Here is a 246,898-nt window from a genome sequence, read left to right as displayed (position 1 = left end):
CGCCCAAGGGGGTTTTTCAACGGACTCCTCCGTCGCGACGTCCCCTGTATGCCCACCCGCTAGCCTGCTAACCACGGATTGCTAGCTGTCTAGAGCACATCGGACAATTTCTTTGGCCGCTATACCTACTTTGCCAATTGGCCTGGTTTAACACACGGAGCCCTGCTGATCAGTCCTCTGAACCGGAACCCCCACAGAAGCTAGCCAGCTAACTAGCTACTAGCTAGTGGTCAGCTAGCCACTGCTAGCGGTCATCAGCTACCTTTAGCCCGGACAACACTCGCCAGTCTGCACAGCACGACTCAAATCAGTAAATAGCCCATCCAAATACCTTATCACCATATTGTTATTTATTTTGCTCCTTTGCACTCACGTACCACTACTTGCACACTCATCTTCTGAACATCTATCACCCCAGTGATATATATACATTATCTATTGTATTATATACTGTATTTTTGTTTATTCCATGTGTAACTCTGTGTTGTTGTTTGTGTCGCACTGCGTTGCTTTATCTTGGCCAGGTCGCAGTTGTAAATGAGAACTTGTTCTCAACTTGCCTACCTGGTTAAATAAAGGTGTTCTCAACTAGCCTACCTGGTTAAATAAAGGTGTTCTCAACTGGCCTACCTGGTTAAATAAAGGTAAATACTTCCAAAAAACTCCCTGTGTATAGCTCCACATTGATCTGTCCCCCCTCTCTCTCTGTCCCCACTGCCTCTCTCTGTCCCCACTCTCTCTGTCCCCACTCTCTCTCTGTCCCCACTCTCTCTCTGTCCCCACTCTCTCTCTGTCCCCACTCTCTCTGTAACCACTGCCTCTCTCTGTCCCCACTCTCTCTGTCCTCACTCTCTCTCTGTCCCCACTGCCTCTCTCTGTCCCCACTCTCTCTGTCCCCCCTCTCTCTCTGTCCCCACTCTCTCTCTATTGTTCCCACTCTCTCTCTGTCCCCACGCCCTCTCTCTGTCCCCACTCCCTCTTTCTGTCCCCACTCTCTCTCTGTCCCCAAGCCTTCTTTCTGTCCTCACGCCCTCTCTCTGTCCCCACTCTCTCTGTCCCCACTCTCTCTCTCTGTCCCCAAACCCTCTCTCTGTCCCCACTCTTTCTCTGTCCCCACTCTCTCTCTCTGTCCCCAAACCCTGTCTCTGTCCTCATGCTCTCTCTCAGTCTCCACTCTCTCTCTGTCCCCACTCCCTCTCTCTGTCCCAACTCTCTCTGTCCCCACTTCCTCTCTGTCTCAACTCTCTCTGTCCCCACTTCCTCTCGGTCCCCACTCCCTCTCTCTGTCCCCACGCCCTCTGTCTGTTCCCACGCCCTTTCTCTGTCCCTACTTCCAATCTATCCCCACTCCCTCTCTATGTCCCCATTCCCTTTATAGTGTGCTCCGTCAGGAAGCAGCTTGATGCATTGTGATGATGATGTTCCCTCTGGAGAGTTCATCAAGTCAAAATTAACCCCATTTAAATGTTAAGCTGGGGGCAGCTGGGGGGAAAGGCAGACAACACCCTAAAAACCCCGGGGATGGGAGAGATGGGTGCCACTGTCAGCATCCCAAATGACACCCAGTTCCTATGTAGTGCACTGTTCTCTAACTGGATCCATAGGGCTCTGGTCAAAAGTAGTGCACTACATAGGGAATAGGGTTCCATAGGGATCTGGTCTAAAGTAGTGCACTATATAGGGAATAGGGCCCTGGTCTAAAGTAGTGCACTACCCCATAGGGCTCTGGTCTAAAGTAGTGCACTACATAGGGAATAGGGTTCCATAGGAATCTGGTCTAAAATAGTGCACTACCCCATAGGGCTCTGGTCAAAGTAGTGCACTATATAGGGAATAGGGCCCTGGTCTAAAGTAGTGCACTACCCCATAGGACTCTGGTCTAAAGTAGTGCACTATATAGGGAATAGGGTTCCATGGGGTTCTGGTCAAAAGCAGTGCACTATATAGGGAATAGGGTTCTACAGGGCTCTGGTCTGAAGTAGTGCACTATATAGGGAATAGGGTTCTACAGGGCTCTGGTCTAAAGTAGTGCACTACCCCATAGGACTCTGGTCTAAAGTAGTGCACTATATAGGGAATAGGGTTCCATGGGGTTCTGGTCAAAAGCAGTGCACTATATAGGGAATAGGGTTCTACAGGGCTCTGGTCTAAAGTAGTGCACTACATAGGGAATAGGGTTCCATAGGGCTCTGGTCAAAAGTAGTGCACTACATAGGGAATAGGGTTCCATAGGGATCTGGTCTAAAGTAGTGCACTATATAGGGAATAGGGCCCTGGTCTAAAGTAGTGCACTACCCCATAGGGCTCTGGTCTAAAGTAGTGCACTACATAGGGAATAGGGTTCCATAGGAATCTGGTCTAAAATAGTGCACTACCCCATAGGGCTCTGGTCAAAGTAGTGCACTATATAGGGAATAGGGCCCTGGTCTAAAGTAGTGCACTACCCCATAGGACTCTGGTCTAAAGTAGTGCACTATATAGGGAATAGGGTTCCATGGGGTTCTGGTCAAAAGCAGTGCACTATATAGGGAATAGGGTTCTACAGGGCTCTGGTCTGAAGTAGTGCACTATATAGGGAATAGGGTTCTACAGGGCTCTGGTCTAAAGTAGTGCACTACCCCATAGGACTCTGGTCTAAAGTAGTGCACTATATAGGGAATAGGGTTCCATGGGGTTCTGGTCAAAAGCAGTGCACTATATAGGGAATAGGGTTCTACAGGGCTCTGGTCTAAAGTAGTGCACTACATAGGGAATAGGGTTCCATAGGGCTCTGGTCTAAAGTAGTGCACTATATAGGGAATAGGGTGTCATTAATGACGCAGTCAGAATGTGGGTGTCACTGTCACTGACAAGGTAATGACGCAGTCAGAGTGTGGGTGTCACTGTCACTGACAAGGTAATGACGCAGTCAGAGTGTGGGTGTCACTGTCACTGACAAGGTAATGACGCAGTCAGAGTGTGGGTGTCACTGTCACTGACAAGGTAATGACGCAGTCAGAGTGTGGGTGTCACTGTCACTGACAAGGTAATGACGCAGTCAGAATGTGGGTGTCACTGACAAGGTAATGACGCAGTCAGAGTGTGGGTGTCACTGTCACTGACAAGGTAATGACGCAGTCAGAGTGTGGGTGTCACTGACAAGGTAATGACGCAGTCAGAGTGTGGGTGTCACTGTCACTGACAAGGTAATGACGCAGTCAGAGTGTGGGTGTCACTGTCACTGACAAGGTAATGACGCAGTCAGAGTGTGGGTGTCACTGTCACTGACAAGGTAATGACGCAGTCAGAGTGTGGGTGTCACTGACAAGGTAATGACGCAGTCAGAGTGTGGGTGTCACTGTCACTGACAAGGTAATGACGCAGTCAGAGTGTGGGTGTCACTGTCACTGACAAGGTAATGACACAGTCAGAGTGTGGGTGTCACTGTCACTGACAAGGTAATGACGCAGTCAGAGTGTGGGTGTCATTGACAAGGTCATGACACAGTCAGTGTGGGTGTCACTGTCACTGACAAGGTAATGACGCAGTCAGAGTGTGGGTGTCACTGTCACTGACAAGGTAATGACGCAGTCAGAGTGTGGGTGTCACTGTCACTGACAAGGTAATGACGCAGTCAGAATGTGGGTGTCACTGACAAGGCCATGACGCAGTCAGAATGTGGGTGTCACTGTCACTGACAAGGTAATGACGCAGTCAGAATGTGGGTGTCACTGTCACTGACAAGGTAATGACGCAGTCAGAATGTGGGTGTCACTGACAAGGTAATGACGCAGTCAGAGTGGGTGTCATTGACAAGGTGTCATTGTCATTGGCGCAGAAAGAGATGGTCGCCTCGCTTTGAGTCCTTGTGCACTATTTCGTTTTTTTTAATGTATTATTTCTTGCATTGTTACCCCAGGAAATCTTAAGTCTTATTACATACAGCCGGGAAGAACTATTGGATATAAGAGCGATGTCAACTTACCAACTTTCCCGATGCGGATCCTCTATTTGGACCACTACCCAGGACAATGGACCTAATCCTAGAAGCCGATCCAAAACAACGGCACCGCAGAAGAGGCCGTAGATGTGTATATTGCCCACCCCTCCCGAGTATACTACTCGCAAAATGTCAAGTCTCTTTACAACAAGGTAGATGAAATTTGAGCACGGTTTGCCTTCCAGAGAGACGTCAGAGATTGTACCATCCTCTCTCAGGATATGTTGTCAGAATCGGTTCAGCCACCGGGCTTCTCCATGCATGGCGCCGACATTGATAAACTCCTCTCTGGGAAGAGGAAAGGCAGGGGTGTATGCTTCATGACTACCGACTCATGGTGTAATCATAACAACATACAAGAACTCAAGTCCTTCTGCTCACCTGACCTAGAATTCCTTACAATCAAATGCCGGTCATATTCTCGTCATTTACCATCGCAGCGGTGTACATTCCCCCTCAAGCAGACACTAAGACGGCCCTCAAGGAACTTCACTGGACTCTATATAAACTGGAAACCATATATCCTGATGCTGCATTTATTGTAGCTGGGGATTTTAACAAAGCAAATTTGAGAACAAGGCTACCTAATTTCTATCAGCACATTGATTGCACTACGCGCGGGTGTAATACCCTCGATCACTGCTACTCTAACATGCATACAAAGCCCTCCCACTCCCTCCCTTCGGAAAATCTGACCACGACTCCATCTTGCTCCTACTGTCTTATAGGCAGAAACTCAAACAGGATGTACCAGTGACGAGAACCATTCAATGCTGGTCTGACCAATCAGAATCCACACTTCAAGATTGTTTTGATCACGCGGACTGGGATGTGTCAGCCTCAGATAACAACATCAATCTATACGCTGACTCAGTGAGTGAGTTTATAAAGAAGTGCATTGGAGATGTTGTACCCACTGTGACTATTAAAACCTACCCTAACCAGAAACCGTGAATGGATGGCAGCAAAACAGAAAGACCGAACCACCTCATTTAACCATGGAAAGATGTCTGGGAATATGGCTGAATATAAACAGTTTAGTTATTCCTTCCGCAAAGCAATCAAACAAGCGAAATGCCGGTACAGGGACAAAGTAGTTGTCGCAGTTCAACAGCTCAGACACGAGACGTATGTGGCAGGGTCTACAGGAAATCACGGATTACAAAAAGAAAACCAGCCACGTTATGGACACTGATGTCATGCTTCCAGACAAACTAAATATCTTCATTGCCCGCTTTGAGGTTAATACAGAGACACTGTTGCGGCCCACTAACAAGGACTATAACCCCCTCCTCTCCTTCTCCGTGGCCGACGTGAGTCAAACATTTAAGCGTGTTAACCCTCGCAAGGCTGCTGGCCCAAACGACATCCCTAACCGCGTCCTCAAAGCAAGCGCAGATCAGCTGGCCGGCGTGTTTACGGACATATTCAATCGCTCCCTATCCAAGTCTGCTGTCCCCACATGCTTCAAGATGGCCACCATTGTTTCTGTACCCAAGAAGGCAAAGATAATTTAATTCAATGTCTACAGCCCCGTAGCACTCACTTCTGTCATCATGAAGTGCTTTGAGAGACTAGTCAAGGATCATGTCACCTCCACATTACCGGCCACCCTAGACCCGCTTCAGTTTGCATATCGCCCCAACAGGACCACAGACGATGCAATCGCCATCCCACTGCACACTGCCCTATCCCATCTGGACAAGAGGAATACCTATGTAAGAACACTGTTTATTGACTACAACTCAGCATTCAATATCATGGTACCCTCCAAGCTCATCATCAAGCTGGAGGCCCTGGGTCTTAACCCCGCCCTGTGCAATTGGGTCCTGGACTTTCTGACAGTCTGCCCCCAGGTGGTGAAGGTAGGATACAACATCTCCACTTCGCTGACCCTCAACACTGGGGCCCCACAAGGGTGCGTGCTCAGCCCCCTCCTGTACTCCCTGTTCACTGAAAGGCTCTCCAGAGGGTGGTGCAGTCTGCACAACGCATCACCGAGGGCAAACTACCTGCCCTCCATGACACTTACAGAATCCGGTGTCACAGGAAGGCCAAAATGATAATCAAGGACAACAACCACCCAGGCCACTGCCTGTTCACCCCACTACCATCCAGAAGTCAAGGTCAGTACAGGTGCATCAAAGCTGGGACCAAGAGATTGAAAAAATAGCTTCTATCTCAAGGCCATCAGACTGCTAAACAGCAATCACTAACTCAGAGAGGCTGCTGTCTACACTGAGACCCAATCACTGGCCAAATGACTCACTAGTCACTTTAAACAATGCCACTTTAATAATGTTTACTTATCTTACATTACTCAACTCATATGTACATGTATATACTGCATTTTATACCATCTATTGCACCTTGCCTATGCCGCTCGTCCATCGCTCATCCATATATTTTATGTACATATTCTCATTCACCCCTTTAGATTTGTGTGTATTGGGTAGCTGTTGGGGAACTGTTAGATTACTTGTTAGATATTACTGCACTGTCGGAACTAGAAGCACAAGCATTTCACTACACTCGCATTAACATCTTCTAACCATGTGTATGTGACCAATAACATTTGATTTGATTTGACAAGGTACTGATGCAGTCAGAGTGAGGGTGTGACTGTCACTGACAAGGTAATGACGCAGTCAGAGTGTGGGTGTCACTGACAAGGTAATGACGCAGTCAGAGTGTGGGTGTCACTGACAAGGTAATGACGCAGTCCGAGTGTGGGTGTCACTGTCACTGACAAGGTGAACTTTACCTCTGACTCCCTGCATGTGAAGCAGAATTGTTATGACTGAGGTGTTATCCAATTATTTGTTTATTTGAATGATTATCAACTCATTATTGACGCACACTTTCTTGGTATTGGACACGGTAAACAACAACCATAATCGCTCTTTTTTGTTTCGATTCAAATGTGAACATATGAGGAGACAGTTAGACTTCAGGGTCGTAGGTATCACACATCTCAGAGGAGCGCAGATCAAAGATCAGGTGTCCCTCCCCCCGTCCATGTCATCTTATGCACTGTGATCTAAAAGGTAAGACTGGTCCTAAATCCGCACTCCTACTCTGAGATGCTTGACACACAAAAACGCTCTAACATTGCTCATCCATATATTTATATTCATATACTCTTTTTCCTTTACTTAGATTAGGTATTCGTTGTGGAATTGTTAGATATTACTTGTTAGATATTACTGCACTGTTGGAAATAGAAGCACAAGCGTTTCGCTACACTCGCAATAACATCTGCTAACCATGTGTTTGTGACCAATAAGATTTGAATTGATTTGACCCTTTAGTCTACTACGTAATGCAAAAAGCAGAGAATAGCTTATATCCAGCTGTGTCCATCTGACAGCGCACTGGGCCACTGTTGAAAGGTGTGATTAACACACATGGTGACTATAGCTAAACAGCCAGACAGTAGGCTACAGTGGCGTGCCATTCTCCCACAGCTCATCTCTGCTGAAGAACAAGGCTATACAACAGGCTCTGTGATGTATGATGACAGATGTAGCATCACAGAGTGGTGTATGATCACAGCATGCATGCTCTCTGATGTGCCGTGAATATTATGCAGGCATTTGATTTGAATGCATAAATCACAGGGTAATAATACCAGGGTAAATGCTTACACATAGATGTCAGTCTGGGGAAAAGCAAAATGCATTTTGAGACAAGAATTGTCAAGGCATTCTGCATTGAGTTGATAAAACTAGTATTAAATATTCATATATTATATGTCATTTAAGTGAGGGGTTCATTTTGTCTTCATATCATCATGTGCTGAATGGTCATATTATTCACTAAACTGATGAGGAAGGGGAGCTCTATCATCAATCACATTATGGAAATGAAGTGCACGAGCCGCAGCCAGCAGTGTGCCTCTTAAACCGCAGTGCTGCGCGAGCGTGATAGGAGCTTGAACAATAAATACAGTCCGGTCGGTAGATGGCGGTAACACAGGAAACCTGATCTGTCAGGTTCACTAGAAGTCGGTCTCAGTTTGCAGCATTTGCAAATGAGGCAGCGGAGCCGAGCAGTTGAAGGACATCAAATGAAACACGGGAGCGCTTTACAGCGGGTCCTCTTGAGTTTTGCGCGTAGCCTGTGTGCTCCGAGCCTGGAGACAGTACGTTTTAGTGAAAATCATGGAAGATAAATCAAATTCGTTCTCCAGCAACAAAGAAGGGGAGAAAGCAGATGGGAATAATGTATTTCAAAGGCAAGACTCGATACAGAAGAATAATATGGGGAGCCAGAACATGAAAGGAGGGGACCATGGAAACTCGGTGGGCTTCAAGGGGGACCGGGAGGAAGCCTTGGTCGGGTTCGACGATATAGACGGGTCCGGAAACCGACATGGCTTTATGCAGCGGCAATTTGGAGCGATGATGCAGCCCGGCGTCAATAAGTTCTCCCTGCGAATGTTCGGCAGTCAGAAAGCCGTTGAGAAAGAGCAAGAAAGGGTCCAGACGGCTGGATACTGGATCATTCATCCCTATAGCGATTTTAGGTAAGGAGCGGAAAGTCATCTTCTCAGCTTTTTACCCATGCCGTCACCCACAGAGCCAGGTCCGCAAGACACCACATCCACTCTGTCATCAGTGCGCGTTACGCATCGCCCAAAGCAGAGGCTAATCATGTTTCTGTATTGAGGCAATTATAGAGGCATTGATTGTTTTACCTATTGAATTCTGATTATATTCATATTTTCCATTGCAAGGTTTTCATTATTCTAATGTGGAAGACAGAAATAAACGAATCCACGAAATGTCCTTGGGAAAAGGATGGTGAATGTCACGAGTTAATAAATACACAAATGCTGATTGTTCACACAACAATACACCACTAAGGCAGTATTGCTTGTGGCATATGCGGTTCTATAATAGCCTAAGCGACGTTACCTGTGTTTAACATGACAGTAATGTAGGAACATCAAGGATGAAAACATATCGTTGTAGCTCCTGCCTGCAATGATGAAACGAAGAGGATCATTGAGGATGGCCTCTGGATAGAAAAATACATATGCGGTAAATTTGATCGAGAAACGACCACAGAGAGAGAGAGGGGGAGAGAGAGAAAGAGATAGAGAGAATTAAACATTGGTTATCCGCATCAAAATGAACAGGTGAATAACAAGGGAAGGCATGAATTCAAACACCCGGCATTTGAACAGTTAAACGGAGCCCGCCTGTAAAACCGTGAATAATGTACAGAAAATAGAATGCAAAATGCTCTGACGTGGGATACACGTCCATCAAACATAAATCCAAGGAGAACTGCGCAGGAATAAACATGATGGAATTTGCCTATTTGTTTTTAGGGAGCTATAAACCCATTACAACGATCCCTTGTATGATAAAGCTGATTGGTTTATTTGTTTAAGGACTTAAATTGGATAAAGTTTGAGATAAGTGGTTAATGGGCTTGTGTAGGCATTACGTCATAAATATTTGTATTATTTCTTTGCAACTATTGCTGTGCATGGATCATCACGCGTACACTGACCGACTGTCTCACAGACATTTTTTCTGACTGCATAGAACCGACCTAATACTGCGCATTGACATGAATAACAGAATGAGCCTGATTGAATGCTGCAAATAGATATATAATTCTTATTTTGGTAAATGTAAGTCAGTAGAATGTTGTTTGAGAGAATGAATGAATCTTCACATCGCCTGACAAGGTAAAATGATACCTAGTGGCCAAATGGAAGCTTTCATAATCTGCCTCGTTTGTTCAGTAACAGCCCAGCTTTATATTGTGTGTTGTTTAAACATTGCAGTGTCATTTCAAGATATATATATATATATATATATATATATATATATATATATATATATACACTGATCTACACTTCCTGAACATTGACGTGTATATAAATGCACTGCTATGATGTCAGATCCAAGTGCTCCCATATCCAACAGGCTACGTTTTGTATTCACAAATCAAACACGGCATAGTTGGTTGTGCTTTGCATCCGTGTCCCCTGCTAGAGTTGGATGGACGGCGAGGTGACTCCCCTTTGTTCCAGTCAGTTGCGAGCTGGGACTTCATGTTGACTCGGCTGAGTTTAACTCGTCGCTGTCCATGGTGATGAAATGCAACTCTGTACTGTGCGGACCTGATATAGCCCATCGCCTTCTCAAATAATCTACAGCATTAATAATAACCTAATACTAATCTAATAATCTAGTAGTGTGTTGGAATTTTATGGTGACACGGTTGAATCTAACTCGTCGCTGTCCATGGTGCTGACATGCTACTCTGCACTGTGGAGACTGGAGATAACTGCTGCTATTTTACTACTACACAAATGATGCTGTTTAGGAGCAGGGGTGAAGGAGATGACATTTCTTCCCGGTACGAGCCTTTAAAAAAAAAAAAAATTATGGACCAAATCATATAATTACATATATAATCCCTATTCATTTAATCAGATCTCTATGGATCTAATATTACAGACTTGTCAAATAGTTTTTAAGCCTAATTTAGGCCTAGATATTTTTCTGCTTATAATTACCGACATTTGGTAGGGTATTTGTTAGTCAAGTTGTCTATAATTAGATACATGCGGCTTCTCTTCCGTCATTACTTGATGCTTGTCTAGAATACAAAATTACGCCTTGCTCACCAGAATAATGTCATACATAAATTGATAGATTCATTTCTGCTTCTCTCACGGAGGGAGGATGTTTAAGGAGCAGGGAGGTTTTCCGTGCAAAATTTCAAAATTTCATCAGTTTGAACAGTTTTAGGGAAACGAAAAGTTGGGAAAATGATCCAACATGTTTCTGGTAGTATTTCAGTTCGTCTTGGATGAATAGTTTATGTGGTTGAAAACTAAATATATCCCGTTTTTATGTTGCTGAAAGAAATGATATAATAATATGGTCCCTAAACGCGTATCCGCATTCTCTCAAAATGCTGAAAGAAATTATTCATATTTCTCTAATTCTGTTCCCGAGACTAAATTAACATTCCACAAGTTTTCAAGTCTATTCACGTATTTGTCATGCGACAGACATGCGGTAATGATAACTAGTGTAATAGCCTACACATTTCTTGTAATCTATGTTTTAATTATTGTGATTGGCGCATGTTTAACCGGTATGGCGTATCCCAACTATTTATTTTGCTGGTATACTCCATACCGGACCCAAACCAGCTTAGGCTACTTTCAACCCTGATTCTGAGATATTTTGTGATTACATTTTTTTTTTAAAACACTGTCCACAGCTTTAGGACACCCCTTATCTTCTCATATTAATATTGTCTGTCACCAAAATAAAAACTCACATGTTATTGTCGTTTGAATGGTAGGATAAACACATTCCTTGCGTTGCAAATAGGGCGGGGTCACAGTGGTCGGTCATATTCCAGAACGGTGTGTCATTAGATTGTAGAAAGAAGGTTAGCCAGGATTAGAACTACTACATGTCAGTCAATGAGCTTACTTTAGGCTACAGCAGGCAGGCCCCACAACAATTATGTAACATGATCAACCTGTTCTGGAATAGCAGACACACAGGGCATATTTGCACCAATCAGGTGATATACATGACCGCTTATTAACGTAACTGTCTCATTAATAGAGATCATTTTAAAGATTCAAGCCTGTAAAGTTATAAAATGAGTGCAATTTTTGACTAGCTTCAATGTATTGGCTACAATTTATTAGAATCTTTGCTTGTACTTGACTAAAGAGAATGCAAATACCTTGTTTTGTACCAAGATGATTGAATGGAAACCTTGACTCCCTTTTACAATGTCCTCAAATGGTCACCTCCCTTGTCACATGACAGGGGTTCAGCAGTTTGCTCCATAGCCTTGCCTCATTCGTGACACCTTCCACTGGGCTCTACATCACAGTGATGTGTTATCTTGTCAATGTAAAGAGAGAAGGCCATAAACAATGCCAGCGCAGAGATCTTCCTTCTTGACCCTGGCTTATATAATTGAGTGGCTATTCTACACCAATGCTGTAAGCCTACTCTGTATTCCTGGCTCCAATTCAGAATTGTATGGATATTCTATACCTGGCTACACTGCTATTCTATTCCTGGCTACACTTCTATTCTATTTCTGGCTACACTTCTATTCTATACCTGGCTATACTTCTATTCTATACCTGGCTACACATCTATTCTATTCCTGGCTACACTTCTATTCTATACCTGGCTACACTTCTATTCTCTACCTGGCTACACTTCTATTCTATAGCTGGCTACACTGCTATTCTATACCTGGCTACACTTCTATTCTATACCTGGCTACACTTCTATTCTATACCTGGCTACACCTCTATTCTATACCTGGCTACACTTCTATTCTATACCTGGCAACACTTCTATTCTACACCTGGCTATAATTCTATTCTATACCTGGCTACACTTCTATTCTATTCCTGGCTACACTTCTATTCAATACCTGGCTACACTTCTATTCTATACCTGGCTACACTTCTATTCTATAGCTGGCTACACTGCTATTCTATTCCTGGCTACACTTCTATTCTATACCTGGCTACACTTCTATTCTATACCTGGCTACACTTATATTCTATACCTGGCTACACTTCTATTATATACCTGGCAACACTTCTATTCTATACCTGGCTATACTTCTATTCTATACCTGGCTACACTTATATTCTATACCTGGCTATACATCTATTCTATACCTGGCTACACTTCTATTCTATACCTGGCTATACTTCTATTCTCTACCTGGCTATACTTCTATTCTATACCTGGCTACACTTCTATTCTATACCTGGCTACACTTCTATTCTATACCTGGCTACACTTCTATTCTATACCTGGCTACACTTCTATTCTATACCTGGCAACACTTCTATTCTACACCTGGCTATAATTCTATTCTATACCTGGCTACACTTCTATTCTATTCCTGGCTACACTTCTATTCAATATCTGGCTACACTTCTATTTTATACCTGGCTACACTTCTATTCTATAGCTGGCTACACTGCTATTCTATTCCTGGCTACACTTCTATTCTATACCTGGCTACACTTCTATTCTATACCTGGCTACACTTCTATTCTATACCTGGCAACACTTCTATTCTATACCTGGCTATACTTCTATTCTATACCTGGCTACACTTCTATTCTATACCTGGCTACACTTATATTCTATACCTGGCTACACTTCTATTCTATACCTGGCAACACTTCTATTCTATACCTGGCTATACATCTATTCTATACCTGGCAACACTTCTATTCTATACCTGGCTACACTTCTATTCTATACCTGGCTACACTTCTATTCTATACCTGGCTACACTTCTATTCTATACTTGGCTACACTTCTATTCTATACCTGGCTACACTTCTATTCTATACTTGGCTACACTTCTATCCTATACTTGGCTACACTTCTATCCTATACTTGGCTACACTTCTATTCTATACTTGGCTACACTTCTATCCTATACCTGGCTACACTTCTATCCTATACCTGGCTACACTTCTATTCTATACCTGGCTACACTTCTATCCTATACCTGGCTACACTTCTATCCTATACCTGGCTACACTTCTATCCTATACCTGGCTACACTTCTATTCTATACCTGGCTACACTTCTATTCTATACCTGGATACACTTCTATCCTATACTTGGCTAAGCTGCTATTCTTTTAAAACTAAAGCAAAATATGTTTTATTGTCATGTACACCGGATGTGTTGGATATCAAATGAAATCAAATCCAACTTTATTAGTCACATGCGCCGAATACAACAAGTGTAGACCTTACTGTGAAATGCTGACTCACAAGCCCCTTAACCAACAATGCAGTTCAAGAAGAAGAAAATATTTACCAAGTAGACTAAAATAAAAAAAGTATAAAACTAACACAATAAAATAACAATAACGAGGCTAAATACAGGGGGTACTGGTACCGAGTCAGTGTGCTGGGGAACAGGTTAGAGGTCATTTGTACATGTAGGTAGGGGTGAAGTGACTATGCATAGAAGATAAACAGCGAGTAGCAGCAGTGGACAAGACAAATGGGGGGGGGGGGTCAATGTAAATAGTCTGGTGGCCATTTGATTAATTGTTCAGCAATCTTCTGGCTTGGGGGTAGAAGCTGTTAAGGAGCCTTTTGGTCTTAGACGTGGCGCTCCGGTACCGCTTCCCGTGTGGTAGCAGAGAAAACAGTCTATGACTTGGGTGACTGGAGTCTCTGACAATTTTTGGGGCTTCCTCTGACACTGCTTATTATATGGCAGGATGGCAGGATGGCAAGGGTGCTCTTGTTGTTTGGCTCAAATCCTCCTGTCTTTAATCGCTTCAAAGTTAAACCCTTTCTTTTTTTTTCATCAGATAATTTCAAGGGCTTTGTCTTTGTTGTTATTCAATTTCTCTGCTGTGTTCCCAGAATTAGACTGATGTACTGTCTGGCTACTGCATCATTTAAACATGTAATCGGATGGAGCCCCTCTCTAGTACACGTTAGTCATTTAGCTGACACTCTTATCCAGAGAGACTTACAGGAGCAATTAGGGTGAAGTGCCTTGCTCAAGGGCACATCGACAGATTTTCTCACCTTGTCGGCTCGGGGATTCAACCTTTTTGGTTATTTGGCCCGACGCTCTAACCACTAGGTTACCTTTCACCTGTCCTACTGTAGTTGGGTTTCCAATAGGTTTTTATGGTTCACAACACGAAAATGAGTGCCTTGTTTTTTTGTTGCAGGCTTTCAGTGGTACTGTTTTTGGGGACATAAGAACCAGTTTATTTTGTGACTTTATAATGAAAAAAAGGCAACCACAACAGTCTATCAATGGTTTCCAAATATGTTTTACGACCACAACAACAATGTGACATTATGATGAAAAAGAAAGCAACAACAGTCCACCCATGAATGACAGACAACACCGTTCACAACTGCTTTGTATAGCTTCAAAATGCATCTGGAACTTAATCTCCAACACATTCTTAATACTGAGGCTGCTGAAAGATTAATGGCTGGTTAGTAATATTAATTATTTATAGATTTCAGAAAGGGTCTCATGCTTGGCCTGTTGTAGACTAACGTTAGTTCTTTTGGAGAATACGCTTCTGTCTTCTTTCTTTCATTTAGCATGACCAGATCCAGATATCATGGCCATGTCCAGATAGCACCATGTCCAGATAGCACCATGTCCAGATAGCACCATGTCCAGATAGCATGACCATGTCCAGATAGTATGACCATGTCCAGATAGCATGACCATGTACAGATAGCATGACCATGTCCTGATAGCACCATGTCCAGATATCATGACAATGTACAGATAGGAAGACCGTTTGAAGATAGCATGACCATTTCAAGATAGCATGACCATTTACAGATAGCACCTTGTCCAGATATCATGACCATGTCCAGATAGCACCATGTCCCGATAGCATGACAATGTTCGGATATCATGACCAAGTCCAGATAGCACCATGTCCAGATTGCATGACCATGTCCAGATAGCATGGCCATGTCCAGGTAGCATGACCATGTCCAGATAGCACCATGTCCAGATAGCATGACCATGTCCAGATAGCACCATGTCCAGATAGCACGACCATGTCCTGATAGCACCATGTCCAGATAGCACGACCATGTCCTGATAGCACCATGTCCAGATAGCACGACCATGTCCTGATAGCACCATGTCGAGATTGCACCATGCCCAGATAGCATGACCATGTCCAGATAGCACCATGTCCAGATAGCATGACCATGTCCAGATAGCATGACCATGTCCAGATGTCATGACAATGTCCAGATAGCACCATGTCCAGATAGCATGACAATGTTCGGATATCATGACCATGTCCAGATAGCACCATGTCCAGATAGCATGACCATATCCAGATAGCATGCCCATGTCCAGATAGCACCATGTCCAGATAGCATGACCATATCCAGATAGCACCATGTCCAGATAGCATGACCATGTCCAGATAGTATGACCATGTCCAGATAGCATGACCATGTCCAGATAGGATGACCATTTACAGATAGCACCATGTCCAGATAGCACCATGTCCAGATAGCATGACCATGTCCAGATAGCATGACCATGTCCAGATAGTATGACCATGTCCAGATAGCATGACCATGTCCTGATAGCACCATGTCCAGATATCATGACAATGTACAGATAGGATGACCATATTCAAGATAGCATGACCATTTCAAGATAGCATGACCATTTACAGATAGCACCATGTCCAGATAGCACCATGTCCAGATATCATGACCATGTCCAGATAGCACCATGTCCAGATAGCACCATGTCCAGATAGCACAACCATGTCCTGATAGCACCATGTCCAGATAGCACGACCATGTCCTGATAGCACCATGTCCAGATAGCACGACCATGTCCTGATAGCACCATGTCGAGATTGCACCATGCCCAGATAGCATGATAATGTGCGGATATCATGACCATGTCCAGATAGCACCATGTCCAGGTAGCATGACCATGTCCAGATAGCATGACCATATCTAGATAGCATGACCATGTCCAGATATCATGACCATGTCCAGATAGCATGACCATGTCCAGATAGCATGACCATGTCCTGACAGCAACATGTCCAGGTAGCATGACCATGTCCAGATAGCACCATGTCCAGATAGCATGACCATGTCCAGATAGCACCATGTCCAGGTAGCATGACCATGTCCAGATAGCACCATGTCCAGATAGCATGACCATGTCCAGATAGCATGACCATATCTAGATAGCATGACCATGTCCAGATATCATGACCATGTCCAGATAGCATGACCATGTCCAGATAGCACCATGTCCAGATAGCATGACCATATCCAGATAGCACCATGTCCAGATAGCACGACCATGTCCAGATAGCATGACCATGTCCTGATAGCACCATGTCCAGAGATCTTGACAATGTACAGATAGGCTGACCATTTACAGATAGCACCATGTCCAGATAGCACCATGTCCAGATAGCATGACCATGTCCAGATAGCACCATGTCCAGATAGCATGACAATGTTCGGATATCATGACCAAGTCCAGATACCACCATATCCAGATTGCATGAACATGTTTAGATAGCATGACCATGTTTAGATAGCATGACCATGTCCAGATTGCATGGCCATGTCCAGATAGCATGACCATGTCCAGATAGCACCATGTCCAGATAGCATGGCCATGTCCAGATAGCATGACCATGTCCAGATAGCACCATGTCCAGATAGCATGACCATGTCCAGATAGCATGACCATATCCAGATAGCATGACCATATCCAGATAGCATGACCATCTCCAGATATCATGACCATGTCCAGATAGCACCATGTCCAGATAGCACCATGCCCTGATAGCATGACCATATCCTGATAGCACCATTTCCAGATAGAATTACCATATCCAGATAGCATGACCATTTCCAGATAGCATGACCATGTCCAGATAGCACCATTTCCAGATAGCATGACCATATCCAGATAGCATGACCATATCCAGATAGCATGACCATGTCCAGATAGCACCATGTCCAGATAGCAACATGTCCAGAAAGCATGACCATATCCAGATAGCATGACCATGTCCAGATAACATGACCATATCCAGATAGCACCATGTCCAGATAGCACCATATCCAGATAGCACCATGTCCAGATAGCATGACCATGTCCTGATAGCACCATGTCCAGATAGAATGACCATATCCAGATAGCACCATGTCCAGATAGAATGACCATATCCAGATAGCACCATGTCCAGATAGCATGATCATGTCCTGATAGCACCATGTCCAGATAGCATGACCATATCCAGATAGCATGACCATGTCCAGATAGTACTATGTCCAGATAGCATGACCATATCCAGATAGCACCATGTCCAGATAGCATGACCATGTCCTGATAGCACCATGTCCAGATAGAATGACCATGTGCAGATAGCACCATGTCCAGATAGCATGACCATGTCCAGATAGCACCATATCCAGATAGCATGTCAATGTCCAGTTAGCATGACCATGTACAGATAGCAAAACCGATTCCAGATAGCATGACCATGTCTAGATGTCATGACCATTTCCAGATAGTATGACCATGTCCAGATAGCACCATGTCCAGATAGCACCATGTCCAGATAGCATGACCATTTCAAGATAGCATTACCATGTCCAGATATCATGACAATGTACAGATAGCATGACCATGTCCAGATAGCACCATGTCCAGATAGCACCATGTCCAGATAGCATGACCATTTCAAGATAGCATGACCATGTCCAGATATCATGACAATGTACAGATAGCATGACCATGTCCAGATAGCATGACCATTTCAAGATAGCACCATGTCCAGATAGCATGACCATATCCTGATAGCATGACCATGTCCAGATAGCACCATGTCCAGATATCATGACCATGTCCTGATAGCATGACCATGTCCTGATAGCACCATGTCCAGATAGCATGACCATATCAAGATATCATGACCATGTCCTGATAGCATGACCATGTCCTGATAGCACCATGCCCAGATAGCATGGCCATATCCTGATAGCATGACCATGTCCTGATAGCACCATGTCCAGATAGCATGACCATATCCAGATAGCATGACCATGTCCTGATAGCACCATGTCCAGATAGCATGACCATATCCAGATAGCACCATGTCCAGATAGCATGACCATGTCCAGATAGCATGACCATATCCAGATTGTATGACCATGTGCAGATAGCACCATGTCCAGATAGCATAACCGATTCCAGATAGCATGACCATTTCCAGATAGCATGACCATGTCCAGATATCACCATGTCCAGATAGCACCATATCCAGATAGCACCATATCCAGATAGCATGACCATATCCTGATAGCATGACCATGTCCTGATAGCACCATGTCCAGATAGCATGACCATATCCAGATAGCATGACCATGTCCTGATAGCACCATGTCCAGATAGCATGACCATATCCAGATTGTATGACCATGTGCAGATATCACCATGTCCAGATAGCACCATATCCAGATAGCACCATATCCAGATAGCATGACCATGTCTCGATGTCATGACCATTTCTAGATAAAAGCACCATGTCCAGATAGCACCATGTCCAGATAGCATGACCATGTCCAGATAGCATGACCATTTCCAGATAGCATGACCATGTCCAGATATCACCATGTCCAGATAGCACCATATCCAGATAGCACCATATCCAGATAGCATGACCATGTCTCGATGTCATGACCATTTCTAGATAAAAGCACCATGTCCAGATAGCACCATGTCCAGATAGCATGGCCATGTTCAGATAGCACCATGTCCAGATAGCATGACCATGTCCAGATAGCATGACCATGTCCTGAAAGCATTACCATTTCAAGATACCATGACCATTTCAAGATATCATGACCATTTACAGATAGCACCATGTCCAGATAGCATGACCATGTGCAGATAGCACCATGTCCAGATAGCATGACCATGTCTAGATAGCAACATTTCCAGATAGCATGACCATGTACAGATAGCATGACCATTTCCAGATAGCATGACCATGTCCAGATAGCACCATGTCCAGATAGCATGACCATATCCTGATAGCATGACCATGTCCAGATAGCACCATGTCCAGATAGCAACATTTCCAGATAGCAACATTTCCAGATAGCATGACCATGTCCAGATATCATGACTATGTCCAGATAGCACCATGTCCAGATAGCAACATTTCCAGATAGCATGACCATGTCCAGATATCATGACTATGTCCAGATAGCACCATGTCCAGATAACATGACCATGTCCAGATAGCATGACCATTTCCAGATAGCATGACCATGTCCAGATAGCATGACCATTTCCAGATGGCATGACCATGTCCAGATTGCATGACTTTATCCAGGTAGACCATGTCCAGATAGCATGACCATTTCCAGATAGCATGACCATTTCCAGATAGCGTGACCATTTTCAGATAGCACCATGTCCAGATAGCACCATGTCCAGATGGCATCACCATGTCCAGATAGCATGACTTTATCCAGACAGAACATATCCAGATAGCATGACCATGTCCAGATATCACCATGTCCAGATATCACCATGTCCAGATGGCATCACCATGTCCAAATAGCATGACTTTATCCAGATAGACTATGTCAAGATAGCATGACCATGTCCAGATAGCATGACCATATCCAGATAGCATGACCATGTCCATATAGCACCATGTCCAGATAGCATGACCATGTCCAGATAGCACCATGTCCAGATAGCATGACAATATCCAGATAGCACCATGTCCAGATAGCATGACCATGTCCAGATAGCATGACCATGTCCAGATAGCACCATGTCCAGATAGCATGACAATATCCAGATAGCTCCATGTCCAGATAGCACCATGTCCAGATAGCACCATGTCCAGATAGCATGACTTTATCCAGATAGCACCATGTCCAGATGGCATCACCATGTCCAGATAGCATGACTTTATCCAGATAGACCATATCCAGATAGCATGACCATGTCCAGATATCACCATGTCCAGATATCACCATGTCCAAATAGCATGACCATATCCAGAGAGCATGACTTTATCCAGATAGACTATGTCCAGATAGCATGACCATGTCCAGATAGCATGACCATATCCAGATAGCATGACCATGTCCATATAGCACCATGTCCAGATAGCATGACCATGTCCAGGTAGCACCATGTCCAGGTAGCATGACCATGAACAGATGCACCATGTCCAGATAGCACCATGTCCAGATAGCATGACCATATCCTGAGAGCATGACTTTATCCAGATGGACCTTGTCCAGATAGCATGACTTTATCCAGATAGCACCATGTCCAGATAGCATGACCATGTCCAGATAGCACCATGTCCAGATAGCATGACAATATCCAGATAGCACCATGTCCAGATAGCATGACCATGTCCAGATAGCATGACCATGTCCAGATAGCACCATGTCCAGATAGCACCATGTCCAGATAGCATGACTTTATCCAGATAGCACCATGTCCAGATAGCATGACCATGTCCAGATAGCACCATGTCCAGATAGCATGACAATATCCAGATAGCACCATGTCCAGATAGAATGACCATATCCAGATAGCACCATGTCCAGATAGCATGATCATGTCCTGATAGCACCATGTCCAGATAGCATGACCATATCCAGATAGCATGACCATGTCCAGATAGTACTATGTCCAGATAGCATGACCATATCCAGATAGCACCATGTCCAGATAGCATGACCATGTCCTGATAGCACCATGTCCAGATAGAATGACCATGTGCAGATAGCACCATGTCCAGATAGCATGACCATGTCCAGATAGCACCATATCCAGATAGCATGTCAATGTCCAGTTAGCATGACCATGTACAGATAGCAAAACCGATTCCAGATAGCATGACCATGTCTAGATGTCATGACCATTTCCAGATAGTATGACCATGTCCAGATAGCACCATGTCCAGATAGCACCATGTCCAGATAGCATGACCATTTCAAGATAGCATTACCATGTCCAGATATCATGACAATGTACAGATAGCATGACCATGTCCAGATAGCACCATGTCCAGATAGCACCATGTCCAGATAGCATGACCATTTCAAGATAGCATGACCATGTCCAGATATCATGACAATGTACAGATAGCATGACCATGTCCAGATAGCATGACCATTTCAAGATAGCACCATGTCCAGATAGCATGACCATATCCTGATAGCATGACCATGTCCAGATAGCACCATGTCCAGATATCATGACCATGTCCTGATAGCATGACCATGTCCTGATAGCACCATGTCCAGATAGCATGACCATATCAAGATATCATGACCATGTCCTGATAGCATGACCATGTCCTGATAGCACCATGCCCAGATAGCATGGCCATATCCTGATAGCATGACCATGTCCTGATAGCACCATGTCCAGATAGCATGACCATATCCAGATAGCATGACCATGTCCTGATAGCACCATGTCCAGATAGCATGACCATATCCAGATAGCACCATGTCCAGATAGCATGACCATGTCCAGATAGCATGAACATATCCAGATTGTATGACCATGTGCAGATAGCACCATGTCCAGATAGCATAACCGATTCCAGATAGCATGACCATTTCCAGATAGCATGACCATGTCCAGATATCACCATGTCCAGATAGCACCATATCCAGATAGCACCATATCCAGATAGCATGACCATATCCTGATAGCATGACCATGTCCTGATAGCACCATGTCCAGATAGCATGACCATATCCAGATAGCATGACCATGTCCTGATAGCACCATGTCCAGATAGCATGACCATATCCAGATTGTATGACCATGTGCAGATATCACCATGTCCAGATAGCACCATATCCAGATAGCACCATATCCAGATAGCATGACCATGTCTCGATGTCATGACCATTTCTAGATAAAAGCACCATGTCCAGATAGCACCATGTCCAGATAGCATGACCATGTCCAGATAGCATGACCATTTCCAGATAGCATGACCATGTCCAGATATCACCATGTCCAGATAGCACCATATCCAGATAGCACCATATCCAGATAGCATGACCATGTCTCGATGTCATGACCATTTCTAGATAAAAGCACCATGTCCAGATAGCACCATGTCCAGATAGCATGGCCATGTTCAGATAGCACCATGTCCAGATAGCATGACCATGTCCAGATAGCATGACCATGTCCTGAAAGCATTACCATTTCAAGATACCATGACCATTTCAAGATATCATGACCATTTACAGATAGCACCATGTCCAGATAGCATGACCATGTGCAGATAGCACCATGTCCAGATAGCATGACCATGTCTAGATAGCAACATTTCCAGATAGCATGACCATGTACAGATAGCATGACCATTTCCAGATAGCATGACCATGTCCAGATAGCACCATGTCCAGATAGCATGACCATATCCTGATAGCATGACCATGTCCAGATAGCACCATGTCCAGATAGCAACATTTCCAGATAGCAACATTTCCAGATAGCATGACCATGTCCAGATATCATGACTATGTCCAGATAGCACCATGTCCAGATAGCAACATTTCCAGATAGCATGACCATGTCCAGATATCATGACTATGTCCAGATAGCACCATGTCCAGATAACATGACCATGTCCAGATAGCATGACCATTTCCAGATAGCATGACCATGTCCAGATAGCATGACCATTTCCAGATGGCATGACCATGTCCAGATTGCATGACTTTATCCAGGTAGACCATGTCCAGATAGCATGACCATTTCCAGATAGCATGACCATTTCCAGATAGCGTGACCATTTTCAGATAGCACCATGTCCAGATAGCACCATGTCCAGATGGCATCACCATGTCCAGATAGCATGACTTTATCCAGACAGAACATATCCAGATAGCATGACCATGTCCAGATATCACCATGTCCAGATATCACCATGTCCAGATGGCATCACCATGTCCAAATAGCATGACTTTATCCAGATAGACTATGTCAAGATAGCATGACCATGTCCAGATAGCATGACCATATCCAGATAGCATGACCATGTCCATATAGCACCATGTCCAGATAGCATGACCATGTCCAGATAGCACCATGTCCAGATAGCATGACAATATCCAGATAGCACCATGTCCAGATAGCATGACCATGTCCAGATAGCATGACCATGTCCAGATAGCACCATGTCCAGATAGCATGACAATATCCAGATAGCTCCATGTCCAGATAGCACCATGTCCAGATAGCACCATGTCCAGATAGCATGACTTTATCCAGATAGCACCATGTCCAGATGGCATCACCATGTCCAGATAGCATGACTTTATCCAGATAGACCATATCCAGATAGCATGACCATGTCCAGATATCACCATGTCCAGATATCACCATGTCCAAATAGCATGACCATATCCAGAGAGCATGACTTTATCCAGATAGACTATGTCCAGATAGCATGACCATGTCCAGATAGCATGACCATATCCAGATAGCATGACCATGTCCATATAGCACCATGTCCAGATAGCATGACCATGTCCAGGTAGCACCATGTCCAGGTAGCATGACCATGAACAGATGCACCATGTCCAGATAGCACCATGTCCAGATAGCATGACCATATCCTGAGAGCATGACTTTATCCAGATGGACCTTGTCCAGATAGCATGACTTTATCCAGATAGCACCATGTCCAGATAGCATGACCATGTCCAGATAGCACCATGTCCAGATAGCATGACAATATCCAGATAGCACCATGTCCAGATAGCATGACCATGTCCAGATAGCATGACCATGTCCAGATAGCACCATGTCCAGATAGCACCATGTCCAGATAGCATGACTTTATCCAGATAGCACCATGTCCAGATAGCATGACCATGTCCAGATAGCACCATGTCCAGATAGCATGACAATATCCAGATAGCACCATGTCCAGATAGCATGACCATGTCCAGATAGCATGACCATGTCCAGATAGCACCATGTCCAGATAGCACCATGTCCAGATAGCATGACTTTATCCAGATAGCACCATGTCCAGATAGCATGACCATGTCCAGATAGCACCATGTCCAGATAGCATGACAATATCCAGATAGCACCATGTCCAGATAGCATGACCATGTCCAGATAGCATGACCATGTCCAGATAGCACCATGTCCAGATAGCATGACAATATCCAGATAGCACCATGTCCAGATAGCACCATGTCCAGATAGCACCATGTCCAGATAGCATGACAATATCCAGATAGCTCCATGTCCAGAAAGCACCATGTCCAGATAGCATGACCATGTCCAGATAGCACCATGTCCAGATAGCACCATGTCCAGATAGCATGACTTTATCCAGATAGCACCATGTCCAGATAGCATGACCATGTCCAGATAGCACCATGTCCAGATAGCATGACAATATCCAGATAGCACCATGTCCAGATAGCATGACCATGTCCAGATAGCATGACCATGTCCAGATAGCACCATGTCCAGATAGCATGACAATATCCAGATAGCACCATGTCCAGATAGCACCATGTCCAGATAGCATGACCATGTCCAGATAGCATTACTTTTTTCCAGATAGACCATGTCCAGATAGCATGACCATTTCCAGATAGCATGACCATGTCCAGATAGACATTGTCCAGAAAGCAATATGTCCAGATGGCATGACCATGTCCATATAGCATGATTTTATCCAGATAGCACCATTTCCAGATAACATGACCATGTCCAGATAGCACCATGTCCAGATAGCGTGACCATGTCCAGATAGCATGACTTTATCCAGATAGACATTGTCCAGAAAGCAATATGTCCAGATGGCATGACCATGTCCAGATAGAGTGACCATGTCCATATAGCATGATTTTATCCAGATAACACCATTTCCAGATAACATGACCATGTCCAGATAGCATTACCATGTCCAGATAGCACCATGTCCAGATAGCACCATGTCCTGATAGCATGACCATGTCCAGATAGCATGACCATGTCCAGATAGCATGACCATGTCCAGATATTATGACCATGTTCAGATAACATTACCATGTCCAGATAGCATGACCATGTCCAGATAGCACCATGTCTGGATTGCATGACCATGTCCAGATAGCATGACCATGTCCAGATAGCATGACCATGTCCAGATAGCATGACCATGTCCAGATAGCACCATATCCAGATAGCACCATATCCAGATAGCATGACCATGTCTCGATGTCATGACCATTTCTAGATAAAAGCACCATGTCCAGATAGCACCATGTCCAGATAGCATGGCCATGTTCAGATAGCACCATGTCCAGATAGCATGACCATGTCCAGATAGCATGACCATGTCCTGAAAGCATTACCATTTCAAGATACCATGACCATTTCAAGATATCATGACCATTTACAGATAGCACCATGTCCAGATAGCATGACCATGTGCAGATAGCACCATGTCCAGATAGCATGACCATGTCTAGATGGCAACATTTCCAGATAGCATGACCATGTACAGATAGCATGACCATTTCCAGATAGCATGACCATGTCCAGATAGCACCATGTCCAGATAGCATGACCATATCCTGATAGCATGACCATGTCCAGATAGCACCATGTCCAGATAGCAACATTTCCAGATAGCATGACCATGTCCAGATAGCAACATTTCCAGATAGCATGACCATGTCCAGATATCATGACTATGTCCAGATAGCACCATGTCCAGATAACATGACCATGTCCAGATAGCATGACCATTTCCAGATAGCATGACCATGTCCAGATAGCATGACCATTTCCAGATGGCATGACCATGTCCAGATTGCATGACTTTATCCAGGTAGACCATGTCCAGATAGCATGACCATTTCCAGATAGCATGACCATTTCCAGATAGCGTGACCATTTCCAGATAGCACCATGTCCAGATAGCACCATGTCCAGATGGCATCACCATGTCCAGATAGCATGACTTTATCCAGACAGAACATATCCAGATAGCATGACCATGTCCAGATATCACCATGTCCAGATATCACCATGTCCAGATAGCATGACCATGTCCAGATAGCATGACCATATCCAGATAGCATGACCATGTCCATATAGCACCATGTCCAGATAGCATGACCATGTCCAGGTAGCACCATGTCCTGATAGCATGACCATGAACAGATAGCACCATGTCCAGATAGCATGACCATATCCTGAGAGCATGACTTTATCCAGATGGACCTTGTCCAGATAGCATGACTTTATCCAGATAGCACCATGTCCAGATAGCATGACCATGTCCAGATAGCACCATGTCCAGATAGCATGACAATATCCAGATAGCACCATGTCCAGATAGCATGACCATGTCCAGATAGCATGACCATGTCCAGATAGCACCATGTCCAGATAGCATGACAATATCCAGATAGCTCCATGTCCAGATAGCACCATGTCCAGATAGCATGACCATGTCCAGATAGCACCATGTCCAGATAGCACCATGTCCAGATAGCATGACTTTATCCAGATAGCACCATGTCCAGATGGCATCACCATGTCCAGATAGCATGACTTTATCCAGATAGACCATATCCAGATAGCATGACCATGTCCAGATATCACCATGTCCAGATATCACCATGTCCAAATAGCATGACCATATCCAGAGAGCATGACTTTATCCAGATAGACTATGTCCAGATAGCATGACCATGTCCAGATAGCATGACCATATCCAGATAGCATGACCATGTCCATATAGCACCATGTCCAGATAGCATGACCATGTCCAGGTAGCACCATGTCCAGATAGCATGACCATGAACAGATGCACCATGTCCAGATAGCACCATGTCCAGATAGCATGACCATATCCTGAGAGCATGACTTCATCCAGATCGACCTTGTCCAGATAGCATGACTTTATCCAGATAGCACCATGTCCAGATAGCATGGCCATGTCCAGATAGCACCATGTCCAGATAGCATGACAATATCCAGATAGCACCATGTCCAGATAGCATGACCATGTCCAGATAGCATGACCATGTCCAGATAGCACCATGTCCAGATAGCATGACAATATCCAGATAGCTCCATGTCCAGATAGCACCATGTCCAGATAGCATGACCATGTCCAGATAGCACCATGTCCAGATAGCACCATGTCCAGATAGCATGACTTTATCCAGATAGCACCATGTCCAGATAGCATGACCATGTCCAGATAGCACCATGTCCAGATAGCATGACCATGTCCAGATAGCACCATGTCCAGATAGCATGACCATGTCCAGATAGCATGACCATGTCCAGATAGCACCATGTCCAGATAGCATGACAATATCCAGATAGCACCATGTCCAGATAGCACCATGTCCAGATAGCACCATGTCCAGATAGCATGACAATATCCAGATAGCTCCTTGTCCAGATAGCACCATGTCCAGATAGCATGACCATGTCCAGATAGCACCATGTCCAGATAGCACCATGTCCAGATAGCATGACTTTATCCAGATAGCACCATGTCCAGATAGCATGACCATGTCCAGATAGCACCATGTCCAGATAGCATGACAATATCCAGATAGCACCATGTCCAGATAGCATGACCATGTCCAGCTAGCATGACCATGTCCAGATAGCACCATGTCCAGATAGCATGACAATATCCAGATAGCACCATGTCCAGATAGCATGACCATGTCCAGATAGCACCATGTCCAGATAGCATGACAATATCCAGATAGCACCATGTCCAGATAGCATGACCATGTCCAGATAGCATTACTTTTTTCCAGATAGACCATGTCCAGATAGCATGACCATTTCCAGATAGCATGACCATGTCCAGATAGCATGACCATGCCCAGATTGCATGACCATGTCCAGATAGCATGAGCATGTCCAGATAGACATTGTCCAGAAAGCAATATGTCCAGATAGCACCATTTCCAGATAACATGATCATGTCCAGATAGCACCATGTCCAGATAGCATGACCATGTCCAGATAGCATGACTTTATCCAGATAGACATTGTCCAGAAAGCAATATGTCCAGATGGCATGACCATGTCCAGATAGCATGACCATGTCCATATAGCATGATTTTATCCAGATAGCACCATTTCCAGATAACATGACCATGTCCAGATAGCATTACCATGTCCAGATAGCACCATGTCCAGATAGCACCATGTCCTGATAGCATGACCATGTCCAGATAGCATGACCATGTTCAGATAACATTACCATGTCCAGATAGCACCATGTCCGGATTGCATGACCATGTCCAGATAGCTTGACCATGTCCAGATAGCATGACCATGTCCAGATAGCATGACCATGTCCAGATAGCACCATTTCCAAATAGCATGGCTATGTCCAGATAGCATGACCATATCCAGATAGCATGACCATGTCCAGATAGCATGACCATGTCCAGATAGCACCATGTCCAGATAGCATGGCCATGTCCAGATAGCACCATGTCCAGATAGCATGACCATGTCCAGATAGCATGACCATGTCCAGATAGCACCATGTCCAGATAGCATGACCATGTCCAGATAGCACCATGTCCAGATAGCGCCATGTCCAGATCTCATGACCATGTCCAGATAGCACCATGTCCAGATAGCATGACCATGTCCAGATAGCACCATGTCCAGATGGCATGACCATATCCAGATAGCATGACCATGTCCAGATAGCACCATGTCCAGATATCACCATGTCCAGATGGCATGACCATATCCAGATAGCATGACCATGTCCAGATAGCACCATGTCCAGATAGCATGACCATTTCCAGATAGCACCATGTCCAGATAGCATGGCCATGTCCAGATAGCACCATGTCCAGATAGCATGACCATGTCCAGATAGCATGACCATGTCCAGATAGCACCATGTCCAGATAGCGCCATGTCCAGATAGCATGACCATGTCCAGATAGCACCATGTCCAGATAGCACCATGTCCAGATAGCACCATGTCCAGATAGCATGACCATATCCAGATAGCATGACCATGTCCAGATAGCACCATGTCCAGATGGCATGACCATGTCCAGATAGCATGACCATGTCCAGATTGCACCATGTCCAGATAGCAGGACCATGTCCAGATTACACCATGTCCAGATAGCATGACCATGTCCAGATAGCACCATGTCCAGATAGCACCATGTCCAGATAGCACCATGTCCAGATGGCATGACCATTTCCAGATCTCATGACCATGTCCAGATAGCACCATGTCCAGATAGCATGACCATGTCCTGATAGCATGACCATGTCCAGATAGCACCATGTCCAGATGGCATGACCATATCCAGATAGCATGACCATGTCCAGATAGCACCATGTCCAGATAGCATGACCATGTCCAGATAGCATGACCATGTCCAGATTGCACCATGTCCAGATAGCATGACCATGTCCAGATAGCACCATGTCCAGATAGCACCATGTCCAGATGGCATGACCATATCCAGATAGCATGACCATGTCCAGATAGCACCATGTCCAGATAGCATGACCATGTCCAGATAGCACCATGTCCAGATAGCACCATGTCCAGATAGCACCATGACCAGATAGCACCATGTCCAGATAGCACCATGTCCAGATGACACTGTTGCTTGACATTACATTACTGCTTTGCCTTCTTGTATAATTGAACCCTGATGACAATGCCACTGCTCTCACTCTAATTTACGTTTTTTAACAAAAGATAATCAAATATCTTTTGTTGCATTGATCGAATGAAGGAGATTATTACTTTGTAGCAAGTAATATCATCCTTGACTACAGTAAGTCTCAACAGCCTCACCAACAGCACTGTTGTACCTTGAGTGAAGGTTATTTGAAATAGGCTGTAATCACAATATATTGATAAAAAATAAAATGTTAAATTCTAATATGTCACAGCAGAATTGTGTTATCAAACCCGGTCATCTTCAGATTCCAATAACGACACTAAAGCAAACCTTCTATTTCTAGAGTTGTGTAACTGTTTGGCACGTTGTTTATTATTTATGTGGCTGGGTCTAGCTTCTATTTTTACCCACATCAGACAGGTATCCTAACGTAGCCTAACGAAGGAAGATGTAAACATTTCCCCAAGTTCATGGATCAGTCCGAAATGGCACCCCATCTATTTCCTATATAGTGCACTACCTTTGAGCAAAGCCCTATGGGCCCTGTTCAAAACCAGTGTGCTATATAGTGAGCCTTTTCACACACAGCCAGTGTCTTACTTTTGACCAAATTCATGCCCTCTGGTGCTTCCCAATTAGCAGTGCTGGTCTCTGTGTTTTTACACATACAGTAGTTTCAGTACATCACAGAACAATTCCATCAGTCGCTGCTTAGTCATTGGATTGAATGTAGAACAACGCCATTCTGGAATAACTACGAGATCTACATTCTATTTGGTGCAAGAGCGGAACACACTGGCTAATGGGAGAAAATAGTTGTGAAATTTAAAATGGCCCCTGTTGGTTTGTTTATCAGTTGAGTACATAAACAATGACCTTGTCCTTGTGACGGACTTCAGGTAGTAATTCTGGATTCTAATTCTTGACCATGTGATCTCTCTGTTGAGGTCCGTGTCATGTTCAGTAGTAGGCAAATATTTTGGAATGTTGCAGGTAGAACTGTATTGAATAGGGCTGGCATGAGTCCTTATTCTGCATGTCAGAGAGTGGCATGTTTGTTCTGCCTAACATATTTCTATCTGAACATTCCACAGCGTTGTTCCTAGCTGAATGCTCTTCTGTTCTGCTCTCTGGTGTTGACAGATTAGCCAACAAGTACAAACAAAAAATGGTGAAAATGTATGCACTCACTACTGGACAAGAGCATCTGCTAAATGTCTCAAATGTACAAGTAAATGGGATGGTTAGAGAGTTGCCTTAGATGAAATTATAATCTGACTAGATGACCTCTCTCAGAGACAAAATAAATTAGATGAATTGGCGATATTTACTGGTAATGTAACAAGGTTTAATACTTCTGACACTCAAAAATGTCATATTTTGTGCTTGTTTTTAACTCAAAAGGGTTTTTACCAGTCACATTTGCCCAGTGACTTGGCCTGTCTTAATTTACATGTAGAAATCCCCCAGACAGGCTCATTCTATACATTTGTGACATGGTGCTTTCAAACAAGCTCAACGTGAGAATATTCCACCCTGACTGCCAGTCATTTATAAGAGATCAGAGATGCCTTGTCTGGTTTTATAAATATACCAATCTGTCTATTATTAACCCAGTGAAATGACCGTTTAGCTGAAGTGCAGACAATTACCTGACACATGATCTTCAGATATTTATAAAGCAAGGACTCAACCACTGTCTGCTGCTTGCTTTAGTTAAACAGATCCATTACAGCCCGCAGAGTGCACCTCCAAATCAGTCTGTCGCGTTCCAAATGGAACCCCGTTCCTTATATAGTGGACTACTTTCAACCAGGGCTAATAAGGACTCTGGTTGAAAGTAGTGTATGACATAGGGAATAGGGTGCCGTTTGGGACGCAACTCCAGTCCAGCCGGGCATCGACATCGACGGGCGTCACCGGACAGTTTTTAGCACGAGATAGGATTCTGGAAAGCATCTATTTTAGTGCCATGGATGAGATGGAACGGCCTTATCATTAGGCCTAGGCCAGCAGGACATTTTGTGAATGTTTGACGGATCAGACTCCCTCAGCCCGGCCGGCTGGGCGCCCCATCATGGATCATTTGTGGCTTCTCTGATCGGAAGACAGACAGACACATCAACACAGACAATAATCAGGAGGAGGTTTGCGTTCAGTATGGCACAGTGTTCAGTAGGGCACAGTGTTCAATAGGGCACAGTGTTCAGTATGGCACAGTGTTCAGTAGGGCACAGTGTTCAGTAGGGCACAGTGTTCAGTAGGGCACAGTGTTCAGTAGGGCACAGTGTTCAGTAGGGCACAGTGTTCAGTATGGTACAGTGTTCAGTAGGGCACAGTGTTCAGTAGGGCACAGTGTTCAGTAGGGCACAGTGTTCAGCAGGGCACAGTGTTCAGTAGGGCACAGTGTTCAGTAGGGCACAGTGTTCAGTAGGGCACAGTGTTCAGTAGGGCACAGTGTTCAGCAGGGCACAGTGTTCAGTAGGGCACAGTGTTCAGCAGGGCACAGTGTTCAGTAGGGCACAATGTTCAGTAGGGCACAGTGTTCAGTAGGGCACAGTGTTCAGTAGGGCACAGTGTTCAGTAGGGCACAGTGTTCAGTAGGGCACAGTGTTCTGTAGGGCACAGTGTTCAGTAGGGCACAGTGTTCAGTAGGGCACAGTGTTCAGTATGGTACAGTGTTCAGTAGGGCACAGTGTTCAGTAGGGCACAGTGTTCAGTAGGGCACAGTGTTCAGCAGGGCACAGTGTTCAGTAGGGCACAGTGTTCAGTAGGGCACAGTGTTCAGTAGGGCACAGTGTTCAGTAGGGCACAGTGTTCAGTAGGGCACAGTGTTCAGTAGGGCACAGTGTTCTGTAGGGCACAGTGTTCAGTATGGTACAGTTTTCAGTAGGGCACAGTGTTCTGTAGGGCACAGTGTTCTGTAGGGCACAGTGTTCAGTAGGGCACAGTGTTCTGTAGGGCACAGTGTTCTGTAGGGCACAGTGTTCTGTAGGGCACAGTGTTCAGTAGGGCACAGTGTTCAGTAGGGCACAGTGTTCTGTAGGGCACAGTGTTCAGTATGGCACAGTGTTCAGTAGGGCACAGTGTTCAGTAGGGCACAGTGTTCAGTAGGGCACAGTGTTCAGTAGGGCACAGTGTTCAGTATGGTACAGTGTTCAGTAGGGCACAGTGTTCAGTAGGGCACAGTGTTCAGTAGGGCACAGTGTTCAGCAGGGCACAGTGTTCAGTAGGGCACAGTGTTCAGTAGGGCACAGTGTTCAGTAGGGCACAGTGTTCAGTAGGGCACAGTGTTCAGCAGGGCACAGTGTTCAGTAGGGCACAGTGTTCAGCAGGGCACAGTGTTCAGTAGGGCACAATGTTCAGTAGGGCACAGTGTTCAGTAGGGCACAGTGTTCAGTAGGGCACAGTGTTCAGTAGGGCACAGTGTTCAGTAGGGCACAGTGTTCTGTAGGGCACAGTGTTCAGTATGGTACAGTTTTCAGTAGGGCACAGTGTTCAGTAGGGCACAGTGTTCAGTAGGGCACAGTGTTCAGTAGGGCACAGTGTTCTGTAGGGCACAGTGTTCAGTATGGTACAGTTTTCAGTAGGGCACAGTGTTCTGTAGGGCACAGTGTTCTGTAGGGCACAGTGTTCAGTAGGGCACAGTGTTCTGTAGGGCACAGTGTTCTGTAGGGCACAGTGTTCTGTAGGGCACAGTGTTCAGTAGGGCACAGTGTTCAGTAGGGCACAGTGTTCTGTAGGGCACAGTGTTCAGTAGGGCACAGTGTTCTGTAGGGCACAGTGTTCAGTATGGTACAGTTTTCAGTAGGGCACAGTGTTCTGTAGGGCACAGTGTTCAGTAGGGCACAGTGTTCAGTAGGGCACAGTGTTCTGTAGGGCACAGTGTTCAGTAGGGCACAGTGTTCAGTAGGGCACAGTGTTCAGTAGGGCACAGTGTTCAGTAGGGCACAGTGTTCAGTAGGGCACAGTGTTCAGTAGGGCACAGTGTTCAGTAGGGCACAGTGTTCTGTAGGGCACAGTGTTCTGTAGGGCACAGTGTTCAGTAGGGCACAGTGTTCAGTAGGGCACAGTGTTCTGTAGGGCACAGTGTTCAGTAGGGCACAGTGTTCAGTAGGGCACAGTGTTCTGTGGGGCACAGTGTTCAGTAGGGCACAGTGTTCAGTAGGGCACAGTGTTCTGTAGGGCACAGTGTTCTGTAGGGCACAGTGTTCTGTAGGGCACAGTGTTCAGTAGGGCACAGTGTTCAGTAGGGCACAGTGTTCTGTAGGGCACAGTGTTCAGTAGGGCACAGTGTTCAGTAGGGCACAGTGTTCAGTAGGGCACAGTGTTCAGTAGGGCACAGTGTTCAGTATGGTACAGTGTTCAGTAGGGCACAGTGTTCAGTAGGGCACAGTGTTCATTAGGGCACAGTGTTCTGTAGGGCACAGTGTTCTGTAGGGCACAGTGTTCAGTAGGGCACAGTGTTCAGTAGGGCACAGTGTTCAGTAGGGCACAGTTTTCTGTAGGGCACAGTGTTCAGTAGGGCACAGTGTTCAGTAGGGCACAGTGTTCAGTAGGGCACAGTGTTCAGTAGGGCACAGTGTTCTGTAGGGCACAGTGTTCAGTAGGGCACAGTGTTCAGTAGGGCACAGTTTTCTGTACAGCACAGTGTTCTGTAGGGCACAGTGTTCAGTAGGGCACAGTGTTCTGTAGGGCACAGTGTTCTGTAGGGCACATTGTTCAGTAGGGCACAGTGTTCAGTAGGGCACAGTGTTCTGTAGGGCACAGTGTTCAGTAGGGCACAGTGTTCTGTAGGGCACAGTGTTCAGTAGGGCACAGTGTTCAGTAGGGCACAGTGTTCAGTAGGGCACAGTTTTCTGTAGGGCACAGTGTTCAGTAGGGCACAGTGTTCAGTAGGGCACAGTGTTCAGTAGGGCACAGTGTTCAGTATGGCACAGTGTTCAGTAGGGCACAGTGTTCAGTAGGGCACAGTGTTCAGTAGGGCACAGTGTTCAGTATGGCACAGTGTTCAGTAGGGCACAGTGTTCAGTAGGGCACAGTGTTCAGTAGGGCACAGTGTTCTGTAGGGCACAGTGTTCAGTAGGGCACAGTGTTCAGTATGGCACAGTGTTCAGCAGGGCACAGTGTTCAGTAGGGCCCTAGTTTTCTGTAGGGCACAGTGTTCAGTAGGGCACAGTGTTCAGTAGGGCACAGTGTTCAGTAGGGCACAGTGTTCAGTAGGGCACAGTGTTCTGTAGGGCCCTAGTTTTCTGTACAGCACAGTGTTCTGTAGGGCACAGTGTTCAGTAGGGCCCTAGTTTTCTGTACAGCACAGTGTTCAGTAGGGCACAGTGTTCAGTAGGGCACAGTGTTCAGTAGGGCACAGTGTTCAGTAGGGCACAGTGTTCTGTAGGGCACAGTGTTCAGTAGGGCACAGTGTTCAGTAGGGCCCTAGTTTTCTGTACAGCACAGTGTTCAGTAGGGCACAGTGTTCAGTAGGGCACAGTGTTCAGTAGGGCACAGTGTTCAGTAGGGCCCTAGTTTTCTGTACAGCACAGTGTTCAGTAGGGCCCAGTGTTCAGTAGGGCTCAGTGTTCTGTAGGGCACAGTGTTCTGTAGGGCACAGTGTTCAGTAGGGCCCTAGTTTTCTGTACAGCACAGTGTTCAGTAGGGCACAGTGTTCAGTAGGGCACAGTGTTCAGTAGGGCACAGTGTTCAGTAGGGCCCTAGTTTTCTGTACAGCACAGTGTTCAGTAGGGCCCAGTGTTCAGTAGGGCACAGTGTTCTGTAGGGCACAGTGTTCTGTAGGGCACAGTGTTCAGTAGGGCCCAGTGTTCAGAGTAGGGAACAGTGTTCAGAGTAGGGAACAGTGTTCAGAGTAGGGAACAGTGTTCAGAGTAGGGAACAGTGTTCAGAGTAGGGAACAGTGTTCAGAGTAGGGAACAGTGTTCAGAGTAGGGAACAGTGTTCAGTAGGGCACCGGGTAAGCAAAACATTTTTAGAAAAGAAAACAAAAATGAAACATTTCTTATTGGACAACGTTCGGATAGTACCTTCCCTGCTTCACTCTGTTTCAAAACGTTTGCCGTGCCCGCCCAGCCCCCAGAGAGAAAAAACAGAGTCTCAACATAGAAGACTCCATGTGTGGGCTTGCAGATTCATTCATGCCTGTTTTGCTTTTTTGAAGGTCTGGGTTGTCTGCCATCACACATAAACAGAGAAATGTCCCATAGACCTCACAGAGACCTCACAGAGACCTCACAGAGACATCCCAGAGACCTCACAGAGACCTCACAGAAACCTCACAGAGACCTCACAGAGACATCACAGAGACCTCACAGAGACCTCACAGAGACATCACAGAGACATCCCAGAGACATCACAGAGACATCACAGAGACCTCACAGAGACATCACAGAGACATCATGTAATCAGTGGAGGCTGCTGAGGGGAGCACGGCTCATAATAATGGCCAGAATGGAGCAAATGGAACGGCATCAAACACATGGAAACCACGGAAACCACGTGTTTGATGTATTTGATACCATTCCACTTATTCTGCTCCGGCCATTACTACGAGCCCATCATCCCCAATTAAGGTGCCACCAACCTCTTGTGCTGTAATGTTGGTAGAGTCAGATTGTCCTCTACCCAGCTTCTGTCTGTGGATGATGTCTGGGTTTAGCCCTCCAGCCTCTGTTTATGGATGATGTCTGGGTTTAGCCCTCCAGCCTCTGTTTATGGATGATGTCTGGGTTTAGCCCACCAGCCTCTGTCTGTGGATGATGTCTGGGTTTAGCCCTCCAGCCTCTGTTTATGGATGATGTCTGGGTTTAGCCCTCCAGCCTCTGTTTATGGATGATGTCTGGGTTTAGCCCACCAGCCTCTATTTATGGATGATGTCTGGGTTTAGCCCTCCAGCCTCTGTTTATGAATGATGTCTGGGTTTAGCCCACCAGCCTCTGTCTATGGATGATGTCTGGGTTTAGCCCTCCAGCCTCTGTTTATGGATGATGTCTGGGTTTAGCCCACCAGCCTCTGTCTGTGGATGATGTCTGGGTTTAGCCCTCCAGCCTCTGTTTATGGATGATGTCTGGGTTTAGCCCTCCAGCCTCTATTTATGGATGATGTCTGGGTTTAGCCCTCCAGCCTCTGTTTATGGATGATGTCTGGGTTTAGCCCTCCAGCCTCTGTTTATGAATGATGTCTGGGTTTAGCCCACCAGCCTCTGTCTATGGATGATGTCTGGGTTTAGCCCACCAGCCTCTGTCTATGGATGATGTCTGGGTTTAGCCCTCCAGCCTCTGTTTATGGATGATGTCTGGGTTTAGCCCTCCAGCCTCTGTTTATGAATGATGTCTGGGTTTAGCCCACCAGCCTCTGTTTATGGATGATGTCTGGGTTTAGCCCACCAGCCTCTGTCTATGGATGATGTCTGGGTTTAGCCCTCCAGCCTCTGTTTATGGATGATGTCTGGGTTTAGCCCTCCAGCCTCTGTTTATGGATGATGTCTGGGTTTAGGCATACAGGCATACAGATATAGTGTATTCACACCCATACAGATTTCTCTATTGTGTGTACAGTCCAGCCATGTATCCAGCCATGTATCCAGCCATGTATCCAACCATGTATCCAGCCATGTATCCAACCATGTATCCAGCCATGTATCCAGCCATGTATCCAACCATGTATCCAGCCATGTATCCAACCATGTATCCAGCCATGCATCTAGCCATGTATCCAGCTAGCAATGCCTGGGTCGTGGTTTGATTCCATTTTTAAAAAATTTGTCCTGTTTGCTCTAGGTTCTACTGGTACAGTATGTTTCCTGTTTGTTCTAGGTTCTACTGGTACAGTACAGTATGTGTCCTGTTTGTTCTAGGTTCTACTGGTACAGTATGTAAACTTTTTGTGCTAGGTTCTACTGGTACAGTATGATTCCTGTTTGTTCTAGGTTCTACTGGTACAGTACAGTATGTTTCCTGTTTGTTCTAGGTTCTACTGGTACAGTACAGTATGTTTCCTGTTTGTTCTAGGTTCTACTGGTACAGTATGTTTCCTGTTTGTTCTAGGTTCTACTGGTACAGTATGTTTCCTGTTTGTTATAGGTTCTACTGGTACAGTACAGTTTCTGTACTGTTTGTTCTAGGTTCTACTGGTACAGTATGTTTCCTGTTTGTTCTATGTTCTACTGGTACAGTATTTTTCCTTTTTTTTCTAGGTTCTACTGGTACAGTATAGTATGTTTCCTGTTTGTTCTAGGTTCTACTGGTACAGTACAGTATGTTTCCTGTTTGTTCTAGGTTATACTGGTACAGTATGTTTCCTGTTTGTTCTAGGTTCTACTGGCACAGTACAGTATGTTTCCTGTTTGTTCTAGGTTCTACTGGTACAGTACAGTATGTTTCCTGTTTGTTCTAGGTTATACTGGTACAGTATGTTTCCTGTTTGTTCTAGGTTCTACTGGCACAGTACAGTATGTTTCCTGTTTGTTCTAGGTTCTACTGGCACAGTACAGTATGTTTCCTGTTTGTTCTAGGTTCTACTGGTACAGTACAGTATTTTTCCTGTTTGTTCTTGCTTCTACTGGTACAGTAAGTTTCCTGTTTGTTCTAGGTTCTACTGGTACAGTACAGTATGCTTCCTGTTTGTTCTAGGTTCTACTGGTACAGTACAGTATGTTTCATGTTTGTTCTAGGTTCTACTGGTACAGTATGTTTCCTGTTTGTTCTAGGTTCTACTGGTGCAGTAGTCATCTATGTAACTATACTGTATATTCACACATTCCAGCCATTCTTTTTTGACACATCTGTTTGTTCTAATATTATTTGTTAATCCTTTCTCTGTCTGCTGTAGGTTCTACTGGGACTTGGTAATGCTGGTCATGATGATGGGGAACCTGATCATCATTCCTGTAGGAATAACCTTCTTCTCGGAGCAGACCACCACCACCTGGCTAATATTCAACGTCGCATCAGACACCATCTTCCTCGTGGATCTGGTCATGAACTTCCGCACGGGGATCGTCAACGAGGAGAGCTCCGAGATCATCCTGGACCCCAAGGTCATAAAGATGAACTACCTGAAGAGCTGGTTTGTGGTCGACTTCCTCTCGTCCATACCAGTGGATTATATATTTCTAATAGTGGAAAAGGGGTTTGACTCAGAGGTGTACAAGACGGCGAGGGCGCTGAGGATCGTGAGGTTTACTAAGATTCTGTCTCTTCTGAGGCTACTGAGACTTTCCCGGCTCATCAGATACATACACCAGTGGGAGGAGGTAAGAGATGCAGTAAAAAAGTGTGTGTGTGTGTGTGTGTGTGTGTGTGTGTGTGTGTGTGCGTGTGCGTGTGCGTGTGTATTCGTTGTGTGTACTCACCTTAATGTGTTCATGGGTGTATGAGGGAGGAAAAAGGTCACGAGAGAGAGTGCCACCATGCATGTTCGTGTTTGTATTTGTCTCTCTACCAGAATGTCAAAGGTCACGACAAAACCCCAAAGCCCTATTTTCTCTCTATTTCCCCCCGTAGTCTGTCACAGACCAACTCTCATTATCCAAATACTGACTATCTGCAAGTTAACCTAACTGACACTGTCAGTTTCACTTCAGTAACATTTGAAATCCATATCACAGTAAAAGAGGCCAGAAAAAGGTATCGGGGTAGTGAATTATTTCAGAAAGTGCCTTCCTCTTCTCGGTCCCTTAAACAGGCAGAATGCCACTGCCACTAAACAGTGGGAGGTAGAGAGAGAAAGAGAGAGAGGGAGAGAGTGATTGTAACTCATTACCCTCTTATTGAGCTATTTCACTTCACCATGAGTCACTCACTCCGTTTAACCAGCTGGTAATACTCTCCCTATCATTCCTTTACTTAGCTGATTGATCAATTGATCAAAATGAATTTGCAAAATGTGCAAACTATGATCATGTGCCAGAAAGCTGATGCTCCCGCGGTGGCATTTGAAAATGGGAGACCTCAATGAGGTCAAAAGCAAATTCTCAGACCGGAGATTCTGTGCCAATAGGCTTTGTGCTCCGACATTAATTCATTACAAACCTGTCCACATAACCTAATGTAATGTTTCTGTCTTGTAGCTCCTCCTCCTGCTCCGCCACTCCCTCTGTCTACCACATTCCTGTTTCTCCTCCTCTTGCTCTCCCTCTGTCTACCACTGTCTTTTAGCTCCTCCTCCTGCTCCGCCTCTCCCTCTGTCTACCACTGTCCTGTAGCTCCTCCTCTTGCTCCGCCTCTCCCTCTGTCTACCACTGTCTTGTAGCTCCTCCTCCTGCTCCGCCTCTCCCTCTGTCTACCACTGTCCTGTAGCTCCTCCTCTTGCTCCGCCTCTCCCTCTGTCTACCACTGTCCTGTAGCTCCTCCTCCTGTTCCACCTCTCCCGCTAACACTGTCCTGTAGCTCCTCCTCTTGCTCCGCCTCTCCCTCTGTCTACCACTGTCCTGTAGCTCCTCCTCCTGCTCCGCCTCTCCCTCTGTCTACCACTGTCCTGTAGCTCCTCCTCCTGCTCCGCCTCTCCCTCTGTCTACCACTGTCCTGTAGCTCCTCCTCCTGCTCCGCCTCTTCCTCTGTCTACCACTCCTCCTTTTCCTGCTCTCCTCTCCTCTTTAATACTCAGTTGTTTTCTCAGCAAGCAATGACTTCATTATTTTTCTTACCTTCACAATTAAGGGTTACCAAGACACTGCTGTCAAGCCCCTCTCTGAGCCCGACCTATCATCATTTGCTTTAGCCTGAATGGAGTGCCCGATGGGTGGGATACATTCTCCCACAGAACAATTCTATTGGTCCATTATTCCAGACAAGCTGAATAAAACACAGATAAAGTAGTTGAACCCAGGTCTGCTCTAAGTGGTTTTGATTGTCTGATTCAACCAGAGACCAGCTAGACCTGCTGGCACAAACCGTACAGCTCCTGTGCTGTTGCCAAGGTCTAACCTCTAGATAGTTCATTTCTGGCACAGGCTGAAATGTGTAGTCCACATGATACAGTTTACACAGCTGTGCCTGACATAGGAACAACACCATTGCACGGTAGAGGACGTTGGAAGCGGAAAATCATATTCCATGTTTTTACACGGATGGTTGATAATTCAAATATAATACAAAATTGCAGTGACAAACTGCTCTCTCTCTCTCTCTCTCTCTCTCTCTCTCTCTCTCTCTCTCTCTCTCTCTCTCTCTCTCTCTCTCTCTCTCTCTCTCTCTCTCTCTCTCTCTCTCGCTCTCTCTCTCTCTCTCTCTCTCTCTCTCTCTCCCTCTCTCTCCCTCTCTCGCTCTTTCTCTCTCTCTCTCTCTCGATCTCTTGCTCTCTCTCTCTCTCTAGACAGCCTTGTTTGGCCCACTGTATGGAATAGATAGTTATTTTGGTGTAACCAGATGAAATTAACAGATGAATAAACCGAGAGTGAAAGAAACCGACACACTATGTCTATGTCCCAAAATGGTACCCTTATGCCCTATATATTGCCCATAAAAATAGTGCACTATATAGGCAGCAGCTTGGCATTTGGGACATAACCAGTATCCAACCCAGTCAGAGGAAAAGGGAGTGGGCACTCAGTCAGTCGTACACCAAGCTGTCGTAACGCGTTATCCATCCCACAGTAGATAACCACACAACGAAGGGATAAACACAGCCCACAACACAGACAACACTGCTGTCACGATGGCCCAACGCTGCAGTCCATCATTAAATTAGACCCTTTCTGTTGGATTACGAAGATCTCGATGGTGCAGCCAGGGCCTTCTGCAGTCTGGAGCCACTGTCCTCAGCATTCCTGTCCTTCCTCTGTCTGGCCAGTCCCCTCCCTCTACTGCCATAGACAGATACAGTGGCTCTTCAATCATTCCCCTCCCTCCCTCTACTGCCATAGACAGATACAGTGGCTCTTCAATCATTCCCCTCCCTCCCTCTACTGCCATAGACAGATACAGTGGCTCTTCAATCATTCCCCTCCCTCCCTCTACTGCCATAGACAGATACAGTGGTAGTTATTCAATCATTCCCCTCCCTCTACTGCCATAGACAGATACAGTGGTAGCCCTTCAATCATTCCCCTCCCTCCCTCTACTGCCATAGATAGATACAGTGGTAGCTCTTCAATCATTCCCCTCCCTCCCTCTACTGCCATAGATAGATACAGTGGTAGCTCTTCAATCATTCCCCTCCCTCCCTCTACTGCCATAGACAGATACAGTGGTAGCTCTTCAATCATTCCCATCCCTCCCTCTACTGCCATAGATAGATACAGTGGTAGCTCTTCAATCATTCCCTTCCCTCCCTCTACTGCCATAGATAGATACAGTGGTAGCTCTTCAATCATTCCCTTCCCTCCCTCTACTGCCATAAACAGATACAGTGGTAGCTCTTCAATAATTCCCCTCCCTCCCTCTACTGCCATAGACAGATGGGACAAACACCAAATTGAGACTCTCAGTGAACAACGTAAAACACCAAATAATGCATGCAGAGCAGAATTAAGCTAATCCCTGCTAATTATCAAAATCCAGAAAAGAGACATTAAATTCTACAACCACCTTAAAGGAAGCGATTCCCAAACCTTCCATAACAAAGCCATCACCTACAGAGAGATGAACCTGGAGAAGAGTCCCCTAAGCAAGCTGGTCCTGGGGCTCTGTTCACAAACACAAACACACCCTACAGAGCCCCAGAACAGCAGCACAATTAGACCCAACCAAATCATGAGAAAACAAAAAGATAATTACTTGACACATTGGAAAGAATTAACAAAAAAACAGAGCAAACTAGAATGCTATTTGGCCCTAAACAGAGAGTACAGAGTGGCAGAATACCTGACCACTGTGGCTGACCCAAACTTAAGGAAAGCTTTGTACAGACTTGAGAGAGGCCACCGTGCATACTTCTCACAAAATGAGGTGGAAACTGAGCTGCACTTCCAAAAACTCTTGCCAAATGTATGACCATACTAGAGACACATATTTCCCTCAGATTACACAGAAGCACAAAGAATTTGAAAAAAAAAAGAAAAAAAATCCAATTTTGATAAACTCCAATATCTATTTGGGTGATATACCACAGTTTGCCATCACAGCAGCAAGATGTGTGACCTGTTGCCATGAGAACGGGGCAACCACCATTGTAAATACAACCCATAATTATGTTGATTTATTTTCCCTTTTTGTACTTGAAATATTTGCACATGGTTACAACACTGTGTATTTGAAATGTCTCTATTATTTTAGAACTTTTGTGAGTGTGTTATCTATTTCACTTGCTTTGGCAATGTAACAATATGTTACCCATGCCAATAAAGCCCTTTGAATTTCATTTAATTGACAGTGGCAGCTCTTCCATCAGTCCACTCCCTCCCTCTACTGCCATAGACAGTGGCAGCTCTTCCAACAGTCCCCTCTCTCCCTCCCTCCCTCCCTCCCTCTGCTTTCAGAGATGGAGACAGTGACAGCTCTTCCAACAGTCCCCTCTCTCCCTCCCTCCCTCTGCTTTCAGAGATGGAGACAGTGACAGCTCTTCCATCAGCCCCTTCCCTCCCCCTGCAGAGACCAGAGCCAGATACAGCTCTTTATCTCACCAGGGGCTGAGAGAAACACAAGCCAGACAGTATTATTCTCTTCATTATCCATTAGAACAGTCTCTGTAGACTGAGCAGCCAGCCACTGATTCCTTAAGAATGCTATGTGTAGCCTCTAGAATATCTCTGCATGTCTCAACATATTCGTGTTATATTATTTATTTATCAATCAATCACATTTATTTTATAAAGCCCTTCTTACATCAGCAGTTGTCACAAAGAGCTTCACAGATACCCAGCCTAAAGCCCCAAAAAGCCAGCAATGCAGATATTTACTAGCCTTTGTGAGATTTTCCTGTGTGTTTTTCTCTCTCTGGTGTTTGCTAGGCCATTATATCACTCAGTCTCTGACAGCAGAGAAGGGAGGGGACTGATGGAAGAGCTGCCACTGTCTCTGGTCTCTTACCTCAGAAGGAGGGAGAGAGGGGACTGATGGAAGAGCTGCCACTGTCTCTTGTCTCTAACCTCAGAGGAGGAGATGGGACTGATGGAAGAGCTGCCACGGTCTCTGTCTGACTGCAGAGGGAGGGAGGGAGGGGAATGATGGAAGAGCCGCCACTATCTCTGACCTCAGAGGGAGGGGACTGACAGAAGAGCCACCACTGTCTCTGGTCTCTGACCTCAGAGGGAGGGGACTGATGGAAGGCTCATAACCACTTATCTCAAACTATTTTGGTTTACATGTAATAGTATTTATTTTTATTTAACCTTTATTTAACTGGGCAAGTCAGGTCAGTTATAATAACGGCCTACCAAAAGGTAAAAGGTCTCCTGCGGGGACGGGGCTGGGATTAAAAATGAAAATATAGGACACGACAAGAGAGACACAACAACACTACATAAAGAGGGACCTAAGACAACAACATAGCAAGGCAGCAACACATGGCAACACAGCATGGTAGCAAAACAACATGACAACAACATGGTAGCAACACAAGACACTGTACAAACATTATTGGGCACAGACAACAGCACAAAGGCAAGAAGTAGAGACAACAATACATCACGGTTGGTCCTCTCTCTACCGGATCATAGTCCCACCACGGGGATTCAGGTTGCTCCTCTCTCTTCTGGATCATTGCCCCACCACGAGGACTCAGGTTGGTCCTCTCTCTACCGGATCATAGCCCCACCACGGGGACTCAGGTTGGTCCTCTCTCTGCCAGATCATAGCCCCACCACGAGGACTCAGGTTGGTCCTCTCTCTGCCAGATCATAGCCCCACCACGAGGACTCAGGTTGGTCCTCTCTCTGCTGGATCATTGCCCCACCACGAGGACTCAGGTTGGTCCTCTCTCTGCCAGATCATAGCCCCACCACGGGGACTCAGGTTGGTCCTCTCTCTGCCAGATCATAGCCCCACCACGGGGACTCAGGTTGGTCCTCTCTCTGCTGGATCATAGCCCCACCACGGCGACTCAGGTTGGTCCTCTCTCTACTGGATTATAGCACCATCATAGGGCTTGTGAGATCCCATCTGGTTGCGGCAGGTAGCCTAGTGGTTAGTGTTGGACTAGTAACCGAAAGGTTGCAAGATCAAATCCCTGAGCTGACAAGGTATAAATCTGTTGTTCTGTCCCTGAACAAGGCAGTTAACCCACTGTTCCATGGTAGGCCGTCATTGAAAATAAGAATTTGTTCTTAACTGACTTGCCTAGTTAAATAAAGGTGAAATATAAAAAATGTTTTTAAGGTAGCATCAATTCAGCACTAGAAGGAATAGAGATAGAGACAGTAGATACATGATTTAAATGTAAACTGGTTAATAGTCAGGCCCACATTAATGGGGAGCTGAACTGTAAACTGGTTAATAGTCAGGCCCACATTAATGGGGATCTCAACTGTAAACTGGTTAATAGTCAGGCCCACATTAATGGGGAGCTCAACTGTAAACTGGTTAATAGTCAGGCCCACATTAATGGGGATCTCAACTGTAAACTGGTTAATAGTCAGGCCCACATTAATGGGGATCTCAACTGTAAACTGGTTAATAGTCAGGCCCACAGTAATGGGGATCTCAACTGTAAACTGGTTAATAGTCAGGCCCACATTAATGGGGATCTCAACTGTAAACTGGTTAATAGTCAGGCCCACATTAATGGGGATCTCAACTGTAAACTGGTTAATAGTCAGGCCCACATTAATGGGGATCTCAACTGTAAACTGGTTAATAGTCAGGCCCACATTAATGGGGATCTCAACTGTAAACTGGTTAGTAGTCAGGCCCACATTAATGGGGATCTCAACTGTAAACTGGTTAATAGTCAGGCCCACAGTAATGGAGATCTCAACTGTAAACTGGTTAATAGTCAGGCCCACATTAATGGGGATCTCAACTGTAAACTGGTTAATAGTCAGGCCCACAGTAATGGAGATCTCAACTGTAAACTGGTTAATAGTCAGGCCCACAGTAATGGAGATCTCAACTGTAAACTGGTTAATAGTCAGGCCCACATTAATGGGGATCTCAACTGTAAACTGGTTAATAGTCAGGCCCACATTAATGGCGAGCTCAACTGTAAACTGGTTAATAGTCAGGCCCACATTAATGGGGATCTGAACTGTAAACTGGTTAATAGTCAGGCCCACATTATGGGGAGCTAAACTGTAAACCATATATATTTTCTCCAATTGCATATCTTCATTGTAAAGGTTGCGCAAGGGATCCAGGTCAACTGATGCGTTAAATTACAGTGTCAACAATCGCCTTGCATCTTTAAAGCAGCCAATCACACTGTCTCTTTAAGAGGCCTGTCACCTTCTCTTTAAGAAACCCTCTGTCTACCTGAGGGAAGAGAGGTGGCCTGAGCCTTAGTGATTCATGACTTAGCAGGTTGGTAATTGATCTTAGAAGAGGAGAATGTGACTGACCTGTGTACTGTATCTAGTTCAATGGTTGGCAACACAAGAGGGACATCCTGAACAGAGAGAGAGAGAGAGAGAGAGAGAGAGCAGAGCAGTATTGAACTGGAGTAGGTTACATTTGGTTCAAGATCATTGTTAAGTTCAGACCCAAGACCCCGTGTTGGAAACAAGGAGGAGGTACCAAGCAGATCACAGGTGCTGTTACATCCGTTCTATTTGCCATCAAGTCGACCATGGTGACGTAACCGTGGTGATGTTACGTAACCGTGGTGATGTGACGTAACCATGATGTAGGCTGTGTTGTCAAATAATCTCATACATCCTATTCATAGACTATTAATCTGTAGGGAAGAGTGGGGTAAATTGAGCCATTATTTACATTCAGCATCGCTTCATCAAAGGAAATAGTGTATTCTTTCTAACAAAGATATCTATGTATATTTCCGGATGTTGGGGTAAGGTGAGTCCCAGGACAGGTATTGGGTAAGGTGAGTCCCAGGACAGGTATGAGGTAAGGTGAGTCCCAGGACAGGTATGGGGTAAGGTGAGTCCCAGGACAGGTATGAGGTAAGGTGAGTCCCAGGACAGGTATGGGGTAAGGTGAGTCCCAGGACAGGTATTGGGTAAGGTGAGTCCCAGGACAGGTATGGGGTTAGATGAGTCCCAGGACAGGTATTGGGTAAGGTGAGTCCCAGGACAGGTATGGGGTTAGGTGAGTCCCAGGACAGGTATGGGGTAAGGTGAGTCTCAGGACAGGTATGGGGTAAGGTGAGTCACAGGACAGGTATGGGGTTACGTACTTGCTTACCACTTTTTCCGTGTGGTTTCTTCCTTCACAGACTTCATGAAATGATGACCTCTTCTTAAATATTTCATCAAATTATTAATTAGCTGTATGGTTTCCTAGAAACAAGGGGGGCTCAACTTACCTCTGGCTCAATTTACCCCACTCTCTCCTATTGCCAATTCAAAATATATAATATATTCCTTTAAAACATTTCTACCAAGACAAATTCAAAATGTATTGTTCCACTAAAGAAATGTCAAAGATATAATTCATTAAGAGGTAAGATAAGATATACTTTATTGTTCCATAGGAGATGGAGAGAAAAAATGTATTCTGCTATTTTTCACCAACCTCTCTGATACACACACACACACACACACACACACACACACACACACACACACACACAGCTAGGCACACACACACACACACACACACACACACACACACGCACACACACACACACACACAGCTAGGCACACACACACACACACACACACACACACACACACTAGATTGGAGAGGCTGGTGCAGAGGACAGCTGCAGTGCAGCACCCATTGAGTAGATTAGGGGCTTCAGTTCCTTGCTACAGGAAACATCGGCAATAGGTGGCACCTGAGACATTGATGCCAGCAACCTTGTTTTGTTCATCATTTTTTTTCCATAAGAACATTTCAGTCGAAGATAAAGATCTAAAACATGTATTGATTTGCTCAGTCAGACTTGTGTGACAGGACTGGGTGACTTTTCAGGAATAGGAGCAAATACAAGAGCCAGAGCCTGGGTTCAAATACATTTAGAAATATTAAAAATACCTTTAGCGTTTGCTCTAGTCTGCCTGCAGTGCCAGATTGGAGGGGGTGACACTCATTGGGGGTATTCTATTGGTTCCATTGTTTCAGGCTAGCTCAATCAAGCCCAGGTATAGTGTTTGAAATTATTTCAAATAGTATTTGAACCCAGGTCTGGCCAGAGCACGTACTGTAGACAGTTGGTCTGAGTTCATCGTGTATTTTGCCTTATCAGTAGGAGTGTGGTCCAGTGCCAAATATTAGGCTAGTTTAACACCTGGCGCAATAACACGTACACACACACACACACACACACACACACACACACACACACACACACACACACACACACACACACACACACACACCACCTGCCACAGGAACAGTTTGTCAAGCCAAGTCCTTGATACTGCTGCCACTGGGTCACCACAAGATACCGTACTCTCTCAGACCAATACTCTCAGTCACATTGGTGTGTGTGTGTGAGACAGCAGTACCCATGGGCTCCTATGGTATATCCCATTTGCTTCATCTCTGGTCATGTCTACCTTTAAAAAATGTATATATATATTATATTTAAAAAACGCTCGAGAATCTACCTGCCAGTTGACTGAGAAGTGGAGAGACATGATCTGAAATTGGTGTTGTTCGAGTTACCATTTACCTGCTTGTTTGTTCTTCTGAAAAACATTTACATTACTCCAATATTAAAATAATATAACATCTTCTTTTTAGGTATTCATTGTTGTTTTAAATGACACATTATTGTAATATAATGTAGAGACCCAACCCGATCAGGAGCTGTGGGAATCACCCAGTTACGCGAGGTGAAATTCTCATATGCAAATACTGCACGGGGGAACAGGGGTATGATTGGCTGAGGGATTGCAGGTGCTCTGTTGTTTTGTGTAGAAATGGTACTGTTGCTGTAGCGACCAGTAAACTGTTCAGGCTTCTGACAGCCTAAGCAGATCTTCTGTCTTCCCTCTTCCACGCATGCTGTGTGAGACAGGGTGGGTGGGTGACTGCGTTTTGACAGACCTATTTCGAGGCTTGGGAATTCTTAGGGAAGGGAATTCTGTCAGCGTACAGAGGAGGGGGAAGCCTGAGTTGTGTTAGACCCTGAGCACGGAAACTGACAGCCATTTTGATTACTCAGCTCTCAGTGTGTAGCGTTTCATACACATATTATCAGTGTGTTATACGTTATGCTAGTATATCATATAAATATAACACACAGTATGTTCCCTCTAGTCATTATTGGTTGTTTCACCATAAATCCTTGTCTCTGTCTGTAGTCTATATTCCCATTTCCCAAAAAGAGAGAAAAAAATATACATTTCCTGACATAAACTCCTGTTTATTCACTTGATTTATCTGAGTTGTTATTCGAGAATTTAGTTAATTAAATGTGTTACGACAGTTAAAGGGCAATTTGCTCCGGACCATAATGTACTGCTTAATTTGATTCAACAAACAGCTAATGTTTCTCTGGGTTGGGACGCTAATGCAATTTCATCTCCCTTCCTCTCATTTAACAATCTTGACTCAGCAGCAGATTGCCTGGTTGCATTGTGCCTTGCAGAAATAAACAAGATCTTGTGATTCCTCTTTCCGATGGTCTCGTACCCCCTTTGGGACCCTAAACAAGGTCCCATAGAGAGAACACTGAGTGCCTAGCCTGCGCTGTAAACGTGGTCCTACTGGATGGAGTCAGGTCACAGATTTGTCTAGTCAAGCTCTGCTCATTGAGGAAGAATGAATAAGACTCCTGTCCTTTGACTGGAGAACCCGGTAGCTTTTCTTTGTACACTCCAATAACTTGAGTAGCCTGTTTGTGTCTTGGCATGACAGCCACAATAGGAGTTGGCAAGACAGCAGCCTACAAACTGATCTAGGATCACACTATGACCTGAGAGGGCTCCAGCCACAGTACACGTAGCCCCATTTCCCCCTATGCTAAGACACTTAGCTGTCCTTAACCCCATTTCCCCCTATGCTAAGACACTTAGCCATCCTTAACCCCATATCCCCCTATGTCAAGACACCTAGCTGTCCTTAACCCCATATCCCCCTATGCCAAGACACTTAGCTATCCTTAACCCCATATCCCCTATGCTAAGACACTTAGCCATCCTTAACCCCATTTCCCCCTATGCTAAGACACTTAGCCATCCTTAACCCCATATCCCCCTATGTCAAGACACCTAGCTGTCCTTAACCCCATATCCCCCTATGTCAAGACACTTAGCTGTCCTTAACCCCATTTCCCCTATGCTAAGACACTTAGCTGTCCTTAACCCCCTTTCCCCCTATGTCAAGACATTTAGCCATCCTTAACCCCATATCCCCCTATGTCAAGACACCTAGCTGTCCTTAACCCCATTTCCCCCTATGTCAAGACACAGCTGTTATTAACACCATTTCCCCCTATGCTAAGACACTTAGCTGTCCTTAACCCCCTTTCCCCCTATGTCAAGACACTTAGCTGTCCTTAACCCCATTTCCCCCTATGTCAAGACACAGCCTTTCTTAACACCATTTCCCCCTATGCTAAGACACTTAGCTGTCCTTAACCTCATTTCCCCCTATGCTAAGACACTTAGCTGTCCTTAACCCCATATCCCCTCTATGCTAAGACACTTAGCTGTCCTCAACCCCATATCCCCCCTAGCTGTCCTTGCCTTCTTGCTCGACAGACACTTCCAAAAACAGTAAAGCCTTTCAGCTGTTGGAATTTGTAGGACAGAAAACATAGTTGTCAACATGAGCTGGTTAGCACTGTGAGCATTCTCATCAGTCTACAAAGGCAGAGATGATACTGTAGTTCTTCAGCGTCAGAGAGGGCGAGAGAGTGAGTGAGGGGGGAGAGAGGGGGGAGAGAGAGAGAGAGAGATGGGGGGGGGGGAGAGGGGGGGGGGGTAGAGTGAGAGAGAAGGGGAGATAGATAGAGAGAGAGAAAGAGAGAGGATTTACTCTAAGGAAGATCTCGGTAATTGGATCTAGACGAGCAGCAGTATTGCTGTATCTCCTGAAAGAAATAGGCCTGACCTACTGGCTGGTGATTCTGCACCTCCCTCCCTCGCTGCCCGTCAACAATGGCTGATCCCTGGCCGTGACCCCACTCTCTGAGGGCGTCTCATGGGGAGTTGGGATATGCAAAAAAACACACCTCACACATACAGGTTACCCACTTGCAGTGAAACAGAACACATATAAGCACCCCTTTGATTTGACATTTGGGAGGGAGGGAAGGAAGGAAGGAAGGAAGGAAGGAAGGAAGGAAGGAAGGAAGGAAGGAAGGAAGGAAGGAAGGAAGGAAGGAAGGAAGGAAGGAAGGAAGGAAGGAGCAGAATCACCAGCCAGTAGGTCAGGTCTATTTCTTTCAGGAGATACAGCAATACTGCTGCTCATCTAGATCCAATTACCGAGATCTTCCTTAGAGTAAATCCTCTCTCTATCTCCCCCATCTCTCTCTCTCTCTCTCCCCCTCTCTCTCCCTCTCCCTCTCTCCCTCTCCCCCTCTCTCCCCCCTTCCCTCTCCCTCTGTCTCTCTCTCCCTCTCCCTCTCCCCCTCTCTCCCCTCTTCCCCTCTCTCTCTCTCTCTCCCTCTCCCTCTCTCTGTCTCGCTCTCTCCCTCTCCCTCTCTCTGTCTCTCTCTCTCCCTCTCCCTCTCCCTCTCCCTCTCCCCCTCTTCCCTCTCTCTGTCTCTCTCCTCCCCCCTCTCCCTTTCTCTTTGTTTATTTCATTGGCCTCTCAAGCTTTGCATTTCTGGTCATTTAGACGAGGATCATGTCTGGGTTGCACCCTACTGATTGAGTTCCTTTTTGTGAAACACTGGTCTTATGTGTAGCATGTGCTTAGCATGGAACACTCAAACAACTCAACTGACCAATGGAGGCGTAGTAATGAGATTAGCATAGAACGATTAGACCAGAGGCCAGTATATAAAGTTTAGAGATAATGACGAAATGTTTATTTTATGCAATTCATAATTATAGTATTTCACAATAAAAAAAACTCTGTGTTCGAATAATCTAGGGATCTATTTCAATGCCTGAGGTAAAATTGTAGGTTATTTGAAGTTAATAGATTTTTTTCTGACAACATGTTTCAATAAGCCTGCTAGCTATAGTTAACTGTTTTGAACTCGAAGGACACATTCAATTAATTTGCTTCGGAATTAATCATGTAAATAGATTAAAAAAACAAAAAAACAATTGTGGCACAGTGTCAGTGAGATTTACAACGACGGCCTACCAGGGAACAGGAAGTTAACTGCCTTGTTCAGGGGCAGAATGATAGATTTAGCTTGTCAGCTCAGGGATTCGATCCAGCAACCTTTCGGGTTCCTGGCCAAACACTCTAACCACTAGGCTACCTGCTACCCCTTATAATGAGCTGTGGCCAATTAGTGAACACACTTAACAAGATAGAGGATAGAGAGAGTTTTGTTGATGCTGTGAACAGAATGTCTTTGTTTTAAATAAGATTCCTAGAACGTTATTTGAACATTACTAATGTTCTCTTGTGTTTTTTTTTTTAATGGAAAGCGCTCTTAATGTTCTGAGAACATGACTTTAAATAGAACCATGAGGAAACCTATAGAAAACTTTATGCTGAAGTTCTGAAATTCCCAAACGAAGAACGTTGTTTCATAACACTCTCTGAACCATTTGTGAACATTACTTTAAATAGAATCATTACGAAACATGTAGGAAATGTTTTTCTGAAATACTCAAATTCCCACTAAGAAACATGTGGTTCTCAGAACATTATTTGTTAGCTGGTATTAGTCTGACTTGGCCCTCTTAAGTCTTCATGTCTCCAATGGAGAGGCCCAGTCAGTACCACAGAGAGGCCCAGTCAGTACCAAAGAGAGGCCCAGTCAGCACCACAGTCAGCACCACAGAGAGGCCCAGTCAGCACCACAGAGAGGCCCAGTCAGCACCACAGAGATGCTCAGTCAGTACCACAGAGAGGCCCAGTCAGTACCACAGAGAGGCCCAGTCAGTACCACAGAGAGGCCCAGTCAGTACCACAGAGAGGCCCAGTCAGCACCACAGAGAGGCCCAGTCAGTACCACAGAGAGGCCCAGTCAGCACCACAGAGAGGCCCAGTCAGCACCACAGAGAGGCCCAGTCAGCACCACAGAGAGGCTCAGTCAGTACCACAGAGAGGCCCAGTCAGCACTACAGAGAGGCCCAGTCAGTACCACAGAGAGGCCCAGTCAGTACCACAGAGAGGCCCAGTCAGTACCACAGAGAGGCCCAGTCAGCACCACAGAGAGGCCCAGTCAGCACCACAGAGAGGCCCAGTCAGCACCACAGAGAGGCCCAGTCAGTACCACAGAGAGGCCCAGTCAGTACCACAGAGAGGCCCAGTTAGCACTACAGAGAGGCCCAATCAGTACCACAGAGAGGCCCAGTCAGCACCACAGAGAGGCCCAGTCAGCACCACAGAGATGCCCAGTCAGCACCACAGAGAGGCCCAGTCAGCACTACAGAGAGGCACAGTCAGCACCACAGAGAGGCCCAGTCAGTACCACAGAGAGGCCCAGTCAGCACTACAGAGAGGCCCAGTCAGCACCACAGAGAGGCTCAGTCAGCACCACAGAGAGGCCCAGTCAGTATCACAGTCAGCACCACAGAGAGGCCCAGTGTGTATCACAGAGAGGCCCAGTCAGTACCACAGAGAGGGCCAGTCAGTACCACAGAGAGGCCCAGTCAGTACCACAGAGAGGCCCAGTCAGCACCACAGAGAGGCCCAGTCAGTACCACAGAGAGGCCCAGTCAGTACCACAGAGAGGCCCAGTCAGCACCACAGAGAGGCCCAGTCAGCACCACAGTGAGGCCCAGTCAGCACCGCAGTCAGCACCACAGAGAGGCCCAGTCAGTGCCACAGAAAGGCCCAGTCAGCACCACAGCCCATTCACGGACCAGGATGTCTTGCTCCCAGGCAGACTAAAATACTTTTTTGCCCGCTTTGAGGACAATACATTGCCACAGACATGGCCCCAAAACATGCGGGCTCTCCTTCACTGCAGCCGAGGTGAGTAAAACATTTAAACGTGTTAACCCTCGCAAGGCTGCAGGCCCAGACGGCATCCCCAGCCGCGCCCTCAGAGCATGCGCAGACCAGCTGGCTGGTGTGTTTACGGACATATTCAATCAATCCTTATCCCAGTCTGCTGTTCCCACATACTTCAAGAAGGCCACCATTGTTCCTGTTCCCAAGAAAGCTAAGGTAACTGAGCTAAACGACTTCCGTCATCATGAAGTGCTTTGAGAGACTAGTCAAGGACCATATCACCTCCACCCTACCTGACACCCTAGACCCACTCCAATTTGCTTACCGCCCAAATAGGTCTACAGACGATGCAATCTCAACCACACTGCACACTGCCCTAACCCATCTGGACAAGAGGAATACCTATGTGAGAATGCTGTTCATCGACTACAGCTCAGCATTTAACACCATAGTACCGTCCAAGCTCGTCATCAAGCTCGAGACCCTGGGTCTCGACCCCGCCCTGTGTAACTGGGTACTGGACTTCCTGACGGGCCGCCCCCCAGGTGGTGAGGGTAGGTAACAACATCTCCACCCCGCTGATCCTCAACACTGGGGCCCCACAAGGGTGCGTTCTGAGCCCTCTCCTGTACTCCCTGTCCGTGGCCATGCACGCCTCCAACTCAATCATCAAGTTTGTGGACACAACAGTGGTAGGCTTGATTACCAACAACGACAAGACAGCCTACAGGGAGGAGGTGAGGGCCCTCAGAGTGTGGTGTCAGGAAAATAACCTCACACTCAACGTCAACAAAACTAAGGAGATGATTGTGGACTTCAGGAAACAGCAGAGGGAACACCCCCCTATCCACATCGATGGGACAGTAGTGGAGAGGGTAGTAAGTTTTAAGTTCCTCGGCGTACACATCACAGACAAACTGAATTGGTCCACCCACACAGACTGCGTCGTGAAGAAGGCGCAGCAGCGCCTCTTCAACCTCAGGAGGCTGAAGAAATTCGGCTTGTCACCAAAAGCACTCACAAACTTCTACAGATGCACAATCGAGAGCATCCTGTCGGGCTGTATCACCGCCTGGTACGGCAACTGCTCCGCCCACAACCGTAAGGCTCTCCAGAGGGTAGTGAGGTCTGCACAACGCAACACCGGGGGCAAACTACCTGCCCTCCAGGACACCTACACCACCCGATGTCACAGGAAGGCCATAAAGATCATCAAGGACAACAACCACCCGAGCCACTGCCTGTTCCACCCGCTATCATCCAGAAGGCGAGGTCAGTACAGGTGCATCAAAGCTGGGACCGAGAGACTGAAAAACAGCTTCTATCTCAAGGCCATCAGACTGTTAAACAGCCACCACTAACATTGAGTGGCTGCTGCCAACACACTGACTCAACTCCAGCCACTTTAATAATGGGAATTGATGGGAAATGATGTAAAATATATCACTAGCCACTTTAAACAATGCTACCTAATATAATGTTTACATACCCTACAGTATTCATCTCATATGTATACGTATATACTGTACTCTATATCATCTACTGCATCTTTATGTAATACATGTATCACTAGCCACTTTAAACTATGCCACTTTGTTTACATACTCATCTCATATGTATATACTGTACTCAATACCATCTACTGCATCTTGCCTATGCCGCTCTGTACCATCACTCATTCATATATCTTTATGTACATATTCTTTATCCCTTTACACTTGTGTGTATAGGGTAGTAGTTTTGGAATTGTTAGTTAGATTACTCGTTGGTTATTACTGCATTGTCGGAACTAGAAGCACAAGCATTTCGCTACACTCACATTAACATCTGCTAACCATGTGTATGTGACAAATAAAATGTGATTTGATTTGATTTGACAGTGATGTATTGTTGTCCACACCTTCTTGCACTTTGTGCTGTTGTCTGTGCCCAACAATGTTTGTACCCTGTTTGTGCTGCTACCATTCTGTACTGCTGCTATGTTGTTGTCGTGTTGTGTTGCTACCATGCTGTGTTGTCATGTGTTGCTGTCTTGCTATGTTGTTCTCTTAGGTCTCTCTTTATGTAGTGTCGTGATGTGTGTTGTCGTGATGTGTGTTTTGTGCTATATTTTATTTATTTATTTATTTTATCCCAGCCCCCGTCCCCGTAGGAGGCCCTTTAGCGTTTTGGTAGGCCAATATTGTAAATGAGAATTTGTTCTTAAAATAAACATTAAATTAAAAAAAAATAATAATATTTTTTTTTTACAGAGGCCGTATCAGTCAGTACCACAATCGTATCACAGTCAGTACCCTACCACGGTCAGTACCACAGAGAGGTCCAGTCAGTACCACGGTCAGTACCACAGTCAGTACCACAGAGAGGTCCAGTCAGTACCACGGTCAGTACCACAGTCAGTATCAAAGAGAGGTCCAGTCAGTACCACAGTCAGTATCACAGAAAGGTCCAGTCAGTACCACAGTCAGTACCACAATCAGTACTACAGAGCGGTCCAGTCAGTACCACAGTCAGTACCACGGTCAGTACCACAGAGAGGTCCAGTCAGTACCACAGTCAGTATCACAGAGAGATCCAGTCAGTACCACAGTCAGTATCACATAGAGGTCCAGTCAGTACCACAATCAGTACCACAGTCAGTACCACAGAGAGGTCCAGGCAGTACCACAGTCAGTACCCTAGTCGGTACCACAATCAGTACCACAGAGAGGTCCAGTCAGTACCACAGTCAGAACCACAGTCAGTACCACAGAGAGGTCCAGTCAGTACCACAATCAGTACCACAGAGAGGTCCAGTCAGTACCACAGTCAGTACCACAGTCAGTACCACAGAGAGGTCCAGTCAGTACCACAGTCAGAACCACAGTCAGTACCACAGAGAGGTCCAGTCAGTACCACAATCAGTACCACAGAGAGGTCCAGTCAGTACCACAGTCAGTACCACAGTCAGTACCACAGAGAGGTCCAGTCAGTGCCACAGAGAGGTCCAGTCAGTACCTCAGTCAGTACCACAGAAAGGTCTAGTCAGTACCTCAGTCAGTACCACAGAAAGGTCCATTCAGTACCCCAGTCAGTACCACAGTGTACTGAGCCACTCACTGTCTCACTCTGAATTTCCATGACCACTTTTTGATCTAACTCCCCAGTGGCTGGTACATCCACTGCACCAGAGAACAAAGCAATGAAGATGTCTACCCTTTCAAACATGATGGTGATACAGCTGTTTATGCGAACAGCCGCTGCTGGGTCCTCATTAAGACATGGGGCTGTGTCTGAAATGGCACCCTATTTAGTCAGATGTGCACTACATAGGGAAAAGGTTGTAATTTATGACACAGACAATGTACAGCAGATCTTGTGCTTACATTTCCAGCAGGAATTCCCCATTCTACACTATGTCTGGATGTAGAGAGAGAGAGAGACAGAGAGAGAGAGAGAGAGAGAGAGAGAGAGAGAGAGAGAGAGAGAGAGAGAGAATGAGAAAGAGAGAGAGAGAGAGAGAGAATGAGAAAGAGAGAGAGAATGAGAGAGAGAGAGAATGAGAAAGAGAGAGAGAGAGAGAATGAGAAAGAGAGAGAGAGAGAATGAGAAAGAGAGAGAGAGAATGAGAAAGAGAGAGAGAGAGAGAGAGAGAGAGAGAGAGAGAGAGAGGAGGCCGTATTTCTCATGTGTTGAGTGGAATCTAATGATATGGGAGACGTATGTGCAGTAAAGTAATGATGACATAATGAATCAAGTGAAGAATCTATCGGTGCATTCACCGGGGGGGGGGTCCCATTTTACATCTCCAAGTTAATGTTCTGCTGCATCTTTTTGCAAAAACAAAATGTATTAATTGTGTAACGTCTCGGGTTATATTTTTTCCAAGTGGAACATACACTACTGTAAAATGTGTTGTATTACAGTATCAGTCTGCCTCAGTCTGCATCAGGAGTTAAGATGCTGTAGTACAGTATCAGTCTGCATCAGGAGTTAAGATGCTGTAGTACAGTATCAGTCTGCATCAGTCTGCATCAGGAGTTAAGATGCTGTAGTACAGTATCAGTCTGCATCAGGAGTTAAGATGTTGTAGTACAGTATCAGTCTGCATCAGGAGTTAAGATGTTGTAGTACAGTATCAGTCTGCATCAGGAGTTAAGATGTTGTAGTACAGTATCAGTCTGCATCAGGAGTTAAGATGTTGTAGTACAGTATCAGTCTGCATCAGGAGTTAAGATGCTGTAGTACAGTATCAGTCTGCATCAGGAGTTAAGATGTTGTAGTACAGTATCAGTCTGCATCAGGAGTTAAGATGTTGTAGTACAGTATCAGTCTGCATCAGGAGTTAAGATGTTGTAGTACATCATAAGTCTGCATCAGGAGTTAAGATGTTGTAGTACAGTATCAGTCTGCATCAGGAGTTAAGATGCTGTAGTACAGTATCAGTCTGCATCAGGCGTTAAGATGTTGTAGTACAGTATCAGTCTGCATCAGGAGTTAAGATGTTGTATTACAGTATCAGTCTGCATCAGGAGTTAAGATGTTGTAGTACAGTATCAGTCTGCATCAGGAGTTAAGATGTTGTAGTACAGTATCAGTCTGCCTCAGGAGTTAAGATGTTGTAGTACAGTATCAGTCTGCATCAGGAGTTAAGATGTTGTAGTACAGTATCAGTCTGCATCAGGAGTTAAGATGTTGTAGTACAGTATCAGTCTGCATCAGGAGTTAAGATGTTGTAGTACAGTATCAGTCTGCATCAGGAGTTAAGATGTTGTAGTACAGTATCAGTCTGCATCAGGAGTTAAGATGTTGTAGTACAGTATCAGTCCGCATCAGAAGTTAAGATGTTGTAGTACAGTATCAGTCTGCATCAGGAGTTAAGATGCTGTAGTACAGTATCAGTCTGCATCAGTCTGCATCAGGAGTTAAGATGCTGTAGTACAGTATCAGTCTGCATCAGGAGTTAAGATGTTGTAGTACAGTATCAGTCTGCATCAGGAGTTAAGATGTAGTACAGGGTCAGTCTGCATCAGGAGTTAGGTGTTAGATATACAGTTGAAGTCTGAAGTTTACAGACACTTAGGTTGGAGTCATTAAAACTCATTTTTCAACCACTCCAGAAATTTCTTGCTAAAAAACTATAGTTTTGGCAAATTGGTTAGGACATCTACTTGTGCATGACACAAGTCATTTTTCCAACAATTGTTTACAGACAGATTATTTCACTGTATCACAATTCCAGTGGGTCAGAAGTTAACACACACTAAGTTGACTGTGCCTTTAAACAGCTTGGAAAATTCCAGAAAATGATGTCATGGCTTTAGAAGCTCCTGATAGGCTAATTGACATCATTTGAGTCATTTGGAGGTGTACCTGAGGATGTATTTCAAGGTCTACCTTCAAACTCAGTGGCTCTTTACTTGACATCATAGGAAAATCAAAATAAATCAGCCAAGACCTGAGAAAAAAAATGGTAGACCTGTCTGGTTCATCCTTGGGAGCAATTTCCAAACACCTGAAGGTACAACGTTCATCTGTACGAACAATAGTACGCAAGTGTACGGGACCAAGCAGCCGTCATACCGCTCAGGAAGGAGACGCGTTCTGTCTCCTGGAGATGAACATACTTGAGTGCGAAAAGTGCAAATCAATCCCAGAACAACAGCAAAGGACCTTGTGAAGATGCTGGAGGAAACAGGTACAAAAGTATCTTATATCCACAGTAAAACGAGTCCTATATCGACATTACCTGAAAAGCCGCTCAGCAAGGAAGAAGTCACTGCTCCAAAATCGCCATAAAAAAGCCAGACTACGGTTTAGCACACCGTACTATTATTCTGACATTTCACATTCTTAAAATAAAGTGGTGATCCTTTCTGACCTAAAACAAGGAATTGTATGTCAGGAATTGTGAGAAACTGAGTTTAAATGTGTTTGGCTAAGGTGTATGTAAACATCCGACATCAACTGTATGTACATAGAACAACACCTTAAAAAATGTACTGAGGATACAGTACTACTGGTTCAATCCATTCGAATCCCTCCTTCTCTCCATCCCTCCCTCTCTCCATCCCTCCTTCTCTCCATCCCTCCTTCCCTTCATCTCTCCTTCCCTCCTTCCCTCCTTCTCTCCATCCCTCCTTCTCTCCATCCCTCCTTCTCTCCATCCCGCCTTCTCTCCATCCCTTCTTCCCTCCTTCCCTCCTTCTCTCCATCCCTCCTTCTCTCCATCCCTTCTTCCCTCCTTCTCTCCATCCCTTCTTCCCTCCTTGCCTCCATCTCTCCTTCCCTCCTTCCCTCCATACCTCATCTCTCTTTCCCTCCATCCATCCCTCCTTCCTTCCATCCCTCCATCCCTCCCTCCTTCTCTCCATCCCTCCTTATCTGCATGGAAGTATAATCCTCCCAACCTACAAATGACTTACACACACTCATAGCTCTATCTAATGTACTCTCTCTTTCTCTCTCTCGCACTCCATATTTTTTCTCTCTCTCTCTTTTGCTTCTTCCTTCCTTCCCTTCTTCCCTCCTTCTCTCCTTCCTTCCTTCCCTCCTTCCCTCCTTCCCTTCTTCCCTCCTTAACCACATGGAGGCATAATCCTCCCAGTGTCGACTCAACATACTCTAACACATGACTTACACACACACACACAGACAAATACACACAGACAAATACACACATGACTTACACTCCCATACACATAACTCTATCCAAGATACACTCTCTCGCTCTCTCTCTCTCTTCCCCCCTGTCTCTCTCTCTTTACCTCTGTCTCTTTCTCTCTCTGACACCCACCCTCTATTTCTCTCTACCCCTCATCCCTCTCTCTTTCTGGTTCTTTGGTGTGAGGAGAGAGGCTGTACTAGCAGTAGTGCTGCGTGTGATTTCCTACTCCATAACCAATTGCTGTACATTTACAGCACAACTTTTACAGTTAGCTACTAGTTAGTTAAATTACTGTAAAGAGCAATGTATTATGGAGGCTTAATGACACTCTGCTACACTGCTGTAAAATGATATTTACAGCAGCATACTGTGAACTATGTTGCACTGTGCACTGTGGACTCATTAACATATTTTGAGGCGTGCCTTGTAAGAGCCTATATTTGTTGCACCCATTAGTGAGAATACTGTACCCTACAGAATATCATATCATAATGTATTTTTTCACATTTGTCCTGTAAATTTACAGTAATTTACTGCTGGCTATAATTTACAGTAAATGAGTACCACCCCCACAGAATACAGTACCACGCTGTAATTTTGGAGGACCAAAAAGCTTTTGTGGGTGATGGTATTGTTGTGGTTCATTGACAAATTGTTAGGCGTGCCTTGTAAGAGCCTATAAAATCTAAAAATCTAAAATGTATATATAAAGCCCTTCGTACATCTCAGCTGATATCTCAAGGTGCTGTACAGAAACCCAGCATAAAACCCCCAAACAGCAAGCAATGCAGGTGTAGAAGCACGGCGGCTAGGAAAAACTCCCTAGAAAGGCCAGAACCTAGGAAGAAACCTATAGAGGAACCAGGCTCTGAGGGGTGGCCAGTCCTCTTCTGGCTGTGCTGGGTGGAGATTATAACAGAACATGGCCAAGATGTTCAAATGTTTATAAATGACCAGCATGGTCAAATAATAATAATCACAGTAGTTGTCGAGGTTGCAGCAAGTCAGCACCTCAGGAGTAAATGTCAGTTGGCTTTTCATAGCCAATCATTCAGAGTATCTCTACCACACCTGCTGTCTCTAGAGAGTTGAAAAAAGCAGGTCCGGGACAAGGTAGCACGTCCGGTGAACGGGTCAGGGTTCCATAGCCGCAGGCAGAACGTGTTGTCATCTATAGATGTTGTACCCATTAGTGAGAGTGTTGTACCAATTTAAGTGATATGTGGTAGTAGTTCTCTAACAAGTCCATGTATATAGGGAACAGATCAGAGTGGCAGCAAGTCTCAAACCTTTAATGGTTGACGGTTTAGCCATGTCCTTTTGATCTGTTTGGCCCTGTAGTCACTGTCAGTTTAGGAGCCTTTGTTAAGGCCTCTACAAGTGCAAGTGACATAAAACGCCAAATATTCATTGGTATGCTGTAATATATAATTACATATCTAATTGGAGAATTTGTCTAAGTCCAATTAACCAGCAGCACTTTCCCTGGGTAGAAACACGGCATTCCTCCTCTGCTGTCTTCATACTGAAAATCATAAATGACTGGATGACTGGATGACTGAATGACTGGATGACTGGATGACTGAATGACTGGATGACTGGGTGACTGGATGACTGAATGACTGGATGACTGGGTGACTGAATGACTGGGTGACTGAATGACTGGATGACTGAATGACTGATGACTGGATGACTGAATGACTGGATGACTGGATGACTGGATGACTGAATGACTGGATGACTGGATGACTGGGTAGTTGAATGACTGGATGACTGGATGACTGGGTAGTTGAATGACTGGATGACTGGATGACTGGGTAGTTGAATGACTGGATGACTGGATGACTGGGTAGTTGAATGACTGAATGACTGGGTCGTTGAATGACTGAATGACTGGATAGTTTAATGATAATGACTAAATTACTGGATAGTTTAATGACAATGACTGAATGAATGGATGACTGAATGACTGGGTAGTTGAATGACTGAATGACTGGGTAGTTTAATGACAATGACTGAATGACTGGATGACTGGATGACTGGGTGACTGGGTAGTTGAATGACTGAATGACTGAATGACTGGATGCCTGGGTAGTTTAATGACAATGACTGAATGACTGGATGACTGGATGACTGGGTAGTTGAATGACTGAATGACTGGATGCCTGGGTAGTTTAATCACAATGACTGAATGACTGGATGACTGGATGACTGGGTAGTTGAATGACTGAATGACTGAATGACTGGATGCCTGGGTAGTTTAATGACAATGACTGAATGACTGGATGACTGGATGACTGGGTAGTTTAATGACAATGACTGAATGACTGAATGACTGGATGCCTGGGTAGTTTAATGACAATGACTGAATGAATGGATGACTGAATGACTGGGTAGTTGAATGACTGAATGACTGGGTAGTTTAATGATAATGACTGAATTACTGGATGACTGAATGACTGGGTAGTTGAATGACTGAATGACTGGGTAGTTGAATGATTTGTTGTTTTTGTTTACTGCTCTCATTGTTGTTGCTTTGTGGGCAGGTTTAAAGATGGTGACCCTAGAGGCTGTAGGCCGAGTACTGCTGGTATTTCCATTATAGACTACAGGTGGGCCAATTATTTTCTTCATTAAGAATGTACTTCTGGACTGTGAATGAAAATGGCGCAACAACATAGGCCAATTACAACCAGTACAAGATTACCAATCAATAACCAATCAATAGTTGTTAGAGAGTGTACAGATCATTAGAGATACGTTTGGATGGGGGATGCCTCTGGTCTGGCACTATCTTCAGTGTGTGTGTGTGTTTTTGTGTAAAGCTTCATACGTATTAAAGGGGTACGTCAGGATTTTGGCAATGAAGCCCTTTATCTACTTCCCCAGAGTCAGATGCACTCGTGGATCCCATTTTTATGTCTCTGCATGCAGTTTGAAGGAAATTGCTAGCTAGCGTCAGCGCAATTTCTAACTAGCGTTAGCGCAATGACTGAAAGTCTATGGTAACTACTAGCATGCTACTAGATACCATAGATTTCCAGTTATTGCGCTAACGCTAACTCTAACTTCCTTCATACAGTACTGGATGCAGAGACATAAAAATGGTATCCATGAATTCATCTGATTCCGGGGAAGTAGATAAATGGCTTCATTGCCAAAATCTCAATGTATCCCTTTAACCAACTCCTTCCCATCCTGTGGCTGCAGTGTAAACCAGCAGGTCTATTAATGTCTCCTGTTAGTTAAGTCTTTGTACGTCATAGGGTTAATGGCACTACAGCTCTCCCTTAAGCCTAATTTAATTGAGTTAGTTAGTGACCACTCCGTATAATCCTGTTATTGTTTGTCTGGGATTGTGTCCAGTTCCAAGACTGAACACAATCCAACACAAACGATCACATGATCAATGGGAATCCATATATTCCCTATTATAGATGCAGTGGGTGATCTACATATAGATCTGTGTAGAGGAAGGTAAAGGCCGTTCCGGTAGGAACTCAGCGGAAATGGAGCTCTTTCAAAAACTCCATTTTTAGAAATCACACCACTAGGAAATGAATAGATTCTCTTGATTGCAGTAGTCCGTACCTAATCTACTGTTGATGTCAAATAAGCAAAGATGTGTCTTAAGTGGCACAATGAAATAATGCTAAGATTGTGCAAAGCTGTCATCAAGGCAAAGGGTGGCTACTTTGAAGAATCTCAAATATAAAATATATTTTGATTTGTTTAACACTTTTCTGTGGTTAGCACGTGATTCCATATGTGTTATTTCGTAGTTTTGATGTCTTCACTATTATTCTACAATGTAGAAAATAGTACAAATAAAGAAAAACCCTGGAATGAGTAGGTGTGTCCACACTTTTGACCGGTGGGTTATAGTGCACTACTTTTGATTCAGGGCCTGGTCAAAAGTATTGTACTATAATAGTCATAGAGTGTCATTTGGGACAGATATTATGTCCTGTAAACAGGGAGTATTTTTAGAGCTACGTTCAGTATAATGTTTATTACCTCAGTCTCTATGGCTTTCTCCTTAGCCTTTGGCAAATGTAATTATTCTGCTTGCTCATACGGTATGGTGTGTGTTCTGCTAGGGACGAGGGTCCTCAGCCTCGTGTGTGTGTTCTGCCTTGTATTTATGGAACACCATTGTGATGCAATCTAATTATGCAAAATTATGTTTTGGCCATATGTGAAACAAAAGGAAGGATTTTTTGAGGTGTTAATTTTCTGATTATCATAGCCCATTGAAAGGCCTAAATATGGCTTTATATGAACAAGGGGAAAGTGTCTTTGAAGGGACATGTTATATAAACATATTTCTTTTCCAGAGAAATGACAGTTATTTGGTATGGATTTGAATCAGGGGTTTGTATCGGCACTTGAATTAGAGACGATCAAACAGCCGACACAGCCATTAAACATCCTGTTCCCTCCGTTAACGTTTTACATCTGGTCGTTTTGCTGCTATAATTAGCGTTAGTGGATGGGCCTCTCTGTCTCTTTCTCGCAGGTTGGGATTTGTTGTCATGAATCTTGCCCTGGAGGCAGCTCTGCAGAGTGGTCACAAGCTGGCACAGGCACAATGTCATATATATATTTTTTAACCTAACCCTAACCTTCACCACACTTAACGATAATGCTGAAATTTAAATTAAAACCAAAAAGCTAATTTTTGTTATCGTTAATTTTTTACGATATAGGCAATTTTGACATTGCAGCTGGCCCATCTAGCGGAAACTGCTCAGTTCTGCCTCAAGGGCAAGACTCGTGACAGTAAACATCTCTCTCCCGCTCTTTCCTGTCTCTATCACACCCTCTTTCTCTCTCTATCTTTCTGCCTATAATTTGCTCATTTTCTTTAGATTTAGCAAATCTGATCTTTAATTGGGAAAATCAAAACATACATTTCTCCTTGTTAGGGAGAATACATAAAACATTAAACAAGCTGAATGAACGCAGCTCTGTGCAATGGTTTTACATTTGTATTTAACTAGACAAGTCAGTTAAGAACAAATTATTATTTACAATGACGGCCTACCCCAGCCAACGCTGGGCCAATTGTGCACCGCCCTATGGGACTCCCAATCACAGCCTGATGTGATGCAGCCTGGATTCAAACCAGGGACCGCAGTGGCACCTCTTGCACTGAGATGCAGTGCCTTAGACCGCTGTGCCGCTCAGGAGCCCAATGATACTGCATTACCGTCACTAGGACGTGTGGTTGGTCTAGAAACACGTTGAGAAACAGTGATGTTATTTAGTTTCAGCAAAATAGATCCAGCAGAGTAGACCTTTAAACAGGTTAACATTTATAAGGCCAGACAGATTACCAGGGCGCATACTCAGAGCATGCGCTGACCAGCTGGAACCAGCTGGAACCAGTGGAACAAAAACTCTAGACCACCTTTACTCCACACAAAAAAGACGCCTTCAAAGCTTTCCCTCACCCTCCTTTTTGCACAACTGACCATAATTATATCCTCCTGATTCCTGCTTACAAGCAAAAAAATAAAGCAGGAGGTACCAGTGACTCACTCAATACGGAAGTGGTCAGATGATGCAGATGCTACGCTACAGGACTGTTTTTCTAGCACAGACTGGAATATGTTCGGGATTCATCCAATGGCATTGAAGAGTATACCACCTCAGTCACCGACTTCATCAATAAGTGCATCGATGACGTCGTCCCCACAGTGACCGTACATACATATCCTAACCAGAAGCTTACAGGCAACACCTTCCAACAGGACAACAACCCGAAGCACACAGCCAAGACAACGCAGAAGTGGCTTCGGGACAAGTCTCTGAATGTCCTTGAGTGGCCCAGCCAGAGCCAGAACTTGAACCCGATCTAACAACTATGGAGAGACCTGAAAATAGATGTGCAGCGACGCTCCTAATCCAACCTGACATGACCTGACAACCTGACATGACCTGACAACCTGACAACCTGACATGACCTGACAACCTGACATGATCTGACAACCTGACATGATCTGACAACCTGACATGACCTGACAACATGACATGACCTGACAACCTGACATGATCTGACAACCTGACATGATCTGACAACCTGACATGATCTGACAACCTGACATGACCTGACAACCTGACATGATCTGACAACCTGACATGACCTGACAACCTGACAACCTGACATGACCTGATAACCTGACATGACCTGACAACCTGACATGATCTGACAACCTGACATGACCTGACAACCTGACATGACCTGACAACCTGACATGATCTGACAACCTGACATGACCTGACAACCTGACATGATCTGACAACCTGACATGACCTGACAACCTGACATGATCTGACAACCTGACATGACCTGACAACCTGACATGATCTGACAACCTGACAACCTGACATGACCTGACATGATCTGACAACCTGACATGACCTGACAACCTGACATGACCTGACAACCTGACATGACCTGACATGATCTGACAACCTGACATGACCTGACATGATCTGACAACCTGACATGATCTGACAACCTGACATGACCTGACATGATCTGACAACCTGACATGATCTGACAACATGACATGATCTGACAACCTGACATGACCTGACAACCTGACATGATCTGACAACCTGACATGACCTGACAACCTGACATGACCTGACAACCTGACATGATCTGACAACCTGACATGACCTGACAACCTGATATGATCTGACAACCTGACAACCTGACATGACCTGACATGATCTGACAACCTGACATTACCTGACATGATCTGACAACCTGACATGACCTGACATGATCTGACAACCTGACATGACCTGACAACCTGACATGATCTGACAACCTGACATGACCTGACAACCCGACATGACCTGACATGACCTGACAACCTGACATGATCTGACAACCTGACATGACCTGACATGACCTGACAACCTGACATGATCTGACAACCTGACATGACCTGACAACCTGACATGACCTGACAACCTGACATGACCTGACAACCTGACATGATCTGACAACCTGACAACCTGACATGACCTGACATGATCTGACAACCTGACATGACCTGACATGATCTGACAACCTGACATGACCTGACAACCTGACATGACCTGACATGACCTGACATGATCTGACAACCTGACATGACCTGACAACCTGACATGACCTGACATGATCTGACAACCTGACATGATCTGACAACCTGACATGATCTGACAACCTGACATGACCTGACAACCTGACATGATCTGACAACCTGACATGATCTGACAACCTGACAACCTGACATGACCTGACATGATCTGACAACCTGACATGACCTGACATGATCTGACAACCTGACATGACCTGACAACCTGACATGATCTGAAAACCTGACATGATCTGACAACCTGACATGACCTGACAACCTGACATGATCTGACAACCTGACATGACCTGACAACCTGACATGACCTGACATGACCTGACAACCTGACATGATCTGACAACCTGACATGACCTGACATGATCTGACAACCTGACATGACCTGACAACCTGACATGACCTGACAACCTGACATGACCTGACAACCTGACATGATCTGATAACCTGACATGACCTGACATGATCTGACAACCTGACATGACCTGACATGATCTGACAACCTGACATGACCTGACATGATCCGACAACCTGACATGATCTGACAACCTGACATGACCTGACAACCTGACATGACCTGACAACCTGACATGACCTGACAACCTGACATGACCTGACATGACCTGACAACCTGACATGACCTGACATGATCTGACAACCTGACATGACCTGACAACCTGACATGACCTGACATGATCTGACAACCTGACATGACTTGACATGACCTGACAACCTGACATGACCTGACAACCTGACATGATCTGACAACCTGACATGACCTGACATGATCTGACAACCTGACATGACTTGACATGACCTGACATGACCTGACAACCTGACATGACCTGACATGATCTGACAACCTGACATGACCTGACATGATCTGACAACCTGACATGATCTGACAACCTGACATGACCTGACAACCTGACATGACCTGACATGACCTGACAACCTGACATGACGTGACATGATCTGACAACCTGACATGACCTGACAACCTGACATGACCTGACAACCTGACATGACCTGACAACCTGACATGACCTGACATGATCTGACAACCTGACATGACCTGACAACCTGACATGATCTGACAACCTGACATGATCTGACAACCTGACATGATCTGACAACCTGACATGACCTGACAACCTGACATGACCTGACAACCTGACATGATCTGACATGATCTGACAACCTGACATGACCTGACATGACCTGACAACCTGACATGATCTGACAACCTGACATGACCTGACAACCTGACATGACCTGACAACCTGACATGATCTGACAACCCGACATGACCTGACAACCTGACATGACCTGACATGATCTGACAACCTGACATGACCTGACAACCTGACATGATCTGACAACCTGACATGACCTGACATGACCTGACATGATCTGACAACCTGACATGACCTGACAACCTGACATGACCTGACATGACCTGACAACCTGACATGATCTGACAACCTGACAACCTGACATGATCTGACAACCTGACAACCTGACATGATCTGACAACCTGACATGACCTGACAACCTGACATGATCTGACAACCTGACATGACCTGACAACCTGACATGACCTGACAACCTGACATGATCTGACAACCTGACATGACCTGACATGACCTGACAACCTGACATGATCTGACAACCTGACATGACCTGACAACCTGACATGACCTGACATGATCTGACAACCTGACATGACCTGACAACCTGACATGATCTGACAACCTGACATGATCTGATAACCTGACATGACCTGACAACCTGACATGATCTGACAACCTGACATGACCTGACAACCTGACATGACCTGACAACCTGACATGATCTGACAACCTGACATGACCTGACATGATCTGACAACCTGACATGATCTGACAACCTGACATGACCTGACAACCTGACATGATCTGACAACCTGACATGACCTGACATGATCTGACAACCTGACATGACCTGACATGATCTGACATGATCTGACAACCTGACATGACCTGACAACCTGACATGACCTGCAGGTCTGGATACTTTCCGAATGCACTGTGATGCAGGAAGGAATTATACAACGAGCAAAGGGACCATGCAGTTTGCATGGGGCTGCTAATAAAGTGAACTGTGTTTGAGGATGATCAGGGGTGTATTCATTCCGTTGATTCTGTTGAAAAAAAAACGGTTTCTTAAACGGAAGCAAACTGAACAAAACGGGGATAAACATACCTGAATTCCCCCCCCCCCCAAAAAAAAATACAAACAAGAAACCCATTATGTCCTCTTCTAACATTTACTCTGTTTGTTAATTTAAAAAAATGTGTGCACAAGTTCTGCAACGTTGTTTCCATCGATTGTTGACTTGCATTTAATTAAGTCTTCGGCTCCAAATGAAGGTGGTGTCTCATTAGCTAAAACAGCTGTGATTAGAACAGGAATAGAGAAACGAGAGGGTTCGGGATGTTTTTGTGTTGGAGAGACTTGGTCAGAGGAGAGACTTGGTCAGAGGAGAGACTTGGTCAGAGGAGAGACTTGGTCAGAGGTGAGACTTGGTCAGAGGTGTTTTTGTGTTGGAGAGATTTGGTCAGAGGAGAGACTTGGTCAGAGGAGATACTTGGTCAGAGGTGATACTTGGTCAGAGGTGAGACTTGGTCAGAGGAGAGACTTGGTCAGAGGACAGACTTGGTCAGAGGAGATACTTGGTCAGAGGTGATACTTGGTCAGAGATGTTTTTGTGTTGGAGAGATTTGGTCAGAGGAGAGACTTGGTCAGAGGTGATACTTGGTCAGAGGTGAGACTTGGTCAGAGGAGAAACTTGGTCAGAGGAGAGACTTGGTCAGAGGAGATACTTGGTCAGAGGTGATACTTGGTCAGAGATGTTTTTGTGTTGGAGAGATTTGGTCAGAGGAGATACTTGGTCAGAGGTGATACTTGGTCAGAGGTGAGACTTGGTCAGAGGAGAGACTTGGTCAGAGGAGAAACTTGGTCAGAGGAGAAACTTGGTCAGAGGAGAGACTTGGTCAGAGGTGTTTTTGTGTTGGAGAGACTTGGTCAGAGGTGATACTTGGTCAGAGGAGAGACTTGGTCAGAGGAGAGACTTGGTCAGAGGAGAGACTTGGTCAGAGGTGTTTTTATGTTGGAGAGACTTGGTCAGAGGTGTTTTTATAGGGCGGCGGGGGTGGGGGGCGGGGGGAAGGTTAAAGAAAGACAGAGAGAGGGAGATGATGGTGGAGAGGGAAGAGCGGGAGTAAGACTGCATTTCTTTAATCAAGGCCTGTGGTAATTAGTTAATTCATATGGTGTATAGTGGTGCCTGCCACTGCCTGGCTACATAGATGGTCCACTGGGGTCTCTCTCTAACCAGAAAAACATGAAACACTGATCCTCCACCCAACAGCAGCAGCAGGGGACTGGCTACTTGTATGGAGTGATGTTGGGCAGTGGTTTTAGACAGTATGTAAGTACTTTGTTGACTGACTCCCCTCAAAAGTGATGCTTCCAATGTTCCTCAGCAGACAGTAGCCATACAGTAGTAGGGGTCTGGACGTCATAGTAAGGGTCGTAGTAAGGATCAAAGTCAGGGTCGTAGTCAGGGTCGTAGTCAGGGTCGTATTCAGGGTCGTGGTCAGGGTCGTAGTAAGGATCAAAGTCAGGGTCATAGTCAGGGTCGTTGTAAGGGTCTTGGTCAGGGTCGTATTCAGGGTCGTGGTCATGGTCGTAGTCAGGGTCGTGGTCAGGGTCGTAGTAAGGTTTAAAGTCAGGGTCGTAGTCAGGGTCGTTATAAGGGTCGTGGTCAGGGTCGTAGTCAGGGTCGTAGTAAGGATCAAGTCAGGGTCGTAGTCAGGGTCGTAGTCAGGGTCGTACAGGGTCGTGGTCAGGGTCGTAGTAAGGATCAAAGTCATGGTCGTAGTCAGGGTCGTTATAAGGGTCTTGGTCAGGGTCGTGGTAAGGGTCGTGGTCAGGGTCGTAGTCAGGGTCGTGGTCAGGGTCGTAGTCAGGGTCGTAGTCAGGGTCGTAGTAATGGTTGTAGTCAGTAAATCTTTCCTCAATAAAGAAGTTATCAGCAAAGTCAGTGCTAGTAGGAAAACACAAGTGGCAGTTTTTTGGGGGGGGGGCGGGGATAAGACATTTAGGCTGGGGTTACACAACGCAACTTTCACACAATTTTAGTTGCAGTTGCAGGTTGCAAGTGACATCATTTCAAGCAACTTCGCTGATACATGAAATAACTCAAATGCAACTGAAATTGCATGCAACAACCAATCAAATTGAAGCTGCTTAAGTTATACCATTCCATATGTTTTGAGAATTCTAAACTCACCTAACGTCGTCTGCTTTATTACGTCTTGATTTCACACACAACTTGTTTATCCAACCGTTTGGTTATTGTATGACACAGCTCCCATTTGACAAATGTCTCTTCTGTCCAGCTGCATCTCAGCACCCGCATCACCGACAGCTGTGTTGACATGACAACTGGGCCGGAATTCCGAACAATTGAAAGAATCAAGTGACAAAAGCATTCATTTTGATTGGCTGTTGCTTGCAACTCATTTGTATTTTGTCGCAACTGGATTCAGCCAAGTGGCAGATTAGTTTCTCGTTAGTTGCTGCCGGTCTCACATGAAGAAATCAAGCATCAGATCAGTCGCAAGCAACCAAAGTGACATGAAAGTTTCTTGGTGTAACGCCAGCCTTAAGATACTCTTTGAAGTGATAGACGTTTTCAGAAGATGGGCCGGGACTCTGCTGTCCTAGCATCAGATGGGAGCTGGTTCCACCATTGGCATTGTGCATAGGTCTTGGAGCAGGCAGGCATTTTCTGGGAGGGAGGGCAGCTCATACTTGTCCAGGTTGAGCATGTGGTGGTGGGCCGACATTCAAGCTTAGTTATCTGCCAGGGGACGCAGAGATGCGTGTTGCCACCTGGGTATCAGAAGGAGGATATGAGATTTGTGGTTGAGTGCCATCCGCATAGCATTGATAAGAGAGACCATAAGAGGGTATATTGGAGCAGAGTGACTTATAGAGTGTGTATAGAGAAACGAGGAGAGGGCCTAGAACCGAGCTCTGGGGGACACCAGTAGTGAGAGATCCTCTCCAAAGCCACCTGGTAAGAGCGGCATGCCAGGTAGGATGCAATACAGGAGTGTGCAGATCCTGAAACGTCCAAACCCCGAGAGGGTGGAGAAGAGGATCTGATGGTTCATGGTGTTGAAGGCAACGTATAGATCTAGGAGGATGAGAACAGAGCAGAGAGACTCCATGACACAGAGAGCAGTCTCAGTTCAGTGACCCGTCATGAAGCCCGACTGGTTAGGGTCAAGAAGATCATGCTGAGAGAGATAACAAGAGAATTGGTCAGAGACAGCACGCTCAAGTCTTTTGGAAAGAAAAGAAAGAAGGGATACCGGTCTGTAGTGTTTGACATCAGAGGGGTCGAGGGTTATTTTCTTGCGACTCTGGCCAATTTGAAGTCAGATGGGGACATAGCCAGAGGTCAGGGATGTTGAGGGAAATGAGGAATGGGAGAAGGTCTCCAGAGATGGTCTGAAGAAGGGAGGAGGGGATGGGGGTCGAGTGGTCACATTGTCAGGCTGCTGGACATCACTACTCGCAGGACTTCATCTGGAGAGAGAGAGGGGAGAAAGAGGTCAAGGCTTGGGTTAGTTCTGTGTGAGTTGAGACCAGTGGAATCAGTAGGCTGAGTGAATGAGGAGCGGATGGCGTCAAACCTTTTTTTTCAAAGTGATTGGACAAAGTCGTCTGCAGAGAGGGTGGAGGGAGGTGGTGGAGGTGGAGGATTAAGCATTATGTCATTATAGCTGTTTTCAATTGTTGTTTTCAATTCAGCAGTGAAGGCCAGCGCCTTAAATATTGTTGCTTCCAATATTAAATTATGCTTCCAATATTCCTATTTAGCTGAATTTTGTACACACTGCATAAACATGAACGAACGTTTGATTGAATCTGAGTCTTCAGATTCTCGCTGCACACAGATTTCCTCCCAACTGCACTCCGCAACAGGAATGAAGCTCATTCACAGCCGTGTCCAAATTAAAGATGCATAAAAGGGTATTTTAAATTGTGTGTAGGCTGCGTGCATCATAATGAGTATGTCCTTTGCATACCCTCCATTTATTTAGCTAAATGAAGGAGGTTTACACATGACTTTAAGTGGTACGTTGTCTCATTGCTGTTTTCTTTGGGGTTCACTGTGTAAAATTACAGCTATACTATGCCATTCACTACCAGGTGGTTTATCAATTTGGTTGACGAATGTTGACGCATGTTAATATAAGCTTGGCAGGTTATAGATGCTTTTAAACTTTAGCCAACTCCTCTGTTGTGGTTGCTGGATTTTAGCCAGCTCCTCTGTTGTGGTTGCTGGATTTTAGCCAACTCCTCTGTTATGGTTGCTGTCATACCAAACTCACAATCACTCTGTAATCAGTAGTAGTAACACAACAGGTTTAATGACGTTGGTGGCAGCTTGTTCAATCAATGTATTGGCGGTTTCCAAATGTGTCACGAACGCCTGTAATTCTAGAGTTTGCATTGAATAAGTACCATGATACAATTTAACATGAAAAGCCTATGATCACTCCCCTGGTGTGGTTTTGAACCCATGACCTTGGCGTTGCCAGAGCCACGCTCATTCACATCACACAACATTGTATAAGTCCCAAATGGTACCCTCTTCACAGTAGAGAACATTTCTTCTGACCAAAGTGGGGCGGCAGGTAGCCTAGTGGTTAGAGTGGTTAGAGCCAGTAACTGAAATGTTACTGGATCGAATCCCTGAGCTGACAAGGTAGAAATGTGTTGTTCTGCCCCTGAACAAGGCAGTTAACCCACTGTTCCTCGGTAGGCCATCATTATGAGTAAGAATTTGTTCTTAACTGACTTATAAATGTAACTTCTTTTTTTCTAAAGTGTTACAGCACTAAATAGGGAATAGGGGGCCATTTCAGTCACGCAAAACTGTGTTTGTCTGATGTGATGTCATGTCCTTCATCTGATGTGATGTCATGTCCTTCATCTGATGTGATGTCATGTGCTTCATCTGATGTCATGTCATGGCCTTCATCTGATGTGATGTCATGTCCTTCATCTGATGTGATATCATGTCCTTCATCTGATGTGATATCATGTCCTTCATCTGATGTGATGTCATGTCCTTCATCTGATGTGATGTCATGTCCTTCATCTGATGTGATGTCATGTGCTTCATCTGATGTGATGTCATGTGCTTCATCTGATGTGATGTCATGTCCTTCATCTGACGTGATGTCATGTCCTTCATCTGATGTGATGTCATGGCCTTCATCTGATGTGATGTCATGTCCTTCATCTGATGTGATGTCATGTGCTTCATCTGACGTGATGTCATGGCCTTCCAGATCCTCTGTCATGTGTTCACTGTGATGCCAAATGGCAAGGCAGAAAACCGTGGACTCAGTACCTATTAGTGGACTCGGTAGCACAGGGATCGCTGTGAGGACTGGACCCATGACCTTGGTGTTACCAGCCAGTACAACACTCTTTCAAGACCTGCTACTGGTGTGTATTAGCTGTGAAAGCTGATCCCGTTTGACCTTATCACATGATCTGATCCCCTCTTTGCCGTGACAGAGAGAGTTAGACTCCTGTGTATTAAGGGATAAATACAAGCTTAATGTATTTCTTAATTCTAAGCCTATGGTGTGTGGGTGAGTGTCAGCCACTTTACTGTCCTGTACTTTATAGCATCAAGATACAAGACACTTTATTGCCACGCAAACCAAGGTTGGTGGTATCAACAATCCATAAAGTCCATAAGTCCAAAAGTGTTCAGGGTCCCAGGAAAGCCGGTATGGCTTAACTGAGCTGATATATAACGTCATTTTGAAAATGTGTTCAGACCCTTTCAATGGTTTTATCTTACATAAGTAAGGAAATATACTGTATGTTCTACAAAATACAGGCCTTTAACGGGCCCCGATCCGAACCCAGCTGCACCCAGCCTCCCTCTGTCCCTAAATCCCTCCCTGCCCCCGCCCCTCTCATACTGTGCATCCACAAGGCAGAGCATGCTGGGAAGCATAACAGAAGAGAGAGGAAGAGAGAGAAGAGGAAGAAGTCCAAATGCAGAACGATGTACTCTCAGTGATTCAACTCATCCATTGGGAGATACAGTGGCAGTACAAGAGAAGGCTAAAATTAGCCAGCTGAGCTAGCTCAACGGATGGCTGCTCGTGTCTCAGTCCCAGTGCTCTGTTCCCTCCCTCCCTAACTTCCACTGCGTTCTCTTTATTTCTCCTGTTAGCGTTACTGTCTCTGTCACTGTGTAGTTGAGAGAGAGCGAGAGCGAGAGAGAGAGAGAGAGCGAGAGAGAGGAGAGAGAGAGACAGAGAGACAGAGAGACAGAGAGAGAGAGAGAGAGAGAGAGAGAGAGAGAGGAGAGAGAGACAGAGAGAGACAGCGAGACTCAGAGAGAGACAGAGAGACTCAGAGAGAGAGAGAGAGAGAGAGAGAGAGAAAGCAGGAAACAGCAGCTTTGGCATATTTGCATTGCTAATACCCTGCGTGGCAGAAACAGAGAGGTTTTGACAGCCTGTCTACAACATCCTGGTCAATGACACATTGAAAACATAACAGAGACCTACAAAGGGAAGGAGAGAGAGAGGGAGACTGACATAGAGAGAGATAATTACTGTTCACTTTTTATTGTTGATTTCACTTTTGTTTATCCATTTCACTTGCATTGGCAATTTAATCATGTTTACCATGCCAATAAAACCCCTTTAATTGAATATATATATATATATATATATATATATATATATATATATATATATAGAGAGAGAGAGAGAGAGAGAGAGAGAGAGAGAGAGAGAGTGAGAGAGAGTGATAGAGAGAGGGAGAGAGAGTGAGAGAGAGAGGGAGAGAGAGAGAGAGAGAGAGAGAGAGAGAGAGAGAGAGAGAGAGAGAGAGAGAGAGAGAGAGAGAGAGAGAGAGAGAGAGAGAGTGAGAGAGAGTGAGAGAGAGAGAGAGAGAGAGAGAGAGAGAGAGAAGCTCATAGCTGTTGAGTGCATCACTCAACAGCATCACTCCAGTTGTACATTACTTCCCAGGATAGCATGGCTCAGGAGCTGAACTGAGCTGAACCTACGACAAACACACACACAAACACACAAGCGCACACAAGCGCACACACACAGGTTGGGCGTGAATGCATAAGTTTTAGGTGGAAGAGAAGTTGGTAGGTCATTTTTATAGGAAAAGCTGTCAAGACGTTGTCATCCAATCAATTCAAAATGAATGTTATAACATCATACATTAGTTATGAACAGGTATAATATACTCCATATCTGATAATAATGTCATGTTTTGCGTCTATTGATTAGAATAGGTTAGATTATTAGACTTCAAAATGCATAAACATCATTCTGATTGATTGGCACAAAAGGATTCCATGGAGACACCAAACACACCTGGGACCAGGGTGACACATGTTATGAGCAAACAATATCTGGAATATTGGTGAACCTTTAACAAAAATATATTTCATAGAATAGATTATGTTGCCAATCCTGACTGTTGTTACAATAGAGACAATACAGTCCTCCTTGTCCCAAATAGATTTGGATAGCTAGCTACACCCTCCCTCTAATCCTAATTAACACGGTTATCTCACGTTCCTCTGCATGGAACCAGCTAGAACACTACAGGGACGTCCCTGGTGGCTACGACATTAACAAGATCATTGTCGTGACACAGACAGACTGACAGAGGTCTGCTACAAAGACTCAAAGACTCAGGCTACACACAGACAGTCTCAGGCTACACACAGACAGTCTCAGGCTACACACAGACAGTCACAGGCTATACACAGACAGCCTCAGGCTATACACAGACAGCCTCAGGCTATACACAGACAATCTCAGGCTATACACAGACAGCCTCAGGCTACACACAGACAGTCACAGGCTATACACAGACAGCCTCAGGCTATACACAGACAGCCTCAGGCTATACACAGACAATCTCAGGCTAAACACAGACAGTCTCAGGCTACACACAGACAGTCTCAGGCTAAACACAGACAGTCTCAGCAGACAGTCTCAGGCTAAACACAGACAGTCTCAGCAGACAGTCTCAGGCTAAACACAGACAGAGTCGGTGGGTGAGATATAAAATGGATGTGGCATGTACACTTGAATTCGGAAGTTTACATACACCTTAGACATATTTAATTAATCAAATTTTTTCACAATTCCTGACATTTAATCCTAGTAACAATTCCCTGTCTTAGGTCAGTTAGGATCACCACTTTATTTTAAGAATGTGAAATGTCAGAATAATAGTAGAGAGAATGATTTATTTCAGCTTTTATTTATTTCATCACATTCCCGGTGGGTCAGAAGTTTACATACACTCAATTAGTATTTGGTAGCATTGCCTTTACATTTTTTAACTTGGGTTAAACGTTTCGGGTAGCCTTCCACAAGCTTCCCACAATAAGTTGGGTGAATTTTGGCCCATTTTAACTGACAGAGCTGGTGTAACTGAGTCAGGTTTGTAGGCCTCCTTGCTCACACCCGCTTTCTCAGTTCTGCCCACAAATGTTCTATAGGATTGAGATCAGGGCTTTGTGATGGCCACTCCAATACCTTGACTTTGTTGTCCTTAAGCCATTTTGCCATAACTTTGGAAGTATGCTTGGGGCCATTGTCCATTTGGAAGACCCATTTGAGACCAAGCTTTAACTTCCCGACTGATGTCTTGAGATGTTGCTTCAATATTTCCACATAATTTTTCTTCCTCATGATGCCATATATTTTGTGAAGTTCACCAGTCCCCCCTGCAGCAAAGCACCCCCACAACATGATGCTGCCACCCCCACAACATGATGCTGCCACCCCCACAACATGATGCTACCACCCCCACAACATGATGCTACCACCCCCACAACATGATGCTACCACCTCCACAACATGATGCTGCCACCCCCACAACATGATGCTGCCACCCCCACAACATGATGCTACCACCCCCACAACATGATGCTGCCACCCCCACAACATGATGTTGCCACACTTCACAGTTGGGATGGTGTTCTTCGGCTTGCAAGCCTCCCCCTTTTTCCTCCAAACATAACGGTGGTCATTATGGCCAAACAGTTCTATTTTTGTTTCATCAGACCAGAGGACATTTCTCCAAAAAGTACGATCTTTGTCCCCATGTGCAGTTGCAAACCGTAGTCTGGATTTTTTTATGCCGGTTTTGGAGCAGTGGCTTCTTCCTTGCTGAGCGGCCTTTCAGGTTAACGTCGATATAGAACTCATTTTACTGTGGATATAGATACTTTTGTACCTGTTTCCTCCAACATCTTCACAAGGTCCTTTGCTCTTGTACTGGGATTGATTTGCACTTTTTGCACCAAAGTACGTTAATCTCTAGGAAACAGAACGTGTCTCCTTCCTGAGCGGTATGACGGCTGCGTGGTCCCATGGTGTTTATACTTGAGTACTAGTGTTTGTACAGATGAACGTGGTACCTTCAGGCGTTTAGAAATTGCTCCCAAGGATGAACCAGACTTGTGGTCTACATTTTTTTTCTGAGGTCTTGGTTGATTTATTTTTGATTTTCCCATGATGTCAAGCAAAGAGGCACTGAGTTTGAAGGTAGGCCTTGAAATACATCCACAGGTACACCTCCAATTGACTCAAATGATGTCAATTAGCCTATCAGAAGCTTCTAAAGACATGACAATTTTCCAAGCAGTTTAAAGGCACAGTCAACTTAGTGTATGTAAACTTCTGACCCATTGGAATTGTGATACAGTGAATTATAAGTGAAATAATCTGTCTGTAAACAATTGTTGGAAAAATGACTTGTGTCATGCACAAAGTATACGTCCTATCCGACTTGCTAAAGTTATAGTTATGGATGTGATACATATTGTTTTGCAAATGTAACATAACAGTAAAGTCTGTGGCCATTAAAAGGGTCTGAAACACATTATCATAAGGGTGTCCAGCAAAGCCTGTACATGTCTGAGTACAGGGGCATTATACACTACATGCCCTTTGCATTAGACACCTGAATACAGGGGCATTATACACTACATGCCCTTTGCATTAGACACCTGAATACAGGGGCATTATACACTACATGCCCTTTGCATTAGACACCTGAATACAGGGGCATTATACACTACATGCCCTTTGCATTAGACACCTGAATACAGGGGCATTATACACTACATGCCCTTTGCATTATAGACACCTGTTCGTCGAACATGTCATTCCATAATCATGGACATTAATATGGAGTTGGTCTCCCCGTGACCTTGTGTGGCCTACCACTTCGCGGCTGAGCCGTTGTTGCTCCTAGATTTTTTTCCCACTTCACATTAACGGCACTTACAGTTGACCGGGGGCAGCTTTAGCAGGGAAGAAATGTGACAAAATGACTTGTTGGAAAGGCGGCATACTATGACGATGCCACATTGAAAGTCACTGAGCTCTTCAGTAAGGCCATTCTACTATGGAGATTGCATGGCTGTGTTTTTGATTTGGTATACCTGTCAGGAATGGGTGTGGCTGAAATATCTCGAATCGACTTATTATAGAGGTGTCCACATACTTTTGTATATATAGTGTATGGTTGTCTGTCATGTAGAATAAGGGTATCATGTCAGCTCTATTCATCACATTTCTATCTGCCACATTTGGAACGTTTTACTGTGATCAGGTGTCTGATTGGTACAGGGCTCACCACATCGTCTGATTGGCACATGTCCCGAGTGACAGGGTGGATGTCCAATCACACCACAGAAACGGTGGGTGTGATGAGGAAATGTTTGTGACAGCTATTTGGAAGGTTAATGAGAGGGTTATTGGCAGAAGGGTACGTCTGGCCTTCTGTGTGTGTATGCGTGTGTGCGTGTGTGTGTGTGTAAAGTCAATGGAAGGGCTATTGGCAGTAGATCGCCAGTCGGTCTCTATTGCATTAAAATGCATCCACCGGCTGTTCATTACATTATGTAGTCATCATGAAGTCACTTACACACAGCTCTGACACACACACTTACCCCACCAGATTCCGCCAGGGGTCTTTTCACAGTCCTCAAATCCAGAACAAATTCAAGAAAGTGTACAGTATTATATAGAGACCTTATTGCATGGATTTTCCTTCCATCTCATATTGCTCAAACGAACAGCAAACCTAGTGGTTAGAGTGTTGGGCCACTTACCGAAAGGCTGCTGGATCGAATCCCCGAGCTGACAAGGTAAAAATCTGTCGTACCGCTCCTGAGCCAGGCAGTTAACCCACTGTTCCCCGGGCGCCGAAGACATGGATGTCGATTAAGGAAGCCCCCCCTCACCTCTCTGATTCAGAGGGGTTGGGTTAAATGTGGAAGACACATTTCAGTTGAAGACATTCAGTTGTACAACAGACTGGGTTTTCACCTTTCCCAAACCTGGTTTCAAAAAGTAGATAAAGCAACACCTCACGACACAACGCTGACCTAAATAGCTTGTGTGTATGTATTTATATTTTTATTAATTGATGTCCTTGAGATGTTCTTGTCTATTAATGTTCTGTATTAGGTCATGTTTCATGTATTTGTGTTGGACCCCAGGAAGAGTAGCTGCTGCTTTTACCAACAGCTAACGGGGATCCTAATAAAATACTAAATATCATGAGGTCATTATATAGTCATCATGTAGTCATCATGTAGTCATCATGTAGTCATCATGTAGTCATCATGTAGTCATTATATAGTCATCATGTAGTCATCATGTAGTCATTATATAGTCATCATGTAGTCATGTTGTCATCATGTAGTCATCATGTAGTCATTATATAGTCATCATGTAGTCATCATGTAGTCATCATGTAGTCATTATATAGTCATCATGTAGTCATCATGTTGTCATCATGTAGTCAACATGTAGTCATTATATAGTCATCATGTTGTCATCATGTAGTCATCATGTAGTCATTATATAGTCATCATGTAGTCATCATGTAGTCATTATATAGTCATCATGTAGTCATCATGTTGTCATTATATAGTCATCATGTAGTCATTATATAGTCATCATGTTGTCATCATGTAGTCATCATGTAGTCATTATATAGTCATCATGTAGTCATTATATAGTCATCATGTAGTCATCATGTAGTCATCATGTAGTCATTATATAGTCATCATGTAGTCATGTTGTCATCAGGGTAGCCTAGTGGTTAGAGCGTTGGACTAGTAACCGGAAGGTTGCGAGTTCAAACCCCCGAGCTGACAAGGTACAAATCTGTCGTTCTGCCCCTGAACAGGCAGTTAACCCACTGTTCCCAGGCCGTCATTGAAAATAAGAATTTGTTCTTAACTGACTTGCCTGGTTAAATAAAGGTAAAAAAAAAAAAAAAAAAAAAAAAAAAATGTAGTCATCATGTAGTCATTATATAGTCATCATGTAGTCATCATGTTGTCATCATGTAGTCATCATGTACCCACCATGTAGTCATCATATAGTCATTATATAGTCATCATGTAGTCATCATATAGTCATCATGTAGTCATTATATAGTCATCATGTAGTCATTATATAGTCATTATATAGTCATCATGTAGTCGTCATATAGTCATCATATAGTCATCATGTAGTCATCATGTTGTCATCATGTTGTCATCATGTAGTCATCATGTACCCACCATGTAGTCATCATATATTAATGTAGTCATAATGTAGTCATCATGTTGTCATCATGTAGTCATCATGTACCCACCATGTAGTCATCATATATTCATGTAGTCATAATGTAGTCATCATGTTGTCATCATATATTCATGTAGTCATCATGTTGTCATCATGTAGTCATCATGTACCCACCATGTAGTCATTCATGTAGTCATAATGTAGTCATCATGTAGTCATGATGTAGTCACCGTGCACCCACCATGTAGTCATCATATATTCATGTAGTCATAATGTAGTCATCATGTAGTCATGATGTAGTCATCATTTAGTCATCACATAGTCATTACATATTCATCATGAAGTCATCATGCACCCACCATGTAGTCATCATGTGTTCATGTAGTCATCGTGCATTCATTGTGCATTCATCATGGAGTCATCATGTAGTCATTGTGTAGTCATCATGTAATCATCATGTATTCATGTAGTCATCATGTAGTCATCATGTAGCCATTGTGTTGTCATCATGTATTCATCATGTAGTCATCATGTTGTCATCACATATTCATCATGTAGTCATCATGTAGTCATCACATGTTCATCATGTAGTTATCACATATTCATCATGTAGTCATCATGTAGTCAAAGCATATTCATCATGTAGTCATCATGTAGTCATTGTGTTGTCATCATGTAGTTATTATGCATTCATCATGTATTCATCATGTTGTCATCTTGCATTCATCATGTAATCATGTAGTAATCATGTAATCATCAGGGTAGTAATCATGTAATCATCATGTAGTCAGTCATCTTATATTTATCGTGTAGTCATCATGTAGCCATTGTGTTGTCATCATGTAGTCATCATGTAGTCATCACATATTCATCATGTAGTCATCACATATTCATCATGTAGTCATCATGTAGTCATCATGTAGTCATCATGTAGTCATTATATAGTCATCATGCATTCATCATGTAATCATAATGTAGTCATCACATATTCATCATGTAGTCATCACATATTCATCATGTAATCATAATGTAGTCATCACATATTCATCATGTAGTCATCACATATTCATCATGTAGTCATCATGTAGTCATTATATAGTCATCATGCATTCATCATGTAATCATAATGTAGTCATCACATATTCATCATGTAGTCATCATGTAGTCATCCCATATTCATCATGTAGTCATCATGTAGTCATCATGTATTCATCATGTAGTTATTATGCATTCATCATGTAGTCATCATGTAGTCATCATGTAGTCATCATGTAGTCATTATATAGTCATCATGTAGTCATCATGTAGTCATTATATAGTCATCATGTAGTCATGTTGTCATCATGTAGTCATCATGTAGTCATTATATAGTCATCATGTAGTCATCATGTAGTCATCATGTAGTCATTATATAGTCATCATGTAGTCATCATGTTGTCATCATGTAGTCAACATGTAGTCATTATATAGTCATCATGTTGTCATCATGTAGTCATCATGTAGTCATTATATAGTCATCATGTAGTCATCATGTAGTCATTATATAGTCATCATGTAGTCATCATGTTGTCATTATATAGTCATCATGTAGTCATTATATAGTCATCATGTTGTCATCATGTAGTCATCATGTAGTCATTATATAGTCATCATGTTGTCATCATGTAGTCATCATGTAGTCATTATATAGTCATCATGTAGTCATCATGTAGTCATCATGTAGTCATTATATAGTCATCATGTAGTCATGTTGTCATCATGTAGTCATCATGTAGTCATTATATAGTCATCATGTAGTCATCATGTAGTCATCATGTTGTCATCATGTAGTCATCATGTACCCACCATGTAGTCATCATATAGTCATTATATAGTCATCATGTAGTCATCATATAGTCATCATGTAGTCATTATATAGTCATCATGTAGTCATTATATAGTCATTATATAGTCATCATGTAGTCGTCATATAGTCATCATATAGTCATCATGTAGTCATCATGTTGTCATCATGTTGTCATCATGTAGTCATCATGTACCCACCATGTAGTCATCATATATTAATGTAGTCATAATGTAGTCATCATGTTGTCATCATGTAGTCATCATGTACCCACCATGTAGTCATCATATATTCATGTAGTCATAATGTAGTCATCATGTTGTCATCATATATTCATGTAGTCATCATGTTGTCATCATGTAGTCATCATGTACCCACCATGTAGTCATTCATGTAGTCATAATGTAGTCATCATGTAGTCATGATGTAGTCACCGTGCACCCACCATGTAGTCATCATATATTCATGTAGTCATAATGTAGTCATCATGTAGTCATCACATAGTCATTACATATTCATCATGAAGTCATCATGCACCCACCATGTAGTCATCATGTGTTCATGTAGTCATCGTGCATTCATTGTGCATTCATCATGGAGTCATCATGTAGTCATTGTGTAGTCATCATGTAATCATCATGTATTCATGTAGTCATCATGTAGTCATCATGTAGCCATTGTGTTGTCATCATGTATTCATCATGTAGTCATCATGTTGTCATCACATATTCATCATGTAGTCATCATGTAGTCATCACATGTTCATCATGTAGTTATCACATATTCATCATGTAGTCATCATGTAGTCAAAGCATATTCATCATGTAGTCATCATGTAGTCATTGTGTTGTCATCATGTAGTTATTATGCATTCATCATGTATTCATCATGTTGTCATCTTGCATTCATCATGTAATCATGTAGTAATCATGTAATCATCAGGGTAGTAATCATGTAATCATCATGTAGTCAGTCATCTTATATTTATCGTGTAGTCATCATGTAGCCATTGTGTTGTCATCATGTAGTCATCATGTAGTCATCACATATTCATCATGTAGTCATCACATATTCATCATGTAGTCATCATGTAGTCATCATGTAGTCATCATGTAGTCATTATATAGTCATCATGCATTCATCATGTAATCATAATGTAGTCATCACATATTCATCATGTAGTCATCACATATTCATCATGTAGTCATCATGTAGTCATTATATAGTCATCATGCATTCATCATGTAATCATAATGTAGTCATCACATATTCATCATGTAGTCATCATGTAGTCATCCCATATTCATCATGTAGTCATCATGTAGTCATCATGTATTCATCATGTAGTTATTATGCATTCATCATGTAGTCATCATGTAGTTATTATGCATTCATCATGTAGTCATCATGTATTCATCATGTAATCATCATATAGTCATTGTGTTGTCGTCATGTTTTCATCATGTATTCATCATGTAGTCATCATGTATTCATCATGTAATCATCATGTAGTCATCATGTATTCATCATGTATTCATCATGTATTCATCACATGTTCATCATGTAGTCATCATGTATTCATCATGTAATCATCATGTAGTCATCATGTATTCATCATGTAGTCATCGTTTTGTCATCATATAATCATCATGTAGTCACAATGTAGTCATTATGCATTCATCATGTTGTCATCATATAATCATCATGTCGTCACAATGTAGTCATCATGTTGTCATCATATAATCATCATGTCGTCACAATGTAGTCATCATGAAGCCAGTAGGAAGTGAAGAGCAGGACAGAACTTTGAGTGGCTCCACCAAATCAGAGAAATTGTAGCAGATAGTGAGACTTTGAAGGCCCTATCTTGGTTCTCTGTTAGTCTGACTCATTATCCATGTAGAACATATTATGTTATGCGTCTCTGCTCTTTCTGCTTTCTGCCTCTCTCTCTCTCTCCTCTCTCCCTCTCTCTCTCTCTCACTTTCTCTCCCTCCTCCCTCTTTCTCGCACACACACACACACACACACCCACCCTGGCCCATCTGTTTACTCCAGACTGTCTTTCTGCTGACCAAGCTTATTTTTAGACACCGAAGAATCAGTGTTCCCTTCTGGGCTTGATTAAACCTATCTTATTATCCGGATCACGAATGATCAGTAGCACTCGTTACGTGGTACAGCTCTCTTTATAGGAGCCACGAAGGGACACAGAGGGTGGAGTTCCAAATGGCACCCTATTCCCTATGTAGTGCACTTCATTTGACCAAAGCGCTATGGGCACTGGTCAAACGTAGTGCACAATACAGTATATGGAATAGGGTACCATTTGGAACACATCCAGCTGGTCTTTATAAGGGTTAACAGAGAAGAGAAGAGTTCATCATATAAACATCTCTCTCTGGCCGCGTCAATGTTTGTCCTTCCCTGTTCAGTAGTTATTCAACCATTTTAACAATGGAATTAAACAGTAAGAATGTCATGTTATATATAAAATGTCAGATGCCTTGACTTGTGTTCTGCATGTGCAAAAAACACATCCTTGTTGTTGCTTGAATATCTATTACAGTTAGCTTCTGAAAGTCCAGTCGGCCTGCTTGTTTTTCCCCGACCTTGCATTTACAGTGTTCAACAAGTCATTCCAAGTAGCTAATTATCCCCCTTAGGGAACATTTTTAGAAAAGCTGCCCAGAAACAGAATGTCACCATTTCTAAAATATATGTGAATTTTGTTGAGCATAAAAATTATCTTTTTTTAATCTGTCATTTCCTTGTGCTGAAACCATACCATAAGATCCCATTAAAACGTTATTCAAGTCATGCATTAGTGACTTTTAAAACACACATTTAATAGAGAGGAGAAATTATATCACCTTAAAAATAGAGAACAATTACTTCATCAAACCTCGGATTGGGGACTTAATTTGGAAGGAGAGAGAAGGCAGTCGACAGGTTCAACAATATGTTACTTTTTTAATTTTTTTATTACAAAATGGGTGATTGCTGGTTTATCATGCGAAACTGGCACTTTGTCGAATTGTCACTCGGAAACGCTTCCAGATTTTATGCAGAAAGAATTGGAGCTTTGGCAAAAATGAGTAATAGAATAAGCAGCCAGGAAAGAAATAATGGGTTTCCTATGCAAATCACTCTCTGTGGAGAATGAGCGGTTAGAGTGGAATTCATGGAAGCGTGAGCGGATTCTCTTTTGTTCAGATCCAATGTCAGCCAAACCTTTTCTCAAGAGCTGTTCTGTTCAGTCACCCTGTAGATAAACTTATATTCTATCAGCTAAAACCCTGCTTCGTCTCTACTTAACCCTTTACAGCAGTGGGCTAAAGTCAGGGTTACACAGTGTTTCTTTGGAGTCTTAAACAAATCTACTTCGAAATAAAAGTATACACTTCAATTGGGCTGACTCCATTTAGTCGACTGGTCGATTGTTTGGTCGATGGGCTGTTGGTCGACCAAGATTTTTTTAGTTGAGCAGTGGCAAATATATTTTTAAAATGTCTGATTCACACCTGTCTGCTTCAAACCTGTCTGATTCATTGTGGAGGCCTGTTTGAGTGGACTAATCCATTGTAGAGTCCTGTCTGAGTGGACTAATCCATTGTGGAGGCCTGTCTGAGTGGACTAATCCATTGTAGACTAATCCATTGTGGAGGCCTGTCTCAGTGGACTAATCCATTATAGAGGCCTGTCTCAGTGGACTAATCCATTGTGGAGGCCTGTCTGAGTGGACTAATCCATTGTGGAGGCCTGTCTGAGTGGACTAATCCATTGCAGAGGCCTGTCTCAGTGGACTAATCCATTGTGGAGGCCTGTCTCAGTGGACTAATCCATTATAGAGGCCTGTCTCAGTGGACTAATCCATTATAGAGGATCCATTGTGACTAATCCATTGTGGAGGCCTGTCTCAGTGGACTAATCCATTGTGGAGGCCTGTCTGAGTGGACTAATCCATTGTGGAGGCCTGTCTGAGTGGACTAATCCATTGTGGAGGCCGCAGGGATGACACACCAGTATCACCAGTAGTACATTTACTGTTAATTACCATAATTTCTAATTACAATGTTTGTTACAGTAATTCCTGTTAATGCATTCAGTGTGTTGTTATTACAGTCATACCGTTGTCATTGTCTGATTGGACACGTTTCATGCAGAGCGCAGGAAACGTGTCCACTTGTGAGAAAAAAGTTTGGGTTAATTTTATTCAATTTACAAGGTGTCAATTTATTAATTGTTTGTTTGTGTCGCTCCTGTCAATGGGCTACCTGGCCCAGGCTACCTGGCCTAGGATACCTGGCCTAGGATACCTGGCCTAGGATACCTGGCCTAGGATACCTGGCCTAGGATACCTGGCCTAGGATACCTGGCCTGCGCTCCAATGTAGGCTTACAGATCACCTGATTTATAAATCTGCCCATTTGGGGATCTGATACTGTTTCTGATTGGCTTAACTCACAATCACTATGGAGCTTCTCAAAGTCATTTTTTATTCACCTCCAACAGCAAGTAAACAAAGTCTATTTTTACATCCATTGAGAATGATAATAGTTCCTCAATGTAGTCTATTTGAAAAATATTTCCAGCTCTCTCCCTTTCGATAACCACTCAGCATGAAAGGGGAAAAAAGTGTCATGCTCTGATCCAGTGGAAACATCATCAATTAGTCCAGCCTTATTACTTCTTATCCCTTGTGCTAATGTGTATGTCTGTCCTGAGCTCACTGGCGCAGGAAACTCTGAGAGCACAGAATATTTGAAAGGTTTGCAAGTTTGTTAGCAGGAGCTTTGGGTCTGACCAGGCCATGTGTAGCCAATGTGATTTATAGGATTAGGATATTTTCTACCTGCAGGTTGCAATGTTTTTATTTGTTGGCTTTATGTAGGCTATTTTTACATATTGGCAATGGCAATAGAAGTTACTTTTAGATTTCTATCATTTTCATTGAGATAGAATTGATTTTGACATTGATTATGAGATATGAAGACTTTATTATAAATGAAAGGAAACTGTTCCACAGAAATGTGCATATGAAAATGACACGCACATCAGTAGAAATGGTTTGATAACCTGGCTCTCTAAATGGAAAAAGGTTGGCGCCCGCTGGTCTAGCCTTTTACTTTCAGGAGCGTAACAGAAAAATCTGGAAGGCCACTAGCAGCTGCCAGCTGGAGGAGGGTCAGGACGGGAATACATCAAACCAAATGTATTTATAAAGCCCTTCTTACATCAGCTGATATCTCAAAGTGCTGTACAGAAACCCAGCCTAAAACCCCAAACTTCAAGCGGTGCAGGTGTAGAAGCACGGTGGCTAGGAAAAACTCCCTAGAAAGGCCAAAACCTAGGAAAAAACCTAGAGAGGAACCAGGCTATGAGGGGTGGCCAGTCCTCTTCTGGCTGTGTCGGGTGGAGATAATAACAGAACATGGCCAAGATGTCCAAATGTTCATAAATGACCAGCATGGTCAAATAATAATAATCACAGTAGTTGTCGAGGGTGCAACAAGTCAGGGGTTTCTTCTTCTGGTTAGGCTATATTGATCTCTGGCTCCCTCTTTAGCAATCGATTGGTCGAAAGAACAGACGACTCTCGGTCGACCAAGATTGTTTTTAGTCGGGGACAGCCCTAACACCTCACACACATGGTTATGGGCTTAAAAAGAAGAAGACCCCTGTACCATGTCAGATATAGAGTTGAAATGTATTCAATTTTGAGTTTGCATCCCTATATCACACTTTAATATTATCACAGAAGATTTAAATATACCACTTTTTTTGTTTTGTGGCTAGTGCATTGGCTTGGCTATGTCCTCCTCTGTACTTACAGTACACCCTCTAGGTACAGAATCAACCGTGTTTTCTTGGCAACTTAATTCAAGCATCTTCGTCAAGACCACTATGGATCAAGCATCTTCGTCAAGACCACTATGGATCAAGCATCTTCGTCAAGACCACTATTGATCAAGCATCTTCGTCAGACCACTATGGATCAAGCATCTTCGTCAAGACCACTATGGATCAAGCATCTTCGTCAAGACCACTATTGATCAAGCATCTTCGTCAAGACCACTATGGATCAAGCATCTTCGTCAAGACCACTATTGATCAAGCATCTTCGTCAAGACCACTATGGATCAAGCATCTTCGTCAAGACCACTATTGATCAAGCATCTTCGTCAAGACCACTATGGATCAAGCATCTTCGTCAAGACCACTATGGATCAAGCATCTTCGTCAGAGCACTATTGATCAAGCATCTTCGTCAGACCACTACTGATCAAGCATCTTCGTCAGAGCACTATTTATCAAGCATCTTCGTCAGACCACTATGGATCAAGCATCTTCGTCAAGACCACTATGGATCAAGCATCTTCGTCAAGACCACTATTGATCAAGCATCTTCGTCAAGACCACTATGGATCAAGCATCTTCGTCAGACCACTATGGATCAAGCATCTTCGTCAGACCACTATTGATCAAGCATCTTCGTCAGAGCACTATGGATCAAGCATCTTCGTCAGACCACTATTGATCAAGCATCTTCGTCAGAGCACTATGGATCAAGCATCTTCGTCAAGACCACTATTGATCAAGCATCTTCGTCAAGACCACTATTGATCAAGCATCTTCGTCAGACCACTACTGATCAAGCATCTTCATCAGAGCACTATGGATCAAGCATCTTCGTCAGACCACTATTGATCAAGCATCTTCGTCAGAGCACTATTGATCAAGCATCTTCGTCAAGACCACTATGGATCAAGCATCTTCATCAAGACCACTATGGATCAAGCATCTTCGTCAAGACCACTATTGATCAAGCATCTTCGTCAAGACCACTATTGATCAAGCATCTTTGTCAAGACCACTATTGATCAAGCATCTTCGTCAAGACCACTATTGATCAAGCATCTTCGTCTAGACCACTATTGATCAAGCATCTTCGTCAGACCACTATTGATCAAGCATCTTCGTCAAGACCACTATGGATCAAGCATCTTCGTCAAGACCACTATTGATCAAGCATCTTCGTCAGACCACTATTGAGCAAGCATCTTCGTCAGACCACTATTGATCAAGCATCTTCATCAGAGCACTATTAATATTGGGAACCTCTGTTCTTTCTCAATCTGTTTCCCAGATTATCCATATTGTAGCATTCCGGAAATGAATTTTGGGGAATTCAGATCAACCTAATTTGTTTTTCCTCTGTTCTCTCTCTCTCTCTCTCTCCCCAGATTTTCCATATGACGTATGACCTGGCCAGTGCTGTGGTAAGAATATTTAATCTGATAGGGATGATGCTACTGCTGTGCCACTGGGACGGTTGTCTGCAGTTCCTGGTCCCACTCCTACAAGATTTCCCTCAAGATTGTTGGGTGTCGCTAAACGGTATGGTTGTAAGTATTATACCCCTTTTTTACATCTTGTTTGTTTGTTTCAACATTTGGGAAATATTAAATGTATTAAATGAACTGAAACAGGACATCCTTGCTTTTAACCCATGGTGAGGTGGACTGCGTTGTACTACAAGGGAGCATAGAAGGCTAGCCATCACTCTGAAACGATTATGACGTATTGTTCCTATTGTTAAACCACATACAGTGCATTCGGAAAGTATTCAGACCCCTTCCCCATTTTTCCACATTTTGTTAAGTTACAGTCTTATTCTAAAATGTATAAAATAAAATCAAATGTATTCAGACCCTTTGCTATGAGATTCGAAATTGAGCTCGGGCGCTCAGGTGCAACCTGTTGCCATTGATCATCCTGGAGATGTTTCTACAACTAGATTGGAGTCCACCTGTGGTAAATTCAATTGATTGGACATGATGTGGAAAGACACACACGTGTCTATATAAGGTCCGACATTTGACAGTGCATGTCAGAGAAAAAGCAAGCCATGAGGTCGAAGGAATTGTTCGTAGAGCTCCGAGACAGGATTGTGTTGAGGCACAGATCTGGGGAAGGGTACAAATCATTCTGCAGCATTAAAGGTCCTCAAGACCACAGTAACCTCCATCATTCTTAAATGGAAGAAGTTTGGAACCACCAAGACTCTTCCTAGAGCTGGCCGACTGGCCAAACTGAGCAATTGGGGAGAAGGGCCTTGGTCAGGGGAGGTGAACAAGAACCCAATGGTCTCCCTGACAGAGCTCCAGAGTTCCTCTGTGGAGATGGGATAATCTTCAAGAAGGACAACCATCTCTGCAGCACTCCACCAATAAGGCCTTTATGGTATATAGTTGCCAGACAGATGCCACTCCTCAGTAAAATGCCTTCGGAGCTACATAAATGATTTATCATTACACTGCAGTTGAGGAACAATGGGAAAGTACTTCTGCTTTGAAATTTGATAAACTTGTAAGCCCGCTTTTGAGAAAATGGTACTTGAATGTTTTGGAACTGGAGAGCTCTTCTTTGTCTACACCTATTCAGCATCGTTCACACCCTCTTAAGCCTCAGCCCCACCCATCTCTTTAAAGATTCACGTGAGGCCATGTGCTGAACAGACTGAGGAAGGTAGTGTAATAAACAACCAACGATTTCAAGACTTAAAGTGGTGAAAGTAGTAGACTACAATAAGGAAAACTCCAGGTAAAAATACACTTTATCTAGTCCACTTTATCTAGTCCACTTTATCTAGCCCACTTTATCTAGCCCACTTTATCTAGTCCACTCTATCTATCAAAATCTGACTTTGGGGCAGGTCATGTTGTTTTTCACTTTACTGTCTCTGGTAAACACACACTGAGTCAAATAAAATCAATGTTTATTTGTCACATGCACAGGATACAGAAGTTGTAAACAGTACAGTGAAATGGTTACTGGCATATTTGCATAGTACTGCACTCGTAGGCCTCACTCCCCCCTATCTGAGATATCTACTGCAGCCCTCATCCTCCACAACCCTCTTAGGCCTCACTCCCCCCTATCTGAGATATCTACTGCAGCCCTCATCCTCCACAACCCTCTTAGGCCTCACTCCCCCCTATCTGAGATATCTACTGCAGCCCTCATCCTCCACAACCCTCTTAGGCCTCACTCCCCCCTATCAGATATATTTACTGCAGCCCTCATCCTCCACAACCCTCTTAGGCCTCACTCCCCCCTATTTGAGATATCTACTGCAGCCCTCATCCTCCACAACGCTCTTAGGCCTCACTCCCCCCTATCAGAGATATCTACTGCAGCCCTCATCCTCCACAACCCTCTTAGGCCTCACTCCCCCCTATCTGATATATCTACTGCAGCCCTCATCCTCCACACACAACACTCTTCATTCAAAGACTCAATCATGGACAGTTGTGGCTGCTTTGTGTGATGTATTGTTGTCTCTACCTTCTTGCCTTTGTGCTGTTGTCTGTGCCCAATAATGTTTGTACCATGTTTTGTGTTGCTACCATGTTGTTGTCATGTTGTGTTGCTACCATGCTGTGTTTTCATGTGTTGCTGCCTTGCTATGTTGTTGTCTTAGGTCTCTCTTTATGTAGTGTTGTGTTGTCTCTCTTGTTGTGATGTGTGTTTTGTCCTATATTTATATAAATAAATATAAGAATTTGTTCTTAACTGACTTGCCTAGTTAAATAAAATATAAAAAATTGTTATATCAAAAATAGAAAGTGCCCAGATATTTTTTATTTAAAAAAATAATTATTAGATGATAGACATACTTGTCTAAATTGATGGGTCGTGTGAAAGAAATGCTAGAACCGGCCCCATAGCCACAACAATAATATTAAACATCTGGATGGGTCACTATTGTCTACACATGTACTGTACATATGTTCATGAAAAACAATAGATGGCAGTAATCACTCCAAGACACACCTGGCTAACTTGATGGGTCATGTAATCATCTGGTAAAGTGGAGTATTTTGTTTAGATATGTAGCTAGCTACTAGCTAAACAGTGAACCATAATCCCAACTCATACAGTACAAATGGATTGTTATAACTAGCCACCATGCATGAAATGGTGTAGTATGAATCTGAAGGTAGGTTATGCTAAACAACAAGGTTCAATGTTATCTAGCTAGCTAACATTAGGCTATAACTAGCAATGCAAATGGATTTCTGAGGTACAAATAATATTACTACACAGATCGCACACTTAACGTTAGCTAGCGAAGCCAGCAAGCTAACGTTCACTAGCTAGCTAACGGAATGCATAAACTTGTAATGAAAATGACTTTCTGAGAAAATTAGAAAGATATAATATCTGAAACTGTAGCTAGTCTCTTACACATATACATGGTTGAACGTTTCACGGCAGACTGGAACCCCTTTAACTAAGTAAAACGGCCCGTTGTTGGTTACGTTTTGTTTATAGCTACAGTTTGTTTGGCCCGTTGAGTCACGTCACTCAGGTTCACACTGACCTTTGTCGATAGCTCCTGCTAAATTCAGGGCAGCAATGATGTTGGGTGCAGTATCAACACTTTTGCCGTTCTCCATTGCTAACGTTTTAATCTTTCAAAAAAGTAGCGGTGGCAAGGATTATCTACACGTACTGAGCAGCTCATTTTTCAGACAAAACATGGCAGACCAAACCAAAATCATATCTCAGCCAGTCATGGCTAGCGGGAAGGTTCCTGCCTTTTTTTTCGTGGCTAAACCTACTAGGCTCGTAATTTTACAATTTTATTCGGATTTAAAGATGGCATACAAATTTGTTATTAAGGAACATGAAAGTTCACATGTTCCAGAAAGGCATTTCTGCCAAAAAAAACGCATTATGATAAAAATACAAATAAATACTTTCAAATGCCTCTCCTGTGAAGTAGTGATGTACCACATATGCCGAGCCTCCTGAAACGAGTCACATTCTGATGGTTGGTTGTTACACGAACAATCTTGGGACAGTAATAATCCCTATCACAAGTGCAGGGGGACATTTTCTAGTGGCCTTTCTCCCAGAGATTAGATTTTTAAACCATGAGGCAAAGATTAAAGGACACTCTTTAATGGAAAGGGGAAAATCTCTACTTTATTAGATATTTGTCTTGTGTTCTGTAGTTTAGGATTGCAATTACATAACAGGGGAAGAGAGATGACTGCACAGATTTACGCAATGTTTTCCTTTTTTTTAAGCAGCACTAGTGGATTTAGTCAAAGTTAGAGGTTACTTGTTGTGCTTAAATCACGTGTGATTTACATACATTCTCTATACATGATCGACTCTATACATTCTACACATTATATGTAACTATTATTTATGGGTTTAAACATACAGAGATCACAGAGACTCTTTACAGTAAACGCTGCTCTATAAGTGGAAGCTGTTTTTTTTTTTATTCCTTTAAAACAATGATCTCCAGATTAAAATGCCCAGATAAATCAGGATCTATGACATAACAGCACTATTATTATGGGTGAAAATGTACTGAGCTCTCAGAGACTCTTTACTGGATAGTGGTAGAAGTTATTGAAGTGTTATTGGCACTAAAAAAAAACAACTTCTCAATTAGAAAACAGCCAATGTGGCATCGATGAGAAACATTTATTCTACTAGCAAAATGTACTACCAAGTGTAAAAAGGATAACTGGGTGTTGTGAGACTTGTGGTTGTGACTTCATCACATTGTACATGAAGGTTGGGTTTGGCTCAACCCTGCCCACATTGCCCACATCAATTATCAATTAGGAGTGCAGCCCTGTGGGGCTAGTTAGGGACCATCATTAAATTACACAATGTACATGGGACAATATGTACCATTTCCAAAAGCTCCTAATTTCAATGACTCGAAAACCTTAAACCAACTAATAATTGTAGAAATGAATTTACAAATATTAAAAGCATTTCATGATAAAAACTTAAAGGTGTCATAACGGGCAGAACTGAACAATTTCCCCTTACATGGGCCAGCTGCAAAGTCGAAATTGGCTATTTTGTAAAAATTCCTGAATATGAAAATTAGGTTTTTGTTCTTAATTTAATTTGATTTGATTTGATGACTTTGTAGCTGTGCCAGCTAGTGACCAATCTACATAGCTGTTTGTGTAGCACATTGTGTAATTTATTGACAATCCTTAACGAGCCCGGAGATACGCTTTCCAAAGTCAAACCAATTTAGTCCTGGTCGCTAACCAGAACAGCTGAAGCGAATTGGTAAAATAATTTGTCTAAATTACACACACACACACACAAGACACCCACAGGTATTTAATATATAATAATATACAGGTAGATAGTAATATATAATAATATATAGGTGGATAATAATATAGAGATAGATATAATAGATTATAATATACAGGTAGAAACTAATATATAATAAAATACATGTAGATAATAATAAAGAGGTAGATATAATAGATTATAATATACAGGAAGAAACTAATATATAATAATATAGAGGTGGATAATAATATAGAGGTAGATATAATAGATTATAATATGCAGGAAGAAACTAATATATAATAATATAGAGGTGGATAATAATATAGAGGTAGATATAATAGATTATAATATACAGGAAGAAACTAATATATAATAATATAGAGGTGGATAATAATATAGAGGTAGATATAATAGATTATAATATGCAGGAAGAAACTAATATATAATAATATAGAGGTAGTTATTAATATATGTAGATAATAATATATAATAATATACATGTAGATAATAATATAGAGGTAGATATAATATATAATAATATACAGGTAGTTATTAATATATGTAGGAATAATATAGAATAATATACAGGTAGATAATAATATAGAATAATATACAGGATTATAATAGTATAGAGGTAAATAGTAATATATAATAATATACAGGTAGATAGTAATATATAAAGATATTCAGGTAGATACTGATATGTAATAATATACAGGTATTTAATATATAATAATACACAGGACAATAGCAATATATAGGTAGATAATCATTTCTAATAATATACAGGTAGATAATAATATACAGGTGGATAATTATACATAATAATATACAGGAAGTTAATAATATTTAATAATTTACAAGTAGATAATAATATATAATTATAAACAGGTTGATATAATATAAAACAATATACAGGTAGATAATATTAAACAGGTAGATATAATATATAATAATATACATGTATATAATAATATATAATAATATACAGGTATATAATATATATATTAATATACTGGTAGATAACAATATATAATCATTTACAGGTACATAATTTATAATAATATACAGGTATATAATATATAATATTATACAGGTATATGATATATAATAATATACAGGTAGTTAATAATATTTATTTTTATTTTTATTTATTTCACCTTTATTTAACCAGGTAGGCAAGTTGAGAACAAGTTCTCATTTACAATTGCGACCTGGCCAAGATAAAGCAAAGCAGTTTGACACATACAACGACACAGAGTTACACATGGAGTAAAACAAACATACAGTCAATAATACAGTATAAACAAGTCTATATACGATGTGAGCAAATGAGGTGAGAAGGGGGGTAAAGGCAAAAAAGGTCATGGTGGCAAAGTAAATACAATATAGCAAGTAAAACACTGGAATGGTAGATTTGCAATGGAAGAATGTGCAAAATGGAAATAATATACATGTAGATAATAATATATAATAATATAGAGGTATATAATATATATTAATATACTGGTAGATAACAATATATAATCATTTACAGGTGGATAATAATATAGAGGTAGATATCATATATAATAATATAGAGGTAGATAATAATATGTAATAATATACAGGTAGTTAATAATATTTAATAATTTACAGGTAGATAATAATATATTATTATATACAGGTTGATAATATACAGGTAGATAATATTAAACAGGTAGATATAATATATAATAATATACATGTATATAATAATATATAATAATATACAGGTATATAATATATATTAATATACTGGTAGATAACCATATATAATCATTTACAGGTATATAATTTATAATAATATACAGGTATATAATATATAATATTATACAGGATTATAGCAATATACAGGTATTGGTAATTTCTAATAATTTCTAATAATTTACAGATAGATAATAATATACAGGTAGATAATAATATACAGGTAGATATAATATATAATATTATACAGGTATATGATATATAATAATATACATGTAGATAACAATATATAATAATATACAGGTATATAATACATTTTTTATTTTACCTTTATTTAACTAGGCAATTCAGTTAAGAACCAATTCTTATTTTCAATGACGGCCTAGGAACAGTGGGCAGAACGACAGATTTGTACCTTGTCAGCTCTGGGACTTGAACTTGCAACCTTTCCGGTTACTAGTCCAATGCTCTAACCACTAGGCTACCCTGCCATCCCATATAAAAATATACAGGTAGATAATAATATACAGGTAGATAATAATATATAATAATATACAGATATACAGACATAGATATTAATATATAAATATATACAGGTAGATATTAATATATAATTATATACAGGTAGATATAATATATATAACAATATACAGGTAGATAATAATACACAGGTAGATATAATATATAATAGTATACATGTAGATAATAATATATAATCACATACAGGTATATAATATATTATAACATACTATAACATATAATAATATACAGGTAGATAACAATATAAAATACTATACAGGTAGATAATAATATATAATAACATACAGGTATATATAATATATAACAATAAACAGGTATATAATATCATATAGGAAGATAATAATATATAATACTATACAGGTAGATAATAATATATAATAATAAACAGGAAGATTATAATATATAATAACGTATAAACTCAGCAAAAAAAGAAATATCCTCTCACTGTCAACTGCGTTGATTTTCAGCAAACTTAACATGTGTAAATATTTGTATCAACATAAGATTCAACAACTGAGACATAAACTGAACAAGTTCCACAGACATGTGACGAACAGAAATTGAATAATATGTGCCTGAACAAAGGGGGGGTTTCAAAATCAATAGTAACAGTCAGTATCTGGTGTGGCCACCAGCTGCATTAAGTACTGCAGTGCATCTCCTCCTCATGGACTGCGGCAGATTTGCCAGTTCTTGCTGTGAGATGTTACCCCACTCTTCCACCAAGGTACCTGCAAGTTTGCCACCAGCTGCATTAAGTACTGCAGTGCATCTCCTCCTCATGGACTGCACCAGATTTGCCAGTTCTTGCTGTGAGATGTTACCCCACTCTTCCACCAAGGTACCTGCAAGTTTCTGGACATTTCTGGGGGGAATGGCTCTAGCCCTCACCCGCCGATCCAACAGGTCCCAGACTTGCTCAATGGGATGGAGATCCGGGCTCTTCACTGGCCTTGGCAGAACACTGACATTCCTGTCTTGCAGGAAATCATGCACAGATCATCCACAGAACGAGCAGTAGGGCTGGTGGCATTGTGATGCTGGAGGGTCATGTCAGGATTAGTCTGCAGGAAGGGTACCACATGAGGGAGGAGGATGTCTTCCCTGCAACAAGCTCAATCTGATGATGCTGTGACACACCGCCTCAGACCATGACAGACCCTCCACCTCCAAATCGATCCCGTTCCAGAGTACAGGCCCCGGTGTAACGCTCATTCCTTCGACGATAAACGCAAATCCGACCATCACCCCTGGCGAGACAAAACTGTGACTTGTCAGTGAAGAGCACTTTTTGCCAGTCCTGTCTGATCCAGCGACGCTGAGTTTTTGCCCATGGGCGACATTGTTGCCGGTGATGTCAGGAAAGGACCTGCCTTACATAAGGCCTACAAGCCCTCAGCCCAGCCTCTCTCGGCCTATTGGAGACCGTCTGAGTACTGATGGAGGGATTGTGTGTTCCTGGTGTAACTCTGGCAGTTGTTGTTGCCATCCTGTACCTGTCCAGCAGGTGTGATGTTCGGATTCACCGATCCTGTGCAGGTGTTGTTATACGTGGTCTGCCACTGCGAGGAAGGTCAGCTCTCCGTCCTGTCTCCTTGAAGCGCTGTCTTAGGCGTCTCATAGTACGGACATAGCATTTTATTTCCCTGGCCACATCTGCAGTCCTCATGCCTCCTTGCAGCATGCCTAAGGCACATTCACGCAGATGAGCAGGGACCCTCTTTTGGTGTTTTTCAGAGTCAGTAGAAAGGCCTCTTCAGTGTCCTAAGTTTTCATAACTGTGACCTTAATTGCCTACTGTCTGTAAGCTGTTAGTGTCTTAACGGCTGTTCCACAGGTGCATGTTCATTGATTGTTTATGGTTCATTGAACTTGCATGGGAAACAGTGTTTAAACCCTTTACAATGAAGATCTATGAAGTTATTTGGATATTTACGAATTATCTTTGAAAGACAGGGTCCTGGAAAAGGGACGTTTCTTTTTTTTCTGAGATTAGGTATATATACAGTTGATGTCGGATGTTTACATACACCTAAGCCACATTTAAACTCAGTTTTTCACAATTCCTGACATTAATCCTAGTAACAATTCCCTGTCTTAGGTCAGTTAGGATCACACTTTTATAATAATAATGTGAAATGTCAGAATAATAGTAGAGAGAATTATTTATTTCAGCGTTTATTTCTTTCATCACATTCCCATGGGTCAGAAGTTTACATACACTCAATTAATATTTGGTAGCATTGCCTTTAAATTGTTTAACTTGGGTCAAACGTTTCGGGTAACCTTCCACAAGCTTCCCACAATAAGTTGGGTGACTTTTGGCCCATTCCTCCTGACAGAGCTGATGTAACTGAGTCAGGTTTGTAGGCCTCCTCGCTCGCACACGCTTTTTCACTTCTGCCCACACATTTTCTATAGGATTGAGGTCAGGGCTTTGTGATGGCCACTCCAATACCTTGACTTTGCTGTCCTTAAGCCATTTTGCCACAACTTTGGAAGTATGCTTGGGGTCATTGTCCATTTAGAAGACCCATTTGCGACCAAGCATTAACGTCCTGACTGATATCTTGAGATGTTGCTTCAATATATCCACATACTTTTCATTCCTCATGATGCCATCTATTTTGTGAAGTGCACCAGTCCCTCCTGCAGCAAAGCACCCCCACAACATGATGCTGCCACACCTGTGCTTCACGGTTGGGATGGTGTTCTTCGGCTTGCAAGTCCTCCTTTTTCTTCCAAACATAACGATGGTCATTATGGCCAAACAGTTCTATTTTTGTTTCATCAGACCAGATTACATTTCTTCAAAAAGTATGATCTATGTCCCCATGTGCAGTTGCAAACTAAAATCAGTCTTTTTTTATGGCAGTTTTGGAGCAGTGGCTTCTTCCTTGCTGAGCGGCTTTTCCGGATATGTCGATGTAGGACTCAGTTTTACTGTGGATGTAGATACTTTTGTACCTGTTTCCTCCAGCATCTTCACAAGGTCCTTTGCTGTTCTTCTGGGATTGATTTGCACTTTTCGCACCAAAGTACGTTCATCTCAAGGAGACAGAACGCATCTCCTTCCTGAGAGGTATGACAGCCGTTTGGTCCCATGGTGTTTATACTTGCGTACTATTGCTTGTACAGATGAACTTGGTACCTTCAGGCTTTTGGAAATTGCTCCCAAGGATGAACCAGACTTGTGGAGGTCTACAATTGTTTTTCTGAGGTCTTGGCTGATTTTCTTTTGATTTTCCCATGATGTCAAGTAAAGAGGAACTGAGTTTGAAGGTAGGCCTTGAAATACATCCACAGGTACACCTCAAATTGCCTCAAATGATGTCAATTAGCCTATCAGAAGCTTCTAAAGCCATGACAACATGTTCTGGAATTTCCAAGCTGTTTAAAAGGTACAGTCAACTTAGTGTATGTAAACTTCTGACCCACTGGAATTGTGATACAGTGAATTATAAGTGAAATAATCTGTCTGTTAAAAATGGTTGGATAAATAACCTGTGTCATGCACAAAGTAGATTTGCCAAAACTATAGTTTTTCAACAAGATATTTGTGGAGTGGTTGAAAAACTAGTTTTAATGAATACAACCTATGTGTATGTAAACTTCCAACTTAAACTGTAATATATAATAACATACAGGTAGATAATAATGTATAATAATATACAGGTAGAGAATAATAGATAAATTATAAATTATAGATGCAGGTGCAGTCCTGAAGAAAAGGGGGAACAGTTTGGGTCTTGGACTTGGTTAGTTCCCTTGATCTTTGAGGTAAATAGATTTTGTGTCAGGCAAGATTCGGAGATGAAGCTGAAATCCATTTAAAGTGTTGCAATGTTTACTCAGGAGAAAGTCTCCAGAACCCATTTTGTTGGGTCGGGCTAGGCGGGCTAAAGATCTTTCTTAATTTAGCTGCTGAAATGGCACCCCCCTAAAGAGCTACTACTTCAATACGGCTGAGCAGGGAGCCTCCCAAATGACACCCTATCCCTTATAGTGTGCACTACTTTTTTAAAAGTAGTGCACTATATAGGGAATAGGGTGCAATATGGGAAGCACCCTAGTGCCTCAATGCCATTGAGCAGAGACCCTATGGGCCACAGGATCTAAACTGTTTATGTGCAACTTGATGTAGAGGGTTTCAGTTCCCAACGTGATTAAAAATCCATCAATAACAATCTCGCCCTGTAGCTCCCATCATGCTCAATGTAATTGTTATGAAAAGTTTAAAGATGAGCTGTAGAGCTAATGTGCTTTTGGGTGAAGTGAAGTTTTCCTGGTTTGTTGCCAGACAGGTGATTGGCTGCAAACAACAACAAAAAACACATAATTTAAATTAAACAACAAGGCTGGAGTGTTCTAACATAGACTGTCTCTCTCTCTCTCTCTCTCTCTCTCTCTCTCTCTCTCATCCCTATTCGCCCTCCCTCTCTCACTCCACGCTATAACGGAGGTCAAAAGCCTCTGGTTGCCCATTTCAAATGGATGAGATGGAGTTGGAAATTGCCCCCTTGGGGTCTTGATTGTTAATGCTTGCCCTGGGTTCTTGCCCTTCTCTTTTTTCAACCGGACAGAAATATCTGTGATATGGCGTACACACAGACCGTTCCTAGTCAGTGCACTGGAGGTGCAGTGTCAACACTTTTCAGCATCACAACTGCCAACGCCTCACTCTACTGTACTGTCAGGCAACAGGGAAACTTACCTAAACCCAGTCTAATAAATCTGGCATGTCTTTTTTATAGTCTGTAAAGATTTATCAAAATGATCTCATCCTCCCTCCTACAGTAGGTGTTTGTTGTAAATGGGGTTTCATACGTAATCAGACAAATAACCTCTTCTCCTATGGAACATAAAAGAAAAGGGTTATTTATCTAACATAATTTGTTTAATTCTGTATGCCAAATTTAAAACCAAATGTTCCTTTTAATACAGTAGAAGCCGTAGCTGCATCCAAATTATTTTTAATCATGATCCTTAAAGGAAAACTCTCTCACTCAAAAACAACATTTGTCATCAAATGTGGCCGGGAGACACTTTGCTTCTTGAATGTCCAATATCTTGAAAACTTCACTGCTGACATGCAAAACATTTTGGGACTGTATCAGTAGATTAATGACAAAAATACCAAAATATAGTTTTGGAGTGGATGTTTCCTTTAATGATGAATCACTCTTTGGTGACTGGATTCAATCTCATCCACTCGCGTGTATTGAATCAATCTCATCCACTCGCGTGTATTGAATCAATCTCATCCACTCGTATGTATTGAATCAATCTCATCCACTCGTATGTATTGAATCAATCTCATCCACTCGTGTGTATTGAATCAATCTCATCCACTCGTGTGTATTGAATCAATCTCATCCACTCGTATGTATTGAATCAATCTCATCCACTCGTATGTATTGAATCAATCTCATCCACTCGTATGTATTGAATCAATCTCATCCACTCGTATGTATTGAATCAATCTCATCCACTCGTGTGTATTGAATCAATCTCATCCACTCGTATGTATTGAATCAATCTCATCCACTCGTATGTATTGAATCAATCTCATCCACTCGTATGTATTGAATCAATCTCATCCACTCGTATGTATTGAATCAATCTCATCCACTCGTATGTATTGTCTTAACCTTCTTTTGAAGTCTGCTGTTGAATAATCGACAATCGATAACACTCTGCTCTGGGAATGCATTATAATTTCCCCTTCACAGAGATCAATGCTGATGAAAAACTAACTTAAAAGACTTGTTTGCAGCACTTGTTTTCCCTTTAGGGCAGTTAGTCTCCAGGGGGTTGGCTTAGTTACCGAGCTGTTTTTTTTTTTTTTTTGTAAGGTACTATGTGAGGGCCTCAGAGAGAACCAAAAGGGAGGTAGGGGATATGTGGCTGTAGATGTGAGTCACTTTGAACCAGCCGCGGTCTAGTATTACTCACTCTTATTACTCTGTATCTCTGCACAGCCACTGATAGGGATGTAGGCAATGCTTGACTTGGGCAGAGGTTCACCGGAACTGAGTACCGGAACATCAAATGTTCTACTGCTTGAGTTCCTGCACCTCAATATAAACAGCACAGGCACTATAGTTTTGGCAAGTCGGTTAGGACATCTACTTTGTGCATGACAGAAGTAATTGTTCTAACAATTATTCTGACAGATTATTTAACTTATAATTCACTGTATCACAATTCCAGTGGGTCAGAAGTTTACAACCACTAAGTTGACTGTGCCTTTAAACAGCTTGGAAAATTCCAGAAAATGATGTCCTGGCTTTAGGCTAATTGACATCATTTGAGTCAATTGGACGTGTACCTGTGGATGTATTTCAAGGCCTACCTTCAAACTCAGTTCCTCTTTGCTTGACATCATGGGAAAATCAAAAGAAATCAGCCAAGACCTCAGGAAAACAAATTGTAGACCTCCACAAGTCTGGTTCATCCTTGGGATGGTACCACGTTCATCTGTACAAACAATAGTACGCAAGTATGAACACCATGGGACCACACAGCCGTCATCCTGCTGAGGAAGAAGACTCGTTCTGTCTCCTAGAGATGAACGTACTTTGGTGCGAAAAGTGCAAATCAATCCCAGAACAACAGCAAAGGACCTTGTGAAGATGCTGGAGGAAACAGGTACAAACGCATCTATATCCACAGTTAAACGAGTTCTATATCGACGTAACCTGAAAGGCCGCTCAGAAAGGAAGAAACCACTGCTCCAAAACCGCCATAAAAAAAGACTGTTTGCACCTGCACGTGGGGACAAAGATCGTACTATTTTGAGAATATCCTCTGGTCTGATGAAACACAAATAGAACTGTTTGGCCATAATGACCACCGTTATGTTTGGAGGAAAAAGCTAAATGCTTGCAAGCCGAAGAACACCATCCCAACCATGAAGCATGGGGGTGGCGGCATCATGTTGTGGGAGTGCTTTGCTGCAGGAGGGACTGGTGCACTTCACAAAATAGATGGCATCATGAGGTAGGAAAAGTATGTGGATATATTGAAGCAACGTTTCAAGACATCAGTCAGAAAGTTAAAGCTTGGTCGCAAATGCGTCTTTCAAATCGACAATGACTCCAAGCATACTTCCAAAGTTGTGGCAAAATGGCTTAAGGACAACAAAGTCAAGGTATTGGAGTGGCCATCACAAAGCCCTGATCTCAATCCTATAGAACATTTGTGGGCAGAAACTGAGAAAGCGGGTGTGAGCAAGGAGGCCTACAAACCTGACTCAGTTACACCAGCGCTGTCAGGAGGAATGGGCCAATCTTCACCCAACTTATTGTGGGAAGCTTGTGGAAGGCTTCCCGAAACATTTGACCCTCAGTTAAACATTTTAAAGGCAATGCTACCAAACACTAATTGAGTGTATGTAAACTTCTGACCCACTGGGAATGTGATGAAATAAATAAAATCTGAAATAAATCATTCTCTCTACTATTATTCTGACATTTCACATTATCGTAATAAAGTGGTGATCCTAACTGACCTAAGACAGGAGATTTTTACTAGGATTAAATGTCAGGAATTGTGAAAAACTGAGTTTAAATGTATTTGGTAAATGTGTATGTAAACTTCCGACTTCAACTGTACACCGCATTACGCCCTGTCAGACTATAGCGTATTTTTGGTTAATTCACTCTCTTCATCAGCGAGGAGAATAGTCCTTGTTGCTAGAGTGGAGCATCTCCTCTCCTGTAGACTCTAGTCTCAGGACCAGCCTTAGCCACTAAGCCACGTAAGCGGCCTTAAAAAATAAAACAGAAATAGATTAGCAATTAACAAAATCTCACTTAGGGCCCCCAAAAGGCTAGGGCTGGTCCTGCCCAGGCTAGTTATTATATGACGTGCTGCTAACAGAGGTACAGACAGATCCACATGGAAAACCTCAGACTAGGTCTGACGTTCCTGTTCCCAGTCTGTTCAGGACACGTTAGTGTTTTAACCAAATATTTTAATAATAATGGTTCACATTTTATTGTCTTTATTGTCAATGCCTGGCTGGCCCTGCTCTGCCTGCGTTCTGCCTCACAATGTATTTCTGGGAGCACATTTTTGGCATCCTTACAAAATGGTGCTCTGTATGAGGACAATTCTTTGCGCTTGCTTGTACTTTTGTGCTTTACTGCAGTAATCTGACAACTTCCTCCTTTTCAGGAGTTCTGACAACCAAGAACAGCCAGGTATAAATATAGGTATAGATGTAGTTGCTTACTCCGGCAGTCCGACTCAAACTTCCTCTTCTTCTCACAAGTCTGATAGAGGAATTCTAGAATATTCTAGGTATAAATACTTCATTCCATGCTGGCCCTGTCACAGCCAGCGAAGTGTGATCACAGCATCATCAAGCACCCCAGCTCCCATTTGAGCTCTCCTATAGAAGGAATATTTTAATCTCGCCAGATATGGATTGGATGTCGATACTTTTCTTTCTTTCTGTTGTAGATACTTCTGGGTGAACGGTGTGCTGTGTTGTAGATACTGCTGGGTGAACGGTGTGCTGTGTTGTAGATACTGCTGGGTGAATGGTGTGCTGTGTTGTAGATACTGCTGGGTGAATGGTGTGTTGTAGATACTGCTGGGTGAATGGTGTGCTGTTTTGTAGATACTGCTGGGTGAACGGTGTGCTGTGTTGTAGATACTGCTGGGTGAATGGTGTGCTCTGTTGTAGATACTGCTGGGTGAATGGTGTGCTGTGTTGTAGATACTGCTGGGTGAATGGTGTGCTGTTTTGTAGATATTTCTGGGTGAATGGTGTGCTGTGTTGTAGATACTGCTGGGTGAATGGTGTGCTGTGTTGTAGATACTGCTGGGTGAATGGTGTGCTGTGTTGTAGATACTGCTGGGTGAATGGTGTTTGTGTTGTAGATACTGCTGGGTGAATGGTGTGCTGTGTTGTAGATACTGCTGGGTGAATGGTGTGCTGTGTTGTAGATACTGCTGGGTGAACGGTGTGCTGTGTTGTAGATACTGCTGGGTGAATGGTGTGCTGTGTTGTAGATACTGCTGGGTGAACGGTGTGCTGTGTTGTAGATACTGCTGGGTGAATGGTGTGCTGTGTTGTAGATACTGCTGGGTGAACGGTGTGCTGTGTTGTAGATACTGCTGGGTGAATGGTGTGCTGTGTTGTAGATACTGCTGGGTGAACGGTGTGCTGTGTTGTAGATACTGCTGGGTGAATGGTGTGCTGTGTTGTAGATACTGCTGGGTGAACGGTGTGCTGTGTTGTAGACACTGCTGGGTGAACGGTGTGCTGTGTTGTAGATACTGCAGGGTGAATGGTGTGCTGTGTTGTAGATACTGCTGGGTGAATGGTGTGTTGTAGATACTGCTGGGTGAATGGTGTGCTGTTTTGTAGATACTGCTGGGTGAATGGTGTGCTGTGTTGTAGATACTGCTGGGTGAATGGTGTGCTCTGTTGTAGATACTGCTGGGTGAATGGTGTGCTGTGTTGTAGATACTGCTGGGTGAATGGTGTTCTGTGTTGTAGATACTGCTGGGTGAATGGTGTGCTGTGTTGTAGATGCTGCTGGGTGAATGGTGTGCTGTGTTGTAGATACTGCTGGGTGAATGGTGTGCTGTGTTGTAGATACTGCTGGGTGAACGGTGTGCTGTGTTGTAGATACTGCTGGATGAACGGTGTGCTGTGTTGTAGATACTGCTGGGTGAATGGTGTGCTGTGTTGTAGATACTGCTGGGTGAATGGTGTGCTCTGTTGTAGATACTGCTGGGTGAATGGTGTGCTCTGTTGTAGATACTGCTGGGTGAATGGTGTGCTGTGTTGTAGATACTTCTGGGTGAATGGTGTGCTCTGTTGTAGATACTTCTGGGTGAATGGTGTGCTCTGTTGTAGATACTGCTGGGTGAATGGTGTGCTGTGTTGTAGATACTTCTGGGTGAACGGTGTGCTGTGTTGTAGATACTGCTGGGTGAACGGTGTGCTGTGTTGTAGATACTGCTGGGTGAACGGTGTGCTGTGTTGTAGATACTGCTGGGTGAATGGTGCGCTGTGTTGTAGATACTGCTGGGTGAATGGTGTGTTGTAGACACTGCTGGGTGAACGGTGTGCTGTTTTGTAGATACTGCTGGGTGAATGGTGTGCTGTGTTGTAGATACTGCTGGGTGAATGGTGTGCTCTGTTGTAGATACTGCTGGGTGAATGGTGTGCTCTGTTGTAGATACTGCTGGGTGAATGGTGTTCTGTTTTGTAGATACTGCTGGGTGAATGGTGTGCTGTGTTGTAGATGCTGCTGGGTGAATGGTGTGCTGTGTTGTAGATACTGCTGGGTGAATGGTGTGCTGTGTTGTAGATACTGCTGGGTGAACGGTGTGCTGTGTTGTAGATACTGCAGGGTGAACGGTGTGCTGTGTTGTAGATACTGCTGGGTGAACGGTGTGCTGTGTTGTAGATACTGCTGGGTGAAAGGTGTGCTGTGTTGTAGATACTGCTGGGTGAACTGTGTGCTGTGTTGTTGATACTGCTGGGTGAACGGTGTGCTGTGTTGTAGATACTTCTGGGCGAACGGTGTGTCAGACCTGGGTTCAAATACTATTGAAATCTTTCAAATTATTTTGAGTGTTTGCTGTAGCCTGCCTGGAGTGTTTTATTGGTCCATTAAGCCAGGAAAGCTCAATCAAGCCCAAATAAAGCAGCTATGATTATTTCAAATAGTATTTGAACCCAGGTCTGAGGTGCGGTATGCAGCTTGGTGGACGATGCGGTGTGCTGTAGATACTGCTGAGTGGTAGTGTACAGAGTATAGGCTGATTATCTTCATGACTAATGGGCCTTAGAGTAGCTTCTTGTGAAGCTGCATTTCCCAATCAGTGGACAAGATAATGGAGCTGTCACCCGACTGGCGGCTAGAGCAGAGGGGGTAACGTTCTGACATTCAAATATGGATGTCCCGAGATCCACAGAGCAAGACCAGACGCAAGACCAGACCAGAATCTGTATGAGTATTTAGTGCTGATCTAGGATCAGTTTAGCCTTTAGATCATAATGAATAACATTACATGAACTTGGGCAGCTTGATCCTAGCTCAGCACTCCTACTCAAAGACGCTTGGTGAATACAGGCCCTGACGAGAGCTCTGAGAGTGACACCCAAGCCAGGGTACCAGCTGTTCAGTCTCAGAGTCCTCCTTCCACCCCTATCCCCTGGAGGAGGAGACCCATTAGTCAGGCATCCTTGATAGCGCTGATGATTCTTCTGTCCTCCTCAAGACACCACTCCTCTCATGCATTACAATTAATCTCTCTCTCTCTGTCCGTGTGAAATATGATTTCATAATTATTTTTTCTCTCCAGTGGATCAATTCCTTAGAAATGGATGTATTTTCTCTATTGTGTGGAAACCTTGCGAATGGATGTACGTTCCGGTGGTGTTGAATAGTCTAGTCCAGACGTCAGAGGATTGATGGAGGGAGTTTAAGGAGGGGATGTGTGGGTGGAGGTGAGATGGAAGGATGGAGGGAGGGAGTGAGGGAGGGAGGGAGAGAGCAGGCTCATTTGAATTTTAATAGCAGAGTGTACTGAGGATATGTTGGGAGGATTAATGCCTCCTGAGAGGGCTGGGTAGCCCATGCATATCCACCCCTCTTTCCGTTCCTCCCACCCACCTTCAATCCCTCCCTCTTTCCATCCCTCCATCCGTCCATCCACTCAACTCAAACATACTGACTGGCCTCTATCTCCCCTCCCCTCTCTCTCTCTCTCTCTCTCTCTCTCTCTCTCTCTCTCTCTCTCTCCCCCTCTATTCGTCCTTGGCGATCTCATCTGTAGTGCATGCATTCTATGCATAGTCACTTCACCCCCACCTACATGTACAAATTACCTCAGCTAACCTGTACCCCAGCACACTGACTCACTACCGGTACCCCCTGTATATAGCCTCGTTATTGTTATTCTTATTGTGTTATTATTCACTCTAATTTTTTACTTTAGTCTATTTGGTAAATATTTTCTTAACTCTTCTTGAACTGCATTGTTGGTTAAAGGGCTTGTGAGTCAGCATTTCACGGTAAAGTCTACACTTGTTGTATTCGGCGCATGTGACTAATAAAGTTTGATTTGATTTAATGTGATCCATCTCACGTTCAATAGACAATGTTTTTGATTGGAGTGTAAACATGAATCAAACCGTGTTCAGACTCTGTGTTCTCGAGTGTTTGTTCCTGACTATTCTTGTTTTTTTTTGCCTGTGGAAATCCACATAGCCTTATTTGCCTGCATTGCCAAACAAATCCATGTCCTTTGCCAAAGCTTAGCAACATAAATTAATTTCTAAGTAGTTTTCTTCTCTGTGAATCGGCAGGTGTTTTGTTTACCTTATTTGAACGTTTCCAACACCTCTAAGGTAGGGAAAGGAACTATTACGTGAGGATTAACTATACTGCTGTCAGAGAGACTTAGGGAGCGTCCTAAATCACACTGTATTCGTGATATAGGGCACTACTTTTGACCAGCGTCCAAATGGATCTGATCAAAAGTAGTGCACTATTTATGGAATAGGGTGTAATTTGGGACACAATCCCTTAGTACCTAGAAGGGTATTTCCCAATTATTTTTTTTCAATATCCTTCTAAAAGAGGAAACTCTGCAATTTATAATACTCCGGGAAAAAAAATGATAAATTGTAAGACAGCCTCGATTTGATCAAAGCATAAAATGAAAACAAAATATGATCATCCCTCGACTTTTGCCCTGTGCTGTACAGCATGTCTCTAACTGTCCTCTTCTACAAGAAGACACAGACAACTCCATTTTGTTAGACGATGAGAAGAGAAGCTCTTTTTTAAATGTATTTTATTCGTCTGAACGAAAGGGATTGTTTTTATTGGAGGATAGAGGATAGCCATGGAGGATAGAGGACAGCCATGGAGGATAGAGGATAGCCATAGAGGATAGAGGACAGCCATGGAGGATAGAGGATAGCCATGGTGGAAAGAGGACAGCCATGGTGGAAAGAGGACAGCCATGGAGGATAGAGGACAGCCATGGAGGATAGAGGACAGCCATGGAGGATAGAGGACAGCCATGGAGGATAGAGGACAGCCATGGAGGATAGAGGACAGCCATGGAGGATAGAGGGCAGCCATGGAGGATAGAGGACAGCCATGGAGGATAGAGGACAGCCATGGAGGATAGAGGACAGCCATCGAGGATAGAGGATAGCCATGGAGGATAGAGGATAGCCATGGAGGATAGAGGACAGCCACGGAGGATAGAGGACAGCCATGGAGGATAGAGGACAGCCATGGAGGATAGAGGATAGCCATTGAGGATAGAGGACAGCCATGGAGGATAGAGGATAGCCATGGAGGATAGAGGACAGCCATGGAGGATAGAGGATAGCCATGGAGGATAGAGGACAGCCATGGAGGATAGAGGACAGCCATGGAGGATAGTTGATAGCCATGGAGGATAGAGGATAGCCATGGAGGATAGAGGATAGCCATGGAGGATAGAGGATAGCCATGGAGGATAGAGGACAGCCATGGAGGATAGAGGACAGCCATGGAGGATAGAGGATAGCCATGGAGGATAGAGGATAGCCTTGGAGGATAGAGGATAGCCATGGAGGATAGAGGACAGCCATGGAGGATAGAGGATAGCCATGGAGGATAGAGGATAGCCATGGAGGATAGAGGACAGCCATGGAGGATAGATGACAGCCATGGAGGATAGAGGATAGCCATGTAGGATAGAGGATAGCCATGGAGGATAGAGGACAGCCATTGAGGATAGAGGACAGCCACGGAGGATAGAGGATAGCCATGGAGGATAGAGGATAGTCATGGAGGATAGAAACTCACTGCCATCTGTAAGCTCATTTTGACTCTCTCTCTCTCTCTCTCTCTCTCTGACTGGATTAGTGTGATATTAACTAATGGTTTGATGTGTAAACAATTTTAGATTTTCTTTTAACCTCCAGGTCATAGTATTTCAGATCAGTTACTGTTATGTGGCTCCAGCCATCCAGTCCTAAATCGCACCCTATTCCCTACATAGTGCACTACTTTAGACCAGATCCCTATGGACCCTGGTCAAACCTAGTGCCCTATGTAGGGAATAGGGTGCCATTTAAATCAAATCAAATGTTATTGGTCACATACACATATTTAGCAGATGTTATTGCGGGTGTAGCGAAATGCTTGTGTTCTTAGCTCCAACAGTGCAGTAATATCTAACAACTCACAACAATACACACACATCTAAAAGTAAAATAATGAAATAAAGAAATACATTAGTATTAGGACGAGCAATGTCGGAGTGACATAGACAAAAATACAGTAGAATAGAATACAGTATATACATATGAAATTAGTAAAGCAGTATGTAAACATTATTAAAATGACTAGTGTTCCCATTATGAAAGGGCAGCAGCCTCTAAAGTGCAGGGTTGAGTAACCGGGTGGTAGCCGGCTAGTGATGGTTATTTAATTAACAGTCTGATGGCCTTGAGATAGAAGCTGTTTTTCAGTCTCTCGGTCCCAGCTTTGATGCACCTGTACTGACCTCGCCTTCTGGATGATAGCAGGGTGAACAGGCAGTGGCTCGGGTGGTTGATGTCCTTCATGATCTTTTTGGCCTTCCTGTGACATTGGGTGCTGCAGGTGTCCTGGAGGGAAGGTAGTTTGCCCCCGGGGATGCGTTGGGCAGACCGCACCATCCTCTGGAGAGCCCTGTGGTTGAGGGCGGTGCAGTCGCCATACCAGGTGGTGATACAGCCTGACAGGATGCTCTCAGTTGTGCATCTGTAAAAGTTTGTGAGGGTCTTAGGGGCCAAGCCAAATGTCTTCAGCCTCTGGAGGTTAAAGAGGCGCTGTTGTGCCTTCTTCCCCACACTGTTTGTGTGGGTAGACCATTAGAGATCGTCAGTGATGTGTACGCTTCGGAACTTGAAGACGCTTGTCTGTCTCTTCTTTATTCCTGTCTGTGCGGTGTACTGAGAACCCAGCTGGCTGTATGGACGTGGACAGTATATCCAGAGAGTTCTTTATTCCTGTCTGTGCGGTGTACTGAGAACCCAGCTGGCTGTATGGACGTGGACAGTATATCCAGAGAGTTCTTTATTCCTGTCTGTACGGTGTAATGAGAACCCAGCTGGCTGTATGGACGGGGACAGTATATCTGGAGAGAGCCATGATTCCGTGACACAGAGTATGTTTAAAGTCCCTGATGTTTCTCTGTAATGAGATCCTCGCCCTGAGCTCATCTACTTTATTGTCCAGAAAGACTGAACATTAGTGAGTAATATACTCGGAAGCGGTGGATGGTGCGTCCGACTCCTGAGTCGGATTAGAAGTCCACTCCGATTACCTCTTCTCCGCCTGTCGGCGTCTTGGAGCAGCCTCTGGGATAAGTTCAATATGATCAATAAAAGCAGAGCTGCCGTGTCTGTCGGCAACACCTTAGTATTGTTCTTACTTTAAGTGTCCTCCATGAACAACACCCGGCATTTAAACATGCATCTCATCTCATTAGACCAGAGTGGGGTCAGAGTTTCACATTTTGTTCTTAGTAATAAATAATACAAAATATAACCTAGCTTTGGTAATTACGATGACATCTTTAGAGTACTTTCCTATAAGAATAATGTAAGCAGTTTAGTTGGATAAATAAGGGACCTCAGAGGGTTGATGTTTAGTTGGATAAATAAGGGAACTCAGAGGTCTCTATCTGTGGTTAGTGCTGTGCTGTTCAAAGCTGGCTGTCTGCTTTGTTCACTGCAGTAGCATTACTGTGGACAGATTGCAATTTGTTTATGTAATTGTTAATAAAAATGAGGAGTGCATCACATTGCTTATAATAATGATGGCGTGTGTGAGAGGGAGAGAGAGGGTGGGTGGGTGGGTGGGGAGAGAGAGAAAGAGAGACAGAGAGACAGAGAGAGAGACGGAGAGAGAGAGAGGGAGTGTAACGCTCTGGGCGTAGTGGGTGCGAAGTCAGGCGCAGGAAGCAGAGAAGGGAAGTGCTTTTAATTGCACACACGGTGAACATAAGCCACCCCACGAAACACAGGGCGCACAACAAAACAAATGCCCCAAACACCGGGACTCAAACAGTCTGGAGAAAAACCCACGAACAAAAACCACGTCAACCTCAAACGTGCACAGTAGCAACACAAAACAATCCCGCACAAAGAGTAGGCGGGCCTACTGGCTAACAGCCCGACTAATCAGCCTACACATAACCAATCCCACACAAAGAGTAGGCGGGCCTACTGGCTAACAGCCCGACTAATCAGCCTACACATAACCAATCCCACACAAAGAGTAGGCGGGCCTACTGGCTAACAGCCCGACTAATCAGCCTACACATAACCAATCCCACACAAAGAGTAGGCGGGCCTACTGGCTAACAGCCCGACTAATCAGCCTACACATAACCAATCCCACACAAAGAGTAGGCGGGCCTACTGGCTAACAGCCCGACTAATCAGCCTAAAACACAACAATCCTGTACAAAGAGTAGGCGGGCCTACTGGCTAACGTAGCCCGACTAATCAGCCTACAACACAACAATCCTGTACAAAGAGTAGGCGGGCCTACTGGCTAACAGCCCGACTAATCAGCCTAAAACACAACAATCCTGTACAAAGAGTAGGCGGGCCTACTGGCTAACAGCCCGACTAATCAGCCTAAAACACAAACACAGGTGAAACCAATAAACAGAAAGGGGAAAAGGGATCAGTGGCAGCTAGTCGGGCCGGTGACGACGATTGCTGAGCGCCACCCAAACAGGAAGGGGAGCCACCTTCGGTAGGAGTCGTGAGAGAGAGAGAGAGAGAGAGGAGAGAGGAGAGAGGAGAGAGAGAGAGAGAGAGAGAAAAGAGAGAGAGAGAGAGAGAGGATCCTGTTTGATCCAATATGCCAAGATTCAGATCTTTGACATACTATTATAGTAGGTGTTAGGATGAATACAAATAGCATCAAGGTCAGTTGGTTACATGTGATGCCAATCTGCCAATATCATATGATACTTTATTATGCCACTACATTTTACTGCATTTGATCATTTTATTGGTTTATTCATAACATTATATCCACTGCTTCAACTTGAAACAATTATACGATGCTACAGTGTTACATTCATTATCTTTCAAAACTGTGTTGCATTTATTCATCTGCTCTAGCTCCAGGAATTCTCCTGTCTTTAGGATCTGATGTCTGCTGGTCGGCATTCCCCTGTCTTTAGGATCTGATGCCTGCTGGTCGGCATTCCCCTGTCTTTAGGATCTGATGCCTGCTGGTCGGCATTCCCCTGGCTTTAGGATCTGATGCCTGCTGGTCGGCATTCCCCTGTCTTTAGGATCTGATGCCTGCAGCTCGGCATTCCCCTGGCTTTAGGATCTGATGCCTGCTGCTCGGCATTCCCCTGGCTGTAGGATCTGATGCCTGCTGGTCGGCATTCCCCTGTCTTTAGGATCTGATGCCTGCTGGTCGGCATTCCCCTGGCTTTAGGATCTGATGCCTGCTGGTCGGCATTCCCCTGTCTTTAGGATCTGATGCCTGCAGCTCGGCATTCCCCTGGCTTTAGGATCTGATGCCTGCTGCTCGGCATTCCCCTGGCTTCATTTAATACACATCCATGACAAAGTGTTTTTGTTCTGTTTTCACCAGCACCTGAACACACGTGAATACACATGAACATACATGAACACACCTGAACACACGTGAATACACATGAACATACATGAACACACGTGAACAAACATGAGGACACATTAAGACATACACAGGAATATACAGTAAATATCAGCCCCCCCCCCACAATTACAACAAGCACAATCACACTGTACACACATGAAGGAGCTGTCTCTCTTGGTTCTCATGTACCAGTTGCGTCTCTACACAGTATAGTTCAGTATGCATGCTGTGCTCCTTACTAACCCCCCAGAGGAAGATGTGCTGCTGCACTGGTGACTACTCTTTGCCATGGTGGCTTTGACTTCGTAACGGCTGTTTGAAGAAGAGGACCGAGGTGCAGCGTGGTACGTGTTCTTGATTTTTAATAAAGCGGAACACTAGAACAAAAAATAACAAAGCGGAATAAACGAAACAGTTCTGTCTGGTGCCGACACACAAAGACAGAAAACAACTACCCACAAAACACAGGTGGGAAAAGGCTACCTAAGTGTGGTTCTCAATCAGAGACAACGAAAGACAGCTGCCTCTGATTGAGAACCACACCCGGCCAAACACACAGAAATAGAAAACATAGAACACAAAAACATAGAATTCCCACCCCAACTCACACCCTGACCAAACCAAAATAGAGACATAAAAAGGACAGACTTGTTCCCCATGTAGTTGAGTGCATACTCATATACATACACACATATACATCCTGATTGGCTGTTAAAACTACAACATTTAAACCCAAAATATATGTTTTCTCTGTGAGACTAACCTATATAAATAAAAGGTTAAATTAATATATTTTTTATGTAATTCAACACAGTTATACCACTGCACAAAGTGCTTATACAGTAAATGCAAGTACTTATACATTGTGGGAATGAAAATGTTCTTGTCAGGCAACATATCGTACCTTAATATCATACCTTAATATCATACCTTAATATACATTCTTTCTATCATCGGCTGATGCAAATCTGACTCAAAGAGTGAAAGTGCAGAGTCCACCCATCTCAGTTAGGTGTCCTTATGAGAACAGTGTGTCTAATTTATCAGGTAATTGTCTCCTCAATCTGTGAAAGAAACAACTAATCATCATAGAGATTAGATTACATATTAATAGATTAGTCAGTGGGGAAGATCATTTGGAGATAATTTTGCTGTAAATGTACCATTTTACGGAAATACGATCTTCATGATGGATGCTCTGATTTAAAAAAAGACAGCACTGTGGCACGGAGCAACACATAACAAGACAACAGCAGGAAAAGACAGGACTGTAGCACGGGGCAGCACATAACAAGACAACAGCAGGAAAAGACAGGACTGTAGCACGGGGCAGCACATAACAAGACAACAGCAGGAAAAGACAGGACTGTAGCACGGAGCAACACATGACAAGACAACAGTCGGTCATAGTTGAAGTGTACCTATGATGAAAATTAGAATTAGTTTGAAATATCCAATAAATGTCGTTCCACTTCATGATTATGTCCCACTTGTTGTTGATTCTTCACAAAAAAATACAGTTTTAAATCTTTATGTTTGAAGCCTGAAATGTGGCAAAAGGTTGCAAAGTTCAAGGGGGCCGAATACTTTCGCAAGGCACTGTATATATGTAATAATAATAAATATATAAAAGTAACAAATAATTAAAGAGCAGCAGTAAAATAACAACAGTGAGGCTATATGCAGGGGGGCACCGGTACAGAGTCAGTACTGTGTGATGCATCAAACACATCCAACGTCTGGCTTGTTGCCTCCTGATGCTGTCGTCAGACATTGGTAGGTAGCATACAAGACAACAGCAGGAAAAGACAGAACACAAATGGTATAGTATAACAGTATGGTGGGATCAATTATAAGACCGTATGGGACAGCATGGGTGGTATAACTAGAACAGAACAGTCTGAGACAGTAGGGATGGGACAGCATGGGTGGTATAACTAGAACAGAACAGTCTGAGACAGTAGGGGTGGGACAGCATGGGTGGTATAACTAGAACAGAACAGTCTGAGACAGTAGGGGTGGGGCAGCATGGGTGGTATAACTAGAACAGAACAGTCTGAGACAGTAGGGATGGGACAGCATGGGTGGTATAACTAGAACAGAACAGTCTGAGACAGTAGGGATGGGACAGCATGGGTGGTATAACTAGAACAGAACAGTCTGAGACAGTAGGGATGGGACAGCATGGGTGGTATAACTAGAACAGAACAGTCTGAGACAGTAGGGATGGGACAGCATGGGTGGTATAACTAGAACAGAACAGTCTGAGACAGTAGGGATGGGACAGCATGGGTGGTATAACTAGAACAGAACAGTCTGAGACAGTAGGGGTGGGACAGCATGGGTGGTATAACTAGAACAGAACAGTCTGAGACAGTAGGGGTGGGACAGCATGGGTGGTATAACTAGAACAGAACAGTCTGAGACAGTAGGGATGGGACAGCATGGGTGTAACTAGAACAGAACAGTTTGAGACAGTAGGGATGGGACAGCATGGGTGGTATAACTAGAACAGAACAGTCTGAGACAGTAGGGATGGGACAGCATGGGTGGTATAACTAGAACAGAACAGTTTGAGACAGTAGGGATGGGACAGCATGGGTGGTATAACTAGAACAGAACACCGGTCTATCAAAATCAAGTCAAATGTTATTGATCACATACACATATTTATCAGATGTTATTGATCACATACACATAAATAGCATGTAGTTATTGTGGGTGTAGTGAAAAGCTTGTGTTCCTAGCTCCAACAGTGCAGTAATATCAATTCAGAACAATACACATATTTAAAAGTAAAATCATGAAATGAATAATTGTAGAAATATTAAGATGAACAATAGTATGTACTTTATATATACGTGTGATGGGATGTATAGATATTATGGACAGTCTGTGGATAGAATATGTAGTATATCTGAAGAATAGAACAGTATATGTTCAGCAATAGTTAAATAGGATGAACTTGACTAGAATACAGTATATACATATGAAGTGGGTAAAACAGTATGTAAGCATTACCAAAGTGACCAGTGTTCCATTATTAAAGGGACCAGTGTTCCATTATTAAAGTGACCAGTGTTCCATTATTAAAGTGACCAGTGTTCCATTATTAAAGGGACCAGTGTTCCATTATTAAAGTGACCAGTGTTCCATTATTAAAGTGACCAGTGTTCCTCGTCTATGTACATAGGGCAGCAGTAGGAATGGAACCGCATGGGTGTTATAACTAGCACAGAACAGTGAGATCTATCATCATCAGACAGCAGGAGTCTATGACACAGAAGGGGGTAAACTTATGATTACTAGCGATGTTCTAAAGATGTATGGGTAGTTCTTTTTATGAAGTGTTCTGTTGGAATGCTTTCTCAGCAGTTTTAGAGAGAGAGAGAGAGAGAGAGAGAGAGAAAGAGAGACTCAGAGAGAGAGAGAGAGAGGAGCGTTAATTGGAGGAGTCAGCAAGTCAGGAGGAGCAACATCAAGGGCCTGTACCAGGGAGCTGTCACATCCGTCTCCCAAATGGAGCTTACTGTAGGTGCCTTGCCGGGAGACACAGAGTGTCCCAAATGGTAGGCTAATTCCTTTGGAGTGCACTACTTTTGGCCAGAGCCCTTCGGGCTCTGATCAAAAGTAATGCACTTATCATTTAGCTCTACTTCTGATTTGTATGTTTTATTTATTTCATAAAATGGACATTGAAGTCTTCAAGGTTAGTGGCTTGCAGCAGGCTGGGATTTATGCTCTGAGAAAGTAGTGTAGGGAAGCTAAGACTGGGTTCAGTGTTTCGTGTTTCGCATTGTGGTCGCAGCCAAAATGACAAAGGGGTCCAAAAGGCAAGCCATGGTTAAAATACCATGGACTTCACATTCAAGACAATACTCTGAAGGCTATATCTAAATCCTGAGACTGGTATTACATGTCATATTGCTTTCAGAATGATAGAACATCTATGATTAAAAAGTACTTAACAGTATAACCTTATCCGATCTAACAGTTTATCCTATCTATGAGCTTATCCGATCTATGAGCTTATCCTACCTATCAATTTATCCTATCTATCAATGTATCCTGTCTATCAGCTTATCCTATCTATATCAGCTTATCCTATCTATCAGTTTATCATGTATATTAGCTTATCCTATCTATCAGCTTATCCTATCTATCAGTTTATCATGTATATTAGCTTATCCTATCTATCCGCTTATCCTGTCTATCAGCTTATCCTATCTATCAGCTTATCCTGTCTATCAGCTTATCCTATCTATCAGCTTAACCTGTCTATCAGCTTATCCTATCTATCAGCTTATCCTGTCTATCAGTTTATGCTATCTATCAGCTTATCCTATCTATCAGCTTATCCTATCCATCAGTTTATCATGTATATTAGCTTATCCTATCTATCAGCTTATCCTATCTATCAGTTGATCATGTCTATTAGCTTATCCTATCTGTCAGCTTATCCTGTCTATCAGTTTATCCTATCTATCAGCTTATCCTGTCTATCAGCTTATCCTAGCTATGAGCTTATCCTGTCTATCAGCTTATCCTATCTATCAGCTTATCCGGTCTATCAGCTTATCCTATCTATGAGCTTATCCTGTCTATCAGCTTATCCTAACTATAAGCTTATCCTGTCTATCAGCTTATCCTATCTATCAGCTTAACCTGTCTATCAGCTTATCCTATCTATCAGCTTATCTTATCTATCAGTTTATCATGTATATTAGCTTATCCTATCTATCAGTTTATCCTATCTATCAGCTAATCCTATCTATCAGCTTATCCTGTCTATCAACTTATCCTATCTATCAGCTTATCCTATCTATCAGCTTATCATGTCTATCGGCGTATCCTATCTATCAGCGTATCATGTATATTAGCTTATCCTGTCTATCAGTTTATCCTATCTGTCAACTTATCCCATCTATCAATGTATCCTATCTGTCAACTTATCCTATCTATCAGCTTTTCCTATCTGTCAGTTTATTCTACCTATCAGCTTATCCTATCTATGATCTATTAGTTTATCCTATCCATCAGTTTATCATGTCTATTAGCTTATCCTATCTATCAGCTTATCCTGTCTATAAGCTTATCCTATCTATCAGCTTATCCTGTCTATCAGCGTATCCTATCTGTCAGCTTATCCTGTCTATCAGCTTATCCTATCTATCAGCTTATCATGTATATTAGCTTATCCTATCTATCAGCTTATCATGTCTATTATCTTATCCTATCTATCAGCTTATCATGTATATTAGCTTATGCTATCTATTAGCTTATTATGTATATTAGCTTGTCCTATCTATCAGCTTATCATGTCTATTAGCGTATCATGTCTATTAGCTTATCATGTCTATTAGCTTATCCTATCTATCAGCTTATCATGTATATTAGCTTATCCTATCTACCAGCTTATCATGTCTATTAGCTTATCCTATCTATCAGCTTATCATGTATATTAGCTTATCCTATCTATCAGTTCATCCTATCTATCAATTTATCCTATCTATCAGCTTTTCCTATCTGTCAGTTTATTCTACCTATCAGCGTATCCCATCTATGATCTATTAGCTTATCCTATCTATCAGTTTATCATGTCTATTAGCTTATCCTATCTATCAGCTTATCATGTCTATTAGCTTATCCTATCTATCAGCTTATCCTGTCTAGCAGCTTATCATGTCTATTAGCGTATCCTATCTATCAGCTTATCCTATCTATGATCTATTAGTTTATCCTATCTATCAGTTTATCGTGTCTATTAGCTTATCCTATCTATCAGCTTATCCTATCTATGATCTATTAGTTTATCGTATCTATCAGTTTATCGTGTCTATTAGCTTATCCTATCTATCAGCTTATCATGTATATTAGCTTATCCTATCTATCAGCTTATCATGTATATTAGCTTGTCCTATCTATGCAGACCAATGTGGCAGATGTGTATGCTAGCCTAGGCCTTGCTCCAGCAGGTGACACTGTATCTGCGCTGAATCGTGGTGCCTTGGCCCTGACAGCACCTCTCTGCTCCACACTCCCATTAAAGTACTTGTGATTATCATCCCTGATAAGGGCTGCTTCCCAAAGGCACCCTATTCCCTATATCGGCCCTGGTCAAAAGTAGTGTACTATGTAGGGAATAGGGTGCCATTTTAGATAAAATGAGAGGAGGCAGGAAGCAGAATCCAGGCCAGTCCTTTCCCCTCGACTCTCTGCTTCCTTCATCCACGGCCCATCCACCACTACGAACTGAAGGATTCCTATTGGCCGAAGACAACCCATAAATCAACCTTTCCAAAGTAATAGATGTTGATCAGCACCACTTCCAGATATCAATTGTTATAGAACTTGTGGCCAATGAGGGGGAGAGGGAGAAATGGAGGAGAGGGAGGGGGGTGGTTTAGGTAGCACGCGCTCCAGCAGGTGTATCTCACTGATCATCCCTGAAGCCAACACCTCATTTGGCCGCCTTTCGTTCCAGTTCTCTGCTGCCTGTGACTGGAACGAATTGCAAAAATCGCTGAAGTTGGAGACTTTTATCTCCCTCACCAACTTCAAACATCTGCTATCCGAGCAGCTAACCGATCGCTGCAGCTGTACATAGTCCATCAGTAAATAGCCCACCCAATTTTACCTACCTCATCCCCATACTGTTTATATTTATTTACTTTTCTGCTCTTTTGCACACCAATATCACACCAATACCTGTACATGACCATCTGATCATTTATCACTCAAAATTGTAATTATTCGCCTACCTCCTCATGCCTTTTACACACAATGTATATAGACTCCCCTTTTTTCTACTGTGTTATTGACTTGTTTATTGTTTACTCCATGTGTAACCATGTGTTGTCTGTTCACACTGCTATGCTTTATCTTGGCCAGGTCGCAGTTGTAAATGAGAGCTTGTTCTCAACTAGCCTACCTGGTTAAATAGAGGTGAAATAAAAATACATACAAATAAAAGGTACTCTGTGAATGTGACATGCCCAGCATCAAGGCTATGTTGGCAGGATGTTCAGTGAAGCATCAAAAAGAAAGAGCTTCCTGTCTCTCTGCGGTCGGACATCTTCCACAAGCCTGCGGTAATTCCCCCCTCCCGCCTTCTGTCTCCCTCTCTCCGTGTCTTCCCCTTCTTCCTTTCTCTCCCCTGCAGAATGACTCGTGGGGTAAGCAGTACTCGTACGCACTCTTCAAGGCCATGAGTCACATGCTGTGTATCGGGTACGGCGCCCGGGCCCCCGTCAGCATGTCCGACCTGTGGATCACCATGCTCAGTATGATCGTGGGCGCCACCTGCTACGCCATGTTCGTGGGTCACGCCACCGCTCTCATCCAATCACTGGACTCCTCCCGCAGGCAGTACCAAGAGAAGGTACGTAGTTCAGACTGTTATGTAACGTAATACAATTATATAATGTCATGTTTTTTATTATTATCCTTATGTTTTAATTATCAATCGACTCAATATTTTGGTACACCTGTTTTGGTTTACCATGTTTTGTTATTCTCATTTTCGTCATAATGTAAGTGGAGTATTATTTTCAAAGCTTTTATATTTGATCTAAACGGATAATGCTTATTTCTCCCAGGTAGATTAGGCCTCTGCTATCTAGGCCTGTGTTTTAGGGGTTGTGTAAAGCACTCACAAATTATAATACCCCCCCCCCCCCCCCGCTCACTGGCTCTGAAAGAGGATTTCCAAAAGCCCCCACGGATCCCAAACAGCCCCTGGGGTGAAGACGTTCCCAGACAGAACGTCATGTTTTGGATGTTCTGGATCGACGTGTACTATGACTGAATCCTATATGACACCCTATTTTCTACATAATGCATCTCTGGTCTAAAGCAGTGCACTATGTTGGGAATAGGGTGCCATTTGGGACGCAATCCATCACTGTTTGGTTGCTTTTAGGGAACACTTTGAGGGGAGGTTCTGTAATCTAGATCAGCCCCTGGACATTGTCGGGAACTGGAACACACTGTCGTACACATCGATCCAGAGCATCCCGAACATGCTCAATGGTTGACAATGTCTGGTGAGTATACAGGCCATGAAAAACTGGGAAATGTTCAGCTTTTCAGGAGTTGTATACAGATCCTTGCAACATGGGGCTGTGCTGAAACATAACTTGAAGGCGACGGATGAATGGCATGACAATGGGCCTCAGGATCTCGTCACGGTATCCCTGTGCATTCAAATTGTCCTCAATAAAATGCAACTGTGTTCGTTGTTTGTAGCTTATGCCTGCCCATACCATAACCCCACCGCCACCAGGGGGCACTCTATTCACAACGTTGACATCAGCAAATAGATCACCCACACGACGCCAAAGACGTGGTCTGCAGTTGAGAGGTCGGTTGGGCGCACTGCCAAATTCTCTAAAACGAGAGTTGGAGGTGGCTTATGGTACATGAATGAACTTTAAATCATCTGGCAACAGCTCTGGTGGACATTCCTGCAGTCAGCATGCCAATTGCACGCACCCTCAAAACTTCAGACATCTGTGGCATTGTGTCGTGTGACAAAACTGCACATTTTAGAGTGGCCTTTTAGTGCCCCCAGCACAAGGTGCACCTGTGTAATGATCATGCTGTTTAATCAGCTTCTTGATATGCCTCACCTGTCAGGTGGATGGATTATCTTGGCGTATTTTATTTCAGATTTTGAAACATAGGACCAGCACTTATATTTTTGTTTGGTATATTATATATATATAATCACTGTACCTATTCATTTGTCCTTCTGACCATCATGGTGAGATAATCACTACCCATATTTATCTGTCCTGAATCTGATCCTTAGATAGATTACTTGGCGATCTATGACTTTAGCCGTAATAATCTGTGCCAGCTCTGACCCTTGGATAGGTTTGTTAGTAGGCTCCCCTACTAGTGACCTAACCAACCATAATAATATTTTCTAGAGCTAACCTTTGGGTAGATTGATAACTGTGGCATAAGTAGCAGGTCGCCTAGTGGTTAGAGCGTTGGGCCACTAACCGAAAGGTTGCGTGATTGAATCCCTGTGCTGACAAGGTAAAAATCTGTCGTGCTGCTCCTGAGCAAGGCAGGTAACAGACTGGTGCCGAAGACATGGATGACAATTATGGCAGCCCCCCGCACCTCTCTGATCCAGAGGGGTTGGGTTAAATGTGGAAGACACATTTCAGTTGAAGACATTCAGTTGTACCACTGACCAGGTATCCTCCTTTCCCTCTCTATGACTGTAGCCATCATAACCTGTACTGATTCTGACCCTCGGGTAGATCTTCTCCCCGTAGGTAAAGAAACAAAGTCATGAACTGTAGGCTCACCTCTATTCCATCAGTTCCCTTATCTTCGCTACCTTATTGTTTCTCTGGGTTGTTTTTTATGGTTTTGTATTATAAATCCTACAGACATTTTCATTCTGATCAATAACCAATTGATCAGTTGACTAATAGGTTTAGTATGGGTTTTTCCACCATAAATTACACAGGTGAACATTTTTCATTTTCAGTAAAATATTGTCGGGAATTTGTAAATGCATCAATTCACACACACACACACACACACACACACACACACACACACACACACACACACACATACACACATACACACATACACACACACACACACACACACACACACACACACACACACACACACACACACACACATACACACACACACACACACACATACACACACACACACACACACACATACACGCACGCACGCACGCACGCACGCACGCACGCACGCACACACACACACACACACACACACACACACACACACACACACACATCAATTACCCTGTCCAGTTTAGCCTGTCTGTCTGCCTACCTGCCTGCCTGCCTGACTATTGTTCATTATCACTTGAAGACACCTCGTTGCTAGGCAGAGCAGAGTCACCTTGGACGTGACAATGACGAGGCAAAGACAAATTGACAAAGCAGTTTTTTTTTTTTTTACATCCACCTCCTAAAAGCATCAGCCGTTATCGTTTATTGAAATATGATGTCAGTCTGACCTTGCTAGATTATAAATCCCATGGTCAATAACAGATAGACAAGTTATTAAAGACAGACAGACACACACACACACACACACACACACACACACAAAACAATTACCCTGTCGGGGTTAGCCTGTCTGCCTGCCTGCGTGACTGCTGCAGCCTTATCACCTGAGGACACCTCGTTGCTAGGCAGAGCAGAGTCAAAAAGACATTGGTTTCATCCCAGATTGTATTCATATAGTTAACTTCTTTTGACCAGGGTCCATAGGGCTGTAAAGGGAATACTGTGCCAAATGGGATTGAAATGGGTTTGGTTTTGTTCATTAATTAGTGGGCCATGTAGCCTAACAATCATATCTCGATTCACAATATATATACTGTATATATATATATATATTATGTAGAGAGAGAGAGAAGTATAAGCTTTGTTACACAATTAAAGGTCATATACACTGCATTTCAAACAGTCAGAAATAATCTAATGAATTCAGGGCTTGTGAAATTATATCTAGGCTCAATATAAGCCTTCCACAACGATAAGACCCACCAATAATTTAATAATTTAATCCAAATAGTTTAAACTGCTTTTTTTTGCATTAATCACTGACCCGGCTTCCAAGTGTTTCTATGAAAATGCCTTTTTTGATACAAATGTAACCAGAACCAATCCGGAGGCTAGGTGTCAGGAGGAGAGCCTTGGTTTCAGAGGGAGGGGCTTGGTGTCAGGGGGAGGGGCTAGGTGTCACGGGGAGAGGCTTGGTGTCAGGAGGAGAGCCTTTGTTTCAGGGGGAGGGGCTTGGTGTCAGGGGGAGGGGCTAGGTGTCAGGAGGAGAGCCTTGGTTTCAGAGGGAGGGGCTTGGTGTCAGGGTGAGGGGTTAGGTGTCAGGTGGAGAGCCTTGGTTTCAGGGAGAGGGGCTTGGTGTCAGGGGGAGGGGCTAGGTGTCACGGGGAGAGGCTTGGTGTCAGGGGGAGTGGCTAGGTGTCAGGGGAGGGGCTAGTTGTCAGGTGGAGAGCCTTGGTTTCAGGGGGAGGGGCTTGGTGTCAGGGGGAGGGGCTAGGTGTCAGGTGGAGAGCCTTGGTTTCAGGGGGAGGGGCTTGGTGTCAGGGGGAGGGGCTAGGTGTCAGGAGGAGAGCCTTGGTTTCAGAGGGAGGGGCTTGGTGTCAGGGTGAGGGGTTAGGTGTCAGGTGGAGGGGCTAGGTGTCACGGGGAGAGGCTTGGTGTCAGGGGGAGTGGCTAAGTGTCAGGGGGAGGGGCTAGTTGTTCTTGTGATAATTCTTGTGATACAGGCCGACCTTAGGAAATGTTCATATACAACACAGAATATATCACTTCCATTGTCCATAGAACACATCTAACCATGTGAAGATCACACAATGACGATCACTAGCTAGCTATATAATATCAGTTGAATCAGCTAAATAATCCTGAAACTTATCCTGTGAAAGATTTTATTATTTGGAACTGTAAGAACATTATTGATGATCTAGAATAGCCACACCGGTCGGTCTCACGGCCACACCGGTCGGTCTCACGGCCACACCGGGTCGGTCTCACGGCCACACCGGTCGGTCTCACGGCCACACCGGTCGGTCTCACGGCCACACCGGGTCGGTCTCACGGCCACACCGGGTCGGTCTCACGGCCACACCGGGTCGGTCTCACGGCCACACCGGTCGGTCTCACGGCCACACCGGTCGGTCTCACGGCCACACCGGTCGGTCTCACGGCCACACCGGTCGGTCTAACGGCCACACCGGTCGGTCTCACGGCCACACCGGGTCGGTCTCACGGCCACACCGGGTCGGTCTCACGGCCACACCGGTCGGTCTCACGGCCACACCGTGTCGGTCTCACGGCCACACTGGTCAGTCTCACAGCCACAGCCCTGCTCAGATCAGAGATCACAGAGCCACTGTCTCAAGGGCTTTTCACACTAATGAACCGAACTGAGCCAAACCAAACAGTAAGGAGCTCTCCTGGTTACACATCCGCCATAGTAGTGGGTGGGAATGCACAGCCATCTATGGGCCAGTATGAACTGACAATGCTGCTTCTGACAGCATGGTACTGTAGCACGGTAGCCTTGTGTGGATTTTCTGCATCACAGTGCAGAGAAGGAGAACAGTAGAAGGTTTCACCCTCTGGTCGTTTTCTCCTCTGCCTGCAGTGCCCCAGCTGGGGGGTGAAGTAGGGCAAGAGGCCTGCACTGAAATGCCCTGATGCTGGGAAACTCTACATGGCCCTGGCCCTGGCAGAGGAAGAAACACGATGCAGCTGGAACACAGTCGTTTTATAAGACATTTCAGACGCAGACTGTACATAGAACCGGACTGAACTATATTACAACATCCCAGATGTGATAATACCCATTTATCCATAGATAGATGTTCAATATAATACTACATTTAATTCTGTGCATCTAACCTCTTATGAAATGCTGTGTTGTCTGTAATGGAATGTTCCTTCTCTGTCCGGAAGGATATAATCAGTAATTGTATTGTCCATACCTGATTCTCTGTAATATAATATAGCTAACTTAATGTTTTTTTTTATTAGGATATATTGCACCAAGCAGTAAATATCATTTTAATGAGGACAATACCTGTAAATATGTATAGAGAATCAAATGCAACTTTATAAATATTATTAACATTACAACTATTGACTCTCAAACAATTTCTCCAGCTTTTATTGTCTCTTAAGATACTTCTAGGATCATTAAGTTTGCGACAGCATTCTTCTGCTGAAATGATGGTTTCTAAAAGGGCTGAGAACACGGCAGCATCTTGATGGTGAAAAGGGTATATTTACCTATTTACCTCAGAGAACATTGGGTATTCACAGGAGCACAAAACGTATTAACGTTCCAAACGTTCTGAGAATGTATTAATGTTCCAAACGTTCTGAGAATGTATTCATGTTCCAAACGTTCTGAGAATGTATTAATGTTCCAAACGTTCTGAGAATGTATTAATGTTCCAAACGTTCTGAGAATGTATTAATGTTCCAAACGTTCTGAGAATGTATTCATGTTCCAAACGTTCTGAGAATGTATTAATGTTCCAAACGTTCTGAGAATGTATTAATGTTCCAAACGTTCTGAGAATGTATTAATGTTCCAAACGTTCTGAGAATGTATTAATGTTCCAAACGTTCTGAGAATGTATTAATGTTCCAAACGTTCTGAGAATATATTAATGTTCCAAACGTTCTGAGAATGTATTAATGTTCCAAACGTTCTGAGAATGTATTAATGTTCCAAACGTTCTGAGAATGTATTAATGTTCCAAACGTTCTGAGAATGTATTAATGTTCCAAACGTTCTGAGAATGTATTAATGTTCCAAACGTTCTGAGAATGTATTAATGTTCCAAACGTTCTGAGAATGTATTAATGTTCCAAACGTTCTGAGAATGTATTAATGTTCCAAACGTTCTGAGAATGTATTAATGTTCCAAACGTTCTGAGAATGTATTAATGTTCCAAACGTTCTGAGAATGTATTAATGTTCCAAACGTTCTGAGAATGTATTCATGTTCCAAACGTTCTGAGAATGTATTAATGTTCCAAACGTTCTGAGAATGTATTAATGTTCCAAACGTTCTGAGAATGTATTAATGTTCCAAACGTTCTGAGAATGTATTAATGTTCCAAACGTTCTGAGAATGTATTAATGTTCCAAACGTTCTGAGAATGTATTAATGTTCCAAACGTTCTGAGAATGTATTAATGTTCCAAACGTTCTGAGAATGTATTAATGTTCCAAACGTTCTGAGAATGTATTAATGTTCCAAACGTTCTGAGAATATATTAATGTTCCAAACGTTCTGAGAATGTATTAATGTTCCAAACGTTCTGAGAATGTATTAATGTTCCAAACGTTCTGAGAATATATTAATGTTCCAAACGTTCTGAGAATGTATTAATGTTCCAAACGTTCTGAGAATGTATTAATGTTCCAAACGTTCTGAGAATGTATTAATGTTCCAAACGTTCTGAGAATATATTAATGTTCCAAACGTTCTGAGAATGTATTAATGTTCCAAACGTTCTGAGAATGTATTAATGTTCCAAACGTTCTGAGAATGTATTAATGTTCCAAACGTTCTGAGAATGTATTAATGTTCCAAACGTTCTGAGAATGTATTAATGTTCCAAACGTTCTGAGAATGTATTAATGTTCCAAACGTTCTGAGAATGTATTAATGTTCCAAACGTTCTGAGAATGTATTAATGTTCCAAACGTTCTGAGAATGTATTAATGTTCCAAACGTTCTGAGAATGTATTAATGTTCCAAACGTTCTGAGAATGTATTAATGTTCCAAACGTTCTGAGAATGTATTAATGTTCCAAACGTTCTGAGAATATATTAATGTTCCAAACGTTCTGAGAATGTATTAATGTTCCAAACATTCTGAGAATGTATTAATGTTCCAAACGTTCTGAGAATGTATTAATGTTCCAAACGTTCTGAGAATGTATTAATGTTCCAAACGTTCTGAGAATGTATTAATGTTCCAAACGTTCTGAGAATGTATTAATGTTCCAAACGTTCTGAGAATGTATTAATGTTCCCGAGAACCTGGGATGGATTAAGCTTCCTCCTCTGTCCTCAAAGACATTCTGTACCTTGAATGTAATGAGCAAGGCAAGAGTACATACTGTCTTTCTTTCAGCAGCGAGCACAAAGCATATTCATTCCTATGTTGGGAATGTGACTCGTCATGATGATGCATTGCAGATTTGAAATTATTCACAGTAAACATGCGTAGAGGCCTCATAAACAGTAACACATTATTTTTGAAGGCTACCAACATAACGATGTCATGAACACATTTATAAGCAAGATAGATTATTCATAAATGCTTATGACATGAGTCAGATGGAATACATAACTTCTCTAACCAGACGTGACCGAACCACACCTCAACATATCTCACACGCAGTCACAGAGAGTCCTGTTCTAAATGTAAACACGTCAGATCCTCTCAGACTTGACTGTGTACCTAGAATAAATCCATTCACCTCAAAACAAAACCTGATCCCTCATCATCTCGCCGCGGCTGTGGAGAATCAATGCGAAACCACCGTGTGATGGGACGTGGCTTTTCTCCTTTCAACATAGTTACATTTTTTTTTTTTGTGCACAAAATCTGCGTCGTGATGTTACTGTGTATGCTGCTTCCTGAGGCTACCGTTAGTTTCTGTTCACGCCTCATGCTGACACCCTTACCTGAGGTTGTGTGTGTGTGTGTGTGTGTGTGTGTGTGTGTGTGTGTGTGTGTGTGTGTGTGTGTGTGTGTGTGTGTGTGTGTGTGTGTGTGTCAGAGCAGCTATCTCCTGATTTAAATAGATGAGCTGCTGAAGGACCCCTCTCTCTCTCTCTCTCTCTCTCTCTCTGTGAGAGTCTGCACTCTCTATAACTCCCTGTAGACAATGCCCCAATCTCTATTTGCATACATCATTGGCCTAATAGAGGTCTGTTGTGTCCGTGTGTGATGTTAATTTGGCCGGGAGTCAATACCTACAAGCCTGTGGTACCTTGACTTTTACAGCCGTGTGTAATTATATCACCTAATGCTTTGATTAGGCTATTTACTTTCTCAAGCTACGCTTTCCATGACATCGGACTATTGGAGAGAATTGGAAAATGGAAAGAGTCCTATCTGGTCTGTGTCAGTTCATGCATATATGATGAAAGCTAAAGTGTAGCATTGCAGTTTATCTGCAGGAGAGCAGGTTTCTCCTACCTATTCTAGGTAAAATCTCAAATGCCACCCTATTCCCTACATAGTGTACTACTATTGACCAGAGTCTCCCTATGAGCCCTTGTTAAAAGTAGTGAACTATATAGGGAATAGGGTGGGGATGCAGCACTGGCCTTCTCGACGGGACAGCAGGGAGGGTTACATGGGGGTTGGTGTGAAGAGTGACTCAGCTGTTTTTTTTCCACCTAATTTCCTCATTCTGATGCACAGTCAGTATCCCTCCCCTGGGCGCATCACAGCCAACGGTGATGAGAGAGACTGACTCCAGATCAGATGTTGAGACATATTAAGGACTCCACGGTAGACCACAGACAGCATCCTGATGAGAGAGACTGACTCCAGATCAGATGTTGAGACAGTGAACATCTCAAATTAAATAAATTGTTATTTTTAAAGTATATTTAAAACAGCAACACACTAAAATGAAGTCGAGAAAAGAAAACCAAGCAGGAAGAATAAAGGAACACAAAACAGACAACACAATAAAAAATAAAAAAATAAAAAATATTAATCTGCTCTGTGACTCATCTCTTACTGCAGAGATTGACTCCAGATCAGATGCTGTGACAGATTAAGGACTCCATTAGGGCACAGGACCCTGTAGAAAGAATGACTCCAGACCAGTGTAGTGACAGAGGCCCCAGAAGACCTCTGCCTTATGACAACCACTCCTCGAGACAACCACAGTCAAGAAACGCGGCGCTACTGAATTATGCATGGAATGTCTTGAGTACATGCATTTTGATTGCTTTATGTTCTCCTCTGTTTAATGTTTCATATTGAAATGGCATGATTTCAGATGATAATGTGGTCTCCCTGAGACCTATTCAGTCACTGATATGGGTGTATTCATTCTCTCTGGTTTACGTGAGGTCATGGGTAACCTATATTGAGAGAGATGAGAGCGATTATCTTCACTGTGTGAGCTGATCAGAACGGCAGCAGCCTCGCTCTGAAGGGCCTCAGGCTGAACTCGTTCCTCCTTCGACCACCTGCTACTTCCATACTCAATCCATACTATCACCCCACTGTGTCTGTGTGTGTTGTCGTTGTGAATGTTGTGTATGTTGTGTCTGTGTGTGTTGTTGTTGTGAATGTTGTGAATGTTGTGTATGTTGTGTATGTGTGTGTTGTTGTTGTGAATGTTGTGTATGTTGTGTATGTGTGTGTTGTTGTTGTGAATGTTCAGTAGGTTGTTGTTGTGAATGCTGTGTATGTTGTTGTTGTGAATGATGTGTATGTTGTGAATGTTGTGAATGTTCAGTATGTTGTGTATGTTGTAAATGTGTGTGTTGTTGTTGTGAATGCTGTGTATGTTGTGAATGTGTGTGTTGTTGTTGTGAATGTTCAGTATGTTGTTGTTGTGAATGTTCAGTATGTTGTTGTTGTGAATGTTCAGTATGTTGTGAATGTTCAGTATGTTGTGAATGTTCAGTATGTTATGAATGTTCAGTATGTTGTGAATGTTCATTATGTTGTGAATGTTCAGTATGTTGTGAATGTTCAGTATGTTGTGAATGTTCATTATGTTGTGAATGTTCAGTATGTTGTGAATGTTCAGTATGTTGTGAATGTTCAGTATGTTGTGAATGTTCAGTATGTTGTGAATGTTGTGAATGTTCATTATGTTGTGAATGTTCAGTATGTTGTGAATGTTGTGAATGTTCATTATGTTGTGAATGTTCAGTATGTTGTGAATGTTCAGTATGTTGTGAATGTTCAGTATGTTGTGAATGTTCAGTATGTTGTGAATGTTCATTATGTTGTGAATGTTCAGTATGTTGTGAATGTTGTGAATGTTCAGTATGTTGTGAATGTTCAGTATGTTGTGAATGTTCAGTATGTTGTGAATGTTCAGTATGTTGTGAATGTTCATTATGTTGTGAATGTTCAGTATGTTGTGAATGTTCAGTATGTTGTGAATGTTGTGAATGTTCATTATGTTGTGAATGTTCAGTATGTTGTGAATGTTGTGAATGTTCATTATGTTGTGAATGTTCAGTATGTTGTGAATGTTCAGTATGTTGTGAATGTTCATTATGTTGTGAATGTTCAGTATGTTGTGAATGTTGTGAATGTTCATTATGTTGTGAATGTTCAGTATGTTGTGAATGTTCAGTATGTTGTGAATGTTCAGTATGTTGTGAATGTTCAGTATGTTGTGAATGTTCATTATGTTATGAATGTTCATTATGTTATGAATGTTCAGTATGTTGTGAATGTTCATTATGTTATGAATGTTCAGTATGTTGTGAATGTTGTGAATGTTCATTATGTTGTGAATGTTCAGTATGTTGTGAATGTTCAGTATGTTGTGAATGTTCAGTATGTTGTGAATGTTCAGTATGTTGTGAATGTTCATTATGTTATGAATGTTCAGTATGTTGTGAATGTCCTTGGTTCATATTACAACATACCATATTGCCTGTAATGTTTGCTAAAACCTTCCTTTGAATGTTATTTTTACCTCCAACTGCTTTCGGGCGCTATGTTTTTGAAGTCAACGTGACAGCCTTTGTTTTGTCTGATATTTTCTATTTTCTGTTCATTTGGTTTGTTGACATGATCTCTTCTCTCTTCTCTATGTTGTGAATGTTGTGAATGTTCAGTATGTTGTGAATGTTCAGTATGTTGTGAATGTTGTGAATGTTCAGTATGTTGTGAATGTTCAGTATGTTGTGAATGTTGTGAATGTTCATTATGTTGTGAATGTTCAGTATGTTGTGAATGTTCAGTATGTTGTGAATGTTCAGTATGTTGTGAATGTTGTGAATGTTCATTATGTTGTGAATGTTCAGTATGTTGTGAATGTTCAGTATGTTGTGAATGTTCATTATGTTGTGAATGTTCAGTATGTTGTGAATGTTCAGTATGTTGTGAATGTTCATTATGTTGTGAATGTTCAGTATGTTGTGAATGTTCAGTATGTTGTGAATGTTCAGTATGTTGTGAATGTTCAGTATGTTGTGAATGTTCAGTATGTTGTGAATGTTCAGTATGTTGTGAATGTTCAGTATGTTGTGAATGTCCTTGGTTCCTATTACAACATACCATATTGCCTGTAATGTTTGCTAAAACCTTCCTTTGAATGTTATTTTTACCTCCAACTGCTTTCGGGCGCTATGTTTTTGAAGTCAACGTGACAGCCTTTGTTTTGTCTGATATTTTCTATTTTCTGTTCATTTGGTTTGTTGACATGATCTCTTCTCTCCATCTTTACAGTATAAACAAGTGGAGCAGTACATGTCGTTCCACAAGCTCCCCGCAGACATGCGGCAGAAGATCCATGATTACTATGAGCATCGTTATCAGGGCAAGATCTTTGACGAGGACAATATCCTGAGTGAGCTCAACGACCCGCTCAAAGAGGTAAGGAGGATGACGCCTGGTGTTGTCTATTCTATTTTACTCTTCAGTGTCCCAAATGGGCACCCTATTACCTAAATAGTGCACTGCTTTTGACCAGAGCCATATGGGACCCCGGTCAAAAGTAGTGCACTCTAAAGGGAATAGGGTGCCATTTGGGACACTAGGGCTTTGTATAAATGGCCGTTTGTCACAGGGTTTCATGCAAATCAAATCGTATTAGTCACATGCTCCAAATATTTCAGGTGTAGACCTGACAGTGAAATGCTTACTGACGAGCCCCTAACCAACAATGCTGTTTGGGTCAACAAAAAAAAAAAAAAAAAAATATGAATAACAAATAAAAGTAACAAGTAATTAATTCTGCAACAGAGGAAGGCAACCTTTCTTAATATATCATCTCTAAGCATCTCTAATTGCTTAAACATGGAGCGCTGAGTTGTTTTATCACTAATTAATTTTCTTTTACCTTTATGATATACCAGTGTTTATACTTTATATATCATACTAGTCTATTGACTGGGTGAATTTATCAACAATGGATGATTATTGAAAAGGGTGTCTGTAAAACATGTCTAGTGTGCTTTATTACAAATGTAATAGACACACTGCACAAATTGATTCACTACAGCTGGTGGAACACAAGCTAAACAGATAAATTAATTTAATTGGCGTGAAGACAGTCAGTTGCTCAAGCACGCAATACACAGGTGTGAAACAAGAGAGATCAGGAAGTGAGATGACAATTTCATCTGATTAGTGTTTAGACCCATTAAGACGTCAAGCCAACACATGAGGTGTTCCCAGAGCTTTGACAATAGAGAGGCCGTTAAGACGTCAAGCCAACCAATAGACAGACACATGAGGTTACAAGTGTACAATATAGGCCTACTTGGAACATGATGTGACATCAGATACAGCCAGACAGTCACAGTAAAAAAAAAGAAGGCAAGATACGTTTAAGTTTCTTAAATTCAGTGACCAATTTATAAGGCTCTCTTTGTTCTTTGTGTCAACCCTCTACCTGCTTCATAGTTGGCTGCCCTCTCTGTATGAGCAGATAAGGGCTCTCATGTAGCCTAATGATGCAGAGATGGGGGATTGGAGAGGAGGAGAGAGGTGGAAATGAGGGATAGAGGAGGGAGGAGAGGGGACAGAGGGAGAAGAGAAGAGGAGGGATGTAATTGCCTATGTCTCTCATGTAACCCCATTAAGTCACCAACCAGAATGAGACATATTGGAGCACAGTATTGCCTGGCCCAGCACAGAAAAGGGTAGATCTACACAGTATTGTAGATCACAGCACAGGAAACCATATATCTACACAGAACATTAGAGCACATGACAGCATTAACACAGTAGAGCACATGGCAGCATTAACACAGTAGAGCACATGGCAGCATTAACAAAATAGAGCACATGGCAGCATTTACATAGTAGAGCACAAGCATAGGTCTGTACAGCACAGTAAAGCGAAGCCCAGATAACCCAGTCTTGCCCACAATACTGAGAACAAGACAGATCCACAGAGCACTGAACTGGACAGGAATGCATATTTCATCCCATCCCAGGAGAGCAGAGCATAGTACAGCTCAGCTCAGATAGGTTAATCTCAGCTCAGCTAGGTTAAGATCAGCTCAGCTGGGTTCATCTCAGCTCAGCTCATGTCAGCTCAGGTAAATTCAGCTCAGCTTGGTTAATCACATATCAGCTCAGCTAGGTTCATCCCAGCTCAGCTCAGCTGGGTTCATCTCAGCTCAGCTAGGCTCATCTCAGCTCAGCTAAATTCAGCTCAGTTAAATTAATCTCAGCTCAGATAGGTTAATCTCAGCTCAGCTAGGTTAATCTCAGTTTAGGTAAATTCAGCTCAGCTCGGTTAATCACAGCTCAGCTCAGCTGGGTTCATCTCATCTCAGCTCAGCCAGGCTCATTTTAGCTCAGCTAAATTCAGCTCAGCTAGTTTAATCTCAGCTCAGCTATGTTCAGCTCAACTCAGCTAAATTCAGCTCAGTTAAATTCATCTCAGCTCAGATAGATTAATCTCAGCTCAGGTAAATTTAGTTTAGCTATGTTAATCTCAGCTCAGCTCAGCTCAGATAGGTTCATCTCAGCTAAACCCAGGTCAGTTAAATTAATCTCAGCTCAGATAGGTTCATCTCAACTCAGCTATGTTAATCTCAGCTCAGCTCAGATAGGTTAATCTCAACTCAGCTATGTTAATCTCAGCTCAGCTCAGATAGGTTCATCTCAGCTAAACCCAGGTCAGTTAAATTCATCTCAACTCAGCTGTGTTAATCTCAGCTCAGCTCAGATAGGTTAATCTCAACTCAGCTATGTTAATCTCAGCTCAGCTCAGATAGGTTCATCTCAGCTAAACCCAGGTCAGTTAAATTCATCTCAACTCAGCTGTGTTAATCTCATCTCAGCTCAGATAGGTTCATCTCAGCTCAGTATATCACAGCAGGAAGCACACAGCACCACAGAGACAACCAGACATACAGAGCCTTCAGAAAGTATTCACACCCCTTGAACTTTTCCACATTTTGTTGTGTTACAACCTTCATTTAAAATGGATACAATTTAGATTTTGTGTCACTGGCCTACACACAATACCCCATAATGTCAGTAGAATTATGTTTTTCTGAATTTTTACAAATTAATTATAAATGAAAAGCTGAAATGTCTCGAGTCAACAACTATTCAACCTCTTTGCTATGGCAAGCCTAATTAAGTTCAGGACTAAACGTTTGCTTAACAAGTCACATAATAAGTTGCATGGACTCACTCTGTGTGCAATAATAGTGTTTAACATGATTTTTGAATGACTACCTCATCTCTGTACCCCACACATACAAAATATCTGCAAGGTCCCTCAGTCGAGCGGTGAATTTCAAAAAGCAATGAACTTTTTGTCCTGAATACAAAATGTTATGTTTGGGGCAAATTCAATACATATTTTCAAGCATACTGGTGGCTGCATCATGTTATGGGTATGCTTGTAATCGTAAAGGTCTGGGGAGTGTTTCAGGATAAAAAAAACAAATGGAATGGAGCTAAGCACAGGCAAAATGTGCTAACATATCTAAAAACATGTTTTCACTTTGTCATTATGGGGTATGGTGTGTAGATGGGTAAAGAAAAAAACAATTTCAGCCATTTTGATTTCAGGCTGTAACACAACAAAATTTGGAATTGTATTTTATTTAACCCTTATGTTACTAGGTAAGCTGACTGAGAACACATTCTCATTTACAGCAACGACCTGGGGAATAGTTACAGGGGAGAGGAGGGGGGATGAATGAGTAAATTGTAAACTGGGGATGATTAGGTGACCATGATGGTATGAGGACCAGATTGGGAATTTAGCCAGGACACTGGGGTTAACACCCCTACTCTTACGATTAGTGCCATGGGATCTTTAGTGACCACAGAGAGTCAGGACACCCATTTAATGTCCCATCCGAAAGATGGCACCCAATGTCCCCAATCACTGCCCTGGGGCATTTGGGATATTTTTTAGACCAGAGGAAAGGGTGCCTCCTCTGGCCCTCCAACACCACTTCCAGCAGCATTTGGTCTCCCATCCAGGGACTGACCAGGACCAACCCTGCTAAGCTTCAGAAGTAAGCCAGCTGTGGGAAAAAGTCATGGGGTATGAATCCTTTCTGAAGGCAGTGTATCAGGGAAGAGTGTGGGGGGTGATGATGATGATGTTCATCCTATGGTGAGAAAACAGTTAAAGTTTCATCTTGACAATTTCTGCAGCTGGTCGGACGTCGTTTCATTGCAGCTAGGCAGCTATTTATACTGCCAGGTACCGCTGCCATGGGACAGGTTTGCTGCTGCTGGTCGGACGTCGTTTCATTGCAGCTAGGCAGCTATTTATACTGCCAGGCACCGCTGCCATGGGACAGGTTTGCTGCAGCTGGTCGGACGTCGTTTCATTGCAGCTAGGCAGCTATTTATACTGCCAGGCACCGCTGCCATGGGACAGGTTTGCTGCAGCTGGTCGGACGTCGTTTCATTGCAGCTAGGCAGCTATTTATACTGCCAGGCACCGCTGCCATGGAACAGGTTTCTGCAGCTGGTCGGACGTTGTTTCATTGCAGCCAGGCAGCTATTTATACTGCCAGGCACCGCTGCCATGGGACAGGTTTGCTGCTTTAAATAGATAAAGTCTAAAGATTGTTTCCCTAGTGGGGCTCCATCCTGGCCAAGCCGGGCTGAATACTGAGCATCTAATTCATTAATCGTTGTGCATGATTGAGGTCAGAACCCACTGCTGCTGTTGACTCAGTACTGAGCTAACAGCACAAAACTCAGCCGAACAGGAGATTGGCTGATGTATCCTTGGCTCAGATGCTCCCATTGGAGAGTCATCATCTCTCACAGGAAGTGAGTAAGCAGTTAGTGGAACAGTGAAGGCCAAGCTCTGTCTGTCAGTCTGTCTGCATGGCAACAGAGACAGAGGAGGGGAGGCAGGCAGGCACTGCTCAGTAAACACTAACAGACCCCCATATAGGAAACAATCTCCTGCTGTTGTCTGAGATAACCAGAGAGATCATTGCCCTCTGCTGAGGGCAAGATCATCATCAGAGACAAGTTTCTGCACATTTTCTAGAGTACCATTTTCCTTATACTTTAGACAAGCACCAAACTGAAACATTGGAAGAGCCATTCTCAAACAAACCCTGAATGACAAACAATCTCCTGTTGTTTCTGAAGAGACTAAGGTCATGATCATCATCATCAAAGACAATAGCACCAAAAGTTACCCCAAAGAGTGATGAAAAGTGTTTTTGTAGATATTACATCCATTCCAAGACATGATGAATATTGAGATTGCATGTTGAACTTGGACGTGTCCCATTAGAGTATTATAACAAATTGCATTTGACATAACCAATAACAAAAAGTAATTGGAGAACTCGCCAAGGCTTTCCGTTATCACCACTCTTATTTGTCCTGACGTTCGAGCCTGACAGCAGCTATATGTAATCAAGAAGGACTAGCAGGGGGTCAAGAAAGGAAAATCATTTGCCCTATTTGACAGATACCGTTCATATCCATCAGAGAAAGGGACACTTTTGTCAAACGCCTTTGTTATAGTTTTCACAATATTTATTATGAACAATGCATCTAAAACTATCTTTTTCTATCTTTTTTTTACCCAGGAAATTGTGAACTTCAACTGTCGGAAGCTGGTGGCTACCATGCCGCTGTTCGCCAACGCGGACCCCAACTTCGTGACGGGCATGTTGAGCAAGCTGAAGTTCGAGGTGTTCCAGCCCAACGATTACATCATCAGGGAGGGCACCGTGGGCAAGAAGATGTATTTCATTCAACATGGTGTGGCCAGTGTCATCACCAAGCTTAACAAAGAGATGAAGCTGACGGATGGCTCTTACTTTGGAGGTACGTAGGGGAAATAAAGACTTTGTGTGTGTGTGTGTGTGTGTGTGTGTGTGTGTGTGTGTGTGTGTGTGTGTGTGTGTGTGTGTGTGTGTGTGTGTGTGTGTGTGTGTGTTACCTGTAGTACCTTTTCTCTATTGGAAATGGATATTTGTCCAACAGAGCCAAAGTGTAAGGTTAGCCATAGGGATCAAACGTGTGAAAACAGGTACCAAGCTTAAACATGAAAAGAGAGCATTTCTTAAACCAACCCTGACAAACCCCTTTAAATGCATACTCAGACCCACTCCCATCCATTTAGATGTATCCTGTTTTTACACATATTAAGCACTGGGTATACAGTGAAATGAATGCAACACTCAGTCAGCAGTATCTCTCCAGTTTCAGTTCCTCTGCTTTCAATGTTTGTCAAGTCCCATCACTGCCGATGTAGATTAATGTTTTTTGGGGGGGTATGGGAGTTAGCTTCTCCAATGATATAAAATTCATCTGGATGGGGTGGTGGAAGGTGGGGTAGAGGGGGTTGAAGGGGAGACAAGCCAAGCTCAGGATCAGGGCTCAGAGCACCCAGAGGACAAACAAAGGTCGCATGGCTATCTGCTCTGCGTTCAGGCTCTGCAGCAGCAGCCAACTGAGAATGTCCCTTTTGCATAATTGAGGAAGAAATCCCCCCCCCCCCCCCCCATCTCCCTAGCACGTTATACAAAACTATCAAATATTTTGCCGTTGAATTTTTTTATTTAAAGGCAAGTGTTTACACTGCCACATTTTCTCAGGCGTCTCATTTATGTCATGAAAGAGAGAGAGAAGCAGGTTTGAACTATTCTTAGAAAAGGGATGTGATGTTACATTTTTCATTTAATCCAAGTTCACCCCCTCCCACGGAAAGACGATTTAGGATTCTAAGAATATCTTCCGGCTGTGTGGTTTGCATGCCTCATGCAATCCTCCAGATAGATATGGCCTGTCTAGGGGGGGGAAAGCAATGAATCGAATAGCAAATCAGTGGAGTATTTTTTCATTCAAACTCCCCAGCTGTCTGAACAACCTCACGTCCAATCATTTAAGACCGTTGGTCCTTTAGCCCAAACGATTAATTGAATTAAAAAACAGGTAACTACAGCCAAGCAATCAAAAAACTGTATCATACCTTGCTTTTGATGCATGTTAGATAAGAAAATGTACTGTATTGTAATCAAATGATTCATCCACTAGTATGACTTCCCAGATTTTGTTTAGCCTTTATGTCAAAGCAACACTGTAGACAGTAGGGTTAACTCCAACTCTAGTGGACAGGACTGCATCTGATCAGGACACAGTGGACCAAGGGGAGTGACTAGAAACGTAAGATGGGGTCCTATAGGAGGGTATAATGACTGACTCCCGCTGTAATTAAATTTAACAGCAGTTGGTCAATGGTGATTAACTACACACTGTGTATCTCTGTCAGATCAAGCTGCAGGGGGTATATAATTGTGACTGCACAAACTTGTTCAGGTAACTCTGTTAAGATTTATTAAAGACATCTTATAAAAAGAAGTTCCAAATGAATGATTTAAAGAAGCTGTCCGACGTTATATCGTTTTGTTGTGACTGCCTAATTTTCACTAATGTGTCATTCAACTCGGATTGCCTACTTTGAACGCCCCCATATTTTATAGACGATTATGCAGATATACTCTACAGTATTTTATAGAGACCATTTCACAGGTATACTCTACAGTATTTTATAGAGACCATTTCACAGGTACACTCTACAGTATTTTATAGAGACCATTTCACAGGTACACTCTACAGTATTTTATAGAGACCATTTCACAGGTATACTCTACAGTATTTTATAGAGACCATTTCACAGGTATACTCTACAGTATTTTATAGAGACCATTTCACAGGTACACTCTACAGTATTTTATAGAGACCATTTCACAGGTACACTCTACAGTATTTTATAGAGACCATTTCACAGGTACTCTACAGTATTTTATAGAGACCATTTCACAGGTACACTCTACAGTATTTTATAGAGACCATTTCACAGGTATACTCTACAGTATTTTATAGAGACCATTTCACAGGTACACTCTACAGTATTTTATAGAGACCATTTCACAGGTATACTCTACAGTATTTTATAGAGACCATTTCACAGGTACACTCTACAGTATTTTATAGAGACCATTTCACAGGTACACTCTACAGTATTTTATAGAGACCATTTCACAGGTACACTCTACAGTATTTTATAGAGACCATTTCACAGGTACACTCTACAGTATTTTATAGAGACCATTTCACAGGTACTCTACAGTATTTTATAGAGACCATTTCACAGGTACACTCTACAGTATTTTATAGAGACCATTTCACAGGTACACTCTACAGTATTTTATAGAGACCATTTCACAGGTACACTCTACAGTATTTTATAGAGACCATTTCACAGGTATACTCTACAGTATTTTATAGAGACCATTTCACAGGTATACTCTACAGTATTTTATAGAGACCATTTCACAGGTATACTCTACAGTATTTTATAGAGACCATTTCACAGGTACTCTACAGTATTTTATAGAGACCATTTCACAGGTACTCTACAGTATTTTATAGAGACCATTTCACAGGTACACTCTACAGTATTTTATAGAGACCATTTCACAGGTATACTCTACAGTATTTTATAGAGACCATTTCACAGGTACACTCTACAGTATTTTATAGAGACCATTTCACAGGTACACTCTACAGTATTTTATAGAGACCATTTCACAGGTACTCTACAGTATTTTATAGACCATTTCACAGGTACAGTATTTTATAGAGACCATTTCACAGGTACACTCTACAGTATTTTATAGAGACCATTTCACAGGTACTCTACAGTATTTTATAGAGACCATTTCACAGGTACACTCTACAGTATTTTATAGAGACCATTTCACAGGTACTCTACAGTATTTTATAGAGACCATTTCACAGGTACACTCTACAGTATTTTATAGAGACCATTTCACAGGTACTCTACAGTATTTTATAGAGACCATTTCACAGGTACACTCTACAGTATTTTATAGAGACCATTTCACAGGTACTCTACAGTATTTTATAGAGACCATTTCACAGGTACTCTACAGTATTTTATAGAGACCATTTCACAGGTACACTCTACAGTATTTTATAGAGACCATTTCACAGGTACACTCTACAGTATTTTATAGAGACCATTTCACAGGTACACTCTACAGTATTTTATAGAGACCATTTCACAGGTACACTCTACAGTATTTTATAGAGACCATTTCACAGGTACACTCTACAGTATTTTATAGAGACCATTTCACAGGTACACTCTACAGTATTTTATAGAGACCATTTCACAGGTACTCTACAGTATTTTATAGAGACCATTTCACAGGTACACTCTACAGTATTTTATAGAGACCATTTCACAGGTACACTCTACAGTATTTTATAGAGACCATTTCACAGGTACTCTACAGTATTTTATAGAGACCATTTCACAGGTACTCTACAGTATTTTATAGAGACCATTTCACAGGTACACTCTACAGTATTTTATAGAGACCATTTCACAGGTATACTCTACAGTATTTTATAGAGACCATTTCACAGGTATACTCTACAGTATTTTATAGAGACCATTTCACAGGTACACTCTACAGTATTTTATAGAGACCATTTCACAGGTACTCTACAGTATTTTATAGACCATTTCACAGGTACAGTATTTTATAGAGACCATTTCACAGGTACACTCTACAGTATTTTATAGAGACCATTTCACAGGTACTCTACAGTATTTTATAGAGACCATTTCACAGGTACACTCTACAGTATTTTATAGAGACCATTTCACAGGTACTCTACAGTATTTTATAGAGACCATTTCACAGGTACACTCTACAGTATTTTATAGAGACCATTTCACAGGTACTCTACAGTATTTTATAGAGACCATTTCACAGGTACACTCTACAGTATTTTATAGAGACCATTTCACAGGTATACTCTACAGTATTTTATAGAGACCATTTCACAGGTACACTCTACAGTATTTTATAGAGACCATTTCACAGGTACACTCTACAGTATTTTATAGAGACCATTTCACAGGTATACTCTACAGTATTTTATAGAGACCATTTCACAGGTACTCTACAGTATTTTATAGAGACCATTTCACAGGTACTCTACAGTATTTTATAGAGACCATTTCACAGGTATACTCTACAGTATTTTATAGAGACCATTTCACAGGTATACTCTACAGTATTTTATAGAGACCATTTCACAGGTACTCTACAGTATTTTATAGAGACCATTTCACAGGTATACTCTACAGTATTTTATAGATACCATTTCACAGGTACTCTACAGTATTTTATAGAGACCATTTCACAGGTACACTCTACAGTATTTTATAGAGACCATTTCACAGGTACACTCTACAGTATTTTATAGAGACCATTTCACAGGTACACTCTACAGTATTTTATAGAGACCATTTCACAGGTACTCTACAGTATTTTATAGAGACCATTTCACAGGTATACTCTACAGTATTTTATAGAGACCATTTCACAGGTACTCTACAGTATTTTATAGAGACCATTTCACAGGTACACTCTACAGTATTTTATAGAGACCATTTCACAGGTATACTCTACAGTATTTTATAGAGACCATTTCACAGGTACTCTACAGTATTTTATAGAGACCATTTCACAGGTATACTCTACAGTATTTTATAGAGACCATTTCACAGATACACTCTACAGTATTTTATAGAGACCATTTCACAGGTACTCTACAGTATTTTATAGAGACCATTTCACAGGTATACTCTACAGTATTTTATAGAGACCATTTCACAGGTACACTACAGTATTTTATAGAGACCATTTCACAGGTATACTCTACAGTATTTTATAGAGACCATTTCACAGGTATACTCTACAGTATTTTATAGAGACCATTTCACAGGTATACTCTACAGTATTTTATAGAGACCATTTCACAGGTATACTCTACAGTATTTTATAGAGACCATTTCACAGGTATACTCTACAGTATTTTATAGAGACCATTTCACAGGTACTCTACAGTATTTTATAGAGACCATTTCACAGGTATACTCTACAGTATTTTATAGAGACCATTTCACAGGTATACTCTACAGTATTTTATAGAGACCATTTCACAGGTATACTCTACAGTATTTTATAGAGACCATTTCACAGGTATACTCTACAGTATTTTATAGAGACCATTTCACAGGTATACTCTACAGTATTTTATAGAGACCATTTCACAGGTACAGTATTTTATAGAGACCATTTCACAGGTATACTCTACAGTATTTTATAGAGACCATTTCACAGGTACACTCTACAGTATTTTATAGAGACCATTTCACAGGTACTCTACAGTATTTTATAGAGACCATTTCACAGGTACACTCTACAGTATTTTATAGAGACCATTTCACAGGTACTCTACAGTATTTTATAGAGACCATTTCACAGGTACTCTACAGTATTTTATAGAGACCATTTCACAGGTACTCTACAGTATTTTATAGGGACCATTTCACAGGTATACTCTACAGTATTTTATAGAGACCATTTCACAGGTACTCTACAGTATTTTATAGAGACAATTTCACAGGTATACTCTACAGTATTTTATAGAGACCATTTCACAGGTACTCTACAGTATTTTATAGAGACCATTTCACAGGTATACTCTACAGTATTTTATAGAGACCATTTCACAGGTACTCTACAGTATTTTATAGAGACCATTTCACAGGTATACTCTACAGTATTTTATAGAGACCATTTCACAGGTACTCTACAGTATTTTATAGAGACCATTTCACAGGTACTCTACAGTATTTTATAGAGACCATTTCACAGGTACTCTACAGTATTTTATAGAGACCATTTCATAGGTACTCTACACTATTTTATAGAGACCATTTCACAGGTACTCTACAGTATTTTATAGAGACCATTTCACAGTCTTTTATGATTTTCTGGTCCTCTGGTCCTCTCAGGTAGCTCATACACACCTGTGGGGAAAAGGTGAAAGACACATTTCCATTCGAACCAAATGGACAATAAAGTATCTATTCTATTTTATTCTATTCTACACAACAAGTATCTTATAGCAGTTGGCAGGGCAGCCAGTTGACAGAGACGAATAGTAGAAGTAGTTGCAGTGAGAGGGCCTGTGCTTTTTATGAGCAAGACTCGTGGCAGCCTAGAGACCAGTGACTTTGGAAGGTGAACCAGGGGGCAAATGAAGGCTGTAATTCAAATGGGTCACAGCGAAGGGACAGTTAGAGGCTCCTTCTAGGGGTTGTTTTGTGTATATTATAATTGTCCTGCTCCTGCGCTGCACACTATGTATGTATCCCAAATGGTACCCTCTTCCTTATATAGTGCGCTACTTTTGACCAGAGCCCTAAAGAACCCTATTCCCTATATAGTGCACTACTTTTGACCAGAGCCCAAAAGAACCCTATTCCCAATATAGTGCACTACTTTTGACCAGAGCCCAATGGAACCCTATTCCCTATATAGTGCGCTACTTTTGACCAGAGCCCTAAAGAACCCTATTCCCTATATAGTGCACTACTTTTGACCAGAGCCCTATGGAACCCTATTCCCTATATAGTGCACTACTTTTGACCAGTGCCCTAAAGAACCCTATTCCCTATATAGTGCACTACTTTTGACCTAGACTAATATAGGGAATAGGGTGCTATTTGGGACATTTCCTAGGGTTATTTCCTGTCACCAGTGAATTGTGTTTATTTGCATCATGCTGTGTGTGATGGTGGTGTGCACTGTAAGCCCCAAACGGGAATAGAAATAAAATTGAAATGAAACAGAGCCTCCACTCATTTTGAGGCAGCATGAATGGTGTGTGTGAGTGTGTGTGTATGTAGCCCGTCATTTTGCCACGCTATGCTGATGCCAGCCACCTGCTCCGGCCTGCTGCCCATCTGGTGGGTAGTGATACACCCCCCCCCCCCCCTCTCTGTTGGTCGTTGCATAAGTATGGCATTAGGTAGTGAGCTGACTTGAGAGCAGCTGGTCCAGTCAGAAACCTCACTACTTCCCCTCCACTGAACCACATTATCAGCAGCATAACATAGCCCCAGATCTAGCCAAAGACAGACAGAGGACCTGGCCATAACACCGATGCAAGCCGGCTAGCTACGCCCAATGCTACTGGATAGTATTAGCATGCTAAAAGTAAACCAACACTAATATGGAATACTAACCAGGAACGCTATGCTAATCACTCCTGAGTCTGACTTTCTGTCGTACTGACAAACTAGCTAGAGTTAGCATGCTAATCACTCTGTCGTACCGACAAACTAGCTAGAGTTAGCATGCTAATCACACTGTTGTACCGACAAACTAGCTAGAGTTAGCATGCTAATCACTCTGTTGTATCGAAAAACTAGCTATAGTTAGCATGCTAATCACACTCTCCCAGGTCTCACACTTCCAAGCCTGTTTGTCCAGATGTCTACGCCTCAAGGCTGGGTGGCTATACCCCGTTCCCAACCAGATCTGGGCTCAGATACTATTTGAAACCTTTCAGATCTGTCGAGCGTTTGCTCTAGCTTAACAGGAGTGCCAGATGGGCGTGATTTGTAGTTTACACTCCTTGTGACTATTCTATTAGTTCCATTGTGTCAGTCAAGCTCAATCAAGCTTAGATAACGTATTTGACATGATTTCTAATAGTATGTAAACCCAGATCAGCTTGTAGTCCAGATAACGACTCTACAGTGCTGGGTGCCCTGGCTCTGTTCCCACACTGTCCGCCCTGAAGGAGAGAGAATCTGAGTCCCAAATGGCACCCTATTCCTAGTGCAATAGTTTTGACCTGAACCCTATGGGCCCTTGTCAAAAGTATTGTACTGTATAGGTAGTAGGGTGCTATTTGGGAAGCACCCGGAGGACAGGAGAGCTAAGCTAACTGATTGTCCGCTAATTTGTGAGAGTGACAGAAACACCTTTTAATTTCTCGCCAACTCAGGCATCTAACTACTAACCTTCCTCCTTTCCTCTGGGTTAACACCTGTCAAATAATGCAATTAACTCAATGCAATGTATTTCCAACTCTGCTCTCTCTCTCTGCTGCAATGTATTTCAAACTCTCTGCTCTCTCTCTTTGCTGCAATGTATTTCCAACTCTCTGCTCTCTCTCTCTGCTGCAATGTATTTCCTACTCTCTGCTCTCTCCCTCTGCTGCAATGTATTTCCAACTCTCTGCTCTCTCTCTCTCTGCTGCAATGTATTTCCAACTCTCTGCTCTCTGCTGCAATGTATTTCCAACTCTCTGCTCTCTCTCTTTGCTGCAATGTATTTCCAACTCTCTGCTCTCTCTCTCTGCTGCAATGTATTTCCAACTCTCTGCTCTCTCTCTCTGCTGCAATGTATTTCCAACTGTCTGCTCTCTGCTGCAATGTATTTCCAACTCTCTGCTCTCTCTCTCTGCTGCAATGTATTTCCAACTCTCTGCTCTCTCTCTCTGCTGCAATGTATTTCCAACTCTCTGCTCTCTGCTCTCTGCTGCAATTTATTTCCAACTCTCTGCTCTCTCTCTCTGCTGCAATGTATTTCCAACTCTCTGCTCTCTCTCTTTGCTGCAATGTATTTCCAACTCTCTGCTCTCTCTCTCTGCTGCAATGTATTTCCTACTCTCTGCTCTCTCCCTCTGCTGCAATGTATTTCCAACTCTCTGCTCTCTCTCTCTCTGCTGCAATGTATTTCCAACTCTCTGCTCTCTGCTGCAATGTATTTCCAACTCTCTGCTCTCTCTCTTTGCTGCAATGTATTTCCAACTCTCTGCTCTCTGCTCTCTGCTGCAATTTATTTCCAACTCTCTGCTCTCTCTCTCTGCTGCAATGTATTTCCAACTGTCTGCTCTCTGCTGCAATGTATTTCCAACTCTCTGCTCTCTCTCTTTGCTGCAATGTATTTCCAACTCTCTGCTCTCTGCTGCAATTTATTTCCAACTCTCTGCTCTCTCTCTCTCTCTTTGCTTTATTTCTATTGTCTCTCTCTTTGCTCTAACTCTGCTCTCTCTCTGCTCTCTCTCTCTGCTCTCTCTCTCTCTTTGCTTCTCTGCTGTCTCTCTCTTTGCTCTAACTCTGCTCTCTCTGCTCTCTCTCTCTGCTGTCTCTCTCTTTGCTCTAACTCTGCTCTCTCTCTGCTCTCTCTCTCTGCTGTCTCTCTCTGCTCTCTCTCTCTCTCTGCTGTCTCTCTCTGCTGTCGCTCTCTTTGCTCTAACTCTGCTCTCTCTGCTCTATCTCTGCTCTCTCTCTGCTGTCTCTCTCTCTTTGCTCTCTCTCTTTGCTCTATCTCTGCTCTATCTCTCTTTGCTCTCTCTCTGCTCTCTCTCTTTGCTCTCTCTCTGCTCTCTCTCTGCTGTCTCTCTCTTTGCTCTCTCTCTCTGTTGAGTGTATTTCTTTAAGCTAGCTCATTATTTTTAGTGTGAAGCGATTATAGAGACTGAGGGGGTATGGGTGTGTGTCCCAAATGGCATCCTATTTCCTATATAGTGCACTACTTTTGATCAGAGCCCTAAGGGGCACTATATAGCGAATAGGATGCTCAGTGTTGAAGCCTCTGTTCATAGCACCACATGGATTCTCTCTGTGCCAACAGAGATCGCACTTATGAGGAGCTTTTTCTATTATAACAGCACTAACACCTTGTTCACACTCACAGTTTGGGAGTCCTGTTTTCACATCCTGCAGGCTATGGCAGGCAGCTCTATAGCAGCTAACGCTTTTCACAGTAGACATCTAGGCTGTGAATGTCAAGGGCATTGTCCTCAAACAAACGTCCAAGAATTCATGTGACTTTCACTGTGACTTATATGACTTATTGTTTTGAAGAAGATATTGCTGTATTTGGGACATGTTTGTCTACACACTAGCAATAAATATGAATGCTTTCATAAACTAGCATCAGCTAGCCACTGGGCACAAGATGGGTTTACTTTCTCAGGGGCTGTCTTTCTGATAGGGGGCTGTCTTTCTGATAGGGGGCTGTCTTTCTGATAGGGGGCTGTCTTTCTGATAGGGGGCTGTCTTTCTGATAGGGGGCTGTCTTTCTGATAGGGAGCTGTCTTTCTGATAGGTCTATTAGGATGGTTGACCCCACAGTAGTTTGTAGCAGGGTTAATCTTGCAGCAGGGGGAAATCTTTACGTTGACTGAATTAGATCCAAGAGTTGCGTCTAATTTGAGAGGTAACATGTCCAAGGGCAGAGTCCAGTAATTACAGAACTAGCACATCATTTCCCAGTGGCTAACATATTATACATACCATCTGAAGGTCTGAGATAAGGGCCAGGGACAAGGCATCAAGTAGAGGGTCGTCTACCACTTTAATATGAAGCTGAAGTATAGAAACTACACTTGATACATACAGGCTGGGAGTCAATCCAACACAGGTTATCTATACCTGTGCACGGTGATAGACTTTAAAAGGCAATATGATCGTTGAGATGTCAGGACGTCGGCTCAACAAAGAAATCATCTTCGAAAGACAATCAAAGTTCACAGGGGCCGTTCTCTGTGTTAGATTTGAATCACTGTGTCTATACAGTTGACTCTCTGTACTGTACACGCCTGTGCTAGACAGCAGCAGCAGTAGCAGCAGCAGCAGCCCGGGCCTGGACATACACCGACATTTCAGAATCATTAGCTCAAAGTGACAACGTGATGAATTGACTCGCCACTGCTCTAGTGACAATGCAGTGGTGAAGGCTGTGTGCATTAGAACCAGCTGTACCTTGGACTTCATTCTTCATTTATATGGTCATTTGTCCCATGTTGGAGGTTCTTCACCTCAGATTGGATTAGAGCTGATCTTCGTTAAGGCTGTAATTTTTTCACTCCATTGCTTCCCTCCCTCCCTGTGTGTCTGTCAAAGATCTGCAACACTCGTAAATAATGTATTACTGACAATGGATGTACGCATTTTGGCCATCAGGCCTTAGACAGCATAGAGACCGAAACAGAAAGTGCTTAGAAAGAGTATACTCACACCCAGTAGTAATGAGATAAATACAGGATACCCGACCCATGGTCTCCCTGCAAAATAAAACTGGAGAGCTTTTGAAAGTGTGTGGAAATGTGTCCTTCTGTCATGACCAAAAAAGGAAATATGGCATTATTTCAGTGACATCACAAAGCTAGAGTCTGATTGTGCGTTTTCTGTTGTTGTATTTTTTTCTGCAGAGATCTGTCTGCTGACGAAGGGGAGACGCACGGCGAGCGTTCGCGCTGACACCTACTGCCGTCTCTTCTCCCTCTCTGTGGATCACTTCAACGAGGTGTTGGAAGAGTACCCTATGATGCGCCGCGCTTTCGAGACCGTAGCCATCGACCGCCTGGACCGCATCGGTAAGACCGTGACCATGCCTTGTGTTGCTACTCTACTGTGGGGATTGGTGCACTGTCATGGCCTGCCTGTGCCGTGCCATGTGTATGTGACTGTCTTCATAGTGTTTGCCCTCCTTCACAGCACCTTGTCTGATGGTCGGTCTGTCTGTCTGTATTTCTGTCTGTCTGCCTGCCATGGTGATGCATGGCCTGTATGCTCTTTCCTTCTCTCTTTCCATCAAGTTAACTTAATTTTATAAAATGTTTTACATTGATAACATATCTTTACAATAATTGTTTACATTTGTAACGTTGATAGTTTTATGTTATTAATAAATGGAAGGCAGTGCATGTCGCTGTCAATCCGAGATGGTGTCAGATCTGTCTGTCCAGGAGGGTATGAGATCTGTCTGTCTGGGAGAGTGTCAGATCTGTCTGTCTGGGAGGATGTGAGATCTGTCTGTCCGGGAGGGTGTGAGATTTGTAATTGCTGAGCGATTAGTGCTTTTTCAGGTCTGTTCGGTTTCGGTTCGATTATTAAAAAAATATGACGATTTTCGATTTCGATTTATTTATTTTTTGCATTAAATGCATTATGAAATAATGACGTTACATTGATTTTAGACATTTTTTTAATGGAAATTCCAAAGACAAAAATAGTGAACATTCAATTGCCAAAACATTGAAAATATTCCATTGTCTCAGTCAGGTCCATGTTGGGTAGAAATCAAAAGAAATCACTATAAACTAGTAAATTATTTCAGTTGTGTTTTTATTACTTACTTTTTATATTTGATGACTTTATTATTTTTCATTCCTTAAAGTCATCATCTCATCTCTGCTCCGACAGTAGCAGCCAGCCAGACCATCTAACGTGATGTGCTCCCCATACTATACTGTCTGTAGTCATCCTATTTAGCTAACCTGCCTCGGTATGCTGCAGAGCTGTCTGACAACATACTTTTTCTAGTTCTTCAAAATAGATAAGGTATACTTTCGCGAACTGTCTCTGTCCCTCTCTCCCGTCGTTGTGTTGTGTACATTCCTCCCTCATGGAGTCTATGTGGTCCGTGTGTATCTAACGTAGCAGGTGTAAAAGTGTATCCGTCCAGAGATCTGTATTTAATGACGAGATGCTCGTGTCTCCACCCTAACAATAGGAGTTGTTGTCCCAAAGACGGGAAGGCAGGCGACAAGCTTAGGTCCAAAATAAGTCCATAGAAAAGCATTGCGTTAATTTGGACAGATTTTGGCGAGAATGAAACCTCTCGCTTCGTTCACTATCTTCCTCTCTGATTTGTCTCTGAGCCGGAGAAAACTGGCACAATGGATTATGGTCATTGTAGTTAATTACCAAGTTTCTGCGCTGAACAAGGTTGCATATTTGCTTAATGAAAACTACACCCCTTCAACCCAGCATTCCACATAATTCTTGACTTGATTTTTCAGATTTATCTTGTGAATGATTGGGCTCACACAAAAAAAACGAAATGGAATTCCAGTAATTGAACCAACGTCGGTCAATTCGTTGTTTAATAACCAACAACAACAAAATATTTTGGTTAATCGCTCAGCACTACAGATCTGTCTGTCCAGGGGGGTGTCAGATCTGTCTGTCCTGGAGGGTGTCTGATCTGTCTGTCCAGGAGGGTGTCAGATCTGTCTGTCCAGGATGGTGTCAGATCTGTCTGTCCAGGAGGGTGTCAGATCTGTCTGTCCAGGAGGGTGTCAGATCTGTCTGTCCAGGAGGGTGTCAGATCTGTCTGTCCAGGAGGGTGTCAGATCTGTCTGTCCTGGAGGAGCGTGTCAGATCTGTCTGTCCAGGAGGGTGTCAGATCTGTCTGTCCTGGAGGGTGTCTGATCTGTCTGTCCAGGAGGGTGTCAGATCTGTCTGTCCAGGAGGGTGTCAGATTTGTCTGTCCTGGAGGGTGTCTGATCTGTCTGTCCAGGAGGGTGTCAGATCTGTCTGTCCAGGAGGGTGTCAGATCTGTCTGTCCTGGAGGGTGTCAGATCTGTCTGTCCTGGAGGGTGTCTGATCTGTCTGTCCAGGAGGGTGTCAGTTCCATCCCTTCTTTGGTTTGGTGTTGACCCCCAACTGGAATCCCTTCTGGCGAGTGGATGGAAGCTATAATTCATCTGCATGTGCCTCCGTCTCCATTCACCTGCACACCTGGGTATGAGCAGCACCCCGACCCCGTCCCAAGGACCAGCCCAGCCAGAGCAGCCATAGACTGGCCTGGCCCCCAAACAGGGGCCCTGAGCTGGGCATGTGACACCAGGGAGGGAGGGCAGGGAGCCAGAGGCCTCAAAGTTAACCAGGCTTGACCAGGCTTGACCAGGTTTGACCAGGCTTGATCCGGCTTGACAGGCACGGCTTGTAGACATTATATGACTCCCCTTAGCGTCTGGCAACTTTCCCAAAATTCCCCAGCTTTGCAGAAATCTCGGATGGGATATTCCTGGAATCAGGAGGGAATAATCAGGAGATATGAGAATCCTCCAGCCTGGATTTCTGGAAAACTTGGAAATTTGTGGAATCTACTAAATGTTGTAACCCTAGCTACTGTACACGGCCAGTTCCTTCACCTCTCACTCTGGTTCCTGCCAAGCCATGTTCCTTTCATTTGTTAGAGAAACATAGACAAACTTTGCCGTTATTAGTGGCAATTTAACTAAAGTCATAAAGAAAGAATCAATTAATCAGATAGAAACATAATTATTTTAATGACTGAAAAAAGGGGCACATGTATGTAATGCAACCAGGGCATCTTTTTTATGCTGTTTTTCCTAAATAACTTCTCCCTTTTAAATAATTATGCTCATAATGTACTATATTTGTACTATAATTAATATTTGGGAAATATTCTGATATAATCTGGTTTAACTGTTTCTCCTCAATTGGCTGCTTTGATGCTACAAATATTGTCTGATATTTATCTGGAGAGGTTGCCTATAAAATTCACATTTCATCATGGCCACACACTCATAAGGAGAAGAAAGCATATAGCATCTAATGCTTGTAGAATATTGCACTAGTAATGCATATAGGTAATGCATCCGTATTGAGAAACCACCCTTTTCATATTGTGTGTACTGTATGTACTCTTTGTCCTAAGACGGCCATTCTGTTTCCATGAAAAGTCTATAATCTTTTATCTTTATTAAAGGACAGAATACAGCAGGTGGCTTGGTAAGCTATATTTATTACGTTACAAGTGCCTTTTTGTCAGGTCTCACATTTTGACAGAAGTTCAAAGTTAACTGATGTCGTATGCAACATTTTAGAAATCAGCCATATTTGTTTTTTTTCTCAACTTTTGGTTTCTGCATAGATATGCTTAATTTTGAAGTGAGCTTAGTAGGGATGTCAGAATTGTTTGTTTCTCCATGTGAGGTCTACTTTTATAATGTACACATTATTTTTGCCCCCATTTAATCCCTAGCCCTCTCCTCAATTACTTTCTGCTTTAAAATGTTCACTTTCTTGATGGATTTTAGCCAGACTTGGCCCACCTGGTTTGAACCAATGAGAGACATATAACTTAAAATAACTTAGAAGGAGTTTATTTTAAAAGAAACATTAGCTGTTTCAAAAATTAAATTCTAATTCGATTAAAAAAATAAATAAATCACGCATAATTGAAAGGAGTCGTCCAACTCCCCCTCTCTAAAAGAATAGATATAAAGAATAGATATAAAGAATAGTATAAATCTTAAGATTATTTACTAAACATGCTTTATGGCATGTTAAAGTTAACATTACAATTATGACATTACATCAACAAATATTCTAATGTTATTAGAATGACCGGTAGTTTGAAACTATGAGCGTAAAGCATTAAAGAGTCGTGGATCATTACCGTAGGAATATAGGAATTGGATAGGAGTGGTTGGGGACATTTATCATCACATGCATAAAGCATGGTGAGGGTATTCAACTGGAACTCTGGGACATTTGTTTGAATTGCATGGCCAAACATTTGATATATAATAGCAGAAAGTTATTGTGAATTCTATCTTTAACAAACTTTCATTTTGCTCAGGCACTTTATCAACAACTAGTACCAAAAAGGGGCGATATGATGGGATTTTTTTGTGTACAGGTACCCAGTGTCTTTTAAATATAGCAGATACTCTGAGGAGATTTTTATAAAAACAAGTTGAATTTGCAGAACGATAGTGTGCAAATGTTGTCTCAAACCTGGATTAAGCTTGTGGTTTGTATTTATTTCCTGTTTGTTTCTTCTTTGTTTTTGGTTTATTGAGTTTGAGTTGTTATGTTGGTTTGTTTCTTCTTTGTTGGTTTATTGAGTTTGAGTTGGTATGTTGGTTTATTGAGTTTGAGTTGGTATGTTGGTTTGTTTCTTCTTTGTTGGTTTGTTGAGTTTGAGTTGGTATGTTGGTTTGTTGAGTTTGAGTTGGTATGTTGGTTTGTTTCTTCTTTGTTGGTTTGTTGAGTTTGAGTTGGTATGTTTGTTTGTTTCTTCTTTGTTGGTTTATTGAGTTTGAGTTGGTATGTTGGTTTGTTTCTTCTTTGTTGGTTTGTTGAGTTTGAGTTGGTATGTTGGTTTGTTGAGTTTGAGTTGGTATGTTGGTTTGTTGAGTTTGAGTTGGTATGTTGGTTTGTTTCTTCTTTGTTGGTTTATTGAGTTTGAGTTGTTATGTTGGTTTGTTTCTTCTTTGTTGGTTTGTTGAGTTTGAGTTGTTATGTTGGTTTGTTTCTTCTTTGTTTTTGGTTTATTGAGTTTGAGTTGGTATGTTGGTTTGTTTCTTCTTTGTTGGTTTATTGAGTTTGAGTTGGTATGTTGGTTTGTTGAGTTTGAGTTGTTATGTTTGTTTGTTTCTTCTTTGTTGGTTTATTGAGTTTGAGTTGTTATGTTGGTTTGTTTCTTCTTTGTTTTTGGTTTATTGAGTTTGAGTTGGTATGTTTGTTTGTTTCTTCTTTGTTGGTTTATTGAGTTTGAGTTGGTATGTTGGTTTGTTTCTTCTTTGTTGGTTTATTGAGTTTGAGTTGGTATGTTTGTTTGTTTCTTCTTTGTTGGTTTATTGAGTTTGAGTTGGTATGTTGGTTTGTTTCTTCTTTGTTGGTTTATTGAGTTTGAGTTGTTATGTTGGTTTGTTTCTTCTTTGTTGGTTTATTGAGTTTGAGTTGTTATGTTGGTTTGTTTCTTATTTGTTGGTTTATTGAGTTTGAGTTGGTATGTTTGTTTGTTTCTTCTTTGTTGGTTTATTGAGTTTGAGTTGGTATGTTGGTTTGTTTCTTCTTTGTTGGTTTATTGAGTTTGAGTTGGTATGTTGGTTTGTTTCTTATTTGTTGGTTTATTGAGTTTGAGTTGGTATGTTGGTTTGTTGAGTTTGAGTTGGTATGTTGGTTTGTTGAGTTTGAGTTGGTATGTTGGTTTGTTGAGTTTGAGTTGGTATGTTGGTTTGTTTCTTCTTTGTTGGTTTGTTGAGTTTGAGTTGGTATGTTGGTTTGTTGAGTTTGAGTTGGTATGTTGGTTTGTTTCTTCTTTGTTGGTTTGTTGAGTTTGAGTTGGTATGTTGGTTTGTTTCTTCTTTGTTGGTTTGTTGAGTTTGAGTTGTTATGTTGGTTTGTTTCTTCTTTGTTGGTTTATTGAGTTTGAGTTGTTATGTTGGTTTGTTTCTTCTTTGTTGGTTTATTGAGTTTGAGTTGTTATGTTGGTTTGTTTCTTCTTTGTTGGTTTATTGAGTTTGAGTTGTTATGTTGGTTTGTTTCTTCTTTGTTGGTTTATTGAGTTTGAGTTGTTATGTTGGTTTGTTTCTTCTTTGTTGGTTTGTTGAGTTTGAGTTGTTATGTTTGTTTGTTTCTTCTTTGTTGGTTTATTGAGTTTGAGTTGTTATGTTGGTTTGTTTCTTCTTTGTTGGTTTATTGAGTTTGAGTTGTTATGTTGGTTTGTTTCTTCTTTGTTGGTTTATTGAGTTTGAGTTGTTATGTTGGTTTGTTTCTTCTTTGTTGGTTTATTGAGTTTGAGTTGGTATGTTGGTTTGTTTCTTCTTTGTTGGTTTGTTGAGTTTGAGTTGTTATGTTGGTTTATTGAGTTTGAGTTGTTATGTTGGTTTGTTTCTTCTTTGTTGGTTTATTGAGTTTGAGTTGTTATGTTGGTTTGTTTCTTCTTTGTTGGTTTGTTGAGTTTGAGTTGTTATGTTGGTTTGTTTCTTCTTTGTTTTTGGTTTATTGAGTTTGAGTTGGTATGTTGGTTTGTTTCTTCTTTGTTGGTTTATTGAGTTTGAGTTGGTATGTTGGTTTGTTGAGTTTGAGTTGTTATGTTTGTTTGTTTCTTCTTTGTTGGTTTATTGAGTTTGAGTTGTTATGTTGGTTTGTTTCTTCTTTGTTTTTGGTTTATTGAGTTTGAGTTGGTATGTTTGTTTGTTTCTTCTTTGTTGGTTTATTGAGTTTGAGTTGGTATGTTGGTTTGTTTCTTCTTTGTTGGTTTATTGAGTTTGAGTTGGTATGTTTGTTTGTTTCTTCTTTGTTGGTTTATTGAGTTTGAGTTGGTATGTTGGTTTGTTTCTTCTTTGCTGGTTTATTGAGTTTGAGTTGTTATGTTGGTTTGTTTCTTCTTTGTTGGTTTATTGAGTTTGAGTTGTTATGTTGGTTTGTTTCTTATTTGTTGGTTTATTGAGTTTGAGTTGTTATGTTGGTTTGTTTCTTCTTTGTTGGTTTATTGAGTTTGAGTTGGTATGTTGGTTTGTTTCTTATTTGTTGGTTTATTGAGTTTGAGTTGGTATGTTGGTTTGTTGAGTTTGAGTTGGTATGTTGGTTTGTTGAGTTTGAGTTGGTATGTTGGTTTGTTGAGTTTGTTGAGTTTGAGTTGGTATGTTGGTTTGTTGAGTTTGAGTTGGTATGTTGGTTTGTTTCTTCTTTGTTGGTTTGTTGAGTTTGAGTTGGTATGTTGGTTTGTTGAGTTTGAGTTGGTATGTTGGTTTGTTTCTTCTTTGTTGGTTTGTTGAGTTTGAGTTGGTATGTTGGTTTGTTTCTTCTTTGTTGGTTTGTTGAGTTTGAGTTGTTATGTTGGTTTGTTTCTTCTTTGTTGGTTTATTGAGTTTGAGTTGTTATGTTGGTTTGTTTCTTCTTTGTTGGTTTATTGAGTTTGAGTTGTTATGTTGGTTTGTTTCTTCTTTGTTGGTTTATTGAGTTTGAGTTGTTATGTTGGTTTGTTTCTTCTTTGTTGGTTTATTGAGTTTGAGTTGTTATGTTGGTTTGTTTCTTCTTTGTTGGTTTGTTGAGTTTGAGTTGTTATGTTTGTTTGTTTCTTCTTTGTTGGTTTATTGAGTTTGAGTTGTTATGTTGGTTTGTTTCTTATTTGTTGGTTTATTGAGTTTGAGTTGTTATGTTGGTTTGTTTCTTCTTTGTTGGTTTATTGAGTTTGAGTTGTTATGTTGGTTTGTTTCTTCTTTGTTGGTTTGTTGAGTTTGAGTTGGTATGTTGGTTTGTTTCTTCTTTGTTGGTTTGTTGAGTTTGAGTTGTTATGTTGGTTTATTGAGTTTGAATTGTTATGTTGGTTTGTTTCTTCTTTGTTGGTTTATTGAGTTTGAGTTGTTATGTTGGTTTGTTTCTTCTTTGTTGGTTTGTTGAGTTTGAGTTGTTATGTTGGTTTCTTTCTTCTTTGTTGGTTTATTGAGTTTGAGTTGGTATCTTTGTTTGTGTCTCAGGCATGTTGACATTGAATTGCTTTGCACCCCTTGTGTTGACTCAACATTGCAATACTATTGTGACAGGCAAGTCAATTAATCAATCGATAAAACATGGTTGGGATAGACCAATCAGAGCACATTAATAGTCTATTAGGTGAATATGTATGTTGTCATAGCGCTGAATGTACCTTCTTCTGGAAATGTGAATGATTCCTCTCATAGCTTTGACCAACTGGCTATAGTACTGTACATCAGTTCCATTGCCCTGTAGATTCTGTCTACACTACCCTCTGAAACGTATGCCCTTTTGACCTCTGTGGTGGTCGTGATTTACATATGCCCTTTTGACCTCTGTGGTGGTCGTGAATTACATTTGCCCTTTTCACTAGAGAATAAGGTTGGCTTTTGGAAACAACCAACCAATGTGTCACATTATATTCCGTTTCAATACAAGAGCTGGCTGCCGGCTGTTAAAAAAAACACTTCTCCTAAATCAGTAAGTGTTATGAAGTGAATTTGTTCATTTGGACTTTAAAAAAAGGGGGTTTTGTCTCATACAAGGGAAAATACAATGTCATGATCAGTGCTGGATGTCTCGTTTATTCATGGACTTGGACTGCAAGTGCTTGTCTGGTTGGTTCTTTAAAAAAAAAAAGAACCATGCATTTGAAACAAATAACATGTTGCACAATTGATTGTATCTCTATCTAAAAAAAATTATTTGACCAGGAGTCCCTCTTGAGATGAGCACATCTCGTTTTCAAGAGTGTCCTGGCCGACGAATAGGCAGCAGGTAAACCCTTTTATTCCAATTTCAATATTCGCACAGCCAGAGGAAATGAACCAGACGCACTAAAATTAATTTGTTCTCAAATACATTTTCCAGAACATGAACTCACAGTGTTACATTCATTCCCAAGGTGAATTCCTTCCTCCATTGAAAAGAAACCTAAAGTTAGACGAAGGTTCCCCCACAGTAGGTTTAACATAATCTTTGTTGTCAACAGGTTCTAAGTAATAATTTGACAGAGGTAACTAAAAGAAAGGAATATTGATTGAATGTTTACATGCCATATTGTTTCTGTAGACATTTTGAAAGTACTTGGATTCTATCAATGCAACTAAACCGATATGAGTCTAGGAATACATTTTCATATGTTTTAAAAAAATAAAAAGGTTTTTCATTATTTCAGAATTATTACAGTTCAAGTTGATTCCAGTTTGACATGAATTGTGAATTTTGTGATGGAGCCTTTTTTTTCCTGTTGTTGAAAAAAAAAACAATAATAATTGAGAAAATGACTACAGTGTATTTGTTGAGCTGATCGTTGTCTTTGTTTTAGTACAAAGGTCAGAGTGACATGAGAGAAAACCTAAGCAGCTTTATGCTTTTCCTATTTTTAGAGTTTGGTGACGTCACACCAAGCAGCCACCTGGTGAGGTTTTTCAGCTCTGTGTACTGCTCCGTAAACGCCTCTCTGTTCTGTTACGTCCCTTCTCAGTAATTACCATGGGCAGGGATTTACCTGCATGGACTAGTCGGTTAGATAACCAATCAAATGTGTGAAAGCCTAGAGTATACATTTAACGAGCCTCATGGTCAGTAATCATTCATCTCCTAATTGATTAAGAGCCACAGTCTAAATAAAGTTCATGAGCATTAATCCATAGGCATAGTTTAGTGTACTATTTCTCTACACATCTCATCAGTATAGCGACACTCAGGGGATAAGTAGCTTTTCAAATGGGATGCAACAAGAATGTTTCTTTACTCATTTGAAACAACTGAAGTTTGTTTTCTTTTTATCAGCTACCAGCGAAGGTTTCTGGGTTTTTAATTTTATGTTCAAAAGTAGTCACAAGTTTGACACCACACGGAGATAACAAGATCATTGTGTTTCTGTCCTTTGTTGGTTAGAACCAGCATTAATGTTTTGTATTGTTCTGACTGTTGTTCATTCTGTTAACCGCCTTTTGTTTCAGTTGAGTTTTAAATTGTTCGCGTCTTAACTGGTGTGGTGTTTATTTCCCCTTGGGCCCTCACATCCAGGATTGACAGTTCCTACTTGGCACAGACGTCGTTTTAACTTCTACTTTTGATTTACATTTGGTTGAGTTGTCAACTAACGTGAATTCAATATATATATATATATATTTTTTTAAAATCCAATGTCATTGAAGTTATAATTTGGGTGAAAAAAAATATGAAATTCCGTTTTGTTAATGACGTTTTGCAAATCGTTTTCCACGTTGTTTCAACAACATCAACGTTTTTTTGTTATTGCAATGACGTGAAAACAACATTATTCAACCACTTTGTCACCATACCATTAGTTCAATACAGCACAATACCAAATTCTTTGTGAAATAGCCACTGAAATAGCCACATTTCAGTTTGATTCATGACATTTCAGTACGGTTCATGTATACAGACAATGAAGGGTCATCTTTAATAAACACCACCTATTCATTTCAATATTAACTGGGAAGTTACCTCTAAAAAGACACTAAGTACGTTGAGAAAGAGAAAATGTAACACAAATAATGGGTATTCAAAATTTAATGTTTTAAGCAGTGTTTAAACAGTAGATCTACTGTAAATCTACATGTTTAAACAGTAGATCTACTGTAAATCTACATGTTTAAACACACCCGATGACCTATAATTAATACACTTAAGAACAGGAAACCCATTGAAAAACAAGTGTGTTCTTGTGGCTCAAGGTTTTCACTGTATCCCTCCAGTGTCAGTGCAGTCCACGTTTCTAGTCATTTCCATGTCTAATTCCCTCAGTTTAACGGTAGTGGTTAAACCTATTTGTCTTACTGCATAATATCACTCTATTATGCTCCACCAATACGTTATCTCCACAGACCTCAGCTTCCATTTGATCAGAGTCAAAGCATTTACTGAGCTGTGTGAGATTTGACTGTACTGGACTGTAAATATACTGTACGTGACTTACAAGGGCACTCCTCCATCCCATGACCTCGTGTTTCAACAATAACATGTCTGTGTTGTGCTCCTCCCCATCCAGAGTTTAATCGTGAAGCATTCTGTTCAGCAATGTATACCGACGTCATGTAAGTCTATGGTATACCCCTGCAGTCAGTGTCTGGTGTTAGTGTTAGCGTCTAGCCACTTCCCTAGTGTTCAGCGCTGTCATTGGTCCACATCCAAGAGAATCACGGCCAAGCCAATGACTGATCGGCTTCCTTGGAATGACTGATAAGGGACTCATCGTCTCTCAAACAAAGCTTACCCAGTCTAAGGACAGAATCAATCACGCCTGATCCACCTGCCAATGCTCATCCCAGTGCTGGCCCTGGCGGTCATTGCTTTGTGCTGGATGGTGAGGCATTATGTGTGGCATAACAGAGAGTTGGGCTACGTCCCAAAATGGCACCTTATTACCTACAAAACTTTTGACCAGAGCCCTATGGGAAGTGCACTATGAAGGGAATAGGGTTCCTTTTGACCCTAGGGATGGATTTTGCCAGGACACGTCTAGCCAACACTTACCGTTACGAAGGAATCTATTGATCCCCTTGACCCTTTCTTCTCTTTCACACAAAGCTACGAATGTTAACATCCTGTCCTTATGGATACGTCTGCCTGCCACAAACAGTTTGCCTCTGCCCTGCCGTTGACCCGGCCGTCTGTACAGCTGACCATATGTCAACAGAGAGGCTGTACAGAATATGGGCGTAATGAAAATGCCACTAGCACTGTATTCTGTAAAGGATGACATTTCGAAAAGGCTTACTTTAACCTGGTACTATGTACCAACTATACATCTGCTTAACCTGGTACTATGTACCAACTATACATCTGCTTAACCTGGTACTATGTACCAACTAAACATCTGCTTAACCTGGTACTATGTACCAACTATACATCTGCTTAACCTGGTACTATGTACCAACTATACCTCTGCTTAACCTGGTACTATGTACCAACTATACATCTGCTTAACCTGGTACTATGTACCAACTATACGTCTGCTTAACCTGCAGATATGTGCCAACTATACATCATACATCTGCTTAACATGGTACTATGTACCAACTATACATCTATTTAACCTGCTACTATGTACCAACTATACATCTATTTAACCTGGTACTATGTACCAACTATACATCTATTTAACCTGGTACTATGTACCAACTATACATATATTTAACCTGGTACTATGTACCAACTATACATCTATTTAACCTGGTACTATGTACCAACTATACATATATTTAACCTGGTACTATGCACCAACTATACATCTGCTTAGCCTGGTACTATGTACCAACTATACATCTGCTTAACCTGGTACTATGTACCAACTATACATCTGCTTAACCTGGTACTATGTACCAACTATACATCTATTTAACCTGGTACTATGTACCAACTATACATCTGCTTAACCTGGTACTATGTACCAACTATACATCTGCTTAACATGGTACTATGTACCAAATACATATATATTTAACCTGGTACTATGTACCAACTATATTTCTGCCTAACTTGCAGATATGTGCTTTATGACGTGCTCTCTATCAGCGAAGAAGTCCAGTGTTATAGACATACCTGCCAGTATAAAATGTCTGCATCCTTGAATAGTGAAGGTTGTAAGGCCTTAGCACCATTAGCAGTACACAGAGGAAAAGAAAACGTCTCTGTTTAAAAGATTGACGAGCCTTTGTTAAAGCTGCCAGCAGTTCCGGAATCTTAATCTGTCATCCTTACTAACCAAGAGAGTTTCTCAGCAATCGTGAGGAAAAGGTCAACGCTCCAAAACAAATACATCCTAGAAATAAATCTTTACACCTCTCTTCACTCATAGCCAGTGGGCAGGAGGACTACAGCTATACCATTCTTTTAAAATTAACATCCTAAAGAAATTAATTAGTCAAACATAAAAAAAAGCTTTTGAATATAAACAAAATATATATATATATATAAAAAAAATAAGAAGAAATGAATAAACACTGACGATTTTGAGTTGGAATTTATTTTTTATTGTGGTAACTTCATGTCACTAAACTGAACTGCCATTAAATAAATATGGTTTAGTAGTTGGGCCCTATAGTTTTAAGGACTGTGTTGAAACATTTGTAATAGTGGTGGTTGATTCCTTCCAGTGTGTATTCTGTAGTGCATAGCTAACTGTTGTCCTACTGAATGTATAGCCAAGGCGTGAACTCAATGTGTTTTAGAATTATATTATATAATTCTATTTGTGACAATTATTAGAATCTAATACACTTTATTGTTGGGTAGGTACACTCCCCATGAGTATTGATTTTGACAGAGAAGCTAAAACTTTTCATTTGGCTCTATACTCCAGCATTTTGGATGTGAGATCAAATGTTTTGTATGATGCAGCAGTACAGAATGTCACCTTTTATTTGCGGGTATTTTCATACACGCGTACAGTCCATTCGGAAAGTCCTCAGACCCCCTTGACTTTTCGCACATTTTGTTACATTACAGCTTTATTCTAAAATGGATTCAATAATTGTTTCCCTTCATCAATCTATACACAATAGCCCATAATGAGTCCACTTGTGGTAAATTCAGTTGATTGGACAATGATTTGGAAAGGCACACACCTGTCTACATAAGGTCTCACAGTTTACAATGCATGTCAGAGCAAAAACCAAGCCATGATGTCAAAGGAATTGTCTGTAGAGCTCAGAGAAGGGATTGTGTCGGGGCACAGATCAGGGGAAGAGTACCAAAATATTTCGGTAGCATTGAAGATGCTACAGAAGAACACAGTGGAGAACACAGTGGTCTCCATCATCAGCTGGACGCCCGGCCAAACTGAGCAGTCGCGAGAGAAGGGCCTTGGTCAGGGAGGTGACCAAGAACCCGATGGTCACTCTGACAGAGCTCCAGAGTTCCTATGTGGAGATGGGAGAACCTGCCAGAAGGACAACCATCTCTGCAGCACTCCACCAATCAGGCCTTTATGGTAGAGTGGCCAGACGGAAGCCACTCCTCAGTAAAAGGCCCATGCAGCCCACTTGGAGTTTGCCAAAAGGCACCTAAAGGACTCTCAGACCATGAGAAACAAGATTCTCTGGTCTGATGAAACCAAGATTGAACTCTTTGGCCTGTATGCCAAGCGTTGCATCTAGAGGAAACCTGGCACCATCCCTACGGTGAAGCATGGTGGTGGCAGCATCATGCTGTGGGGTATGTTTTTCAGCGGCAGGGACTGGGACACTAGTCAGGATTGAGGGAAAGATGAACGGAGCAAAGTACAGAGAGATCCTTGATGAAAACCTGCTCCAGAGTGCTCAGGACTAGGGTGAAGGTTCACCTTTCAACAGGACAACGACCCTAAGCACACAACCAAGACAATGCAGGAGAGACTTCTGAATGTCCTTGAGCTGCTCAGCCAGAGCCCGGACTTGAATGGGAGAAACTCCCCAATTACAGGTTTGCCAAGCTTGTGACGTCATACCCAAGAAGACTCGAGGCTGTAATCACTGCCAAAGGTTCTTCAACACAGTACTGAGTAAAGGGTCTATGTAAATGTGATATTTCAGTTTTTAATATTTAATACATTTGCAAAAATGTCTAAAATCCTGTTTTTGCTTTGTCATTATGGGATATTGTGTTCTAGATTGATGAGGGGAAAAAACGATTCAACAAAACGTAACAAAATGTGGAAAAAGTCAAGGGGTCTGAATACTTTCCAAATGCACAGTACCAGTCAAAAGTTTGGACACACCTACTCATTCAAGGGTTTTTCTTTATTTTTACTATGTTCTACATTGTAGAATAATAGTGAAGACATCGAAACTATAAAATAACACATATGGAATAATGTAGTAACCACAAAAGTGTTAAACAAACCAAAATATATTTTTGATTTTAGATTCTTTAAAGTAGCCACCCTTTGCCTTGATGACATCTTTGCACACTCTTAGCATTCTCTTTACCAGCTTCATGAGAAATGCTTTCCAATGATAGTCCCACTAAGCTCAAACCAGATGGGATGGCGTATCGCTGAAGAATGCTTTGGTAGTCATGCTGGTTAAGTGTGCCTTGAATTCTAAATAAATCACTGAGTGTCACCAGCAAGGCACCCCCACACAATCACACCTACTCCTCCATGCTTCACGGTGGGAAGCACACGTGCGGCGATCATCCGTTCACCTACTCAGGGTCTCACGAAGACACATCGGTTGGAACCAAAAACCTCAAATCTGTGAAAAATGTATTTGGGCTGCAATCTGAGGTGCAGTTTCTCTATTGAACTTATCCTCTGCAGGAAAGGTAACTCTGGGTCTTCCTTTCCTGTGGCGGTCCTCATGAGAGCCAGTTTCATCATAGCGCTTGATGGTGTTTGCGACTGCACTTCAAGAAACTTTCAAAGTTCTTTACATTGTCCGGTTTGACTGACCTTCATGTTTTAAAGTAATGATGGACTGGCATTTGTCTTTGCTTATTTGAGCTGTTCTTGCTATAATATGGACTTGGTCTTTTACCAAATAGGGCTATCTTCTGTATACCAACCCTACTTTGTCACAACACAACTGATTGTCTCAAATGCATTAAGGAAAGACATTTCACAAATTAACTTTTAACAAGGTACACCTGTTAATTGAAATGCATTCCAGGTGACTACCTCATGAAGCTGGTTGAGAGAATGCCAAGAATGTGCAAAGCTGTCATCAAGGCAAAGGGTGGCTACTTTGAAGAATCTCAAATATACAATATATTTTGATTTGTTTAACCCTTTTTTATGGTTACTACATGATTCCATATGTGTTATTTCAAAGTTTTGAAGTTTTCACTAGTATTCTACAATGTAGAAAATAGTAAAAATAAAGAAAAACCCTTGAATGAGTAGGTGTGTCCAAACTTTTGACTGGTAATGTTTGTTAAATCTTAATACTAATATATATCTATATGAATATATTACCTTTCACCTACTACCTCTTAGTATCTTAAAACTCAATGTACTAGATATCAACTATGTACAGTAGTTTGGTAATACAGCATTCTCACTCAGATGTCCTCATACTCATACCATAGTCACTCTCATTTCTACTCACTGTTACCCCATAACAACCCACACCATAACATCCACCCTGCGGTGTGTTAATATGCTACCATGTCTATCACGTCTTAAGTCAACCTAACCTCTAACTGATCTCCTCCTAACAGGGAAGAAGAACAGCCTGCTCCTCCAGAAGTTCCAGAAGGATCTGAACGCTGGGGTGTTCAACACGCAGGAGAACGAAATACTGAAGCAGATAATCCGTCAGGACAGGGAGATGGTGATGATGGTGGACCGCAAGCAGTCGGTCACAGGGATGTCGGTCACAGGGATGTCGGTCACAGGGATGAACACCACCCCGATATCTGGAAACTCCATCATTAACTCGCCGGCTCAGCCGCCCTACACCACTGCCCTGGGCAACAACCAGTTCCAGCAGTCAGCCACCTCTTTGACCTACAGCGCTTCGGCCGTCACCGCTCCCTCCTCCGCAGCCACCGCCCGCATCCTGCCTGCCTCGGCGCAGGGTGTCTATCCCGTCCCCAGCGTCATCCACGGCAACCTGAACTCATCCTCGCCCGTCCCCCAGACTCCCCTCTCTCTCCATCAGCAAGGGTCCATCATGTCCCCGGTATCCTTCACCACGGCGGTGTGCAGTCCACCCGTGCAGACCCCTGGGCTGGCGGGCCGCAGCTTCCAGTACGGCTCGCCCACCGCCTCCCAGCTCTCCCTTATCCAGCAGCCGCTGCCTACTGCCCTACCACCGCAGCAACCACTACCACAGCCACAGCAACCAGGAGGAGCAGCGGCCTCCTCAGCAACACAACAACCACAACAACAGCAGCAAGTCCCGTCACCTCAGAGGAGTGACAGCCTCCACAAGGCCAGCCATGCTCTCCAGTCGGGAAGCCTGAGTCGAGACGTGCGCCACCTCTCTGCCTCCCAGCCCTCCCTGCCCCACGACACGTCCCTGGGGCCCCGAGCGCACCCTGCAGCGTCCGGGGACTCCCTGGCCTCCATTGCCCCGCCGGTGGCTGCGGTCCAGGGTATGGGTATACAGAGCGGTCTCCGCACCACAGTGCCCCAGAGGGTCAACCTGTTCCGCCAGATGTCATCAGGAGCGTTGCCTCCGGTGCGAGCGGTGTCCTCTGCAGCCCAGCACAGGGATTCCACTGGTTCTAGGAGAGATTCTAGAAGAGATTCTACCTTAAGCAGTACAGAGACTGAGCAAGATAAGATGCGGTTCGCATCAAATTTATGATCCCATTTTTCTTTTTTTTAAACTTCTGTTTTATTTAATTTTTAAATGGAGATACAAAAAAAAAAGATAAAGATGAACTTGAGTATTTTTTTGTTTTCTCAAAAATTTTCTTCAGAAAAAAAAATTAGCCTAAAGGAATTCCTGTACAGACTGCCCTTGTATTATATTTTAGACACATTTTCTCCCTACATTTAAGAATGTATATTAAATAAATATATATATATATATATATGTGTGTAAATCCAACTAGAATATTTGGCAAAGACTATTTAAAAGCTCTAGTATATAAACATGAGTCTTCCTTTCCAAAAAAATATAAATATAGATATCAAATGTATGGAGAGAGGGGGGGGGGTTGTTTGTTATTTTCTGTTTTTGTAAACTGGAATGCATCGTGATGAATCCTGACAGATGACATTTGGATTTTTTTTTTTTTTTTTGTACCTGCGAGAAGAGGAAGTAAAATATCTTCTCACATTACGCAGCTTTGTCACCACTGTGGAATAACTGACGCAAGCGAACCTTGATACTGTCAAAAAAAAAGAAAAGCACACACTCAAACATAAATCTAATGACAGAACTTGTGGGACCTTAATCTTAGCAATCAACACAGGTACAATAGCTAGGTGTTCCATTGCTCTCAGCAATACATCCTCTTGAGCCACAGTGTCCTCACACAGTGGTCGGTGAACACCACGACAGTGTTATGGGTCCAAAGGAATGATGTAAATAGAAGTGATGCTCTTTTTTTGTTTCTAGAAGGATGATGTTGTGAGCGAAGAATGGATGATGCTGTTTTTAGTCCTAATTTCAGACAGTGATAGACGTTATGTAATGTTGCTTAACAAAACTATGTGTACATTTATAATATTTATAAACTAAAGATTATCACCATTATGCAATAGACTGTGATATAAAGATTATCTATATGTGTGTTGTAAATAGTTTTGTAGATCTAGTATTTACAGATACTGTGTGGTGCATTCTCAATCATAACAATGTCTTACTTCTTTCAGGAACCTTGATATCTTCATCATCATCTATATGTGAGAAAAAAAGTTAATAAGTGACAACAATGCATATATTCATTAGAGATAAGAAAACCTTAACGCAATAGCAAGCACTACTTGACACTGAGAAATGCCTGTCATACTGAGAATCTTCATTAGTCTGCATAGTCCTTGTTTCTTTCTTCATTTTAACCATCTAGCAAGCAAAAGAGAAGCGAATGAGGGATTAAATATTTTTTTAACGCTGAGGTTACAACACTTTTCAACACATTTAACGCTGAGGTTACAACACTTTTCAACACATTTAATGCTGAGGTTACAACACTTTTCAACACATTTAACACTGAGGTTACAACACTTTTCAACACATTTTAACACTGAGGTTACAACACTTTTCAACACATTTAACACTGAGGTTACAACACTTTTCAACACATTTAACACTGAGGTTACAACACTTTTCAACACATTTAACACTGAGGTTACAACACTTTTCAACACATTTAACACTGAGGTTACAACACTTTTCAACACATTTAACACTGAGGTTTTAACACTTTTCAACACATTTAACACTGAGGTTTCAACACTTTTCAACACATTTAACACTGAGGTTACAACACTTTTCAACACATTTAACACTGAGGTTTCAACACTTTTCAACACATTTTAACACTGAGGTTACAACACTTTTCAACACATTTAACACTGAGGTTACAACACTTTTCAACACATTTAACACTGAGGTTACAACACTTTTCAACACATTTAACACTGAGGTTTTAACACTTTTCAACACATTTAACACTGAGGTTTCAACACTTTTCAACACATTTAACACTGAGGTTACAACACTTTTCAACACATTTAACACTGAGGTTTCAACACTTTTCAACACATTTTAACACTGAGGTTACAACACTTTTCAACACATTTAACACTGAGGTTACAACACTTTTCAACACATTTAACACTGAGGTTTCAACACTTTTCAACACATTTGTAGCATGGACTCCGTAACACCTGTTACTATACACTTCAAACACGTCTCCCCTGTACGTACATCTCCTTTGCAACCATGTTATTTGTAGAGATGCTATATTTTACTTCAGTCACACGCTACACAATACAGTAATACCCTTTTACAGTGTGTTTTTCTTACTGTGGGTGTGCCGGGTGAGTAAACCTACCCATTCCTTACAGCAATTAAGAGTTATTGTATGTTTGACTACCCATACACAATGTGACACTTTAGAATTACTGTAAATATGAATCATTGTTGAATCTATCATATCTTGACTCCAAATTATTTAGTTAGTTTTGACATCTTTTGATTTCCGAGGGTACGGATGGCCTGTTTGGATGGTTTAGACAGGCTTTCTGTTTTTTTTTTTTTATGTCTTTTTCATATTTCATTTCATTGACTCACCTTCCATATCATGTTTTCAAATAATGTGATCGTCTAGTGTGGCAGTGGAATGGAAAGGAAAGTTTTCATACCGACAGAAAATTTATAAATTCAGTCTTTTTCTGCAATACGCCCATCTGCTGTAGGTTTGCAATCATGACGTATGAATTTTCCAGTCAAAGTTAATGTTGAAGAAGACTGACATGACCTTTTCCAGACACCTCTCTTTTTGAGTAGGTCATGTTATAAGTCAAGTGTTTGGGCCCCGTTTTAAAAACAATCACCGTGTGTGAATCAGAGCGAGAGTAACATATGCTGGGTTGCATTAAGGTTTCTGTCTCTTGTGTGTCTGAATCCATCATAGTAACTGTAACAATATCAACAAAATTACAATGTTTAAGCTTATTTATTTTGTGTCCTGGGGGGGGGGGGGGGGTCCAGAAATGTGACTAAACTTTGAGACAATTCATTAAGGTCAGTCATTCTAACACAGCTTACCCTCATGTGGTTGCAGACTATTTGACATGCTTATGAATTGATGTGTATGTTTGCTAGAGACCCCCCCCCCCTGTATTGTGTATAGTAACCATGTGAGTAATTAGTATGATATGTTCCTCACAGACAACCACCTCTCATGGTTTTAGAGTCACAATCTTCATGGCGGCAAACATGCTCCATCAGTCGGCTCTGAGTATCTAAGCCCCCCCCCTCCCTTCTTAGAGATACACCTAAAAAAGATGAGCAGTGCTTCAATACAGACAACGTGTGTGAACATTCTTCCGATAGAGTCCACCCCCCCCCAAAAAAAAAAAATGTCTCATAAAAAGCATGCACTTCTCACAAATACTTAAAAAGATACTATATACAAAACGGTTAACGTTAAATGTACTGTGAGATTATGTTTTCATTGTCTGTCTAGACGTTATTTGTGTGCAACGAAAGCGTTAACATTTTCACAAAAGGACACTTAAGTATTTGTGCCTAAAACTGTAGCCATGTCATTTACTTCTTTTTTGTTTGTTTTGAGTGGGAGGAGCTATAATGTGCATATGCACCTATACAACACATATATTACTTATCATATGTGTTCTATGTTTCAATATTATTATTTTTTTGAGAGGAAGATGTAACCAATGAAGATGATGGCCAAATGTCTCAGTTTAACAATTGGAATCTTTGAAGACAATTGCGAACTTCTATGAAAAGGCTCTCTCATTCTGATATAGAACTCTCTGAATTACAGTAATGACTAGTACAGTCTCTACAGAACTGGGAGGATACTAACACGTCGACGAGACATTGTAAAAAAATTTGAAGCACCTTTTGTAACTTCCTTTGTAGCTAGCCACTGATGTTTTGTTGATTGTTAATGTTGCGCGGAATGAAACTGGCCAAAGCAAAACATTCAAAGTAATTTTCTTTGTTTTGAATTGCACTTTCTGATGAAAGAAAAATACGATACAGACTCTTCAGTCGGTTATTTTAAGTGAATAGAAGGTTTAAAGGGAGACGTATGATCTAGATTGGAACTCTCTAAACATGGAGAAATGTTCTATTCCAAGACTGCTTAATCCTGATCTGCCATGGTGAATGTATTCATGGGTTGCACCTCCGTCTCGTCGTTGCCATTGTAAACGTTTTACAGACGCCGCAGCCATACTGGTGCCCAAAAAGGACAGTCATGCCCAGTCATTCTGAACGGGGCTAATGACTGTTTCATCTAAATTACACTATAGTGGCCGGGAAATACGATGACATTACTAAAGTAGGCAAATGTTTAGTAGGAATCAGCTTTGCCATCGTCATTAATGTAGTCAAACTTACTTTAGACAGATGACAATGTTGTCATTAGCTAGCAAAGATTGTCCAAAATAGTTAGCAAAGCTAACTTTAGCTAGCTTAATTCCGGTGGTCTCCCCTCAATCTTAGCTAGCTAGCTAATGTTACACCGCATCTAAAGTCAATCTGGTGACACCATTTTCTCCTTATTTCGCCAGGTAAATTGACTGAAAACAAATGTTCATTTACAGCAATGACCTGGGGAATAGTTACAAGGTAGAGAAAGGGGGGTGAATGAGCCAATTGGACAATGATGACAAACCTGCAAATGATTTGCCTCTACAAATGTCATTGTATTTCCAAGCCACTGTCATTGCACATTTGATGAAATCTTCATCAGAGCCAATTGACAATGCATTGAGTAGAGCGCTCGGTCGGGCATCAGTCCTAAAACGAACGTTCAAAACAACATTGTGACGAAATTTGCAACCCACGAATAGGAACTATTCCACGGTTCGGATGGATAGCAGCGCTGTTGGTTTGTGCTGTTTTTGACACTTGCCTTTGGAGGGGAAAGCTTCCCAGCTATGTGCTTTTTTTCTCTCACAATAATTCCGACCACAGCTGTCTAGCATTCTGGAATGGGCATTATGACGTATGTAGTACAACACGAACGGACGAATCAGCTTACAGTTTTAGCAGTATGGAGAACTCTCAATTAACCAGCACATATATTTGTACATTTATTTTGTTGTGTTTTTAAATAAAAATTGCTAAAATGAACCAAGCCCAGTGCCCAGAGAAAGGAAACTAGGGTCTTTATTCACAAAGCCTCTCAGAGTAGGACTGCTGACCTAGTATTAGTTTGACCTTTTGGATAAATTCATGTGATTATTTGGACAAAAGGAAAAACTGATTTTAGATCAGTACCCCTAAACTGTTGTTTTGTGAATACGGGCCCTGGACTTTTGGGTTCTGAACCTTGACAGTGCAGGTGTAATATGTTAACTGATAATGTGCGATAATGTTCATCTTGGAGAGATTATGGTGTAGATAATGCTGTAAGTTACGAGCCACACGTACGTTCCTCTTAAACCCCGCTGACAGATTCATGTTAATAAAACAAGCTTGGTAAAAAATGAACAGTTAGTTGGTTACTTGACACAGAGTTCTTACAACTATATGCAGACAAATGGTGTTTGTCAAAAAAATTATTTTGATTTCTGTTTGAATTTTGTTTTGTTTGTAAATAATAAACCTTTAACATGTAGAAAATAAAAGACATATTGTCATTTAGCTGCTGAGTTTACGTGTAATTTTGTTTCTGAATGTTTCTAGACAGACAGACAGACAGATAGATAATCTTGACAATGATCTCAATCGATCAATCATCTCATAGGTCACCGCATCAGTGACTTCACTCATTTTCTCCCTTCCTATTTAATACAACTAAAGAGGGAGAGATGACTGATAGAATGGGGTGGTTGGATAGAGTGATGATGGAGGAGGAGGTAGGTGGTGGTGGATGGATAAATGATTGAGAGAGAGGAGGGTGGTAGGAGGAAGGAATGGAGGGATGATATAATGAAGGAGGATGGGCATCAGGAATAGAGCTTGTCAGTAGTTACCGTGGAGATGAGTGATGGCTTTTCTGGGGCTCTGGGGTTTTCCATTCGTTACCCCATAATACAGTTATCACTTATAAAGTATTCATACATTAAGACAGATTCCCCTCCACCTGACAATGCACTTCGGCTGAGGACAGACCAGGGGACCAGTATATTGTGACTCATGTACCTGGAGGTGTGCTGTAACTGCTACTTTATTGGTAAACATATCATTAATCATATATTACACTATATATTGAAAAAGGTGTCATTTGGTACACATGCAGTGACTCATATACCTGGAGGTGTACTATAACTGGGGCGGCAGGGTAGCCAGGAGCGTTGGACTAGTAACCGGAAGGTTGCAAGTTCAAACCCCAGAGCTGACAAGGTAACAATCTGTCGTTCTGCCCCTGAACAAGGTAGTTAACCCACTGTTCCTAGGCCATCATTGTAAATAAGAATTTGTTCTTAACTGACTTGCCTAGTTTTTAAAAATAAATGTAATTAAAGAAAGGTAAAATAACTGCTACTTTATTGGTAAACAAAATATTCATCTTGCAGGGTTAACAGCTATCAAATTAGTTTTTTTCAGAGATATAAACAATACTGATTGAGTATACAATATTGTATATTTTTATGCTACTATATTTGACAAAGTAGTGAGTCATCTACAATGGAAGTGCACTGAAACAGTGCTGCTCTATAGGAAACCAGAGCTTCACACTCGGGTGATGACAGATATCCTATGATATTGTCACGAGTCTAAGTACATTAGATTATATTGATTGTAATATGTATTATAGAGGCTATATGTAATATGATTCTATATACACTCATGTATTTTATGAGCTAAGGAATACATTTGTATGTAAATGTAACTCTTGAAATCTGAACGGATGGTCTGTTTATAGTTAACGCTGCGCCGAGATGGTAAGTTATCTTGTGTTGAAGAAAATAAACTGGTTTCCGGTTACGAGTTGGGCTTACTGGGGTTATTCTCAAGTCAGGTACGAGTCAGCTGATTTACTCCTTCATTCTCAATGGAACACTGCCCTCAATTAAAGACATTCAAGTTGCATTAAATGTGTGTAATAGTATACACACAGTGGGATTAATGTTTTATTATCGGGTTGTTGAGTAACTAATGCTGCTCCTGGCACCGTTGCCTATAAATATCAGAGAGACAATGAACAGCTTCTGAAATGTTTTAAATATTCATAGTTATTATCATTTGTGGTAATTAGATTCTTCAGAAGGTTGAAAGGCCAGCTGGATCTGGATGGCATAGCAGTGTGAGGGAATGGAGAATTCGAGGTTTCAAATACCTTTATGAAATTCATCCTGCTGTAAAGCTTTCCCACTCACACACAGAGGAATCACAGCAGACTGATTTGTGTTGTAGTTACGTTGCTCCCTTTGTAAATTACAAACTAAATGATTGTTGATAATCCCAGAAAATCAAGTCACGCTATGTGATCATTTGGTTGACCTTATACTTGAATGTGTATTATGTAATGTAGTGAGTGGTACATGGCTTTAGTGTAACGTACTTTGACCTAAAGCACATGGATATGACTGACTAACCATGTGTTTTTACTAGGGCTGTTAAACGATTCAAACATTTGGTATGATTCGTCCCATTTCTATACGTTTTTCAAATTTGACACTAACTAAAGATGTTTCAATTTAAAACACTACATTTGCTTATAGTATAATATATTTTGATCAGGCCTGTAGGGGAAGAAAACACAAAATAAACTGTATTGTAAGACAATAACAACAGATCAGGTCTGAGTTGATGTATAATGTCATAAAGCTAAAGCTAGCCTTGGCTACTTCTTATCCCTGTTCTTCAACATTCTTTAAAGTTTTATTTACATTTTTTATTCCACCTTTATTTAACCAGGTAGGCCAGTTGAGAACAAGTTCTCATTTGCAACTGCGACCTGGCCAAGATAAAGCATAGCAATTTGACACCGTAATGCGTGTAGATGGGAGGCGAAGTCGAGTGCAGGAGAGCGGAGTGTAATAAACAGGCGCACTTTAATACCGGTTCCCAAATGACAGCACATAACACATACAAGTACCAAAAACACGATCTAAAACAAAAGTGCAACGCCTGACAATCATCCACGTAACAGATAACAATCACTCACAATACAACATGGGGAACGGAGGGTTAAATAATAAACAAGTGATTGGTTGAGTGAAGCCAGGTGTGATAAAACAAAGACAGAACAAATGGAAAATGAAAATACTTATTTTCCACCATAATTTGCAAATAAATTCATAAAAAATCCTACAATGTGATTTTCTCAATTTTTTTTATAATTGTCTGTCATAGTTGAAGTGTACCTATGATGACAATTACAGGCCTCTCTCATATTTTTAAGTGGGAGAACTTGCACAATTGGTGGCTGACTAAATACTTTTTTGCCCCACTGTACCTCGGGAAGGGTATAAAACAATTTCTAGAGTGTTGAAAGTTTCCAAGAGCATAGTGTGGTCTCCATCATTGGGTAATTGAAAAAATGATAGACTACCCAGACTCTGCCTAGAGCTGTCAGTCTGACCAAACTGAGCAAACGGGCAAGAAGGACCTTGGTCAGGGAGGTGACTACAGAGTTCCTTGTCTGAGATGGGAGAACCTGCCAGAAGGACAACAGTCTCAACAGCACTTCACCACTCTGGGCTTTATGGGAGAGTGACCAAACGGAAGCCACTCCTGAGAAAAAGGCACATGACAGCATGCCTGGAGTTTGCAAAAAAAGCACATGAAAGACTCTGAGATCATAAGGCAAAATATGATGTGGTCTGATGAGACAAAATGTTTATCTTTGGCCTGAATGCAAAGCGCTACGTCTGGAGAAAACCAGGCACAGCTCATCACCCATTTAACACCATCCCTAGGGATGACTTTCAGCGGCAGAGACTGGGAGACTGGTAAAACAAGAGGGAATAATGAATAGAGCCAAATACAGCCAAAAATGAGAACCTGCTTCTGAGTGTAAAACAGCCAAAGCAACGCTGGAATGGCTTCAGAACAAGAATGTGAAAATCCTTGAGTTGCCCAGCCAAAACCCAGACATGAATCCCATCAAAAATATGTGGAAAGAATTGAAGATCGCTGTTCACAGCTGCTCCCCATCTAATTTAAGCAAAAAGGAAGAATGTGAGAAAATCCTCAAATCCAGATGTGCAAAGCTGATACAGACATACCCAAGACAACTCAAAGCTGATACAGACATACCCAAGACAACTCAAAACTGATACAGACATACCCAAGACAACTCAAAGCTGATACAGACATACCCAAGACAACTCAAAACTGATACAGACATACCCAAGACAACTCAAAGCTGATACAGACATACCCAAGACAACTCAAAACTGATACAGACATACCCAAGACAACTCAAAACTGATACAGACATACCCAAGACAACTCAAAGCTGATACAGACATACCCAAGACAACTCACAGCTGATACAGACATACCCAAGACAACTCAAAGCTGATACAGACATACCCAAGACAACTCACAGCTGATACAGACATACCCAAGACAACTCACAGCTGATACAGACATACCCAAGACAACTCAAAGCTGATACAGACATACCCAAGACAACTCAAAGCTGATACAGACATACCCAAGACAACTCACAGCTGATACAGACATACCCAAGACAACTCACAGCTGATACAGACATACCCAAGACACCTCAAAGCTGTAATCACCCCCCAAAGCTGCTTATACAAAGTATTGACTCAGCAGTGTGAATTTCTACTATGTAAATGAGATATTTCTGTATTTCATATTTTTTTGTATGTCATTTTGTCATCATGGGGTACTGTGTGGATTTTTTTTTAAATCCATTTTTTAATTGAGGCTGTAACACAACAAAATGTAGAATAAGTCAAGGGGTATGAATACTGTCTGAAGAGCCTGTAGTATGCTAGTGTTGTTGACTAGGGGGTTAACATTTCTAATTACGATTGTTTATTTCTAATGCTTTATATTAAGTGACTCCCTGCTTTTAATATTATATCATGACCAAGCCCCTTGTTGATTCTCTGCATGTTAGCTGGAAAGCAAGGCAGTGCTGCTTTGAACCCCCCTCCCCAATGCAGAGTTGTCTTATTGTGTGTGTGTGTGTGTGTGTGTGTGTGTGTGTGTGTGTGTGTATGGATGGAATGGGGGGTGTGTAACTATCACACAATTTATTATGGAAACATCCTTATTATGAAGAGAGTATGTGTACGGTTGAGAAAAGGAAAGAGAGGAAGGAAGAGAGAAACAGTGTGAGAGTGAGAGAGACAGTGTGAGAGGGAGAGAGAGAGTGTGAGAGGGAGCGAGAGAGTGTGTGAGGGAGAGAGAGAGAGTGTGTGAGAAGGAGAGAGAGAGTGACAGTGTGAGAGGGAGCGAGAGAGAGACAGTGTGAGAGGGAGAGAGAGAGAGAGAGAGACAGTGTGAGAGGGAGAGAGAGAGAGAGAGAGCGGAGAGTGAGAGGAGAGTGAAGGACAGGAGAGTGGAGGGAGAGAGGAAGAGTAGAGTGAAGAGGAGGGAGAGGAGAGTGGAGGGAGGGAGAGGAACATGGAAAGGAGGAGGAAGAGGGAGAGGACACGGAAGCATAGGGAGAGAGGAAGCAGAGGGAGAGGAGGAAGCAGAGGGAGAGGAAGAGGGAACGGAGGAAGCAGGGGGAGAGGAGGGGGAAGAGGGAGAGCACACCTGTGTGTGTGGCCTTGTTGAGGTCAGTCTCCCCTTATAGCACTGCACCACTCTAATCACAGCCATCTGCAGCCCAGATAGAGTGCCTCCTTCCACCCTCTGAACAAGAGGAATTACTTAGAGCTACTCAATGAGAACAATGTCTCCATAGACTAACAGCAACATAGACCAACGACAACAACGTCTCCATTAACTAACAGCAACATAGACCAATGTCACCTCTTTAGAGAGTGTGCAGTACCTCAAGGACTTTGTTAAATCAGGGTCTCAATATCTCCCCAGGTACCTAGCTGCCTGGTCTCAATATCTCCCCGGGTACCTAGCTGCCCGGTCTCAATATCTCCCCAGGTACCTAGCTGCCCGGTCTCAATATCTCCCCAGGTACCTAGCTGCCCGGTCTCAATATCTCCCCAGGTACCTAGCTGCCCGGTCTCAATATCTCCCCAGGTACCTAGCTGCCCGGTCTCAATATCTCCCCAGGTACCTAGCTGCCCGGTCTCAATATCTCCCCAGGTACCTAGCTGCCCGGTCTCAATATCTCCCCAGGTACCTAGCTGCCCGGTCTCAATATCTCCCCAGGTACCTAGCTGCCCGGTCTCAATATCTCCCCAGGTACCTAGCTGCCCGGTCTCAATATCTCCCCAGGTACCTATCTGCCTGTATGTACTGGAGGTTGAGCAGTCACTTTTTACCACAGTAAAGGATAAAGCCTCCATTCAAGGCACTATGGAAAAGTAGAGAGAAAAAGAAATGCTGTAGCTACCTTGCTTCCAAACCAAGGTGCAGAAAACTGAAGATGGAGACATGTTTAACCTTTAAGTTGCTGAATAAGTATTCAGACCATTTGACCTTTTCCACATTTTGTTACAGCCTTATTTTAAAATGGATTAAACCTCCCCCCCATGCCTCAACAATCTACACACAATACCTTATTGTGGGACAAAAAGCAAAAAGATGTTTTTAGAAATATTTGCTAGTTTATTGAAAATAAAAACCTGACAAATGATATTTACATAAGTATTCAGACCTTTTACTGAGTACTTTGTTGAAGCTCCTTTGGTAGCGATTACAGCCTTGAGTCTTCTTGGGTGTGATGCTACAAGCTTGGCACACCTGTATTTGGTGAGTTTTGGGCAGATTCTCTCAAGCTCTGTCAAGTTGGATGGGGAGTGTCATTGCACAGCTATTTTCAGGTCTCTCCAGAGATGTTCGATCGGGTTCAAGTCCGGGCTCAGGCTGGGCCACTCAAGGAAATTCAGAGACTTGTCCCGAAGCCACTCCTGTGTTTTCTTGGCTGTATGCTTAGGGTCGTCGTCCTGTTGGAAGGTGAACCTTCACCCCAGTCTGAAGTCCACCCTGTACTTTCCTCTGTTCATCTTTCCCTCGATCCTGACTAGTCTCCCAGTCCCTGCCGCTGCCACCACCATGCTTCACTGTGGGGATGGTGCCAGGTTTCCTTCACGCTTGGCATTCAGGCCAAAGATTTCAATCATGGTTTTATCAGACCAAAGAATTTTGTTTCTCATGGTCTGAGAGTCCTTTAAGTGCCTTTTGGCAAACTCCAAGTGGGCTGTGATGTGCCTTTTACTGAGGAGTGGCTTCTGTCTGGCCAATCTACCATAAAGGCTTGATTAGTGGAGTGCTGCAGAGATGGTTGTCCTTCAGGAAGGTTCTCCTGTCTACACAGAGGAACTCTGGAGCTCTGGTCACTGGTCACCTCCCTGACCAAGGCCTTCTCTCCCGATTGCTCAGTTTGGCCGGGCGGTCAGCTCTAGGAAGAGTCTTGGTGGTTCCAAACTTCTTCCATTTGAGAATGATGGAGGCCACTGTGTTCTTAGGGACATTCACTGCTGCAGACATTTTTTGGCACCTTCCCCAGAGCTGTGCCTCGACAGAATCCCGTCTCGGAGTTCTACGGACAATTCCTTCGACATCATTGCTTGGTTTTTGCTTTGACATGCACTGTCAACTGTGGGACCTTATATGGACAGGTGTGTGCCTTTCCAAATCATCTCCAATCAATTGAATTTACCACAGGTGGACTCCAATCAAGTTGTAGAAACATCTCAATGTTGATCAACGATAAGAGGATGCACCTGAGACAGTGGCAACCTGTCATTCACGCAGAGCCATGAACAAAAACATTTGTTTTTGGGTGGTTGCCTATTTTGCGTGTTATTTTGGCATTAATATGTGTCACATATTAGTTTGAAAACAATGTAAAAAAAAACATATATGTAATTGAGTTAATAATGCCGCGAACAAACATGGTCTCTTTTTTGCTTTCTCGAGTAAGGCAGCTCCAAAATTCAAGTGTTTCAGCCTAGCTCAGTGCTTTCTGTGGTGGTGGGGCTAGTCAGCAGAAAACATAGAGCATTGTGCCTGTTAGGCTCAGTTTTCTGTCATGATTGGCTCAGTTTCCTGTCAATCATGGGACAGTACGTCATCCCCAATTCAAAGCTTAGAGCTCAAAAATGTTAGCCCCTTGGGTTCTGCCATAGAGTTATATTAGAAGTACTCATCCAAGAAGGCTCAAGGTCATTGTCCACAGATATAACGTGAATTGATGTCACTCTATCTACAGTAGCTTTGTTTGGACTGATCATATCAACATCATACATTCAAAATGTTAGCTGAAAAGCTAGCAGTCACCACCATGAATCAAGTCGACAATCAAATCCGTTTCAAGCCTTGTCATATGAAGAGGAATGAGAGATTAAACGTCTCCGTGCTCATCGGCCATTGGATTTAAACGTCACACAACAAGTTGGAAATCGCAAATTCAACAATGAGTGGTTTGGAAAGGAATCAGTGGCTATCCGTGAGTTCAAGACAACTGGGAACTTGGGAAAAGTGAGCTACGACTGGGAAAATACGTTTTGAATGGTCATTCAACTTGGAATTGTAAATACGGCATCTTTCTCTTTGATGACAAAATTTGCCCACGAAGGACCGCCGCGCCACATTCCTGTCCATGCACATCACAACAACGTGAGTCCAAAAATGTCTTATGCTGCTTCATAAATTATGTAGGATGAGATATGTATACTGTAGCTAAGAAAGTAATATTATTACATATTAATATTAAGTTGTGTAGTAAGCTGTTAGTAGCCCATGTGCCTCACGCTAATAATTTGGTCTATTTTCACCAACGCGGTATTGTAAACACATCGTTCGTGGCTGGTGTGTGCTTGTTTGCCTATAACTGGTTTTAGAAAACCTGAGTTTAAATGTATTTGGCTAAGGTGTAGGTAAAATTCCAACTTCATCTGTATGTTTAATTCAATCATCTTCATGGGGCAGCAGGTAGCCTAGTGGTTAGAGCGTTGGGCCAGGTAGACTAGTGGTTAGAGCGTTGGGCCAGGTAGACTAGTGGTTAGAGCTTTGGGCCAGGTAGACTAGTGGTTAGAGCGTTGGGCCAGGTAGACTAGTGGTTAGAGCTTTGGGCCAGGTAGACTAGTGGTTAGAGCTTTGGGCCAGGTAGACTAGTGGTTAGAGCGTTGGGCCAGGTAGACTAGTGGTTAGAGCGTTGGGCCAGGTAGACTAGTGGTTAGAGCGTTGGGCCAGGTAGACTAGTGGTTAGAGCTTTGGGCCAGGTAGACTAGTGGTTAGAGCTTTGGGCCAGGTAGACTAGTGGTTAGAGCTTTGGGCCAGGTAGACTAGTGGTTAGAGCTTTGGGCCAGGTAGACTAGTGGTTAGAGCGTTGGGCCAGGTAGACTAGTGGTTAGAGCTTTGGGCCAGGTAGAATAGTGGTTAGAGCGTTGGGCCAGGTAGCCTAGTGGTTAGAGCGTTGGGCCAGGTTCACTAGTGGTTAGAGCGTTGGGCCAGGTAGACTAGTGGTTAGAGCGTTGGGCCAGGTAGACTAGTGGTTAGAGCGTTGGGCCAGGTAGACTAGTGGTTAGAGCGTTGGGCCAGGTAGACTAGTGGTTAGAGCTTTGGGCCAGGTAGACTAGTGGTTAGAGCGTTGGGCCAGGTAGCCTAGTGGTTAGAGCTTTGGGCCAGGTAGACTAGTGGTTAGAGTGTTGGGCCAGTAACTGAAAAGTTGCTGGATCGAATCTCCGAGCTGACAAGATAAAAATCTGCTGGATCTGCCCCTAAACAAGGCAGTTAACCCACTGTTCCCTGGTAGGTCATCATTGTTAATAAGAGTTTGTTCTTAACTGACTTGCTAAATCATTAAAAAATATATATTTTCAAGCCTATATTAAAATAGTGTAATGGTATTTCTCTAGATGTCTGATAATGTAATGGAGACAGAGAGCTGGTTTCAATCGCAGGGCGCAGAAGGTGTTTATTGCAAAGGACCACAGGAGCAGGCAGGTAGCTGGGTCCAGGGGCAGGCAGAAGGTCATACACAGGGGGCCCAAAAAGGCAACAGTACAGGCAGGGAAAAGGCTAGTAATGTAGTCTGGGAGATCAGGCAGTAGGTAGACGCCAGGAAATCCGATAGGCTAAAGTACAGGCAGGGAATAGGCAGAAAGGCGTAGTTAGTGAGGCAGGCATAAACTAGCATACACGGGAGGCGTACACAGGAAACCCAGCGCTCTGCAAGACGTGTATCACAAAACAAACAATACCTCACAGTGATGGGGTGCAAAGAACTGAACTAAATAGTGTGTGATAATGACATACAGGTGTGTAAACAGGTGACTAGAATTCAGGTATTTGGGATCTGGAAAGGGAGCTGCATTCAGGGGATCTAGGTGTTTGAGAGTGTGAGCTGGAAAATGGCCTAGAAAGTGAGTAGCATTCAGGGGATCTAGGTGTTTGAGAGTGTGAGCTGGAAAATGGCCTAGAAAGTGAGCTGCATTCAGGGGATCTACGTGTTTGAGGGTGTGGGCTGGAAGCAGACATTTCAGTAATATTCAGTATTGATAGAAACTAACAACGGACATTTCTGTTTATCACATTTGATCAAGATCTCTGGGGATAACTTGTTATTTACGCCAATGGGGATAACCTATGGAATGTCTGAGATTCCTTGGTTAGGACCGTGAACCGTTCAACCACATAGTCCATTAAAAACAAAGGTAATTTACACGGTGGAAATATACCAATTTCATACTTTTACATCCTAGAAAACCGTGTGAATTCTTCAGTCAGATTGTCATTTGAGTGTTCTGTTCTTGTAGATACAGCAGACAGTTGCATTACTGTCCTAGTAGCTAACTCCTCTGTGTGTGTGTGTGTGTGTGTGTGTGTATGTATGTGTGTGTCTGGATTAAACAGTTTATAACACAGTGTAAACACAGCCATATTGACTTCAGAGGTTGGAGGGGTGGAGGAGGAGGTAGAAGCAGCAGGGTTGGAGGGTTTTGAGGAGGAGGTAGAAGCAGTAGGTTTGGACGGTTGGAGGAGGAGGTAGAAGCAGTAGGTTTGGACGGTTAGAGGAGGAGGTAGAAGCAGCAGGGTTGACAGTTGGAGGAGGAGGTAGAAGCAGCAGGGTTGGACGGTTGGAGGAGGAGGTAGAAGCAGTAGGTTTGGACGGTTGGAGGAGGTAGAAGCAGTAGGTTTGGACGGTTGGAGGAGGTAGAAGCAGTAGGTTTGGACGGTTGGAGGAGGTAGAAGCAGCAGGGTTGGAGGGTTGTCGGAGGAGGTAGAAGCAGCAGGGTTGTCGGAGGAGGTAGAAGCAGCAGGGTTGAAGGAGGAGGTAGAAGCAGCAGGGTTGGACAGTTGGAGGAGAAAGTAATAGCAGCAGGGTTGAAGGAGGAGGTAATAGCAGGAGGGCTGGAGGAGGAGGTAGAAGCAGCAGGGTTGGAGTGTTGGGGAAGGAGGTAGAAGCGGCAGGGTTGGAGGATGAGGTAGAAGCAGCAGGGTTGGCGGATGAGGTCGAAGCGGTAGGGTTGGAGGAGGAGGTAGAAGCAGCAGGGTTGGACGGTTGGAGGAGAAGGTAGTAGCAGCAGGGTTGAAGGAGGAGGTGGTGGTAGTAGCAGGGTTGGAGTGCTGGAGGAGGGGCTATAAGCAGCAGAGTTGGGTGAGGAGGTGGTAGTAGTAGCAGGGTTTGAGTGTTGGAGGAGGAGGTAGTAACAGCAGGGTTGGGTGAGGAGGTATTAGTAGCAGGGTTGGAGGAGAGGGTAGAAGCAGCAGGGCTGGATGAGGAGGTAGAAGCAGTAGAGTTGGAGGATGAGGTAAAAGCGGTACAGCTTGAGGGGAAGGTAGAAGCAGCAGGGTTGGAGGAGGAGTTATAAGCAGCAGGGCTGGATGAGGAGGTAGAAGCAGCAGGGCTGGATGAGGAGGTAGAAGCAGCAGGGCTGGATGAGGAGGTAGAAGCAGCAGGGCTGGATGAGGAGGTAGAAGCAGCAGGGCTGGATGAGGAGGTAGAAGCAGCAGGGCTGGATGAGGAGGTAGCAGCAGCAGGGCTGATGAGGTAGCAGCAGCAGGGCTGGATGAGGAGGTAGCAGCAGCAGGGCTGGATGAGGAGGTAGTAGCAGCCGGGTTGGAGGAGGAGGTAGAAGCAGCCGGGTTGGAGGAGGAGGTAGAAGCAGCAGGGTTGAAGGAGGAGGTAGAAGCAGCAGGGTTGAAGGAGGAGGTAGAAGCAGCAGGGTTGGATGAGGAGGTAGAAGCAGCAGGGTAGAAGGAGGAGGTAGAATCAGCAGGGTTGGAGGAGGAGTTATTAGCAGCAGGGTTGGAGGAGGAGGTAGAAGCAGCAGGGTTGGAGGAGGAGGTATTAGCAGCAGGGTTGGAGGAGGAGGTAGAAGCACCAGGGTTGAAGGTGGAGGTAGAAGCAGCAGGGTTGAAGGAGGAGGTAGAAGCAGCAGGGTTGGAGGAGGAGGTAGAAGCAGCAGGGTAGAAGGAGGAGGTAGAAGCAGCAGGGTTGGAGGAGGATGTATTAGCAGCAGGGTTGGAGGAAGAGATAGAAGCAGCAGGGTTGGAGGAGGAGGTAGAAGCAGCAGGGTTGGAGGAGGAGGTAGAAGCAGCAGGGTTGGAGGTGGAGGTAGAAGCAGCAGGGTTGGAGGAGGAGGTAGAGGCAGCAGGGTTGGAGGAGGAGGTAGAAGCAGCAGGGTTGGAGGAGGAGGTAGAAGCAGCTGGGTTGGAGGAGGAGGTAGAAGCAGCAGGGTTGGAGGAGGATGTATTAGCAGCAGGGTTGGAGGAAGAGACAGAAGCAGCAGGGTTGGAGGAGTAGGTAGAAGCAGCAGGGTTGTAGGAGGAGGTAGTAGCAGCAGGGTTGGAGGAGGAGGTAGAAGCAGCAGGGTTGTAGGAGAAGGTAGTAGGAGCAGGGTTGGAGGAGGAGGTAGAAGCAGCAGGGTTGGAGGAGGTAGAAGCAGCAGGGTTGGAGGAGGTAGAATCAGCAGGGTTGGAGGAGGTAGAATCAGCAGGGTTGGAGGAGGTAGAAGCAGCAGGGTTGAAGGAGGTAGTAGCAGCAGGGTTGGACAGTTGTAGGAGAAGGTAGTAGCAGCAGGTTTGGAGGAGGAGGTAGAAGCAGCAGGGTTTGGAGGAGGTACAGTAGTAGCAGCAGGGTTGAAGGAGGAGGTAGAAGCAGCAGGGTTTGGAGGAGGTAGTAGCAGCAGGGTTGAAGGAGGAGGTAGAAACAGCAGGGTTGGAGGAGGAGGTACAAGCAGCAGGGTTTGGAGGAGGTAGTAGCAACAGGGTTGTCGGAGGAGGTACAAGCAGCAGGGTTGTCGGAGGAGGTAGAAGCAGCAGGGTTGAAGGAGGAGGTAGAAGCAGCAGGGTTGGACAGTTGGAGGAGAAAGTAATAGCAGCAGGGTTGAAGGAGGAGGTAATAGCAGGAGGGCTGGAGGAGGAGGTAGAAGCAGCAGGGTTGGAGTGTTGGGGAAGGAGGTAGAAGCGGCAGGGTTGGAGGACGAGGTAGAAGCAGCAGGGTTGGCGGATGAGGTCGAAGCGGTAGGGTTGGAGGAGGAGGTAGAAGCAGCAGGGTTGGACGGTTGGAGGAGAAGGTAGTAGCAGCAGGGTTGAAGGAGGAGGTGGTGGTAGTAGCAGGGTTGGAGTGCTGGAGGAGGAGCTATAAGCAGCAGAGTTGGGTGAGGAGGTGGTAGTAGTAGCAGGGTTTGAGTGTTGGAGGAGGAGGTAGTAACAGCAGGGTTGGGTGAGGAGGTATTAGTAGCAGGGTTGGAGGAGAGGGTAGAAGCAGCAGGGCTGGATGAGGAGGTAGAAGCAGTAGAGTTGGAGGATGAGGTAAAAGCGGTACAGCTTGAGGGGAAGGTAGAAGCAGCAGGGTTGGAGGAGGAGTTATAAGCAGCAGGGCTGGATGAGGAGGTAGAAGCAGCAGGGCTGGATGAGGAGGTAGAAGCAGCAGGGCTGGATGAGGAGGTAGAAGCAGCAGGGCTGGATGAGGAGGTAGAAGCAGCAGGGCTGGATGAGGAGGTAGAAGCAGCAGGGCTGGATGAGGAGGTAGCAGCAGCAGGGCTGGATGAGGAGGTAGCAGCAGCAGGGCTGGATGAGGAGGTAGCAGCAGCAGGGCTGGATGAGGAGGTAGTAGCAGCAGGGTTGGAAGAGGAGGTAGAAGCAGCCGGGTTGGAGGAGGAGGTAGAAGCAGCCGGGTTGGAGGAGGAGGTAGAAGCAGCCGGGTTGGAGGAGGAGGTAGAAGCAGCCGGGTTGGAGGAGGAGGTAGAAGCAGCCGGGTTGAAGGAGGAGGTAGAAGCAGCCGGGTTGAAGGAGGAGGTAGAAGCAGCAGGGTTGAAGGAGGAGGTAGAAGCAGCAGGGTTGAAGGAGGAGGTAGAAGCAGCAGGGTTGGATGAGGAGGTAGAAGCAGCAGGGTAGAAGGAGGAGGTAGAATCAGCAGGGTTGGAGGAGGAGTTATTAGCAGCAGGGTTGGAGGAGGAGGTAGAAGCAGCAGGGTTGGAGGAGGAGGTAGAAGCACCAGGGTTGAAGGTGGAGGTAGAAGCAGCAGGGTTGAAGGAGGAGGTAGAAGCAGCAGGGTTGGAGGAGGAGGTAGAAGCAGCAGGGTAGAAGGAGGAGGTAGAAGCAGCAGGGTTGGAGGAGGATGTATTAGCAGCAGGGTTGGAGGAAGAGATAGAAGCAGCAGGGTTGGAGGAGGAGGTAGAAGCAGCAGGGTTGGAGGTGGAGGTAGAAGCAGCAGGGTTGGAGGAGGAGGTAGAAGCAGCAGGGTTGGAGGAGGAGGTAGAAGCAGCAGGGTTGGAGGAGGAGGTAGAAGCAGCAGGGTTGGAGGAGGAGGTAGAAGCAGCAGGGTTGGAGGAGGTGGTAGAAGCAGCTGGGTTGGAGGAGGAGGTAGAAGCAGCAGGGTTGGAGGAGGATGTATTAGCAGCAGGGTTGGAGGAGGAGGTAGAAGCAGCAGGGTTGGAGGAGTAGGTAGAAGCAGCAGGGTTGTAGGAGAAGGTAGTAGGAGCAGGGTTGGAGGAGGAGGTAGAAGCAGCAGGTTTGGAAGAGGTAGAAGCAGCAGGGTTGGAGGAGGTAGAATCAGCAGGGTTGGAGGAGGAGGTAGAAGCAGCAGGGTTGGAGGAGGAGGTAGAGGCAGCAGGGTTGGAGGAGGAGGTAGAAGCAGCAGGGTTGGAGGAGGAGGTAGAAGCAGCAGGGTTGGAGGAAGAGATAGAAGCAGCAGGGTTGGAGGAGGAGGTAGAAGCAGCAGGGTTGGAGGTGGAGGTAGAAGCAGCAGGGTTGGAGGAAGAGATAGAAGCAGCAGGGTTGGAGGAGGAGGTAGAAGCAGCAGGGTTGGAGGAGGAGGTAGAAGCAGCAGGGTTGGAGGTGGAGGTAGAAGCAGCAGGGTTGGAGGAAGAGATAGAAGCAGCAGGGTTGGAGGAGGAGGTAGAAGCAGCAGGGTTGAAGGAGGAGGTAGAAGCAGCAACGGCGGGGCAGGCACCCAATTAAATCTGCTTCTTCAGAAGGACGCAGTAGGAGGCCGGGCTCTGTGTTTCTGTGATGTTCGGTGATCTGAGCTCGATAATAAAGTCTGTACACACAGAAGTCAAACAAGATTAGCCCCGCCTTGGGATCCCCTGAGCACCACCGACGCAAGAGTGAATCTTCAATCGGAGGAAAGGAAAGAGGTTGTTTTTTGTTGTCTCTAAGGGATGCTGAAATAGCAGAAATGGTATTCTAAACCTGTCTACAGAATCTATACAGTGGAGGGTACTTTAGCAGAAGCGTGTCTGTAACTGTGTTTAGTGCCTTGGACTTCTCTTTCTCTAGTGTGTGTGTGTGTGTGTGTGTGTGTGTGTGTGTGTCTCTCTTTCTTGCCAGGAAGCTAATCCTGAAGACGAATGTTGTACCCTCATTGACAGTGGATCAGTGGATCTTGCAAGCGCTGACCATAATGTAAGTATCAGTTTTGATGAGTCTGACACGTTAGCCAATATTTTTGTGGAGATCGTGGGGCTAACGTTAGATAATGCAACTGTGGCTGTTTTGACTGTAACACACCTGATAGTCACTATATGGGTGTTGTTCCTCCTTCCCTAAGTCTCCTATGTTGAGTCTGAGAACTGCCAGCACACAGGTGACACAATGGAACTGTGTTCCCAAAAGGAGTTACGGTGTGTATGATGTTTGTAATCTACCCCTGGAAAGTCATATTGTGTGATTGTTGTCTTACAGTTGATGTAACTTGGGACTAATCATGATGATCAGAGGGAGTCGGGGGGAGTTTAGTATTTCACTTTCCGCTATCATCAAGCTGTAATGATAGACATTTAAGAAAATTCTACATCTACGCTGTCTGCACAGCTTCCCAGGCAACCACCGCAGCAGGATGTTGTGATACAAAATCATCTTTCCCGAGGCAAAGAAGAGGGGATATGCTGTGAAGACAGAGCCAACATTTTGTAAGTCATAGTTATTCATTTACAATCAATTGAGCATTTCAGACACACACAAATTCCAAGACACAAACATTGAATCATTTCATTAAAAAGTGCATGATTAAATATTGCATTTTTTCAAATTGAGTACTTGAAAGTAGATCACAACATCAATAAATTGATTGCATCACAACCCAGAACAGTAATTAAAAGGAAATAAAATTCACAACCCATTTAACAAACATTACCCCCTTTTTTTACACGCCAAACCGTGCTTCTTAACACCCTTAACTTGTAATCCAGCCGCACCAATGTGTCGGAGGAAACAACGTTCACCTGACGACCGAGGTCAGCCTGCAGGCACCCGGCCCGCCACAAGGAGTCGCTAGAGTGTGATGAGCCAAGTAAAGCCCCCCGGCCATACCCTCCCCTAACCCGGACGAAGCTGGGCCGTCCTATGGGATTCCCGATCACGGCCGGTTGTGAAACAGCCTGGGATCAAAGTGCCTTAGACCGCTGCGCCACTCGGGATCCCCAACATTTCCTTTTTCAAAAACATTACGAGCTACGTAGATAGGCTCCTGGATCTCCACTTTAACAAGGCCACCCTTAATCCAGCGTTTTAGGTGGGGAAGCTGTGGGAGCTGTCCATCCTAGGACACCTATCTGCCCAGTGTGAGAGGCCTGACAAGGAGGAGACCATTGCGGAATTTGTCTGCCGCTTCAGTCTTGGGGTTGACTGAAGCCTGCTTGATTGAAGCACGGTACATGAGTAACCCCCCTCTCCTGCTCCCCTCCCCATCAATCTCTGTATTTGGTTGCATTTCCTAAAGCCTAAGTAATTTACTTTTACGTGATATGACATGATATTGTTGCTTAGTATTGTCTTTTTAAGTATTCGGAAGGGAGATGAGTGTTACAAATTGTACAAATCAATGGCGATCCTGCCCCTGTAGGGTGGCCGGGTGCCTATATTAGGCTTATGGCTCTAATTATTATTTTTTTTATGTCAAATTATTTCTCAAAAATGTTCATGTTGATCAATATTTCACCTTGCGAAAGTATTCGGCCCCCTTGAACTTTGCGACCTTTTGCCACATTTCAGGCTTCAAACATAAAGATATAAAACTGTATTTTTTTGTGAAGAATCAACAACAAGTGGGACACAATCATGAAGTGGAACGACATTTATTGGATATTTCAAACTTTTTTAACAAATCAAAAACTGAAAAATTGGGCGTGCAAAATTATTCACGAATTGTCACAAGGCACCCTGATCTCCGCCCCCTGTATTTCCTTATTTTCTCTAAGTGAATGTCCAGTTCGAGGTGAGTAATCGCTGTTCTGATATCCAGAAGCTCTTTTCGGTCGTAAGAGACGGTAGTATCGACATTATGTACAAAATAAGTTACAAACAATGCGAAAAAACACACAAAATAGCATAATTGGTTAGGAGCCCGTAAAACGGCAGCCATCCCTTCTGGCGCCATTCTTCCAAGGCTTCCTGGCTTTATAATGCTATTGCAGAGGCACCAATACATTGTCCAGTACACTTATTGTATGCTGATTTCATGTACATTCCCTTATGTCTAAGCTTCTAACGTGTCTCAGGCTTTACTAATTCTTGTGAAGAAGTGTATCAGTGAACTGTATTCTGTAATCAGATACAAAACAATAGAAAGAAAGTTGTGTATTGCTGCTGTTTGTCTGATATCCAACAGTCTATGATCAGCTCTGTTGACCATGAGAACATGTTGCAGAGAAAATGGGTTGAAGCATGCCAGTTAGGCATGGACTGACGTGGCCCATTTGTTTACCTTGTTACCTGGCAACAACCACAAAGGCAAGCGCATGAATATATGCTCCCCGCCCACTCAGCATGTTCTTTCAGACTTCCTGATAGTTAGAGATGTAGAGAAATGGTACAATTTGTTGAATTCTGAGCATTTTAATAGCCTAAAAATATTATGGGTAATGTTTTGATCATTCAAAGGCTATTTTTACTTGGGAAATAGGATGACTGTGCTGGACCTTTAAAATGTGCATGCGTTTGTGTGTCTTCAAGATGCCTGAGTCTATTAGTCACTCTAACCTTCCCCCGTCGTCCCCTTGCTTCCCCTTCCTCCCCAAAACACTTTGCCTCTGCTGTGAGTACATGACACCTCATCAGGCACAGCTCAAGAGGGGTCGGTAGACCTCCACTGGCACAGCTCAAGAGGGGTCAGAGGCTCTTCGTTATCCACCCTGTACTCCCAGCATCAGTATACACTCAGGCTGCATCCCAGCAGGGTCCTGGTCAATAGTAGTTGACTAAGGGAATAGGGTGTTACTTGGGATTCAGATTTAGAGACAGACTCCCACAGCATAACTGAGCACCTCTCCCTAGCCATCTATCCACTGTCTCTACTGCTTATCAGGTGCTAAAGCTGTGTCCTCATAGAGGGGAATGAGGGGGAGGGAGAGAGGGATAGCAAAAGCGGGGAAGAGGAAGAGAGATCAAGAGAGAGAGAAAGAGCAAGAAAGAGAGGGCGCGAGAGATGTCATGTCAGGGAATATCTGCATGATAACTCTGTCCTCTGGCCATGTTGAACAATAGAAAGTGTCCTTCCTAATGTTGTGGAATTGGCAAATATTCTCCACCTTTAAAATTTCACTTATTGTTCCGGACCTGACAGTCAGGCTCTTTTGTTCCCCACATCGTGTAGTGAAGCTCAGATTAAATATATAAATTACACCTTTGACCCTGGCTGCATTCCAAATGGCACTCCATTCCCTATGGGCCCTGGTCAAAAGCAGTGCACTAGGTAGGGAATAGGATGTCATTTCAGATGCAGCCTATATGTCAGAATAGAGTGGTAAAGATGGAGGACTTGTTCATCATTGCATGGACACATCTAGAGGATTGAAGAGACAGGCTTCGGACGGACGGACGGACAGACAGGGCTGAGGGTACTCAAGGCCACAGGGTTCTGCCCTGCTTCTCTTGACTTGATTTGCTTAGGTTCTTGTCATCTCCCATCTGGACTACTGCAACTCCCTGTTGGCTGGGCGGCAGGGTAGCCTTGTGGTTAGAGTGTTGGACTAGTAACCGAAAGGTTGCAAGTTCAAATCCCCGAGCTGACAAGGTACAAATCTGTCGTTCTGCCCCTTAACCCACTGTTCCTAGGCCGTCATTGTAAATAAGAATTTGTTCTTAACTGACTTGCCTAGTTAAATAAAGGTAAAAAAAAAAAAAATTACACCTCTGGAACTTATCCAGAATGCCGCAGCCCATTTGATTTTCAACCTTCCTAAATTGTCCCATGTTAGCACACTCCACTGACTTCCAGTCGAAGCTCGCATCATCTTCAAGACCCTGGTGCCCGCCTACGGAGCAGCAAGGTGAACTGCTCCTCCTTACCTTCAGGCTTCAGGCTAACCCTACATCCCAACCCAAACACTCCATTCCACCCCACCTGGTCTCTTGGCCCTCCCAACCCTACGGGGGGGCAGTTCCCGCTCAGCCCAGTCAAAGCTCTTCTGTGTTCTGGCATCCCAATGGTGGAACAAGTCGGGACAGCGGTGTCTCTGCCTCAACTTCCAAAAAATGTCTGAAACCCTACCTCTTTGAAGAGTATATGATGTGTTGTTGTCTCACCTAGCTAAGTTCAATGTGCTAATTGTAAGTGGCTCTGGATAAGAGCGTCTGCTAAATAAATAACATGTAAATTATAAATCTCCGTGAGGTCAGTCTGCCTTAGCTGGGTTTCCAGAGGTGGCTTGTGGGAGGAAAGAGGAGAACTTACTCCATCTGACATCAGCTATCAATCAGATGAGAAAAGCTAGAAACAAGGGACTGTACAGCACAGATACTATAACATGCTCAACGTTCATTGAAATTGTTTAAAGTTTTTTGTTTGTTTAACAATGCTAATAAACACAATAGTTGGATAACTATTAGTTAGTGCTAAATACGGCTGCTAGAATCCTGACTAGAACCAAAACATTTTATCATATTACTCCAGTGCTAGTCTCTCTACACTGGCTTCCTGTTAAGGCAAGGGCTGATTTCAAGGTTTTACTGCTAACCTACAAAGCATTACATGGGCTTGCTCCTACCTATCTCTCTGATTTGGTCCTGCCGTACATACCTACACGTACGCTACGGTCACAAGACGCAGGCCTCCTAATTGTCCCTAGAATTTCTAAGCAAACAGCTGAGGCAGGGCTTTCTCCTATAGAGCTCCATTTTTATGGAACGTTCTGCCTACCCATGTCAGAGACGCAAACTCGGTCTCAACCTTTAAGTCTTTACTGAAGACTCATCTCTTCAGTGGGTCATATGATTGAGTGTAGTCTGGCCCAGGAGTGGGAAGGTGAACGGAAAGGCTCTGGAGCAACGAACCGCCCTTGCTGTCTCTGCCTGGCCGGTTCCCCTCTTTCCACTGGGATTCTCTGCCTCTAACCCTATTACAGGGGCTTAGTCACTGGCTTACTGGGGCTCTCTCATACCGTCCCTGGAAGGGGTGCGTCACATGAGTTGGTTGATTCACTGATGTGGTCATCCTGTCTGGGTTGGCGCCCCCCCTTGGGTTGTGCCGTGGCAGAGATCTTTGTGGGCTATACTCAGCCTTGTCTCTGGATGGTAAGTTGGTGGTTGCAGTAGTTTATGTGTCGGGGGGCTAGGGTCAGTTTGTTATATCTGGAGTACTTCTCCTGTCCTATTCGGTGTCCTGTGTGAATCTAAGTGTGTGTTCTCTAATTCTCTCCTTCTCTCTTTCTCTCTCTCGGAGGACCTGAGCCCTAGGACCATGCCCCAGGACTACCTGACATGATGACTCCTTGCTGTCCCCAGTCCACCTGGCTGTGCTGCTGCTCCAGTTTCAACTGTTCTGCCTTATTATTATTCGACCATGCTGATCATTTATGAACATTTGAACATCTTGGCCATGTTCTGTTATAATCTCCACCCGGCACAGCCAGAAGAGGACTGGCCATCCCACATATGCTCTCTCTAATTCTCTCTTTCTTTCTCTCTCTCGGAGGACCTGAGCCCTAGGACCATGCCCCAGGAATACCTGACATGATGACTCCTTGCTGTCCCCAGTCCACCTGACTGTGCTGCTGCTCCAGTTTCAACTATTCTGCCTTATTATTATTCGACCATGCTGGTCATTTATGAACATTTGAACATCTTGACCATGTTTTGTTATAATCTCCACCCGGCACAGCCAGAAGAGGACTGGCCACCCCACATAGCCTGGTTCCTCTCTAGGTTTCTTCCTAGGTTTTGGCCTTTCTAGGGAGTTTTTCCTAGCCACCGTGCTTCTTCACCTGCATTGCTTGCTGTTTGGGGTTTTAGGCTGGGTTTCTGTACAGCACTTTGAGATATCAGCGGATGTACGAAGGGCTATATAAAATAAATTTGATTGAATTTGATTGAAGATATCCCTCTAGTGGTGTGGGGGCTGTGCTTTGGCAAAGTGGGTGGGGTTATATCCTTCCTGTTTGGCCCTGTCCGGGGGTGTCCTCTGATGGGGCCACAGTGTCTCCTGACCCCTCCTGTCTCAGCCTCCAGTATTTATGCTGCAGTAGTTTGTGTCGGGGGGTTAGGGTCAGTTTGTTATATCTGGAGTACTTCTCCTGTCCTATTCGGTGTCCTGTGTGAATTTAAGTGTGCTCTCTCTAATCCTCTCTCTCTCTTTCTTTCTCTCTCTCGGAAGACCTGAGCCCTAGGACCATGCCCCAGACTACCTGACATGATGACTCCTTGCTGTCCCCAGTCCACCTGGTTGTGCTGCTGCTCCAGTTTCAACTGTTCTGCCTTATTATTATTCGACCATGCTGGTCATTTATGAACATTTGAACATCTTGGCCATGTTCTGTTATAATCTCCACCTGGCACAGCCAGAAGAGGACTGGCCACCCCACATAGCCTGGTTCCTCTCTAGGTTTCTTCCTAGGTTTTGGCCTTTCTAGGGAGTTTTTCCTAGCCACCGTGCTTCTACACCTGCATTGCTTGCTGTTTGGGGTTTTAGGCTGGGTTTCTGTACAGCACTTTGAGATATCAGCTGATGTACGAAGGGCTATATAAATACATTTGATTTGATTTAGATACTCCAAACGATATTGACTGAATAATAGCACATAAAACATTTTACTGGACAAATAATGAGTGTACTTCAGAAAGGAAACACCACATAGAAATATGTTCAACCATTTGTTAAGTAATGAATAATGCAAGTCTTGACAAAATAGGCTCTGCTCCTTCAGGGTAGCTCACTTCCCAAGCAAAGTGTCAATGGATACAATTACCAACAAGCAATGAGAGCGTCAAGCTACTGCATACCTATCAGCCAGCAGTAAAACAGAGTCTAACAGGTGGAGGGCTGGAGTGCAGGTGGGAGAAAAAGAAGCACACTCATACTAGCAGTGGTAGCAATCGGCAGCAGCAGGATGTGTTAGCAGAACTGCTAAGCCAAAGTATCCAATTGAGCCCATTTCAGCCTTTACCGGGGTGTGTGTGTGACAGGTCGTTACAAACATTTTCCACAGTCCATAATGTTAATGGGAAAAAACAGAACAGGCACAAGCCAAGCAAGAGTAGGAAACAGTTGCAGGAGTAAAAAATGAGGGGCAATCAATCCAGCAAGATTTAAGTGACAAGTGGAATTTGCACCCCTCATACACAGGAAATAGATGGCAGATCCTCAGGTGGGCGGGGCATGCGCGTTGACACTAACACCGAAGGAGATGTGCAAGAATAAATAATAGCTTTCTGATGCCACATGTTGATTGGACATATTACAGGGTAATTGTTTCCAGCCCATTCAAACAGAATGATAGTCACTGATTGTCTCCCTCAGGCAGAGGGCTCTGGTTCATCCAGAAGGGTGTTCTTAAGAGGTCTGGAGAGGTCAGATTATCCTATAATAGCCTATGGGCTAGCATACCTAGCATAGAACAGATTACAGCCCAATCCCAGACATTCTTGACTGTAATCCGTCAGATAATGCTTTCACAGAACTGTACTGCACACTCATGTGATGAACATGGTGATATGGTTGGCCTGTACACTGTCACTTTCAGAGGTCAGTCCTAGCTCACAGCTACATTATTGTTTAAATATTTCACATTATTCCATGATATACAGTACCAGTCAAAAGTTTGGACACACCTACTCATTACAGTTTCACCTTGTCACAACACAACTGATTGGCTCAAATGCATTTAGAAGGAAAGAAATTCCACAAATTCACTTTTAACAATGCACACCTGTTAATTGAAATACATTCCAGGTGACTACCTGGTTGAGAGAATGCCAAGAGTGTGCAACGCTGTAATCAAGGCAAAGGGTGGCAACGTTGAAGAATCTAAAATATTAAATATATTTTGATTTGTTTAACACTTTTTTGGTTACTACATGATTCCATATGTGTTATTTCATAGTTTTGATGTCTTCACTATTATTCTTTTGATGTCTTCACTATTATTCTTTTGATGTCTTCACTATTATTCTACAATGTAGAAAATATTATGTTATAAAGCACTATATTATTCTATTGCACTTCAAAGTGATTGGGACTTAATAAAAGAGAAGAGCATCACATAGTGTGGCACACACTGTCATCAGGAGCCCCATTGGATCAAAGGCAACCCCTCTCAGGAGGGTAAATAAACAGCATATTTTAATCAATGACAATGTCAAGTTAAGACACAATGCCCTGTGAATATACCTATTTCAAATCATACATTTGACAGTGAATGAGCTTCCAATTAACTGCAGAAAAATGTCATATTTTCAGAATAAATATAGTCCTTTTATAATGATAAAGGGGTTGCTATGGAGATGGAAAATCAGTTATTAAGAAAAAGATGACTTGACCGGTCTCATTAAAGTGCCATGCAGTGTGGTAATCGATTGATTATGTTGTTCCCATAGAGTCATAGACTGTGTGTGTGTACCGATTCACCTTTGAAGCAGTGTTATTCAGTGTTATTCTCTCCCGTGGGGGACATCTAGCACAGAGAGGGATCCTATATGTCAATCACGCTGAGAAACATGCAACAAAGAGACAGAACACTACATAAAGAATATAGCTGCAAGCAGTAATGCCGTGGGTTCAAGCTGTGGGCCCACTGTGCCACCATCAGGACAAATCGGCCTAGGATGATCTACTTCTGTACTCCTTAACACGCTTGCCAAATATCAGAACTCAAGACAAGTTCAAACAACATGGCCGGTAAAAGCCAATGAGCTTGCATTAATTGTTTTTCCTGTTCAACAGCACCTCCATGTGGCCAAACAGAGCCATACTCTACAGGTTAGCCATGACTCTGAGTCAAACAGATCTAGAGATATAAATGTGCCTGTTATAGCGCCACAATGTGGTGGATCTGAATGTTCTTGTATGTGTGGAGTCCTGACAATGTTTATATACATACTGTACATACACTGAGAATGCCTAACATGGACTCTACAAAGTGTCAAAAGTATTCCACAGGGATCCTGGCCCATGTAGACTCCTAAGCTTCCCACAGTTGTGTCAAGTTGGCTGGATGACCTCTGGATGGTGGACCATTATTGATACACCCGGGACTGTTGAGTGTGAAAAACGCAAGCCGGTGTGCCTGGCACTTACCCCGTTCAAAATCACAAACTTTTGTCTAGTCCATTCACCCTCTGAATGGCACACATACACAATCCATGTTTCAATTGTCTCTAGGCTTAAAAATCCTTCTACGTGGTACGATAGTAGGTGCCAGGTGCACCAGTTTGTGTTAAAGAACTGCAACGCTGCTGGGGTTTTTCATGCTCAACAGTTTCCTGTGTGTATCAAGGACCATCCCTTCTTAGTTTCATGGGCAAGCCAATTGGATGGTATGCTGCGGGCCAATGTTTAGACCCCTAGTTAAACCACAATTGTGTGGTCAATTAAGCATTTCTTGTAGATTTTTGATGTGTGTGTGGGGTCATTGTCTTGCTGGAAGATTGACTTGCCGCTAATTTTCAGCCTCCTGGCAGAGGCAACCAGGTTTTTGGCTAAAAATGTCCTGGTAGAGTTCACGATGCCGTGGACCTTATCAAGGGTCCCAGGACCAGTGGAGGCAAAACAGCCCATAATGTCAAAGATCTACCACCATGTTTTATAGTAATCATGAGGTTTTTTTCTGCATATGTATTCCTATTTCAAAAGGCCAAACCCACCATTGGTGTGTGTAGTCAATGAGCTCGATTTTCGTCTCAAATGACCATAGCACTGGTTCCAATCCAAGTGTCAATGCCGTTTAGCAAACTCCAGGCGTTTACAGTTGTTGTTTGCTCTCAGTAAAGGATTTTTACTGGCAACCCTTCCAAATAGCCTGCTGGGATGGCGGTTCAGTGCATTTGGAAAGCATTCAGATCCCTTGACTTTTTGCACATTTTGTTACTTTTAAACCTCATACTCAGTTGGATTAAATAGACCCCCCCCCCCCAATAATCTACCCACAATACCCCATAATGACAAACAAAAACAGTTTTTTAAATTTTTGGCAAATGTATACCAAAAAATATATATATATATATATTATATTTGCATAAGTATTCAGACCCATTAATCAGTACTTTGCTGAAGTGCCATTGGTAGCAATTACAGCCTTGAGTCTTCTTGGGTATGACGCTACAAGCTTGGCACACCTGTTTTTTTTCTCCAAATCTTCTCTGCAGATCCTCTCAAGCTCTGTCAGGTTGGGTGGGGAGCATTGATGCACAGCTATTTTCAGGTCTCTCCAGAAATGTTCAATTGGGTTCAAGTCCGGGCTCTGGCTGGGCCACTCATGGACATTCAGAGACTTGTCCCGAGGCCACTCCTGCGTTGTTTTGGTTGCGTGCTTAGGGTTGTTGTCCTTTCAATCTTGGTTTCATCAGACCAGAGAATCTTGTTTCTCATGATCAGAGTCCTTTAGGGGCCTTTTGGCAAACTCCAAGCAGACTGTCTTGTGACTTTTACTGAGGAGTGGCTTCCGTCTAGCCACTCTACCATAAAGACCTGATTGGTGGAGTGCTGCAGAGATAGTTGTTCTTCTGGAAGGTTCTCCCATCTCCACAGAGGACTTCTGGAGCTCTGTCAGAGTGACCATCAGATTCTTGGTCACCTTCCTGACAGGCCCTTTTCCCCCTGATTGCTCAGTTTGGCCAGTCGGCCAGCTCCAGGAAGAGTCTTGGTGGTTCCAAACTTCTTCCATTTAAGAATGATGGAGGCCACTGTGTTCTTGGGGATCTTCAATGCTGCAGACATCTTTTGGTACCCTTCCTCAGATCTGTGCCTCGTCACAATCCTGTCTCGGAGCTCTACAGACAATTCCTTTGATCTCATGGCTTTTGCTATGACATGCACTGTCAACTATGGGACCTTATGTAGACAGGTCTTTCCAGCCTTTCCAAATCATGTCCAATCAAATGAATTTACCACAGGCGGACTCCAGTAAAATTGTAGAAACATCTCAAGGATGATCAATGGAAACAGGATGCACCTGAGCTCAATTTCGAGTCTCATTGCAAAGGGTCTGTAAATAAGTTATGTTATTTATGTTTAAAAATGTGCAAAAATGCCTAAAAAAAACTATTTTGTGTGTAAATTGAGGAGGATTTAATTTAAAAAAATCCATGTTAGAATAAGGCTGTAACTTAACAAAACGTGGAAAATGTCAAGGGGTCTGAATACTTTCCGAATGTCTTTTGGTGGTGCCTGTAATTGTCAGTGCCTGAGCTCCCTACCAGACAGTTCTGAGCAGGTAATCAATCCAGTATGCTCTCGTTCCGGTCTCACACTTGTGGCTTGAATACTTGAATGCCTGACTGTCTGCCTTCCCGATGCAAATGAGATGGAAATGCTCCACTTCAAAATATGTTTTTTTCAAATCCTGTTGTGCGACCTTGTCCTCTTACCATGACACACAGCTCAACTCCACAGAAAACATTTACAACAATACTTTTTACCTTTTGTACACCACAAAATTCTTCTGCTTCAACACTCCCTATTGGAGAGATACAGACCTTCTGCTGCTTCAACACTCCCTATTGGAGAGATACAGACCTTCTGCTGCTTCAACACTCCCTATTGGAGAGATACAGACCTTCTGCTGCTTCAACACTCCCTATTGGAGAGATACAGACCTTCTGCTGCTTCAACACTCCCTATTGGAGAGATACAGACCTTCTGCTGCTTCAACACTCCCTATTGGAGAGATACAGACCTTCTGCTGCTTCAACACTCCCTATTGGAGAGATACAGACCTTCTGCTGCTTCAACACTCCCTATTGGAGAGATACAGACCTTCAGACCTTCTGCTGCTTCAACACTCCCTATTGGAGATATACAGACCTTCTGCTGCTTCAACACTCCCTATTGGAGAGATACAGACCTTCTGCTGCTTCAACACTCCCTATTGGAGAGATACAGACCTTCTGCTGCTTCAACACTCCCTATTGGAGATATACAGACCTTCTGCTGCTTCAACACTCCCTATTGGAGATATACAGAGCTTCTGCTGCTTCAACACTCCCTATTGGAGAGATACAGACCTTCTGCTGCTTCAACACTCCCTATTGGAGAGATACAGACCTTCTGCTGCTTCAACACTCCCTATTGGAGAGATACAGACCTTCTGCTGCTTCAACACTCCCTATTGGAGAGATACAGACCTTCTGCTGCTTCAACACTCCCTATTGGAGAGATACAGACCTTCTGCTGCTTCAACACTCCCTATTGGAGATATACAGACCTTCTGCTGCTTCAACACTCCCTATTGGAGAGATACAGACCTTCTGCTGCTTCAACACTCCCTATTGGAGAGATACAGACCTTCTGCTGCTTCAACACTCCCTATTGGGGAGATACAGACCTTCTGCTGCTTCAACACTCCCTATTGGAGAGATACAGACCTTCTGCTGCTTCAACACTCCCTATTGGAGAGATACAGACCTTCTGCTGCTTCAACACTCCCTATTGGAGAGATACAGACCTTCTGCTGCTTCAACACTCCCTATTGGAGAGATACAGACCTTCTGCTGCTTCAACACTCCCTATTGGAGAGATACAGACCTTCTGCTGCTTCAACACTCCCTATTGGAGAGATACAGACCTTCTGCTGCTTCAACACTCCCTATTGGAGATATACAGACCTTCTGCTGCTTCAACACTCCCTATTGGAGAGATACAGATCTTCTGCTGCTTCAACACTCCCTATTGGAGAGATACAGACCTTCTGCTGCTTCAACACTCCCTATTGGAGAGATACAGACCTTCTGCTGCTTCAACACTCCCTATTGGAGAGATACAGACCTTCTGCTGCTTCAACACTCCCTATTGGAGAGATACAGACCTTCTGCTGCTTCAACACTCCCTATTGGGGAGATACAGACCTTCTGCTGCTTCAACACTCCCTATTGGAGAGATACAGACCTTCTGCTGCTTCAACACTCCCTATTGGAGAGATACAGACCTTCTGCTGCTTCAACACTCCCTATTGGAGAGATACAGACCTTCTGCTGCTTCAACACTCCCTATTGGAGATATACAGACCTTCTGCTGCTTCAACACTCCCTATTGGAGAGATACAGACCTTCTGCTGCTTCAACACTCCCTATTGGAGAGATACAGACCTTCTGCTGCTTCAACACTCCCTATTGGAGAGATACAGACCTTCTGCTGCTTCAACACTCCCTATTGGAGATATACAGACCTTCTGCTGCTTCAACACTCCCTATTGGAGAGATACAGACCTTCTGCTGCTTCAACACTCCCTATTGGAGAGATACAGACCTTCTGCTGCTTCAACACTCCCTATTGGAGAGATACAGACCTTCAGACCTTCTGCTGCTTCAACACTCCCTATTGGAGATATACAGACCTTCTGCTGCTTCAACACTCCCTATTGGAGAGATACAGACCTTCAGACCTTCTGCTGCCTGAAGTCGGGTGTTTACATATACTTACGTTGGAGTCATTTTTCAACCACTCCACAAATTTCTTGTTAACAAACTATAGTTTTGGCAAGTCGGTTAGGACATCTACTTTGTGCATGACACAAGGAATTTTTCCAACAATTGTTTACAGACAGACTATTTCACTTATAATTCACTGTATCACAATTCCAGTGGGTCAGAAGTTTACATACACTAAGTTGACTGTGCCTGTAAACAGCTTGGAAAAATCCAGAAAATGTCATGGCTTTAGAAGCTTCTGACTGACTCAAATTATGTCAATTAGCCTATTGTAGGTGTATTTCAAGACCTACCTTCAAACTCTTTGCTTGACATCATGGGAAAATCAAAAGAAATCAGCCAAGACCTCAGAAAAAAATGGTTCATCCTCGGGAGCAATTTCCAAATGCCTGAAGGGACCACGTTCATCTGTACAAATAATAGTACGCAAGTATGAACACCATGGGACCACGCAGACATCATACCGCTCAGGAAGGAGACGTGCTCTGTCTCCTAGAGATGAACATACTTTGGTGCGAAAAGTGCAAATCAATCCCAGAACCACAGCAAAGGACCTTGTGAAGATGCTGGAGGAAACCGGTACAAAAGCATCTATATCCACAGTTAAACGAGTTCTATATCGACATAACCTGAAAAGCCACTCAGCAAGGAAGGAGCCACTGCTCCAAAACTGCCATAAAAAAAAAAAAAACACTACGGTTTGCAACTGCACATGGGGACAAAGATCGTACTTTCTGGAGAAATGTCCTCCGGTCTGATGAAACAAAAATAGAACTGTTTGGCCATAATAACCATCGTTATGATTGGAGGAAAAAGGGGGAGGCTTGCAAGCCGAAGAACACCATCCCAACCGTGAAGCACAGGGGTGGCAGCATCATGTTGTGGGGGTGCTTTGCTGCAGGAGGGACTGGTGCACTTCACAAAATAGATGTCATCATATTGAAGCAACATCTCAAGACATCAGTCAGGAAGTAAAAGCTTGTTCGCAAATGGGTCTTCCCAATTTATTGTGGGAAGCTTGTGCAAGGCTACCCAAGGTGTTTTACCCAAGTTTAACAATGTAAAGGCAATGCTACCAAATACTAATTGAGTGTATGTAAACTCCTGACCCACTGGGAATGTGATGAAAGAAATAAATCATTCTCTCTACTATTATTCAGACATTTCACATTCTTAAAATAAAGTGGTGATCAGAATTGACCTAAAACAGAGAATTTTGACTAGGATTAAATATCAGGAATAGTTCAACTGAGTTTAAATGTATTTGGCTAAGGTGTATGTAAACTTCTGACTTAAACTATATATCTGATCAGGGACACCACATGAATTATAGTTTCATTTTGTCTGACAGGAACACCACAGGGATTATAGTTTCAGCATGTCTGTCAGGGACACCACAGGGATTATAGTTTCAGATTGTCTGACAGGGACACCACAGGGATTATAGTTTCAAGATGTCTGACAGGGACACCACAGGGATTTCAAATTTCAGATTGTCTGACAGGGACACCACAGGGATTATAGTTTCAGCATGTTCGTCAGGGACACCACAGGGATTATAGTTTCAGCATGTCTGTCAGAGACACCACAGGGATTATAGTTTCAGATTGTCTGACAGGAACACCACAGGGATTATAGTTTCAGCATGTTCGTCAGGGACACCACAGGGATTATAGTTTGAGTATGTCTGACAGGAACACCACAGGGTTTATAGTTTGAGTATGTCTGACAGGGACACCACAGGGATTATAGTTTGAGTATGTCTGACAGGGACACCACAGGGATTATAGTTTCAGATTGTCTGACAGGAACACCACAGGGATTATAGTTTCAAGATGTCTGACAGGGACACCACAGGGATTATAGTTTCAAGATGTCTGACAGGAACACCACAGGGATTATAGTTTGAGTATGTCTGACAGGAACACCACAGGGATTATAGTTTGAGTATGTCTGACAGTGACATGGGATTTAAGTGCCTTTCAAAAACCCCAAGGACACTGTGAAGCAAAGATTATAAAACAAAACAGGAATAAAACAATACAATGAATAAAAGCTACTAGGTTAGGCAAGAGCTGAGTAAGAGGTGAGCTAAACTGAGGGGACGGTCAGCCTGAACAGGTATGTCATTCTACTGATATACTGTTCTAATTATATGTGTATGGTTCCAACGATCACAATACAAGATGTTTTCTTTGTGGAAAGCTTTTTTTGTCTATTTTAAATGAATAAACACTGTGACTGAAACAAACAGCAATGAATCCACAGTGTAATATACAGTGCTTCACTTTTAAAAGGTAATTTATGTTTCAGCCAACATCCAGTGTGTTAACCGTGAATCGTATGTGATCTCAGCGAACGTCTGGGAAATTGCCTTCACAAATCAAGTGCTGCTTTGTGACATCGGTTAATCACGGGCCAGAAAGGTTATTTAATAGTAAAAGATAAGGCAAGCTGTTCTCACTGGTCAGTCCAGGACAGACAGATCACAAGGCCTTCCAAGCTGGTCTCTCACTGGTCAGTCCAGACAGATCACAAGGCCTTCCAAACTGGTTTCTCACTGGTCAGTCCAGACAGATCACAAGGCCTTCCAAACTGGTTTCTCACTGGTCAGTCCAGACAGATCACAAGGCCTTCCAAGCTGGTTTCTCACTGGTCAGTCCAGGAAAGATCACAAGGCCTTCCCTTTCCTTTCTCTGATGTCAGGCTCTGTCCAGGCCCAGCCATGTCCGTACATGTGACACCTAACCTCTACTGACTGCATAACAGCACATATTCCAGCAGAGATTGGTTAACCCAGATTAAACAAATCAGATAGGGTTTTGTTTCATTTCCATAACCATTTTTAATGATCATATAATCTCCCCCCCCCACACACACACAAAGCGAATAACACAGCTGCCATTTCTGCTCTTTGCATCAGTCGCAGGATGAAAGAGGATTACCTAGCTATGTTTACCGATAGACAGCTCAATTTTGGACAAATGAAATAAACAGCATCAGAGAATCCCTACAGTCGGCCACCCTCCTCGTTTTATTGGATTCTGTGTATTTCTGAGTTGTCTTTCCTAGTGTTCTTTACCTTTAACATTGCTCATTATCATTGCAGGAAGAAAAAAAAGACGATGGACAGTTGCCAGGTTTAACCCAAAAGTTAACACCGATGTTCACTCTGCTGTCTAGCTGCACTGGCCACCTGATACTATCAATATTATCAGATCATTTCATTACCATTTTGTTTTACGCCGTTTGGATACATGTTCAATTCCTGTCAAAATATTTCAAACAATATCAGTGTTAAAGTGTACTGTCAAACACAGTGTACTGAGATAACCCTTCCATTATGTTCTGCTACTGAGAAAACCCTTCCATTATGTTCTGCTACGGAGATAACCCTTCCATTATGTTCTGCTACTGAGATAACCCTTCCATTATGTTCTACTACTGAGAAAACCCTTCCATTATGTTCTGCTACGGAGATAACCCTTCCATTATGTTCTGCTACTGCGATAACCCTTCCATTATGTTCTACTACGGAGATAACCCTTCCATTATGTTCTACTACTGAGATAACCCTTCCATTATGTTATACTACTGAGATAACCCTTCCATTATGTTCTACTACGGAGATAACCCTTCCATTATGTTCTACTACGGAGATAACCCTTCCATTATGTTCTACTACGGAGATAACCCTTCCATTATGTTATACTACTGAGATAACCCTTCCATTATGTTCTGCTACGGAGATAACCCTTCCATTATGTTCTGCTACTGAGATAACCCTTCCATTATGTTCTGCTACTGAGAAAACCCTTCCATTATGTTCTGCTACTGAGATAACCCTTCCATTATGTTCTACTACGGAGATAACCCTTCCATTATGTTCTACTACGGAGATAACCCTTCCATTATGTTCTGCTACTGAGATAACCCTTCCATTTTGTTCTACTACGGAGATAACCCTTCCATTATGTTCTACTACGGAGATAACCCTTCCATTATGTTCTACTACGGAGATAACCCTTCCATTATGTTCTACAACTGAGATAACCCTTCCATTATGTTCTACTACGGAGATAACCCTTCCATTATGTTCTACTACTGAGATAACCCTTCCATTATGTTCTGCTACTGAGATAACCCTTCCATTATGTTCTACAACTGAGATAACCCTTCCATTATGTTCTACAACTGAGATAACCCTTCCATTATGTTCTACAACTGAGATAACCCTTCCATTATGTTCTACTACGGAGATAACCCTTCCATTATGTTCTGCTACTGAGATAACCCTTCCATTATGTTCTACTACGGAGATAACCCTTCCATTATGTTCTACTACGGAGATAACCCTTCCATTATGTTCTACTACGGAGATAACCCTTCCATTATGTTCTACTATGGAGATAACCCTTCCATTATTTTCTACTACTGAGATAACCATTCCATTATGTTCTACTACTGAGGGAAACCTTCCATTATGTTCTGCTACTGAGATAACCCTTCCATTATGTTCTGCTACTGAGGGAACCTTCCATTATGTTTTACTACTGAGATAACCCTTCCATTATGTTCTGCTACTGAGGGAAACCTTCCATTATGTTCTGCTACTGAGGGAACCTTCCATTATGTTCTACTACTGAGATAACCCTTCCATTATGTTCTACTACTGAGGGAAACCTTCCATTATGTTCTACTACTGAGATAACCCTTCCATTATGTTCTACTACTGCGATAACCCTTCCATTATGTTCTGCTACGGAGATAACCCTTCCATTATGTTCTGCTACTGAGATAACCCTTCCATTATGTTCTGCTACTGAGATAACCCTTCCATTATGTTCTACAACTGAGATAACCCTTCCATTATGTTCTACAACTGAGATAACCCTTCCATTATGTTCTGCTACTGAGATAACCCTTCCATTATGTTCTACAACTGAGATAACCCTTCTATTATGTTCTGCTACTGAGATAACCCTTCCATTATGTTCTACAACTGAGATAACCCTTCCATTATGTTCTGCTACTGAGATAACCCTTCCATTATGTTCTGCTACTGAGATAACCCTTCCATTATGTTCTGCTACTGAGATAACCCTTCCATTATGTTCTACAACTGAGATAACCCTTCCATTATGTTCTACTACGGAGATAACCCTTCCATTATGTTCTACTATGGAGATAACCCTTCCATTATTTTCTACTACTGAGATAACCATTCCATTATGTTCTACTACTGAGGGAAACCTTCCATTATGTTCTGCTACTGAGATAACCCTTCCATTATGTTCTGCTACTGAGGGAACCTTCCATTATGTTCTGCTACTGAGATAACCCTTCCATTATGTTCTACTACGGAGATAACCCTTCCATTATGTTCTACTACGGAGATAACCCTTCCATTATGTTCTACTATGGAGATAACCCTTCCATTATTTTCTACTACTGAGATAACCATTCCATTATGTTCTACTACTGAGGGAAACCTTCCATTATGTTCTGCTACTGAGATAACCCTTCCATTATGTTCTGCTACTGAGGGAACCTTCCATTATGTTTTACTACTGAGATAACCCTTCCATTATGTTCTGCTACTGAGGGAAACCTTCCATTATGTTCTGCTACTGAGGGAACCTTCCATTATGTTCTACTACTGAGATAACCCTTCCATTATGTTCTACTACTGAGGGAAACCTTCCATTATGTTCTACTACTGAGATAACCCTTCCATTATGTTCTACTACTGCGATAACCCTTCCATTATGTTCTGCTACGGAGATAACCCTTCCATTATGTTCTGCTACTGAGATAACCCTTCCATTATGTTCTGCTACTGAGATAACCCTTCCATTATGTTCTACAACTGAGATAACCCTTCCATTATGTTCTACAACTGAGATAACCCTTCCATTATGTTCTGCTACTGAGATAACCCTTCCATTATGTTCTACAACTGAGATAACCCTTCCATTATGTTCTGCTACTGAGATAACCCTTCCATTATGTTCTACAACTGAGATAACCCTTCCATTATGTTCTGCTACTGAGATAACCCTTCCATTATGTTCTGCTACTGAGATAACCCTTCCATTATGTTCTGCTACTGAGATAACCCTTCCATTATGTTCTACAACTGAGATAACCCTTCCATTATGTTCTACAACTGAGATAACCCTTCCATTATGTTCTGCTACTGCGATAACCCTTCCATTATGTTATACTACTGAGATAACCCTTCCATTATGTTCTGCTACTGAGGGAAACCTTCCATTATGTTCTACTCTTCTCTATGCTGCTCTACTCTATGAATGAACCATATGTATTTGGACAGTGAAGTTACCGTTTACATTGTCCTCTATATTCCAGCATTTTTGTTTCATCATTCCAATTATGCAATTGTGGGTATCCCAACGTGACCTCGGTCTTGGTTCATCCAGAAGGAATAAAAGGTTGAAGTTGCTGTTCCAAACAGGCCTTTGGAGGAATATAATTAAGAGACCATGAGGAGTAATCCATCTAAATTATCAGGCAGCTCCTTTTTGAGCCCATAATGTTAGCCTCGTGTCTGGGTTCACCACGGTGATATTCATATGATGTGATTAGCTAATTGTTTTCTCTTGATGGGGAGAGAACTACTGTTACATCATCATTATTCATTCAGGGGAGGTTTGACTTTAATCAGATTCCTAACGTCAAGCACCGCTGTGTGAGTGAAACAATGAAAACAAAATGAAAACAAAACCGAAAACATGGATCAGAACCGAAAACCGGAAAATAAATATTTTGGGGGAGGAACGGAAACAGATCCGGGAACTAAAGTGATCTATACAATTCCGGAACAGAACTACTATTTAAAAAACATGGGAACCGGTTAGTTACCTAATTTTAAGTTCTGAGCATTTTTTTCAGTCCCATTAAAAAAAAACACAGTCAAAACACTCACTGTCACTCAGAAACATCTCCTTCCAGTCTCTGCCTGACAGCTAGTTTTATAGGCTAGTTAAGGATACTATAGTTATCACATTTCACACTGGATTTGTTAACTACAAAAATGTAAGAAGTGTTTTGAATTCTGGTGCCACTGCACACAAACTTGTTAGCTAGATCTGGTCCAGAGCGATAAATCCTGTTATGGCTAGGCGTCCCGCTAGCAGCACACCTCAACAACATCCGGGGAAATTGCAGAGCGCGAAATTCAAATGACAAAAATCTAAATATTTAACCTTCATGAAAATACAAGTGTTATACATCAAAATAGAGCTTACTTCTTGTTAATTCAGCCGCTGTTTCAGATTTCAAAAAGGCTTTACGGTGAAAGCACACCATGCGATTATCTGAGGACAGCGCCCCGCAAAAAAAGCATGAAAAACATTTTTCAACCAGGCAGGTGCGCCACAAAAGTCAGAAATAGCGATATAATAAATGCCTTACCTTTGATGATCTTCTTCTGTTGGCACTCTAAATGGTCCCAGGTACATCACAAATGGTCCTTTTGTTCGATAATGTGCTTCTTTAGATCCCCAAAAACTCAGTTTAGCTGGCGCGCTTTAGTCAATAATCCACCGGTTTCCCTCCATCAAAATGCATACAAAATTAAACCCAAACGTTACTAATGAACTTTGCCAAACAAGTCAAACAACGTTTATAATCAAACCTCAGGTACCTTAATACGTAAATAAACTATACAATTTAAGACGGAGAATCGTTATTGTCTTTACTGGAGATAAACAGCAAAGAACGCACTCTCATCCACGAGCATGAAACCACTACAGCCAAAATGGGAGCCACCTAGAAAAACTACAATTTCTAGCTCATTTTTCCTAAAACAAGCATGAATCTCTTTGTATAGGCTGTTGACATCTAGTGGAAGCCCCAGGAACTGCAATCTGGGAGGATTTTTCCCCATAATAAAAATGACAGCCATTGGAAACAGCGGTAGGATAAAATACAATTTTGGGGGGATGGTTTGTCCTCTGGGTTTCACCTGCCTTATCAGTTCTATTATACTCACAGACATTATTTTAACAGTTTTAGAGACTTTAGTGTATTTTCTATCCAAATTATATGCATATCCTAGCTTCTGGGCCTGAGTAGCAGGCAGTTTACTTTGGGCACGCCCTTCATCCGGATGTCAAACTACTGCCCCCTAGCCCAAAGAGGATTTATTAACTTCTTATGGCTTGGGGCAGTATTGAGTAGCTTGGATGAATGAGGTGCCCAGAGTAAACTGTCTGCTACTCAGGCCCAGTTGCTAATATATGCATATAATTAGATTTGGATCAAAAACACTCTGAAGTTTCTAAAACTGTTTGAATGATGTCGGTGAGTATAACATAACTCATATGGCAGGCAAAAACCTGGGAAAAAATCCAACCAGGAAGTGGGAAATCTGAGGTTTGTAGTTTTTCAACTCATTGCCTATCGAATACACAGTAACTATGGGGTCATATTGCACTTCCTACGGCTTCCACTGGATGTCAACAGTCTTTAGAACCTTGTTTGATGCTTTTACTGTGAAGGAGGGGGGAATGAGAGGGGATTGAGTTTGAGGTCTGCCAGAGAGGCATGAGCTGACCACGTACGTTCACGTGAGAGTTAGCTTACGTTCCATTACAATTCTACAGACAAAGGAATTCTCCGGTTGGAACATTATTAAAGATTTATGTTAAAATCATCCTAAAGATTGATTCTATACATCGTTTGACATGTGTCTACGGACTGTAACGGAACCTTTTGACTTTTCATCTGGCCTGCGCGTCATGAATTTGGATTACTGGGCTAAACGCGCAAACAAAAAGGAGGTATTTGGACATAAATGATGGACTTTATCGAACAAATTAAACATTAATTGTGGAACTGTGATTCCTGGGAGTGCATTCTGTTGAAGATCATCAAAGGTAAGTGAATATTTATGATGCTATTTCTAACTTCTGTTGACTCCACGACATGGCGGATATTTGTATGGCTTGATTTTGTTGTCTGAGCGATGTCCTCAGATAATTGCATGGTGTGCTTCTTCGGTAAAGCTTTTTTGAAATCTGACACAGCGGTTGCATTAAGGAGAAGTGTATCTATAATTCCATGCATAACACTTATATCTTTAAGCAATGTTTATTATGAGCATTTCTGTAAATTGACGTGGCTCTCTGCAGAATCACCGGATGTTTTGGAACTACTAAACATAACGTGCCAATTTAAACTCAGATGTTTGGATATAAATATGAACTTTATCGAACAAAACATACATGTATTGTGTAACATGAAGTCCTATGAGTGTCATCTGATGAAGATCAACAAAGGTTAGTGATTAATTTTACCACTATTTTTGCTTTTTGTGACTCCTCTCTTTGGCTGGAAAAATGGCTGTGTTTTTCTGTGACTAAGTGCAGACCTAACATAATCGTTTGGTGTGCTTTCGTCGTAAAGCCTTTTTGAAACCGGACACTGTGGTGGGATTAACAACACGTTTATCTTTAAAATGGTGTAAAATACTTCTATGTTTGAGGAATTTTAATTATGAGATTTCTGTTGTTTTGAATTTGGCGCCCTGCACTTTCACTGGCTGTTGTCATATTGATCCCGTTAGCGGGATTCAAGCCATAAGAAGTTTTAAGCTAGCCTCGGCGTTGAGCAGCCTCTCAGACGTTCAAAGTTCCTCCATATTAGGCGCTCCTCCATAGGTCTAGCTATTCTATAACGATGTAATTCAGTGAAGTAATGAGATCTACAATGAGATTGTAATGAGATCTAAGGAGATCTACAACACTCTCTTGTGCTCTCCCTACCCTGCAAAATTTCAGTCTCATCTCTCACCCTACACTTGTCTGTCCATCAAGCATGTAAACAACAGGTCCATATAAAGCTGCTCTATCTGCACTAATTGGTGGAGTAGTTCAAATCAGCTACATCTTTTTTTAAATGAACAGAAAGGAACGATATAAACCTGTACCTTTTTTCTGTTTCGAACCGGTTCAGAATTGTATTATGCTAGTTGGAACAGTAGAACATATACATATATATATATATATATATATATATATAATACATTGTATATATAATACAATTTTGAACCGTTATATTTTTTTCCAATTCGGAACGAAATTGGAAAATAACTAATTACCAATTGGGTATTATAGGGTCATGTCCTCTGTGACACTGCTGGGTTTTATTTTATAGGTACTAGCTAATTAGATAAATCCATGACATAAATGCTCGTGTATTTTCAATCCGATTTGTAAAGGATTAAAAAACAGATGTAGAATAACATCCATTTAGTGGAAGATATTTGTTTTCTTCTAAATTACAGTTTATTTATTGAATATGCGCGTGTCTATTTGTGTGTGTGTGCATGCGTGTCTGTGTGTGTGGATCTATGTGTGGTGAGTGCACCTCTTGATACCAACATTGTCTCTTCCATTTTGCACTTTTAATATGAATAGTCACATTAAAATGCCTACTGCCATTAGAATCCAACTCATTTTCCACTAGTCTCCACTTGACTCCCCTGAGATGAAGTCTGACCCTACTGAGCCAGCCAGGTCAAAATGCCAGCACTACACAGAGAAGGGCTGCTGGCCAAGGTAGGCATGTCTGTCTGTCTGTGTCTCTGTCTGTCTGTCTTTGTAGCAGATGTCTGTCTGTCTGTCTGTCTGTCTTTCTGAGCCCCTTGTGACGTGCTGTGCAGATGCATATCAAATAATCATGCTGTCGATCTGAGGATTGTCTGGCTTAAAGCCAAAAGAAGAGTGCATGTATGGCCGAGACAAGCTCCTTGACCGAGCCCTGCTTCCATGCTACCCTGAGCCCTGCTTCCATGCTACCCTGAGGCCTGTTTCCATTCTACCCTGAGCCCTGCTTCCATGCTACCCTGAGCCCTGCTTCCATGCTACCCTGAGCCCTGCTTCCATGCTACCCTGAGACATGCTACCCTCCTACCCTCAGCCTTGCTTCCATGCTACCCTCCTACCCTCAGCCCTGCTTCCATGCTACCCTGAGCCCTGCTTCCATTCTACCCTGAGCCCTGCTTCCATGCTACCCTGAGCCCTGCTTCCATGCTACCCTGAGCCCTGCTTCCATGCTACCCTCATCCCTGTTTCCATGCTACCCTCAGCCCTGCTTCCATGCTACCCTGAGCCCTGCTTCCATGCTACCCTCAGCCCTGCTTCCACGCTACCCTGAGCCCTGAGCCCTGCTTCCATGCTACCCTGAGCCCTGCTTCCATGCTACCCTGATCCCTGCTTCATGCTACCCTGAGCCCTGCTTCCATGCTACCCTGAGACATGCTACCCTCCTACCCTCAGCCTTGCTTCCATGCTACCCTGAGACATGCTACCCTCCTACCCTCAGCTTTGATTCCATTCTACCCTGACACCTGTTTCAATGCCACCCTCAACTCTGCTGCCCTGGAACCTGTTACCCTTTTACCCTGCTACCCTAAAACCTGTTACCCTTTTACCCTGGTACCCTGAAATCTGTTACCCTGCTACCCTGAAACTTGTTACCCTGCTACCCTGAAACGTGTTACCCTTTTACCCTGAAACCTGTTACCCTGCTACTCTGAGCCCTGCTTCCATGCTACCCTCAACTCTGCTACCCTGAAACCTGCTGCCTTTTTGCCCCTCTACCCTGCTACCCTGAGCCCTGCTACTCTGAGCCTTGCTTCCATGCTACCCTCAAATCTGCTGCCATGCTACCCTTAGCCCTGCTATCCTACTGACCTGAGACTGCTGCTACTCTACGACCTACACACACACACGCGCGCGCATGGACGCACGTGCACACACTGCTGGGTCGTCTCGCCCCTCTCTTCTACGACCTCTACATAACAAGGTTGAGCTCCTGGAGCATTAGTCTGAACTGAGGCTTAATCACACACACACACACACACACACACACACACACACACACACACACACACACACACACACACAGCATTAGGTTGATCCTCAGAGCCAGAGGTGCTGTCCTGTTCTCAGAAGCTAATCCCAACCAGGCTTTTCTACATGCAGTTGTTCGCTCCACAGATGTATGTGGCAGATGTTGCAGCATCATTGTTCAGGTATTTGCAAATTAATGTGAAAGGAGATAAGGAGTGAGGGAGGGATGTAGGAGGGATGGATGGAGAGAGGGAGGGAGGGAGAGAGGGATGGAGGGATGGATGGAGGGAAGGAGAGAGGGATAGAGGGATGGATGGAGAGAGGGAGGAGGGATGTAGGGAGGGAGAGAGGGATGGATGGAGAGAGGGAGAGAGGGAGGGAGGGATAGAGAGAGAGAGTGAGGGAGAGAGAGAGGGAGGGATGGAGGGGACATAAGAAGGGAGGGAGAGAGAGAGGGAGGGAGGGAGGGAGGGAGGGAGGGAGGGAGGGAGGGAGAGAGAGAGGGATGGAGAGAGGGAGGGATGGAGAGAGGAAGGTATGGATGGGTGGAGGGATGTAGGAAGTATGGAGGGGAGATAAGGAGGGAGGGATGAGAGAGAGGGAGGTAGGGATGGGTGGAGGGATGTAGGAAGGATGGAGGGGAGATTAGGAGGGAGGTCTAGGATATATACAGGTTAGAAGAGAAAAGAGGGTATTTTCCTCTTTCCTTACAAATCAAATCAAATTGTATTATAATATTTTATAATTATCTTAGTGGTTAAAAGAAGAACAGGACAAACAAGATGAAATGCCATGTGTAAACACGAAAAGTTATTCATTACAAATCCATTTTTATTGGCCAAATACACGTGTTTTAGCAGATGTTAGTGTGGGTGTAGCGAAATGCTTGTGCTTCTAGTTCCGACAATATCTAAGTAATATCTAACAATTTCACAACAAATACCTAACACACAAATCTAGTAAAGGAATGGAATTAAGAATATATAAATATATGGATGAGCAATGTCAAAGCTGCATAGACTAAGATACAGTAGAATAGTATAGAATACAGTGTATACATATGAGATGAGTCCAAGATATGTAAACATTATTAATTTGACATTGTTAAAAGTGACTATTGTTCCATTTATTAAAGTGGCAGAGATTTCAAGTCTGTGTATGGAGGCAGCAGCCTCTCTGTGCTAGTGATGGCTGTATAACAATCTGATGGCCTTGAGATAGAAGCTGTTTTTCAGTCTCTCTGTCCCAGCTTCGATGCACCTGTACTGACCTCGCCTTCTGGATGGTAGCGGGATGAACAGGCAGTGGCTCGGGTGGTTTTTGTCCTTAATGTTATTTTTTGCCTTCCTGTGACATCGGGTGGTGTAGGGGTCCTGGAGGGCAGGTAGTTTGCCCCCTGTTTATGGAGTTTATGGAGACTGTTTAGTGCCAAAAAGAAGGGGTTGATCTTTTTTATGTCTCTTAGATATTGGACAGACACTTCAGAACTTCCTTTAGATTTCTTTGGAGGGGGACAATCTGTTGTTACATGTAGTGAATCTGTTGTTCAATTTGTTTGAATGGGTTAATAGCAGTAAGGCCCCAACATTTTTTTCATCATGTTGTATATATTTTTGGGGGATATTTCAAGGGGTCGGTCTTAAAATTCAAAATCTAATAGCAAAATTATCCTTGGTATGACCTTAATTAAAACAATTCCATATAGCTCTGTGTTTTGGTGGTGTCAGAATGGTTTGGCGGTGTCAGAGACGTTTTGGTGGTGTCAGGTGTTTTGGCGGTGTCAGAATGGTTTGGTGGTGTCAGAACGGTCTGGCGGTGTCAGAACGGTCTGGTGGTGTCAGAGGTGTGTTTGGTGGTGTCAGAGTGGTTTGGCGGTGTCAGAACGGTCTGGTGGTGTCAGAACGGTTTGGCGGTGTCAGAATGGTTTGGCGGTGTCAGAGCGGTTTGGTGGTGTCAGAGCGGTTTGGTGGTGTCAGAGAGTTTAGTGTGATTTCCGTTAATGTGACCGCCTGCTTTAGGTATAATGCCTTGAGCCATTTGTGGATTTGACCACTCTAATGCAGTTCCACCTCCGACACCGCCCAAACAACCGCTATGCGGATGTCAGCTAAAGCGGATCTGACTGAACAGAGGCCTTAATCTGTGTCAGTGAAAACTGCCCCATTGAGTGGTAAGAGACTCACCACACCTGTCGTGTCTGGCCTATCATTAAATGTGAAGATTAATGAAAACATTAATTAACTAGGAAGTCAGGGCACCACGGAAAATGTTGAGATTTACAGAGTTATAATTTTCAGAATATAAATCAGATATTTTAATTGATTCACGACACACAGTGGATAATTATATTCATTGAAATGCTAATCCTTTGCACATGAAGGCCACTCATTCGAGAATAATTGCAATGTACTCTACTGTTCAAATGTTTGGGGTCACTTAGAAATGTCTATGTTTTTGAAAGAAAAGCATTTTTTTTGTCCATTAAAATAACATCAAATTGATTAGAAATACAGTGTTGACATTGTTTATGTTGTAAATTACTATTGTAGCTGGAAGCTGGAGATTTTTAAAGGAATATCTACATAGCCGTACAGAGGCCCATTATCAGCAACCATCACTCCTGTGTTCCAATGGCACGTTGTGTTAGCTAATCCAAGTTTATAATTTTAAAAGGCTAATTGATCATTAGAAAACCCTTTTGCAATTATGTTAGCACAGCTGAAAACCGTTGTACTGATTAAATAAGCAATAAAACTGTCCTACTTTAGACTAGTTGAGTATCTGAAGCATCAGCATTTGTGGGTTTGATTACAGGCTCAAAATGGCCAGAAACAACGGCCTTTCTTCTGAAACTCGTCAGTCTATTTTTGTTCTGAGAAATAAAGGCTATTCCATGCGAGAAATTGTCAAGAAACTGAAGATCTCGTTCAACGCTGTGTACTACTCCCTTCACAGAACAGCGCAAACTGGCTCTAACCAGAATAGAAAGAGTGGGAGGCCCCGGTCCACAACTGAGCAAGAGGATAAGTACATTAGAGTGTCTAGTTTGAGAAACAGACGTCCTCAACTGGCAGCTTCATTAAATAGTACCCCCAAAAACCCGTCTTAAAGATGCAAAAAACAAAACTTAACAACAGGAAGCATAGTAATAGCGCCCATTGAACAGATATACTGCTTCTTAGACTCAATGAGAATGACATTGTATAACTCATGTGAATTTTGTGTGGTCGCCCAAAAGGTTACATATTGCAGCTTTTTTTGGTTTGAATTTTATCCACTTCCACTCACAATTTCGTGGTATCCAATTGTTAGGAGTTACTATCTTGTCTCATCGCTACTACTCCCGTACGGGCTCGGGAGAGACCAAGGTCGAAAGCCATACGTCCTCCGAAACACAACCCAACCAAGCACTGCTTCTTAACACAGCGCGCATCCAACCCGGAAGCTAGCCGCACCAATGTGTCGGTGGAAACACTATGCGACCTGGTTAGTCGTGCACCTGGCCTGGTTAGTCGAACACTGCGCCCGGCCCGCCACAGGAGTCGCTAGTGTGCGATGAGACAAGGATATCCCTACCGGCAAAACCCTCACTAACCCGGACGACGCTAGGCCAATTGTGCGTCGCCCCACGGACCTCCCGGTCGCAGCCGGCTGCGACAGAGCCTGGGCGCGAACCCAGGGTCTCTGGTGGCACAACTAGCACTGCCCTAGACCACTGCGCCACCCGGGAGGCCCCATATTGCAGCTTTAAGTACAAAACATTTTAATTGAACCAGACATTATAGCCTTCTGATGACATTGATCGGGAAGAAATTGAGATAAACTGTGTTCGTGTTATTGTCACGGAAGAAGTTGACCAAGTTTTGAAATTAGTGTAATGCCCGGTAGAAGAGTAGTATGAGAAGGAAGAAGGAAATAGACATTTTCTCTATGTTTGATTGTAAACGCGTGTCACGTTCTGACCTTAGTTAATTTGTTTTGTCTTTTGTTTTAGTATGGTCAGGGCGTGAGTTGGGTGGGTTGTCTATGTTACTTTTTCTGTATTTTTCTATTTCTGTATTTGGCCTGATATGGTTCTCAATCAGAGGCAGCTGTGTCAATCGTTGTCCCTGATTGAGAACCATATTTAGGTAGCCTGTTTGGTGGGTGGTTATTTTCAGTCTTTGTGTGTCTGCACCAGATAGAACTGTTTCAGATGTCACTTTTGTTGTTTTGTATTTTTTTTTAAAGATTGCAGTCTATTGTTTTGTATTTGTATTTTGTATTTAAAAAAAAAGATGAACACTTACCACGCTGCAAATTGGTCCTCCGATCCTTCTCGATACTCCTCCTCAGAAGAGGAGGACGAGATCCGTTACAATGCGGAGGGAGTGGAAAAGAGAATGCAGAAGGCTGTTGTATAAAACACCTACATCTTCAAACTAAGGGCAACCATGACCGCAAAGAATTCCTCCATGTATACGTGCAAGAGTCCAGCTACATTTTCAGATACTATATGTTTCTCATTTTGTCAGAATGTCTTTTTCATTGCAAGTTAAGGCGTGCTAGCTAATTAGCTGTCTGGCTCGCTAGTATGATCGATAAGGGGCGGCAGCGTAGCCTAGTGATTAGAGCGTTGGACTAGTAACCGGAAGGTTGCAAGTTCATATCCCCGAGCTGACAAGGTACAAATCTGTCGTTCTGCCCCTGAACAGGCCGTCATTGAAAATAATAATTTGTTCTTAACTGACTTGCCTAGTTAAATAAAGGTAAAATAAAAATAAATAAAGGGGGTAGCTGCATCCCAAAATGCTAACCGGAGTATTTTTATTTGTAATTAAACTGACAGTTGATAATTTTTTATGAAAAAGTACTGATGATGGGTGTACTGTTGCTTCTTGTGTTGTATGTGTGTGCTTACTGTGATTGTCACCCTGATATTGGCTACTAGGTAGCTACTTCCCACACAGTTGCCGGACACTGGTGCTTGTCAAACGGAGCAAAGGGCACTGTGTCCCGGTGTTGTTGTCATTCATGCCCTCCCCATTGACTAGTAATCTGTATGTAGTCTATGTATCAAAGTGACATCTAGATGGTCATCAACATTAGTTATTACTTGTATAGGCCTCTATCCTACACAAAATGTCCATGTAGTTACCGCCGGCAACCCGACGATGATACCCAGTATCTCAAACACTTGAAGTCGGCAGGCACAACAACAGAGCACTGGTCGCTGGCTTACTATCTCCTAGTGCAGCCCAATCAGTAACGCAAAAAAAAGTATTGAGGGGCAACAAATCTGCCCGATTAGCTGATTCACTTTCCATTCATCCACTCCAAAACCTTTCAAGGGCCATTTCTATAAAGTGAGATTAAAAGTTGATCAACTTTCAGAGCAGCATTACTATCCCATTGTTCCTCCAATTGCCGTCTATTATATACCATTTTGAAGCTCCAAGTCTGTACTTTTATCCAATGTTAAAAACAACATTTCAAATACATTGGTTCCCTCCATTTTTAGTTAGCTGGCTAAAAGTAATGCTGCACCTAAAGTCAATCTGGGGACGTCACAATCATGACGAAAGCTTTTCCCACTAACTATGTGTTATTTTTTTTAAATGTTATTGTGTTTCCGAGCCAAATCCAAGTTGTATTGAGGTAGGCTAATATTAGCCAGGTAGCTAGCTAGCTAGTTAGGCATCTAGCTAGCTAGTTGGTATACTGAACTCCAACCACTTATTACTCATGATAGGGTCCTTCGACAGGACATGAAAACCACAGTTTTAAGCTTGTGCATCCTGCTGGAAACATGCATTGCGTGGTCAATCTGTATAGAGCTTTTCAGTCTCAAACAGCCTTGATCCTTTGAAAGCGTTGGTTGGGGGCGAGGAAACAACAGAGCCCCCATTCAGTGAAGGGAAGCGAGGTGGGCGGAAGGGCGATTTCCACGTGGTGGTTGGCAAAAGGGGGGCATCATTTGTTGACATAATAGCTTGTTTTTCATTGGCTAATGTGTTGGACAGCGTGCTCCTCCCTACATATGATGGTATGGTGGAGTGGCATGGTTTCTCTGGAACTACCGTGTGATGACTGTCAGTGCAAGACGTCTATAAATACTGTGGTATTTTGTCTGCTATCTCTTTGCCTTGTTGTACCGCACCATGCATTTCAAGATGGCATTTACTCTCGATGAGATTTCTTCCTCATTTCATTGGCTGATGTTAAACATTCAACATCAACAGGAGCATAATTGACTGAAAGGACATTTGCGTGTTTTTCTTTCCCTGTTAGTCTCTCTGTCCAAGCGGGAATCTTTCTTTCTCCTCTCTCCCTGTTACGTAACCCTCTCATCTCATGTATGTGGGCCACTGAGAACAGATGGGTAGCAAGGCCTTTGAAGTCAGAAGGCAATTACACACTCATAACATTCATGGTCACCTGATAGCAAATGTGCTGAAGCTGTTTCATAATTAGACAATCATACCACTGCTCTGCTTCAGCAATACCGCACAGCACAGCACATAATCTCTGACTGGCTTGGTGGCTGGCTGACTGACTGACTGGAAATGGCTGACTGACTGACTGAAAATGACTGGGTGGAAATTACTGGTTGGCTGGCTGACTGATTAAAAATGACTGGGTGGCTGACTGACTGACTGACTGAAAATGACTAGCTGGAAATGACTGGCTGGCTGGCTGACTGATTAAAAATGACTGGCTGGCTGACTGACTGACTGAAAATGACTGGCTGGCTGGCTGGCTGACTGACTGATTAAAAATGACTGGCTGGCTGGCTGACTGACTGAAAATGACTGGCTGGCTGGCTGGCTGGCTGGCTGGCTGGCTAACTGAAAATGACTGGCTGGAAATGACTGGCTGGCTGACTGACTGAAAATGACTGACTGGCTGACTGGATAGATAGATGGATGGCTGAATAGCTGGCTATCTAGCTGGATGGCTGCTGTGATAGGTTGTGATGAAGACAGGCATTCAAATAGTATGTGAAATCTTTTACCATATTCTTCATTGAGTTTGACTGGTTTAATGGAACCAATAAAATAGTCCCACAGCTGTGATCTCAACTGGCACTCCAGGTAGGATAGAGCAAAGGCTCAAAGTATTTGAAAGATTTCAAGTCATTTGCATTCGGGTCGCGATCAAGGCGAATGTCTCAAGCTCCAAATCCCAAGTGTGCCACTCTCCTTTCCCTCCTCTACCCTTGAGCAAGGCTCAGTGATTGGACTGAACTAACAGAATAGGTCACTCGGGTACTCTAACCCTTATACAGATGTAAAAAGTTACTGCAGGCAGGTGAGAGCCCCCTGAGTTAAAGGGCTTTATAATGTAATAAAGACAAAGTCAGCCACAGTGTCATCAACAGAAAGGTGTTTGTGTGTATAAAAGTCTACATATGTCCTGGAAACCGGTCAGTGGTCTTAGATTGAAGTGGACCCTTAGTTTTATCTCGTATACAGGTACTTGTATAAATATGAATAGGGCCCTTAGGGCTGAATTATAAACTGGGTGGTTTGCACCCTGAATACTGATTGGCTGACAGCTGTGGTATATCAGACCGTATACCACACACGTATGACACAACATATGTCCTTCCTGCTCTAATTAAGTTGGTATCCAGTTTATAATAGCAATAAGGCACCTCGGGGGGTTGTGGTATATGGCCAATATACCACGGCTAAGGGCTGTATCCAGGCACTCCGCGTTGTGTCATTCATAAGAACAGCCCTTAGCCGTGGTATATTGACCATATACCACACCCCCCCCCCCCCTCGTGCCTTATTGGCTAATTATAGAGCATCAACAAGCTTATGTCAGGTAATATAGTACCCATACACAGTGTTCTGTACCTCTAAACGTCCCCAAGGGTGTTAGTAAACAATCAAACAATATGTGGTTTGGTGTAAGGGTCAAATAAAATCATATTTAAAAAAAAAAAAGGATCCCAGTGGCTTTACAGGGACTTACAGGCTTAGGCTGACACACACAAACAATGGTTACGTTGTTAAAAGAAGAGGAACAGAACTAGTTATATGAAGGACCAAAGGTGAGGAAGGGTCTACCTTTTGGGCCCCGCCTGGTAGTTGGGGCCTTATTTCACAAAACTAGAGTCTCAGACACTCTGGAGGGTTGTCTGACTGAGGTATCACCATGGTGCATTGTGGGTTAATGCCTAGCCTCTGAGAGATGCATTAAAAAAAAACATGATTACATAATGTAGAATAGGAAGCAGCAGGAGGAGGGAAACAGACCCAACGGCTACACACGCGCACGTACGTACACACACGCACACACATGCACCACACACACACTCCCCCTAATCCATATTGATGTTGTATCCAGGGTCTTGCTACTCCCAGTTCAATGCTTTATTCATGACAGTTGAGGACTGTAACTGTTCTGTATATTAAGAGAGTGTGTGTTGGTGGAGTGATATTTTATGTAAATTCCTACACTGTTAAGTGTGACTGTGTGATGGTAAAAACTCATGGCTGGAGTAACATGCAGTCCAAGCTGGCCCGGCTAACATCTAACACTAGCATATCTTCCACACTGTAAAACAATGACTCTATGAATCAACCTAATAAAACAATGACTCTATGAATCAACCTAATAAAACAATGACTCTATGAATCAACCTAATAAAACAATGACTCTATGAATCAACCTAATAAAACAATGACTCTATGAATCAACCTAATAAAACAATGACTCTGTGAATCAACCTAATAAAACAATGACTCTATGAATCAACCTAATAAAACAATGACTCTATGAATCAGCCTAATAAAACAATGACTCTATGAATCAGCCTAATAAAACAATGACTCTATGAATCAGCCTAATAAAACAATGACTCTATGAATCAACCTAATAAAACAATGACTCTATGAATCAACCTAATAAAACAATGACTATGAATCAGCCTAATAAAACAATGACTCTATTAATCAACCTAATAAAACAATGACTATGAATCAGCCTAATAAAACAATGACTCTATGAATCAGCCTAATAAAACAATGACTCTATGAATCAGCCTAATAAAACAATGACTCTGTGAATCAACCTAATAAAACAATGACTCTATGAATCAACCTAATAAAACATGCATCTTTAGATCAGCCTAATAAAACAATGACTCTATGAATCAACCTAATAAACATGCATCTTTAGATCAGCCTAATAAAACAATGACTCTATGAATCAGCCTAATAAAACAATGACTCTGTGAATCAACCTAATAAAACAATGACTCTATGAATCAACCTAATAAAACATGCATCTTTAGATCAGCCTAATAAAACAATGACTCTATGAATCAACCTAATAAACATGCATCTTTAGATCAGCCTAATAAAACAATGACTCTATGAATCAGCCTAATAAAACAATGACTCTGTGAATCAACCTAATAAAACAATGACTCTATGAATCAACCTAATAAAACATGCATCTTTAGATCAGCCTAATAAAACAATGACTCTATGAATCAACCTAATAAACATGCATCTTTAGATCAGCCTAATAAAACAATGCCTCTATGGATCAACCTAATAAAAAAAATTGTGTCAACTGGTTACAAGTAAATTAGTTAGGCTTTCTCTGTTGGAACCAAATGTATGATTCAATGCCAACTGTTATTTGATTAACCTATATTTCAAGTTGCATCCTATTTCATTCAACACTCAACTTACTTTTTCCTTTTGGTTTAACAATAAATAACATCAATACTAACAGAAATAATAATATATGTATATAGACCATTTTTTCATGTTGTTGCAAAGTTTTTCTCAGTTTGGAATTACCTATCCAAATTTCTTCAATTGGGTTCATAGCAACTCAAGATACAGTATTAAGTTGGTTCCATAACATGAAATAATGATTCCAAACACCTTTACATAATACTTTCACATTAACTGGTTACGATATTGTAACCAAATGGTGACCATCTCACGTTACCTGGAATGACATTCACTCTCACAGGTGGCCAAAAATAACAAACTGAAAGCCATGCCCCCAACTCTTCTGATAGGCTGCCACCGCTACAGTGTGTGCACCCACCACTATACAATGGGAACGCGCATGAGGTGTTGAAAGCATTTAAGAAGCTTTCATAAAAAAAAAAAAAAAAATAAATCACACTGATCTGTCAAATTGAATAGAATAGGTTAAACGAACAAAAGCATCATACCACTCAGAAAAAGCACTTCAGATAAACACCTATAATTGCTTGTGGCGAACACAACTACTGTAGGAACTAGTGTTTATTTAACCTTTACACAGTAGAAGGATGGCAAATAAGTATTTCTACTGTGGCCATTCTAGCTTTTACCACAGTTCTTAACACTCATATTCACTCGGAGAATTCAAGCAGGAAATCAAGATTTCATTGTAGCCAACCCTTGGTGCTCCAAAGGTCTTTAAAAAAAAAATTGAACTAGACATCTACAGCCCCTTTTCTGAATGTGTCTTTCACTACTGATAACGATCAAGCCATCTAACAGATAGTGTTGTTAGACCAAATTAGACCACACAACAGCAGTTAAATCCAGACCCATAATCCTTAGACTTTTAGTCTTCTCAGATCCTCTGTCTGGCAGAGGAGGAGGAGACTATGAGTCATGGGGCTGCTGGGAGATGGGATGGGCATTCCTGTGAGACCGAGTCTCTCTGAGGCTTATATTCTATTCTACCACAGCGAGGCTAGAAGCACGGATGGATCCACAGGCCCGGAGCTACACATTCATAACCATCACAGCCAGGCTGAACACAGATAGATTATGGATCCACAGAGACACACAACTGTAGTCTGCAGCCCAGCTCCAATGATGACTGATTTTTAGGAAGGAAGAAAGATTTTTCCCAGACACTCTTGATGCTCAATTGATGCTCCTGTGAGATGATCTTGAGAGAGAGAGACAGAGCTGGGCTGGTTGCTCCAGGCCCTATTTATTACCATAGTGAGGCCCAAGGCACAGATGGATTTTGGATCCATAGAGACTTAATGCTCCCTACTCAACCTGACCCCCTAAGCCTGAAACAGCCTTTTTCCTTGTGGGGACCGGTGAAATGTCCCCAGTTGGCTTTTTAGGACTTCTGGTCCCCACAAGGAAAGTAAAACACACACACACACACACACACACACACACATACACACACACACACACACACACACACACACACACACACACACATCTTTGAAGTTTGGCAGGAGTGACAAATAGAGAAACACTGTATTGGTCTAAACTGAACTGGTCTAAACTGAACCGGTCTAAACTGAACTGGTCTAAACTGAACTGGTCTAAACTGAACTGGTCTAAACTGGTGAGTTCATCAGAAAACCACCACATTTAATTTGACACTAGTTGCTGTGAGGGGAGAGAAAATCAATAAACCTTTTTCATTGCTAAACCCCCACCCCCCCAAAAAAAAACAACATCATTGAAAGCTCTGGTAATACGGTTCTGAGATTATGTCTTCCCCACTAAACAAAAAAAACCTTTGACTGTGTCCCAAATGGTACTATATTCTCTACATAGTGCACTACTTTCATCCACGACACATAGGGACTACATAGGGTACAACATAAGGTATTAATAGGTTGCTATTTGGGACACAGCCCTGGTGTAGTGGTGCATGGTCTCAGCTTTAGGCCCAGAAATTCACATATACTGTAGGTCATCTCTGTCTACTGCCTCAGTACTAATATACTGTATGTGATGAGGCATATCAGCATCTCAAACCCTGTTGTCTCTATCAAAGGACATCATATGAGAATTGCCTGGAGGGGAGGTAGGGAGAGAGGGAGGTGGAGAGTGGGGGGGGGGGGGAGGGGGAGGTGGAGAGTGGGAGGGTGGGAGGGGAGGTGGAGTGGAGAGAGGGGGGGTGTAGAGGGAGGGACGGATGGCTCTAGGGGAGCTCAAGGCAAGATACTCAGAACCAGAGTGGGTCTAGCAGAGGTAAGGCAAGATACTCAGAACCAGAGTGGGTCTAGGAGAGGTAAGGCAAGATACTCAGAACCAGAGTGGGTCTAGGAGATGTAAGGCAAGATACTCAGAACCCGAGTGGGTCTAGGAGAAGTAAGGCAAGATTCCTAGAACCACTCTGGTTCTGGATGAGGTAAGGCAAGATACTCAGAACCAGAGTGGCTCTAGGAGAGGTAAGGCAAGATTCCTAGAACCAGAGTGGCTCTAGGAGAACCAGAGTGGCTCTAGGAGAGGTAAGGCAAGATTCCTAGAACCACTCTGGTTCTGGGTGAGGTAAGGCATGATACTCAGAACCAGAGTGGCTCTAGGAGAGGTAAGGCAAGATTCCTAGAACCACTCTGGTTCTGGATGAGGTAAGGCAAGATACTCAGAACCGGAGTGGCTCTAGGAGAGGTAAGGCAAGATTCCTAGAACCACTCTGGTTCTGGATGAGGTAAGGCAAGATACTCAGAACCAGAGTGGCTCTAGGAGAACCAGAGTGGCTCTAGGAGAGGTAAGGCAAGATACTCAGAACCAGAGTGGGTCTAGGAGAACCAGAGTGGCTCTAGGAGAGGTAAGGCAAGATACTCAGAACCAGAGTGGGTCTAAGAGAGCTCAAGGCAACATTCTCTCAGTTTTGGCACGTTTCTCTTTGATTCACATTGGCCTGCCATCTGTCGTATCAACACTCAGGTCTAGATAGAGAGAGGAGCACAACTGGGTTCAAATACTTTTTGAAATCTTTCCAATACTTTGTTTTTCTTTAGCCTGTCTGGAGTACCGGAACTTTTCTATCGATTCCATTGCAACAGACAAGTTCAATCAAGCACAGATACAGTATTTTAAATCATTACAAATAGTAAATAAACCCAGGTCTGAGACCTAGAGAGACAGGCGCCATATATCAGCTGAGCCTGAAGAGGATAAGAGGTCAAGAAAGAGAGAAGAGAGAGAGCTCTCACTGACTAGGATTGATGCCTTCAATTTCATATAGAGTCTGCCTCAACCTGAGCCTGGTCTCTGTGTGTGAGTGTTGATCAGTGCCACACACATACACACACGGTTGGGTGTTGTTCAGATTCTCTGTCATGATTAGACGTCACTTTCTCCCTGACAGACCTGTTACACTTCAGCAACTTCAACACCCCCACCCACACTCTGGCTGGTTGGCTGGCTGGCTGCGACTAGGGGACACAGCCACAGAGACACACGGACACAGCCAATGGTGTGCCACAACATGAAGACGCTGCAATTTGATTGGAGGAGAAGAGACCGGCGACGGTAGAAGCAGAAGAGGAAGAGGAGAGCAAGTCGAGGAGGGTGTGTGTGTGTGTGTGTGTGTGTGTGTGTGTGGTAGGTAGTCACCTCAAGGTCACTACCATGATGAAGCATTTTTTATGGATCCAACCAGACTACTTGTCCTGTCTTCCTACACTAAATTATACTTTACCTACTGTGTCATCCACTCACACTGCCACTTAGCAGACGCATTTATTCAAAGCTACTCGGTACAGTGAGCGTATCCATTTGTAGTTGGTGGTCACTACGGGGATTGAACTCTCTCCTCTGGAGCCAGTGAACTATTGAAGAGGTGGAGCTAAGAGTAGGTGAAGATAGACTCTTGAAGAATTCTAATGATCCTGAGAAATCCTTATTAAGGAGTTGAGAGCGTTAACCTGGTAGCGTACTGAGAGAGTGAGAAGAGGGAGGGACTCCCAGAGAGAGAGAGAGAGAGAGAGAGGAGAGGGGAGGGGAGAGAGGTGAGAAGGAATGAATGCTGATCTGTGGATGTGCTATCCTCTCTTCCCTCCTCTCCTCCTCCTCTTCCCTCTTCTCACTCCTCCTCTCCCCTCTCTCCTCCTCTCCCCTCTTCTCCCCAAGCAGTAGAGCTCCCACCATCTGTTCCACAAGCAGGAAGGGTAAAACCTGACGAATAAACTGAATTAAAAAGATTCACTGTATCTCCTGATTCTGTTAGCTGTGTGGATTGTGAATGAATAAAGAGAGTGTGGAGTCATGCTTTCGGGGTTGATGAAGAGGCTCATCTCTACCCAGACGTTTAGAGAGAAACAGTCTTGATACCGGATCAGATATCACAAGATGTTTCATAACTGTCTACCAAACCACTGCTGCTTTTCAGTTCTTTCCGACTGATAAACCATGGATCCTAGTAATGCATGTGTTATATATTCTTATTTGCATGCACAAAACCACTTCCAACATCTTCAAAAGTATTTATAAATACCTATACGTGCTCCACAAGCCACCTACACATCATTTAGATTTATCCAACTACACACACAATCAAATGGCAACAAACTAGCATTGTTGATAAATCTCGTGTTGGGTTTTACGTCTTCGCAGACAATTATTTCTACTGAACAAAGTACACATTTTATAGGAACATAATATCAATAAAGCAAGCCCATTATTGTGAAAAGGCTGCCCCATTACGGGGGATCTCATTTGTCAATATGAAATGAACTGGCAGGGTGAAACAGAAGAATCAGAGTTCAGTGGGCCTGTCACTCACCTGCATTTTTAGCTCAACAGGGTTAACTCACAGGGAGGGGTGTGAGTGAGACAGAGAGAATGAATGAAAGAGGGAGAATAGAGAGAATGAAAGGGGGAGAATGAGAGGGGGGATATAGAGAAAAATTAAGATAGCGAGAGATAACGAAAGAGGGAGAATGAGACTGGGGAGAATAGATAGGAAGGAGAAGAGAGAGAGAGAGAGAGAGAGAGAGAGAGAGAGAGAGAGAGAGGAGGAGAATAGAGAGAATGAGAGGGGGGAGAAGAGAGAATGAGAGAGAGGGGGGAGAAGAGAGAATGAGAGAGAGAGGGGAAGAGAGAGAGAGAATGTGAGGCTGTAAAAGAGAGGCAGGCAGAGGGCCTAGCTGTTACAGATTCAAAGCTAGAGTTCAGAACAGAGGATATTGTATGCTCTGTACTCTCTGTGACATATATACCAGGCTATTCCCCTGGCTGATCAAACCCACACGTTCACACGTTCATGATCTGAGCTGCAGTGGAAAGCTGGAGCTCTGGATTGTCAAGCCACTGTTTTTCCCCAGCTCAAACCTTGCTTAGTGACACAGCAGTGAACCCGAGAGCAATAGCAACACTGTCACCCAGTGGCCATCCATGGAACCACAGTCTGTGATAATCCTTTATGCTGTTAGAGTGAGTCCCCCCCTCCAAGCCCAAGCTTGAATTATTCATAGCTACAGTTAAGTCTGGGCTTTCAAATCAAAGCAGTGTCACAGTCAGTCAACAGTGAAAAAAAGACGGAACCTTTTCAATCATACATCAGCGACAGTTAATAACTTCAGAGACCAATCTCCACCGTGTCACGAAGGTTGTGCCGCTGTAGCTTACTGCCAATTAGCAACTCTTCTTGCCTAAATAATACATCCGTTTTTAAAAAATGAAATATCATGAAATATCAATATTTAAAAGAGTTGCTTCAAGGTATTGAAGGTTCACATTGGTACAGTCAAGGGATGTTAAGCCGGGCTTATCAAATCTTCCCTTGTGTCCCCCTCTCTCTCATCCTCTTCTGGCATTCAAACAATTAGAAAACTTGTAAATGTGTAATGTATTTGTGTATTGCCAGTGGGTGTGTGTTCCCTGCTGGCCACACTAATCTATAGATGACACATCATCTGAGCAGAAGATATATGACCCCTTGTCTCTTCTTACCTCTCTCTCATCTATCCTTCTATCTTCTTACCTCTCTCTCTCTATCCTTCTCTCTTCTTACCTCTCTCTCTCTATCCTTCTCTCTTCTTACCTCTCTCTCATCTATCCTTCTATCTTCTTACCTCTCTCTCTCTATCCTTCTCTCTTCTTACCTCTCTCTCTCTATCCTTCTCTCTTCTTACCTCTCTCATCTATCCTTCTATCTTCTTACCTCTCTCTCTCTATCCTTCTCTCTTCTTACCTCTCTCTCTCATCTATCCTTCTCTCTTCTTACCTCTCTCTCATCTATCCTTCTCTCTTCTTACCTCTCATCTATCCTCTCTTCTTACCTCTCTCTCTATCCTTCTATCTTCTTACCTCTCTCTCTCTATCCTTCTCTATTCTTCTCTCTTCTTACCACTCTCTCTCTATCCTTCTCTCTTCTTACCTCTCTCTCTCTATCCTTCTCTCTTCTTACCTCTCTCTCTCATCTATCCTTCTCTCTTCTTACCTCTCTCTCATCTATCCTTCTCTCTTCTTACCTCTCATCTATCCTCTCTTCTTACCTCTCTCTCTCTATCCTTCTATCTTCTTACCTCTCTCTCTCTATCCTTCTCTATTCTTCTCTCTTCTTACCTCTCTCATCTATCCTTCTCTCTTCTTACCTCTCTCTCTCATCTATCCTTCTCTCTTCTTACCTCTCTCTCTCTATCCTTCTCTCTTCTTACCTCTCTCTATCCTTCTCTCTTCTTACCTCTCTCTCATCTATCCTTCTCTCTTCTTACCTCTCATCTATCCTTCTCTCTTCTTACCTCTCTCTCTCTATCCTTCTCTCTTCTTACCTCTCTCTCTCTATCCTTGTCTCTTCTTACCACTCTCTCTCATCTACAGTGCCTTGCGAAAGTATTCGGCCCCCTTGAACTTTGCGACCTTTTGCCACATTTCAGGCTTCAAACATGAAGATATAAAACTGTATTTTTTTGTGAAGAATCAACAACAAGTGGGACACAATCATGAAGTGGAACGACATTTATTGGATATTTCAAACTTTTTTAACAAATCAAAAACTGAAAAATTGGGCGTGCAAAATTATTCAGCCCCCTTAAGTTAATACTTTGTAGCGCCACCTTTTGCTGCGATTACAGCTGTAAGTCGCTTGGGGTATGTCTCTATCAGTTTTGCACATAGAGAGACTTTTTTTCCCATTCCTTCCAAAACAGCTTGAGCTCAGTGAGGTTGGATGGAGAGCATTTGTGAACAGCAGTTTTCAGTTCTTTCCACAGATTCTCGATTGGATTCAGGTCTGGACTTTGACTTGGCCATTCTAACACCTGGATATGTTTATTTTTGAACCATTCCATTGTAGATTTTGCTTTATGTTTTGGATCATTGTCTTGTTGGAAGACAAATCTCCGTCCCAGTCTCAGGTCTTTTGCAGACTCCATCAGGTTTTCTTCCAGAATGGTCCTGTATTTGGCTCCATCCATCTTCCCTGTCCCTGCTGAAGAAAAGCAGGCCCAAACCATGATGCTGCCACCACCATGTTTGACAGTGGGGATGGTGTGTTCAGCTGTGTTGCTTTTACGCCAAACATAACGTTTTGCATTGTTGCCAAAAAGTTCAATTTTGGTTTCATCTGACCAGAGCACCTTCTTCCACATGTTTGGTGTGTCTCCCAGGTGGCTTGTGGCAAACTTTAAACGACACTTTTTATGGATATCTTTAAAAAATGGCTTTCTTCTTGCCACTCTTCCATAAAGGCCAGATTGTGCAATATACGACTGAATGTTGTCCTATGGACAGAGTCTCCCACCTCAGCTGTAGATCTCTGCAGTTCATCCAGAGTGATCATGGGCCTCTTGGCTGCATCTCTGATCAGTCTTCTCCTTGTATGAGCTGAAAGTTTAGAGGGACGGCCAGGTCTTGGTAGATTTGCAGTGGTCTGATACTCCTTCCATTTCAATATTATCGCTTGCACAGTGCTCCTTGGGATGTTTAAAGCTTGGGAAATATTTTTGTATCCAAATCCGACTTTAAACTTCTTCACAACAGTATCTCGGACCTGCCTGGTGTGTTCCTTGTTCTTCATGATGCTCTCTGCGCTTTTAACGGACCTCTGAGACTATCACAGTGCAGGTGCATTTATACGGAGACTTGATTACACACAGGTGGATTGTATTTATCATCATTAGTCATTTAGGTCAACATTGGATCATTCAGAGATCCTCACTGAACTTCTGGAGAGTTTGCTGCACTGAAAGTAAAGGGGCTGAATAATTTTGCACGCCCAATTTTTCAGTTTTTGATTTGTTAAAAAAGTTTGAAATATCTAATAAATGTCGTTCCACTTCATGATTGTGTCCCCACTTGTTGTTCATTCTTCACAAAAAAATACAGTTTTATATCTTTATGTTTGAAGCCTGAAATGTGGCAAAAGGTCGCAAAGTTCAAGGGGGCCGAATACTTTCGCAAGGCACTGTATCCTTCTTTCAGTCAGTCTTTATCCATATGTCTGTCCGTCTCTCTCTCCTTCTCTCACTCACTCTCTCTATCCTTCTCTCTTCTTAGCTCTCTCTCTCTATCCTTTTCTCTTCTTACCTCTCTCTCTATCCTTCTCTCTTCTTACCTCTCTCTATCCTTCTCTCTTCTTACCTCTATCCTTCTCTCTTCTTATCTCTCTCTCTATCCTTCTCTCTTCTTACCTCTCTCTCTATCCTTCTCTCTTCTTACCTCTCTCTCTATACTCCTCTCTATCCTTCTTTCAGTCAGTCAGTCAGTCAGTCAGTCAGTCAGTCAGTCAGTATCCTTCTCTGTCAGTCAGTCTCTCTATCCATATCTGTCTGTCTCTCTCCTCTCACTATCCTTCTCTCAGTCAGTCAGTCAGTCTCCCTCTCAGTCTGTCTCTATCCCTCTCGCTCTCTCTCCTCTCAGTCAGTCTGTCTCTATCCCTCTCTCTCTCCTTCTCTCAGTCAGTCTGTCTGTCTCTATCCCTCTCTCTCTCCTTCTCTCAGTCTGTGTCTCTATCCCTCTCTCTCCTTCTCAGTCTGTCTGTCTGTCTCTATCCCCCTCTCTCCTTCTCTCAGTCAGTCAGTATCCCTCTCAGTCAGTCTGTCGGTCACTATCCCTCTCTCTCTCCTTCTCTCAGTCAGTCTGTCTGTCTCTATCCCTCTCTCTCTCCTTCTCTCAGTCAGTCAGTATCCCTCTCAGTCAGTCTGTCGGTCACTATCCCTCTCTCTCTCCTTCTCTCAGTCAGTCTGTCTGTCTCTATCCCACTCTCTCTCCTTCTCTCAGTCAGTCAGTCAGTCAGTCAGTCAGTCAGTCAGTATCCTTCTCTGTCAGTCAGTCTCTCTATCCATATCTGTCTGTCTCTCTCCTCTCACTATCCTTCTCTCAGTCAGTCAGTCAGTCTCCCTCTCAGTCTGTCTCTATCCCTCTCGCTCTCTCTCCTTCTCTCAGTCAGTCTGTCTCTATCCCTCTCTCTCTCCTTCTCTCAGTCAGTCTGTCTGTCTCTATCCCTCTCGCTCTCCTTCTCTCAGTCTGTCTGTCTCTATCCCTCTCTCTCCTTCTCTCAGTCAGTCTGTCTGTCTCTATCCCCCTCTCTCTCCTTCTCTCAGTCAGTCAGTATCCCTCTCAGTCAGTCTGTCGGTCACTATCCCTCTCTCTCTCCTTCTCTCAGTCAGTCTGTCTGTCTCTATCCCCCTCTCTCTCCTTCTCTCAGTCAGTCAGTATCCCTCTCAGTCAGTCTGTCGGTCACTATCCCTCTCTCTCTCCTTCTCTCAGTCAGTCTGTCTGTCTATCCCTCTCTCTCTCCTTCTCTCAGTCAGTCAGTATCCCTCTCAGTCAGTCTGTCGGTCACTATCCCTCTCTCTCTCCTTCTCTCAGTCAGTCTGTCTGTCTCTATCCCTCTCCTCTCAGTCAGTCAGTATCCTTCTCTGTCAGTCAGTCTCTCTATCCATATCTGTCTGTCTCTCTCCTCTCACTATCCTTCTCTCAGTCAGTCAGTCAGTCTCCCTCTCAGTCTGTCTCTATCCCTCTCGCTCTCTCTCATTCTCTCAGTCTGTCTGTCTCTATCCCTCTCTCTCTCCTTCTCTCAGTCTGTCTGTCTCTATCCCTCTCTCTCCTTCTCAGTCTGTCTGTCTGTCTCTATCCCCCTCTCTCCTTCTCTCAGTCAGTCAGTATCCCTCTCAGTCAGTCTGTCGGTCACTATCCCTCTCTCTCTCCTTCTCTGTCAGTCTGTCTGTCTCTATCCCTCTCTCTCTCCTTCTCTCAGTCAGTCAGTATCCCTCTCAGTCAGTCTGTCGGTCACTATCCCTCTCTCTCTCCTTCTCTCAGTCAGTCTGTCTGTCTCTATCCCACTCTCTCTCCTTCTCTCAGTCAGTCAGTCAGTCAGTCAGTCAGTCAGTCAGTCAGTATCCTTCTCTGTCAGTCAGTCTCTCTATCCATATCTGTCTGTCTCTCTCCTCTCACTATCCTTCTCTCAGTCAGTCAGTCAGTCTCCCTCTCAGTCTGTCTCTATCCCTCTCGCTCTCTCTCCTTCTCTCAGTCAGTCTGTCTCTATCCCTCTCTCTCTCCTTCTCTCAGTCAGTCTGTCTGTCTCTATCCCTCTCGCTCTCCTTCTCTCAGTCTGTCTGTCTCTATCCCTCTCTCTCCTTCTCTCAGTCAGTCTGTCTGTCTCTATCCCCCTCTCTCTCCTTCTCTCAGTCAGTCAGTATCCCTCTCAGTCAGTCTGTCGGTCACTATCCCTCTCTCTCTCCTTCTCTCAGTCAGTCTGTCTGTCTCTATCCCCCTCTCTCTCCTTCTCTCAGTCAGTCAGTATCCCTCTCAGTCAGTCTGTCGGTCACTATCCCTCTCTCTCTCCTTCTCTCAGTCAGTCTGTCTGTCTATCCCTCTCTCTCTCCTTCTCTCAGTCAGTCAGTATCCCTCTCAGTCAGTCTGTCGGTCACTATCCCTCTCTCTCTCCTTCTCTCAGTCAGTCTGTCTGTCTCTATCCCTCTCTCTCTCCTTCTCTCAGTCAGTCAGTCTGTCTCTATCCCTCTCTCTCTCCTTCTCTCAGTCTGTCTGTCTGTCTCTATCCCCCTCTCTCTCCTTCTCTCAGTCAGTCAGTATCCCTCTCAGTCAGTCTGTCGGTCACTATCCCTCTCTCTCTCCTTCTCTCAGTCAGTCTGTCTGTCTATCCCTCTCTCTCTCCTTCTCTCAGTCAGTCAGTATCCCTCTCAGTCAGTCTGTCGGTCACTATCCCTCTCTCTCTCCTTCTCTCAGTCAGTCTGTCTGTCTCTATCCCTCTCCTCTCAGTCAGTCAGTATCCTTCTCTGTCAGTCAGTCTCTCTATCCATATCTGTCTGTCTCTCTCCTCTCACTATCCTTCTCTCAGTCAGTCAGTCAGTCTCCCTCTCAGTCTGTCTCTATCCCTCTCGCTCTCTCTCATTCTCTCAGTCAGTCAGTATCCCTCTCAGTCAGTCTGTCGGTCTCTATCCACCTGTCTGTCTGTGTTGCACAACCTTTTACATCTTGATCAGGTCTAAAGCCGACTTTATCTCAGGGCAGACAGACAGACCTTTCTTCTCCACAGATACGGTGCGGCTGAGCCAGTCCACTCTGTGGGGAGAACCAGGTGGGTTGTCTGTGCAGTCTGCTCTAGAGAGAGAGACTATTGGAGGCTAGTGTTTATCCTGGGTCGTGTTCAGACCTAATGAAAACAAATATTATTGGTTCAGAGAGACTATTGGAGGCTAGTGTTTATCCTGGGTCGTGTTCATACCTAATGAAAACAAGTCTTATTGGTTCAGAGACTATTGGAGGCTAGTGTTTATCCTGGGTCGTGTTTATACCTAATGAAAACAAATCTTATTGGTTCAGAGAGACTATTGGAGGCTAGTGTTTATCCTGGGTCGTGTTCAGACCTAATGAAAACAAATCTTATTGGTTCAGAGAGACTATTGGAGGCTAGTGTTTATCCTGGGTCGTGTTCAGACCTAATGAAAACAAATCTTATTGGTTCAGAGAGACTATTGGAGGCTAGTGTTTATCCTGGGTCGTGTTCAGACCTAATGAAAACAAATCTTATTGGCTCAGAGAGACTATTGGAGGCTAGTGTTTATCCTGGGTCGTGTTCAGACCTAATGAAAACAAATCTTATTGGTTCAGAGACTATTGGAGGCTAGTGTTTATCCTGGGTCGTGTTTATACCTAATGAAAACAAGTCTTATTGGTTCAGAGAGACTATTGGAGGCTAGTGTTTATCCTGGGTCGTGTTTATACCTAATGAAAACAAGTCTTATTGGTTCAGAGACTATTGGAGGCTAGTGTTTAACCTGGGTCGTGTTCATACCTAATGAAAACAAGTCTTATTGGTTCAGAGACTATTGGAGGCTAGTGTTTATCTTGGGTCGTGTTCATACCTAATGAAAACAAGTCTTTCTTATTGGCTCAGACAGTACCACCAGGTTTCCTTTCATTTTCATGATCACAACCCAGGATTATACCCAGCTCCAGAAGGGGGAGAGTAGGTTACCTGGACAATGTTACCCTAAAACTCATGTTAAACCATGTAGTTTAGCATCCCAATTTAGCAATATTATTATCTAGACTAGAAAACAATTGACTTAAAAAATGTAATGTTTTTTATATCCTCTATTTCCATTGATATATTGATGGTTCTATTTATACAGTACAGGGTGTGATGACTAAACAGTCCACTCCCATCCCAGCTGCTCTACTAGGTTACTTTACTGGCGACTCTGGGATTTCTGAAGAACGGCCTGCTCGACTGCTCGGCACACAGAAAACAGATGGGCAATAAGGTCACGGCAGAGAAAGAACAGAAGATGTAGCATTACCTCTCTCTGCAGCAGACAAAATCACATCACAGACGAGAGATACACCTACAGCTGTGCTGATTCAGAGTAATACAAATTAGTGCTGGTTTCACAGATTCAGCCTAGTCCTGGGCTAACAAACACCTTTAAAGGGAGAGCTGTGTCTGAGGAAAACAGCCCTTTAGTTGACGATACTAACAATGACAATTTGTATACAATTGGTGTATATTGTAGTTATACATATTCCACTCAAAAAAACAAAAAAAACCCAGATACATCTTTACTGTACATAACAACACTACATTAAGATTACCTCAGCTCAGTTATCTAACGTGCCAACCTGGCCTGACTCTTTTCCCTACCCATGATTCATAGCAACGCTTTAAGGATACCCATAATAATCTCCATCATCTTCCTCTTCTCTCGTTGGGTCTCTGCCAAGCACCATTCATCAAATGACTGATCATCACCGCAGAGCAAGAAGAACTAAGCTCTGCAGTGTAATTCACCTGACCGTTCTGCATGCAGAGCGTGCTACATGTACCAGAGAGAAGCTTTCAGCTGCAGTGTAATTCACCTGACCGTTCTGCATGCAGAGCGTGCTACATGTACCAGAGAGAAGCTTTCAGCTGCAGTGTAATTCACCTGACCGTTCTGCATGCAGAGCGTGCTACATGTACCAGAGAGAAGCTTTCAGCTGCAGTGTAATTCACCTGACCGTTCTGCATGCAGAGCGTGCTACATGTACCAGAGAGAAGCTTTCAGCTGCAGTGTAATTCACCTGACCGTTCTGCATGCAGAGCGTGCTACATGTACCAGAGAGAAGCTTTCAGCTGCATTGCATCACACACTTACTCATGTCTGCATCTTACAATAGGTTTGATATTGTAACCTTTATTTAACCAGGCAAGTCAGTTAAGAACAAACGGTTATTTACAATGACGGCCTACCCTAACCCGGATGGTGCTGGACCACTTGTGTGCCGCCCTATGGGACTTTGATATTGTCATACATTCGTAGTGCAGAGCAGTCTGGTGGTTAAATTAAGCAACCGTGAGATGTTATGGTTGGGACCGGAGAATGGAGGGATTAATTGTATACATGGTCTGTATAACACTTCATTTCACAATGAATGTAAATAATATTTTGACATTTAAAAAAAAATGTACTTTTTAGTGATATATTTTCAGTTTTCCTGTCAAGTATTGAAGAATATAATATCAGAATAGAATACTGCAGTGTGGTCACACTGGTGCAGTGGACACACCTTGAAAAGCCCACATTCTACAAGACAGTGATGCTAGTATCACCAAAATACAGCCTGACCGCAAACACAGACGGAGACAGGTCTGTCAAATGTCTAGTTATTTTCCTGATTCCTAGAAAAGATGGAAATGACTGCCTTGCATTAAGGTAGAACATAGAATTAGAATGTTTCCCCATTCTAGAAGCAGAATACAGAACACCTTATTTTTTTACAACCCAGCCTGAAAAGGGTCTGGAGTAACTGATTTGCTCCAAGTCTGGGAATTGTCCAAATAAAGTCTAACAATTTCAAAAGAAAACTATCCAGTTACGACTGGGAACCTGTGACACCAGGGTCAGTCTAATTATAATAGAAGACTTCAACTGTCGATCCATGGCTTATCAAGAGGCCAGCATTGAGACTGAAAAAAAATGACACCAACGTTCATATTTAATCACATGGTTTAATCTACATAATACCGCCTGCTCTTAAATGAGACAGTCCAACAGAAAAATTATTTGTATATCATTCCTCCCCACCTTAAATACAACAAATGTTACAGCAATCAAATCAAAACAGTCAAAACTAGGCTATATCATCACAGCACATCTATGGAGAAACATCATTTATTATGTTCACATAGCTTCAGATCCTCTTAATTGAGGATTGCTGTTATTGTGAAAGTGTTGCACAGTTCGTCCCTGAAAGAGTGGTATTGCAGGTTCTCATCTTATCCACATTTAGACTAGACGATTTGATGTGGCATGAGGAACAAGTTACACTCCAGTATTCCAGGGGGTGAGGAACAGGATATTCAATTATGATTTTCTGCAAGAAAATCCCCTTTTAATATATTTTCTTTGCACAAGCAACAATGTACACAGGTCTATAAAGTGCGAAAACATCACAACAACCAATCATGACACCTTTTTTATTCAACTTTTTAGTTTAAATCATGTTGTTTTCTTTATCCCCAAAGATCTTCTTAACGTAGTCCCACGCTATACAACGATGCTCCTCGAGTCCAAAATCTTTAAGGGAAGAAACACCTTTTAAAAAGTAGAATAATGTAGCTATATGCTACTGTAATCCACAGCACACAGTCAGTAGTCGTTCACTGACGCCTTGCCCTCGACATAGAAGTCTGGGTGGTCTCTCTCCAAGAGTCAGAAGTCTGGGAGGGTCTCTCTCTAAGAGTCAGAAGTCTGGGTGGTCTCTCTCCAAGAGTCAGAAGTCTGGGTGGTCTTTCTCCAAGAGTCAGAAGTCTGGGTGGTCTCTCTCCAAGAGTCAGAATTCTGGGTGGTCTCTCTCCAAGAGTCAGAAGTCTGGGTCGTCTCTCTCCAAGGGTCAGAAGTCTGGGATGGTCTCTCTCCAAGAGTCAGAAGTCTGGGATGGTCTCTCTCCAAGAGTCAGAAGTCTGGGATGGTCTCTCTCCAAGAGTCAGAAGTCTGGGATGGTCTCTCTCAAAGAGTCAGAAGTCTGGGATGGTCTCTCTCAAAGAGTCAGAAGTCTGGGATGGTCTCTCTCCAAGAGTCAGAAGTCTGGGATGGTCTCTCTCCAAGAGTCAGAAGTCTGGGATGGTCTCTCTCCAAGAGTCAGAAGTCTGGGATGGTCTCTCTCCAAGAGTCAGAAGTCTGGGAGGGTCTTTGTCTCTCTCCAAGAGTCAGAAGTCTGGGAGGGTCTTTGTCTCTCTCCGAGAGTCAGAAGTCTGGGAGGGTCTTTGTCTCTCTCCAAGAGTTCATGCGCTAGTGTTTTGGGCCAAGCAACAACAAAAAAACCTAAAGCATGTAATTCCGAACACTACATTAGTGGTCTGTCTAAATCTTTGACCTATGTGTTTCAAAAACCTACCATCGCATCCCTGTACTTTGTTTCAGGGAGAAAGCACTGCAATTTAAAACACTACACTTTTCACAAACTGCAAAAAAACACAAACCCATTTATAAATACGCAGCAACATAGTACAGTACAGTTCAAGTTTGGCAAATGTTTAAATCTGTCGAGTGCATTGTTCATTAGGTGGCATTACATTCATCCAAGACAATACATGAGTGGGTACTCTATATGGACACAGATTGAGGCTTGTTTTGGGACTTGTTTTTGACTTAAGTCTCCATCCCAAATGGCATCTATATAGTACACTACAGGTCAAACCAAGTGCACTAGAAAAGGGAATAAGGTACCATTTGGGACTCCATTATTATTAACCATTAAGGCCCGAGGAGGTGTGGCATATGGCCAATATACCACGGCTAAGGGTTGTTCTTAGGCACGACACAATGCGGAGTGCCTGGATACAGCCCTTAGCCGTGGTATATTGGCCATATAGCACAAACCCCTGAGGTTCCTTATTGCTGTTATAAACTGGTTACCAACGTAATTAGAGCAGGGAAAATAAATGGTTTTGTCATACCCGTGGTATACTGTCTGATATACCACAGCTGTCAGCCAATCAGCATTCAGGGCTCGAACTAGCCAGAGTATAATCCTAATTGTATCACCGTCTCTGTTCTCTCTCTCTCTGACACAGCTCTGACAGTAACATTACTTAAAAATACTCTGGTCAATAGAGTATTAGCTATACATCTTAATGTAGGCTACATTTCAATATCCAGTCCGAATGCAGGCCCAATGCATTGCTTCATTGTAAATGGTGTGCTAGTATAGACATCTGAACAGAGCCCTAACAGCTAGCCTACCCACTACTAGAGTAACATATCCCAGCCAGCCAGCCAGCCAGACAGCAGTCCACTGGCGATTTAGAGCACACCAGATCAAACCAAATAAAGCTAGCTAGCTAACACCATATGTGGGCATGTAACTCAACTCAAGCCAGGAAGCTATGGTATCATCGTCTGAATGAAAGATGGCCTTCACGTCTGCCCGACTTTGAACTGTTATTCATTATTATTCACAGACCTTTTCTATCTTTCTGCCTACAACAGTAATACTACTCATACTTCCTGTAGCATAAAGGTTATTCAGCCGCTTAATGCAACAAGGTTTATCCTACATCAATACGTCTCAGTAGATGATGCACTCTCTTTAAACTAAGTTGTTGTTCTTTAACAAATATTCTAGAAGAAACTGTGAATTCAAAACAAAAGGCTTAAAAACTAAAAATGTTTCTCTCAGAGCGAGCGATAAGAGTGATCACCTCATTCAGCCAGTCATTCAGCCAGTCATTCATTCATTCAGCCAGTCATTCATTCATTCAGCCAGTCATTCATTCAGCCAGTCATTCATTCATTCATTCAGCCAGTCATTCATTCAGCCAGTCATTCATTCAGCCAGTCATTCATTCATTCATTCATTCAGCCAGTCGTTCATTCATTCAGCCAGTCATTCATTCAGCCAGTCATTCATTCATTCATTCAGCCAGTCATTCATTCAGCCAGTCATTCATTCATTCATTCATTCAGCCAGTCATTCATTCAGCCAGTCATTCATTCATTCATTCAGCCAGTCATTCATTCAGCCAGCCAGTCATTCATTCATTCAGCCAGTCATTCATTCATTCAGCCAGTCATTCATTCATTCACCCAGTCATTCATTCAGCCAGTCATTCATTCAGCCAGTCATTCATTCAGCCACACAGAGCCCGGAGCCAGAGACTAGCATTGACTATTGTACCAAAGAAAAGTTCAAATAAAGATACGAGGAGGAAGAAGAAACGACATGACAAACACTTTGAGCTTTCAAGTAATGTTGAGCCATGTTGTTGTTATTGTTGTTATTGAGCAGGGTCTCATCAGTACTCAGTATCATTACTATCAACATCACCAGTATCATCAATACTCTGTGTCGGATCCGTCGGCCGGGTCGGTGTTTCGAGACAGCATGTAGTTGTCCATGTCGATGGAGGGACAGTTGTGGATGGAGTAACGCAGCCTCTCGGCCAGGATGGCCTGGCTGGTGTAGGGAGGCAGACGCAGCTGGAAGAAACACGTCTGGGCTGTGGGGAGCCCGTTCACAGGCTGAGGAGAAGAGGGAAGAGGGGTTCACAGGGAAGGAGAAGAGGGAAGAGGGGTTCACAGGGAAGGAGAAGAGGGAAGAGGGGTTCACAGTGAAGGAGAAGAGGGAAGAGGGGTTCACAGGGAAGGAGAAGATGGAAGAGGGGTTCACAGTGAAGGAGAAGAGGGGTTCACAGGGAAGGAGAAGATGGAAGAGGGGTTCACAGGGAAGGAGAAGAGGGAAGAGGGGTTCACAGTGAAGGAGAAGAGGGAAGAGGGGATCACAGTGAAGGAGAAGAGGGAAGAGGGGTTCACAGTGAAGGAGAAGATGGAAGAGGGGTTCACAGGGAAGGAGAAGATGGAAGAGGGGTTCACAGTGAAGGAGAAGAGGGGTTCACAGGGAAGGAGAAGATGGAAGAGGGGTTCACAGTGAAGGAGAAGAGGGAAGAGGGGTTCACAGTGAAGGAGAAGAGGGAAGAGGGGATCACAGTGAAGGAGAAGAGGGAAGAGGGGTTCACAGTGAAGGAGAAGATGGAAGAGGGGTTCACAGGGAAGGAGAAGATGGAAGAGGGGTTCACAGGGAAGGAGAAGAGGGGTTCATAGTGAAGGAGAAGATGGAAGAGGGGTTCACAGTGAAGGAGAAGATGGAAGAGGGGTTCACAGTGAAGGAGAAGAGGGAAGAGGGGTTCACAGTGAAGGAGAAGATGGAAGAGGGGTTCACAGGGAAGGAGAAGAGGGGCTCACAGTGAAGGAGAAGATGGAAGAGGGGTTCACAGGGAAGGAGAAGATGGAAGAGGGGTTCACAGTGAAGGAGAAGAGGGAAGAGGGGTTCACAGTGAAGGAGAAGAGGGGTTCACAGTGAAGGAGAAGATGGAAGAGGGGTTCACAGTGAAGGAGAAGAGGGAAGAGGGGTTCACAGGGAAGGAGAAGAGGGAAGAGGGGTTCACAGGGAAGGAGAAGAGGGGTTCACAGTGAAGGAGAAGAGGGGTTCACAGGGAAGGAGAAGAGGGAAGAGGGGTTCACAGGGAAGGAGAAGAGGGAAGAGGGGTTCACAGTGAAGGAGAAGAGGGGTTCACAGGGAAGGAGAAGAGGGGTTCAAAGTGAAGGAGAAGAGGGGTTCAAAGTGAAGGAGAAGAGGGGTTCACAGTGAAGGAGAAGAGGGGTTCAAAGTGAAGGAGAAGAGGGGTTCACAGTGAAGGAGAAGAGGGGTTCACAGGGAAGGAGAAGAGGGGTTCACAGTGAAGGAGAAGAGGGGTTCACAGTGAAGGAGAAGAGGGGTTCAAAGTGAAGGAGAAGAGGGGTTCACAGTGAAGGAGGAGAGGGGTTCACAGTGAAGGAGGAGAGGGGTTCACAGTGAAGGAGAAGAGGGGTTCACAGTGAAGGAGGAGAGGGGTTCACAGTGAAGGAGAAGAGGGAAGAGGGGTTCACAGTGAAGGAGAAGAGGGGTTCACAGTGAAGGAGAAGAGGGGTTCACAGTGAAGGAGAAGAGGGAAGAGGGGTTCACAGTGAAGGGGAAGAGGGGTTCACAGTGAAGGAGAAGAGGGAAGAGGGGTTCCCAGTGAAGGAGTAGAGGGGTTCACAGTGAAGGAGGAGAGGGGTTCACAGTGAAGGAGAAGAGGGGTTCACAGGGAAGGAGAAGAGGGGTTCACAGTGAAGGAGAAGAGGGAAGAGGGGTTCACAGGGAAGGAGAAGAGGGAAGAGGGGTTCACAGGGAAGGAGAAGAGGGGTTCACAGTGAAGGAGAAGAGGGGTTCACAGGGAAGGAGAAGAGGGAAGAGGGGTTCACAGTGAAGGAGAAGAGGGGTTCACAGGGAAGGAGAAGAGGGGTTCAAAGTGAAGGAGAAGAGGGGTTCAAAGTGAAGGAGAAGAGGGGTTCACAGTGAAGGAGAAGAGGGGTTCACAGGGAAGGAGAAGAGGGGTTCACAGTGAAGGAGAAGAGGGGTTCACAGTGAAGGAGGAGAGGGGTTCACAGTGAAGGAGGAGAGGGAAGAGGGGTTCACAGTGAAGGAGGAGAGGGGTTCACAGTGAAGGAGAAGAGGGGTTCACAGTGAAGGAGAAGAGGGGTTCACAGTGAAGGAGAAGAGGGGTTCACAGTGAAGGAGAAGAGGGAAGAGGGGTTCACAGTGAAGGAGAAGAGGGGTTCACAGTGAAGGAGAAGAGGGAAGAGGGGTTCCCAGTGAAGGAGTAGAGGGGTTCACAGTGAAGGAGGAGAGGGGTTCACAGTGAAGGAGGAGAGGGGTTCACAGTGAAGGAGGAGAGGGGTTCACAGTCAAGGAGAAGAGGGGTTCACAGTCAAGGAGAAGAGGGGTTCACAGTGAAGGAGAAGAGGGGTTCACAGTGAAGGAGAAGAGGGGTTCACGGTGAAGGAGAAGAGGGGTTCACAGTGAAGGAGAAGAGGGGTTGTTTTTACCTTTTATTAAGTTGTGAAAAAAGTACTGAGAGTGGAGTACACAGATGACCCAAATACTGTATGTTTTATATACAACACAAGTAACCTGATTAATTAGCCTGGTCCCAGATCTGTTCATATCATCTTGCCAACTCTTATGGTCATTGGCGAGACAGCACCCCTGGATCTGGGACCAGGCTAGGGATTAATGTCACTCAAACTGAAATAAAACTGAGTACTTACCCTGTCAACCTTGATGATCTGGAACTTCTGAGTGATGTCAGCGGGGTTGGAGGGCAGTCTGGACCTTCCGGACACGAAGCGCAGGAATAGAACCCGCTCCTCATTGGCAAACTCCTCCAGACTCTGCCACAGCCAGCCAATCAGCTGGTGACTGTCTGTGATGTCGCGGTATCGGACTACTTTCTTGAGCATCTCCACGGAGACCTCGGGCAGACCGCAGACCAGCTGTTCTAGCTGGCGCGCCGTGAGGAGGGAGAGGAGAGGCACCGGGATGATGGAGGACATCCCCTCTCTCACCGCTGCTACCTGCACAGGTAAACAACAACGTGACCGAGCGCAGACCAGCTGGAACCATCACAACAGCCGGGACAGACACAGCACAACGACGATACAGCAGTGTACGACAACACTACCTGTCTGTCCATCTCGTGCAGACGGTAGTCCAGAGTCCTCTCTACGTAGTCACTCTTGTTGGAGAAGGTGAGAGAGATGTTGTGTCCCCCAGGGACCACCGGCACCAGCTTCCCATCTGCACTGTGGGCCATGAACGAGTCCAGAGGAATCATCTGGAGACAGACAGACAGACAGACAGAACACATTACACATAACTCTCAGAACACAGTGACAGATGTGATCCCTTTTTATGGTGTATGAAAACAAACTGAAAAGAGAAATTGCTAAGTAGTCTGGAAAAATGTCTGGGGGGGGGGGGATCAGGAAAAATGACATCCCTGCAGCAGGAACCTGGTGATGCAGGTCAGTTTGAACATGCCACTGGCTAAAGTCAGCAAAGAGCGGGATCTAGCTGCATA

The 246,898-nt window shown here is 43.0% G+C and overlaps 2 protein-coding genes and 1 long non-coding RNA gene across 21 annotated transcripts in view; 2 read left to right on the top strand and 1 right to left on the bottom strand.

The window, feature by feature from the left end:
* The first annotated feature begins 7,951 nt into the window (after window positions 1-7,951).
* Window positions 7,952-169,750, top strand: hcn1 (hyperpolarization activated cyclic nucleotide gated potassium channel 1). Of its 2 annotated transcripts, none has more exons than XM_090191325.1 (8): window positions 7,952-8,507; window positions 39,102-39,525; window positions 91,924-92,085; window positions 123,914-124,132; window positions 135,759-135,905; window positions 141,077-141,317; window positions 152,616-152,780; window positions 161,145-161,301. In XM_090191325.1, exons 1-8 carry the CDS (start codon window positions 8,143-8,145, stop codon window positions 161,210-161,212), a joined length of 1,791 nt encoding a protein of 596 aa, XP_090047451.1. In that variant the 5' UTR covers window positions 7,952-8,142; the 3' UTR covers window positions 161,213-161,301.
* A 20,517-nt stretch (window positions 169,751-190,267) lies between these two features.
* Window positions 190,268-198,329, top strand: LOC110536920 (uncharacterized). The gene is made up of 4 exons (XR_005034854.2): window positions 190,268-190,466; window positions 190,612-190,684; window positions 190,875-190,972; window positions 196,651-198,329. It is a non-coding gene; the product is annotated as an uncharacterized LOC110536920 (long non-coding RNA).
* Window positions 198,330-239,945: 41,616 nt separating this feature from the next.
* LOC110536778 (putative E3 ubiquitin-protein ligase HERC1) overlaps window positions 239,946-246,898 on the bottom strand; it is a 103,403-nt gene continuing 96,450 nt past the window's right edge. For all 18 annotated transcript variants that reach the window (XM_036936839.2, XM_090191640.1, XM_036936833.2 and 15 more), the window contains 3 exons: window positions 246,500-246,652; window positions 246,087-246,392; window positions 239,946-243,479 (listed from right to left, as the gene is read on the bottom strand). In XM_036936839.2, coding sequence (XP_036792734.2) covers window positions 243,294-243,479; window positions 246,087-246,392; window positions 246,500-246,652 — 645 coding nt within the window. In that variant the 3' untranslated portion in view covers window positions 239,946-243,293. The remainder of the gene's footprint in view (window positions 243,480-246,086; window positions 246,393-246,499; window positions 246,653-246,898) is intronic.

This window comes from Oncorhynchus mykiss, chromosome 12 (assembly GCF_057628025.1).
Source record: "Oncorhynchus mykiss isolate SJ-2025 chromosome 12, ASM5762802v1, whole genome shotgun sequence".
Lineage (NCBI taxonomy): Eukaryota > Metazoa > Chordata > Actinopteri > Salmoniformes > Salmonidae > Oncorhynchus > Oncorhynchus mykiss.
Note: the sequence above shows the minus strand (reverse complement) of the source record. Positions and strands in the feature narration are given on the sequence as shown.

Bases quoted from the DNA above. Each gene is read 5' to 3' on its own strand.
- hcn1 (XM_090191325.1), top strand. From the start codon at position 8,143: ATGGAAGATAAATCAAATTCGTTCTCCAGCAACAAAGAAGGGGAGAAA. The intron at 135,906-141,076 runs GTAAGGAGGATG...TTTTTTACCCAG, and splicing joins TCAACGACCCGCTCAAAGAG to GAAATTGTGAACTTCAACTG. The intron at 152,781-161,144 runs GTAAGACCGTGA...TTATTTGACCAG, and splicing joins CGACCGCCTGGACCGCATCG to GAGTCCCTCTTGAGATGAGC.